This window comes from Netta rufina, assembly GCF_964035555.1.
Source record: "Netta rufina genome assembly, chromosome: Z".
Classification (NCBI taxonomy): Eukaryota; Metazoa; Chordata; class Aves; order Anseriformes; family Anatidae; genus Netta; species Netta rufina.
Window position 1 is genome coordinate 12965232 of NC_140126.1, and position 202500 is coordinate 13167731.

A 202500-nucleotide genomic window follows, 5' to 3' on the forward strand; every position below is an offset into this window, starting at 1 on the left:
CTTCTTTCCTTTCCTTTCCTTTCCTTTTTCCTTTCCTTTCCTTTCCTTTCCTTTCCTTTCCTTTCCTTTCCTTTCCTTTCCTTTCCTTTCCTTTCCTTTCCTTTCCTTTCCTTTCCTTTCCTTTTCCTTTCCTTTCCTTTCCTTTCCTTTCCTTTCCTTTCCTTTCCGTTTGCAACACTGAGGATCAGACCTGAAGGACAGCATAAAATAAGTAACAAGCAATGTGGCCTAAGGCTTATTGATTGTATCCATACAATCAATGCAGGGAAGTCATTTAAGCTAGACAGCACACTATAAATTTATTAGTCATCTTCAGTAAACTTTAAAAAAATCTACCTCTAACAGCATTCTTTCATTTTCAAGGCTGTTTTCCATTTAATCTCTAAGTGTTATTTTAGAAAGAGAAAAGAGGGCTTCAGCAAAAAAAAAAATCAGAAAGATATGTAACTAAAACTAAGGTATTTGTAATTTCAAAATCCTGAGTTTCTAAACAGTTCATATTACTTTTTTTTTTTTGTATGCTTAGTGTATAATGAAATTACATTTTCAAGCTCTTCTTTATAAGAATGTGGCATAGAAAATTAACTGAAAGTTATATATTTTTTTCTTTAATCATAGAGCTGCATAAGTGGGTGCTTTGTGGAAGGGAGAAGAAGAAGAAAAGGGTTGCCAAACCTGTAATAAGATCTTCATCTCTTTTACTGACTGCAGAGTTGTTATAGCCAAAAAATTAAGAACTATGCTGTGATTTAATCACTTCATAACATTACTGAACACAGGTAAAATGCCCCATTCCTTATCAGAAGAGAGGCTGAGACTGCAGTCTATATGAATTACAAACAACTAACGGTAGGTACTCTGATTATCAGTGTTCACTCTCCCTAAAACTTATGCATCTATATACATGTTGGCAGAATCACTCTGCATCAGACAGTGCAGGTACCCTGGAATCTGCAAACTGTAGGAATTTACTTACATCTCTTGTACCATACACTATTTCTAATAAAGAGAAAATTCAGCTTCTTGGTTTATCACAGTGGTAATTCTCATTGCTTTTAATTCACCCACATGTAACGTGTATGTAATAGGTACAGAACTATTTAAATATTCTCTAAAATGATGTGTACTCAGAATTGAATAGGTTGATACTTTAATAAAATAAAAATAAGCATGTTGATTCCAAAGGGAGGTAGTGTCTTTTTTCTTTGTGTGGGAAAGAAAACACCATTCTAAAGCAAAACAATTTGCAAATGTTTCTTGTTCTTCACATGTAGGAGGCCTTCTTTCAGAAATCGATTGTTTTTCAGTCTGCAAATATTTTGCTTGGAGTAGCGGGAAACTGCATGTAGCAAACGGAGCTTAGACAAAGGGAGGAAAGATACCAGAACTCTTACAAGGAACTCATTTGTCTGCAGTAAGGAGGAGGATCAAGAGTCAAGTTTTGCATGTCTAGAATTTGTGCAGTATATATTTGTACATAACCACTTTCCCTTGTTGGCCTTTACAGGCTGACTATGCATCAAATTCCTTCAGTTTCTCTCATGTCTACAGTGTTACACACTTTTTACTGCTGTTCTGGCAATATTTTCATCCAGTGCTGTAAACTGTCCCATGGAAAAGGGTCCAATGGGATCTTGTGAGAGAGGAACCACTGGGCTGTTGTACAATCGTCTTACCTATCCATGTCATCCTTTTAATACTTAAATTTTATTTGACACTGGTGAAAATGAAGTTAAAATGCCTTTTTCAGCTGAGTTTATGTCATACCAGAAAGGATCAAAGATGAACTTCTGATGGTGACTTTTTAACAGCAGATTTGATCTGGGAAGTGCTTCCACAAAGGATTCATCAGGCTCATACTATAACTTGTGCAATGTTACCAATATTTCCAGCGAAAAATACATATATAAGTGAAAGATGCTTCAAACACATTAGTGTGTATGTTGTGAATTTCAAAGAAAAAAAAAAAAAAAAGGATGTTAATAGGTAGATTTTACTTTCATGTCGGATTCTGCAGTTGTTAATACATTCTGAAAATGTTTCTGTACTGCTGGGGGAGGATTATGCAGAGATGATTTATCCTAACAGTTTTACTTTATAACAATTAAAAATACTAAAGATTCCTTATAAAGGGAAGAATATATAGGACATATCAGCAGTGAAAAATCTACAAAGGCAATATGAATTTCTTTAGAGATAGCTGACATTAAGTAGCTATCCTAGCTGAACTGTCAAGTTTCCTTCAGGCTTTGCAAATCCCACAGTTGCCCCAAAAGAGAATCTTTTCATTCTTTATTGTTCCAGTTTCCATTGCTTCAGCTTGTTTCACTTCTATTGGTTATGATTGCCACTGGAACCCATACTATACTGTATTGCAGAATTTCAGTTTACAGTGTAAAACTTTTTCTTTTTTTTTTTTTTTTTTGGTAATTATTGCATATTGATTAATTCAGCAGCAAGTTAGTATTGTTAAGAGAGCTTTTTATAAGGAAAAAAATCATTTTGTTTTTTAAATAACTCAGAAAAACAGTAAGTAACAAATTACAAGTGATATTTGTAAGACTTTAGAAGGCATCTTGCTAGGGGTTACGTAATTGTTTACCGGAAAATAAGGTTTCAGAGAATAACATAAAGCAGTCTGATGTGAGGATGTTGGGTCATTCTGACTGTTCAGATAACATATATTCCTCTGTCTGACTGCTTATATTACTGGAAACAAGTCTGTCAGAGGAAATTGTGTTCTGTGTATATGGACCCCACTCACATGCATGACAACATTTAATTTGTCCTCATGTCAGCCATTTGGGTAGTGTTAACTCCAGAGAGACACTAAGTAGCTCACCTGAGATAACCCGGAATACGCTTGACTGTTCTTTCCTAGCTTCTTCTGCTTTGTGTTAGGTTCTTTTTGATTCCTTGGGATAAAGCTGGGTAGAAAAGGCTATTCAGGTTGTAATGAAAAAGTCAGGGACGTTCCCTGCTGGCCTATTTTATTCCTCCTCTTTTGTTAAGGAGAGAGCAAGCCATGACTATGGTATAGCCGGCTTGTTAGGACTTGGCTAGGGAAGAATTTGATTTGCCCACTCTAACAGATGGGGACAACTGGCACAGGTTGCAAGGTGACCATGTAAGTCTGCAGTAAGTGTGAACGTGATGATTTTCAAGTAAGCAGAAGTTTGAATGCTTTTATACATTGGCATTATGTAGGCAATCAGATTCCATGTATGGCTGACCTGAAAAACTGCTGTTGTGTAACAGGTTTGTTATCCTCTAGGATTTCTGCAAGGAATTTGAACGTTTGTAGATCTCCAGGACTTGACAGTTACAGATATACTGAATGTAGAGCTACCACAGTATATCAACTAGGAAAAGGCTATTTTTGAAGCTGAAGCTTCTAACAGAGATGTCATTTCTGGGTTTTACAGATAGATACTGTCCAGCTTTATTGTAAAAGTGGTATGCTCACTACTACGTTGGACTGTCCTAGGATCTTTAGAAGAAAAATTTCAGTTACACTGTCTTTCTGGTACAGACTTAAACCTTCCTGAATGCTTCATAAAATTAGATAAAGCTTCTCACAAGGCTGCAAACTCAAAGCCTATTAATTCAAAATTACTTCAAAGTTTTTTCTTCTCTTTTCTTTCTGCCTGAAATCTGTGACTAGCATGGTTGGAAAATACATGATCCTCTTTTCATATGCCTTTCTTAGTCACTGTTCTACTCAACCTTTGTAAGGGAAAAACAGACTCTTGTAAGAGTATGGACAAATCCTGCATCATCTACTATATCCCAGTTACTCAGTGCAGCAGCACATCTCATTGTTTCTAGAGCTTCTCTGAAGCACCATTCCTGATCAGTAGAAGAGAAAACAGTTCTAAGGCAGCTCTTATTACAGTAGTGTATTTTCAGCAGTTTTGTGCTACAAAACTTGCTCTGCCCACCAAAACTCCACAAAAGTTTTTTCTTCTTAGTAGAAAAATAAACAAAACAAAACAAAACAAAATGGATTCATGTGCATGTATTACTTTTTTTTAGCAGTTTCCCCCTTATGCTACATATTAATTCTTGAAGATGTTTGCACTCTTTACCAGACCTTCATGCTTTGTGATGTCTCGGGTAGAAGTACTGCAGGTGTTACTACTGGAGAAACAGAGACACTTGCAAGGAAATTCCATCTGTAGATGGTCTTGGACTATGGAACACAATATGTTCCATATAGCATGTTATTTAATCTCATGAATGAACAGACTGAGTGATGGGCTTTCAACTAGTTAATTTCACTCTTGTTTTTTGCAAACTGCAAAAATTAATCTATTTTCAAGTATTCTTTGGTGTTAAGATGATGTCAGAGTAAAGGAGTCACTGTTACTGTCCACATTTTCTTAAAACATACATTGCATAATGTTTTATAACACATGGAAAAAAAAAAAAAAAAAAAAAAAAGAACACTTTGAGCTTTTCAAAAGAGGAACTTTTCAAAAGAGAACAGGATCTTGTAATGGCAACCTGAAGGCAACTGAAGCCGGATACAACATGGTTTCCAATTCTTTGTCTGTATGCCAAGTATGCAGCTTATCTGATTCACAGTATGACTGTCCACATTTAGTCCTAAACAGGCATCCTCTGTAGTTCAAAAAAAATTAAAGGTCTGGGCTTTCTAAAAGGAAGCAAAATACAAAAGGGACATATCTGACAAAAGGACTGGATTTCTCTGGGAACTGACCAAATATTTCTCCAGAAGATTTCTAATGAGAACAGCACTGTTATCAAGCAGCATTTTTTTTCTCTTATTCAGATAATGCCTTTGTGCAGCATTTGCTACTTTTCTGCTCCTGCAGCAGAAGCTAGAGAATAATGTTTATTGTCTGCATATTTGTTTCTTTCTAGACGTATTTGTCTGCTTTCTACACGTTATGTACATGTGGTGGCTTTTGCCTTTTTTTTTTTTTTTGGTGTGTGCATGAGTGTAATTTCAATGCAGAAGTAAAATCCTTAGCTCTATTTATTACTGGAAAAGATGAGATCAAGAAATATGAGCATCATCCCCTTAATGCCAAAACATTCTAAATTTATATAGTATTCTTATCATTATTGCACTTCTTCCTGCATAGATGTAGAGGGAAAATGCTGTGTGTACAATGCTAACAGATCTTGAACTGTAGTAACAAAAAGCAGCTGATAGGAAACTGCATTAGGTTCTTCACAGCGTCTCTGAGGCAGCAGTTAGACTGGCAGTAGGCACAGACCAGAGAACAGAAGGGATCACACTAAACAGTAGCGTGTGATTCACTGTCAAATTAGAAACAGTCAAATCTCGCCCAAAGTCCACATACTTCTGGCACAGATGAACTTGGACTTGAGTGCAGGTTTGGGCCTGTATCTGGAAGACAGGGTAGACATATCCAAAACAAACCACGTTTATATAAAATCCAACTAACTAGGAATATGCAAATCAGGCCTAAAGCAAAACAAGAAAAGTTTATCCAATGCAGAATTACTTTTTTGTATGACAACGACAAGTCATTAGTTTCCTTTCAAAGATAACAGTAGTCTGTCCTGGGGCACAACTCTGCCGGGAAGAAAATCTCCTGTTAATAATTCTGCCTCATTATCCCTAGGCAACGTTACTGCTGATATTAACATACTGACTTGCACAGAGGTTGGATGGGTGGTAACAGATACTTTATTTTGGGGAAAGAAGGTGTTCTCTGCTCAGCTGGGAACTAAATTGACTTTCATCACAGTGAATCTTCCATTAAACATATTTTTAAATTAGAGTCTCTGCTTTACAACTCAGTACACTCTGTTAAACTAACAAGACGGAAAAGTACAGATATCTGCAACAATTAACTGGTGGGTTAAACTTCTATAATATAAATGGATGATACATGCTAATCAAAAGCCTTCACTTTAATGACAACTGAGAGTAACTTCCATCTGTAATTCATACAGAATCTGTCCTTCTCTGCGAGTATTCACCAATTTTTGTTACAAATATTTATCATCACTCTGACAGAAAATTAGAAAAGAAAAAGTACAGGCTTTGACCTCTTTGCACTTCCTGTGGCACATTATGTAGGGCACCTTAATGCTTTCTGGTTAGAGTAGTGCATGTCTGGACCTGAGTTCTGACTAGCGAGCTGGAGGGATATCCTATTCCTGGCACGCCATCTAGTTTCCTCTGCAATTATGACTAGAAATCCGCTCCGAGTAGAGCCAGCCCTCATCTCCCCCATATTCCATGTAAATTGGGATCTCCTGAATCCCAGCTCTAAGCAACAGAGGCACAGCTTGCAGCAAGCAGCCTGGCTGCCTGACTGCCCTGCAGACTGGCTGTGTTTGGACAAAAACCGTGAGGAGCCCAAGCTCTTATAGCTGGTCCAGGAACTTTATTATTCCATTTTAAAGCCATCTTCATCCAAAAACAGATGAGCAGTTTCTTTTCTTTTAGTTAGGACTTCTCTAAAAATTAATAATCCAGTTGTTTTTAAAAATGCTAAAATTATCTTCATGTAGAGTGGAAGAATGTTCTGGCATTAAAAGCTTAGAAATACAACAAAACTTCATGGTGCATTATATTGAGCACTGAATACTTTTATGACAGTAACAGCATTGCTGAGACTGGCTGTTTTTGCACTGCTGACCTGCAAGATTAAAGGAGAGGTGATAATTCTCTGGAGATACCTAACCTACGGTCTAGTTTTTAATGTTAAAAATATATATATATCATTACTTCTTGATAGAAGATCCTGCATGTTTGGTTGTTTTAGGAGATATTTTTTGTTGTTGTTTTGAGTGTGGAGGGAACAGGAGTGAGGTGAGACTGATTGTGGTAAATAACAGTCATAACATAAATGTTCCTAATAACTGAATTATACTGATAATATGGAGCTTCTGAAGTGTCAATTTTCTCTGTCTTGCATTATATTGTTCTGCTGAGTATTGCATAAAACTGTTGAAGCTGTAATACAGTGTACAATACATTTTAAAAATGAGTATTTTATTGAACAGGTAGTTTTAAAGGAGGAGTGGAGAGTTTACAGTCAAAGCAGAGGGGAAAGGCTAGAGTAAGAAAGGAGCTGTGTGTGTTTTTATAGGGGTCTTGTACTCCTAGATCTGAATGCAGTTTCAGTATCTTCCACAATGAGCTCTAATAAAGAAACAGAAGTGGCACTTAAGCTTGCAGAGAATTTTATAGGAGGAACAAAAAAATCATGGTTATGAAGAACTAGTACAACCACGAAGAAACAAAATAAACATTGTTAAACAGAGTGTTTTCAACAGAAGGTTGAAAATTTGAAATATTTTCAATTGTCAGCCCTTGCGATTTGCTCAGTCAAGAGACAAGGACATTGTTAGGATTCAGGATTGCATTTTGGAGTGTCTCATTTCTTCTTGATTGAAAGCTGTATTATGAATATTGGTCATATGACTAGATATAAAAGTGTAAATGTTCTAACATGATCTGTGTGATCTTTTTGCTGTTATTTTCTGATAGTGCTTAAATCACTCAAAGTTTTTCAAGCATTATTTCTCTCTTAAAATACAAAGTTGGATTATGATTTTGCTGGATCTGTTTTACCCGCTTATAAATCTGCAAGGATACTAAATAGTGAATGCTGGCAAAGAGTGCTTTATGTAGCAATTAATACAAAATGAGGAGATAGCCTTAGAAATGTTTCTTTGGCTTTTCCTAGTGAATATTAAAATGTGTTGTTTCAAACATTTGAATGGTACAGTTAATGCTAGTACATCTGCCTAAATGCTACTGATGACATCCCTGTAATCTGGTAATTACCAAAGTAAGACCAAAGTAGTTCTAGTTGGTAATTCCAGAGTTTTACTGATGGTGATAAACAAAAATTTCAGCACAGGGGCTTTGGAGAACTTTTCTTTCTTTTAAGAAAGAAAAATAAAAATGGAAAGCTGTGGGTCAGTTTCTTAAAGGTTGCTTGGCACAGCACCCTAAATGTCTTTAAGTGCTAGGTGCTTCATTTTTCAGAAAGCATCTAATGAAACCAGTGGAAAACCTAGGGAAACCTCTTCTGGGAAACAATGGTTGTTCTGTGCCTTCCTATTCCTTTGCATGCCTATCCTTGCTTGTAAAGTCTGCAGTTTTATTTATTTATTTATTTATTTATTTTTATTTTTATTTTTATTTATTTATTTTTTTACTTGCTGTCTGCCCTTTTCCCTTTATGGTGAGAAAAGTCATGACCTGAGAAAGTAAGATGTGAGTCCATTTTTCCTGTCTTTGCTGGCACTAAATTCTCTCTCTGTTTACAATTCAAATGTGGTTCTAGATTTCATCTCAATGTTTTATTTTCTCAGAGCATATTCATGTACTCCTGCACATGAAAATCTGTTCACCTACTTTTATGCTGCATTTAAAGCTGCCTATTCAGTACTACAGTACTCACTATGTTTTTATGCATGTAGTCTGTCATCATTTGTATCTTCTCAGGGCTCCCACAGTCTCCCCCTCACCAAGAGCTGTCATTTCTTTTCCCTATCCCCCAGGCTTGTCCTGACATTCTGAAGAGCTTTGTGTTTTTAACAGACTCTCATCTGTCCCAGGTCCAAGAATGAAGACAATGCACTTATTTTGTAGCTATTTGGTGTTCTTTGTGATTTTTTTTTCATTGTTTTGGTAGCTGTCCTTGTACAGACACTTCAGAATATATTAATTTCCTCAACTAAGTAAGTCTGTCTTTGTCTCTTATACAGCAGTAAAAGTACATAACCAGATACTGCAAGCCTGTTCTCAAGGCAAGAGTTACTGATACCAACATCCCGACTACATTGCCCTTACTGCATCTATAGCTAGAGCAGATACAAGGACCTATCTGTCCCAGGGGCTGACCCTGACCTGAGTTGGCTGATGAAATAAAAATTGTAAAATTACACTCAATATTCACAGAGGGATAAGATTCCCTTGCCAAGAGGGCACTAAGAGGAGACTTGCTCTTTCCCTGGGGAAGCCTCCAGTCCATCCCTCGCTCCCTAACCCTGGCACGCCCCCTACCACTCTGCCACATCTTGTACATTTGTCATGATGTAATTAAAGATTAATTAGGCAGAAGAGATGGACTGAAAGGGAGCAAGAATTGTGGCCGTGTGGTCAGAGCACCTGCTAGGGAGTGATGGGAGATAATTTAAATCCCATGTGCTTTGTTCAGGAACTGTTCTTGAAAAGGGGCATTGGGAATCCAATGTTACATTTAATTTTGCATTCCAAATTTTCACTTCAGAGTGAAAATCTTACCCAGTAAGTATCAAGTCACGTTTGTCCTGCATTGAAAATACTTGTCAGTCCTGTAATCAGAAGCAGAAGTAGCCCCAGCAGATGGGCAAGGTGCCAATCCCCACCCCTGAAGTGTGCATGGCACCCTCTGTAACCCCAGCAGCAGTGAGCACAAATTTGAAAATGCACATTTCTTCAGCGATGTGAAAGCAGAGGAGCAGCAGAGTATGGAGTGGTAGAGGCAGTGCCCTCCTCTTCCCTTCCCGTGCAAGGCCTGTCATGTCCTGCAGGGCAGAGCCCCTCACAGACTGGCAGGGCTGCCTGGAGGGCCTGGGCTAGAGGGCTGCTGGTGGGCTCTGTGACCAGAATCCACCTTTTTGATGTACATCTTCATTTCTTGTTTCGAGTAGGTGGCCAGCCTGGGTGGAGACCATGACTCAGGCAGAGTCCACAAAGACCTGCAGGCTCAGGCTGGGGCGAGACCACCATGGTAGGCAGCTCTGGCCTCTGCACAAGCAGACAATGCTGCCATTTGTGTGTTAGGCCCTGCTCCAGTCATTACACGAGAATTTCATCTAATGACAGTTTAATTAATAACAGGCCTTGGAACAAAGACCAGGAAAAGGGTCTCGTGAACTTAAATCCCTTTTACATTACTGCTGGCCCCTGAAATCCAGTTAACAAACAGGGACCGCAGGGCAGCCTCGCTGGCAGGGCTGGCAGGGCATCCCCTGGGCATGGGACACCTCACAGAGCAGACGTGGCACAGTGGCTTTTCCTGCAGCTCACGACAGTGTCTGACCCACTGATCATTAACTTGGCTCCTGGGACGGACTGACGGTGGGGCTGTTCCCTGTCTGTCCTGCCTGGAGCGAGTGTCATGGGACTGACTCACCTGAAGAAGGGAGCTGGTTCTTAGCAGCACTAAGAGAAACTCTGAAACACTTGCATGGATTACAATGGAGACTGTCCAGGGTTGCTCAGCACATCAGTCCTGTCAAAACTAATGCATGATGCACAGAAGCAGCCCTTCTGAGGCATACTTTCTAGCAGACCATGGCATTTGGATGTTTCCAAGGTAAGGTGCCAGCTAAACAATGTTAGTAGATAATTTATCTCTAATGCCTACGTGCAGGACATGTCTCTTCCTTGGATCCATACCAGGTTCATATTAGCTATCATTTGATTATTACTCATCTCCTAAGCATTGTTTTCTCTAAAGGACTCATGTAATAATCAATTCAAAACAATAATCTTTCGTTGCCTTGAGAGAGTCAAACACTTTGTTATTGTCATTGTGAATATCCTCAAAACTATAGTGTTTTTAGTTCAGTTTTTAAATGTCAGGTTTTTTTTTAGTTCAGTTTTTAAATGTCTTTTTTTCTCTCATTCAGGGATGTCTAGATTTGATATCAGTGCAGGATTTTGGTATTTCATTTTATCTAAAGTAAAAATGGCAAAGGAGAAACATGGTAGTTTTTATTCCTTTAATTATGATTTGTTACTTTAAGTACATAAGTGAATTTTTACCCCTGACATGTAACTGTCTGAAGTAAAATAATCCTACCCATAATTTTAATATTTTAGCAATCATTGGAGTAAAAATACACCTGTATGTACAGTTTTGCTCACCCACTACTCTTAAATGCCAGTAGCAACTGCATATGTTGTACATGTCAACATTTTGTTTATATTTTTATGCACACAATTCGTCATCACTTTGTACCTCTTTAGGGCTTGGCAATGATTTCTGCATAGTCTCTTCCAGTTGCAGTGTCCCTTTCAGAAAGCGTTTTTCCTTCCTGAAATTTCTTGGCAAAAGGCATAAGAAGGTGTAAAAGGAGAAGTGTTATTAAGTAAAGCAAAATGGCATTTCACTTTCAGAAAATATAGTGAAGCTTCGACACAATGTTAATTGTCCTATAACCCACAGCATTTTTGCATTATGTTGAAAAACAGCCAGACTTTTCCAGAAGGAAGTATTTTCATGTCATTTATGAAGGTATCAGTAAAATAACATTCAAATAAATAGAATCATTCCAGACTGGGAGAACTTGGAGAGGTCAATAATTATCTCATGTCAGGACTTTGGCTGGGTGATGCTTTTGAAGATGTCCAATCCTTTTTATGACCATATTTAGTATTGTCATATAACTCAGAGACCTTTTGTAACTCCAAGTACTGAAACATCAAGATACTGAGAAGAGCTGGACTCAGTCATGTCCCCCTAGCATAGTTTCAAGATGCCTGTTTCACCTGGAAAAAAAAAATATTTGGAGAAGGAATAAAGTATTTGCTACTGTCACAGAGTCAATAACTTTGGTAGGCTAATTGCTTGCCATAAGCAGCTGTATTTTTAGAGATGAACACAATGATATTAGATCTGAGATTCCAATTTCCTGAACAGGCATCAGAGAATATTAATGTAACCACAGAGGCAAAATTAGTATCTTCAAAGTAAAACAATAAGCAAGCTGCCCCTTGTTTGTATGCTTTCTCTTTTCTGAACGGGCTTTTCTCTTGCATTTTTTCACGTTTTTTATTTTGACACATTCATTTTCTATTCATACTATAAGACTATATTGCTAAATTGTATGCAACAGACACTATCAACCTTATATAAAATACAGAAGCAGTTTCCAGTAATAAATCTTGCATGTGCTTCTAAATTGGATGAAGTGTTTGTATCTTTTGTTAGGTCCTCCCTGCAGCATTATTAAGTGGAACAGTTATTACAAGACAGTGCAACACAGTCTGTATATATGGATGGCTGTTTATTAACCTTAAGATGATAGTTTAACAGAAACACCTCCTAGTTGGCTTTGCTTAAACTACAAGTGGTCATGTTTCCTCAGAAACCCAGGAGTGATTTTTTTCTCTTAATGAAAAATTTTGAGAATTTTTTGAGTAATAATCTAATTCAGAAAATCTCCAATATTATAAGAATATAAAGTAGTATTAACTTAGAATGCACATCATGAATTTAATGAATCTTAAACTGTATTTGGAAAAAAAGAGTTATCACAGGTGTTTACTTGCATTGAGATATTTAACCATTTGGGGAAGATAATAAATATTTTACCAGTGAAACACTGTCAAATAAGCTGTAAGGTAAAACTATAACATCAAGGTTAAATTATGGCTACAGCCAAAGAGGGTCAGGATCTATCTTGTCCTACATCTTATACGGGGGTCTATAGGAGACTTTGCTTCTTAACCTCAAAGCACTGACTTTGACTAGCTCAAAAGGGGATTTGTAGCTTCTTTCTGCAACTCTTCCTCCAGTGTATTTTTCACCAGCCTGAAAACAGTGTAATCATATTGTCCATGCTTTTGTTCTACTGCACGTTTCAGCGGTGTGAATTTCATTTTACCCGTCTTCATGCCTTTTGAATAAAAACGTCACCGTGTTTCCCCTCTTCCTGATTTTGATGGAAATCTTGCACAACGGATTTTAAGTCGTCTCTAAAACTGCTGGCAGAGCTCACAGACTGGAAGATGAGAGGAAGAGGAACAGTAAGGAGTATAAGAAACTGAAGGCAGTGGCAGGGAGAAATGAGCAGATAGTCAGGGGATGACACCTCCAGCCCACAGCAGAGGAAGCTCTTGTAACCTCAGAACTCTTGCATTTAGTTGGACAGGGGAGATGGGTTTCAGAACATACACAAGCACTTTAGTAGGACAGCCAGCTTGCCTGTGGTTATTGAAGGAAGAGCTGGGGCATGTACAGGAGCCTCATTCACTGTTATTAGCTGTACCCCAGCTCCTTAGACTGCCACAGTAATTTTTGCCATGCTCTCCATGTTCAATGGAGAACTTGTAGCAATGTTAAACCTGTAGCAATGACCAGCACACAAGTGGGGAGACAAAGGCAAAGTGTTTTGGAAGATATGATCTAGAACTCAGATTGTTATAAAAGCACAATTGCTTAAAACAAACAAACAAACAAACAAAAAACTTCCTTTCTTCCTCTTATTTTATGTTTAATCCTGTCCCCTTCCAAAGATCTCAACCCCACCTTTCTCCCAGAAGACCCTAAACAAAACAAAATTGCACAGATCAACTTGATGAGCAGTACTAGAGCCCCAGGAGTCTGTATAGGCAATTTTTAGCTTACAGAAATGTTGGATGTATGCAGCCTCAGTTGTCTAACTAAATAGTTCTGGTTATATACAGTTAGAGGGCAGTGGTACACACCTTAAACATCTCCTTTCTCACACAGATGTATATTATTTATTACATCAGAGACAAGAAAAGAACAAGGTGGGATTTAGCAAATACTGTCACTTCAAATTATTTTTATATTCTGTATTACGAAGTTATATAGCATAAATGTACTCCTTTTGTCCCAGTTATTTCTGGATGTACATCAGAAAGTAAATACACAAAATCTTTAAATAAAACTGCAAGAGGCACAAAATATGCTTTGTTATTTGGACTCAGTGGGATTCCAATACACCATTTCTACAAGTACAAAATGTTTCAGGATAACCTGGATAAACTGACAAAAAAAAAAAAAAAAAAAAAAAAAAAGCTTAATACTGCATCAGACAAAGAATAAATACAAGGATATGAGTCTCTACATTCATTTCTTCCTGAAGAATTAGAAATGCTACATTACTTTCTTAAAAGGTAATATGGCCACAGGATAATAATTTTAAAATGTGAAAGAATTTAATGGGACTTATGGGAAATGAGTTTCTGAACTTGTGCTCAGATGCTTGCATGGAGAGTAACAATGCCTTTTTTTCTGCAGTATTTTTTTTTTCTGAATTATATTCCTCACGAGTGTTGTTTAAAATAATTTATTGGGTGGTGTTCTACTTTTCTATGGGTAGGAGGACAGAAGTGAGAGATGGTCTTAACAAGGCTTGCTTCCATGGATCAGTCAAGGAGCTCCCCACACCCAAAATGCTGGCATCTATTTAGGTAGAAGGGTGACATTTGTTATTACAGACCATGAGAAGATGGTTGCTTTAGTTGGGGCTCTGCGCTCACAGACTGTTTGCAAAGTGATTTTGAGACTGCCATTTCCCCTGCCATGGAAAATCTTTTTTCCTGATTAGTTTGTGTCCTTACCTACATGGCAATGGCCCACCCTCCAGATCTTAGCTATCCTCATCACCACTAAGGTGAAGAATAGCTCAGGTAATTGCACCACAGTATTTGGCTTTTCAATTTCTAAATCTCTGATTTCTGATGAGTTATTGTGTCCTTCTCACATCACTTTTCATGCAGTAAAGCTCAACTGGCATTTTTTAGGAACCTTAATGTGAAGGGCAATATTCTGTACTCAGTAGAAAGTTTATGTTTTAGAACGTAAGTTTTATGTTCCTGCCTTTACAAGGGGTAAGTACTGATTACTTCACTGTTATCAGTATATATGAGATCAGATTTGAACTTGGGAAACTACTTGGAGTAGCTGCAATCTATCAGTGGGGTCTGCCATGGTCCTGTCCTCTCTCTTAAACCAGCACATTGCTTAACACAGTCAATATGCTTTAATAAGCCACTTGAAGAGCTGTTCTTGCAGAAAATTGTTTATTATGTGCACGTTATTTTTGGTTTAATTCCCTGAACCAGTTCACTTTTCTGTTTCCCTCTTTGTGTGTATGCTTAAAAATCTCCTCTTTCATATCCATTTTCATTGTTGGATTTTTGACCCTAGATCACCATGCCAGAAACATGGCCTTAGGTATCACTAGTGATTGTCAATCAAATATTTTTCTAAGAGGCAATGATTTCAAAACTCCACAGTTGTTTAAACTATAACCTGTTTACCTGGACATTCCTCTTAGCTGGCCTTCTACCTTCTTAGGAGAGTGCCAGAGTGACATATAAACAATTGGTCTTTTTTATTGAGTAACAAAAATGCTTTCAAAGAGAGATCTTGAATTATTTGTTCTGGTTAATTGTATGGATTTTTTTTCCCCAGCTGAAAATAATACTCTCTTTCATTGAGTAATGTGGTTAATGCATTCATTCCAGAAATGGGGCAGTTAAACTGAGTTCCTTCCTCTTCAGGAGACTTAGATCTTGTACTTCTAAACGGAGTGCCTTAAATACACTGCTCTCAGACGAGACCTTGTAAAGCTGTTTCTCTTTGTCTAAACCAAAAGTACATTCATTGAGCAAGGGGCTAGAATCCTCTTGAGTAACTGTTCAAACAATGGAGCTGAAGGTTCATTGCTTCTCCCTTAATGTGCAGCTCAAATGCAAGCTCTGTTCCACTCAAGAACAGAATAAAACCAAACTTGACTTCTACAAAATACCCTATCTAGAAGATGGAGGGATTTTCTGGGGCGAGGTGCTCTTGTTGAGGCTGTTTTACCTGCTTCAATAGCTATGGGGAGGCAAAGATGTGAAAGAAACAACATGTGGCCTTGTATGACACAGAGTAAAAGTGCATTTTAAAAAGTGCCCCTTAAAAGGGCAGTTTTATTACTTCTTTTTCCTAAAATGAATGTCCCAAAGTGAAACTTATTGTTTCAGGCTGAAAAGAAAAACATTGTGTTAAATGGACCAGAACTTCTCTCTTATTTCAGTTAGAAAGAGATGACAGAAATAAGTTTAGCTTAATCCAAACCAAACATGGTTTTCTTTTTTCTTTGATTCAACAGCAGAAGTCCCAGTCAAAGGGACCTCTGAATGCTGAAGGCCTTTGACCTGTCATTTCAGGAACACATATATCGCATCTTCGTTACTTAAACACTTTTGTGTGAACAGCTATCAAATCCCGTATTGCTTGAAAGCTGTTCACTCTAATCATATCTTTAACCAATTATAACACTTTATCCATGATTTGTGTGGGAATTATGTTACATGATGTCGTGTCTATTTCTTGATTGTGTAAACAGGAAGAAAAAAAGAAATTTCTGGATCAAATGTAAATAGAATCATAGAATGGTTTGGGTTGGAAGACACTTAAAGATCATCTAATTCCAACCCCCCCCCCCCCGCCATTGGGTTCTCCTAATACACATACAAGATATAATACCTTTATTATACAAGTATCGTGCAATAGTTGTACCAGATATTAATATACATGAAAAAATTATCATGACTGCATACTGACATCATCAAATAAAAGTCTTACTGGATATTTTTGAAAACAAGCAAGTATAAGCAATGGGATGATAGCCAAATTGTAAGGGATTTGTAAATGTCTCCATGAATAATTTTTCCTACTATTTACCCAGCTCTTCTCTTGTGACTGACTTTACTGAAATGCTTAAATCAGTGTTGAGTATTTTAGGAGTCTACCCAGCTGCATTTCTCTTTTAGCATTCTCTTGTCAGAGTGAAATATTGTGCCAAGAGCTATATCTGTGTAGTTTACAGAATTTAGATAATTATGTAGGAAGACCAAAAATTAATTTAATAAAAATAAAAAATAAAAACGGGGTTTATAAGTATAGAACTGTCAGTAGCTACACAAAAAATCACCAAAACACAAAAACTAACATGAATCTTCTTACGTAACATTTTATCACTGCTTTGCACAACAAAACATTATAGAGAATCGCTATAAAACTGAAATAGCATAGCAATTATGATGGATGTATTAATCTTTCATTTAGGGGAACTGCAAATGTTTAAAGAAAAGGTCATTGAAACACTAACTAATTATTTTTACTAGAAATTTCTTTCCAGCCTTGAAATGTTTCCAAATATTTAAGTGTTGGCCTCATGGTTTTTACCACTTTGGAAGAAAACAAGGAAAGCATTAAACATAAAATGCTGTACAAAAATATGTAATAATTAATATTGCCACCTAGGAATCAGTAACAATGACCTAGTTTTGTTTGTGGCTGTTTTTCTATACTATTCCTGTAAAGCAATGATGTTGTTTGATTGACTTAGTCTATTTACACAAGTATATATTTTATATTGTGAATGTTAGAAGAAATTGGTTTCATAATACAAAAGGTATAGTATAAACACACTGTTAAAACTTGTAAAAAAAATTATCAGACAACTGATCTACATTTGATAATATACTGAATTGCTGTTTATCGATGTTAGATTGGGCAAAATAAATACAAAGTTCAACCATAACAGATGGGGCTTCAGCAGGTTTTGTAAAATGGGCTACTTCACTGCTGGCAGCCTGGACCTCATTTCAGAGAATGGGAAAAGCAGAATTGAAGAATGGGTAAGAAAAAGAGGTTAAATGTAAGATCTGGAAAACACAGTCCAGAAACCATTTTTTCTTTTTCTTTTTCTTTTTCTTTTTCTTTTTCTTTTTCTTTTTCTTTTTCTTTTTCTTTTTCTTTTTCTTTTTCTTTTTCTTTTTCTTTAATTTTTCTTTTTCTTTTTCTTTCATCTTTAATTTTGTGGTTTTGATGTAATAAGGCATCCCTCTGGGCTGTGGTAGAGGAATTGTGCAAGAGGGCATCTTTATCTTACTTTTAGTACGTAACCTTGGTCTTGTTGCGTGTTTTATATATAAGAGAAGGAAATAAGAAGAAAATAGCATTGTGAAAGTTCAAGCCCTTACATCATTATAGTCATTGCTTCATTAGTGAGTTTATTTCTCTTTCCTTACAAAGTCATTTATTAATTTTTTCAATAAAGGCAGTGGATTAATTTGGTATCCTTTTCAAGAATATGTGGCATTCGGGGAGGCTTGTTTTTAGTGTTTATCTGAATAAAACTATTAGAAATATTGAGAAACAATATTATTAGAATGATATTATTAGACTAGGTAGAGCTTCACCAGGCTTACGGAAAATGCCACTTGTATATGCATACACAGGTTTTAAATATCAGACTAAGAACGGATGTGAGTTAACTACGACCTGTGTTTAAAAACTAATTAATTGCTTCATTTTAATTCATTACTTGTCTTGCTTGCATCAATGGGACTACTCATGCTGAAAGCCTAGATGTGATTTGTGAAAGCAAGGTCTAACTGAATTCACAATTTCTGTGATGAAGGCTTAGCCTTCGATACTAATTGTTAATAAAGATGGCCTTTTTTTTTTTTTTTTTTTTTTTTAATAAGAAGCGAGAATACTGACATGATCTCCTTTTAAAAAATCAAGTTAAGTACTTAACTATGTCTTTTCTTCCCACTAAAAGCAATCTTGCTCCTTTTCTCCCAGTTATTTATGGATGTTTTTTCATTAACACCTTTATTTTTTCCTCCCCTCCCTCTCCTGGTCCCTCACCCTCAACAACTGTAGATTCACCTCTGAGGGATCTTTTCCCTCCAAATGCAGGCTTTGCTTTGCATTTGATTTATCTATTTTTGTGGGTGCATCAGGTATTCTTTCATTGCCACTTTTCCTGTTTCCTTAATTTCCTATCTTGTAGACAGGCAGCAGTCTAACCACTGGGTATCAGAAGCTGGTCTTCTGCTGAAAAAAATTGTGAAATTAGCACATGTTTTTAGAAGGAAAGACACGTACTTGGTATGTAACAAGCATGTTTTTGTACTTAAACTGTACAAACTGCCTCAAATACATAAAAGATAAATGATTTGTTTTTCCAAATACTCGTGTGGGTTTAATTTATAGCTCCACAATCTTTTTTGCATAAGGATTTTTTAATTGTTTTAGTCTCATTGGGAAATAGGAAAGCCTGCAGATTTTTTTTTTTCTAGTTTAGATTATGGCATTACTTAGTTTTTAGTAGTGACTTCTTCATTCTGGTACTGTTGGTTCCTACTGTACCTCAGGGTTAAAGTAACAGAAACCAGGGAACAGATTGACTTGTAATAATCACGAACATGGCTTGCAAACAAATGATCTTGGTAAGTACCAAAAGACACGGTCAATGGGATTAATACTGTACACTTTTGGCTGGGTTTCCTATGAGCTCTAAAGAAATAGACAAAACCCCACATAATGTACTCATGTACTCTCTTTTATAAGTTTAATGTTAAATACAATACGTGAGCTACTATTTATAAAAAGGAAAAAAAAAAAAAAAAAGAAAAAAAAAAAAAGACCTACTCTGGCTCCTGCCAGGTTATAGTGCCATTTTACCAGAGGGGAAACAGCCAGGGAAGATGGCCTATAAACAGGTAAGAAAGAAAACCCCCTTTTTCTGGCCACTTGGGCTCTGTACATGAGACTATGGGAAAGTGACTAAAGAAGACAAGGATGTAGAATTTGAAAGTTAGGCTGTTGTATGGAAGCTTGGGATGCTTTTGGTAAAAGATGCATACACTCATTAATTATTGTAAATGTCACTGTCTTTTATGTTTAGTTCCTTAAGATTAAAGAGTGCTTTGGTTTAAGAAGACTGAATGAACATTGCATTAACCCCCGGTCCCGATCTTCTGAAGGGAACAAATGCAGGCACCCAAATCTAATTACATCTCTGGGGTTCAACACAGTTGGTTGTGCAGTAGTAGCTGAGCAAACGCTAAATGAGTTCGCATGGGTACAGGAAGCAGTGTAAGTGGCAGCAGCATGAAACTCTGCATGTGCTAATTTTCCCTTTCTTTGCTTCTCATTTAGAGTTAGGTCAGAGATCAAAACAGTACACCACAGCTTGCAGTATAAATGTGATGCAGTCTTCTGGTGGAATTAGTCTTTTGTTTCTAAGGTCTAATCTTGCAAGGTGCTGAGTGCTTCCCACCCTATCAGTTTCAGATGAACTGAGAGTACTTGGCAGTTCCTTTTAAGTTTGGGTTACAAATTCTTAGTTAACAACAAGCACAGGTTGGCGGCAATTGAGGTTGTTATAGCAAGAAAGCATCGGTACCTGATAACAGATGGTGACATGGTGAATCATTTTTACTGTTGCAGAAAATGGACTATATGGAATATTTTTAGCAAGGTAAGTATTTTACAGTTTGAGTACTTTCTGGCATGACAATTTGCAATTAAGAAATTGCAATCTGGATATAGGCAACAAAGTGTTTTTTTTAACTATGCATTTGCTCAGCAATTGAGAGATTTGCCAGGTAGCAGGTTCAGCTGTGGTAAATTACACCAGTGATGCTATGGATTTTAGAAATAGTCTGTGTACCCTTGAGCCATTCAATAAACATTATTGCCTGTGACTAAATGTGGATTGGGAGAGGCATGCTTACATGCTGCCTGCTCAGTGAATGAAGGCATTAAAGCTCTTGGGAAGGGAATTTAGAATAGATGCAATGCTGGAAAGTAAGCATAGCACACAGCCAAGTGAGAAATGGATCTCAAATTTTGCCTCTCCCCTGGGCTTAGGCGTTTATCTGCACTTGAGATAGGCCTCTTGGTTCTGATTTGGAAACCATTTCTTATGCTCACGCAGGATAATGTACCTTCAGGACTGATCACTGTTTGAGCTCAGGGTGTAATTCTGATAACAGTTAATTGTGGAGACAGTATTGTCAGCCTACGAGTATAAATTCACAGCTCTTATCTCCTAGAGCAATAGCCTAGCTACTGGGCTGCAGAGTAATTGAGATGAAGGCCCCGGCTACTTGCCTTACAGAGCACTACCAGTGTGCAGCCAAACATGCCCATGATTCACAGAAACAATGATGCTGCTGGCAAGAGGCAACTCACTTCAGGAGCTAGTGGGAGGCAGAGGGTTCCCCTTCTGGATTTGCTTGTGATTGACTTCAGAAAGTCGAGGATAAAAGGTTTGGAAATATTCCCACTTGCATCTCTTCAAAAACTCAATTTCTGTGGACAAAATTCCATTATACCCCTCTTCTTTGAGCTGCTCTTGAAGTGACCTGCTAAGAGCAAGATGGAAGAGATGAACTCAACGGGTATGATAGACAGGATCAAGACTTGAAAAGAGAGAGTAATGATGCTTATTAATGGTGTAACAGTAAAGGAAAGGAAGGAAGAAAAGAAAGGAAGAAGAAACAGGAGAAATGAGGGTGGCATGCAGAGACTGGAAGATGAGGTGACATTAGTGAAGGAGAAAAAACATGTTGAAAACATCATTAGAAAATGCAGTGCTAGGAATTACAGTAAACTGTGGTGTTATTTGGGACTCTGATTGCATTATTTATTGAACGTTACTGAGGCCGTTTGTCATGCCAGCAGCCATAGCTTTAGCTATTGTGGGCCTCAGTGGCATCTGGAAGGATGAGTACTCCCATCTTTGATGGAAAGCTAGAGGCCTTTATCAGCAATCCCCACATCTGTGTATAAAACCGACAAATTCCTTGGTTTTGTTTGAGGTAACTCTTGCTGCTCTTTAACAGGAGACTTAAATAAATAGATAAATCACTTCACTTAAATAAATAAATACAATCACATTGGAAATTTCAACACAGATTTAAAAAAGTAAGCCTTGATCCTCTGGTACATCACTTCTGTGCTTCCCTCTCCCCTCCCAAGCCCCCCCGCTATTATTCTACAATTGCAAATAGAATACTTATCAATAAAATATGCTAGCAGAAGGTTTCTCTTTTCTAGGCTAGATGAGAAGGCTTAAAATCACTTTCAAAAGCTTATGGTGAACTGGACATGTGATAGTTTAAGGTATTGTTTCATAGTGTAATGTAATTAACTCACTACTTCAGTTTTTATCACACAAAAATATTTTATGTTTTTATCTATCATACCAGTATTTTAAGTCATGTTGTTAATTCCATTTTAACTGGCATTCTTTTTTAAAAAGCTATAGCTTTTTATCAATGGACCTGTGCTAACCCACTCCAAACATCAGTTAAAATGTTTTATTCACAGTAAAATTCAATAAATTATGATGTGTACATCACACTCCTGTGTTTTTAATCCAAACCACATCATGCTTAGAGTGCTGACTCAAGAAGCCAATCTATTAATAACCATTTAACAATACCAGAGTGATTTGAATGGCTTTATATCCTTATGAGATGCTCTGGATACCTGTGGACTGTGGCTACCTAGTTTGGCAGTGACTACTTGGATGAACAGCTGAGGGCATTGTTGTAGAAGACAGCTGACTTGAAATCTGTCAAAGAGTAGAACAGGCTTAAAGACAATTAACTGTCAACTCAGCATTTCCTTGATCCATCTTACATCAGAATTCTAAACTGAAACTGCCAATATTAGAATTATGGTGAAAATTACACCAAAGTTTGAAGCAAAACATTATTTTTTTATGCTCTACATCACTTCATTGGGATCAATGAAGTGCTACATCTACATATCTCACAACTGAGCACCTATGTTTTTGGAATTTAATGCCTCAGTACCATTAAAAAATGACTGTGTCATTTTAAGAAAGCTAACTGAAGGATAGTATTGTACTTTCCTGCTGTAAGAATTGAATAGTATTTATCCTTTATGTGTTCTACCTCCAGGAACTCAACGTCTATAGAAGTCAGCAGGCTTTGCCATATTGGTGACTGTCTTGAAATTGGAGAAAAAGCTCAGATTTAGTTTTGTTTTGTACTACAGTTTTGGCTGGTGCATGTAGAAGTGAGGACAGGGCTTATTTTTCTTTGTTTTAGAGGGCTGATGGTGGTTTTATATTTTGTAGGATTTTAGATTCTTTTCAGTGTCCCTGCCCTTTTGAACTCTCTTCCATATTACAAAGACAGCATCCATGCTGAATGCAGGTCGCCATATTGCATACAATGGCAAATCTTCATATCTTCATTGTTCTTAAGACTTAAAATATACGTTTAAATGTAAGAGGAACATTTTTAGAAAACAAATAAAGAAAGAAAATACTTCGTGACAGAAAAGTGTGCTTTAATGCTAACTGGTAGATTTCTAACAATTTTACTAATGGATGGAAAGGTGTGTTTTTTCCCCACATAAACTGAAAAAAAATCTGCTTAGTCTAAAGCAGACAGAACCCATCAATGAGCTGAAATTGGCCGAACTGTGCATTTCCTCAATAACTTTGTCAGTCAGTGCTCACACATTATTTCAACGTATTCATTATTTGGTTTCTATCTCCCTGTATTTTTCCCATTATATTTTGAAACAATCTTCTCATAGACATTCCAGTCCTGTAAATCCTCAGATTTCAATTTCTTTTTTCCCATTTTACACCACTATAAATATTATCAGGTTAAGTTCCTGGGAATACAAATATAAAATTTACATTTATTTTATTTAATTGAGGTAATCAGTTCTGTAAAACCTACTGAGCTGAGATGAACTTAAGTTGTACCTGACAATGACAAGAACTGGTTTTTGAGTCTTGAAAAAGCAATTAGACATACATCAAATTCCCGTAAGCCAAAATCATTATTTCCATGATCAGCTGTCCTATCGTTCACGAAATTACTTGTAAAACTTGTTGGAAAGTTTCTTCAAGGGAGTGGTATAATCTACATCATTATAGGGATTACAGCACACATACAGACATGATTGCAGTACAGTTTAGGTTACATGGATGTCAGCAGCTTGTCAACCTTTACAAATTTAAGAATCATACATACAGTCACAGAATGGTTTGGGTTGGAAGGGACCTTAAAGACCATCAGGTTCTGACCCCCCCAGCTATGGGCAGGGACACCTCCCACCACAGAGGTTGTCCAAAGCCCCATCCAGCCTGGCCCTGAACATTTCCAGGAATGGGGCATCCACAGCTTCTCCGGGCAATCTGTTTTATCTATATACATACATGTATATATCCATATATCCATATATGTATATATATGGATCAATTTTAACTGTAAAGATTCACCTAGATTTTCCAACCTGTTTTTTTTTTTTTTTTTTTTTTTTTTAATCCATAGAATGATCTCACTATATATCTAGCTTCTCTTCTCTAAAAGACACCATACAACAGTACTGGAGTCATCAGATAAATCAAAGGCCAAAGTGGCCAAGAATCTAGAAATTTAAAAGCCGCTCACAACAAATAATAATAAATGCTTAACCTGCCATATTTCTATACTTCTCATTCTATTCAGCTGATGCTGTGAAACCAGCCAACAACCATATTAGTTTTCCTCAAGACTGGAGTGTTTCTTTGTGGATGGCTTTTTAATTCACTGTTACTGAGTCTATGGGAAGTCTGACACTTAAAAAGGCAGTCAGGAATTGTGTTAATTGACATGACACTGAGAATAACCCTGTGGTCAGAATCAGCTGTAAGACAAACTGCCAGTATAAATTCCCGGTAAATATCTTTAATATCTCTATCTTAACATAGACCTTCTTCTACAAGGCTTGGGACCAAAAACCCACCAGAATAATCAAGTTCTGATTACATCATCCAATTATGATGAAGTAGAAGGCAGCAAAGACGGCTGCTGATGCTACCTTACCATCGAAAACAGAATGAGCACCCATAGCAAGCAGGTAAAAGCAAAAAGCTGTAACTGCAATATCCAAGAAAAACTCTATAAAAGCATTGCTCATTGACCATGCTGGCTTAACTTTACAGAATGGCAATGCCTTAGTGTATTACAAGAGACAATTTCTATATCCTACCTTGGAAAAGTCATGCTGCAGTAAAAGAGAATTTACTGAACAGCATTGAAAAGTAGTCTGGAAATCTCCTTTCAAAGATAAATTATTTTCTTAGAGGTGGAGAGTTACATAACATGATCAATTTTTGTTTTCTTTAAACACTACCTGGTTTTTATTACAATTTCCCTTCCACTTCCTCCATTAGGCAAGAAATCTTGTCCAGATAGGAACGAATATGGATTCATTTTTTTCTCTTTTTAGCCATTTCCACCTAAGAATGAATAACCAAATAATGATTGTGTTTGCCTCCTGTCCTTGAAATCAACAATACCTGATTAATACAAACTCCCCTAATGAAGACACCGCTAGAACAACTGTGCTCAGTAATGGACAATTGATGGGTGCGGTTGAGAGGTAGGTGAATACACAGAAATTGGATTTTATGAATACTATTTTGAGCTTTGTCATCCAATCTGTCTCCATTGCCTTCACACCCGTTTATGGGTAGGACTGAGCCTGCACTTTGGCCGGTGAGGAAGGCTGGGTTTTGCACAGCTGCCCATCCCCTCCGACTGTCTGTATGCCTGCTGCCACCTGTGCGGCCCCGGGGCGGGCGGCTGGGCGCTTCCCCCACACCCCTGGGGCCCTGGGGCCCGTGAGGCGAGAGATGACAGGAGACCGGAGGGGGGGTTTCGGGTCACGGTGCCCGGCACCGGGTGCGACACGCGGTCGCTCCCTTCCCGCTCCTTCCATGGCAGCGGGGCCCGGCCTCCACCTCCCGCCGCCCGGGGAGGGCCGGGGGGAGCCTCCCCCCGTCCCCTGGCACGGCGGGCGAGCAGGCCCCGCTACCCCGGCACCGCCCGGCCTGCCAGCCGCCCCGCCGGGGCCGGGGCCGGGTGAGGAAGCGAGAGCTGGCGGCCGACGGCTCCATGGAGCCCCGGGGCGGCCCCGCCGCACCCGCCCCTTCCTTCCCCCGCGCCGCCTCCGCCGGGGGAGCCGGCGGGGCCCGTACGTGCCGGGCCGGGAGCGAGGGGAGGCTCTGCGGAGCGGCACGGCCGCCGCAGCGCCAGCCCCGCCGCGCCGCCAGGGACCGGGTGCGGGAGAGGCAGGGATGTGAGCCTTGGCGGCGCTCCCCCCTCCCCAAATACCCCCGAATCCCCAATCCCCCTCTTTTTTCTTTTTTTTTCTTTTTTTTTTTTTTATCCGAAAAGCAGCTACCACAAGGAAAGAAAAAAAAAAAAAAAAAAGAAAACCCAAACCACCCCCCCCCGAAAGAAAAAAAAAAAAAAAACAAAAAAAAAACAACGAGGGCGTGGGGGGTGGGGGGATCCCGTGTCGCCGCCGCCACCCTCCGCTGGATCTATTGTCAGGGAAGGAGGAAATTGGCAGCCGGCGGCAGCGGCGGCACATCTGGGCGGGCACATCTGGGCATGCAACATCGGCTCCCGCCCGCCGCCGCCGTCCTCCAGCCGGCCGAGCGGATCCCTCCGGGGCCCCCGCGGGGCGGCTTCTGCTCGCCAGCCCCGGGGCCCATCTTTCGGGGCTGAATTATTAAACCTGGCAGCGCGGGGGGGCAGAGGGGGCTGGAAATAAAAGCTGCTTTTTTTTTTTTTTTTTTTTTTCCCCTTCTCTCTTTTTTTTTTTTTTTTTTTTCCTTTCCCCCGGGATCTATTTCATGGGGATGTGTTCAAGGCAAGAGCGGATTCAGAAGGATATTGACGTTGTGATCCAAAAGTGCAAGGCGGAGAAGGACTGCCTGTTTGCAGGTGAGTTCCCCCCACCCGGGCGCCAGCCAGGTCGGCGGCGGGGAGCCTGCCGCGGAGCCCGGTGCCCTTCGCTGCCGTTCCCCCCAGCGGGGCCGCCGCGGAGCCCCCTTCCTCCTCCTCCTCCTCCTCCTCTCCTTCCGAGGGCATGTGAGGGCAGAGGAGGCCAGGAGCCGGCTGGGAAAGGGGGGGCATCCCGAGCCGGGGAGCGTGTGCGTGCGGCCGTGCCCCCCCTCTCCCACCGCCTGGCGCGGAGCCCCCGTGCTTTCCCTCCGTGGATGTTTCACCGATTATTATTTTTTTAAGTGGGGGGTGGTCGCAGGGGGTGGCCGAAGCCCCGTGTCCCCCCCAAACCCGCCTGCAGGGCCGGGGGCACGGCGGGTCCCCGCCGGTGCCCGGCGGCGGGGGCTCGGGCACGGCGGGCGGCTGCCTGTTGCCGATGCCGGCGGTGGAAATTCCTCGCCGTTGTTGCCATAGCACCGGGCACTTGTTGCAGGGGGCCGGGGGACTTGGTGCATTTCCCCCCGGTGCCCGCAGGAATCCACCCCCCAACCCCGTTCCCAGCTCCCCGCGTCGGTATCAGAGCGCCGGGCTGCGAAACCGCGGCGATTTCGGCCGAAATGAGGGGCGAGCGGGATGCCAAGTTGTCATAACGCAGCGCTTTGTGTTTCAGATTTCAGGTACTCAGACTCCACCTTTACCTTCACCTACACTGGAGGCTCCAAAAGGTACTCCTTTCCACAGTCGCGACACCCTTCTTTTCCTGCTCTCAGGGAGCTCCCTTGCTCCGCTGCCCTGGCAGGCTTTTTTTCCCTTCCTATTGTGAGGAGGATCTATCTGTAAATCATTTGCCTTCTCACAAACGTGAACAGAGCAGGAAGCGCGGAGGGAGGTGATCAGAAAGGTGATCCCAGCTGTCGGAGGCTCCTTCTCCTGGGTGCTGCTCCCTGGCGCTCCTCCGCTGCTTCAGGCTTTTTGTTCCCGTCCCTAGAATTTCTGCCATTCGTAAGCTTAACTGAAGTGCAGCAAAGGCATCAGTGTATTTGATACAAAGTTAATGCATCCTAAAAAAACATATGAAAAAGGTATGATTTTATTAAAAAATAGACCAAATTTCAATTGGCACCGTATTCTCTGTCATTTGAGAGCCATGTTTAGTCCCTTGACAGATGCAAGACTGTCTGCAATTGACCAAATTAAACTACTGAGATGCTAAATGAAATGTCAGTATAGCTTATAAGGTTATAAAATTGTCTTAAGTGAATGGTGGCTTAAATATCATTTCTAAATGGATATGAGGTTTTGGTTATAAACCTGATTGTGCATGTATAAATTTATTTGAATCTGTCACCATTTATTGTGTTCATCTGTTTTCAAAAGGAAATATCAGATGAACAGTCAAAAGCCCATGTAAGTTGAACACGTCATTTTTGTCTCCCTAGACCTTAGTTACCTTGTACTTGATAGGGTAATTATAGTACATGCCAGGTCGTCATGTTATCTTTTAGCTGAATTTTATCAGATTTGGCAAGATGTCTTGGTTTTATTATTTCCTTTTTAATTTTCCGAGTTTGGTGATTGTTTTTCCTTCCCAGGGTGTGCCAGGTTTAAGTACTGTGCTCTGGAGTCTGCTCTTTGCAAGCGAGCCCTTTGGTGCAGGCAGCATTCCTGCACCATCGGTTCTGCTCGCTGTGTGCATCGGGCCCTGGCTGCAGGGTCAGGATCCCAGATGGGCTCCAGGCTGGTAGGCTGCTCAGGAAAATGTGTTCCCCACTCAGGATCCTGCCCTTCCCCACTGAAGGAAGGACAACTTAGGCCGTGTTCAGTGCAGTAGATTAGTTCCACTAGTAGCTGAAGATCAGATGTGTTTCTGGGTTGCTCGAAGCATACTCTTTTATTTAGGGTTTTAGTATACGTTTGTTTTGGTCTTGTTTTAAAAGGTAGTTTTGAAAGTCTTGGTACAATAAAAATTATCTTACAGAAAGTATTATTGTTTAGTTAAAACGATTGAATTTGAAAGTTACTTAGCACTGATCTCTAAACCAAATATTGCAGCAAGCAACCAGGAAGTGAAACCTGTCTATTGTTTCTCTTTTCCAAGCTGAATAACGTAAAAAGCCTAAGGGCATAGGTGATGGAAAACAAACTGGTTTATAAATGCTGGAACAAAATGTTGTCACTTCTCCAACAAGAGATGGAAGATGGCTGTGCATCCCGCAGCCTTGAATTTTAACTGGGGTCAACAGTTGCTTAGGAAATTGTTGATTGGAAACTAGTCACAAGATCTTGAAAATTCAGAAGTTATGCTTACAGAAATTGGTGAAAGTGGGTTGTTACATAAAGAATACCCAAGTTTCACTTTCCTTTGGACATTTTAAGGACATTTTAAAAAGCATCCTTTGGGCTACAGGTTTCAGGTTCTCTGCTCCTTTTTATGTTTATTTGGAAAGGTGTTTTATAATCTTCTTAGCGTACAGTGGCATACTGAGTGGCCAGGTTGTGAAGTACATAAAAATGAAAGCTCCAAGCTTTGACCATCAAAGGCCAAGCTTTTATTTCTCACATCAAAGATGAGTTAGTGGTTTCGTCTTAGAGGAGGTGCTGGCCAAACACCAGCTACCCTGTACTTTTGTGTTATTCAGGACTCCAGCAAGGACTCAGGGAGGGTCCGCGGTGGTGACTTACCCATGGTATCCCATTAGGAGGGCACAAGGCTATTTAAGGATCTTTTTTCATGCATTTGTCCATGACTTTTTTCCTACTGACATTGCTGTAGCCCTGGACTTTTGAGCAGTGATGCTGTTTATGAAGCGTTGCATTCCAGAATTGTCCCTAAGTGACAAAACCTCTATTAGCTTGTGACCACAGACTGGGGATCAGCTGATAGGTCTAGTCCTGTTGCTTCAGATATTTAGTCTGATGACTTTGTTCTGCAAAATGACAAAAACACGGGTTTTCAAGTGGTTGGCAAAGGGTATATACTGGGTTTGCAAACTGAGAGAGAGATTTATACGAGTAAGAATGGTGTCTAAGGTAGATTACAGTATTTTAGCACTCTCTTGTTTTGCTTTGAACTAAGTCCTTTCCATGCTTCGTTTCCTCTGGATGTTCCTTAGGTCAGTGTGTGCTGTGGCTTTTTTTTATCCATAGTGCTTAGATACCAGAGCAGAACCCCCCCAAAAAGCCGATGTGTTTTCTGTTTGAGAAGAATTCTTGGCTTTACTCTGCATATAGGTAGGTTGCAACAGTGCCAAGTTCGATATCGCTAAGGGTTTTCATCTTCATCCTGTAGCTACCTCAAGTACACATTAAGTCCAGTTGTCTGTGGTCTTAACATACTCAGAGCCAGATTCTTGGTAAATTAGTGTAAGCCTATGGAAGTCAATGCACCAGTATTGTTTCAGTATATGAAGGACGAAGGATTTCTGTGTTCATTAAACTGTAAAGTTTATACCTGTGAGATTTTTCTTTCTGGGCCCAGCTTCTCTGCCTTTACCTGATTTTCCCTGTTGCTCATATTGATTGCATGGACCCCTCCTGGGTTAGTTCTGTTCAAACACTGAGTACATAACCACCTTGCAGGTCACACCAGGTAGATAGACCTGATCCAGAGCATATTCATTGTAGCTTCAGTAGAGTTAATTTGTATTCCCACAGGACAGTCCTGAACCAAATGTTGAGGGCATGACTTAGCTTTTGTTCAAGAATAGAGGTTCCAGGGAAACAAACTGAGAACTATTATTTTATTCATTATATAGACTCGTTCCAGCATTTGACCTTTAGATCGTATTAAGCTACTATATATTGTGTAAATAACATATGTGTAAATGATCACTGCATTGGCATAAGTACACCTAAAGGAAGTCGATCGTACATCTGCAGGATTTTTCTTGAAAAGTTAGGAGGAAAGAATATCTGTAAGTGCAAACATATTTTTATTGCATGAATTGTCATGAATAATCTCTTACCTGTGTAGTTTGATTAATTTTTTTTGGACAGTACTTCATGTTCAGACATATTTTTTTTTTTTAATGCACTGTGCTCACACTTCCAAATTATTAGAGATGTTGCACACTGTGGAGATGCTTCCTAATTTGGGGAGATTGTAGTTAGTAATTTTTAGTGAAGCATGTCTTTGTACGTAATATGGGCAGTAAACATGAAGCAAATTGTTATCAATTTGATTATTTTTAATTTCACTGTCAGAAAGGGATAGATACCGTATAAAGTGAGGTGTTCATTTGGGTGCTGTGACTGTGCAAGATTTACTTTTCTTTAACTACAGCTGGCAGAATATCAGAAATGGCTGGATTCCTTATGATTTTTACCGCAGGATCTAAAAAGGATATTAAAGTGTGAATACGTTGAGGTGTTTTTTTTTTTTTAAAGAATCTCTCATTTCCTTTGTCCTATTATCTGCCCCTGAATGAAACACTGCTTCTTCAGAAACCCTGCAGACTGAACAGAATTGTGGTCTGTCATCTTTGAAATAAAAATGCATGATGCCCTGAAGTTGTTTTCACTTTATGTGTCATTTGACATGGTTTACATAAAAGCAGTGCTCGGTTGTGCTGAAGAAAAGATGTTTCATTTTCTTAGTGTTTTCTCACCTCCACTTTTTTTTTTTTTTTTGAGGCTAACCAAGGACATCATATCAGTCTTGAAATATCTCTTTATTCAAATATGTACTTAACTATCATTGGCAGTGAGGGACAGTGACAGTAAGCTTCGCATGAGAACAGGTCTTATACTGCAGCATGTTGTTAAGAAACTAAATAACACACATAAGAACTAAACACAAAAGCTAATTAGTTCACATCTCTCATTTGCACAGTGGGTTCTTGTTGTCTGCTTTCTCTACATAAGCAGGATGATCATACTAATGGCAGTTCTGCAGATGCAAGGGGAGTTAAATGTTGGTCTAAGATAATTGTTTATTTTTACTTAAAACAACAACAAATTGTTAGCTTGCATTGTTTTGATTTTGAATATTTGTCTTTTTGTTTTCTGTTCGAGGGTGTACACATAATGCTTAATACTGCAACATCAGAGATTGTGATGTAAACTGATGAGTTAACTCCCACCTCAATATAGCAGTGAAATATTTGTGGCTATCTATGGCTAGAGACAAAACCCATGTATCTGAAGTTGTGGCACATTATATGTCCACTACGTGTTTGAACCACTCGTTGATAAATAGATTAATATGATTGTTTTTTCCCCTTTAGTGGCATGCCCTTTGAGTTTTTAGGTTCATACTCTAGTGTTACTTACTTGAGTTTAATGAAATTCTGTCTACATCAGACTTTCCATTTGTTGAATAGTTCTGAAATTCTGATGTCACTCTGGTAATGCTGAAAGTCAAGACAAAAAAAAAAAAGTGAATAAAGTAGGAAGGGAGCTATGTAATGGCAGGGAAGAAGCTGTTGGAATGTTCCTTTTAGAAGCTGTGGTGGCTTGCATCAGATGCAAGTGTTGCTGGAAGTATGACTTAAGACAAGGAAATGGTTTTGATGGAATCCATTGCTCTGAATGGTTTTAGTTTAGGTGGAATCATTTTTATAGAGGCCTTAGGAAGGGCTGATGCAAAGGCTGATGCAAGTACGGTTCATCTTCTGTTGCTGATGACTGCACTTAACTTTGTGTTCAGGTTATTAAATATGCAACTGTATTCCTAAAATCTGTCCCTACTATAGTAAGATGGATATGAAAAGTAGATACGCACCTTGTACTTAATTCTGTTTATTACTGTTTCAAAATAGATGGAATATTGTACACCGTCTTTCAATTTGAACTTTCTTATCAAATGTGACTTAACATCTTGGTTAGGACTGCACCATTTCCTGGGAGATAAATCTGTGATATGAGATGGAAATCTAGTTTAGATATAACATGGCATGCATTGAGATTTTCATTTCTTCCTTAGGGATTCTGTATCACAGAATCATCTGGGTTGGAAGAGACCTCCAAGATCACTGAGTCCAACCTCTGACCCAACACTAACAAGTCCTCCACTAAACCATATCACTAAGGTCTAAATCTAAACGTTTTTTAAAGACCTCCAGGGATGGATGCAGTAATGTTGAAGACTGCCATGGGTACTTTTAAAAAACACTTTTGTGTCAAGTATTAATTAAGTTTCGGTTTTAAAATCTCTCTTTAAGACAAGCCACTCTATGAATTCCAGTTAAACAACCTATTCTGATACTATACAGTCTTCTAATATTGGCTGTGTAGTACATACATGAAACTTAGCCATATATTCCTATAGATAGCTTTTTGATAGATAATACTACAAGAGATTCAGTAGGTGTAACTTAACAAATGATTCATCCTAAAAAGATATCTAGTAGAACGCTGTAGTAAAAAAAAATATGATTAAATGCATTGTTAAGGGTTTGTGAAAAGCAAAATCAAATCCATTCTACTCATGGTCTCATTGAGCTTGTCTTTGTTTGTTGATCTTGTTTCTGACAGATTTTTCTTGCCTTGCTGTTAAAAAATCAGTAGCCTCTGAAGTGAACCATCCCTGCGTCTGGTAAAAATGACATTCTTCAGGGATTGTGGTCCCGTGGAGATCTCAGACTAGTCTGTTGAAGTGAAGGGCTACCCTCTCTCTGCTACATGCTGTACTGATACTAAGAACAATACATTCAAATCATCAATATCTATTTTTTTGTCAGAAAAAATGTGTTTTCAGGCATGTAAATGGCCTAATTTTCAGGAGTGCTGAACTCCCACACTACATAGTGGTCTCAGTATTACCATGCACTGTGTGGCACTTTTCAAAAGCTTTGGGTTCTTTATGCAGGTGTATTTGTATGCACTGGTGTTTCAGTGTTTCAGTAGCACAGAGCTGGGAAAAGTGCTTGAAGGTTTCTACAGAAAACATTTTCAGTAACTTCTTCTTTCTCTGCTTTCATCACATATTTTAACATATTAAGTACCTAAAAATAAACCTGTAGGCTGTCATTGTTAGTCTTAATGTGATAGGACAAATAATTTTAAAAGTGGAGTTCACTGTGACAAAATAAATTTAGATCACTTTTGTCTGTATTGGGACCAATGCCATTTCTGATTTTTCATGCTAGTCCCTAATAATTACCCATATTTTTCATCACTCATAAATAACGAGCTGAAGATACCTGTTGGCATCTTTCTTCCATGGACTACTTACTGTGCAGAGTGTGAATTCTTATTTGAGTCAGAGTCAAATCACTCTGAGCCAAAACACCTACTTTAATAAGCTTGAGCAGCTGGAGGGAAAGCAAATTTTAAACTGCTGGGAGAGTTTAGTTTAGTTACAGATAAAACAGTTAGTTTAGTTACAGCTAAAAACGGGATGAAATGTGAATAAATCTAGAAAATGTCCAATATGCAGCTCCACCTTGGCATTAAATAAATCACACTTATGAGTACAGCTTTTAAGAATTAATGTCCTCCTTGATACAGGAGGTTGAAAAATTTTACGGATGTTTCATTTTAACTTGCCTCATCTGAGGAAAAGGAGCTCCTTTTAACAGAGTAAAATTGACTCATAAAGATAAGCCTGCTATTCTGTGCAGCAGAAGCTAGAAAAGTCTCACTGAAAGAAGAGGGACTAAACAAGGTACAGAAATACATCTCCTTCCCATGCCTACCCCTGACAGAGCCTTTTGCGTGCTCCAGATCTAAATGCCAGATTGCGTCCAGCCTATTTCTATGGGAGGAAGAGCAGGAAAGAGCCTTGCATCAGGACTGGGAACAATTGTTGCTTTTATGAGTCAGGCTTCTCCTGGGAGGACGCATTATATCGAGGGAGCTTCATATCAGACACTGTGTTCCCATACTACAGGGGTTAAACAACATCATAAATGCTTTTGGCATTGTCTAATCCAGTGGGAGTAAGTCACAGTCTTGTACATACTCACATAGGGTTAGTTCTCAAGGAGGAAACAATCATGGGTGGAGGCTGCGGCCTGAGCATCTTTCCATGAAGGCAGAGTACTGTTGTGAGCCCTGCAGAAAGGCTTTGGCTTTTCTTGGCTGTTGTAGAAGACCACAGCCCATCCTAGCAATCAGTACTGAGCTGAATCCCTTTGATGGAGTTCTTTCCAGGGAGACTCGTGTAGTGCTTAGCAGGAGCCCATCTGGAGCAAAGAATTGAGGGCAAAGAGGAAGCTCAGGGAAACAAGCAAGCCCTCTAGATGTCTTCTTCCAGCCCCAAGGCAGTGATCAGAAATAAAAGAAGAAACAGCATGCCTCCTGTGTAATGAAATGTACTGTTTGCCAAAAAGGAGTGCAAAAAAATGGTGATACACCATCTGTAAAAAGAAGTATATAGTTGACAAATAAGTTCCTTTCAAACTGTGTAGCATTCTGCATTTTTCTCCTGTATTACATGTTGCCATCTTGAAATCTTGTTGCTTTAAATGAATGTTCCACTTTATGTTTCTAGGTAAGAATTTTTCATATTTCAAGAGCAAAGCTAGAAGGCAGGATAATTTTGCACTGCTCAACTGCGTGGTTTCTACCCAATAAGGTGTTTGTAACAGCATTTTCTCTCAAGTAGGAAAAATAGCCCATGGGTTAGACATGGTATTCCAGGTCATTAGCTTTTCTACAGATGATAGAATGCTTTATTTTAGGGTTGTTATTTTGTTTATTTGTTTTGTAGTTTTGCTCATTCTTATTCATTCTTTTTTCTTAATGTTTAAAAATTCATTTTTAATGTGAATTCTCACCCAATAATAATCATATCATTATGAAAGATAGGAAAATAATTAGGATGCTCTTCTGTCGGAGTAGGACCTGTGGTTCATACAGGTGTTAAGACCAGGAAGCACTTCCTTGTCTCAAATGTACTTGGTCAACTGCTTGATCTCTATTACAACAGGGTAAATCCAGAGTAATTCCTCTCATGTGATGGGGCTCACTTGGGTCCACAGCGATACTGCCAAATTATTTATTTGTTCTTGATGATACGCCTAGTGAGCAGGAGTCCAGGTGACTTTTCAACTGGGGTGTCAGAAAGATCAGAGTTCTGTTTTAACACTGATATCCTTGCAGGTGTTCTCTCTCATATTTGAATACCTTCCTGGATGGTGGGAGAGTTGCAGTTTATCCAAGGAAACAAAGCTTTCTTTCATACATTCTTGTCAAGCCACTTGCATGGCAAAATGCAAAGATAGAAGGCCAGTTGTCAAAACTATGCTGTTCTGTATCCTTTTCAGCTTTAGCATCTGAAAACCAGGTTGTCACAGTCCATCCTCAAGAATGTAATTAGCTAGGCCACATGAAAAACTCTTTACCTGTCACTCATTCAGAATGATTATTAGATCTTAAACCGAATCCCAAAATGTTTTCAGAGCTTTTTGTACACATAACCATTAGTTGAAACAGTTGCTGATTTCTTAAAGAGAACTGTTCTGTGATTGTATTAACTTAGTCTACATTAAAAATGTGCGAAATTACAAGTGTGAAAACTGGTCATTTCACTATATATTTGTTCAAAACAGTGGAAACATTAAAAAAAAAAAAAAGTTTTACCATACTTCAGACAAAAAAAAAAGACAACCTGCAAGTGTTAAAAACTTCTGGAAAACACACATTCAGTTAATGCTTTATAGCAGTTATGGTTACTATCAGTAGTCTTACTGTATGGATAGATAGTTACAAAAATTAATGTTTTCTACAGGTTGAATATGGTTCTATGAACATTACATCAAATCTTTGTACTTTGCCGTAGTTCTAATGAAGTTCCAACTGAAAACTGAGCTTACTAATTCTTGTCTTTTAAGAAGTTGTAAAGTTAGAGAATTATTTTCCTATGAAGATTTAACTGTCCTATACAGCAAGGCTTGTTAAGCTTGGTGTAAAATTTCATTAAGATTTTGTAGGCTTGAATGTTGAAAAAGGACTCATGTTTTATCAGTGGATGATGAGTAGACTGAAACTCATCATATTTAGGTGGCAACAGGGGCAATGTAACCCTCTGTGAGAATCTCCTTGGACGTGTACTAGTTTTGTTAACTCAGGCCAATAGAATTTTTAAAGTAGTTTAGTGTTGGTCTCTAGAGTATGAAGTGAAGAGTCACCATCATTAGCTTACAAAAGATGCAGTCTCTTGCCTTTAGCTGGCTTGTGTGCACTTGCTTTTTAAAATTTTTTATTATTATTTAACTTTTATTTACAAGTAACTGTATAACATGAGAGCAGCAGAACATTGGGCATATAGTTGTGCTTCCTAAATGTTCCCCATGCTAAATTTAGCTATTGAAGGAACTTTCACAGCAAAGTTCAGCCTTCGTTAAATGTGCCCTGCCTTTGTTACTGAAATAAAATTACATGGGATTAGCAGCCACGAGCTTAGTTCTTGTTAAGGTATTTTACTAGCTAATCTGTATCTGAAAGGACATCTACAATTCCATGTTTTGGATATTACATTTTGTTTGTTTCTTTGAATGTTTGTGTTTAGTATTCTTGCTCTTTGTACCAATTCATATATTTATTTTGGGTTTAACTAGAATAGTGAATCAAAAGAAGTACATCCTCCCTATGTACAACACTATAGGGAGTAGATGAATAGAAGACTTAAGGCTATTTCTGTACCTGAATTTATATTATACTGATAAACTTTTATTTGTTTTACGTCATTCCTCTTGTTATATTGTTTCGGTGTTTAAACGACAATAAATAGATAGTTAAAATACTGCTTCATAAAGGTATTACCATTTATTTAAGGCATAAAGAATTATATTCATCCTGTAGTTCATCTAAAACCTGACCTTTGTCAAGGACAACAAACTCACATATATATGGAGTGTTATCAACAGATATGAAGTGTAAATACCTTTTACATATAGCACTGCCTCGCTTCAAATCAGACATGGATGTGCAGAAGGTACTGGCCTCCTAGTGTGCTAGTAAAGACTAGGCATTTGTTGTCTGTGAAGTGAGCAGGAATTGCAGCTACTTGAGTAAGGATAAACATTTCAAAGGCTATCAATTTTACTTGTGGAGGACATAAACTGATCATCATTTAGGGTCAAGAAAAGCTTTTACCCTGGCTACTAAGTCTTTCCCCACATCCTCTGTTAATAATGGCATCATCAGGCAAGAGCAGTGGGTCAGTTCTTTGACTAACTATCAAAGAAGGGCTCTGTGAAAAAATGGCATGTCTTCTGTGGCTTGGCAATTTCTAAAGCATGTCTCCAGCAAATTTCAGAGTATGTTACAGTTGTAGAGCTTTTGAGATCAGTTCTGAGAAAATTGTCATAAATTGCTGGCATTAATGAGCATTTTGTGATTGCTGTGGTTGCTTACAGCATATTCCCATCTGTATTTTGTCCCAAGTTATTCCTCTGTTGTACTTTACGTGATGTAACATTATACATATTCTCAGCTAGTTTAAATTGACAAATTGCCATGGAATTCAGTAAAGTCATGCCAGCTTATAGCAATGAGGAGCTGTCTAATTATATTCATCTTGTTAAAGAATCTTAAATAGAGCAAAGTGGGGCAGATATGCCTGAACTGATAAAGAAGTTTACCACATGGTAAACACGTGTTCTCAGCAGTGTGGCATTAGAGCCGTAGGTCTGCGTGTGGTGTGACTGCATCAGCAAAAGCGCTGGCCAAGACTTTCCACTTGCAGTGCTAGGATGAGCTTGACAGAGCCCTTGCTGGTCTGTTTGCAATGAAATCATTCCCACATGATCACTTTGTTCCAAGGAAAAGTCCTTTTCCCCAGAAAATACCATCTCTGCACTCCATCTTGAGAGATAATGATGACTTGAAACTGCGGAAGTTGGAGGTTTCACGCCAGTTCTGGCCATGTCATTTCCATTTTGGCTGTGCCACTGGCGAGCAGGGGCTCTATGCAGTTGTCTTCGCATTGCTTCCCAACTTGCCGTTTTCCTCCCTTCTGTCTGCTAGCTTTTTGTTTTCCAGAGTTGCTTTGCATGTTGATTTATTCTGACAATAACCATATCCATTGTGATCATATCGTTGGAGCAGAAAGATATGAATTAGTTGGTATTATTAACAGTACTAAGAAAGTTAACACAGAGCAGCTATAGATCTCATATCTTTCACTTCTCTTTATATTGTATATATCCTGAGATGCTTGTTTTGGTTCTTAGGAAGTTTCACCAGAATAATGAAGGATAAGACTGTTAACCAGAGAGATCACGTATTCATTGCTGTTCATTATTCTGGCTTTTGTCTCTAATATGTGGGTGGATAGGAAAAAAAAATCGGTTGAAATAATTGCAGCTGCAGCTTGAGTAGTTGGCCGATTTTGATTTAAAAACCTTTCTAACTATGATTTCTGTTGTACCCAAGTAAGACTCAACAGAGATGTTTAGAAATAGTATGCATTTCAGGTCTTTCACTGTAGATGCTGCACACATATAAGAATGTATTTTAGCTTGAATCAATAATTGCTCTATGCTCTTAGGCATATTAGAAAAGGTTTTAAATAGGACTGCAGAGTAAATAAAATAGGTGTTGCTTTACTCTGTGTCCTTTTCCTAAGTTTCCAGGCTACTTTTTAAAAAGCACTCTTTCCGGACCTTTGAGATTATTTCTCCACTAACTTCTCTTTCAGTTCAGTCTCCCTTGGATATATTCTGATACTTCCATCAGTAACACCACACAATTTGTTAGGTACATGGTGCTGTTGTCACTCTGAACTTCCAGGGTGTTGAGTACTTGCTTTGGGAATCATTAAAACCTTCCTTTAATGCATTCATCCAGTAATGTAACTGATGTAGGGCAACTGTTTGCCCTCTGTGATGCTTTTTGAAGTTTTCCCTGGTTGGCTTCTGCTTTGTTCTGTACTGATTTATGTGACAGGTGAAAGCTGGTCCCTTTTCATGTCGCAGGCCAGTTGGCGGAGTTTCACCGGTGCGAGCCAGGCTCCTTGGGTATGTCAATGCTTTTTGAAAGGTGAGGCTTGAAGACCAGGTGTGCCTATTGGCACTGGGCCACTGCGGCCTGCACCACTGCACGTCCGAGCGACTGTTCTCTGCTGGTGCCAGCGCAAGCGCGACGCGTGACGGGCTGACAGATAGCCCAGCTCCTCGGCCCCGTGTGGTGGGAGTCAGCCAGGGGAAATAAATTGTGAAATACTTCAGTGAAGTAATGGCGGGGGGAGGAACACCCTTTCCTTGCCAGCTAGAGGACCGTCAGGCAAGCGGAAGCAGTTCTGTGAATTCACTATCTGTGAAATTCGGAAAAAATAGGTTAAAGGTGGATTGCAGGCCTTACTTAGCGCTTTCCGGCGAGCTCTGAGTTCTTCAGGTTGAGCATAAAATATTTGCTGCTGGAGAGGAGCTAAGCAGAGAGTATTTCTTTTCCATTACCAATTTCATATCTTGTATGCAAACCTGCAGCATATGCAGCCACTCCAGACCATATCAAAAATGTGCATGCACATTGGTTTTAGACGTTGCCAGCTCCCTCTTTAGCATTCTGCCCCTTCTCAGAGGTTTTATAGCCCAGAATACTACATCAGTTGCACTCCATAATAAGAATTTTCTTTTTCTTTCATTCTTTGAGTCAAATCTGTGCGCATTTTTATATGTACATGCAAATGAGTTTAACCCCTCAGGTTCCTGGTAAGTTGCCACAATGGCCAGAAGTGTGGCAGAGGTTCTGCACCATCGCCTCGGGGAGCACTAATGTGTGACCATACACAGCAGAGCCTTGTAACAGGAAGGGGTTTGCTGTTTCCTTTTCGTTGTCACTGTTGTTGCATGAAGGACTATAGAAGAGAAATCCGGAGGGAGTGGTAAGAAGAAAAAAAAAAAAAGGCAGGGGTTTGGATTCAGCCAGATTACAATGGTGCAAAGTAGAAGCAATGTCATAAATCTCTGTCGGGCTGTGGATGGAAAGGCATCTTTACTAAAGAGATTACGAGTCAAACCGTGAGGACAGGATAAGATGCTGTTTGTTGCCATCCATCTACTTTCACCTATAATTAAAATACTTAAGAAGGCAACAAGCACAATGTAAATAGCAGCCTCTTTTCATTATTTGTTTGCCTCTCTTTTGTCTGAGAGTTGTTAATCATTTATTTTTAATGCTAATGAATAATTCTTTAAAGAAGTTGAAGCTGGGTGTGTTAAATATTATGGTAGTGTTACTTCCTTCAAAGATGCGTTGCCAGGTTTTGTTTCATTTTATTTTTAAGAGCTGAGGCTGATCAGTATCATGTCTTGTTCTAATATATATATGTTTTTAATTAATTAATTTACATATCTGGCTGACATGTATTCAAGGCTTAGGTGGATAAAACAGTGGTGCTGTTCTGTCTCTAGTATTTTGAAGTTCCTTGTTGGATTGCTACACATGGCTCTACAGTGGTAGTAAGTTAACAGGGGACATTTGCAGCTACTAAATGAGAATCCTTTACTGCTCTCAAACTTCAGTGATTTCAGTGTCTAATGATACAATATGCTTGTGATCAACTAGATAATGTTCTCTAGTGAGAAATTATTAAATTGTGAGGTGAAGGCTGAGTGGCCTGGGGTGATTTTGAGACTTTCCTGCATAGATTATTTTTACTTCCAAGTCAATTGGTCAGAACTGCTGAATTTTTTATTGTTGTACTTGGCAAGTTTCAGTAGATTATTGCATAAACATTTTCATTTTGTTGCTGATTTGTATTCTGACTGAAATTACATACAATAAAGGTTTCTACATTTAGTCTGTTCCTCTTCACCTCAAGACTATGTAAATTGATGAGATGACATAAGCCTAATTAAAGAGAAAGTGCAGTATAAATTCCTTTATATGGTTGTATTTTGCAAGTATCATTCCACTATTTTCAGTTAGAGATGATTGGATTAACTGAGGCCAATATTTACATATTTGACCAAATTTCATTTGGAAATAATTCCATTTATGCTTTAAATTGCTTCAATTTGTTTTGCTATCTTAATACCTGTAGCTCCTGTCATCTTCATAAAGTTAAAGCTATGATACTGGTTTTATTTACAAATGAAGAACTTAAGCCCATGTATCTCTCTGGCCATCTGTCTAGCTAACAGAGTCTTTAAACACTCCTCATACTTGCATTTTGTTTCCTTTTTAATGTAACTTGCATCAACATTGACCATTTCACATGGTCAGTGCCACAGTCAATAGAATTTTCAAAGAAGAATAGATGATCAGCAGACTGTCCATTGATTAGACTTTTGAGGGATTCTGCTTTTTCTGAGATTTTCTTCAGGATTCTCCAACACATACTATGCAATGTTTATCTTGCTGGCATTAGCATATGTTCATAGTTATGATGGGACATTGTGTCACTGTACTTTCAGCTTTCATTATTTCCTAACCAACTACTGCACAGTTAAAATAATAAAATAACAAATGATACTGCAGAGGTGTCCTGAGAAACAGTTTGGTGAAAACACTCATCTTTAAGAATAAAATCTAAGAATTTGATCTAGTGGGTGGCATCCCTGCCTATGGCAGGGGGGTTGGAACTAGATGATCTTCTAGCCCAAACCATTCTGTGATTCTGTGAACTTTACTTTCTGTTGAAAGTGAAGATAGATGAACACACTGAGTGAATACCAGTGTACTAGTAAGAGCGCAGTGTGGCATTTCTATCAGAGAAGCCTATGCTTTTTGACCTTTTGAGCCATTCTCAAAATATCTGTGGAATGAAGTTTATTCATTTCTTATAGCACATGCATCACAACATGTACTTGGCTTTGTGTCTGGTTTCCTGTGTATTGGAGCTGCCAGTGTTGAGAGCCAGCTCCAAGGATGCTGAGAGTAGGCTTTTTCAAGCCTCAGCAAATGAAGAGGATATGTCCTAAGGTAGCTAGCTCATAGAAGAAGCTACCAGGCTTATGATGGGACATGCACTCTCAGGGAATTTAGGTACTTACTTGCTGTCTGGAGTCGTGAAGCATTAGGTATCTGCACTAGCCTTTTCATTCCAAAATGTCACTAAATGTTTGGTGGCAGTGGTTCCCTTTCCTTTGCAGCATTGGTGGGGCAGAACCCCTCTGGGACCACGTTGCTGGTCTCATGCCTAAGGTAGCAGTACTACCAGGATGCTCAGCTGTGAGACTTGACAGACCCTCCTGCCCTGCCGTTAGGCTGCTCTGGCCTAAAACCAGAGCCAGGGCCGCTGGAGGAACCTGGTGCCTAAAGGTTCCTTAAAACCTGTGCGTTGTCCAAGACCCATTTTGTTTGCTGTTTTATCTCTAAAGGTTTCTGAAGTTTTGTCTCATGAGCCCTAATTCTTTCTGTATGGCCATGACTAATTGTGTAAGGCTGCTTGAATGCAGGCAGATCTGGTCAGGTTCTGGAGCAGAAATGTAGGTGCTTAGGAGACATGGCTGGTTAGCAACATAGATATCAAAAGACTTTTTAATGAGCATTCAATTTTCTGTCTCCTGGGTCAGCTAATGAGTTCCTTTTGTGAAGTGAAACTCATCTGATGTCAGTTGACACAGCTTCATGTATTTTTCAGTGGAATTTTCCTCTATATCCATCTTTTAATACAAAGCAGTTGTAAGATTCTTGCTTCGCTGTGGTCTTTTGAGTAAAGTGACAGCTGCAGTTCCAGCATACCGTCTGTGTGAGATTTGGGAGCCACTGAATTGTGAAGGATACATCAGGCCCCTGACATCTAGGATATATTCCACCAGTAAAAAGAAATAACGGCTTATTTTGCTTCACTGGTAAAGTCAGTGTATTCTGATCTGTAAATAAACACATCTCAGTCTTACAACTTAACCTCAAACTGCCTTGGTGCAACATGTTTTTTTAACCTATTTCTACTGTCCCATGTTCTCCTTCTTGAGTTGATAGTCTCAAAAAAAGTTAGTGATAATAGGGTACTAGCTTTAGATTATCTTTCACAGATGGGCATATGAAATGGTATATGGTTGTATGAGATGGGTATATGAAATAATCTAATCCAGTCATGAGCTTAGGAATTGTACAGTATGAATGAATGTACTTGCATTCAGGTATTTGAAGTCGTGTTCAAGGTATTTATTGCATAGTGTGAAGTGACATAGAGTTGTATCAGTGCAGACATCTACAGATTTAAAAAATGAGAAATTCTGTTAGGTCAGTTTTAAAACAATATGATCATGCAAATCCTGCCCTAATGTACCTTTGGTATTGTCTCACAACTAAAGGAATGCTGTTGTCACATTTCATTATAAAGTCTAAAATTCAGAAGTTTAGTGACATTAGAAGATGTCACTGGCTTCATGGGAGTGCTCTGGGGCACTGTGGGAATAATGCTCTCCCACTGTCCCACGTCCAGCTTCATGCCTCCCGGTAGCTGACTCAGGCCATAGATCACCCTGAATACATGAAAACCTGTATCCTCAGATGGATGTGCTGCACTTTTTGCTTGCAGTCAGAGCCAGAAATGGTGTAGAGAAGGGCACGATAAGAAGAGACAGAGGTGGAGAAACTATTGGAGAATGGGGAGCAGAAGATGGCTGGGAGCTGATAGAAGGACAATGGGAGCAACAAAGAGATGCCCACATGTGTGTTTGGAAGGGGAAATGGAAAGACAGGTGTGAGAGCTAGAGTCAGAAAGAAAGCACTGACATTAAGAACATGTGAGAAAAGGTCTGAAAAAAAGAAACCCTCTTGAGAAAGATGGAAAGGATTTTAAAATGCGTTATATTCTGTATAAATGTACCATTCCATATCAGAATAGTTAAAAGAGGTTAGGAAGGGGAGTAAAAGGAAAAGCACATTTTGTTGCTGTATTCATAGGGACGAAATAGACTACAGGAAAACAAAACAAAACAAAACAAACAAACAAACAAAAAACTTAAACCCCTTAGAGCAGTATTTAACTGCATATGTATTCTGTGCAGCTGTGTGGAATAAGGCAGGTTTTCTCAGTGTGCGTTATGGACAAAAGTCTATATGCATGTCTATTATCTATATGTAATAAGATAATGTTGGTACGAAGGCCTCTTTCTTGCCAAAAGGTTCAAGAACCATTAAGTTCTTGATCTCAAGCATCATGCCTTCAGGTCTTACAGAAGACATGTATGCTCTTTTGATACGGGTAGAGAGCATATTTTCTCTTAGTCTTAGAAATAATTGGCCCATTTAAGATTTTACTTAAAAAAAAAAAAGGGATAGATACCCTGTTTGTGAAACTGCCTCTAAAACAGCACAGTTTGACAGAATTGTAGGACATTCTTAATAGTGTCCGTAAGATGTAGCATGATCAGATTAAAATTTGGCTTTAAACTCATTTGTGTCTCTGTAACCTATGAGTTTGATTGCAAACTGTAACAGCAATCATTAGATCTAACTTCTGGCAGAACTAGCATTTTTATTTCAGACAAACAAAGTAAAACTGTGTTAATTATGGAATACTTTTTGGATGTGTATGACCTAAGTTTCTTATTAAAATACTTCTGTCTGCAGTCTGGAAACTAAATATGTACGCACTTGTATGCATAAAGATGGAGAGGTTTGTAACATCTGTCTAATTGTCAGTGGGATTTTAAATATGGATTGCAATCCTGATTCACATAAATTTACTCATAAAAAAGTTACAGGAGAGGATACTGAGATGGAATCAAAATGAAGCCTGCAGAAGTACATGGGGATGGTGGTAGATGCAGTTATTGGCAGGAGCAGCAATGAGGCATGGATCTGGTGCTGGTAGTTCCACATTTTCAAAGCAGCTCTCATGATATTCCAAAAGCAAAAACTCCAGACAAGACTTGGCATCATCAGCTAAAATCCTCAATGCTCTTTGAAGTTCCTTTTAAACTAGAGAAGTACAGTATTGTTGGGACGTGCATGAGTTAAAATGGAGAAGAGAGAGAAGAAAAGTGTAATCTGGATGGATTTGAAGATTTACAGAAATGTTTGAAGTCGTATTGCTACAAGGAATCAAAGTGCACAGCAAGAAGTGAAAGCTCCCAGGGTAGACTGTTATGACCTGAGTCAAAACATTGTAACATGCTTTCATACTGGTAACTCAAGAAATATCTAACATATAGTGTATGAGAATGTGTCAGTCTGCATTGACATTGGTATTTATGTGATTTTTTTCCCCCAAAGAAAGAAGGAAATAAGTTGCTAATTATTTTGCAGCTCAGCAAGTTCCTTTCTCCCCTCAGTAATGGCCTTTAAATAGCGAACAATTTCCTTTGAAATTAATAAAGTTTGATGGAAGTATAACCAAGCAAAAAAAGAAGAAACTCATTCTCTTTTAATTTTCCTGTATGCTTCCTTTCCCACATCTTAGACTGTAGATCACTTTGATCCTAAGTTATAACAATTCTTACCTACCTGGATTTGCATAAAATCCGTAAAAATGTTTTCAAGTGTGATTGAAGCATGTTAAATATTTGTATACATTCTTAAGATTGCCTTAATTACCTCGTGCTTTGCATAGGTGTAGCCACTAAATCTGAATGAAACAAAGGTCACCTTTGGGAAAACAACAGAAATCAGAGGTACTTTTCATGGTTCAGGGAAATGAAGTCAGGTCAGGATAGCACTCTGCACTTTATTATTTAAAGGGTTTATTTATCTGGCCAAAAGCTATTTTGCCTTCACTGATTCACTTTAAAATAAACCTTCAAGCATGTCTGTTTGACAGACGTGGAGAAAATATGTCTGAGGGAGAATCTGATTTAATTCAAATCTTCCTTTTTAATTTAAGACTTCTGGTAGCAATGGGAACTCAGAAATATTCAATGGACCTGAAAGAAAGATGAATGACATTTTTATGGTGCCGTTTATTTAATCCATCAGTGCTGAGACACTTTAAAATTAAAATATATAGTCCCATTAACTGTTTTTTACTATATACATTCTTTAAAGAAGAGTGTCTGATGCATGCTTTTAGAGCATCACGGGGCTGTGGGTTACAGCCTGTCATCTGTGTGCTCTCTGGAGACGGCATTGCGAATATCAGCTGTCTAACTCCCATTCTGTGAAGAGTTTCCTCTTTTCTGAAAGAGGAGTAATATTTATGCACATGGCTGCTGCCAATGCTGTTTCTTAACAGCATATCTCCAAAGTGTTTCATTAAGATCTGCTGAACCTGCATGACTGCCCATGTCTGTAAGGAGTCACATGTGGAGGCAGAGCAGCTGCTCTGTTTCTGCTATGCAGATCTGATGTATCTGCACGGTGGGATGTACTCAGGTTCGTAAGACTCTTTGTCGTCTTGCACAGAAGCCCATATGTGTAACCAAATACACTTTGTATCAAAGTTTAGACTCTCCTAGTTTTGCTCCCATTTGAGCATAAGGCCTCAGATTTTGCTGTGAAGTGACCTCAGTTTAACTGTGATTATGTAATTTCTGTAGATATATAACACAATAATCTGTAGATATTTTTCTAAGGAACACATGGCTCTTCTGTACAATGTAGCCCTTGATAATGAATAGTCCCCCCCTTGTGAGAAGTTTTTCTGCTCCCCTGCCTTTTGCATAGAAGGCATTTTGTGTTGTGAGTGTTCTTTTGGGTGTGTTAGGAACGCCTTGTCTGACAGAAAGGGGTTACCAACTATCCTAAAGACACTCCGAGTGTGAATTCAGTTTACCTGCCCTAGGGAAGTTAGATCTTCCCAGGTGAGTGTTTTGTCCTTGGCTTTGATGTAGATCTCAACCTGGCAATTCGTGTTTTTTTTGACACAGCACTGTTGTCAGAGCAGCGACTAATAGGTCTCTGCAGCTAGATCCCAATCTTTCAGAGAACCAAAGCAATTCCTGGGGGAATGCAAGTTTTGGGGAATGCACTTTGTATCATTAGAGGCTTTTTAAAAGCAGGTCAGGCTCACCGCCTTGATCCCCTGGCAGATGTGGGTCCTCCCCCAGACATGAAGCAGTGGGGGTGGCAGTGAGGGAAGGGTGAAGGGTGGAAGACACAGTAAGCTGAGCTGCAGGGCCGTGGTTGCCCCTGCCTCCTCCTGGGGGGGTGAGCCCTCTGTGCTCAGCAGGTTTGGGCCATGTAAACTACAGCTTCCACGTTTCATTGAGTTTTGTAGAGGCTAATGTTTTTTTCCTCAGTGTGCTCTCTGAGTATAGGTGCCCTGTTGTTAACCTTCCAGGCCAGGGACCGTGTCCCCTGCAGGCCCCAGGCCTAAGGTTCTGTGCTGCTTTATACTGTTTTTTTTTTTTCCAGAGCTTCACCTCCAAGATGGATTGATGCTTTAACAAGTACCTATTGATTGAGAGGTAAAGTAAACAAGTAGAAGGGTAGGTTCAACATGGGTTTCTTGTCTCAGTTTTGCATAACTTAGCCTATATTACAAATGTAGGTTCCCTGGTTTATTTTTTTTGCTGCTGTGGCACATCCTATGACCATGCGTCATGGACTCTGTGCTGACTCTTGTCTGTGTAAACCACTTCCCAAGAACCCAGGTTAATTCCCAAATCTGAGGTTTTCCTGCCTGCTAGGAAAGCCCCATCTCTCAGGATGTCTTCAGCTTGGCACTGCTGTCTGTATGTCTTTCCCCTCAGCCCTCCAATGACTGCAAAAGGCAGCATTAGGGCCTGGACTCCTTTTCTGTTGCTGTGGAAGTGATTGATCTCCAAACTTAACACAGAAAAGCCATTATTGTGCTGAAGTAACTGTACTCATTACTTGCTTGCTCTTAGTTTTTTTTTTTTTTTTGTGTGTGTGTATCTTTACCTGACAAATCACTAGTTGTTATTGCTCTTCTTTTTAATGGAAGGAACACAGCTCAATACACCATGAGAGTGAAAAGCAGCTGTTAAACACAAAAATAGAGGCAGTTCATAAAAGCAAAACAGAATTCATGTTTTGTGTATACAGATTCACCCACGACAATACAGATAGCATTTTCAAGTTTTGCTTGTGCTATTTCCTTCTTCTCTCTGTATTGATCATTCTTAACAAAGTTTGAACACTGCTGTAAATTTTTTTGTCATGCTTTTAGTTGTATGTTCATGTTTATCTGCAAAAAATACATGTTTCAGGTGCCTGAGGCAAATAGTCTTTTGTTCTAAGTCCTTCCTCTCTTGCATGTCACTTTCTGCTGTCCTTAATTATAACATAAGTATTTTATTTTTTTTTGTCCCTGAATGTGGACTTGAAATCTGGAGTGGAAAGGGGGAGAATGCATCTAGTATTATGCAATTTTCATCTCCTCCAATTGTAATGGCAGCCATCTCACAAGGCAAACCCTGCACAGAATAATCACACAGTCTCTATGTGTGAAGGCAAGAAAGGAAGTCTGACATACTTGAGAGGGAAGATGCTACATCTATATGCTCATCGCACTTTTGGAGAAGAAAACGATGAATTTTAGAGGAATTACTGCATGGATAGGACCTCCTCGTATGTTGCCAGAACTAATCTGATAAGCATAGAAGGTCTTTTGAAAGGCTTCTTTTTTTATATGCATAATTGTTTGCATAGTGACTTCACAATAGAGATTTGGCAGGAAGGTTAATGTGTTTTAAGCACTCTTTTGTGTTATATAGTATTCAACTGTGTGCAAAACCTGAAAATGCTAGGTTATTTTTCATTTTTTTGTGCTTCTCAGCTGTCATGTTCTTAATCTTTATACGGGCATAGAAAAAAATGATCAATGTGGTGAGTTCAGCTTGCTGTCATACGTATGTATGACTTCTGTGCCTATGAAAGCAAGTCTACAGTATACATCTGAAATTCAGAAAGCATTGTTTGAACTAGTCTTCTAGTATCTCCATTTCAACACTATTTCATGGGAATAATGTAATTTCACTTCATAGCGGTATTCTGATATTAATTAGTTCGTAGTGCTTTATCAATACTAAATCAGAACTGTCAAATCATCATTCCATATCCAAAGTTCAGGCAGCAGGAGCACTAGCAGTTTCAACACCGGATGATCTCTGATCCCACTGCTGAACTGTGTGTGCTTGTTTGCTAAGGCTAACATGAAAACTATACAGTAAACCATTTATCTGCCTAGCAAACTTCATGGTGTTTTTTTTTTTTTCTTTTTTTTTTTCTTTTTTTCTTTTATTGCCTTTGCTTGTACAACATTTACATTTCCTTTTTCCTTGAACTACATATGCAGTTGGTACTTTAAATCTTTGTGTATATATACCTGAGGACTTAACATTTCAGTGCTTAGCTTTTGCATGATATGCAAGAAGAGAATTTCACAGTTTATGCTTTTGGCCATGCTAGTTATTTCCTTGGGAGCTTTGACATCCCTTGATATATCTGACAGCTTTTCATTATAGTTTTGGGACTAAATGAGGAAAATGTCTTAATAACCAGTATGGTCTCTCATGTGTACAACCATCCAGATCTGAAAATTTAAGTCAGATGATACAAATTCAAGGGTGAAATGAGTGAAACATGCAGCTGCTCAGTTCCAGAGTGTAGTTCCTCATTGTACTTAATGTAATCTAGCCGCAGACTGTTGCCCAAAGGCAGCTTTTTGATTGCCCTCTGGTAAAGCAGGATATGTGGCTATATTAATATGTCCTCCCTTACATCAGTGAGTTGATTTCTTAGAAGACAGATGGTTATGGCTTGCACAATCTTAAGATGCAGCACAGGTGAGAGAGTGCAGTGGGTTGCTGAATTTTGGGGGGGGGGGGGGGAGGGGGGGAAGAAAGGGATGTAATTCTTTTTTTGGTGGCAGTCCAGGCTTTGGGTCGAATTAAATACAATATAAAGCTTCTCTCTTGGGGGTCTAATATTTAGCTACATTAAGCTCTTTTAGCACTCCTGTAGCTAACCATCCTTGTTCCTGCGTATCTCCTCTGCCAGTCAGAATATTTCACTCCCCTCTGGTTGTAGGTTGTTTTGCTTCATCCCTTGTAATTATACATTTATCATCTCAGACGTATCTCTATGCCATACACATTCTGATAGAGTAAGGCATAAGCATCTTGCCATGTTCCCCTGTGGTCTGGTTTGGATTTCTTTAGGATTACACGTCTAGTGTTTCGTTCCTCTAAGAGGTGATGCATGCTGTAACGTTTGCTCCTTCAGATTCCTGTTTTTATGCAGAGTGCACATTGAGAAAATCTCTTGTGGTCTTGCTGCAGCGGCAGGAACAGGCACATCCTTACTGCATGCAGACTGTTTAAGCATTCAGGAGAGGTTTTGCTCACACTAGGCTCTGGTTATAACTGGCAGGTTGAGAATTAACTATCAGAAAATTTCCGTAGCTTTAATATTAATCACTGTAGAGCAGTGATAGAATGACTTCTAACTATATGTATCTGCTAAAGCAGATAATTGTGATAACTACGCAGCCGCTTCCACAGACATGAAGATAAGAGCTGGGAAAGGGGTGAGCATGTGTAAAACATCAGGCTGTGGGGTTTTCCTACCTAATAATGTAGATGAGAATGAGGTGGACTTAGTGAGGATGGTGTATGCTGGTGAGAGACCTGCCTGAAGCTTTGAATATAAAATTGATAGATTCTGTAGCACTGAATAGCACAAGTTATTTCTAGGTGACCCTGTCATGGAATCTACTTAGTAGATATATAATGCGCCATATAAGGCAGATTAATTACATTGAGACACACATTCAGACACCTTTCTTTTGATTATTAGAAACTCTTCCCATTTCTGACCTAAGAGTAGGTAATGAACCAGTACCCACACTGTTGTTATCAAATGAACACTTTTCCTTTTCTTTGAATAGTTGCTCTTTCTTTTCTCTTGTAACTTCATCAGAAACATGTCACACTCAGCTCAGCTTTGTTTTTCCTTGGCGTCATGTAACGATGATTCTCCCTCTGCCCAATCATTCAGCTTGGGAACAACTGCCAAAAACCTGTGAGATGAGGTTTGATTTCAGATCACAAAATAAATTTCCATCCTTTTTTTTTTTTTTCTTTTTTTTTTTTCTTTTTTTTTTTTCTTTTTTTCCTGCAGTTCAGCTTTTTGTGTTAGGTGGAGCCTATTAAATCTGTACAGAATGTTTATTAGCTGCACCACCTTTGACAAGTGCATATGATTAAAAGAAAGAGAATTCTAAATTAGAGTTTTCTAACTGAACACCATAGCTTGCTGAGGAATCCTCGACATGCGTAGAGCTGTGTTTCTTTTATTCTGCTCAGCTGAAAAAGTTCAGCAACTGAGTAAGTGGCAGCCATTAAGCTGGCATCTCATAAGGGAATGTTTGCATTCCCTTTTGAACCATCTGTTCTTATTAAAAGACAATAGTGTAAATTAAGGGACTTGGTGTTCCCTAGTATTGTCTAACAATCTTATTTGTTAGACTTGGGTGTTCCGTCATAAAAACATATGGTGTAGTTTAATAAGCTGTGGACTCACAAATGACAGAGGTGGAAGGAAGACCCTGTGAATAAGTTCCTCAGGACTTTACTGCAAGCAAGTTGCAGAGAATTCTGCTACTAAAATGTGTATCTGGAAAATCTATCCTAGTTGTTAATGAGATGGCTGTAACTTTCTTTTTCCTTTTATATTAAAAAGAGAAATGTTAGGATAAACTTAAGGCAAGTTCCTGTATATGTGTATATGCACGCATGTGTGTGTGTATATACCCATATATATGTGTATATATATGAGTATGAGTACATTGTATTTTACATAGCTTTCTGATCTTGATGCAGTCTCAATACATGGCATACAGACATATCTCAGAAATGACTGTAGAAGTAAATTTGTTCTCCTTAGCGAGGGGCTAAAAAAATAAAAGCTCCACCATGATTTTTTCATTGGTTATGTGTTTCATACTTGTTCCTGATGCACTATACGACAAAATAAACTTGAATTCATATTTACAGAATGCAAGCTTCTACTGTGCATATTAAGAATGGGATTATTCATGCCATAAGCTAGTTCTGCATGCTTCACTAGAGCCACACCAATGTATGAGCTCCAGGTTGGGCCCTCAGCCAAGATTACTTTCATACATGTTATTTTTGTGCAAGAGCCTTGCTTTCATTTTTCAATGGGTTTCTTGGCATTCAGATATATGCCACCTAACTTTAGGTACTTACCTGGAACTTCTGCTCTAATAGGTGGGATTAAAGCAGAGAGTGTATTATTTAATATAACTCTTTAACTCTTTCTTGCATTAATATATTTGGCTTTTGGCTTTGGATATGTGATTCTGTGATGTTTGTATGATGTTTGATATGGGAAGGGTGAATGATCAAAATAAGCTGTTTTTCTTCATGCATTCTCTCTTCAGCTGTTCTGTTTTCCTCAAGGAAAAAATCTATTTCCCTATCTTCCTGAATTTCAGAGAAGTCAAGGAGTTACAAATCTCTCTTTTTGTGTAAACCTGTTGGATTCCTGTATTAAATCAATAGGTGCTCTTCTTTTTGAAATCCTTGATTTCTAGACTTACTTACTGGAGTGGGACCATTTAGCCTGTCATGCTGTATTAAATGATGCAGTGCTGTAGCTTTTGTTTCCATTCTGCATTGCTGTGTAATGAAGATAATTTAGCATTCCTGACATAGTATATATTTGTGTTTGAGTTGTGTCAATAATGTATTTCCATGGGTGGAAAGATTCATTAAGAAAGTAATTTTAATAATGCACGAGGAAGGTAGGAGTTCTGCTAATGAACAGACTCCAAAGTAACCAAAACAATAATTTAGCTAGGATCTGTTTTAATGTATTTGTAAGTAGTCAAAATGTGAAACACTTGTTTGGAACTCTAGGAGGATCATATTAAATGGTCTTAATAGCTTTGCACAAAATATTATAATTTAGTCATTATGGGGACAGTGGGATTTGGGTTTTGTGCTTTATTTCCTTACTTGACCAATATAGCCTATGTGGCAAATGTCAAGGGAATAATAAATATACCTTCTATACTCTGTGGATAGTTTCCTGTGCTTGCACTAGCATTATTTTTTTTTATTATTTATTACTGTTGCCACTTAGATGACAGTTGCTCATTCTGTGTCCTAATATAAATGGGGGAAAGACGAGAATATTAGTTTAATGCAGAAGTCTGTGTATTCTCTAATGAGACTCATGCATCTCACCCCCTTTAGTGCTTTTGAGTAAATACTGTATATACTCTAAATACTCAGAAGTATAGCTCAGGGAGGATTTTAATTGTGAAGTGGTATTTTCAGCTGATTTTTTTTTTCTCTCCCACTAAGGGGCAAAAAATGTCCTTGTCTAGTGAAAGAGGTGCTGGGAAAAGTTTTCTCAAGTTTTGAATAACTGGAGGGAAGGAGTGGTACTGGGCCTCCTTGACAGCTTTTGTCTAACTTGATTTGTAATGTCTTGTTTCTCAGTCGTGGCATCTACTAAGAACTGTGAGAGAACTGGTCCAAGTTGCACAGTATTTTTTATTAAGTACAAAAAAAACCTCACTGAAAGCTATTACAATGCTTTCACTGCTTAGTCTCCTAAGCAGTATTAATTACTGCGGTGAGAATTTATCGGTGGCTGTCTGCATGAGTTTGGTAAGATCATCTTAGTGCCTCCTGTCAGTGAACACGATCTCACTACTGCGTTTTATGGTTGTCACTGTCAAGTCATCTATCCTGGTAGGCAGGAAAATAATGTCTAGGTTTGTACAACATACACAGGCAAACGTATGTTAAATGTCGCATTGTCTTATGCATTATGTATTTGCAGAGCCTTGGTGTGAAAACTCTCTCCCAGCTTATATGCAGGATCTTACATCCAAATCATGACTTTTAGCCCAGATTTGATGTGTATTTGTGTTTCTGTAGCATGAGACCACAAAGGCTCAACTGAAATGAGATTGTAGATTTACTTGTATAGGTTCTCTGTTAATATATCTGAAAAAGAAAGAGACTTTTTTAAAGTCTCTTTTAACATATTCTCTCTCTTAATATATCTTCAAGGCACAGGGGGCAGCACTTTTGCTTGAAATTTGGGATGTTAATGTTGTACAAGTAATTGATTTAAGCTGTTCTTAAAGTGATTTTTTTTTCTTAATAAGTCATCTAATTGTAAAAGTTTACAAACATGTCAACTTAGATACTGGTCTAACATTACTTCTTGTCTTCATTATTGTGTTATTGGCAAGGAAACTGCAAAACAAACAAGCGCTGCTGTTCCTTGTGACCCCTGGGCTGTTGTTGCTGCATTCTTTGTGCTTGTGTTATCTGGCAGCTCAATGAGCAAAGTTGCTGCAGAGTAAACTTCTTGCTACAGCCCAAGACATTCTGTACGTTGGCTCCCATGGAGCTTATGCTTCGGTTTTCCTTCTGGAGTTACTTTTAATATCCCTTTGCAATGAAATATGTGTTTGTTTGGTTGGGTATTTGCCTTCGGTGATAGATCAAGTGCAAGAGGTTCTGCCACAGTATTAAATAATGGGACGCTTACTGTGTTGAGGCTACTGAGGACACAAAGTTCCACAACTACAATTTCCAAAATGCTCTGAGGCCATGTAAAAATGTTTCACTTGGAAGTTGTTTAGCATTTTGATTAAAAACTCATCTATAGGAAGCATGTGCTTCGCATGGATTTTTTTTTTCTTTTAGCAAAGACACCATTTTCAGTGTTTAAATAAATAATGACAAATTTTTAAACCCTTTCCATTTGGCATAATGAATTATAGCCATTTTAGAACTCTATGTGAAGAAAGAAAGGAGCAATGGATGTGAAGAGGAGATGAAAAAACAAAATGTAAAACACAATTGAGAAGGAAGAAAAGGACCTTGTAGGTAAATTGGGAAGGAAAGGTCTCTTAGGGAAGAGAGGCAATCGAGGCATTGACTTGTGCCTTACGTGAGAATGAATTGAGGTTTATCTGTACTAGCAAGTGTTGAGAAAACAGAACAAAGAGAAAAGTTATCCTTTCAGTAACTTCAAGGCAATGAAACCTGAAGTGCAGGAATAATTACTAAAAATCTTTTTAATAGTTTCTTTCAAAAATAAGTGTACACTTTAAAATTGTAAATATAAACTATTAAAAAAAAAAAGCTTTGGAAATGTTAGTGGTCCACAGAACCTGCAGATTTTAGAAACTGTCAAATTAATGAAACCAGATTTTATTCATATGCTGAAAATATAATAACATACACATTTTTAACTTAAAAATAGTTCTGAACTTATTGTTACTTAGATTTTTCTGCAGGGTATGAAAGCAAGTTGGTACGTATTATGAAATTCAGGCAGCTCAGTCCTAGGAGTTAGATTAGGTGGGAATGTGGAAAAAAAGAGTTCTTCCTTTCTACAGGTGGTGAGTGTCAGAGCCCCATGTCCTCTCAGCAGAACTCAGGTGACATTCTTCTCAGAAAGTCAAGTGTTGTTCATATTCTAAACAAAATGTTGTGTATGGGGGCAGAGGGACAAAGTTATGTTCTAGAAAATAATCTATGACACCCTACAGTATTGTTTGTCATACTTGCCATTGGATTTTTTCCATTTTTATTCCAATGCTTTTTGTTTCCTTTCTGTTTCTTATAGTGATCACTGTGAAACACTTATTAGCAGAGAGATTTCTGCCAGACTTCTGACCTCAGTGTATCTAAAGAAAGTGCCAAGGGTGAAAAGTTTATCTCTCTGTGAAGGAGGTAGTATGCTATTGCTTAAAGTACAAGATTGTCATCTAGATGAGTCTGAAATTGAGGGAAAGAGAACTAAACCATTCTCCATTCTTGTTTGTGTTAGGCTGTAGGATGTGAATGGATTGAAAAATCCTCTGAGCTTAGCATTTGCAGATCTTTCATGTTTTGCCTGAGGGCTATGTTCTGACCTGTGCTTAAAAGAAATGAAGTATAATACAAGTACCTTGAAAGACAGCTGAATCTTTGAGCCCTGTGAGGACAACTCCAGTGTTACATTGCTTTGGAGGTTCACAGCTAAGGAGAGGTTTGATAAGCCTGCAGATGCCTTAGATGAATTATGACTACTCATGACTAACTTGGAATTTTAATCTTGAGTGAAGATGGTAGTCTTGGACAACTGTCCAGTGAAACCTGAGCTCTCTGAAGTTCTGCAGGTCTTCAGGAAAGCTCTCTCTTCTCTTTTGGCAGGTGATTTGTGTTTATCTAGTATTTTTGTAGCGCAGTCTCAGACAGATATGGACAGCATATAGCCTATGTTCATGATTGTAGGCTTACATGGGAAATGTGTGCTGTTTGTTGTTGCTATATCCCTAACCCTGGAAGATGTGTCTAGAGTAGTTTCCTCACTGGGCTCAATATTATGTAGTCATGCATACTAGATTTCCTTACTAGATTCTGTTTTCCATACTAGATTCTAGTCCCTGCGTGTGTCAAGGTTTCATAAGTGAAAAGTTTCACCAAGAGAAATAACCACCCATATATGACAGCCGTCATCTCTTTGCATTGGCAGGTTTGAAGAAAACTACCTCATATTTGAGTTGGAAATGCAGTAAACATAAAACCGTAGTGCCTCATACCTCAGTTTTTCATTTTTCATTGCTTCATCATATAATACAGACATTATTGAATCTGATCGGTGTTTCCCGCCTCTGGATCTGAGGTCAGTAAAAAATGCCTGGGTTAAAGTCTCTATTCTTATGTTGGGAAATCGGGGAAGTAAACCTGTAGATGTTTATTTGGTACTGACTTGATCAATGAAGGGTGTAAAAAGGCTTCTTCAAATCTGCTCTCAGATAAACATCTGTTGGGTTGAGGATTTTATACCCACAGGTGACTGGTTGTTCTGCCTGTATCTTTAGGGCTGCTCACACTAATGCTCTCAAAGCACAACCTTTTTGAGTGTAACTGTGGTTGCTTGTGAAAATTTTCTGCTGCCTGAAAGCAGCTTTCCTCTCTCGTTGCATGAATAAACTTTGATCCTTTCCCCTTATAAATGTACAATCAAAGCAAGATTGTATTATCTCAGATGGAGATCTATGAAGCATGTCAAATATTTGTTATTGAACGGGTTTAGCTGAACACCTGCATTTTTAACTGGCTGAGCATGTACCTGGCGCTCTGCGATGTTTAAACCTGAATAAATAAGTTTATCTAGCAAATAGGAAAAGAGCATGAGAAGGGATTCTTGAGTTGTCACAGGCAACCTTATAATCTAATGGCTTTTGCAACATAGCAAAGCATTAGAGAAAATGGTCTTAACAAGAGATAGTTAAGTTTCAACTTATACACAGTGGTATTTCACTGAAATCTGAGTAGAAGTGCCTTTTGTCTTAAGCTAAGAAGAAGACAACTCTTGATTTACCTTTAGATGCAGAACATAGGACTTGTTGGGGCAATCTGCATTTCATTTGCTTCCTGTGTAGAGTGTTTTCTGCCTCCTTCCCCAAACAAAGATCAAGGTGTGCTGGCCTTGGCTGGCTGTAGCTAGGCCTGGCTTCTCCCCATCTTGGCAGTGGGTTGGGCACGTGAGGGTAAAGGGAAGCATGGGTAGGCCATGCTGTGGGGCAGAATGGCTCTTTGGTCTGCGGGAGACACGTGAATGGGAGACCCTGCCTCTCTTCTGGAGGTATTTAAGGCAGTGTGAGAGACCAGACGGCAAGAGCTGCCCACTCCTTACTGCCTGACCAGAGCTTTCTAAGCACACTTGAGACTAGCTCCTCCAATCCCCTTGCTTTTCCAAACCCCCACATTTTCTGTCATCTCAATTTCAACCCTCTGGAGTTTAGTTTCCAACACACCAGGATGCTTGCTCTGTCTTTACTGGGAAAGACTCGGAGTGCCCGTGCTGCTCAGAAACCATGAGTCAGCTTACTCAAGGGAAGGAGGAGGAGGCGAGGAAATCTCCTTTTTATGATGTCTTCCCACACTTCCTGGTATTTCTGTTTTGGGCATGCTGACTCCAGAAGCTGTGGGCTGTGTTTTGCCCAGCTTCAGTGTGTGTGAAAATTGTTTCTCCCATCTAAGGATGCAGGGATCACCTACTTCTCCTGATAGTAGGTGTCAGTATCCCAGGTGCCTTTACCCATCTGTAACAAAGGGCTGATGTTATCATTTCCACTTCGAGTGAATTGTAGCAGGGGGACACTGGGGCAGGAGGCAGAAAGCCTTTGCTCAGCTCTGCAGATGTCAAGACCAGCTTGGTTATAGGGGTTTTCCGAGGCATTCCTTACTCCAAGAGACTAGTGGGTAGAGTATAACCCTTGGGGATAATTAGAATTGTAATTAAATTCATAGGAACTGTGGTCCTAACTTAACTGAAACATAACTGGACTCACAACAGTGAGTGAGTAAGCTTTTGCAAATAACACACTATCAATTTGAGCAGTTTGTACAATAAAAAACGCACTTCTACCTCTGTGTTTGGAAGGTAATATTCAGAGGGTCAGCATAACAGTGCTGAAATGATTCAGATATATTAGGCGTCTAGATAAAAATGATGACAGGAGAGGTATAAAATAGTGCTGCTCAGTTCACTTGCTGAAAACATCTTGCAAGTGCTTCATTTCTATTTCACGCTGGAGTTAAGAACTGCTACAATAGTGCCAGGAGGAAAAAAATAGAATTGCTTCAGCTCTGTTCTTACACCCACAGACGTTCTTTAGTGTGGAAAATGAGTCATCAAGAAAAGATATTTTTACTTTGCAACAGACATTAGAGAAATGTTGATCTTCAAACAAACTGTGTGTCAATTGATTTACCAGTCAAAAGGTTCGATCCTGCTTGCATTCTCTTACACAGATCTTCTTTTCTTTGAAACCACTGGAAAGTCACAACTACAAGTGACCAACCTGAGCTGCCCAGAATTCACAAACAGCTCAGATGCAGTCCCCACTTCAGTAGTTTTGTGACACGACTGACGGGAGAGGTCTGCTGGGCTATCTAAGTCTCTGCGTTTGCAAGAAAGTGGCTCAGAGATTAATTGTCCTGGTCTCTTTTGCCACCCATCCTCTGGCAGCATGGTAGGGCTACCAGCATGGGGCTCACTCACCAGCTCTGCCACTGCTCCATGGGATGCAGCCAGGGACATTAGGAGGTGGAGGCTTTAACATATCTCAGCTTTGCAAACATCTTTGGAAAAATTTCCTGTTAATGGTGAAAATTAAGTAAGAATTGATTTGTAATTTTTCCTCTTGGTTTGAGAAAACTGTGAGCCAGGAATGGAGGGAGCCTGCTGTTTACTATCTGAGAATTTGGCCATTAATTCATCTTTAGTTTGTATTTGGGATTACAAGTCTTTGCTATTATGTGCAATAAAGATACGCTTTTCATCTGTAGTTTTCAAAGCGTTTTGCCGAGGGAAACAGGAAGCATGATCCTCAAAGCCATGTAAAGGAGTTTATTACTTGCCAGGTGCAAAGTTTAGAACTCAATTAATTATTTTTTTTTTTACTGGACCATGCTTCTATCAGTGTCAATTGTTCAAAGATGCTAGTGGCTCAACTGAATATAAAGCTACAAACCTACAACCACAAGCCCTTATTTATCACCCCAGGCTTGTTTTCTGGCAAGATAACGTGATTTTTGTGTTAGTATTTAATGTTAATATTATTATACCTGTTATTCAATTGGCTAGTATTTATTCTTAGATTTCCAGATGTTCCCCCTGTGCAAATTTGCAAACTTGCTGTATTATTCTGTGATAATTGATTGTTGGAAGTTTGTGTGCTATGAGGATTATTTTTAGGATATCCTTAAACATACTTGGTGGGTATATAATTCTTCCTATTTGGAAATCAAATGAAGAGTTGGCAGTTAATTGTGCAAATCCTGCACACAGGTGCTCCCTGCTAGGAGCTGCTGTCCCCAGCTGCATGCCAGCAGTGAGCCTGCCAGAGCCCCAAGTCCAGCCAATGGCGAGGCTGAGCATGTGTTCCCACTGGGCTCAATAAGCAGCAGCACTTTGTTACCCTAGTGGTACAAACAGCCTAATCCTGTCCCTCTTTCCCTGGCAGTTCAGGCTGAAGGTCTGTTAATGGGAAACATGTACTCTGTGGTCACTCTGGTAGCTGGGCTCAGGCTTGCTTCTGCCTGTGTACTGGGTCTGGCCTGCCACTGTGCCTCTGTGTGCCTGGAGATGCGCCTTTAATCCCCTCACCTAACTCTAACCCCCATGAAACATGAAGTATCCCCATTTTTTGCTACAGCTGTTCAGCATCTCCCCCTGCCAGCTCCAGAGGCTTTCTGCTGCCGGTGCCTTCAGCTGTAGGCCTTGCTGTCGCAGGCACCCAGTGTGCGTGAAGGCCATGGAGATCTCCTTCAGTTGCTGCGCTGTACTGACTCATCAGGCTCTTTCCGGAAGGCTTTAGCTGTCTATTAATAAACTGACTTGCATTACTTTCGCTTGTGCCTAGGCAGACATGAACTTCTTGAACCCTTTTGTCTGTTTATTTAAGTTAAATATGATTTGAGAGCACAATGATTTGGACAAATAATCCTTTTTTCTCTTTTTTTTTTTTTATTTATTCCCTCTATATATCTGAACGTCTTGATGGGACATAAAGAGCCAGTTCACTTCCACCTCTCAGACTGGATAGTCACGTACCGAAACATCCACTTGCCTGCTTCTGCATGAAGCTTTTTAAATGCAGGAAAGCAGTTCTTCTGTGGAAATAGGTGTTGGGGCTCCTACTTGTTTTAGCAGCAGTTTAATTTAGAAATGTAATTGACAAGTATTCACAGTGCTTGTCACTTTCATCATCTTTACAGCCTCACACACTCTTTGGGTTAAAAAATCCTTGCCTCTCTCTTTCCCTGGCCTCTCCTGTAAAAGAGGGGCTGTCAGGTTGTTTTCAGTTCTTAGAGAAGGAACGAGGTTAGTTTCTGTGCCTGTGGATTTGAAGGAAGAGGCTCTAAAAGGAGAGGCAAACAACCTTTGGCTTAGAATTTTGTTTTTCTGATGGTGTAAGATTCACCAAGGTCAATAGGGGGGTTGCATGACCTTAAAAAGAAGAATAGACTCCTAAATTAAACATTTTGCATTCTGAGACTTCTAATTACCTGAACGTGCTATACCCGCATTTATATAATTATGTATTTTATGTTTTTTGTTTATTTTAGTTTTTGTTTGTTTTTAGCTCAAGATTGTATCTTCTGCTTGCATAAATACTTTGAAAACACATAGAGCTTACTGGAATTATATTGTATAAGTTGTTGATACCTACGTTTGCTTACTTTATCAAACACATTTGCAGTATACTGCTGCATTTCCGCTTCTCTCCTGATCTAATAAAGTAAATATAGTACATCAAATGAAATTAGCTTCATTTCACACTTACTTAGCAGTTGATCCAGTGTCCTGCAGGATCTGCTTTTTATTTTTAAAACAAATCAAACAAAATGTAGTTATTTCTCTGTAACTTCATTTCTTTCTAATTACCATCTTGGGAGGCAAGTGGTTTTGATGTTAGGAAGATGTAGGATACATTACGCTGATGTTCATTAAGTTAGAATGACATGGTGAATTCACAGAAGGTGAGGGACAACAAATTGCTTAAGAGATTGAATTTGAATTATCCTAAATTCTTATTATAGTTAAGATTCATTAGTTGTGTGAAGCATCTTGTACAAGAGGAGTTTTCTTTCCCAAGTTTCAAGCGGAATAGTACTCCAATGGTAATTCAAATGGTCTGTAGCGCAAAAGTTTTGGGGGGAAACTTAGTTACAAGAGATGAGGAAAAGGCGGAGGTGCTCAATGCCTTCTTTGCCTCAGTCTTTAGTGGCAATACCGGATGTTCTCTGGATACTCAGTACCCTGAGCTGGTGGAAGGGGATGGGGAGCAGGATGTGGCCCTCATTATCCATGAAGAACTGGTTGGTGACCTGCTACGGCACTTAGATGTGCACAAGTCGATGGGGCCAGATGGGATTCACCCAAGGGTACTGAGGGAACTGGCAGAGGAGCTGGCCAAGCCACTATCCATCATTTATCAACAGTCCTGGCTATCAGGGGAGGTTCCAATCGACTGGCGGCTAGCAAACGTGACGCCCATCTACAAGAAGGGCCGGAGGGCAGACCCGGGAAACTACAGGCCTGTCAGTTTGACCTCAGTGCCAGGAAAGCTCATGGAGCAGATCCTCTTGTGAGTCATCATGCAGCACTTGCAGGGCAAGCAGGCGATCAGGCCCAGTCAGCATGGCTTTATGAAAGGCAGGTCATGCCTGACGAACCTGATCTCCTTCTATGACAGAGTGACGCGCTGGGTGGATGAGGGAAAGGCTGTGGATGTGGTCTACCTTGACTTCAGCAAGGCTTTTGACACCGTCTCCCACAGCATTCTCCTCAAGAAACTGGCTGCTCTTGGCTTGGACTGGCGCACGCTTCGCTGGGTTAGAAACTGGCTGGATAGCTGGACCCAAAGAGTCGTGGTGAATGGAGCCAAGTCCAGTTGGAGGCCAGTCACTAGTGGCGTCCCCCAGGGCTCGGTTCTGGGGCCGGTCCTCTTTAATATCTTCATCGATGATCTGGACGAGGGCATCGAGTGCACCCTCAGTAAGTTCGCAGATGACACCAAGTTAGGTGCGTGTGTCGATCTGCTTGAGGGTAGGAAAGCTCTGCAGGAGGATCTGGATAGGCTGCACTGATGGGCTGAGGTCAACTGCATGAAGTTCAACAAGGCCAAGTGCTGGGTCCTCCACCTGGGGCGCAATAACCCCAAGCAGAGCTACAGGCTGGGAGAGGAATGGTTGGAGAGCTGCCAGGTGGAGAAGGACCTGGGAGTGATGGTGGATAGTCGGCTGAATATGAGCCAGCAGTGTGCTCAGGTGGCCAAGAAGGCCAACGGCATCCTGGCTTGTATCAGGAACAGCGTGACCAGCAGGGCTAGGGAGGTGATCGTCCCCCTGTACTCAGCTCTGGTGATGCCGCACCTCGAGTACTGTGTTCAGTTTTGGGCCCCTCGCTACAAGAAGGACATCGAGGTGCTTGAGCGGGTGCAGAGAAGGGCGACGAAGCTGGTGAGGGGCCTGGAGAACAAGTCCTACGAGGAGCGGCTGAGGGAGCTGGGCTTGTTCAGCCTGGAGAAGAGGAGGCTCAGGAGGACCTTATCGCTCTTTTTAGGTACCTCAAGGGAGGCTGTAGCGAGGTGGGGGTTGGCCTGTTCTCCCACGTGCCTGGTGACAGGACGAGGGGGAATGGGCTTAAGTTGAGCCAGGGGAGTTTTAGGTTAGATGTTAGGAAGAACTTCTTCACTGAAAGGGTTGTGAGGCACTGGAACAGGCTGCCCAGGGAAGTGGTGGAGTCACCATCCCTGGAAGTCTTCAAAAGACGTTTAGATGTAGAGCTTAGGGATATGGTTTAGTGGAGGGCTGTTAGCGTTAGGTTGGAGGTTGGACTCGATGACCTTGAGGTCTCTTCCAACCTAGAAAATTCTGTGATTCTGTGTGATTCTGTGATTCTGTGAATGTTTTCAGAAAAAGAGAATCTAGAATTAGAAGATTTGTTTTATTTCTAAAGAAGTCACTTAACTGGCTTTGTGTGATGTTTCTTCCAACTTTGCTTACCACTTTTCTGTACTACTTTTGGCTCCGTATTGGCTTTGCCACTATTGTAAAGCTTGTGGTGATGACAGGATCAGTCCTTTCAGTAGGACTATGCAAGGGTGTTCATGCTCAGTAAACTCTTCTATAAATGCAGTGTATAATAGGAGGTATGTAAGTGTGTCTTATTCCTAACGGAAGTCCCTCTTGTGCCTATTGTCTTATTAGTGCATGACATCAATAAAATTTTCAAGCTTTAAAAAAAATCAATCTGATTGCTACTCATCTCTACAAAGAGACTTCAGCAAATTTAACTTCAGTAAAATTGCCTTGTTCTAGAAATCAGTGGCATTCAGTCAATTGCTGTGACTCTTATGGAAGTTTTGTGTATTGAAAAAGTGTATTAAAGGTGTTCCAAAGGTAAAACTTGAAATCTTAATTTCATTGAAAATGATGAGCAGCTGCCATCACAAAGACCTGTGAAAGTGACAAAGTTCTGCAGTTTGCAGAGGGAAAAATCAGAATTGTCTGATCTGTAAGGAATTTCATCGTGTGATGTATTCACAGTTGGACATACCTAGATGAATTAGGCAGACAATAAGTACAACATTTTAAGTATATAGTTGGTGATTACACAAGGTAACCAAAACTCAGTCAGCTCTACTTCTTCAGTTGGTATAGAAGATAGCTGTATTTGGCAGGAGTCAATCAATGTGAAAGGCGTGTATTCTATGGATGACAACAGTTTTGCCTCCGTTGAAGAACTTTATATGAGAAAGGGAAGTCTTCCAGATGGTGCTTGTGGTACAAAAGATCTCTTGTTATCTGCCCCTGACTATCTGTGTTAACTGGAATGTTTCAGTGTCATTCCTGTGTATTAGTTTCCTTCCTGTAAAACAGGATAGCAGCAGCTTTCCCACGAAACCATTGCCCGTGCACTTTCAATGGTGTTCCTCCAGTGCTGAGACCCAGAGAGAGCAATAGGTATGTTCCTGGTGGTCCAGCAATTAGACAAATTGGGGGGTGCCAGCGAGGAGACGGGAGAGAGGTTTGTTTCTGCTGTCTTCAAATCAACCAGTCTTTTGCTGTTGTGTTTAGTTGTGCTTTTTTTGTTTGTTTGTTGTAAAGAAACAAAAGCTCGAAATGTGTTTGCATACATTTCTAACTGTGTTCTCGTTACATGCTGTTAGTTAATACTGCTTTATCTGACTGAGGACTGAGTGCTGTAGGATATGTTTAGTATAGATTTTCCTTTATGCTTTGAGGACCTTATCCTGCAAGGTGCTAAGCAGCCTCATTTCGCATGGGCTTCTCACCAGGAACTGGGAACACAGCACGAGCCAGGAGGTGGCCCAGTCCTCGTAAGACTGGATCACGTGCAACGTAGTGTAACTTAAAAACATGATGAATCTTTTCAAATGCTGCGATTAATACATCATGAACTCTCCCACAGTAGTAATTTTGGTGCTTTAATATATCACTGAAAATATTTCATTAAGCAGTAAAATACTGCTATATATTTCAGGCCTCTGCTGTGCATGTCCTGGTGTGAAAGGGGACTGTTATCTTCCCCTTAATTTCTCTGGTGCAAATAAGTGCTACAGCTTCACCATTCCATTTCACCCCAGGCAGTAATTCTGAACAGTTATCCCACTACTCTTGGGCTTAATGATGCTATCAGATGACGGAAAGTGAGTGACCTTTCAAAATGGAGTGAACTGCAATCACTCTGCCACCGGGGTCCTGGTTTGCTGTAGCATCTGATGGGGCCATGGAAGGATATTTATTGATCTAGGTATTCGCATGACTCGCATCACTGATGTATCTGGTGACAAACAATTGTGTAAGCAGGTGAGCAGTTTGACCCATGTCTGCTGGTAAGCTTTTCGGGGGAAATTTTCTGAGGACATTAAAATGCAATGTACCCACACACTTGGGGAAATATTATCTGCATTTTTTTTCTTTGTGACTCAAGGAAAAACCAAAAACCCCAACCCGCAAACTAGTAGAAATAATTTTTCCATATGTACGCGTTTACATTATTTTAACTCTGTCTTTGAATTATTTACAGTTCACTTAGCCAGTGCTGTTTTATATATCCTCACATGGCTGAGCAGACACTTTGGATCTTAGTGAAACCAGCCTGGATTTTAAGACACAAATGTCTGAAACAGACCTCTAGGTCTCTATATTTAGGCGCCTCAGTACAATGGCCTCCGTAAGCAGGGTGACAAGCACTTGCAGCTGCATTGCTGCTTCCATGTATGCTTTCTCTTCAGCCTAGGGCACTGCTGTCTAAACAGTTTTTCAAGGCATTGAAAGCACATGTGGTGTCAGTAAAGCATCACCAGAGCATTATTCTTTGATACTTCTTTTTTTTTTTTTTTCCTCTTTTATTTCATTCTGTAGGTTGTTTTTGTTCTTTCTATGTTGTCAATATTTTTATTTTATTTTATTTTATTTTATTTTATTTTATTTTATTTTATTTTATTTTATTTTATTTTATTTTATTTTATTTTATTTTATTTTTAAATCAGTATTTGTATCTCTGTCTCTATTAAAGGCTTTGAGGCAATCTTTAGATTAAGAACACTGCATTAGTGAAAGAGTTACTGGTTTTAATCTCACATTAGCAGAAGACCAAAATTTTCTGACCATGCTTATTATTCATTCTAGAGTCTTGGTGGAAAGATTTTGTAATAGAGTGACTGATTACAGAACTTACCAATTACAGTTTGTTTCCAATCATCAGGATGCTTTCCAAATTTTTTATACATTTTTATACATTTCTGAGTACACTGGATTATCTAAAACAGTATATGTGTACTGATGGGATTTTCAAGAGAATATAAACAGGTGAAATGTTGAAGTGTGATTTCTGCACAAATTTTATTACGTAATTTTTTTTTTTAAATCTGGACTATAAAGCCTCATTTTCAAAACTGCTGATGGTTCCCACTGATTTCTGCTGGAGAGGCAGAGGTTCAGCACACATGAAAGGTAAATCAGTCTCTGAACACTTTGTAGTTACTGACTGCCTTTTGAAAATGCGTGCATTTTTTCTTGCTGGGAGGCATATAGCAAGTAGCAGTAACAGCGCTGAGAATACAACAGCCTCTGCCTTTGCAAGAATACTGGGGCTTCCTGAGTCAGTGCTTCAGCTGATGTGTAATTACTTTTATGGGAAGACAGGGATCTAATTAAGACCAGTGGAGGGATTTTTTAATTGCATCTTTGCAAATTAAAATAGTATTCAAAATCTACCTACATATTGGGGTAGTGCGCTAAAATTAGCCTCAGTTACTTGTTCTGTAGTTTGCTAAGCATTTTCTACAGGCAAGTCTGTCAGACTATTTTCAGGTATGATTTTCTGGCTATAGCATGGAATATAATTTTCTGTGAGCAGTTGTGCACCTGGAGGCATTCTTTGGCCAAAGAACAGCCCATGTATTTAGGAATTATTCTGTGCTAGATGGGTTGATACTGAATGCGCTTAAAAAGTAATTACAAAAATTGTGCAGTTCTATTGCAATTTGTCATCAGTAAGAAATGAGCACATGTGATATTCGGGAGCAGCTAAAATTCATGAGCAGTTGGTGGAAGGACTGCTTCATTCGTATCTTATCTTTCCACTTCAAATGCATGAAAAGTTTTTGGACTGAATATGATTTTGTACACTATTGAAATATTGTACAGGCAGTACACTTTGAATTGTTTGCCGTCAGTCACACTGGGAGTCATCCATGTCATACTCAATCTAGAACTTAGTTCTCTGAGCTACCAGTGAGAAGCCGAGTAATATTTTACCCATTCATAGCTCTTGAAACTAGCAATGGGAAATTCTGGTTAGTATCCTTACCAATGCAAAATTGTTCTATAGGTTTTTCTTAAACTCTTTCTCCAGCCTGGCTTTTAAATGGCTGTGGGATTAGACCACTACCACTTTCCCAGGAGACTAACTCACATTTTAATGGGGTTCATAATTTCTGTTTTTTGGCTGAGTAATACCTTTTCATGTAATCTCACCTGAATATGACTTGTCATTTTCCCTTGGGCTCCCGTATAAATATCGTACCCATCATCATATGTACCCTCTGGAAATCATGCTGCAGCAGCCGTCATATTTCCTACCACGCTTGCTCATTGGATTGCCACACTGTATACCTTGCTGTCTGAACCAATTCATGTATTTTTCCTCTCTGGCTTGTTCAGCCAGTTTGGCAATTGTTTCTTGATAATTCCTGAACTCCCTCTGGTTTACTGTCATCTTTCTAATGCTCAGGACACCCTGCACTGAATGTTGTGTTTGAAGTGTTATTTCACCTGTGCCATGTGTGTGTGCATCCCTGAGTGTCTCTAGTCCATAAATGCAGTATTTCAGCTGTACCAAGAAGAATGGGAGATTATTTATCTATCTATTTATTTATTTATTTATTTGTGGGGAAACAAGGAATATTTTTGATTCTGTCAGGTATCTCAAACAACTGAGGAGCATGAACATATTTCAATATGTTACTTTTTCATTGTGCAGCAGTGGCTGTTGCACACCTCATTAGATAAACAAGCAAAATGTTAACTAATTAATGAATGTGTAGAGTGGTATGAGAAGACTGCCTAGAACTTTCTTTGATAAAGACTGCATGTAGGGGGAAGGAGACACACACTTGTTAGGGACACGATAATGTTAAACAGTGAATGTCTCTGAGGTTTTACGTAGGCTTCATTTAAGTTTTTAATTATTGGTGAGATGCTGGAATTGTCTCTTAAATGATTGGATCAAAATTCCTCTGACAAGAGACTGTTTTCTGTCCTTGGGACATGGGTACTCTGTAACTGCTCCATCTGCAACTTACCTCATATGCCTGCCTTGGGATTATATTTTTTTTCTTTTTTGTATCCTTTTTTTTTTTTCTTGTTTTGAAAGATCTCAACACAGAGGACTTACAGAGGAGCTGGAAAAGTTCACAGAGGACTTACAGAGGAGCTGGAAAAGTTTTCTGTTCAGTTGCTGTGAATTGAAAACAGAGTTACTAGAATGATAGGCAAAAGAGTACGTCTCAGAATAGAAGCAATAGGAACAATGTGGATCAAAAACTCACAGCTTTGAGATAATTCTTAACTGGTTCCAAAAAGAACATATAATGTGGTTGCTTCTGGCAGCAATGCTCCAGAAGGAAAAGAGAAAGGTTGCTTCTGGCAGCTGAAGAGAGAAAAACCCTTTTTTCCCCTGAAAAAAAAAAAAAAAAACACAACTAAAATATAGCAAACACATTGTTTGCTAAACTAAACTAAAACTAAAATATAGCAAACACATTGTGGGTGAAGAGGGCCCAACCCTGGAAATATGGTGCCCAAAGACTGTGATTATTTATGCTGATCTGGTTGCAGCTGAGCTTGTTTAAGAGGTTGGTGTCCAGTTTGTTTGGTGATCTGTATGCTGGGGAAGAGTGAGCTTGTCTGAAGAGCTGATGGAGAGAGAATGCAAACCAGTGTGATCAGCAGAGAGAAGGAAGAGCCTTCTGAAGTTTGAAGTGAGTCATGTTGAGCTGGACCTGGTCAGACAGGGTGACTGCTAGAAGACACTGGTTATGTAATTATGAGTGAAATAATCTGCTCTTGATATAGTCTGGTTGTGAACAATCTGCCATTGCACATTGCCATATTTTAGTGTAACTTTCTATGTATAAAACAAGTGATAAATAGCACATGCTCAAGTGTCCCTGATTTGCTTATTTTGTAAGTGCTATTTTTATTTTTAGGACTGCCCTCATGATTGCTGGAGTGATGATTAATCCCATAGACTTCTGTGCATTTACTAGAAGTTGTTGTGCTTTTTTTCACTGGAAGCTTTGCAAAAGGGAAATGGTTGAGCTGCAGTCTTCTGTGTCCCCTTTATTTGAATAACATGCTAAATCAAGCAGTGCTTTATGAATAATGTTCACCATTTGATTCAGATGTGCTTTGGTTGTGTGAAAGGACCAGTAGTACAATTATTCTTAGTGACAAATGCAAACATGCAATAGCTTTGACTCAGCACCTCTGTTCCTCCAGGTTATGTCAAGAAATGATAGCAGTGCTAGTTTTGATGTATTGACACTGCCCATATCCCTTTGGAGTAGTTTTCATTTGTCATCAAAAGAAATAGTAGATATGCCTGGGATTTCTCATATGTCATTGCACATACACATTCTACACATCCAAAGGAAAAGATTACTCAGTCTTTTGTTATTCTTTCCCATATAATTGCAGGTGCACCACAGGGAGATTTGATACATAGTGAAAGGAAGAAAAGAGTGTGCACAAATTTCAGTTCTTTGCAAGCACCTGGCTCTATTGAGCAGCAAAAATTGCTGTGCCTGATGCTGGGTCATCAATTACTGGATCACAGGGGATACAAACACTCATTGAACTAATGTGTTTCAGAAAGATATTTAAGGTGGCCTGTATATCTGAAAACAAGTTGCTGGGATGCACACATACACATTCAAAAGATTTTAAACAGTACTTAATAAGCTGTTTAGAAATCCACAAGCATGGATAAAGTGGCAGGTATATGCAGTCCAGTTGTATAGCAAGGTGCAAATGTGTAAAACAAGCAATCACCAAGGCTTGCACCCTTTGGAATACATCTTGAAAATTTTTAGCAAAGTAATTAAGTACTTGCTTACAGAAATACCAGGTGATTGTCAGGGGCCAGAAGTCTTGTATTTTCTGTGCAACCTGTCTGTAATCTTCTTTGTCATGTATGAAGGATTCCTTTGGACTTCAGTGGGATTTAGTTCCAGTTCTAAATTCTTTAAAAAAAAAAAAATAGTGAGAATATTCTTGCTACCCTTGATCAGCTATCACTTTTTCTATAACTGTCTTATGTGCAGGAGAACTTAAGTCTACCTTCTTAAATTTTAGTCTTATTTGTGAAGACTTGATTATCTTCTCTGGAAGGTAATAATGTTGTTTTTTAGTAGTTGTTACTTTATTTAATGACATCAGTTTTTATGTCACTGTATAAAAAAAAAAAAAAAAAAAAAAAAAGAAAAGCACACAGGTCCTCTATTTACGTAGTTATTTGACTGTGTGAAAGAGAAAAAAGCCCATATATTTCTTTGTGTTTTAACAAGCCTTATGCAAACTTTTATTTTCAGAAATACGGAAGATAGCACAACACATGACATGATTCTAACTTGCATGATTCTTACTGCTGTTTGTCAATGTGGAGATGAGTGTCACTTTGTGGTTAATGTTTTATGCAAAAGAAACTTTTTTCAGTTCTATTTACACTTTTGTCAGATTATTGGGATTGCATTGTAGAGATACCATGAATGAATATAATGCAGTACTTGCTAATCTTTACACTTTACACTAATAGTATTTACTTCATTTATGAATGTGATTTGCAATAAATTAAAAGGGTAGATTATATTGTTATAAACGTACATTTACAAATGCATTTTAAGACTGTCATATTTTTTTTACTAAAGACATTGTAAAGAGAATATTACCAATAATTGGTTAAATAATTTACCCAACAAGCACATTTAGAATGTTGACATTGTTTCATTTCTGAAAACCGGCTTCAGCGGAGCCCTTCCTTAGATGAGTGTGCTGAGTGGGATGGATTCTTTCAAAAGGTCCTGTGTAGAAGAGAAAGATTGTTTTTTCCCATACCATCACTGTATTATTTTTGAAGAGTTTCATAGAAAGGTAATAAATTGTACAGTAGCACACTTGGTGTAGAGACCAAATGATGAAGTATTTTGCTAATTCACTTGTTCACAAATTGTCAAAAGCCCCTCACATTTATCATTCACTTGTGGTTGTAACAGTTCAATGCTGAAAGAAGAATTTGCATTAAGTTTGTTTGGCCTAGCTGTAGATAAAACAGTAGTACTTCTTGCTTATTTTTTCAGTTGTTTTTTATGGTTATTTTGTCTGTGCTGTTTTCAGTGTAAAACAAAATGGTTCTGCCCTATCTGATTTTGGAGGGTTTGTCTTTTGTCAGTGTCAATTTAAGCAGAAGAAAGATATTTGCCATAGAAAATTGCTGCTTATGGCTGCTGGGTTTCTTCTGCTGTTAGTTGCATGTATGCCATCTTCATAGAAATTCGAAGAAAGACTTGACATTGAAGTGTTTTGTAGCCTGTTTAACTTTTAGTTTTGAATTTTAATTTTGTTCAGAAAATTTGCTGACTCAAATAAGAAATAAGCTTAAAAAAAAAAAAAAGATTTTGCTTCTTCTTAAGTATTCCATATTCTCTGTGGAAGTAACCTGCTGAGCTTTTCAGCTGACCAATAACTTAATACTTCCATCTCCTACCAGTTCTCAAGGCACTTTTTCAAAGGTCATACATTTCAGGGATCCAATTTGAGAGTTCTGTTTGGATGGGATCCCACATCACATCTTCTGAAAATCACTATTTCCACCCTGTATTTGTGATATGGTTTATTGCTAAGCTACTAGGTTTCAAACTGGTTCTCAAACGAATTGCTAGAAAGGAGTGTGTTAACGTGTTTGTTGTAGAATTCTATTTTTTATTTTTATTTTTATTTTATTTGAGTGAAAAGACTAAAACATTAGGAAGCGTCTAGCTTCAGTGACAGATTATGGTCTTGTTGAAGTAGAAGAGAAGGCTAAAGGGCATGAAAGTAATAGGAATATGTTGAAGGATTTAGATGAATTTTTGAAGATCAGGGTACAAAGCGAAGGTGGGAGTGAAAATACTTCCTGTGCAATTAGTGGCATGAAATGCTGTTCTTCTGTTGCATGTGTTTTATTTATTTATTTATTTATTTTGTAGATACTAAAGAAAAGTATATATGCTCTAACTAGAAACTGGCAAAAGATTACAATTTCATTTACATCTGTTCAACTGGAACTTGTTCTTTTTCCTTCTTATTGCCTTAACTAGAGTAGAAAGTGAAAATATCATTTCATGCTCTGCTTTCAGAAGTCTTATACAGGCCCTCAACCCAAAGTTTTCACTGGTGTAATTTTATCATTCTTGAATGGGATTCACTAACCTTTCTTTCAACTCACCAGCTTGTTCAGAATTTGACCCTGGCACATGATCAATCCCACACTAGCATCTAATCTTATATATTTGTACATAGGCTACTTTCCTGAGTGTTAGTATTGATTTTCATGTATAGAGCTTTGCGCATCCTATTAATTACCTTGTTGCATAACTTGAGCTAGATTTTGGATTTTGGCTATTGCAAGCAAATGTAGTTTCTTTGGAATTTTGTAGCTCCAAGTGCATTAAGATAGAGAAAGTCTTATTAACTTTCTTGTTACATTTTGTTATAGATTGGATTCAGACTATCATAAGGTGATAAAAAATGTTGTTTCCTTTCTTCAGCAAGCTTGTAAGCTGCAACATTAGCACATGGAGCTCTGGCTCTAGTAGAAGGTGCTAAAACTGGAATAGAAACTAGATCACAATTTCCACATTTAATAAAGCAGTAAGTCAGCAGCTGCCATGGGACAGAGCTGGCTGAATTGTCAGAACCATTCCATGGGCATAAATCTTAGACTTGTGCCAGATGCTTCATGCTGTTCCTGCTGTGCAAAACAGCTGGAAATTCAGCTTAAAGGATTTCTTTCCTAGAGAGAAACTACAGCTGGCGTAGGGCTGAGATAAAGTGAGTTTGATGGGAAGATACGTCAGGTACTCTTGCTACAGTGTCAATGTTGTGGCTTTGGGATGCATGTCTGACCCTATGATTTTATACAACGATAGGTAAAATCGTTCAAGGCATGGAAAACAATCTTACGATTTCATTTAGAGAGATAGAGCTGTGCATAAAGACAGGTAGAAATTTGACAGGAAGATGATCTTTGGAAGAACGTTGCTGTTTCTACTTTTTCTCTGTACTAAACCTGTGGGAACAAAATTGTTACATTTAGGGGATTAAACAGGTACTTTTCCTTTTTATGAACATACTTTGTCTCAGTAAATTGTGTTTTGCTTCCTTTAGCAGTTTTCATGTGTATTTTTATTTGTTTGTTTGTTTGTTTGTTTGTTTTCCTCAGGAGCTTACATTTTGGGGTAATGTTTTGCCTCGTAGTATATTCAGTTTGGGCTCTACTTTGACCTCATAAGATATGGCTCATGAAGGATTCTTGTATAGGACTGTGATTTAGTATCTCAAAAATGTTGCTTCGGTGGGCTATCTGAAGGCCATTCAGTCTTACTTCTCTTGGGTCTTAGAGTGTTGGAGGCCGATGTAGTGAGTAGACACTTTGCCTACTCACTAGTGTGCATTTCAGTCCTGACTCTGCAAATAGCTTTGTGAATCTACAAAGGCTAAAAGTCCCTTTTAACTAACTTCAGGAAAATGTGGTAATATCAAATGCAGGTGAATCTGCTTGTTCTGTAACAAAATGGGATAGATTCACCTAAAAAGCAGCAGGTATGTTGTGACTTCCCATTTGGCTTATGAGTTGGTTCTCAAATGCAGATAGACCTATGTAGGATAATCTCTCTGAAGAAGAAACAGATGCGTTTAAAACACATTAGAAAATGCTTGCAGGAAATAATTTATGAATAGAGTTGTTACTAAGTAAGGCTAGAGCCCTCTGCATGTTAGTATTATTTCAAGCAATAAGAAGTTTACATTAAGATCACATAAGCAGTGAAACATGACATTTCTCACTAATTTATCGTATGTTGCTTTACTGTTTGTTAAATAACAAAAAGTTTACAGGGCCATTTACATGTAAAGTCTGAAGGTTGTTCTGAGCTTAAAGGAAGAGAAATACATGTAATGTAGGATGCCTTCTGGAGTGGGTCTGAGCTGAATAAAACAGAAATAACATGATCATTGAGGGTTTGTTTACACCCAGGGGTTTAACTGTGCTCATGTAGCTAAAGCAATGTAACAGAACTAGCCAGGGTGATGGTTGGCTGGTTAGAATGTGTTTATGGGAATGGGAATAAATTATAGTGCTATAAGCTGTATTTATAGCAATAGCTTCACTAGGGTTGTACAGAGGAACTGCTATGCCAGAAGGAAAAATCACATCCCTCACTGGAATAATCATGTTGTACTTCTGTGTGGAGGCCAGGCCTAAATTAATTCCAGTTGCCTTTCTGAGTACTTAAACAAAAAGGCAGCTTCAGTACAGGATTTCTTTGGCTCTGGGAGGATTTAACACCGAGAGGTGGTGAACATCTGTGTCTTCACTGAGCCTGTGGTTTCTGAAGGTGCCTTAAGCCATCAGCGTCTTGTGTTCCTGTCTTGGCTCCAAATCTCATTAAAGTCAATGGGAAAACATTTCAATGCTGCAGGACCGGAGCCTCTCAAGAGGTGAGCCTGGTGTAGCTGGGTTTCTGACAACTCAGGTGCACAAATGGTAGGAAACAGTTTATCCTGGGTGTAGAAAAGTGTGCTGAAGTGTGATCACACATGACAATCACGGGCGAGCTGGAACAGATAAAACAGATTTGCGCAATTTGGTAGTCTTACTTTGTTTTTTCATTACTTTTTTTGATTCTGTATCCGGAACATAGCTAACATATCACTACCAGCCCAAGCAAGGCACCGCCTCTTTCTGGGGGTTCTGACAAGTCATTTATTCTCTCTGAAATGGAGTTTAAATATGTGCAAGAGGAATGGCCTGTCTAAAAGGCTGCTCCCATGGGAGCTTCCTCTGGCATGATGTGTCTTAGCGTACAATGTCCTGTGGATGCCGAGGAGAGGGCAGCACAGAGATACCAATGTGTGCTGGAAATACGAATTTAAATAGGGAGAAGACAATTTCCCACTTTTTTTTTTCTTTTTTTTTTCGGTAAGATGGAAGAGGCTAAGAGTGTAAAGAATTTCAGGTTAGACACACCCAACATAACAAGTAATTCTGCTGAGTTGAGGACTCCGCTAAGTTTGGTTTATTCCTAAGCTGAGTCAGTAGTGTTTCTAGTAAAAACTGATGGTTTGTTACAATTGGAAGTAAATATGCTATTTTCAAGCATTTTACTATTTAATCTTGGGTTCACATCTTTTTCATAATCTTTCCTCTGAAGTTGCAGCTTGGGCTTATGAGATTCCATTATTATTTCTAACCATATTACGATTTGATTTTTGTTTGGCAGCCAGGTTTTCTGTTAATGCTTTTCAGATGGAGGTGACATCAGATTTTGGTGGTGGTGAAATTTTACCCACAGGGAGACTTCTTATTACTAGGTTTACAGAACTATGTTACTTCATATAATTTTTACCTTTTCTTTCCCCTCTTTGGTAATATTCATCGCAGTACTGAGACGACTACTAGATTCAGTGGGCTCTGTATCAGACCTTGAACTTGCCTACAGTCATTGCAGGAGCTGGTTGGAGGTTATTTCTAACCTGCATCTTCATGAACCTTGCATTTTATTTCCATCTCATGAGATTTTTTTTCACAAGTGTATTTTTTCACATTAGTTTCCATTTAATGTGACCACAGTTGCTGCTGTCACAGCTACCACGTGATGAAGAAGGAAGAGAAACACACTTTCACAGGGTTTCTGCACATAGTAGCATAGAGTAATTTAAGGAGGGAGTGACCTGTGCAGGCTACTTGGTTCCCCCGCCCACTCAAAGCAGGACTAGCTTCAGAGTTAGATCCAGCTTCAAGGTTAGATTAGTTTGCAGACAGCCTTATCAAGTTGAGCTGTGAATATCGTCATGGATGGAAATTCTGTAACTTCTCCAGCCCCATTCCTCTCCTCAATGTGAAGAACTTATTTTATGTACATATATATGTGGAATTTCTCTTCTTTGCTGCAGCTTTTATACTGGCTTGAGGGAGGTTTTTAATTTAAACACAAAGGTTCTAGTGAGGTTTCTCCTAGGTTCTAGGAAGATTTTTATTTTCTTGGAATAAAAGTCCACACTTTAAGATAATACAATATGACAGTAGTCAAACCCATACCCAGCAGTTCTGGTGGCAGTGAAGAGTTATACAAGCTGCCAGTCTAAAAGAGTGAGACTGAAGTACAACTTGGGGTAGTAGAAGGAAGAAGTAATGGTTACAAACGCAACATCTAAAGGATAGTTTTAGTAAGAACCAGCCCTTCATTAATTTACAGATTTTTTGTTATTTATTTTATTATTATGTTTAATCACAGGACAAAATTCTTCACACATGGTTGCACAGAGATATAATATTCCTTTATTTTGGAATATTTCCCTACTTAAAATAGTGGCATTTTATGCCATGACAGATTAATTAGATTTAAATACCGCAGTCTTTAAGCAAAATGCTCCAAGATGATGAGACACAGATGCTGCCTATCCAAAAAGCTGGAAAGGAACTAAAAGAAAAATCACAAAATGTTGACATTACTCAATGATGGGATTTAATCCTGGCATGACTGAAGCTGTCAAGAATTGTGTGGCTAAATCTGTTGTCAGATATAATAAACACTCTTTCTGCTCCCATTTATGTGAACATGTGCAGCTGTTGAAGAAATGGGCATCTTTGCTTCTTAGTCAAACAATACATAAAATGTATTATGCTAGAAAAGATTATGTACAAAAACAGGTGACAGAGCTGTGCTGCAATAGATTGATTTAGGGAAGAAAGTATGAGACCTACTTTTTCATATTGATTTCCTCCTGCAGTCATTGAATTGTGGAAACAGAGCTCATTTAACTGAAGTCCTTGAGAGAGAAAGAAAATGCTGTACGTGCATTCATTTTATAGTCTACACAGGAGTTATATTCATGTAAATGAAAAAGATTCACCGAATCAGTTTTCAACAACATACAATACACAACAGAATTTATTAAGAGGACAGTGCCATCCTATCTTTATCTGTCTGCTTAACTCACTACAGACATGAACACGTATCATGTATTATTTAAATGTGTACATTGACACATACAATTTATAGGATTTAGAATTGGAAAGAACATGAATTATACAACAGAAAGCTTTCAGCATGTTGCAGAGTTGAATTTTTTTAGGGCTAAATGAAGATGTATGTTACCCTTAAATAAAATAAAAATAAAAATAAAGAAAATAAAAATAATAGGGTACTTAGATGACTAAGCAGACTACCATGTTCATTCTTACTGCTCTCAGTAGTGAATTTAGTGAGCATCTTGCTAGGTCTTAGGAAAAGCACATGTAGGCTGAGCTAGAGGATGAGGACAATATGTTTGTATCCCTCTTTTCTGAAGAGGTAGGCTCTGGTAATCCATGTGTTGAAGATGCTCTTTAGTGTTACTGTGGCTCTTTACAATTTGATTTTAACTCAACTTGACAGAGAGGTGTGGGTGTTAAATAAGATTGCCACAATTTTTATAAATACTGGGGTTTGAGGAGAGGAAGAAGCCTAAGCAATTCAAAGCTTGGCTGAAACTAAGAACATACAGCATGTTAAGGGCTTCATGCTGAGCTCTGAGTAAACTCCAGGAAGAAATGTAGAGAAAACTGGGCTTTTCTAGTTCTGATGTTCACAGAGCAACTTTTTTTTTTTTTTTTTTAGCAAAAGTACATTGTGAAATACTACTCTAAAGTAAATATAATGCAGTCTTGATATTCTTTTTAAGAAAGTTGAAATCAGGATATGCCAATTTAGCCAAGTAAACTTGTAAACTTTCAAAATGGGCATGACATTTTTTTTTAAATTACTGTGCACTTCAAAAGCCATCAGCTGTTACCTTCTGTCCTGGAAACCATAAGGCTCCTATAAATAAACATAAGATAATATAGGAACAGGAAAAAAGATCTTATGCCAGCAGTTATTCTTATTATTAATTCTGTTGTTTCTTTTTTTTCTTTTCTTCTTTGCAGTGTATCCTATTCAGTGCATGTCTCTGAGGACTACCCAGGTACTGTGCAACATTCTTGTCCATGACACATATATATGTGTTACTGTAAATTACAACGTTCAGATGAGAATATTTGAAAGGGTGTTAATGTGTTCCAGGTGCATCCTTGTGCTAATCACTTTCCATTAGTCAAATAATTTTCACAGTCATTTCTTCCTTTCAGGTATCATTTATCAACCGGGTCCGGGTGAGAAAACCTAGTTCACAAGTTTACTGAGACCAGAGCTTGTGATGCTTTCCATGTCTGGAGCCAACACAGTGATAGAGGAGGGAGGAAGCGCCTGGCTCCTTTTTGGCATGGTAGATAAAGCTTGATCTTTCAAGAGGCTGAGCAGTCTGGCATGGGGCCAGCACAGCACTTCAGTGTGTTAAACCTTAATGAGACTGACAACTCACGTTCTTAAAATTAAGCCTGTGAACTGTGCAGTGCTGCTTCTCAGGGTCTGCAGGAGTCAGGGTTTGTGTACAGGTGTCTCTTTGGTAGCGTAAGCTCGCAAAGCTGTTCCCAGCTGCTCACTTCTGCCTCCCTGCCATACCCTGAGCCGGGTTGGCAAAAGCAGTTGTGTAACCACGTGGCCAACCTGTACGGTTGTGAATTATCCATGTGAAAGACAATCAGCCAAGAGCAAAAGGTAATATTAAGCTAACTTGTTTCCCTGATTTCCTTCACAAAGAGCCTTCACAGATATTTTTATGGCACAGAGGTTAGCAGAAACAGGAGAGATAAATGGGACACTGTGTAAGCAGTGGTATATGGCAGTACTGCTGGATTGCACCACACTGTGTATTTTGTATCCTAGGAATATTTAATAACGTAAATACTATGAATTATATGAAAGCCTCTCTCTTTATCATTATCCATAACATTTCCAAATGATAATATTTCCAAAAGAAATATTTCCAAATATTTGTAAAAGAAATATTTCTTGATTCTTTTGGAATTTCTGAAGTTGTGAGGTTTTACTTCTTCTTCACTAATAAGCAGGCATAGACTGTCTGGTCAAAATACCAGTGTTTGAAGCAGATTCAGAGAGAAATCAGTGTGTCAGTGATGATAAATACAGTTGATTCTGTTAAAGAATGCATACAACCTTTAAGAGAGAGATTTTCTTTTTCTTTTTTTTTTTTTTTTTTTCACCAGGAAAAACTGCTACTAATAACGATCTATTCAACAGGTATTATGTGTAGAAAGTGAGATTCATAAAGTACAGTCATACCACTCGTAAATTGATAGATTGGTTACTGGATTGGCCTGGCAATGAAAAAAACAAATAGTTGTTTTCAATAGTTAGAAAAAAATGTTGATGGTTTGTTCAATTAAGTGTCAGTACTGGATTTATTCATTTCAGTGATAAAGCTATTACGCGCCCATAGAACTTATTCTCTGGGAACCCCTAAACTAAATGACAACACAGAACACTGAACCAGCAGGTACTCCTGCAGCAAATGAGATTTCATCTCCTGGCAGGCAAGCTCTTCTGTCTGACAGACCTCAAACCTCCCTTACAGATGCTCTTTGCAGCATGCACTGATGGTTTACAGGCCTAAATGACTTTCACCCTGAAACCTAATAGGTATTCTCTGCCATCATCCCCTATTTTTTAAAGCCATATAAAATTTGATCTTTTTACACTGTAGCTGACTTGGTGATGGGGAGCAAACCAGTTGTGCATGTTTACTGATTGAAATCTAACCCTTCGGGCCTTTGGAAGCACTGTTGTAGTATTTTTTTTGCTATCTCAAGCTTTCATGGTATGTACATCTGCTTTGTGAAGAAGAGATATCTAGTGTGTTAGGAATGATAATGACTCTTTGCCATTTTACAACATTGATGCTGAAAATACTCACTCTGATTTGGTGAGCCAGTGTCTTTGTCTCCTGTATTTGTACTAAATCTTTTAAGTTAGCCATGATCAGCAGCAATGTTATCCCTTTTCTGGCATGTATTTTAAGGGATATTTTAGGGACACATCAAAGCGAGGTGGTGTCAAGTAAAGAAACTCTCTACTGGTATCCTCCTCCTCAGCTGGAATATGCCTTTCAAGCATTGTTGCTTGTTACTAGAGTTCAGAGCAGTAGATGCCCATCAGATAAGTTTCCCACTGGATAAGTCTTTACAGATCATGGTTTAAGTCAATTAGTGTGTAGCTGTATCAAAGTTGTATCCTTTAGAGATTAAGGGTGTGCAATACACAGTGGATCAAACTTCAAATACTAGCAGAAGACCATTAGAACTGATTATCAGATAAATCGCTAGTGTATGTAATAAATATATGGAGAGATAAAAGTGCTGCTTTACAAATGTTCATTCAGCCAGAAGTGATACCACAAGTGAATTTTAGATAGCATAAAAAGACCTTTGGGTACTGTGTATACTCTATCTCCCTGCACTGGTATTTTATATGCAGCATCACCACATTGACACTGATAACAGTGTGCAGATATTGCTGAATTGCTTCATAAAGCATCAAAAGATTACAAACAGCTAAGCAGTAAATCATACCTCTGGGAACCATAATATGACATGACAACTTTCAGTAATAGAATGTGTTTGAAAGTTTCATAATTGCAAGTGAAAGCTAAAAATATGCTCACAATGGTGCACTGAAGAAGTTAATCAGAAGAGTGTTGAGACAGTAATGTCTGAAAGTTATTTATACATTGCTGAAAATGTGAAAATATAACTAAAAATTTTAGAGGCAGATAATAACAGTTCAAGCAAAATATCTTGGTAACCATTTTCTCACAGCATTTACAAAAGTGGGGGAGGATAGCGCTCCTAAGAAGCAGTTACAGAATATAACATCAATGAGTAGACTAAAGTCCCTTTAATATGAGTGGATCATGAGTCCTGTGAGAACCATTACAGCAGCAAGTATTTTGCTAATGAATATATGTTTTGACTGATACTTGCTAGCTGCCATAAACTTTTAGAACTGCTGTGGTCTTTTATCCTGGTGATTTGTGGGTTATGGACACATTAACAGAAACATCCCTCTCTTAGACTGCGTTAGACTGCAGCAGAGATGGGGACACCCAGATTGGCAGTGAGGAATTGGTTGCCTACCTGCAACAGGTTCAGGCAGACTCCACCTAACTGTGTTGGAAATGGGATCTTGAAGAAAGCAGACCAAAACCAGTATCTTCATTTCAAGTTTCATTACACTGACAGGACAGGAAAGGAAAAACACACACACAGAAACAAATACAAAAAAAGCAGCGGTTGCCAAGTAGAAAAGGAAAACAAAAGCTTGGCAGTGAAAAATATTATCCAGCTGCCATGAAAGAATGACAAGCAATAGGCATAAAATGTAATTAAAATCAATAAAACCTTAATTCAGTCAGCCTTTTTTCCATATATTCTTGGTAATCATATATTCCGTACAGCACAGATTGCTGTATTTCCTACTTTTTCATATAGCAATACATTCTAGCACATGGATTTCCTTACCTGCACCCAAATAGTGAGAGCTGGCTAAATTTATTTAGATCTAAATGATGCTCTCTACAGCAGTAAGCTACGCTTCCAGACTTGGGAAAGGAGTGGGCATGTGTTGTATGCCCAGAGCCATCCAACGTGGTGATGCTGGCACTGAAATGGTGATGGCAAGGTGGAGCCTGCAAATAGAGGCAAGGCAGGGGGTCAGGGGGAGGGTGAGAAGCAGCTGCCCTGGGTGCATAGTTTACAGACTGACAAAAGTGGCAGGAGGAGCGAGTGCTGGCAGATGGCTGGAGGCAGCCCCTCTTACTCTCGCTGTGCCGTGGCTCTAAAACATGTCCCCGTGCCAAGCATGTAGCCGAGCAGATGCGGACTGAGCAGATGGAGCAGGTTGTGGTGCCCACGGAGTGCAGCACTCAGGGGAAAGTGGGGTCAGCCTCCGGGAGCAGCTACCTGCTCGCAGTATGTGTTTGCTGTGCTGTGCACAGACTACTTGGGTTACCTCACGGGACAGCGCAGGAGTGGAAGTAGGCGAAGGTGTGGGGTAGTGCCAGACGTGGTAGCTCTGCGTGAAGGTGACAGAAAGACTGGTTCCCAGGTGGCAGGCTGGGAAAGCCCCATGTGCCTGTCGGTGCATGGCGGTGCAGCTGCCCGTCTGCAAAGGCAGAGTGGCACACCTGTGGGAACCGCTGACGCTGCTGCAAGGAGGGGGCAGCCTCCCTAGGGCTCAGTCTGGATGCAGACTTCCCAGAGCCACTGCAGTATAGGTGGCAAATTGCTGGATTTACGGATCAATTAATGTTTACATTATTTCTAGCATTCCACTGGAAGCACCGTGGTCAAAGGCTTTAAGACTTGGGTTGCAGCAGTGTGTTTAAAAATGCATGCGAGTTCATGCCCTGTGCTGATGCGGAACCAAAGTGCTCAGAATCATGATAGATCAAGCCCTTTCAATTCTCTTACTTGCCTCTCTATCTCTGATTATCTTAATTGTCAGCCTTTCTGCTCTAGAGTGGAAAGTCCAATTTAGCCCAGATCATTAGAAAACAAAATTTTAGTACTTTTATAGGCAGTTCAGCAGTTCATGTAAAATTAGCTTCTGTTCATACTGCATAAAAACTTGCTGCTCCTTTTTTTTTGTTAGTGGAGGTTTGGTTGGAAGTAAAAAATCACAGTCTATTCCCACATTTTATAAGAAAGTTTGAAGTGTGCTTTCAGTATTCATACCCATACCGAAAGTTTTTGAAGGGAACAAAAGATTTTTTTTTTTTTCCTGAATCAGGCACAAGAAATGTTCTCCATTGATGAGAAGATAATTCAAACATCCTTTTTGTGACTAGCCAACAACATGAGGCATATATCTTTTGCATAATATGCTGTTAACAGCCAGCTCACTGCATGTTTGACCAAGCCTGAGTGTTGGTATCGAGCATGACAGAAAATGTAGAACAAGTCTTCCTTTTGGAAAAGGTTGGCAACAACCCCCATGGGTCTTGGGACAGTTCTGAGCAGTGCTTGGTACACCTCATGAAAGCTGTGATGTTGGAATGCAGGGGGGTTGGATGTATATTATTTGGTTCTTAATCTTCCATCCTTTTGGTACTTTTCTTTTATGTACAATCTCTTCAGAAAAAGGCACAGCAAGAATATGATAGTGTTAGGTTTCCCTCATCAGCTGGGAAGTGATTCATTATGATAGAAGGGTGGGTTGTGCAACGAGGGAAGGGACTGGCAGAGCACCACGGGACTTCAACATGCAAAGTGTTTTTCTTTCGTAGATAACACATATGTTTCCAGTTCTGATAATGATGAAGATGTGTTAGTTACAACAGAGCCAATTCCAGTAATTTTCCACCAAATTGCTACAGGTAATCTTATGTCCTGATTATTTTACCAAGTTCATATTTTGTGAGGAAGGACAAGACATTTCCTGTACTTAAAGGGAAATGTGTTAATGTGTGTACTTGTACAGCTCACTAGTTCTTCACAGGCTTGCTGTAGTAAATTGTCCTACATTTCAGAATAGAATAAATTAAAATACTTCTTCTTTTGGGGATCAACACAATTGTGTAGGGAGAATGTATTTTATTCCTTTAATGTCCTGCAGTCTGTTTTAAAGTAATTCTCCTCAAATACAGTTAGAGGTGCTTAATACTTCCCAATTATAAGTTTTCATGCTCACTTGCTTAAACCTTTATGAAATCTGTACCACTGGGGATGAAACAGTCTATAACTATCATTGTCTCTGGTGAATTATTTCAGAAAAATTCAAACAAAATGGTTCAGCTATTTCAAAAATGAGACTACGGGAAAAAATTTTTTTTCCAGTGATTTTGGGAACCTCTTCATTGGAAATTACATCCATACTTTCAAAAAAAAAATAACCAAACATTTAATACATATAATGGTATTTAGAGATTTAGGCACTTATAAACAATATATAACCACGATCTCTATATACTCCACGCAGATTTTTTTAGACTTTATCAGCTAAATTCCTTGATGATTTCAGGCTATAGGAGAAACTGAGTAAAGTTTCTTCTATATGAGTAAAGTAAATATAGCTGTTCTGCAGATAACTGTGTTTGACTTTGTGGTATTTTTATTATTGTTACAGAGCTTTAAGGTATTTTTGTGTGCATGTATAACACAGAATTACTTTGAATTCCAATGGAAAATCAATACAATTTTCAGTCTGTGATCTCATTTATGTAGTAAATCAAGAATAATTTTACTAAAGTGGCACCCTAACAAAAACTGGTTGTAATAGCCTGAAGTTTAAGATTTTATTAAATTTTATTAATTTGAATAGATTAAATTTTATTTGCAAGTGTGTACGTAATTTGAAAAGTAAAGCCTATCATTTAAAATAAAATCTAAACCTATATTTTGTATATAAGTCAATCTGATTTAATTATTGTGGCGGGCTTTTGATCTTTCATTCTTTTCATTCTTTTTTACACAGAAGTTTAAATTACTGATTGGGAAAACAAAATCTCCTGAATGGACCAGCTGAATTTCATTTTACAGTTAAAAACATGAGTATTCTGAAACGTAGTCTCTTGTTAATTTTAGACTGTTGTATTGTAAACACTTTGGTGTCCTTCATACCTGTAACTTAGATACTTAACTATTTCAACCAAGTATTTAAAGTCAGTATATATAAAAGTATTTCACATTTTTCACAGATGTTCTCTATTTTCCCTTTTATTTTAAGAATTAAGAAAAACCAGCGATGTCAACTATTGCTTATCCATAAAATCAAAATTACAGAGGGAGAATGGAGAGGTATGTATTTCTTGTATGTATATTTTAACAAAAGATATTTTAAGAAACAACAGGAAATAATATGTAATGGAATAGAATTCCTGTCAAATGCACCCTTACAACACATTTTGGAAGAAATGTCTTGGCTTACTTAGGCCACTGCTGTGGCCTACAGCAATCCCACTGGAACTTTTCCTGACAATGTTCACTGTAAGTAATATCTGGAGTGTGACGGTTTTTCAGTCATCATTGTATTTGTGCTGTACCTCTGGTATGGGCCCCTAACTAGTCTCATTGAGATGATATTAAGAAAGAAATGGCAGTAAAAGATGAGGTCTTCAGGGGCTGACAGTGTTAGAGCCTCAAAGAAAGTACCACAATGACTGGTGCAAGAGATTGAGCACTGTATCAAAAATTCAAGTGCTTAACTTCAAGACTTTTTCTGACAATGCTGATTTCTGGATTTGGAATAATTGTTTTATGACTAATGCCTTTTAGGCTGTGATCTGTATTTTATTCCAGAAAAAAGGGGCTAAGTATGATCAGATGGATAATGGATATTGGTTGTTTGTTGGCTAATGGATAATATTGGATAATGGATATGGTTGTTTGTTGTCATTATGTGAAATTCCATTTGATTTTAAAAACTGCACTTGAAAGTATTTTGATTCTACTGCTACATAATTGTATGCAATGCTCTGTAAACATTAAAAGTTTAAATGCAGTATTTACCCTTTTGATGCAGAATCTACCCCTTTGATTAAAACTTGGAGATATAGTTAAGTTTCCATGGGACAGACTTTTGAGTTTTTCCTTTTTTTTTTTTTTTAATTGAACAAGGTGCGTAAGTATAAAAACACTGAAAAAGCCTTTAAATAAGTTGCTAACACTGTTGGCTTGACAGTTAGAAATCTGAGTTAGGATAGGGTGGGTTTTATACTATTCTCACGTGAGAGTTTCATTTCTCTTTAGTTGGCATTGATTTTTTTTTGTTCACTTGGGTTCTGTTTTAACACAAACTTCCTCTTTAGCTAGGGTTATTATTAAACAAAGATGATTGAAGTCACTTTGTTTCTTTTTAGTAAAGTAGAAGGAGATATGATTTCTATGCCTCACCTCAAAAAATCGCTGTGAAATTGGCTGAAATACAATTTTTGTTCTATGTATACATGTAGTAACTACAGAAGGACTTTAGAGGTAAAGGTAAGGAGGTGGGATTGTATTGTCTGACCATAGAAATTGGTGATGAGTATATTTGACATTTATAAATGTAGGGCATTCTGGGGTACCTTCTCTTCTTTGATTCACACGTCTGATTTGTATTCCATTGTGACAGTTCTGTGTGTCATGGAATCATTTAATGGTTTGGGTTGGAAGGGACCTTAAAGATTGTCTAACACAGGAATGTGTAGGACATAAACACAAAATGTGCAAAAAGTACATGGTATTTGGATTGAAGTAAAGAGTTAAGATTTTATCAAGTATTCTTTATGGGATCGTTGTCAGAACAGAGCCTAGAAATATCTAATGTATTATGAGAAACAAGGATTAATATTTTTAATTAATTACATAATTATAACTAAAGGCTTCATTGGTAACAAGCAGAATATAACCCTGCAGTTCATGCTAAGTTGAAGTCTGTACCATGAGTGGTTCTATTTACTTGCATGCAGTTATTCACAGAGCAGACTATTTAGAGCAGATTTTACTTGGGTAAGCATATTACTTTCTAATCTTTAATTTTCAAAGTCTTAGAACAGAGGCAGTCAGAAAATTAAGTTTTAACTTTCCTGGAAACAGGCTGGTACTTTTGTTATAATAATTAAGTGGAGATTTGTCAGAGTTTTTCACAGAAAGGGACTTAAAGGATCCCATGCTTAGGCTTGAATTATTTCCTTAAACTATTAGAATTGATTTACCAGAATCAAGTTAATTAAAACTGTATTAGGTCACTGAAATGCTTAGTGAATTAAGTACAGAACCTCTGTCTTGGTGGGTAAAGTATGCTTTGTTTAGCAGGACCACAGGGTGAAGTAGTCCTGAATATTCTAGTCCAATTCCTAAAATACCACACTGTCTGTATCCTCTGACAAAGTATTTTTCTCTGACATACATTCAGGGTTGTTTTCTCGTGCCCCAACAGTGTGTGTAAGCTTTGTCTGCTCTTTCACTATGCTTAAAACGGGCCCATAGTACTCCTCATGAAAAATAAAATGTTTATTAAGTGTGCATAGAGATTATTTGCAAAATATACTCTTCCTGCACTCAGAACAATAAATGCAAGACAGAAATACTGCTTTTATCATTGTTAATTTTCCTTTTTAATTAAGGAGTCACAGCACAACAGCACACTTGAAGAAGATTCTGAAGGGGATAATGATTCTGAGGAATTTTATTATGGAGGACAGGTAATGAAGGATATTTTGCAAATGTTTCAAATTTATATCTGAAAGCTTCTGTGGTTCATTCTATTACAAATTTTGGATAATTAATTTCATCTGTTTTTTCAATGTGTGAATGTAATGTAATATAGTATTTTACAGTAAAAGTAAAAGTATTGAATATGTTATGCTGTATAATGATATCAAACTTAAAATAAGGTGAGCTCCTTTGCATTTGTAAAACTGCAAGAACAGAAAATCCAGCTGTTCTTTGGGATGTTTGAAAATAGAAGCCAGTTGCTTTTTTCCAGGAAATAGACATTTACTCTTTACAGCATATCCCGTTATTGATATAAATGGGAAGTCAGGCTAGATCCAAATTTGTTTCCTGTTGGAGGGTTGCCATTTTGTAAAGTCAAGAGCACTGCAATTTAATGGTAAAAAATGGTTATTACAAAACAATTTTAATCTAGGCAACGATCCATTCTTTCTCTGAGGTCTACAGTTAAATTCACCTTGAAAAATGCTACATATTTTTAGATAAATGTGCAGCTCTGTTTTCCTTCTTGTTCTCTTAGCAGAATTAGTTATTATTACACCCTGTGATGTACTGGGAAATAAAATCTCTTTATATCTTTTCCTTTTGCAACGTCAACAGAACACGCTGCTAGCTTTCTTTATTCAGATTTTTCTTATCACTGTAGTCTAAAGATTGCCCCAGAGGAATCATTCCTCACTTACGTTTTTAGAACTGTTTGTTTTGATTAACGTTCTAGTGAATTACAGCTGGCGTTTATGAAAGTTGTTGCTACCTACGCCCGGAGGCTGAAGCCGTCCACGCCCTGGGAGTGCAGAGTGAGGCTGCAGGAGCGTGACGGCAACGCCGGCCAGTTGGGTTGGAGCAGGGTGTGCGGCATGCTGATGAGCAAGCAGGGCATTGCTGAGCTTCTCCTCCAGTAGTGTGGTGGGGCTTGAACACAAAATATGAGTTAAAGTGCATTATATTTACAGTAAAGTATAGAAATCCCACCCCTAAAAAGCTACAGAAAGTGATACTGAAACTGGAACTGAAATAATGTATTTTCAGTATCAGAAAATGACTGACGGGGGTACAGACTCACGTTCACTTGAGAAATGACTGCAGGAGTTGCCTCCCTTCCTCTGCCTATTAGTATAGCCCCGCAGAGTGCTGGAGGCGGCTGTGTACACATACTTCAATGCAAAGACCAGTATCTTGTTTTAATCTGCCTGAGAGGAAAATTCTTGTGATTTTTGCCCTGTGGTGATGAATTGTGTGTACTGGCTTCATTTTTCAACTCTACTGAGAGAGCAGTAACCTCAAGGTGAAGGAAAAGCCAGCAAGCAGCTGGGAGTGCTTGCTTCTTGAACCAGTGCAACTACATTTGGTAGAGGATGCCTGCCAGTGCCCAAATGGATGAATAAATATTAACACTGCCTATGAGATATGAACAGAGAGAGCAGTAAATCATTTTGCAAGGTGTAAAAGAGCTGTGTAATAGCAACCACAGGTCAGAATTCAGTTGCCTTGTTTTTGAGGTTGGAACTGCATTATATTGCTGTTCTTTGAGCTACTGTATTTAATTGAAGGAACAATAACAGGAAAAAAAAAAACAAAAAAAAAACACAGTAAAATTGTAGTTAAATAGCAATAAAAAAAAGATAGTGGATAATTGTGAATGTCTTTAGAATGGAACACTCCAAAAGTGATACAAGGAGAAGAAACAAACAACAACAACAACAACAAAAGACATCCTCAAAAATGTATTTATCAGGTGGAAAAAAAAAAAAGTCATGGTCAAAAAGATGAAATTTTAAGGAAAATCTATAGATTGAAGTGGCTAAGGACTTAGGAATTAAGTATGAAACCAGGTACTGAGCTAAGTTCCTTGAGAGATAAAAGAACTTTCCATTTTCAAAGAAGGTAATTGTAAGAGTTATTAAGTGGGCACCACATGTATTGGGATTCAATAATATGGAAATAGAAAAAGTAGTTGACAGTATATGCAGGGAACAGGTAAGGTAAGCTGCTTTATTTGAGACAAGTGTTTTCTGTGCCCACAGAGAAGGGGGACAAAAATGTTGACATTAACAACTATGAGAAATAGCTACCAGTGCAACTCTGTGTGACACAGTTGGAAAAGGTGGAGGTCAGGGTTTATACTAACATTTCTAAGTGGTTACAGCTGGAAAGACAAGAAAGCAACTGATGATGAAACAAGGAGCATGGGAAATTGCATTTGATGGGCAGTGAAAACAAGATACGACCTTTTGGTCATAAATTAAATGCTTGTATCTGCTTCCTATCCACCTGCTTGTAATCCTCCCTAAGGATTTAATGGATAAATACTTTTAAAGTAGCTAAGTGATTCAATAGCCTAAGTCCTATTGATTTTCAATGGGATTTAGGTCTGTAAATCAGTTAATCTCCTTTAAAAATGCAACCTTTTGTCACTATATTGGACAAAATAATCTGAATCAGGTCTCAGATTAAATACCAGGACTTTCTAAACACAGACCCTTCAGACACAGCAAAGTTATCAGATTTTTAGCTTTTATTTTCACTTTCTGGGCAGCTCTTTGTTAATTCTTGCTTTGAATCTCTATCTTATACATTTGCAATAGAGAATAGCAGTTTGAAATAGTAATACTACTGATTTTGGTGCTTTCTCCCTCTCTTGTGCTTCAGTTGCAGAACATACTTGCAAATTCAGATACACAAAACTCTGGCAATCTCCCCTATATACGTCAGCATGTCTGTGGCACTAATTTAGGGGTGGAAAATGGTGGTCTTACAGTTTGCCAGAACAGTGCTTTGGTCCTTTCTGGAGTTCATTAGCTCGTACCACCAGAAAATAGATAGAAGGCAGTATTCTGAGCAATTTAGTGTTTTGCATAGTGTTCCATTTGGATTTTATTATTACTTATATGTTAGGGTGGTTAAAAAAAATGTGCTTTGGGAACAACAAAGTGATGGGTGAACCATGGTTACAATCTGTGAAAACATTGCTGTGCTTTCTTTGGAAGTAGAACAGCAATTGCTTATGCAATTCATTAAACAATTCATTTTTGAATAACGATATATACATATATATATATATATATATATTTACATATTCAAAGGTTTGTTTACTCCCACCTGAAGTAAAATAAAAATAAATTAGTAAAGGTTTTGTTCCTATGCTTGTCTAGGTGAGAAACTTTTCTGACGTGCCTATCCATACAGAGCAGGGATAGCTGGTTTATACCTTTCTGGTTGGGAATATCATCGATAGCTCAAAGTATGTTCACATGCTATGCTGATGAACTTCTTAATGTTTGATGAAATCTATGTCTAATCAAATTATTTGCTAATTTTCATAAGTAAAAAGTGATCAGGTGATTATTATTTTAATTTGATTGAAATGTATTGAATTAGATATGTAATGAAAAATACAGCTCCAGATATCAGAACTGAAGTGCTACAGCACTGAGGTCGGGCAGATTTGGATGTACAAACTGAAGAAACATTACTGAGGTTACACAGACCTCTGCAATAGCAGGAACTCTCAGCAGGATTCGTGTGTAAGGATATATTCATGTGTCTAAAGGGATAAATTGCATTCTTGTGCTCTGCTGTCTGAATTTGTCAAAGGTACAAGCCAAGTCTTATTCTCGTTTCTGAACGTGCCCAAATTATGAGATCACTGGCTTTAGTGGAATTACTGTTTTTCTAATTGGTGTAAAGAAGTAGAGTCAGGGTCATACAATCACAAGCATACTGCTTAATGAGAAAGTAGTAATTGACTTTTAATAGATTGTTACAAGCCTAATGAGGTATTTTTGTCCTTACAGACGATAAGAGGATATTTAATTATTTTGACTTCATACAATCCAACTAGACAAGCACACAAGTTTTTTCTTTATAGTATGATCACTAGACATAACCATAACCACTCTTCATAAAACCTCGTGAAAAAAAATGTGATGACATCTCAGTATATGTTTCTTTAGACATTATCTGGTAAAAAAATGCTTAAAATTGGAAGGTGTTTTTTTTTTTTTTATTTTTTATTTTTCTTTTTTATTTTTAATCTGACGTCATTGCACTGGTGGTTTCAAATGTAGCAAATGTAACTAAGATGCTGAGAGACTTAGTGCATGGAATAGTGTCATGCTTCTCTTCTTGAGACCATGCCATTCTGTGTCCAAAATATATGAGAGTGTGACAACAAGCAAGAGGGAGCAAACCTTTGTCCTGTCGTAGTTAAGACTGGAATGGTATAACAGGAGTTATCTTATTCTCCTTTCACTTGCCAGGTTAAAAATGCACAAGTGTCAAGAGGCCCAGAATAGCCCCCAGGACAAGACAGAATAGAGGCATCTATCTATCTTTGCATCTTTTCTTCCACAAATAGGAATTGGGCCATCTGTAGTTCTGATACAGAGGTGCCTGCTTTGCAAATCTCATTGCTTAGAAGAGCTAGACCACCTCAGTGCTTCAGCTTATCAACACAATGTCCTTTCTGAGCATGGCATTAAGAAATCTTTATGCAGCACATTTTGCAAGGAGAGCTGTCACGAGCCTAGATCAGATGCCAGTAATGAAATAAATAAGAACTCCTACAATTTTGCTATTGTTTTGGTAGGTTAGCTATGATGGAGAACTTCACAAGCACCCACAGTTGGAAGCTGATTTGACAGCAGTGAGAGAGATCTATGGACCTAATGCAGTATCTCTCAGGTATGTCACCTACCCTTCTGTATTGTGGAACCTGTCACATTTTGGAGGCTGTTTTGTGTAAACTTTCCCTCACTGCCAAAACACAAGTCTTCTCTGAGCTCTGTATATTGTGGCAAAAGGAAGGGGCACTCATAGCTAGCAATAATGCAGTATTTGGCTTCATTTTTGTGGCATAGTATTCAAACAACTAACTGTGCTTGGAACAGGCCCTGGAAGCTTGTTCTAAAATATTGTTCTTTGCACTTCAGTAGGCATTTGATCAAGCTGTTGTATGTTGTTGAAAATTACTATTCATCAGAACTCTAAACCCTTGTTAAACTTTTTATTTGTCATATTCTGTCTTCTGCCCTGGGGGTGGAATAAGAGATTTACTAGATGGTGTCCCTAGGCAAAGATTGAAGGAGTTGATTTTGTCTAGTCTGGGGAGAAAAAAAAAAAAAAAAAGGAAAAAAAGAAAAAGAGAAGATTTAATAACAGTTGCTCTTCTTCAAAAAAAACCTTCAAAAAACGGTGATCAAGTGTTCTCCATTGTCACTGTGAGAGATACGATAAGAAAGTCTGTTAGAAACAAACAAGAATTTGGTTAGATTTTAGGAAAGCTTTCTAATTGTAATGAGGTGGGAAACTGAAGAATCCTACACAAGGAAATGGTGGAACCTTGGTCAGGGGTGAATTGCAAAGATAAATTACACAAAAATTCTGTAGGGCATATATGAATGTACCTGATTCTGCAGCAGCATATAGCTTTATGGTATGTTTTATTCACTTCAGGTCTTTTATAACTTCATTTTCCATCTATGTAATTATTAATAATTGAATTAAAATAACGGAGAAGATGTAACAGACCTGTCAGAAACATTACAATTAAAATAACAAAATTGTTATATAAACAAAGTAATAAAATACAGAGATTATAACCTTAAGCATACCTATATTGCAAGTAACAATAACATCTGTTATTTTAGAGTGTGAGAGTATGCGTACAACTGTGATGTACGATGCCTTTTGAAATTAAGTGGAAATTCATTACATTTTTAGGACCTGGAGAATTAAAGTCCAAATGGTTGTGTATGGGTTTAGGAAATGAATTAGATAATGTTTAGGTTCCAAACTGATAACTATGAAATTGAGAATACCCCTTGATAGCATGCTTCCTAAGGCTCCTAAAATTGAGTAATGGTAAATAACCTTTCAAAACCTTAATGAATCTAATACGTTCAATCAACTGTTTCAGTGGATGCATTGTGATCTCCTCAGGCTCACTGTATTAGAAATTGGCATTTGTGGTTGCTTTTGGTGCGTGGAAAGCTTCCATGCTTCTTGTACTCTGCAGTTGAAAATATACATGAATTCTTGGAAATTATAAGCACAACATTAAGCATTCAGTTTCATCCCTCTCCAACAGCTATACTTCTCTGACTGCAACAGGCCTGTCTGACAGTGACACCCACTAAAATGCATTTCTTAGAGAGTTGAACCCTATTATTCAGTAGTCTCCTACTATCAGGGTGAACTTTACATATATACAGAAGGGGAATTCCTAAACCTGCATGCTTTTTACCACAGCCCTTTGAAAGCTGGCCACCAACCTTTAAGAAAGGCATCTGGACCAACTCTTCAGTATCTACTTATATTACTTAAGCATTAATAAACAGGATCTCTGGAGCTTCAAAATCAAAATGTGTTTCTGGAGAGATTGTGGGCAGCAAATCATAAGCTTCAAGCACTAGAAGAAAACATGATTTCTTCCTTGCTTGTCGCTTGAGGAAGTAAACCATCATGTCTCTAAAATCCATTTTCCATGATGGTAATGGAGTGCAGGCAAAGGTATTTCAGTGAATATGGAAATTCCAAAGTTGTAACTTATTTTTATCTTCTCCTTTCTTCTACTAGCATTTCTGTGTTTAGTTGGTTCAACTCCATTCCTGTTTAATTAATAAAATTAAGCTTTATTCCAACGTTTTGAATCTATCATGTGAGTAACACCAGCCTGTGTTCATAAGTATTACTGGTGAGTTTACAGCAATCTGTTCTTTGGATCTTCAAGAAAATTAACAACAACATCTGAGATCAGCTATCTCCTAAGAAAAATACTTCTGTATTTCAAGGTTACCTTATCAACTTCATTTATGCACAATTGCTACAATGCACTCTTAGTATACTGTGTGCACTCTTTTTAATAGGAAAGCAATGAATTCATTGTGAGAAGTGTGTAAATGCAGTGTAAAGCCAAAATCCACAGACAGGAGTGTATCAACGAATCTGTGAAAAACTGGAAGTTATTTCACTTTTATAGAATTATCCAGTCAAGTAATTAAAATAAAAGTAACTTTTGTTTAGGTATAAGAATGAATATTTTCTAGCCCTATTTTTAAGAAGTCTTCAAATACCTTGGTGGAGGGCAATGAGAGTGGGTCAGAAAATAAGAGGGAAAAGAGTTACACTTTAAGATTTCATATGGCAATGAAACACCTATGAGCATAAATTAAATCTGCACCTTAGAGATTTCAGGAATACTACAGGTGACAGATAAAGTAAGGTAGCTATTGCCTTGAGCACGTTACAGGGCAATCGGCATGTTTTGACAAATAAATACCCTTGAATGTAAGAAGCATGCCCACAGGTATAATGTGCCATGGTCAGGGCTTTGTTGTTTTTGTCTTCAATTATTTATCTCAAGCCTCTGCTTAGGTTACTGGCTGTTAACCTAAAAATCAACTAGGATTTTCTTTTGTCATAAATAACAACAGTATGTGACCATTATTGTTTCCTTGATTTATTTGTGCAGTACATCAAAGGTATATGGCAGTGATGGAACAAGAATTTTGGGGAATTATTAAATAAAATAAAAATAAATAGCCTATTTAAGCAAGGTAAGAAAGAAAGTTGCAGTACAGCAGATGTTCACCCACTGGAAATATTGATCCAATCTATGTAAATGTGTATTTTATAACCATTCTGATTTTACAGCCAAGATTATCCTTTATAAAATCTTCCCTGTTATAAGTACTCCTGGGCTGAGGAGTATTTTAAAGAGCTCTAATGTAATGTAATTCTTTCCTTTCAGGGAATATGGAGCCATTGATGATGTAGATATTGATCTGCATATTGATGTTAGCTTTCTTGATGTAAGTAATCTAATCACAAAATTACATAATGAACATTAATACCCATTTAATTCTGCTACACATCAGGCACTCTAGACAACTACTGAGACTTGCGTTTTTCCAAGGCTTGATCTTCACAAGTGGCTGTGACGTTAATGATTGCTACCCAGTGGAAAGATTTCCTTTTCATTTTACGGTCATGTTGTTAAGATGTGTTCTAGGCTTTTATTTACTGCTTGTATATTTCCTTTCAAACGTGCTTTGTAAATGGTAGATGTTTTAACAGATGTAAATGAAATACATTTATTTTTTTACTATCCTAGACATTAGTTAGGTGAAAGCACTTCATAGAGTCCTGGAGAGAAGATGACCTTGGCTAGAGACCTTCTCTGTGCTTCTCACATCTGCAACTGATTAGGGAGAGGTTTGAGTGGCAAAGGAGACTCAGGACAGCGTCTGTCCACAGGCAGCATGGCTTGTGTAACTAATGCTGTCATTAGCTCCACACTTCCTCACCTCATCTGTGCAGTAACTTCCTGTGCTCTAGAATGAAAAGTAGTGCTTTTAGGGGCATCATTACCTTCTATACAGATGTATTATATCCTCAGGTCAGCACAGCACAGAAGATAGTTTTTCTTGGGCTCTTTTAAAATTAAGAGAACCTGATTATACCTTGAATAATTTTAATCAGTCTTAAGAAGGAGCAAACGTTTCCTTTGCCCTATGTTACAGGTTCAGTGTCCTTTCCATCTTTATTTGCTCCTTTGCTTCTCAGCTTTGAAGCAATATGTCTTGATAGATGGGAATGTGTCTGCCTGCACTGTGAATGTAGTGTCATGTAGAAACCTGTGTTCAGTTTAAATTAGCATGTTCAAGGACGGGAAACAGTCTAAAACTGCTCTTAAGAGCATTAGCAGGCAATAGTTTGTCTGAAGTGTCACATTTAAAGTTGGAGTAGATATCCCATGATGGGTGAGTGGATGGATAGTGTTTATACCAGCCCCTAATATAGACTAGCAAAATGCAACGATTCTTAACGATGTCTAATGGTATCTGTTGTTTTCTTTTTATCTTGAACTAGGAAGAGATTGCTGTGGCTTGGGATGTAATTCGCACAGAGCCCATAGTAGTGCGACTGCACTGTTCGCTTACACAGTACTTAAATGGCCCAGGTTAGTCACCTATGTATTCTTCATATGCCTTGTTTGTTGTCTCAGTCTCAGCCATATCCTAAGTGACAGATACCCATTTACTGCTAAGTCTTTGACCCTTCATGTACTTAAATCTTTTGCTGAGAGCAGTCTTGCTGGTGTGAAATCGTTATATGTATTTGCAAGACTAGGCCCTAATATTGGCATGCGTATCTAGTTTGAACTTCTGGAAGCTGAGTTTAGGAAATTGTTTTCTTGATATCCTTTGAAATGCAGCTGTTTCCACTAGGAACCTGAGGGTTTATGAATAAATGTCTACAGTTTCTAAAGTGATTTTCTCACTTTGGAAATCAGGGATCATCTTCTCAGATGCAGATACTACTGATTAGGTGTACATGCACAAATCTATGGAGCGCATTAATATACCCTTTTTCATATACCTTTTGAAGAACTAGACCATGATAATTATACTGTCAGCTTCTGATTTTTATATGAACATATGTATTCTTGGGGATCTTTAAATTTGAATTAGATTTTTGAACGCTATGTTGACATCCTACTCTCTGGTTGTTCAGTAAAGCTTCCTCGTGACAGTACAAATATCCCAACTCATGAAGATTCAGCTGAGAGAGAAGATTTGGAAACATTCATATGCAATAGTCAACTTCAGATATATTTTTACAGAGTAAAGTCAAGAAGTGTGTGACTTGGATCATAACTTGCCTGGATTTGGAGACTTCCAGTGCAAGCTGTCAATTCAGGCTTGTATCTGTAGGAGAATTCTGCCTCTGCAAATTGAATAGATATTTCAAGTCATAATGTGTTTAGCAAAATCTGTCCCAATGAGCTATTTTTATAGGATATGTTGTCTGCTGATGCTAACTATCAGTTATATTCTGTTAGTTCCAATGAGCATTTCGTTACAACCCCTTATTTTTTTGCTTGACTTTGGTCCTTTTGCCTGTATTTTATTGCTTTGATCTTTTATTAATTCTGGAGATCTTAAAATAGTTACTTGCCATAGCAAGTAGCAGTGTTAGTATTCAGAATATTTCTATCAAAATGTAATTTTTAAAAGTGCAGCAAATAAGAGAGACTGAAGTGTGAAGAGCATCATGCAATAAGAAATGATCCAGTGAAATGAGAAGTAACAAGAGTTATCTTCTGCACTGCTGACAAGGTTAAAACAGAATGTTTAGTACTCAGTCCTGCAGCTGACTGATTATGGTGGCACTTGAGTACTGAGGGGCAAGATCAGGGCCAGAGTCAAATGCTCCTTTGTTACGTCTGCTGTTTCAGCCACGCCTCTTTATTTACCAGAAACAGCAGAATGAAATCCACAATCTTTTGTGTAATAAGGCTCTTTCTCTGAATACTCCTTTTGCTCCTTGGATATGTTGTTTTGAGATTACCAAGTCACAACTCTGTGACATGTATATTTCTCTTTTAATACTTTCTGTTGTCTGATAAAAGAAACAAGTTTCTTGTGTGCAGTATACTCCAAAGCACAAAGGGGGATATTTTTACCACCTTCCAGCTGTTTACTATCTTGATTTTACACAGTCATTCTTCTAGTTAATGACTTTTTTCATTGTTTTACCTGAGAGCAGTTTCTCCCCCAGGCCTTAGAAACCTATTAGAGATTAGGATTAATCAGCCTTTGAGGATACTGGGCTGTCTCCTCTGATTTTAGAGTTTAGACAAGAATTACAGTCTAGACATCAGATTTTAAGATTGGTGAAACTGAGTGTGGTAATTCTCTCTGAAGATAGTCCACACCCTACCACGCATCCCAAATTTGAAAATCTAAGGACATTGCTATCCCTAATCAAGTAATTTCTTCCTTTTGAAAAAATCATCAGTTTATCTTTAAAAGATGAGGTTATATTTGAGTAAGAATATTGGGGCAAGCATTTACAGTGTTTTGAACTAAGTGAAATTGGATGGCAAGTTTATATACACTGCATTTTATTTTTTAAATTAATTTGTAAAAGGGAAATCAAAAGATAAACTGGCATTCTGGTTAAGAGTGATCAGAATAATACAGATTTAAAAGTACTGATTTTCTAAGAAGAAACCCCAGATTTTTTATTTTCATTCCTTTTTATTTTACTATGGTCATTAGTTCCTTATGTAATACAAGGTATATAGTCTCATTTGTGTTTGCAATATGTGTTGGCTGTTGTTCCACCTCAAGGACCTGAGGGTCTCGCAACAAATGCTGGACTTCTGACACCTGCTTCTTCTGTGTTACTCAAAGATTTTAATAATACCAGGAGCTAATTTCTAGCCTCTATCCCTAATGTTTTCAATTTTCTGACAGATGAATGTGGATGTATCACTGGTAGGATGGGTCTTGAGTAAAATGCAGGGTCACTTGGCCACTGGAATGCATACATCAGGCACTTAGATGATGAGTATTAAGCATCTTCTGTAAAAATGCCCACAGAAGGAAAACCCGATACTAGTAAATTCAGTTCATTCCACTGTCATTTTCCTCGTAGTCATAGGAACTGTAACAGTGTGGATAAATAATTGATTAGATAAGGGGTTTTTCTCCGCATCTAGATCTAAGGTCATGTAAGTTTCTAAGGTCTTAAGAGGAACTTAAATTAGTTTACTTTTATTTAGGAAATTTTAATTCTTAGATACAATAGTCTTCTGAAAAATAAAGGAAATACTCAGGTGAACTACACCTTTATAGAATTCTGAAGATCAGATTAGGTGTGAAAACTCTCATTTTATTGCAGAAAACCTGATATGTTTGATCACAGAATTCACAGAATTGTAAGGGTTGGAAGGGACCTCAAGAGATCATCAGGTCCAATATGACACGCTAAAGTATATAATATCTTTCACGGAAAGGGCTTAATTTTGTTTTCAGTTACAAAGGGATAAAATCGTTGTTTTCAGCGACAGCAAGTTCACTTCGGACTACAGTAATTACATCTAGCAGTTTATTGAGATTGTCCCATGGGAATTATTAACAAAAGGTAACAAATAGTGCACTCAGACTTCTCAACTGAGAATATATTCAGTACATAAATTTATTTATAGATAGGGCATTTTAATCTGTGTATGTAAAGACTATTTACTTGGAAGAAAAATTATGAGATTAGATGAGATGAATTACCAGCCCAGATACATTTAATCAGTAGTTAGTAACAAAGCTCTCTAGTAACAAAGGTACATTTGTATAATTAACAGTAGTGGGAAGACATACATTCTAGGGAATCCAATTTTTAAAACATCCTTTTGTTAAGACAACAAATGATATTGGCTGATACTCCTAAAAATGGCCCTTCATTTCTTCATAGACTCAGGTGACACGACTGCTTTAACCATTACTTCAATGCCATTACTTACAGTAAAGGTCCGAATAGAACAGAGTCCTTAAATATAATTTGTATGGTTATGATTTTGATTATTCATTTAAACTCAACAATATCTCCATTTTCCATAGTGCCAACTGTGGATGTATTTCAGATTTCTACTAAGGAAAGATTTGGGCTGGGACATCAGCTGAAAAAGTAAGTCTGGAAAAGTGTGAACCCCTCTTTTTAAGTAAACATAACATATTTCTTAGTTCCTGGCCCATGTCACAGGTTGTCAGATTGGTTGGATGAAAGTGTTTTGGTTTTATTCAAGTAAAAGTAGCATTTTTTCCTCTGTAGGTTGTTTTGACAGTTGTTGCAGAGAACCTGGTTTGTGCTGTCTGCCAGGGTTTTCTGTCACTTTACTGTCATTTAGAAGGTAAGATACATAAGTTTGAAAAGACAGTAGCTAAGTGTTTGATTTAATGTTTCTGCTCAGATTACGAGGTCTCTAGCAGGAATCTTTCTGAGCATCATGAATACCATAAGGAGGCAGTACTTTCATGGTGGCCTCTAAGGTTTGCCGAAGTAATCAGGCCACCCAGTTTTGACGACAAGAAGAAAGAATAGTAGAAAAAAAACAGCAGTTTCATGTGTTCCTGATACAATTCAATTTAATAGGATTTCGCTGAGTAATTTTTTCTTATGTGCTTGTGTATGTGTAATGAAATGACAGGAATATAGGCTTCAATATTTGATCCTTGAAATAGTAAGGCTCCCTTAAGAAAAAAAAATCTTTTGCTGTTTGGTGTTTAAAGAAGTTTAGTGCAGCATTTTCATAGTCTTGTGAATGAAACAGTTATTAAAATCTCTCTGATACATGACTTTGAAGAAAAAAATTAAAAAGCTCTCCACACAAGAAAACTCCTTTAAAACATTTTAGTATGAGCACTGCCTCTGATTTGTGTACTGGGTAATTACCAAAGGCACCCATAGGACATTTTCAAGTAAATAAATCACAGATGAGCAGAAATCAGAATACTTGTGAACACCATGGTCTGTTGTGGCTATGAGCACCAGATTATTCATATTTGAAGATTCACTAAATTTTCAGTAATGTCCATACTGACTTCTACTTTCTCTTTAGCTTAGTGCTCATAGACCCTGAATGCTAGATTAGAACCACAGAATAACGTAGCTTGGAAGGGACTTCTGGGGGTCATCTAAAACAACCTTCCACCCCAAGTTGCACTAAATTAAAAGTTAAATTGATTCACTAAGAACCTCAGGCAGTTGAGGTGTGAAAATCTGAAGCCTTTCTTGGTAATCTGTTGTACTTAGCCACTTTTCCTGTGGATGTGTTTTCTTTATAGCCTTTATGATTTTTAGCTTCCCTTAGAGCGACTTGTGGCCTCTGCGTTTTGGTGTGCACATCAGGAAAGTGTCTGGCTCTAGCTTCATTATAAACCCCTCTGGGTAGTGTAATCCTTGACATGCCTACCTTTATGCCTTTGGAGAAACGTGCTCCTACCTGAGCAGTGTGGATGTTGTATCTTGTCTCTGCATTCACTGGGGAGACAGATGCCTAGAGCTGAATGGGATGTCTCTGAATCAGTTTGTTTTTAGATGAGAGGCATGTGTTTCATGTGACAGGCATGTGTCTATTAAGTCTTGTGGTGGTATTTTATGCAGACATTATTCTTAATAAGATTTCCATGTGAATTAGTCTTATCTGGGGTGGGGGGGAACACAAATTTTAAAGAACTGAAGTGCCTAGTCATTGGTCCACATATATGATAGAGAAACTCTGCCTCTAGGGTGAGGATGTTGCATTATCTAGCCTACATGGTTCACAGGTAAACCCTAATATTTAAGTGATATGACTTGGCTATGATGAGAAAATCTTTTTTCTCTTTCCTAATTTGCAGAATCATGCAGACATTTGTAACACAACAGTGGAAGAACAGCAAAGAGAAATCTAATTGTACGCACAATAAGAAGTTGTCTGACAAAAAGGTGAAATCTCCTCTGCACATCTTTTCTACATTGCGCAGGTAATAGCAAGGAAAATGAGCTGTTACTATCATACCCTGTTCAAAATCCACAGCATACTTCAAAAGGTGAAATGTTGACTTTTCTCCACAGAGGAGTGCTCTGTTTCTATCTTACCTCATGTGTTTCCAGTGATTTCCTTGCATGACTTCAAAAGCAAACTGGGTACTACTGCAGTTTCTAAGACTGTTTGAAGGAAGAGTATTTCAATGCTCTGAAACAGCCATGATTCATCTATAACTGGAAATAATTGATTTTATATTACTTAACTTGGTTGTACTTAGATCTTTAGTAGCTTGGTAGCATTTGACTGCTACTTTGAAGAACAAGAACATATATATGTAATTTTGTGGTTGTCCAGCTGTTCTTTGCACAACTGTATGTATTATTATTAATTTTTAAAAATCTAGAACGGTCTTTAATCAAAGACTGATTTTAAGAGCTGCTGAACACCCACTCCTCTCCACTAGTTGAGTAAATGAGTGTTCACTATTTCTGAAATGTAGGCACAGAATTTCAAAAAACAAAGGCATTAAAAACATATGAAGATAGTTTGTGAATTGTTCATTTGAATTCATTATGTTACCTATACTCTCAAGGACTTGTAAAATGAGGCTATTGTTTTACCCCTTTCACGAATATGGCTATTTACTCTAGCATGTTTGCCTGCTTATGAAGGGTTGACAAATCACCCCTTCTGTGAATTTGTATTAAGTACTTATTTGAACATTGCTTCTTCTTGATGAATTTTACAATTCTAATTTCCATGTATTTAAAAAAATAAATACAGATGGTTAGTACGGAAGTCACCCACATTTGATGAAGGGAGGAATGTTAAAGATGACTGAAGATCTGTCTTCTCAAATGTAGAAGAAGAAGATGGTGTTATAATTAGGGTAGAGGGTAGGCTTGCTCATTGCCTACCATGCCACACCATGTCCCGTGCTTGCTGAAACTTGGGGTTTGGTTTTATTCAGAAAGGGCAGACAAAAGACAGATCAATCCTTCTCCTGTTGATTTGCTGGCTGCTACTACAGTTGCAGAGATCACTTAGTCCAAATGTGGGGACTTCTCTCTCTCCATAGAGCGCCATTCCTACTTTCTTTCTGCCCGAGGGTGGTAATGAGCTAACTGCAACTGTGAGTCAGCCTCCACATGCATTTTCTGCTGTCATCACTTGGTAGCAGGGTGAGGAAAGCTGCCAACCTCTCCCCTTGGGGTTTCACCTCTTTTTTGCTTGACTGGAGTCCAAAAACACTAGAAAGATTGGGGTTCCTTATAAACCATAGAAAAATGATTTGGCATACCTGATGCTGATTCTTGCTTTGCAAAGACAGTTGAATGTGAACGTTATAGAAATGTAGGAGATCAAGTGTGTATTGTTTTGTTTAAAAAAAAAAAAAAGTCTTTTGTTCTCTTACTTTTGTATTCAAAATGTGAGCCCCATGCCTTCTCATTTCCAGTGTTAAAGAGCTAGAATCTGTTTAAAACAGGACAGAAGAGCATCAAATGATCTTCCACAAAGCATCCAGATTACTGTGAGGTTTTTAAAAAAAGTTAATTTCAGCAGAATTAAATTTGTTTTACTGCCTGCAAATTTCATTGCTCATTATATCTTCCATAGCATCTGCACATAGAAATTGTGATTCCGTGCCCAAAAGACAATAATTTGAATGGGATCATGCCATGATGGAATGACACATTTTGATAAGATGAATGCATTATAATCTTGTGTGAAATATACACTTTCCATTTCAAAATTATTTTCCTGAATGAAAAGTTTGTTTAAAGATGTAGGGACCTGTACCAACAGCTGTAAGTATATCGCCCTAACTTCTACGTCAAGAGTTAGTCATCTTGTCAATCAGTGAGAGTTTGTGTATACATGGGACTAAGGTGGTATTGGAAAATTGGTTCTACATACCTTTTATTATTATTATTATTATTATTATTATTATTATTATTATTATTAATTATTATTATTTTGGGCTGTGTTTGCCATTAGTTAAATACATGAAGATGGGCAGCACTTAAAAATTTGGACATATATCTGGACTTCCTTATTTCACACACATTTTTTATTATCCTCCAATTATGTCTTCCCCTTCTTTATTTTTAAGGTCGCCGAGTTATCCTCCACCTGGCTGTGGTAAAAATAAATCAAAACTGAAGTCAGAACAGGATGGCATCTCCAAAACTCACAAGCTGCTGAGGAGGACTTGCTCTAGCACAGTTAAGGCGGAGGATGTGTGTGCCACAAAATCTCACAGAACCTTTGGCCGCTCGTTGTCTAGTGACCCTAAGGCTGAACAGACAATGGCTATTAAATCACACAAACTGTTGAACCGTTCTTGCTCTGCAGCTGTCAAGCAGGAAGAGTGCATCACTTTAAAGTCCCATAAGTTATTAAGTAGGTCATGTTCTGGGGATCCTCGATGTGAGCACAACAGCACCTTGAAGCCCCATAAACTGTTAAGTAGGTCTTACTCTAGTAATCTTAGAATGGAAGAATTGGATGGATTGAAGAATCAGAAGTTACTCAGCAAGACCTACTCCAATGCCCCTAAATCATCCAAAATGGAGCCTTTCAAGGAGTCCAACATAGCAGAGGGCAGGAGGCTCTCTCTTACCTCAGGGCTTATTGGTATCTTAACACCATCTTCATCATCACCTTCACAAGCTGCTGTGCGTAGTGTTTCTTTTTTTTATTCTGCTCATTTACCCCTCATTATTTTTCAAACATGTTGTTATGCTTATTGTGCAAAAGTATTAATATTCAGGGGGTATGTTTGAGGATATTTTGGAAGTTTTTAAAAGTAACTGAAGAATAATGGAGTCAGCTTTTTAAGGTGAATTTAAACTACTCATACATTTATGTCGTAAAACCAGAATCTACCTAGGTGAAGACAGACTTCACAACTCACCTTGAATATAGCTCACTGTACAGTTGCTGGCCACAGGAAAAGTTCAATCACACACTTCCTTCCCTAACTCCTTTCTTGCTGCAGGAAGAGGAGACAGTGTGAGCTTCTCTGCTGCAAAATTGACATGGTCACAGAGGTCTTCACTAATTTCCCTGTTTGCTTCATGGGGGAATCAACCATCCTTTGGCTCATTAAGGTGCCATGTCACCTCTCCTTCTGGTCTTTTCATCTGCAGTTAACAGCATACTGGAAGAAATGCAGTCATGGTTCAGCTCACCTCTTGCACATTTGTGCTTTGTGAAAAATTTAGCCTTCAAATGCATTGGTGGCAGCTGGAGGTCAGGGAAGGAGTTAGGCCCACAATGCTCACCTTTCTTTCCCCAGAGATATGATTGATTGAGAAAACAAAGGGTAGCACATATTGTTATTTTAAGACATTGAGCTCACACTTAATTCTTCTTCTTCTGCCTGTGGAGCCAATCTGATTCTTATTCAAAACAAGGGCTGATTAAAATAAATGTCAGCCTAGAGGGAGTTCTGTACCTTACTGACTCCTATAACAAAAGTACTTTCTAATTTATGCTGTCGTACATTGAAAGAAAAAGGCAGGAGGAACCTGAGTGGGATCTGAGCACAGAGACCTGTTAGCATGGTGCTCACAGAGGTGAGATTTTAAAAGATGTAAAAGATTTTCATCACTTTTGTGAATTACATTAGTCATTCAAGCCTAAGCACACAGTCCATATTTAGATAGACAATATGCAGTTAAAATTTAAACTTACTAAATGCCAGTTCATCAGAGTGGAGTGAAGGTGTGGGTGTTTCCATTTGAGATTAAAGTTTTGGGGATACTAGGATATAAAACCTTATCAGATTTTAGAAAAGCTAAAAATCCATCTCACATTCAGCAAATAAGTAAAAGGATTGATTATTTGTAATGGTTAATGCAAATTAGATATCTTTTTAGATGCAAATATTGTTTAATTAGCATATCTGCATACAAACATTACAAACGTTTTGCCATTTCTATATAATTAGTCTACCAAAACTGAAGTTGCCTCAACTTCTTTCCTTGCAGCAAAATTATGGTGCAAAATGCATTCCGGTACGAGACCGTGGCTTTCTTGTGCAGGTAGGATGCCATATCTTACCCATTTTTGAAACATTCTGGAGCACATGCTGACTGTTAATTATTTTTAAGCAGATGTTGTTATTCTCATTTTCATTGTTCTCAGACTATTGAATTTGCTGAGCAGCGGATACCAGTATTGAATGAATACTGTGTTGTTTGTGATGAGCCCCATGTGTTCCAGAATGGCCCTATGCTGAGGGTAAGTTGTATGCTTGCTGGGATAAACAATGCATTTTCTAATGCCTTAAGTAGTAGTGGACCACACAAAGTTGTTAAACTATTGAATTATTTCAGATTTGTTTCATCCTATTGTTCATTTAAGATGCAAAAACGTAATGCATATTAACTAGATTTTACTCTCAAATTAAAAAAAAACAAACGTAAGTAAGGGAGATGAGAAGTAGCCTTGCATAGTAATCATAGAAATTTAAAAGAGTTATATATTTCACTGACAGCTATTATGCTAGAGTAGCCATTATCAGATAAGCTACGGGAAGTGCACTGGGATGTTTTCACGTTCCTCTAGCACCCTTCTAAAAGGTCAGGGTCATGTCAGTCCTTGAGCTTCTATCTCATCTCTATTCAGATGATACACTAGTGATAATGCTACAAGGCCTTGAAGTGCTTCTGGCCTTTATTTGCTCATGGACCTCTGGAAAGAAACATTCTTTGTATTGTGATAAAAAAGCCATGAGGAGATTTTCTTTGAATTGTCTGATCTAGCAGTGACCGAGGCCAGGAGCACTGTGGTGGTATGCCCACAGTCTGGCCAGTTTTGCAGGTTTTCCTTTCTTTGAGTCCCATATGAATGAGAACCAGGAATTTTACATGCTAAATGATGCACCCTCTCATGCTGTTTGGGAGTGCATGCAGTAAACAAGAATAAGATTCATTCTGAAATTAATCTTTGCCTCAAGCTACTGGATATGTGCAGTATTGTAAAAGAGTATATAGGAGGATAAAATTTCTTAATTTTAGGACTGACCTTGCAGTTCAGAATCCTTCTCATTTCACCTATTATGAGTTCTATGGAACCCTGTGTAATCTAAAAAAACCACTAAAGCTGTGGAAAATTGTATTTAATATCAGTGTATGAATGGTCCGACACCATTCATCACAGTTTTTCAGTGTGGCTAGCAACTACATATGAGTTGAAGCAGGCATCACCTATGATAGTCCTGTGGAATTAAATTCAGAAAGGTTACTGCTTACACAGAAGTCATGTCAGAGTTATTCCCTGTGACTCTCAGTGGCACCATGGTCAGGCATTCTGACTGCAGGCATGGTATCCATATATGCTGCGAATAGGATTTGCAAAAGCATCTATTTATTGGATTTACCGATTTAAGCCATAGGTAAATCTGTGTACTTTTTGAGTAGGCTATTTGCCCCCTCATGCTCATATCTGCCTTTTAAAAATATGGCTTTCTGTCAGATCTGTCAGCAACCAAACCCTGAATAGAAGCCTGTGGAAAAGGCACCAATTCCTTCTCTGTCACCTTTGAATGTATTACTATGTGTGCAGTCTGTGACAGAATGAGATAAGACAAAGTGAGTTATATGTAAAGTTTGGATAATAAAATTATATAAATCACCAGGTTTTATCTGTTGTCCATGGGACGAATCAAACAGCAGGGTTTCTTCCTGCTCACACAACTATTGAACTATTAAAATGAAATAAAATTGAAAGTTACCTGCTCTACAATAAAAAACAAAAAATAAAAATCGTGCTTTCCTACCCTAGAGATCAAAATCCCTCAGAATGACTTTTCTCTCAGACATCTCTCAGCATAAAGAAAGTGCATTTTTGCTATCCTTTTGAGTTTGTCAGTGCTTCTAAACAAAGTTAAAAATATATTTGCCATTGGACACATATTCCTCAGTGCCTTTGCAAGCAGCATAATCTAACAAGCTTTGCAAAAATGCAAAGGTGTCCTTGCATAACCTGGAGAGATGGAGATAGCAGGAAGAAATCTAGCATGCTCTGTGTATGCTTGAATGACTCAATAAGCAATGTAGAGTCTCCATTAATGATTCTGCAGTGCTGTAGGTGAGAAGGGAAGGATCTTAGTTTGAATCTAGCTTGAGTTTGCTAAAGGATCTTAAGGAAATTTATGATTCATTCTTCTGAAAGCTCTGGTAGAGGCAGCTTATAGTAGTCAAATGTAGGCTTTATTGCTGCTACATCTACACGTAAGTGTGCGTATGTTCCTCTGTGTGTTTATATAAATGTATACATATAAAGGGAGCAAAGAGTGACCTGACTGAAACAATACATTTAATACTGCTGCAACAGAAGATCTAAGAAATACAAAAGTACTAAGAAGTACTTTATTAAGTAGAATGGAGAGGACTGTCATTAAAGGTAAAGCTACATGGGATCTAGCCTTTGGTCACTTCATGGATCCCATATTTAATATCCTTAGTGGATAAAGAGGTTGAGAGTCCTTGTGGTTTTCATACCACAGTAACTTCATCAGCTGTCATCATCATCAGCTGCTTTTATTTTTAGATTCTGTGTCTTGATCCCATCTTCTACAGATAGCCATGTCTCAAAGCCATTACATAGTCTCTCTGTATCGAATGAGATGCCACAGATTAAACATTCATGGATGGATTACCATTCTCTTTCAATAGTTCCTCCACACAGATGAAGGTGGGGTCGTGTCTGGGTGTATGTATACTTAGTGATGAGTTTCACTTCTGTGACTTGGATCCTGGGTTATTTAGTGGAGTTTTATACAGTTTCAAAGGAGACATACTAATTGCCCAGAGAGGTTGTGGTGTCTCCTTCTCTGGAGATATTCAGAACCCTCCTGGGTGCCATCCTGCACAATGTGCAGGTGATCCTGCTTGGCAGGGGGATTGGACTAGATCTTCAGAGGTCCCTTCCAACCTTAGCCATTCTGTGATTCTGTGATTCTGTGATTCTGTGATGCCAGTAAAAAGTTTGATTTTGCAGTCCTTTATTATGTCTGCCCGAGACCTTTTCTGAACTGTGGTGTAGTTTAATTAATTTCCTTGAAATACAGAAAAATTTTAAACAATTGCCATCACACAATAATAACATTATTTTAATACTTTAATGATGCTTAAAACTCCTATAGCTTGGTGTAATTTTTTGTGATGATCATTAATGACTTGCACGATTCTGGTGTCAGCCCTGGTACAGCTGAAAATACCAAGCCAAGTTGTGAGGTAAAGCTTTTCCTTTCTGCAGATTTGCACTACAGGCTGTGTTTTTGTCTTGGTTATACACTACCTTTCAATTAGTCTCTCTCAGTGCAAGCTTTCTTCTGAGAACTGTGACTCTTTTTCCTAGAATACATTTTAGGCGTGGTGGTCTGTTTTTAATACCTATTTCAATTTACTTCTGCTTTCTTAAAATCTTGACATCTTATTTCCCATAAGGTAAGAGGAACTTGATGACAAGATGTGTCATTTTTGAACAGCTTAATTTAGGCACTAGATCCACTTGTCAGATGTACCATTGGAAGATGTCTGTCGTACAACAGCTGCACAGCACACTTGCATACATTTAGTTTCATGCTCTTACAATGGACACCTGTCTTACTCTAGAGCCTGCGGTATTAATCTAACCATGCAAATGCTTCCTGCAGGTTCAGGGATCCTGTCATAACACAGAAATCTTTGGAAGTTGTTAGGCTATCTTAGTGACTTACTGAAGATGAACAGAGAGGAAATTCTTATATTTCTCCTGATAATTACTTTGTGGAACAAATTATGGACTTTGGATGACAAACAACCAGTTCTCTTTTGAGCTTCAGAAGTTCCCTGATGTACAGAAGAATACTGTATACAGTCCCTGCATGTACTCCAAAAGTGTTTGCACATATAAAAATATGGTATGTAGACATTGTAACTTTAAAACACAAACATAATGCTGTCATGGGGAACTACAGCTGGATTGCTGTGAAGGTAAAGGATGAAGGTTCTCTGAAATGGAGGAAGGGGTCTTAGAAAAGTACTACTTGTGTACCACTACTGTAGCATTGTGTACCACTCTTTTTTTATAAAGGTCTGTGGTCTATTACTTCATTCCATCCTTTACTTTTTTTTAAAGAGTCAATGAATTTGGCAGTGCTTCCCTGTAGGTATTCATACCTTTTCCATATGAGATGAGGATCAATGCAATTTCTCTTCACAGCATGTTCTTTTAGTATTTATTTCAAGAACATAATCATATAATATCACATGATAATTATTATTTACAGTGCACCCAAAGTTATAAATGCTAAACTGGATACATAGCTTCCATGGAATGCCACTGAAAACTGTAGATTCCCTGAAATCAGTGCATAGTATGATTTGCAGCTTTTTTGTAAAGCATGGGGAAAGTTTAATGATCCTAAGAAGAAGAAGTATTATTTGACCTTTTGCATAGCATAGGCTGTTGCTATTTCATACAGTTATTGCTGATAATGATCTGAATCCTGCATTATTCTACATATACATATATAGTCCTATATACAAAAGGATCAAGAAACAGTCTTGAAATTAATAGTGAGGTTTAAGACTGCATGATCTTTTGAGGTCCCTTCCAACCCCTACAGTTCTGTGATTCTGTGATCCATTACATCCAAATTGTGCCTTTTTGGCCCATAAAGAATCACATTTCCTCCTGAAACGCAACCTGTATTGCACAGCTCAGGAGCTCTGCAGTCAGTCTCTTCTTAAGTGTCTCTTCACTCAGCTTTGAAAAATTGTGGGAAGAACAAGGTCAGATGTAGGTTTTGTGCTAAGGAGTGATGGTGAAAGCAGACCTGGTAAACATAGAATCATTAGGGTTGGAAAAGACCTCCAAGATCATCTGGTCCAATGATCCCCCTACCACCAATGTCACCCACTAAACCGTGTCCCTAAGCATCATGTCCAACCTTTCCTTAAATAGCCCCAGGGACAGTGACTCCACCACCTCCCTGGGCAACCCATTCCAGTGCCTGACTGCTCTTTCTGAGAAGAAATGTCATTTCCAACCTAAACCTCCCCTGGCATAACTTGAGGCCATTCCTTCTAGTCCTATCACTGACCCCCAGCTCCCCACACTTTCCTTTCAGACAGTTGTAGAGAGCAATAAGGTCTCCCCTGAGCCTCCTCTTCCCCAGACTAAACAACCCTAGTTCCCTCAGCTGTTCCTCACAGGACTTGTGCTCCAGGCCTTTCACCAGCTTCGTAGCCCTTCTCTGGACATGCTCCAGGACCTTGACGTCCTTCTTGTACTGAGGAGCCCATAGGTGAACATGGTACTTGAGGTGCAGCCTCACCAGAGCAGAGTACAGTGGGACGATCACCTCCCTGGTCCTTCTGGCTGCACTATTCCCCGTACAAGCCAGAATGCCATTGGCCTTCCTGGCCACCTGGGCACACTGCTGGCTCATGGTCAGGCGAGCATCAACCAACATCTGAAAGCAGGAGAAGTCTGCTCATTTGAATCATTAGACAATGGCCTTATTTTGCTGCCTTTGAATTATTCTGAACACAGTTGTAGGTCAGTAAGATGTAGACTACTACTTGTTTGTAAACTAATGGCCAAATTTTCCTACTGAGACTTGAATTGTTTCAAGAATATTTTGAATTGTTTTTTATGATGTTTTCAAATGGTTGGTTTCTCACATAGTAAAAATAGTAAAATCATCCTGATGTTTGTCAAACTAATATGTTAGACTAAATATTAGAACTAATGTTAGGAAATGTTACCCACAGCTGCAGACCCCATTCCACAGTACTGTGATACTCTACTGTTGGGCAGGCATTCCTAGCGAACACCCCCTGAAGCTGAAGCTTGTTTCATCCACTGCATTTAGAGATTTTTTTCAGAGATTTTTTTAGAGATTTTTAACTATTTAGAGTTTTATGGAAAGCAGTGTCTCAACAAAAGAGAATTTCACCTGAGTCAATCAAATTACTTTTGTTTTATACTAGACTTTAAATTGTTCCAATCACACTAAGATAAATGGATATAGTATCCTCAGTTTTTGTGCAGTATTTTCTGTATCTATTTGTCTGTTATGATTTATATGATGAATAAACACCAAGACAAACATATCTGTTAACATGTTTTTGTATACCTTCTACAGCAAAAGGCCAACAGAGAGATTGCAGTCTTATACTTGCAGTAGTTGGGTATTTGTAAATACTAACTCCTTCTTAACCAGGAACAAAATCTTCATGTGCATCTATGATATTTATTTTTCTTAATAAGATAAGATGAATTCATTTCACTCATTAGAAAGGTCCTTTTTCTCCCTTTTGATTCCTGGTTATTGTCCATTTTTACAGATTTTAGGGATGTGTGGAAAATGAGGACCTGTTGCTGTTAACGTTGTAGGCTTTTTTTCCCCTGTTGTCCATGCACAAAGATGAAGAGATTCTTTAATACCTGCCCTAAAGAATTTTTAGTCTAGATGCAGGATGAAAGGTAGTGTGTCCTCTTGTGGTTTTCTCTGTGTGAATTGCTCTAGAAAGGGGAAGGCTGGCTAAATTAGTACTGGCAATGATAGAAACACCAACAGGGAAGATGCTGCTGAGGAGGGTCCTTGCTCTGCTCCTGTATATGGTGTTTGGGCTTGAAAAAGAAGGCACTTCCTGCGTATAAATATAAAACTCGTATAAATATACAAATGTGAAAGATAGTTTGGCTTCTCTTTACACAAAATCACAGACAAGAAGGGATCTCTGGAGGCCATCTGGTCCTACCTGCCCTGCTCAAGCACCTTGCTGCACCTGGAGCAGGTTGCCCAGGTCCATGTCTAGATGGCTTCTGAATACCTCCGAGGAGGGAGACTGCACAACATCTCTGGGCAACCTGTGCCAAGGATTGATAAAGCTTTAGATAATACTATTTTTAGCTTCAGGTAAAGCTTAGATAGAGCTAGTCCAATATGAAAAGATAAAATGAACTGTCTTCCAAGAGCCCTTCTGAACAATATGATTTGGTTCAGCTAGCCATAAAAATGTGTTTTGCAAAACTGATGTCATAAGATAGTAAAGAAACTTCAACATTATTTGTTTCTATATTAAAAGAACCAAATATATTAAAAATACCATATGAAATTCTTCATGTTACTCTAGAACTAGTAATAATATTATGGGGAAAAAATTACTATTCTAATAATGCAACAGTTTTGCTGATATAATACTGAAGAGACATCTTGTTTTAGGAATTCAGCATGTGAAAACTACTTTTATGACAAACGTTTAAATATAATGACATCATAAGTGATTATCAAAAGTAGTTATTATATTTAAGGATCTGATTAAAATAAGTGTTATAAAAATATATTATCATATGCAGCTTTAAAAAAATATAATTTTAAAACGTGTAGCTAATGTCTATCTTAGTGTGTGTATGCTATATTAAAGTCATTGATAAAAGAATGTCATGGATTGGATTTTAAAGATGTGCCAGACAATTTTACAGGAAAAAAAATCCTTGAACATATTCAGTAAGATGATGAAAAAAAGAAACAAAAAAACACCTGTGGAAATCTGGATATCAATAATTTTTCTTTGAGTCAAGAAAGCATTCTTTACACTGCCACCTTGTGTTGAAATATCAGATGAAGACTTTTTTTTCTTTAGAACAAAGCAGGAAATAGCCATAAAGAAAAAAAAAAAGCAAAACTAAACTAAATATTTAAATTAATTTCTTTGAAATTTAAACGCTGGTGCAGACATCTCCACTGTTTAAACTTTTGTCTATGAAATATGAATGTAAAACAATATTTGAAATACCTGTTGTAAGTATTTAGCTGTAAAAATAAGTACAGTGGTGTAATAGTGACATATCTGTATTTATATTTGTAACCTTACATTTTTAGAATGTTTTTCATGACAAAGTGCTCAGTTGTGATTTATTCATGATGAGTAAAATCATTGCCTTGGTGAGCTCCCACTGACTGGAATAGGTCTTGGATTGCTGCATCCTTTGAATATATGTTCCTTATCCACCCGTGAATAACACAGTGGTATTGATGTTCCAGAATTAGTATGCCGTTTAGGAGTGGGAGGTTTCTGGAGTAGAATAAACATGAACTATGGAGAAAAGTGTAGGTGTACAAATTTATTTAGATAGACTGGAATTTAACCAAGATGATGGAGATGTTTTCATTCTTGTAGAATAACACTGTAATTTTTCTTATCCTCAATCTACCATATAGTCTAGTTTTACCTCTTTTTATGAAAAGAAAAACAAAACAAAACAAAACAAAACAACAACAACAACAAAAACAAACAAACAAACAAACAAAAAAAAAAACAAAAAACACTTGTTACAAGCAATACTTCGGCAGAATGGACTTCAATCACTTTATTGTTTACTGAGTGTAAAATGTATAGCTTGTCCTGTAGCCAAGAACTTAACCAGAGCTCATGTTGCCCAGATAGCACTGTATAATTTGTTTACTTGCCACCTATTTATGTATTTGGAAAGGAGGGAAGAAAAAAAAAAAAAGGAAAGTGTCTAGGAAAGTATTCTTGGAAGCTTTCCAAGAATAGGAATTAAAAGGAAAAGCAGAAAATAAAACCAATTTTTTCATCTTTCTACAGATTATATCTGCTTACCACCGTGGTATCCCCTACTTCTTTCAGCAGTGTGTTTCATATTTCACATGAATATTGTGAGATTGTTTAGAGAGCTTACCTTACATATTTATAGACAGATAGGTTATTCAGTAAATATGGCAGTGTGTATATATACACACTATATAGATCTTGGGTCAGTAGTTTGACTTCATTTGAAAATTCAGAACAGAGATGTACTTGTTTATAATTATCTATTATTTAAAGTAATTCTTAAATCAGTGCAAGTTTAGGCCATAGTATACAATTCTATGATTAAGTACTTAATTTTGAATACGTTTATTTTTAAATATATATTTTCCTACAACGTAAGAACTTGTCAATAATATGAGCCACCCCTCATACTTCCCTCATATGTCACATCTGTAGATACAACGAAGATTTTTGTAGCATTTGTTCATTCATTTGAAAGCATGACTAATAGATGTAAACTATGAAAGAGCCAGGAAAGCAGCTTTCCTGCAGCCCTGTCTTCAGATGTGGTAATGGTATCCTTGTTGGCTTGAATGTAATTGATTCTTAGGTACCACGGAGTCAGGTGTTAATGAATTAGCAACCGCTTTTCCTTACAAATATAACTAAGAAATACATCTAAAAATCCATACCTGGCACAAACTGAGAAATGAACCTCAGAAACTTGAAAGTTCCCTTCCAAAAGAAAGCTTTACCCACCAATCTCCCTTCCTCACTTCATTCTTCTTTCCCTCTCTCTTCTACTCCCCCCCACCCCCACCCCCCATGTATTTTGAATATTATTCCTGCTCCATCCTCAGCCTTCTAGCAAGTGTAATGAAGAGAGACAGAAGTTCCTCCTGTAGAAAAGCTTAACAACTACCATGGTTGAAAGCAGGAAACAAAACATGGATTTGAAGATAGATTTCATTTCCCCTGCCTGTTCCTTTCATTAGGAGAAGTGAGATGGGCTCTAATGGTTTCACCTTTACCATTTGTTACATTTGCTGTAAGTCAGCCTCTGAGCTTTCCTCGAGCTTCTCCTTTTAGATCAAGAGTTTTTAGGTGTGTCAGTCATACTACAGCCTCATTAACATCTGTGTGACATCCCCCAGGATGCGGGAGAAGGTTGCACATTGCTCATCTTAGCACAGCAGCAGCACATACTTGAAAACAGTGAGATCAATATCAGTTATGAAGGTTTCAACTCTTTTGAATTGAAAGAATGTCTGGAAAATATTTTAAGTAATGCATGAGTCCAGGGATCAGAATATGTCATAGTAGCTGGATGGTTTGCCCATCTGCCATTTGTGGTCACTGCTGTCAGAAGTGATACTTAAATCATCTCACGCAGAAACTCTGACCGAGCCTTTTTTCTTCTCAGTGTTGTGGATGAGTGCTACTGAGCATGCAAAGATTGGGGGTGGCTAAAGGAAAACTCCGAAAGCCTTACTCTGCTCAAAAAATGCTGTCTGCTTTTATCAGTGCCTTCTGCTTCTCAGCATTTGCAGTCTCAGGTTAACTGCCCAGCTCTTATTTTCTTCTGCCTTTTTCCCACTGGAATAATTATCCTACTAAAAAGTCTTTCAGCACTGATGGTCTTCACTTAGCTAACAGTTTTGTGTAAGCCAATGACATTATGCTAATTTTCTCCTTTCAAGTTAAATATAAGGTATATGTGTGAGAGCACTGTTGAAGGGAAGGTACAACTGCCCACTAGTTTTGGGAAAAAAAGTTTCCCGGTCAGCTCTGGGGGCCTTCAGGGGTTGTAACTGGTAAAATTCTGCATGCCCCTAACACTTTGTTACTTTTTTTGTTCTTTTTTTATGTGTTGTGGCTAGGGGCATTTCTCATATTTAAGTTACAAAGCCAGAACAAAACTGTTTCTGTCTGATGGGCTCACATCTTATTATAACAAAAGTGACAAGTGGCAGTATGCAAAATGCTAGCAGCAGTGTAAGAGCCACTTTGAAATCAAGTTTTACCACAAAGCCTATGATTTTCTTTAAGCTCTGTCTCCTATAATTGATTTATTACCTTCTTTTTCATATTTTTCCGTTGATTCTAGCATGAACAATTCTGGACAAAACTAAAATAAGGAAATGTGATACTGGCATCATCATATGACAAAGAAAGGCTCCTGGAATGTCTGTTGCTTAATTTTAAGCCAGACTTTTCCTTTTGGTGGGAAAGGGAAGAGTTTAAATGCTTGAACCTAGCTAGTGGCTGAAGTAGTGTGAAATGACCATACCAACGTCTCTTGGAACATTCTATGGTAATATGTGTATGGGAAAATTTAGTTAAAAGCTTCCGATTGGGTTAGACTGGGACAACTATCAGAAACATCCAAAAGTGCTCTAAAAATGGCTAGAGTTCAGATGAAAAGGCTTCTAGAGTGGGTATATGAAGGCAGACTATTGAAGTGTCCATATAGCTGAAGGGCCCTGATTATTTCCCCATTCAACTGACAGAGCCCTGACACTTTCATGTAATGTAAAACTACATATTTGTTCAGCTTTTAGTTGAAGAGAATATGTAGAATGCAGAGGTTGTACAGAGTTCATTTTTTTTTCTGTGTAGTTCTTTCTGTGCTTTTTTCTTTAACCAAAGATACTTCAGATGGGGATTTCAATATTTCTGAAGGCAGACAATTTACTTCCTTGAAAGCATTAAGGAAGACAAATTAAAACTAGAGATATATTACTTTTTTAATAACTAGTTTAAAACATTGGAGAGAAAAATCTGGAAGTGCTGTTTATTATTTACTAGAATTTTGTACAGTAAAACCATGTGGCTTCCTGACAAGTTTGTTTCTCAAATAGAAATGAGTTTGGGGAAACCCATTTCCATTACTGGGAAAAGTTTTTTGTTGTGTTTTGAAAGAGACTGACAAAGCCAATCAGCATTGTCTTGTCAAGTCTTTACTCTAAAAAATATTCAGTGGGCATACAGGTACATCAACTGCATAAAGTCAAAAGAATTTTGTTTAACCTATCAGTATTTTTGTTCCTCTTCAGAGCTCAGATTTTGCTGCCTTGTTTCTCATACCTGCAGTTCTCCAGCCTTAAGATCTTTGCTCCAGTGTCCTGAGAGAAAAAAGCTTTTCAAATGTCAAGCATAAGTGCAATGATCATTTTCCTAATTTCAATCTTCCAGCTATTCAGACATTTCTGGGATCATAAAACAGTAAGAAAAGAAGAGAAAAACAAAACAAAACAAAACAACAATAAAAAAAAAAAAAGAAGAAAAAAAGAAGAAAAAGAAAAGACAAATCCTATGTTCCATTTGCTATCTGTAAATCTCCGGGTAACTTATTTTGTTGAGGTTATAAATACAATGACAGCAATGAATATTTTCTTAACACTCTTATTCATGGCTAAATTATTTATCAATCCTTTGCTCTCAAATTAAAGAGAGTCTGTATATACTATTGATTGTTAAGATGGCAGTGACACCATGCTTCCTCAGCTAAGCCAGTGATTGAAGCACCTTCTGAATGTGAAAGCCTTCGAATAATGACAATAATAAATACTTCTTGTCTAGTGTGCAATGGCACAGCGAATTGGATCATGTTAGGCTTCATCTGCTGCCTAATGCAATGTAACATAGCAGATAAAATAAATCAAATGGATGATACTCTTAGACTTGAAAGAGGATAGCTCTTGTAAAGCGATTGATGTAAGAATTTATCAGTGCAGTACATTTCAGATGTTTATTGAAATCTACAATCTTTGAAAACAAACAAATGCATATTTTAAAGGCTATCAAACAAGTAACTACAAATACAGCAGTATGCCTATTACTGATGGATCTGTTTCCTGAGGTGGAATTCAAATAATTTTTTTTTTTTTTTTTTGTGATCTGGACCTGAATTCTTAGCTACAAAAGTTCAGTAGTGCTTGCTAAAGCTTATTTTTAAATTTCAGTGAGTTAGGATTCAATAACATGGATTCAAGCAAACAGTATCCAAAAATATTTTTTGCTTGTTTTCAGTATTGTAATAAAAAGTTTCATTTACTGGGGTCAATTTTAAGGAAGGCTTTATTTTTCTTGTTTATATTTGTTTCAACTGTTTATTCATTTTTAATTCTTATAACAATTAACTTTTTATGATTCATTACTTCAGCCTTTTAAAAGTTGATCTGCTAATTACTTTTTTAGTAAGTAAGTGTGGAGTAACTGTGGAGTGTAAGTGATAAGGGAGCATATGAAGGCATGCCTGTTCATAAAGCTGTATTTTTTTTTTCTGTTTTATGCCTCATGAAGGCACAAAGCTCAGGTCTCATTCAATTTGCAGATATTTTATTTTTTATTCAAGTATTGTGATGGCATTCTGAACTGAGTTCTTTGGAAAAGCAAAAAAATGATTAAACAGCATTTTTTTTTCTATTTTTTTCTTTCCTTTGGTATCATAAAAAAGGATTCAAGCTCCTTTATTTATAAAAATAACATGTAGCCTTCCCTGATACAGTTATTATTCAATAAAAATATAATGCATTTTCTAAAAATGTACATATACATGTACATCGTTAAATTAGTTTTTAAAAAAATAAACCTAGCATCTTCAAGATTTTGTCATTTGGATCAAATTTTTAAGTGTGTTCTCAAAAGCAGAATAACAAGCTGTGAATAAGCCTGCGTTTATGAAGTGGGAATGCCACCATTTAGTTTCTGGATTTGTTCTCTACAATTTTTAGTTATATAAGACATTTTATGTTTGATAGGACAGTCTGAAGGACATTTGGGTACTATGGTTGTAATTTTGATATTGTAATCTATTTGTATTTGGATTTCATTTTCTTTAGTCTTTAGGAGTACTTACAAGTTTTAGAGTTCTCAACACTTTAATAATGTTTTGCACGTTATTAAAATACTACTGTAATGTATCTTCCTCAATAATTGCCTTGTATTCATAATTTGAAATTAATGTTGCAGTTAAACATCTGGAGAACAGAGTTAACATTAAATGTGTTTGTGCTTTTTTTTGTTTTGTTTTGTTTTGTAGGTATTGCATGATAAAACCGATAGCCTCAAACTAGAACAAAAATATAATTAACTTTCTTTCTCTGTGTAGCCCACCGTTTGTGAACGGGAGCTCTGTGTATTTGCTTTCCAAACATTAGGAGTGATGAACGAAGCTGCTGATGAAATTGCAACTGGGGCTCAGGTAGAATTATCTAATAATTATTACATATCTGATTTTCTATAGTGTGTGCAGTTTTTTCAGCCTCTTCTAATACTTATTTTACTTGTATTCCTTGTATGAGTATTCCTTGGTAAGTATTATTTATTTGTGCATTCTTACAGCCATAAATGCACAGTTTATGCATGACATTTTCAGATGTTACTAATGAGGTGCTTCCATTGTTTTCCTTCCATGTAATTAGAGTAACCCGCTTTTCTTGTTCTGTTGTATTCAATTAGGTCACCTGGATTGTTAATAAAGGCAGACATTGTCATCTGCAGATAATTCCCATTTATTTTCACCTAATGAGCCATTACTACTCTCATTCAATTAATAAGCCACTTCCTGTTCATGGTGTTGGATGCAGCTATCCACTGAGCATCTGTTATTTTGATCATTAAATAACAGTGGGAAAGTCCTTATTGATGTTTCTACACAGAGTTTTTTTCTCTCTTCTCAAGGATTAGGAATTTAACACAGCCTTACTTTCTGACTCTAAATTCTGTTACCAATGTATTTATAACCATATTTTACTTGTTGTTTTTTTTTTTTCATGATTTTCTATGTGTCATAAAACAGTATTTTAAACTATGTTTTCAAATCACCATTTAACCTTAATTTACAGTAGTTACAGGGCTTCAGTGTATTCAAAAGTTAAAATGGCCTTTTCAGATCTTACAGAAAAATGCATTCCTCTCCGATTACCTAAATATATGTCACTGACTGTGCACTTCGTTGGTAAGCAACATGTTTTTTGGAAGAGCAACCATTCAGTTCAGTTAGCTTTAACTAGCACTAATGAGTCTAGCCACTGGAAATAAACTATTTGGCTGAGTGCCAGAATAACGTCTGTGAGCATTTCCTAAGAGGAAGAAACTTGGAGAAGTGTCTTCTTCCCTTAAGAATATAACTGAAGACCTCAGTTATGTCGTTCTGTAGTGCTGGACTTTTATTTTCTGAATATACTATATTTACATGGTATATAGGTACAAGCAAGTAGCTCTCACTTCTGTTTTTAAATATGGCTGAGGGAAGATGTGGTCCATGTTAACTCTCACACTTTTTTTTGCGTAGGTCTTACTGTTACAGACATATGCAGAGCTTTCTCTAGCTCTCTAGAGCACCTCTTCATCTACAGAGCATTGCTGAAGAGTATTTAAGTGATTACAACCTTAATGGTGCTTAAAAAGAGGTAGAAAAAAATGATGTTGAGATATCGGACTGAGGTGACTGAATTTTGTTGGGTCTCACTGTAGTGTTAGCATCACACCCAACTCACTACATCTGATCTGGTTGAGCTCTTTTTCCTGTTTGCAGAAAGAGTTCAGTGCTTTTAGGGTTTGATTCATCAGAGCTATTTTTGACAATAGTTTAGGATGGTGTGAGTCACAGCATAGGCCATCAGCACAGAGGTTATTTTCTCCATTGATTATGAAGAGAGTTTAGGCTGACTAGTAAGATGTAGGTACTCACATTGTGAATTTCTACGTTTCGTCAAATAAAACTTCCTCCAAGTCTCCAAAACATTTTGTGTAGTGAAGATCCTAAATACTGGTTCCCATTATTAGAAATTACATCCTGTTCTTCCTACCATGCTTTGATCTAGTTTTCTAAGGTAGACACCCCTACTTTGTCACTCCCTGTGTTCTGATGGCCCCTTCTTAATAATAAGAGATTATACTTGATAAAACTTTCAAGCTCAAATTCACATCACCTTCTTTTTAGTCATAGTCAAAACGCCTGAAAATTAAACACCTGATTTTTTTTTTGGTAGTTTGGATTTCCTGCAGAGAGTGAGGGATGTACTGAGAGATTTTTTCCTCCTTGAAAATATTTAAACCATACCCGAGGTGCTTCAATGCTCACTCCTAGGTAGGAGAAGCTCACACCCAGCTACAAGAACACTTAATAGATCCACAGCACTTCTTATTACCAAGGAGCACATGTAGAAGTTCATGTTATGTTTGCCTTAGACTTATCTCGCAGTTTCAGCTGCTGTATATTCTATCAGCTCAGAACAATGATCTCAGGGGAAATCAGGGGATTAATTAAGCCTAATCTATGCACATTTTCCCCAGGTTAAAACAACCTGCTGTTATCATGGTGAGAAACAATACAGAAGTCAACATTTGTTTTAAATGAAGGCTTTGGGATGCTGTTCTAATAAGAACAGTGCCAGTTTTAAGACAACGTCCCACTGTGCAAGTAATAAAGGAAGACAACTTTGGATCACTGTATTAAGCAGTCTGGAAACTCAAACAACTCTTCCCTATTAGTGTTTTGCAACTGAAAGCAAAGAAGTGCCTGTAAGAAGTACGAACTTGGGCCCAGTTTCATGGTAATACATGGTAATACATGGTAAACATGGCCTGGTTGCCTGACCTGGCTGTGTATAAAGTCTCCTAATCCCCTTTGCAAATACTAATGCAGATGCCCTATTTTTGAAACATTCGTTACACTTGTAGCTATTATATACTGGATGGAAATCAGAGCACCATGGAGAAAGCAATGATTATTTAAGTAACTTCAGTTTTCAATATATGTGAGCTAGTAGCTGAAACTAACAGAATATTTTTAAACAGGTAGAGAAAATTGTCCATTCATGCTGAAGGAGCAGAGGAGGAGAATGGCAACAGTATGACTCATTGCAGCACAGTTCCTTTTCTCTTTCATTATGATTCTTATTTTCATTCTTCTTCTCTAAAGGACCATAATTTTTATTTCTTCCATATGATCAGATACAGTAGCAGACATATAATGACTTCTAGAACTTGAGCTGTGAGATGAGATCTGATTTATCTGGAATTGTGGGAGGAACCAGGGATGCCTACTAAGTACAAATCTTCTTGCCCTTTTGTTTCTTTCATGGAAAAATTCATTTTTGCAGAGGATTTTTTTCAGATAACACAGAGAAATCAGGTGGAAAGAAGCCAATCTGCAGTGATGTTTTTACATAGCAACTTTGAATTTTATTATCAGTGGGATTTGGGTTTCACAGCTGCCAGAAAGCTGCTTTATCTCTGTTTTGTCGTTGCTGTAGGCTCTTTTTAATCTCTAATTTACTAATTTTGAAACAATTACACTTAAATCTGTTGCAAAATTGTGTATGTGTCAACATGTACCTATGTGAATATGTCTGTACTGATTAGACACATGATCTTACAGTGAAATCTTGGAAATCATAGGTAATCAAATTCATGTTATAGTTATTTGTAACAGAAAGGAAGGGAGAGAAGTTCTCCCAGTGTGAGATATGCAAGTAACTTTTAAATCACTGTGCTGTTCTGGCTTTAGTAAAATCAATGTTTAGTAGTGTTTTTATGATTACAGTGTTCAGGAAAACAGCAGGTGGTGGTACAAGTTCACAGACTCTTCCTCTTTCTTGAGTAGCATTCTTCATTGGCATCTTCCACCCAAGGGTACACAGATCCAGCACAACTACATTTTCTGAATGAATTTTGTCCAAGAATTATCACATGTACACAAGAGAAAGTAGGACTACAAGCAATATGTCTGGAATGATAGTACATTTAAAACTAGATTTTGGTCTTACCTAGGCACCTCAAATAGTATAGCAGGGCTGGGCCTGAAGCTTTTTGAAGTCAATGGGAAAAAATCAGTCGTTACATGCTATCTGTGGAACGTAATTTTAGCTACAAAGAAAAAAAAGTAGACTGGGTGATGAAATATGAAAGTACATAGTACATATATTTAATAAATATTTTTCTTCGTCTCTAGGTGGTTGATCTGTTAGTATCCATGTGTCGGTCTGCATTAGAGTCACCTAGGAAAGTTGTCATTTTTGAGCCATATCCTTCTGTAGTTGATCCTAATGATCCTCAGATGCTGGCCTTTAACCCCAGGGTAAGTAGTTGCCTTTCATTGTGTCATTGCTTAGTTTTAATAATGCATTAGGTTTCAAAGCAAAGCCTTATTCTTGAGTGTCCTCTACTAAAAAAGATACAGCTCCAGCATATAGCACAAGCGTGCGGCTGTTTTCAGAACTCTCTATTTTTGTTTAATTGTCTCTGAGAAGGTATTTGGGAATAAACTTTAAGTTGCATTTAAAGTTAGATTGAAGCCAAGAACTTCTTTTAAGACACAAACTATAGATGAAAAAACACCATCTTTGGTGTCTTCTCTCAATGTACAATTTGGACTTTCCATTCTTAAAGTGGTTATTGCTATTATTTCATTTTCTCTTTGCAAACTATTATGTCCTTAAACTTACTTTTATCAAATGTTGGACATAAAAGTCAGGTCATGTACAAGTATTAAATTTTGAAGAATTGTTTGCTCTTCAGACTGCAAATGCTGCTTCTCAGGGAAACTCTAGGGAAGCCATGAACCTATTATAACTCACTTGAGCCATCCTCAAGGGTATACATGAGAACTTCGGATGGCCTGCATGGGGAAGCATCCCACTTTTCCTGAACAAAGGCCAGATAACAGTGGTTCTTCCTCAGAGGAAGGGGTGAATGTATTCTGTAGTGCATGGGAAGGAAGAATTGCCAGAGGAGCTTGGAAAGGGGCTGATGAGGAGACTAGCAGCTGGGCAGGGCAAGAGTGTAAAGTGGTATAAGGAATATGAAAAGGTGTCTTGCAAGAAGAGGAGTAGAGACAGCCCTAGGCTGGCATGGCCCACTCTCATCTCCTCTAGCAAGAATGCCAGCATGGATGAGGTGAAAGTCCATGGGCAGGAGTTGGTAAGACCTACAGACAGGGAGCTGGAGCTCCTGAAGGTGGTGTTGCATGTGGAGCTGGTGAAGCACAGACTGTTAAGCTCATCTGCTCAGAAAAGGTGGAGTCCTCTGGTAGCGGTTCCTAGGCAGAAGGTAAGCAAGGGTCAGGATGAAGCAGAGAGACAGCTGAGGGACCTCTGACGTTTTCTAGAATTGTTAGCAAAGTGAACACATCTGCTTATTTAGCATCTTATTTAACAGCTGTTTGTTCATTGCATACTTAATAGAATATTATCCAAATAACCAGCAGAGCCTGTGTTTAGTTACAAATATTTGTTTAAAAAGTGACCTAATCTTTTGAGTTACATTGTGGTGTATTTGAGATTCTAGTGAAATTCAAATAACAGCCATCATGATAACATTTTTCGTGAAATTTTTGTGAACTATGAAGGAGTAAGTCTGTGTATAGATAAGGTGGAAGGAAGCTATTCAAAAAAAAAAAAAAAAAGAAAGGAATGGCTTGGTGAACATTCATCCAAACTTTGATGAGGACTTCACATCAAAAAAATGAGAGTTTTGTAGAGCCAAAGACCAATAGTCTGTTAATTTATTTGCTTATTTTATATTACATCAGAAGAAGAATTATGACCGAGTCATGAAAGCATTGGATAGTATCACTTCTATTAGAGAGATGACACAGGTGAGTTTAAAAATCTTTACATAACATAATAGCTTTTTCTAGAACTAGGAAGATGTTTATATGAGGCCTGTGATGGGTGGGGAAGGCAATAGTATCAGCCATTTTCTATTGAGCCGTAATAATAATAAAACGTGTGCTAAAAATAACAAACCTACAGTATCCACAGTAGCAACGAAATTAAGGTGATGAAGTAGAATTCATGTCTTTTGAAGTTTAAATAAGAGATAATAACAGCAGAATGGGGCATTGTAACAAGATAATCACCAACTGCTGCATTTCTGGAAATATCCAAGTCAAACTGAGTCTTTTATTTCCAAAGCAAAAGAAATTGATTTTGTGATGGTGTTCTGAATGATAGCTTTATTTCTGTTATAACAAAACACTTGTTCAGCTAAGTGTGGTTGGGGACTTGGAAGGTTGGGTCTCATGGGATTACTACCATGTGATTTCTCAATATTCACAGTGGGACAGAATCTGATAGCTGTACTTATGTTTATAGCAACACTTCATTTCCCAAGCAGCCCAGCTGATTACAACTGATTATTGAAATCTCTCCGATATACCTTGCTTTTCCAACTGTTATATACATGTAACCTCACAAGAGCTTAAAAATTGTATCTTGTATGTATTTCTAAAGTACTTTGGGATTCTGGAATGAAGAATGAGGTATAGAGAGCAGTAAAACACATTGAAAATAAAACCGTGTATTTTTTTCCTTAATATAATAATCTCTTAAAGAGAAAAATAACCAACATTTTACTTTTTTTAATGTTAAAATAACAATTTGACTGAATAGTTTTAAAGGAATGAGATAAAAATTAAGAAAATGCTTTTTAAGGGAATTTAAGCTGCTAACAGTATTTTACTTTACCAGTTTATACCATGTAACTGTTTAAAAAAAATGGGGTGGATTATCTTGGGGTATTTTGAGAAACCAGATTTTGTGAAGTTCCAGTCCAATTCCTTAACCCAGAAACTTAACATAAGTACATCTTCTACTGTTATCCCTGAGATCACCAATGTTTTGCTATAATATACTCATTTTGATGCTAATTACATGCTTATTATTTTACTCCAGGGAAAATAATTGCTATATTAATTCTTCTTGTTGTCACAACACATTTATAACTGTACAACGCCAAATGTCAGCAAAGCTATGATTTAAGCTTAATAACGAGTCCCATGTATTCGTCCCATTTAATAGAAGAAATCATGGGCAATGTAACATAAAATTTAACCTTATGATTTCAACTAACAATAAAGGACATAATTACTATCTTCTAGGCACCTTACTTGGAAATAAAGAAGCAGATGGATAAACAAGACCCACTTGCACATCCTCTTCTACAATGGTATAAAATTGACTCATGTGAGATGATAATTATTAAAGTATCAAGTTGAATGAATAGTGACTTCACCAGTTTAATTTGGTATAAGCTTACCCTAAGAATTAATACTAAAGCTAATGTTTGCAGCTGCTTTGTTTATGAGCTGTTTCTGGAGCTCATCTGGGGCAACTGAGAACACAGCTAACTTATTTTATGGCCTCAGATGGATCTTGCAGTCAAGATTTGTTCTACTTTTATCTGATAGATTCAAAGGCGTGCAGCTCAGTGCTTTGTTCTGGCTGTGCATAATGTTTTTAAGAAGGAAAGTTCTTGGTTATCATGCCTAATACATAGAACTGTTTCTTCTTGTAGGGTTATTTCTAGTAACAGATCACACATTGTGAAGCTTCCAGTGAATAGGGTAAGTGTCTGTGGGTTCTTTATTTTCTTATTTCTCATGGCTCTTATTTGATGGGAGTCTCCTGGCCACATGTGGATGTCTATGTTCAAACTGGTCACATGGACCCCATTAACAAACAGTGGAGAGAAGTTGGCAGTTTCAGGTTATGACTCATAGAATCATGTTGTGCATATCTAAGTCAAGCCAAACAAATTATAGTCATAAAAATTCTATTTGAGGTGAGTAGCTCAAATGCAAGTGTCTACCTGCAGTCATCTGAGATTGGGTGAAAAATTCACTATTTTAGTTACCGTTTAGAATGTTAAATACAAAATTGTGGTGTTCATCTGCACTGCTTTTTATATAACACACCAGTTGTGTAAACTGAGAACACAAGTTGAGAATACCATGAACTTGTAGTTTACAGAGAACTTGAATATACAGTAAAAAGAATATAGCTCTGGAATTTTAGAAGGATGGTGCTGAGATTAATTTATTAGTATATATATGCCTCCGATGTTCTGTTTAAGGGCATAATAATCTGCAGCCTTTCAAATCTGAACTTTAATTCAAAGCCAACTCTGATCAAAATACTGTGATGAAATTGTTCAAATTAATTACCTTACTAGAGCCGTATTAGGCTGAAATCTGTTTCAGAAACTTCCATATGTTTCATATGCCGAAGACTGTTTTTACTGTTTGATTTCAGATAAAAGGTATGGTAATGAGACCTATTTCAATTTAGTTTATGTAGGTATTTAGATGCAGTCATATATTGTGCAAAACAGCGTGATATATTAAGAACTACCATTCTGGAAATGCAGTTCTTTTGTGTCAATCAATTTCTTTTCACATAATGAACTTTTATATTTTACAGCAACTAAAGTTTATGCACACTCCCCACCAGTTCCTACTTCTCAGCAGTCCACCAGCCAAAGAATCCAATTTCCGAGCTGCTAAAAACCTTTACGGAAGTACCTTTGCATTTCAGTGAGTCCATATCTTTGTATTAATCAAAGGTTACTAAAATGCCATGCTGTTTTTTGTTCTTACCATTTGAGGTTTACAGCCGCGAATGTATTGTTTTAAAGGATTACTGATTTCATTTTGAATTTTACACTGTGGATTTTAATGCTTTCTCTTTTTAATTTTTCAGTGGTTCACACATTGAAAATTGGCATTCCATCCTGAGGAACGGCTTGGTTGTTGCTTCCAATACGAGGCTTCAGGTACATAGTAGACTAAAAGACTTTAGCTAACCTGTGCATGTTTGATTACATATTAAAATTAGGTGAGTTGTCAAGGGTTGTGTTTCTGGTAGTCGTGTAGGTGCTAAAAAGAGGTGACTTTCTGGAAAAGAGACTTTTCTGAAGCAATTAAAATGAAGTTAGGTATCTGCTAAAATAGCTTTAAAAAATCCCATTGGTAGAATCTGTGTTTCAGTTTTACATTACACAGCAGCACCTCCAGGAGGTTTAGTTCGGTACTGCCTAAAAGCAGTCAGATAAAAATGTATGCCTATATTATAGGATCCCAGAGTATACTAGCTTTACAGAAGACAGGTTACAGTGCCTTCTCAGCTCCTCAAGTTTTCTTACAAGGGGAATGCGAGCATACTGGTAAGGAGGGATCTATAGCAAACTTCAGTTTGATTTCTCTGCAAGACCACTCTTGCAGGGCAAAGTAGTCAGTAGCAGAGGGACTAGAGGACTGTGATTCGTAGTGTTTTAGCAACACAGTTTTGACAGCTGTTCACCAGTGATGAATCCATGATCCTGATTAGATACTTTAGAGGAGGATTCAAGGGTTCTTACTATGGTCTAGGGAACAGGATGTACTAGAAAAAAAGGAATGGAACTCTGCTGTTCCTCTTAATGCTTTGGATGTTTTTCTTAGCATCTTTGTAAGACACTTCACCAAGAAAGCAAGATTTAAGCTCCAAAATTACGCAAGTAAACCCCTTTATGCTTGGTGTTTGTTTTTGTATCTTTTTTTTTTTTTTTAATGGAAATAGGAGGAAGCAGATCATACAAGTCTGTTTTATACAAGTTATCATTTTTAGATCTCTCACATGACCAAGCAATATTGTGAGCCCTGTTCATTCTGCTTACCTCAGTACCAATCAGTCAGGAAAAGTATCTGCTCACCAGGGATCCTGTGCAATACTGTAGGACTTGGAGGAGTGAGAGCATGACTGTATTTCTGTAGGAGTGCTGACACATTGCAGACATAAGGCAAATGTCATGGGGTCAGAGCAAAGAAATGAGGGTAAGCATGACTCTGAAGCTCAGTGTTCATAACATTTACCTTCACAGGAGATACTCTGGGTTCTTGCATGTGCTCCACCAACTACTTTGTGTGGTTTCTTGAAAGCCTCATAAGGCAGTCAATCTCTTGAGGAGAAGCAAAAACTGTATATCCCTTTTTCTAGACAAGAAAATTACTAATAAAATGTGCTTGTTTTGTTGCTTTGCCTACAGGCCCTTTGCCTAGGCCCTGTGACATAGAGCAGTTATGTTGGTGAAGAAGATTCTTCCCTTTCCTCTCTTCTTTTCAGACATTTTATAGCTCTGTGGCTAAAACACTGTCCTGAAGAGATAGAATATGTATGGCTGAATTGGCTCAGGCAAAAGCTTGGTTGAACCCATTCTTCCAATACTCTGGTTGAACTAGTGACAGTTTTATTATTTTTTTTTAGCATACGAGTGGTGTTATCACCATATCTTCATTTTTGAAAGAAAATAAAAGCAGCTGTTGCTGAATTGTTTGCTCATCCAAGGCCAGCTGGTGTACTTTGGAAACACCTTCTGGACCTAGCCCCTCAAAGGCTGGCTTAGGCTGTGGTTCCTGCAAAGGTTTTGATGTGAGACACATGGTGAGCTGCTCACCCTTGTTAAGGCTGAAGTGTATTTGGCCACTTTAGAAGCACGTAGCATCCCTCATGGTAATGTTAGGCATCCCTCATGGTAATGTTAGATTTTAAGACAGAAAATGCAATTTTATGTACAAATCTGATATAAAATTATCTTTGGGCATTTGGATGCAGTTTCCAGAACATATAGTTGTATATTCACAGCATTTTGTTTTCTTTTGTTGTTGGTTTTGGTTGTTTTATTTTTAGAGACTTCTCTGAAAACCATTTATTACCAGTCAATAAATCAGCGCAATGGGCTGGATACTGATCTACATCAAGACGTGTGTTTATCATTTGTACTTTGTCCAGGTAACCAAATAATTGTTAAACAGACATTCTTCTCTCTCTTTTTCAGCTCCATGGTGCAATGTTTGGAAGTGGAATCTACCTTAGTCCATTGTCAAGCATATCATTTGGTTACTCAGGTGATATTTATAAATCACTCTAAAATTGGAGAAATATAGGGGGGTGTCTTAGTCAACTGCTTTTCTTACCAGCATCACTGTTTACAATACTATAGTATTTATCTTTGTAGTCCAAGCTTAGATTTTCTCTTTTTTTAATAAATTATATTTTCCCTTATTAAGTACCCATCCTCATTTTCAAAGGTGCTGAGTATCTTGAAAGCTTGAAGTAAACAGTAGCTAGAGTTGGATGCTGTTTGTAGTGAAGCAGGCCTTGACTATGCCAGGGAAATCCAACTTTGTTACTTTTTTATCGGTATCTGCCTAAGTTCATCTGGAACTATCCACATAGTTACAGGCTTTTAGGACCTGACCTGACAGAACAAGTATTCATCAACAGACATGTTCAACAGCATATGTTTAAGAATATTCCCAAGTATTGCCATGTCAGGGTCACATAAAAGATACAGGATGTGTTCATGTTAACATGGCAAGGAGAGGAAATTTAATTTGTCCCACTAGTAAATCCAAAAGTGAGTCATGTAGAGTTTTCTATATGAGAATAAAATCATAAATAGAAGCATAACAGAAACATGATATACCAATGTGTACATTAAGAAACATTTATAGATATTTTAAAGTCTCCTTTAGTTATGTTGTATTTACCATTTCCTCATATATAAATGTGTGTTCATGTGCATGAAGGTAAATTTAATTTTGAGAGTGTTAGTTATACCTTCTGGTAATTTTAGGTAATGTCACAATCAGTTTGTAGAGCTTAGCATTTCTTACTACTACTTACTCGGTTTTAATATCAGCAGAGTTTAAATGCACTGTTAGCTTTTCAGAAATTACACAAGTATGGAAGCATTTTAGGACTCACTGAAAGCTCAGGTTGAAGCACCATCATCTAACAAAATTACTTTATTTTTGGACAGCATTGTTTTGTCAATTTCAGTGTGCTTTTTCTCCTCTTCCTGCCTTTCTCAGTCCCTTCCATCCAGTCTCCTCCAGAAAGGAAGTCTATGCCTATGAAATATATAATACTTTATGCTAATAAAAAACACAACAGAGTCTATAATCCTCATTACTTCATAAACTTACTTTTTGCCGTAATTCAGTTTGTGTTTTCAAACTGTCAAGAAATGTGGGACAGTGGAAAAGAAAGGATGTCTGTAACAGCATACAGTACAGGAATTTTATTAAACCCAATGTGATGAATGTATGCAACATCTAAGGTACAAACATAGATGTCTAAATTTCTCAGATGGAAATTTCATCCAAAGTGTCTGAATAATAATATATTCAGCTGTAGATAAGCCATTTAAATCTAGCTAGACTTTAAAACTACCTCTAAATAAATGAACTACTATTGAAAATTTTATTTGGATTTATTAAAAGTCTAAATAATGCTAAAGATGAATACATAAAGTTCTTTCTCATTATATTACTGTCCCACCTACAGTAAATCAGACTGTTATTTCAGCCTGAGTAGGGTCAGTTAAACTCAAGGCATTTGAAGATGCAAATCTGTTAAACAATGACAAACTCAGGATTAAATTCCTGAGCTGAACTCAGTGTCATTTAATCTCACTTTCCTACCTGTGTGGTGCTAATTTGGCTTTCCCATGGTCTTTGTAACACATGCAGGTATACAGGTAATTTGCAGGTTTAAATCAAATTATCTTTGACAAAGAAAGCTGTCTACCAACAAAAACTACCTTTCTGGCTGCCATGAAAAAGACTGTGTGTGATTCCCACCATGTTACCTCTTGCATACCTCTCCATACTTAATTTTGGTTATTGTTGCATTTATATACCAGGGTATTTTATGTGATTTTAATATCTTAGGGATGAACAAGAAGCAGCAGAAGGTGTCAGCTAAAGATGAACCAGCTTCAAGCAGTAAGGGCAGTAACACATCACAGGTACGGTAGTGTATCAACCATCTCTGGAAGTTTTATGGTTTTATGTTTGGGAACTTGATATCAGAAAAGAAGGCAATATTCCTTTTGTGAAGGTTAACAATTTTACTTCATTGAATGAAATCAACTAGTCCAGAGTCTGTAACCATCAAATACAGCCCAATTGTTTTAGTAAGAATTTATGGAGTGTACTACAGGCCCCTGTACCCTTCTTTTCCAAACAGAAGTATTTGGGAAGAGAACAACAACAAAATACAGATAGCATTATGACCCTTAGCAAGTACTTGCTTTTTGAACTCTAGATTTTTTACTGAAGAACAATGCAAAAAGAATTGAAAATGATTATTACTGGAGAATTAGCATAGTATTTCACTTATACCAAGTCATTTGTTGTTTTTGTTTTGTTTTGGTTTGGTTTGTTTGTTTGTTTTTTTTTTTTCAGTTTCTACACATTAGACCACTATAATTCTGCTTTATTTAAAGCAAACTCATAGCAATTATGTATAGGACTAAATTTTGAGAAATTACATCTGTCTCCATGGTTAACACACAAGAACTGTAGGATAATCTTGCTTTGAAGAAAAGTTGGTATATAAGTGCAGAAGCTCTCATAAATGAGCAGGCCAGCAGTATCAAGGTAGTAGCCAAAGAATCACGGATCAAATTCACTGTGTTTCTTTTGGTTTTTTTTTGCAATTTGTTTATCCGTAGCACTATGATATTTCTAGTACTATTCTTGATTCTATAATAATTGGTAAGCTTTCTTTCTGGGTAGAGTTCAAATCTTTCCTATGATAATAAAAAAAAATGTTTTAGAATGACAACCTCTATCTTTGCTTATTAATAAACCACTGACAGCAGTGGTTTACACAATAGCAGCTTTTCTACTTTTTCACTGTTTGCCTTACAGTGCTAATTAAGTTTTCTTTTTTTGTTTTGTTTTGTTTTGTTTTGTTTTGTTTTCTCAGTCACAGAAGAAAGGACAACAGTCACAATTTTTGCAAAGCCGTAACTTAAAATGCATAGCCTTATGTGAAGGTAAGCTGAAAGTAATTGAAAAACTGTTTTAGTCATAGGTACAGCAACACTGTATATAAATCAGCATCAACATTAGTTCCAGTATAGGTTGGTTTTAGGTCAGAAACAATTGGTAGTTATATAAAAACTTGTTTAATAATCTTTGTGTTTCAGTTCGGAACACTTCCTTCTTCAAAGAAAACCTGTAACATAACCTGATTTTTTCTGAAATAATCATACGCACAAAGTGACTGATCATCCAGTCTGTCTTTCAAATATGATCATATTCCTAAGTCATCAATATGATCCAAAGAAAGTCTTTATTTGAAATGGTGACTTCTTGCAAGCATTTAATAAAAACATTGAACACAAAATTCTGAGAAACAGAAACTTTCCTATCGAATTCCAATTAATTTTGCATTTCTCAGGCAAACGTGTTGTTCATCTGGTAGCCAGCTTGTTGTTCTGGACTGCTTCAGAATTTTTGTGAAGTTAAAATCCATTCCATATGATTACAATTATTCCTGAAAGACTTGGCTATTCTATTAGTAATTAATGAAAACAGCAGCTTCCGAGAAAAAAAATAAATAAATTTGAGTAAGAGCAATTGGTAATGAGTCTCATTGGCCAAATAAAAAGAAATCAGATTGAACTCAGCTTGACCTTCATTTTCAGCATTTGTTTATTTTAAAAAGTAAAAATTAAGGCATGGTAGAAAGGATGTTCTTTCAAAATGAAAGCTATTTTTATGCTACTTTTTAAAATAATTATTTTTCAGATGTTGAATTAAAATATTTAATATGATCAAGGCTGTCAGTCAACATGAAACTTAAACATGATCCGGATAGGAAAATACACAACTTTATGACTGTAGCTTTCAAAAAAAGCTATGAAATGAATGCAGGCTTTACTAGAATTTACTTCTTAAAAATGCTTGAAGTTTCTAAATATAAATGATACCTTTCCCAAGTATTAATATGGAATAGAAGAGATGAATATGTAGGACTTTTTTATCTCTGTCATTCTTCCTTTGCATTTCTCAATGGATTGTGAATGTTGTAAGGGTTAAAATATATGGTAAAACATATTTTACTTTATTGTAAAATTATTTACTATATTTATTACTTCACTTTTCTTTGCAAAGTGTTTGGGGGAAGGTGTCTATCAAATATAGATTTGAAATAAATTACAACAAATAAATGTTTGTTAAAAACTAAAATTAAATGAAGAAATAATGTAAAAATTTGGTATGCACTTATTCATGGTAGTGTTTAGATGCATTTATAGAAACTTTTTCTGCTACTACCTAGAAATAAGAATGTTTCTTTCCTATGTTGTTCTCATTAGGCTGTTTAACAGCCTATCATTGTTTTCTAAATGTTGAGCAAGTTTTGGCAAGTTTCACAATCCCCTTGATTATACTTGGTGTGCTTAAGTTTTAAAAAATATTTGGTAGTATTGCAAATCTCTAATCTTTGGCATCTCAGTTTCAGGCGTTGTCTTTTACATCTTACTGTTGTCTCAGCCATCATCAAACACAAACATGTCTGTGCCAAAGCCATTAGTTGACTCAGATCCTCCTTAACAGCCCTATGTCCATTTAAAATCAGTTTTTAATAAGCATACATTTTCATTTTTCTTGTTTACTAGTCTCTAGAGCAGGTCTTGGGCCTTCAAAGAACTTTGTTTATGAGAAGTACCAAATGATCATAAAAGCCAACTTTAGTTTAAAATCATTTCTTAACAAACTGGCTCCCATACATCAAGCATTTGTGTTTTCTGGAAAGCAGAATGTATTTTGGAAACAAGAATCAAGTTCATCTCCCTGTTTGTACTAACAGCCAGCTTGGAGACTACACTTTGCCACAGACATGCACTGGAAAATTCAACATTCCCACAAAGCTATTTAAAGTGTGTAAAAAAGCTAATATTTTAAAACAGTATTTTCCTGACATGTTTTGATCACTATGAAATTTATTCTTTCCCTGATAGTGATAACCTCATCTGATCTGCACAAACATGGGGAGATATGGGTAGTTCCCAATACAGATCACGTGTGTACAAGATTTTTCTTTGTGTGAGTACAAACCTTCTTTTAACATATATCTGTCTTTTCTAGGCCTTTTTCCCCATGATCCTGACAACAGTTGGAAATAAAACAGATAAAAGTTACTTCTTTCTAATTCTTTAGAGAATTGCTTCAGTTTTTATTCAGTTTTATTCAGATTTTTATTCTATAATTAATTTTGATAGAAAATATATGGATACATTAGTGACAAAGATTTAGTAGTCACTTTGATAAAGAAAAAAAATGCAAGGAATGGGGTGTTACTGATTTTTCCCACTCTATAGCATTGCCTTGTGTTGCAGTAAGTCTCTCCATGTATTGCAAAATCTCTCTTCTATTCAGGTGTGTGATTGAAAGCTAAAGAATTCATTAATGAGAAAAAGCTTCCTATCTGTGATGTGAGTGTTTTTCCTCTCAGCTATGACTTGTAATTACACATTGACATAGATTTTAGCCCTGCAAAGAAAGTCATGCAAATGAGTGGAGAAGCACAGACTTCAGATTCACCAGCTCTGAGGGTTTGCAGTGATCAGGATTTCTTTATCTATGCAATCCCTTAATGCAGATGGGTTCTTAACAAGGACGAAACCCCGGATTTCATGGTGTCGTCTCTAAGTGCAGGTCCTCTTGTGACAAGAGTTTGGGTGCCACAGGCATTGCAGTGCCTTGTGCCTGCTTTGGTACCAGCCTTGTGCGGGGCTGTTCAGGAGCAGCCACAGAAACAGACCTTTCCTTTATACATCCACCAACAGGGGAGCTCCTACTGCGTTTCCATGGGCCCAGTGCTGGCAGCACTGCAGAATTCCCAATGGGCTGTTCAGCCTTAGGGTTTCAATGCCAATGGAAGTCCTACCACCATTCACTCTCTATAGAGTTTAGGATCTTTGTGTAGCAATGAAGTACAGCAGAACATTTGAATTGTAAGCATGTTAAAGCATAGAATAAGTGCTTTTGATTATTGAATAAAACAAAGTTTTGAATGCTTTTAGGTAGCATCACTAACTTGATTTTATTTTTTTTACTTTTTTTTTTTTAGCTATGAAGATGGTCAAGTGGGTGATACAAGTATAAATACACAGGAACCAAGCATTCATAAAGAGATTCTTCGAGTCATTGGCAATCAAACTGCTACTGGTTAAAAGGACCACTGTTATTTAATTGATGTGATTTGGAAGCCTTCCTCAGTCTCAAAGCTGGATTTTGAACTGAAGAAGATGCAAAAAACTAATTTATTATTATTATAAGCAAATTAACCCTTTGAATACTTACTGTTTTCTTACTTAGTATTTCTTATCTCATCAAAATACCTGAGATGGTATGAATTAGCAACTGTAGGGTGCAAAGTCTATTAATATACTACAACTAATAATAATTAAACAGGCATTTGGGTTGCTCACAATAAACAGAATTTAAAAAAGGAGTTTTGTGCTGATATTTTTATATTAAACTCTTCAATTGGAGGTTTTAGTACTGTACACTGGTATTTTAAATTTAGAATGAGAGAATTATAAGCAAGAGAGAAGATTTTATAGTGGAGAACCTGTGTTATACAGGATACTTTGCAATAAGTAAAATATTCTCATATTTAAACACAATAAAAGATTGTCTGGAACATGTCAAATTAAAGAGATTGGTTACCTGCAGCTATCTTTGATTCATTTTATTTTACACAGGTGTAGCCAGGATTTAGAGTCAAAAGGTTAAAACAACAATACATTTTTGACGTAATGAATGAAACAAAGTAAAGCAATGACTCTAATGGTGTATGTTTAGGTTTTTTTATCCTCTCTGGAAACACTCTTATCCGTTAAGCGTCTCAATTATATTTTTTAATTAAACAAGATTAGCAAACACCTGGAAATCCAGAAGCTGTTAACTTTCTTTCTTTCTACAAGTTTGGTTTTTATACACTGGATTTTACAGTTTCTTCAGATAAACAAAGTTCTTTAATGTTTTCATCCTAACATTAGCAAGACTGGTCTGTGGCTAAATTTATTCAAATAAGTAAAAGTACTTGCTAAATTAGAGCTTTAATATGATTGGGTTGATTTTTGGTACATCAGAAACTATAAACAAATGCAAAATTTTATTGACTTTCTCCATGTGAAATATTTTTATTAATTTATTTCTAAGGAAAAACAAATCAATTAAAATCTTTGTCCTTTAAACTAATTGCTTTTTTTCCAAGTAAGCGTGATGGCCACACAGGTAGGGCCTAGTCTCCATGGCATAAAGAATATCCTGTGCCCTCAGCAGCTCTCGCAGTAGCCATCCTGCACCTGGTGGTACAAGCCACCAGATAAAGTAAAAACAGACTGAATCAGCTATTACATGGTTTTTGTTTTTAATAAAGATACTGAAGAGCCAAGTAAAAGCATAGGAGAGAGACCAGCTAGTGTTTGTATTTATTTATTTTTTTAAATAGAACTCCATTAGGAAGATAATGTTCATATTTACTGGTAATGGGTGATTCCCTGGTTTTAGTCCCAAGTTATACTCCCATATTCCTTGCTGCAATTGAAATGCCCTGCAAGTAAAATAATATTACTGGAACATACTTAAAGTCTTTTTTTTTTAGCATTCCAGACTTATTTGCTGGTGACCTCCATTTTTCTGGGTTCACACCTGACCTGTCAAACCAATTTTGTTTTCGAAACCCATTTTGCTATTGAATTTCTGTTGACTTTCACTCTCATTTGGTGGACACCTCATGTGAGAACCACTACTCTAGTTCTGTTGTGACACAGGTTCTTGAAAACAAACTTCTTGAAACAAAGAGGATTCCTGAAATTTATCTATCTACATAAAGACTGCATTAGGTTATGTAGCTGCACAAAATCAGCATAATTCAGAAGTAGAGCTGAAAACCTGGAATACTCTTCCCCCCATATTTTGTCCTGCAATATGTGTCTGAATCTCTCTTTTTGCAGAAAACAGAAAGAGACTAGAAAGCAAGTCCACAAATTGTCCTGCAAGTCCTGCATTGACTTGCTGGCTGACTGTTCACCTCTCTGAGAGACCTCAAAAAATAAAAAAGAACAGAAGAAGACCATGAATGAACTGGAGAAGCCAAGTAAGCAGTCATCTTCCCAGTCCCCTCAAGTTACAGCAGGGTCATAAATGAAGAAACCTTTTGAAGAAACCTTGAGTGTAGCTGTTGGAGTGAGTTAGCCTTGCTTTGCACAGTGGTGTCATGATGCTGACCATGTATGGTGCCCTAAGTACAACCACTGGAAAGGGAGTGAAAACATGATGTCTGCCAAATTTTAAGACTGCTCAGAAGATTGTCTTAAATGGATGAGAGGGAGGAAGGGAAGGTGGAGAAAAGCCGGCCCCAGAGATGTACGAGGAGACCTTGCTGTTATAGAGGGCCTGTTTCAGGGATTATCAAGGGGACTAGCTAAAGTATGGGGGTGAAGGAGGATGACCAAGAGTAAAAGACAATATGATGAGCACAGGCAATGGGACAGGGCAAAATCTTTAAAGGAGAAGGGTGGATCTGAAGGGGCAGGAAGTTTGTTGGTAGGAAAGGTAAAACAACAACAACAACGAAGTGTCAGCAGCTGAGGTCCCACTCTTTGTGTGGTGAGAAAACATAGGGGTAACAAAACTGCAGCATGGGGAGAAGTGCAGCATTGTGCTTGGGGGAGCTGGGCCACCTTGAGAGGTGGCAAGGATACCTGGGACAATGCAAGGACACAAGCCCAGTGTCGCATACAAAGCAATGGAATTAAACAACACTTCACTTGCTACATAGTAACTCAGTCAATTTTTCCTGAGCCAAAACACTAACGGGAAACTTTTTGGTGTTATGTTACCTGCTGGTGAAAACGAATCTTCAGATTGTTCCTTTAGCAAAATGTTAGTTCTCATTTTTTAAAGGTGAAGGAAAAAAGGGAGGTTCTCTGGATTTGTTAGTCAAAAACAAATAGCCCTTCTGTAGCAGACTTCAAAACTGAAGCAAATACTTTCTCACAAAGAACTGGAATGAGTGAGCCTGAGGAGGAGATATTATTTGAATGACTTTTGTGTAGAGTTTTTATGCAAGGCTGGAGTTGCATATTGTCCAATTCTTACAAATACTAATTTGCATGGATTCCACAGGATGAGAAACAAAAAGCCAAAGTCATTTGAGAAAAAGCCCTGTGTTATCCATAAAGTCCTTGCATTTGCCTTCCTCTGCTGTCATGTGCATGACATGATGATAGAGCAATCTTTATAACTCCTACTGTAAAAATATAAACCTTTCAAAACTAGCTTTTAACCTCTGAGAAAACAGAGCCTCAAGCTCTTAGTATTTGCTTGGTAGAAATCTCCATGAAGCCATATCTATCTATCTGTGACCATGTCCAGTATGGAGCAACCAAGGGAATTCTTGGGAAGTAGCTTTGTAACTTACTTCTGCATCAGACACCAAATTATAAGCCCACAAATATGGAAATTTAAATGGAAAAAATATGTTAATCCTTTAATGTTGCACCCTAATTATAAATTGCCATATTTGTACTTCTATACGTATTCTAAACATTGAGAAAAGAATCAAAAATGATATTTTTAGACCTTTCTTGAAATTCAGACTGATATTTAGCATTCAAGGGGTTAAGCAATTTGGGTTATTTTCTTACTATATCTATAATCAGCATAGCTCTATTTTCTTCAGCAGTGCTACACTGTTCTGATCACCTGAATCTTGGGCTCTGCATTACTTATCATCAAATAGTCAGTTTGTGTAATATTCTGCTTAACGTTTTAAAGGAACTAGTTGATGACACCAGAATTGTTTATGCTTGTGTTTTCTCTAAAGCCCTTGAAAAACTCTTACTGATGCTGTATAATTTTAATATTATAACTGTTGGTACTAAAAATGCATCTGATGAAATAATGCTAAGGTTATGCTTTTGTTAATACAAATATAAGACCACTTCCAAAAGAAGACTTTGTGCTTAGATCAGTTATACTATGCTTATAGACCACTTCTTACCGTGGAAATAATTAGCAGACAAATGAATGAACTGAATCATAATTTTAAAAGAAACATGAAAAAAACTAAACAAATACAGAAAGAGTGTCTAGTTACTTCAGCATTATATTGGTTTAAATGGATTTCTTCTTGGCTGTAGAAAATGTAAGTTAAATAAAAAGAGTACTTCTTGTGGCTGACAAGAGAAGAAACTCTACCAGAGCAAAAGCACTCTTTAATCTTAGCATTTTCAAAACATACAGGTTTGGGGGCTGATCCCACATTATGCTGACACCCACTGCAGGTGCTGGGAGCTAGGCCCTTAAACAAATAGAGGTGTTTTTTGTAGTCGTCGTTCTTCACTGTCATGGTAAGTGTTTTACAAGCACCTCTGATGAAAAGACCTACGGCAGCTGGCATCAGCGTGCCCAGTCCACAGCTGGTGGGCCATGGCAGGTCTTCTTTGGCTGCCCAAGGCTGGGGTAGCAGCAGAGGCCTCACTGGTGAAGGTGGTGGGGAGAAGAGGTGGGAGAGACCTCAGCAGGTAGGCCCAAGCCTCCCCGTGCTTTGCAGGGCCTGGTAGGGCACTGTATGGCCTATGGCATGGCATGCACAAAACCAAGGGGTGGCCCGGTGTCCTGCTGGATTTCCTTGTTACAAACACTACCTCAAGGGGAAAGATGGGCCTGTGGACTAAAGTGAACAAGGCTGTTTGTTTGCAGAGCATGCAGGGTGAAAGCAGTTTGAAAAGTATCTAGAGTTCAGGCAGTCAGGGTTGTAATGAAAACCAAATTTATTCCTTAAAACACTGAGGATTGGGACTGTGCTTCTGAGTGGGAGAGGTAAGGAAAAAAGCAAAGATTTAAAGCAAAGCAGTGCTCTGCACATGTAGCATCATGTACAGTGCACAAGGCTATCACAAGGAAGTTGAGTTTCCTGATCTGGTTTTGGACATTTTGGTTATGAAGACCCTGGGCTCCTCTGCCTCACCATGGCATCAACTATGGCCACCTCCAGGCCTGCATCTGCCTCAAGCGAGCAGAATAAAATACTGAGCTACTGTTTGGTGTGATGAATGCAATACTTGGCTGGGTGTTCCTGCTAAACTTTCATCTGCTGGGGAATGGCGATGATATAAATTATGACCCATTACACTTTGCATTGGGATTTTGTACACAGTATGATATACTAGGTAGAACATTTTGTTAGGAAAAACAAAACAAAGAATTCAAGTAGTAGTTAGATGAACATATGTAATGTGTGAAAAAGCTGTTGAAGAATAGATTCCATTAAACATGCCAGCAAGTCAGTAAAAATAGTCCTTATACACATTCAAAATCATTTAATGTTCTAAAAATAATTTTTAAATTTACCCAGTATGTGTTGTATCTTTGAATTTTAAGAAGCAGACACACTTTTATGTAAACATAAAATATGCCTATGTTTCTTTTAACTCTGCAGCCTTTTTTTCTCCAAATAAATTTGTTAAATTCTGTGCACAAAACATTACCACAGCCTGCTATTTAGCCTATGGTGCCTTAGAGTTACTACAAATATTTAACAAAATGTACATAATGTAAATACTGCCAAAAGATCACTAAGGCCAAATATTTTCTCTATTCACTTTTTACTGCACTTGCTTTCTATTGCTCTTTAAGCCTCTTTTATCCAGCTTTGTAACAGTTACAACATTGTAGCCAATGTAAATGTTTACTTTCAATAAATCAGAATTTGTTCAACAAGCACTGTGCATTTGGGCACTATTTTGAAAGCTCTGTTCGAAGTTAAAACAGTCTTCTAAGAATTAAAAGGAGTCTCATGCCTCTTCTGGACTTTCGCTAGTCTCAACAGAACCTGAAGCTTATGCCATGCTTCTACACATATGATTGGAGTAAAATTTTTCTGCAGTAATCTTCTTAAAAACACTTAGGTGATCAGTAAAAATAGATTTTCATGCTCTGTTTATCTGAAAGTGTTACATGACTGGTTCAAAATAGAGATACTAGAATTAAAGCAGGATTTCACATGTATAGTGTCATATAAAATGCACAAGAATGTCTCAAGATGCATTTTATAACTGCTTTTAAAGAAGTTCTCTGTCTTTCTGTAGAACAGTTTTTGTCATGGAAAACACAACAAATATATGAAGAAAAATGTCGTACTTAATGTGGGTGTGTTTTAAGTATAAATGCACATCTGCAACTCATAAAATATGCAGACATTTGTGGGACTGGTTATTAATTCAGTGAGTGTATTTTTTTTTCCCTCTGCCTATGAGCTCATTTTAATTATATGGGTGAATATTGTATCTTTTGAAAGTTTTAGCTTTTGCTTTGTAAAGTTTATTTATTATTGCAGGATTTGGATTAGAAATGTTAAAATTATACTATTCTGAATGCTGATAAGTATTTTACACAAATGTAAATAGAGAAGAAAAAATGTCATTGCTGCACAAATGACTGATCACATGCCTTTGATTGGAATCTACAGGCTGGAACCTGGGTTCTGTAATGGAGGTATAATGCCTATTTTGGGGACCTTACATTTGGAAGAAATGGTGACTTCCAAGCTCACAAGCCAAGAGTTGTATGATTAGTGAAGTTTCAGACTCCTCTAAAATCAGTACCAACAGACAGCAGAAGGGACAGGATTTGTACCAGCTCCAGCTTAACTGCTGATCTTTTTCCAAACTGCTGCATCTCATGTTTTCTCAATGTTAATCAATAGTCAACGGTATTCACCTGTTGAGCAGTTTAGTGTGGGACCTGAGAGATAAATAATCCAAATGTTAACTGACAGCAGTACAAAATTTTTGCAGTGGAGTGGAGCTGCTTCCAAATGGAAATATTGCCTTTTTGACAGGAGGAAAATCATAAAAGATCTGATGGCTGTTGGAAAGAGTACATGCTGTATTCTTAAAGCTGTATTTACATGCTTGGCCAGCTTCGTTTTTGTGCATTACTGTGCAGTGCAGATTGCAACAAATGATTTTGCACAGGTCGCACAGCCAGGGCCCCCTCCAAGAGGGATTTGTCAACCTGAAATATTAGGAGGCTGCTTAAACAGAGCTGCAGTAACTAAATAAAGTCAATAGTAGGTGAGGGACACAACCTTGCTATGCCCCAGCTCTCAGCGCAGTGCAAGCTCTCTGATTACAGGAGAGAAGAAGTCTTAAGGAGTATAACAAAAGCTTACTTGAGGGCTCAGTGCCTTGCAAAAGCCTAGCATCAAAACAGGTGAAAAAGAGCAACAGCATGTGAAAAAAAAAAGTAGATTTTAAATTGACGTTTTTTATTAGCCCACATAATAGCTCCCTCAGGATGATTTTCTTAAATGTGGCAAACATTTTCCATTCCAGTATGAGGGGTAGAAGTGTAATTCAACACAAGGAAATTGAAGCGTCTGAATGGGGCGTAAGACCCTTTTAGTAGCAGCACTAAATGTAGCAAGCCCCTGTGCGAGGCATCAGTTATTGGATTTCAGCCAGTTCCAGAAAACTGGCATCTTGCAAAATGCTGAAGCGGTGGGAATAACACTAGCAGCAGGAACCGTGACTGCTGCAGAAGCAAGAACAGCATGAGTCTCGAGAGATCATGTCTGGAAAAAAATACAGGAACTCCTGGCTTAAGGTTTGCTCAACAAAAGCCAGAGCTTATCATCAGCAAAGCAATTCTAATTTGTAACTTTTAAAAGAAAGCTTTCCATTGTTGAGAAATGGGGGGAAAAAAGTAGTTTTCTTCACCCTGCTATCCTCTAGCTGTATAGCTCAGTCTAATACCATGCCTGGGGCAATGTCCTACTGTACTTGTATATAGCAAACTAGGGTACTTATGGCAGCAGCAACTTTCCTACAGATCTCAGGCGTATTTAGCCTGAGAATGGCTCATTAGCTGACAATTCCTTGGATCCTGTCTTGTATTTTATTCACAAATTTGGTTAAGTCTGGACAGGTAAAACTGTACAGAAAGGGAATTGGTGGCTGATATTTTTCTCACTGGTTTTTAGCTCTGATCAGCTCATTTGTCCCATGTGAGCTGTTGAACAAGTAATTTTTCTAACTGGTTGGGAAAAAAATCTTGTTCCCTCTTTCCCTACCAGGCAAATAGGGGTTGGGGGGGACTTCTGCTCACAACCATCTGCTGATGTTAATTCAGTATGAGGAAGTTTGAGGATGAGAGGGGTCAAAGCCCAAACTAATTTAAACATGTATTTATATGTAAATATATGTGTTTCTGTAATATGTGAACATAAATAAAAAATAGTTCTATTGACTCAATACTAAGGATTGGGATATGACTGTTCATAACACTTTTGACGGATGTTACAAGAACAGGCTTTTTAACAAATACCCACTTGTGGTAGCTTTTGGTAGATGTGATTTTCTGTTTTCTGGGGCTGACATGTCATGCTAGAGGCTTCTAAATTCCTGCTCATCAGGTGTTTCAAGGGGTGAGTCATGCCTTTTCTGTACATGCTACTCCTTAGTTGGAGTGTTGATCTTCATGTAATATTCCATCTGTGTAAAACAGTATTTTTCCACTCTTTGCTTCTTTACTATCTTTGGCAAACTCACATTTCATGCCTGTAATGCTAATCAGGAGGATGTAAATATTAGAGAGATAAAATCTGTTCTGTGCTTACTGAGCTGCTCCTACTTGTAGCATTATTATTACAATTATTATTATTTTCTGCTTAAAAAACATCTTGATTCTTGGCTATTGTTAGTGAAGGAAACTCCAAGGTCTACCTTACCTTAAAAAGGATTTTCTTTGGGTTCCTTCAGATTGTTTGCTTTAAACAAATGCTTTTTTTTTTTTTTTTTTTCCCCCAAGCATCCCCTCCTAAGAGTACCAATAGCATTTGTCCCATTTTGCCCAGGTTTTTTTGTTGTTTGTTTGTTTTCTTTTATTTTGCTTTGGTTTGTTTTAAAGTCTTCAGATGTAATCACTTGCACTACTTTGATGCTGAAAAATTATATTAAAATTGAGGACTTATGGGGGAATAAGCATTTTGCTGTTTGGTTTGTTCAATGATTTTATGTTCTGTATAAGTAATATGACCTGAATTTCTAATCCATTGCAATTCTCTTCCCTGTCAAGCCTTTAGAAAAGCTCAAAATATTACTGTTAACTTGCAATACTGAGGCTATTTCAGTTAAAATACAAAAATGTGCAGGCATAAATAATAAAAAAACCTTTTAATTACAGTCCTGCAATATGAAAAGCATGTGTGCAAACCATTTACATGTACAAGTGAATGAGACTGTGTAGCTGCAAGAGTTTGCAGAGGAGGATGCTGTTAAAGGCTAAGGAGTTTTATATACACAATTTCCTCTCATAATTTCCTTTCATCTATGCACAATTGGCAGTGTAAGTTTCAAATTCTCCCTACCTGTAGTTCTGGCTATATCTTTAAATAGGGGTCAGGTTGGATTGCTGGTCTTTTCCAGATTCTTCTTTTCCCATGTTATTATTAGGAAGCCTTAATGTGGTCTTAGTTACTTTAACATCCATTATTGATCTGCTAGCTTAATCTGCTTTGACAATATTTATAAATTCATTTGAATTGGGGTTTTTCATCAATCGGCCACCACAAGCATTTGCTTTTTTCCTGCAGAGTTTTTTTTACATTTTTAAACCCCAAGTCCATTTACTTGAATCAAACTTTTCCTTAGAGGACTGAAAGATTTGGTGGCATGTTTGAATTCATGTTTGTATTAACTTTACTATGAGGATTTTTACTTGTTTCTTTCTAATTGGAGTTCCCACAGCCTGGGCAGCAGATGCTTTAGTGTACTGTAACAACCTATGAATGGGTCCAAATGAGGGCTGCTTTTATTTTTGTCTTTTTGGAAGGTACCATTGACACATTGATTAAAGCTAAAAGTTCTGGCAGTTCTGATCTAATTCTGTTATGTGTAAATAATGTTATTTTGTATAATCTTTTCTTTACATTGACTGCTTCGTGGATCTATACTCACAGATATTCTTGCCCACTCCAGCATGCATGAATGCAACGAAAGTAACAAAGCTACAGTAAGGATGTGGTTCATAGTCTGTGATGATTTCTGAACTGCGCCTATAAGTTTTGTGAGTGTTTACAGAGGATAAAACTGTGCAAAGGATCACAATAGCAGTCTCTGAGACATACAGTCATGAGACATACAGTCATATAGCCCAGCAATGTTCTCAAGCCTGTTCAATTTGCTTGTATAGGCACAGCCATCCTGATCAAACTCAGGAGGTTTGTTTGTCTAGACCTAGGTTTTTGCCTACTCTGTAGCAGTGAAGCTATTCCTTGGTGGAAAATTACATTTCTAAGGCAGTACTATGCTCACTTTTCACTTTGTACAGTCTCCTGTGGGGAAAGCAAATGCAAAATGGATGAAGGATGCTATTATTTTGATTTGTAGCATTATTCCTACATCCTCAGTAAGTACAAGTCATTCCACAGCATTTAAGTCAATTACGATTCAGGCCTCTATAAAGACTTCAATATCAACAACAATTACCTTTGTTTTCGTTAATGATATATATATACATGCATACATATGCATATACCCTTTTTAATTTTGACTGGCAAGACATTGTTTGATTACAGGAAATTTGGGGCCATTGTATCTCTAAGGCAGAGATCATCTAAACTAGCAAAGACAGCTGGGTGAGTAGGGCTCAGCCATGAAGTGATTTATTTCACTGCTCTGCTGAGCAGAGGCTACTGAATCCTGTGGGTGGTTTAAAAAAAAAAAAAAAAAAAAAAAAAAAAAAAAAAAAAGTGAGCCAACATTCACTGGAAATTTCAGTCTGTATGATAAGAACAGATTCCAAACTAAGCTTCTTGAGGTGCAAGGTTTGTGGTTTAACATATTCCATCCCACCAGCCCCAAAACAGGGATTTGATTAGATACCTGTGCTTCATTTTTTCTTTTTTCTTTTTCACCAGAAACTTTCTCTGGGAACATAACTATAACCAAAAACTTTTCTGACTGTAAAAGCCATTGCCAGTTAATCACAGCTGTGTCAGTTTAAAGATGTGATTTCCACAACTTAGTCCCTTAGATTTATGATACTCTCTATGATTTTTATTTCCCCCCCACATTATGAATGCCTCATTTCTCTTGAGGGCCATAAAAACTTGAAAGGTATAGTAGCAATATGCAACACAGACTTCCTTGCACCTTCTTACTGGTCTGCATAAAACCTGAATTGAGGTACTCATTTCCTGCAGTGATTAATCAACATAATGTGATCACTTGATGAAAATCATGCTGTAGCAGTTAGATATTTTGGAGAAGGGTGGTGGATTTTTTTTTTTTTTTTTTTTTTTTTGATTTTGCTTCACTTAGCTCCTTCAGCAGTAAGTGAAATTTGTTCCTTCCTTTTTCTACTGGTTTGAGATCATCTCCGGATATTTACTTTTGATTTGATGTCTTCAGTTCTGAATGTTGGGCCAACCATCCAAAGACTGCTTAACTGAGGAAAAAGTTTTACTTACAGGATTCTTCCTAGAGCGTCCATATTGGACCAGACACCCTGTATGAGAAAGACTTAATGGGAACTGCTTTTCCAAGCTGTGTTTTTTTTTTTGGTTTGCAAAGTTAGTGTTTCCCACAGGATGCACCCAGGATTATACCTCTAAATTTGACCATTGTCTCAGATTCTGTCTGAACCAAGAGCTATCTCCAGTCATACCTGAGTCACTGGGTCTTTCACCTTTTCCTGTTTGCCCAGTTATTTTTGTCTTTGCCTTCTGGTCTCTAACTTCAGGATGTTAAAGCTGAACTATTTTAAAATTCAGCTCCAGCAGCTTCAAAGGCTGTCCTGGAGCAAAGCACACATTCTCACTCAAGAAAACACTTGGTACTATGCTTACATTTGCAACATTTGCTAATAATATACTTTTTTTAATGCTGTGCTGGAGATGTACTCCATGATGGAGAATACCTAATGGGAAAGGTCACCTTGCTATGTCCATATTGCCTTTCCTGGACAATCAATGTTGGCTTAAAACCACCTCACATCTCCCTGTGTTCACTCCAGGTAGCATTGCCTCCCCCTCCTCTTTTGTTTGTGTGTGTTTCACATGCAAATAGACCTTTACTTCAGATTGGTTTCCTTATAACCAAAACAGCAGTCACCAATCACAAGTTTTTAGACAAATGATTCACCTTCCCATGTGGAAAAAAAAAAAAAAAAAAAAAAGGTAAGCCGACAGGAAATAAGTTGGATATCACAGAATCACAGATCACAGAATTTCTAGGTTGGAAGACACCTCAAGATCATCAAGTCCAACCTCTGACCTAACACTATCAAGTCCTCCACTAAACCATATCACTAAACTCTACATCTAAACGTCTTTTAAAGACTTCCAGGGATGGTGACTTCACCACTTCCCTGGGCAGCCTGTTCCAATGTATAACAACCCTTTCAGTAAAGTTCTTCCTAAAATCCAACCTAAACCTCCCCTGGTGCAGCTTTAGCCCGTTCCCCCTCATCCTGTCACCAGGCACGTGGGAGAACAGACCAATCCCCACCTTGCTACAGCGTCCTTTGAGGTACCTGTAGAGAGCGATAAGGTCGCCCCTGAGCCTCTTTTTGTCCAGGCTGAACAAGCCCAGCTCCCTCAGCCGCTCCTCGTAGGACTTGTTCTCCAGGCCCCTCACCAGCTTCGTCACCCTTCTCTGGACCCGCTCAAGCACCTCCATGTCCTTCTTGTAGCGAGGGGCCCAAAACTGAACACAGTACTCGAGGTGCGGCCTCACCAGAGCTGAGTACAGGGGGACGATCACTTCCCTAGCCCTGCTGGTCACACTGTTTCTTATGCAAGCCAGGATGCCGTTGGCCTTCTTGGCCACCTGAGCACACTGCTGGCTCATATTCAGCTGACTATCAACCAATACTCCCAGGTCCTTCTCTGCCTAACAGCTTTCCAACCATTCCTCTCCCAGTCTGTAGCTCTGCTTGGGGTTGTTGCACCCCAGGTGCAGGACCCAGCACTTGGCCTTGTTGAATTTCATGCAGTTGACCTCAGCCCATCGGTGCAGCCTATCCAGATCCTCCTGCAGACCCTTCCTACCCTCGAGCAGATCAACACATGCACCTAACTTGGTGTCATCTCCGAACTTACTGAGGGTGCACTCAATGCCCTCATCCAGATCATCGATGAAGATATTAAAGAGGACCGGCCCCAGCACCGAGCCCTGGGGATATGTACACTCCCTGCTGGAATTAGCACAGTAATATATGAGATACGTATTCTATATTGTTTTGAGATATGACACCAGTGTTGCAGTAGCAAAAATGTGAAGACTGAGCTTTCAGTCACTTCTTTTCAAGCTTTCTTCACATCTGAATAATCAGATGTGGATTCTCATCAGTGCTATGTGACATGAATGCACTCTGCAGTTTACAGCCCCCTAAAACACGTGCTAAGATCAGGTCAGGGCGTAGTTTCTGCATGCGTGTATGGTGGTAGATCTTCCTCAAAAGCCCAGGCTTTTCCCACAGCCGTGCATGCAGCATGTTCCACATACGGGGGAATATCTCTAAGAAGGTGTGTCTGTTAGAGGGCAGAAATCTATGAACAAAACACAACCCCATGTCAAATGTGCAAGAACTGGTGGTAGCAATTTATCCTGTTGTGAAAAACAAGAGGTCATCTGGGGACTTCCTTCTGTTTCAATAACTTTTCCATTACCCTTCACCTGCTGCATGGCAGCAGTTTTCAAGTCATAGTTAAAACAAAGCCATGCCACACGACTGAAAGGAGGTGAGTCCAGAGACCATATGTGTAATATACACCAAAAGAAAGTGAGGTGAATGCTAATTATAAAACACCCCAAACCTTCTTTACTTTGCAAAAGTGAAAGCAAGTATTTTCTGGGCTGTGTTGGCTGCACCAGCAGTGAGAAGAGAGCTGTTCCTTCAGCTGCCTTAACACCAGTGGAGCAAGGCAGTCCCAGAGGAGACCAGACTGGTGCACCATGCATGAATGTACACCTTCCTTCAGCACCTCCCAGGGGACTATCAGCCTGAGAGCTACATCGTGCCACAGAAAAGGTGAAATATGTCCTGCCACAACCTTGTCTGTTCTTCCCAGTAGAGCAGAAATTATTTTATTAATTATCACAATCTACGGAACAGAACGCTAGACCCAAACCTTCTGCTAGTGAAAAAATAGATTGCTCTTTCATAAAAACCAGCATCGTTTTTGACAGTCTTTTTAAGAAGGAAATGAGTCATGCTCAGTTGTTTAAAAGAATAGGTAAAACACATCTAACTTTGGTGCTCTGTATTATAGAACTATTTGACTGTGGCTATCCAGCAGGTATCTAATCTCTGAAAAATTTCATTTCATGTATTCTGATAACTAATTTTAAGTGAGTCTCAGTTTGTATGTATATTTATGATGTCTTTTTACAGGGTGCAACTGTCTGCACACATTGTACCAGGACATGCTCACTATTGTTTGACTCTTAAGATCCAGTAGTCACCATTGTCTTCATCCAATCACAGAATCACAGAATCATCTGGGTTGGAAGAGACCTCAAGATCATCGAGTCCAACCTCTGACCTAACACTAACTAGTCCTCCACTAAACCGTATGACTAAGCTCTACATCTAAACGCCTTTTAAAGACCTCCAGGGAAGGTGACTCAACCACTTCCCTGGGCAGCCCATTCCAATGCCTAACAACCCTTTCAGTAAAGAAGCTCTTCCTAATATCCAACCTAAACCTCCCCTGGTGCAGCTTTAGCCCGTTCCCCCTCATCCTGTCACCAGGCACATGGGAGAACAGACCAATCCCCACCTCGCTACAGCCTCCTTTAAGGTACCTTTCTGGTTTGTAATCCCAGCTTTTCCACCAAGACCATGTTAGACTTCCAGAATTTCTCTAGAACCTGAGCAGTAGCCAGAAGAAAGAGGAATGATGAGAGACTATAAAGCTAAAGCTCAGATTTTGAGTTTTTTATTTCCTTCTCTCCATATGGACTCATTTATGCCTTTAAAACCAGCTCAGAAAATTATTTTTCTTACCACTTAAATATAATTTAATACTTGATACTTAAAATTTTGCTTGCTTCCTCACAGAGGAGTGATGTATTAAAAAAAATAATTTTATCCTTGATCTCTTGCATGGTTGTAATATTTGTTCAATGCACACGTAATGGGAAAAAAAAAAAAAAAAAAAAAAAAAAAAGAAGTAGGTAAGTGAGCATTCCTAAGTTTTATTAGGCATTTTTATCTGAAGGGAAATCATGAGCTATGCAACAGTAGCAGTTTTCTTCCAAATTTGCTGAGCCACAGGATTAGATCTAATACTATTTCCTCTTCCTACTAGTGTAAATTTTGGTCATTTGGCTCCATTTTCTATAATTCTATACTACATAATTCTATAATGAATTATGTAAACTGATAATTATCATTATCAGCTATGTTGAGGTATTGAAAAATGTTATCAGATATGGCATTTAGCCACAGGCTGTATGGCCAAAATACATTTAATGTGTAAGCACTTAAGGACAGGGGGTTTTAAGGATCCCTAAGCCCTTAGGTTTAGGTTTTTACTTTATAAATCTTTGAGAATGCCATCAAGCACAAAAGATTAATACCTCTTCTTGGCTGGAGAAGGGTAAAATAAATTATCTGTATGAATAACTGAATATTTACTTTTTATGTCTATGAAATGGACAGTTCAAAAAACCTCTGATGTTATTTCATCTACCTTCAGCATTAGTCCAGAGATATTTGATTGTCATGTAATATGATACAATTCTTCTTCCATGTTCTGTCAGTATAAGAGCGAGTGTTGTCTCTTCACCAAGATGTCATCTGGTATAGGGCTGCAAGAGGCTACCAGTTAAGACTCATGATGTGGCTTACAACCTGGACGTTTATAAAGCTTACACTTTAAGAGAATGCTTATTTCACAGTATTTTTATTTATTTTATTTGGAAATAGCACTAACAATGATCTTTAAATTAAGTAAAATCAACTAGATGTATATTCTTATACCAGTAAATGACCACATATTTGTATATACTAAACAGCAGCAAAGAAGAAAAAGGGTTTCCCCACAGAAAGCCTGGCCCTGACATCTGCATGAGAAATACTATGAGATGTATTTAGTAGATCTGGCTTTCCAAAATGTGCTACCATCTCACTACATAACTAAAAAACGATGATATACAAGACAGCCACTCCCAAGCACTCTGTGGTTAGTGTTTGTCATTAGGTTTCCCCTGATTAATCCTTGTTCCTGTCTTTGCAAGTATGTAGTTGAAGTGATGTATATTCAAAAGGGGAGGAAAGACAGACTGGTGGTGAAAGTGGGTAAAACTAAAAATTATCTTTAAGAGCTTGGGGCTGTTGTCCAGGTTATAAGAGTAGGTATGTCTGTTCACTTTAAACGTACTCTTGTATGGAGCTATTGCAAAGACCACATATACACTTTAAAATGTTTCTGAGGACACAGGTTTATCCGGGTGCTCTAGATGGCTTGAAGGCAAAATAATAAATATATTATCACAGAATTTCTAGGTTGGAAGAGACCTCAAGATCATCAAGTCCAACCTCTGACCTAACGCTAACAGTCCCCACTAAACCATATCCCTAAGCTTTACATCTAAATGTCTTTTAAAGACTTCCAGGGGTGGTGACTCCACCACTTCCCTGGGCAGCCTGTTCCAATGTATAACAACCCTTTCGGTAAAGAAGTTCTTCCTAACATCCAACCTAAAACTCCCCTGGCACAACTTAAGCCCATTCCCCCTCGTCCTGTCACCAGGCACGTGGGAGAATAGACCAACCCCCACCTCGCTACAGCCTCCTTTAAGGTATCTGTAAAGAGCAATAAGGTCACCCCTGAGCCTCCTTTTGTCCAGGCTGAACAAGCCCAGCTCCCTCAGCTGCTCCTCGTAGGACTTGTTCTCCAGGCCCCTCACCAGCTTCGTCACCCTTCTCTGCACCCGCTCAAGCACCTCGATGTCCTTCTTGTAGCGAGGGACCCAAAACTGAACACAGTACTCGAGGTGCGGCATCACCAGAGCTGAGTACAGGGGGACGATCACCTCCCTAGCCCTGCTGGCCACACTGTTTCTTATGCAAGCCAGGATGCTGTTGGTCTTCTTGGCCACCTGAGCACACTGCTGGCTTATATTCAGCTGACTATCAACCATCACTCCCAGGTCCTTCTCTGCCTAACAGCTCTCCAACCACTCATCTCCCAGCCTGTAGCTCTGCTTGGGGTTGTTGCACCCCAGGTGCAGGACCCAGCACTTGGTCTTGTTGAAGTTCATGCAGTAGACCTCAGCCCATCGGTGCAGCTTATCCAGATCCTCCTGCAGACCCTTCCTACCCTCGAGCAGATCAACACACGCACCTAGCTTGGTGTCATCTGCAAACTTACTGAGGGTGCACTCAATGCCCTCATCCAGATCATCGATGAAGATATTAAAGAGGACCGGCCCCAGCACCGAGCCCTGGGGGACGCCACTAGTGACTGGCCTCCAGCTGGACTTGGCTCCATTCACCATGACTCTTTGGGGCGGCTATCCAGCCAGTTTCTAACCCAACGAAGCATGCGCCAGTCCAAGTCAAGAGCAGCCAGTTTCTTGAGGAGAATGTTGTGGGAGATGGTGTCAAAAGCCTTGCTGAAGTCAAGGTAGACCACCTCCACAGCCTTTCCCTCGTCCACCCAGCACGTCACTTTGTCACAGAAGGAGATCAGGTTCATCAAGCAGGACCTGCCTTTCATAAACCCTTGCTGACTGGGCCTGATCGCCTGCTTGCCCTGCAAGTGCTGCGTGATGACTCTCAAGAGGATCTGCTCCATGAGCTTCCCTGGTACTGAGGTCAAACTGACAGGCCTGTAGTTTCCTGAGTCTGCCCTCCGGCCCTTCTTGTAGATGGGCATCACATTTGCTAGCCGCCAGTCAACTGGGACCTCCCCCGATAGCCAGGACTGCTGATAAATGATGGACAGTGGCTTGGCCAGCTCCTCTGCCAGTTCTCTCAGTACCCTTGGGTGGATCCCATCCGGCCCCATCGACTTGTGCACATCCAAGTGCCATAGCAGGTCACCAAACAGTTCTTCGTGGATAGTGAGGGCCACATCCTGCTCTCCACCCCCTTCCACCAGCTCAGGGTACTGGGTATCCAGAGAACAACTGGTATTGCCGCTAAAGACTGAGGCAAAGAAGGCATTAAGCACCTCCGCCTTTTCCTCATCTCTTGTAACTAAGTTTCCCCCCACATCCAGTAAAGGATGGAGATTCTCCTTAGTCCTCCTTTTTGTGTTGATGTATTTATAAAAACATTTTTTGTTATCTTTAACGGCAGTAGCCAGATTGAGCTCCAGATGAGCTTTGGCCTTCCTAATTTTGTCCCTGCACAGCCTTGCAACATCCTTATAGTCCTCCCTAGTGGCCTGCCCACTTTTCCAAAGATTATAAACCCTCTTTTTTCTCCTAAGCTCAAGCCACAATTTTCTGTTCAGCCAGGCTGGTCTTCTTCCCTGCCAGCTTGTCTTTGGGCACGTGGGGACAAACTGTTCCTGCGCCATTAAGATTTCCCTCTTGAAGAGCGCCCAGCCTTCCTGGACCCCCCTTATGCTCAAACACAATGGCAGTTGTATTTAAAATACTTTGCAACTATTTAGATAAATGTGAAGAAATTCACAGCACATCCTATTTGTTTCTCATCTTTCTTAATTAAAAATGTTTACTGCCTTCTAGGATGTCTTCTTTGTAGCAATGCTTTGATTGTAATGTCTTATTCATTAACAGATATTTCTTTACTTACATCATCATCATTTTTACCAAATCATAGCTAAGAACATATAGACTATTTTAATATATACTTACAGTACTTCTGAGGGAAGTATTATCATTGCCTTCCATTCTAGAGAAAGGGAAACTGAGGCACTGAGCAATAAAATGAAGCCCAGTTTCCTCAAGCACAGAGTACTGCAAGCTGTTTCACATAAAGGCAATACATCCAAGAAACTAATTAAGGCAAAGTTGGAGGCAATAGTAGTCTGGGAGGCAGGACACAGAATGAGCATGAAATAGCAAGCTTTTGATATTGGGCTTAGTGTAATGAAATTTGATTTGTGGGTGAGATTCCTAGGTGCTGGCACCTTGCAATTAAACAACATAATGAAGTAGTCTAACAAAACCTCTAGTGTACTGTCCAGCTTCCACACTGAGCAGCAAAGGAACTTTGTGGATCTCTGAAGAGGCAAGGACATTTCAGCCAGAACAGTGTTCATGATCTTACTTTACTAAAAAAATGAGGCACCAGCCAGTGTCGTGCAGCAGAACAGACATTTCTGGCACATCACAGAAAATTAGTGTCCTTTGTTAAACGGTGCATTTAAATAAACTTCAAATTCACAGTAAGTGTCGTCAGTCGTAACTGATCACCTCTTATCTAAGTAATTGAGATAATGAATTTAAAGAATAAAAAAGGGAAAGGAACAGGAAAAAAAAAATAGTTTTCTTCTCTCTTCCTCCTCTCTTTCTGATAATAAAGAAACCATTTCCTCAGAAAAACAGAGTAAAAATGGCAGACTCTGCCATGCATAGTGGATAGACTCTGCCACCCCAGGAGATAGCTTAGGCATCTTGCAATTTTCTTAGTGTAAGTAGGTGTCAGTGTCAGTATATTGCATTGCTTAGAAGTCATGGCAAAACATCTTTTCTGGTTGTACAGATAAAGGAAAATGGAAGTGACAAAATTTTATCTTGAAAAATATGCTAAGAAGGAGTAGGATATGTTAATGGAAGCCCTACACACTCAGCAAGAGTTCATTTCTAAGATTTTTGTTTTTCAGTTTATCTTACAAAACAAAAGGCTATCCTCCTTCCACATGCACAGCAAGCTTTGCAGAGTACCTTACTACCTTGCTTAGTTTCAGCTTGCCTCTGACAACTTCTTCAGCAAGAAAAATTCTGCATCCTGGACAAAGGTCAAGAATGAAATTTTCAAAAGAATTCAATGTCAAGAACTTCAGTTCTATCCTGTAAACCATTTCTTCAGTTTGTTTGGTTTCAGCAGGGCAGGATTTAAAATATTTGTCCCTTCTGGGCACAAGCATGGGCAGCTGTAAAGAGTTGGTTGCTGACGCATATTAAAATACCCGATTTTTTATTGCTCCAGAAATAAGGAATCTTTAGAAGAAAAAAGATATTTTAGAAGATAAAATAGATATCTTCTAAAGAAAAGATATTTCTTTAGAAGAAAAAGATATATATATTTTTGAAAGTGGCAGTGCAGTAAAGCATGTGTTTTTTGTTTTGTTTTGTTTTGTTTTTGGTAATACATTATCTTCTGTGAATTAATATTAAATAGATACAAATAGGAGCTCAGAAGAAGTTTAGGGTGTGGAGGCGCCGTGCTGCACATGTAGCACCCCCAGCTCCCAGTCCTGCTGCAGCACACAGAACTCTTCATTTTTTATTAACAGTCATATCCATATTCAAATCTTTATGTCAGAGTGATTTGTGTCAGATTTTCCAATGTGGTAGCAATTTTTTTTTATTCTTGTATTTTAATTTAGGAAGGAAATTTTTCCTACTAGAGTTTGGTGTTGGGGAAAATTCTAGTTTTCATTCAGAAACTCTTGAATTTGGTAGATATATTGCATAAAATAGACATAAAAATCTGAGCCACCTACAGTGGAGCTCAAAGTTTTAGGAGAAGGACATTCAAATGTTGTGATAGCTCTGTTAACTTCTTCCTGCACTGCCAGTACTCACACAACGTAAACTTGTGCCCCATATAATTCATACTCTATGGTCATCTCATTCATAATGTTTGTTTTATTTTCTCTTTCTACACTATTCAGGTCATCTGAAAATCATTCTTAATGAAACAGTTCATATACCTTCTTTTTATGCCCTAAATTTTCTTCGTATTTTCTGCAACAAACAGGATTAAAAGTTTATGTACTGTACTTTCTGAAGAGGATAATAATTTTAGTTTGTATTGCATTCAGTTTGCAAGCTTTAGTCCAGCCTACACAAAATGCATTTTCTTACCTACAACCAATCCCCTTGCTTACTTTGTAATTTTTTATTCCTGAAAAAATAACTATGAGCTTTTTCTTTCTTTCTTTCCTCCTTTTTCTTCCTTCCTTCCTTCCTTCCTTCCTTCCTTCCTTCCTTCCTTCCTTCCTTCCTTCCTTCCTTCCTTCCTTCCTTCCTTCCTTCCTTCCTTCCTTCCTTCCTTCCTTCCTTCCTTCCTTCCTTCCTTCCTTCCCTCCTTCCTTCCTTCCTTCCTTCCCTCCTTCCTTCCCTCCTTCCTTCCCTCCTTCCTTCCCTCCTTCCTTCCCTCCTTCCTTCCTTCCTTCCTTCCTTCCTTCCTTCCTTCCTTCCTTCCTTCCTTCCTTCCTTCCTTCCTTCCTTCCTTCCTTCCTTCCTTCCTTCCTTCCTTCCTTCCCTCCTTCCTTCCTTCCTTCCTTCCCTCCTTCCTTCCTTCCTTCCTTCCCTCCTTCCTTCCCTCCTTCCTTCCCTCCTTCCTTCCCTCCTTCCTTCCCTCCTTCCTTCCTTCCTTCCTTCCTTCCTTCCTTCCTTCCTTCCTTCCTTCCTTCCTTCCTTCCTTCCTTCCTTCCTTCCTTCCTTCCTTCCTTCCTTCCTTCCTTCCTTCCTTCCTTCCTTCCCTCCCTCCCTCCCTCCTTCCTTCCTTCCTTCCTTCCTTCCTTCCTTCCTTCCTTCCTTCCTTCCTTCCTTCCTTCCTTCCTTCCTTCCTTCCTTCCCTCCTTCCTTCCCTCCTTCCTTCCCTCCTTCCTTCCCTCCTTCCTTCCTTCCTTCCTTCCTTCCTTCCTTCCTTCCTTCCTTCCTTCCTTCCTTCCTTCCTTCCTTCCTTCCTTCCTTCCTTCCTTCCTTCCTTCCTTCCTTCTTTCTTTCCCTCTTTCCTTCTTTCTTTCCCTCTTTCTTTCTTTCCTTCTTTCCTTCTTTCTTTCCTTCTTTCCTTCTTTCCTTCTTTCCTTCTTTCCTCCTTTCCTTCTTTCTTTCCTTCTTTCCTTCTTTCCTTCTTTCCTTCTTTCTCTTTCTCTCTCTCTCTCTCTTTCTCTCTTTGTCTTTCTTTCTTTCTCTCTCTCTCTCTTTCTTTCTCTCTTTCTCACTTTCTCTCTTTCTTTCTTTCTCTCTCTCTTTCTATCTTTCTCTGTTTCTTTCTTTTTCTCTTTCTCTCTTTCTCTCTCTCTGTCTTTCTCTCTTTCTTTCTCTCTTTCTCACTTTCTTTCTCTCTTTCTTTCTTTCTTTCTCTCTTTCTTTCTCTCTTTCTCACTTTCTTTCTCACTTTCTTTCTCTCTTTCTTTCTGTCTCTGTCTCTTTCTCTGTCTCTCTTTCTCTTTCTTTCTCTTTCTCACTTTCTTTCTCTCTTTCTTTCTTTCTCTCTCTCTTTCTTTCTCTCTTTCTCACTTTCTTTCTCTCTTTCTTTCTCTCTTTCTCACTTTCTTTCTCTCTTTCTCTTTCTTTCTCTCTCTCTTTCTTTCTCTCTTTCTCACTTTCTTTCTCTCTCTCTCTTTCTTTCTCTCTCTCTTTCTCTCTCTCTCTCTCTCTCTTTCCTTCCTTCCTTCCTTCCTTCCTTCCTTCCTTCCTTCTTTCCTTCCTTCCTTCCTTCCTTCCTTCCTTCCTTCCTTCCTTCCTTCCTTCCTTCCTTCCTTCCTTCCTTTCTTGGAGCTGTTTTTTTTTTCACTTCAGGTTATTTCAACATATGTTAAAAGAAAAAAAAATCTCTGAGCAGAGTGTCTTGGTCTTGGGATATTAGTCTCTATTATATCAGAACATCAAAAACAAATCTAATTGTTTAATTACTTTTAAAAACAGACTTCATTTCAGAGTCACTGTTGTCAGATGAAATCCATGCCAGTGTAATGCAGAGGGAGTATCTGTAATGATATTTACAGAATTGCCTAAATGATTTAGGAACATTACAGTAAGATAAAGCTGCTTTTGTACATTCTGCCAGGTACAAATCTAGCTACTTTTCCAATAGCCTTTAAAGCCTGCTTCCTTTTCTTTCTGTAGATATGCTTATTACTATTTCCTGTATTGCTCCATTTTGAAATCTGTGCTGATTTCTAAAGGCTTTTGTAATATGTAGTTGCTAACTCCACATGGTCCCATAACATCAGCTGCAGCAGGTTTGAAAGTAGTAATTGGACAAGTAATCCTTTCAGGGGAAAACAAACCATGTCTAGTTGTAATAGTCTTAACAACACTTATTTCATATTCTGTACAGTCTCTGAGACTTTGGTAGAGAGAGGGGAGTAGATCTGATAACAGGCAACTCATGAACTCAGAGAAACATGAAAATGATTTTGCCCCCATGTAGATGAACAGTATGCAATTTATTTATTTATTTATTTATTTATTTATTTATTTATTTATTTATTTTTGAGGTATAACAATTGAGGATAACATGAAGTTACCTGTAGGTTTCATCCAGTGACTATATATCTTTTATTAAAAAAACAGATATAATGCTTGTTAAAGTACCACAGAGTGGTCAGAATTAAATACAATGAGTGGTGTTATGCAGGAATTCAGATTAGATAGGAATTTTATTTTTCTCAGTATTCAGTGTATAAAAGTGCATTATTATTCGCTATTGTCAGCTAGCTAGAGAACTGATAAAGACTGGACCTCAGAAATATATTGTTATAGACATCTGTCTAGAAGTGGTTGGTAACTACATGAATGTACAAGAACTTGCCAAATAGGACTGTACAAATTCACTGATGATGAAGACTGGTCTTCAGGTGGATTCTAAGTCAGGGATGGCCAAAACAAATTAATATATTCCCGTGCATAACAATTTACGTGGGAGTAACATTATTTATTTATTTTTTATTTTTACAATAGGATTTGCTCTTATTGAGACATCCTTTTCCTCAAAGATAACTAATGAGGTGAGAAAATGTGCCATTTTTACAAATTATTTCCACTGCGACAGAAAATTTAGGGTAGTTTTGGGCAATCCTTGAAAATATCAACTCTGTTCTCAACTGTAGTCTAGAAGACAAATTAAATGATAGCAGTTACTGACAAAGGATTTCAGGGTGAAACATGGATCATTGCACAAAAGGCATGCTCTTCAGGTGCTGAGATCAACAATTTTATAATAGATGTAGCAATAATGCAGGGGGAAGAGTATGGCTAGAACACCCATATTATAAACAACTCTTCAGCTTACATGTATGATAAAGGTGCTTTTAAGGGGAAAAGTTACATAAAATTGTTGGCACCATAGAGGAGGTGTATTGCAATGATGCATCATCATTTCTTAATACACAAGCACTACAAGGTACATAAAAAAATTACAAAACCAAACACAGAAATGAGTTGCCTTCCACTTGATGCACCATCAAATTTTGAAATGCATTGCTATATGACATGGTGGAAGCCAAAAACATAAATAGGATTAGATAAATTAAGAGAGGCTAAATCTGTCAGGTGGTATGATGATCCTGCTTCTATCTGTAGCTCAGAAAGTCCACGTCATTATAGCTGGAAGCCAAGAGTTAAGTAATATATATCTAAATAAATAAATAAATAAATAAACCACCTTTGTACTTGCCTTGTTTCTGATAATCTTCTCTGTAGGGCTGCTACAAGGCATTGATGTAGCCATGCTACTGAGAAAAGGGTGGATTTTTGTCTGATCACATTTTTCTTACCAAGTTATATATCAGTTTTGAAATTCATCTAACATTGTCAGATGCTACTGGTCTTTACATTTATTTTATTTTCATGTCTGAAGGGTGGCAGGAAGAAATATTTTCATTACACGTTTTACAGTTAAGGTTTTCTGTTAACTCTCAGAAAAAAATTGTAACTGTGCTGTTAAATGGATTTATACATTTATGTCTTAATTGTTACATAGCTTTTGGATAACTGTAGAGAGGGAAAACTGACAGAGCAAAGAGGAAGCAGGTAGCAGCTACCTTAATAAATTGATTTGGCTTCAGCAAGAATGCAAGGATGGCCTGCTTTCTTTTAAAACCACCTGTGTGCACATTTTCTAAGTCATTATTTTATTTGTTGATTGAAAGGTTGATTTTTTATGTTTATTTTTATTTTTTTTAGATAATAAAATAATAAGAAAACAGTGTGTTTCAGAGAGAATGTATTCCTAAAGTATGATGTGGAAACATCAGCTGTGTATCCATTATCTGAAACTTTCTTGGCACTCTTAGGCATACAATTCCTTTATTAATTTTTTGGTATAATCTTTTTACAAGAAAATATCTACTCATTTTCCAGTTCCTGCCTCCTAATTTGTCTTCCAGCTCTAATCTTGCCAAGAGGAAGCAAGATCCTAACTGATTCCCAGCAGACTTTGATGTCTTCCTGCATCCTTTCATCTATTGTAATTCACTCCTTTCATATATTATTTCCTTCTCTTTCCCTTTCTTCTTTTTAACCCCTCCACTCTCTCCAAACTCAGAATGCAATATACCTTAATCAGCTGAAGATGCAGTGGCAGTATGCATAAGGAGACTGTAACTAAAGAAGTGTAAGCCCACCTAATGGCTGTGTGAATGATAAATATCCACAGTGCCTTCCTCTCAGACATAGAAAGCCCGATATTTGTTTCCAACATTATGGAAAAAAAAAAAAAAACAATCTTTGAAATGCCTAATAAAATAATTGCTTTGAGAGGCCAGGCTCATATGTCTCCTACAGACACTAATCCCTCATTCGCATTAAATCATGAGGAGAGACAGGGAAATATAAAGACCATAATTGAATATGAGTTATATACAGTATGTCACAGTTGCTCTTGAAGATAGGAGTATATGTGGAGGAAGAGTTTGAAAATGAGCAGGAAAGTGGTTGAGAACTTAAGCCAATTTTTAAAGCAGTGATTATTTTATTTTATTTTATTTTATTTTATTTTATTTTATTTTATTTTATTTTATTTTATTTTATTTTATTTTATTTTATTTTATTTTATTTTATTATTTTTTTAAGAAAAAATAAAACACAAATTGTTTTAAATTGATAATGTCCCTGATTCTAAATGCACAAATGACTTGGTAGAAAATGGATCCCAACAAAATGAAATGAAAAAGCTAAATTAATGAAATACTTCTGTATTTCCGTAGTAAGTACTGTGAGAGAACATGCAGCAGGGTGACTTTACAAATCCGTCCAGTCAAAACAATGGAAAATAGTGTAAGTGCTCCTGATGTTGCTCAGCTACTGCAAAACAGATTAAGAAAAAAAAATAGAAATTCTCATTTAAAACATGAAAAGGAGTAAAGATTAAGATTCCAGAGTGCATTTGATCTCTGTAACATTTGCCAAAGTACCCCAGCTCCTGCCCAGGGTTTTGCATGTCGGAAAGAACTGCAGGATACAGATGACTGCCAAGCAGCTGCCTCTGCAGGAGTTTTGTGACAACTTTTTGAGATGTTTGTGTGGTGCCAAGCACAATGAGATTGTTGTACAAAGCTGATACAGTGGGAGTACTAGTCATGGTAATAATAGTAATAATAAAATAATGGTGATGTGCTCATGTTTCAGAGGTAGATTGTAAAGCCAGAGATACAGATACATAGAATGATAACAAATAGTACCAAGAGTACTGAGAGCACTACAAATGGTATCCATTTATTCTTCCAGATTCTTCTCAAGACCTACTTCTGCCTTAAGGATTGAAAAAAAGATTGATAAAATACATGGTGACAAAATAACAAACAGTTCTGGTAACAGAATAGAAATGGTCATCTTCATTGATCGCGTATCTTCTTTTGCTTTTTTAAGGGACAATCACTCATAAAATTGTTGAAAAGACAGGTATTGACTTAAGCTTGCATAAAGAAGACCTTTAGTAGTTTCCAGTAAATAATTTTGTCACATTACCAATTTCTTATTTGACATAAAGAATTATAAGACAAAGAGCTTTGTCATTGTTTATAAATTCAGTAGTAATGCTGAAATTGCACATGTAAGCCCAGGTACCACTAGGGCTGCTAACTTTTTAACTATGAATTACTGCAGTCTCAAATCCTTGGCAATGACTGTACCAAGCTCATTTCCATGTCTATTGAAAATAGTTGAATTTTCTTCAGAGAAAACTATGTATTCCTGTGCATAACACAGAAAATTTTCATCCTTTAGTGTTGTTGCTTCCAACGATTATTTTTTCCATACCAGTATGCTTTAGCTGCAATATATAAGGTACATTACTTTGTGTCAGGAGTTAAAACACTTTTATGCAGAAGCATTTTTTCTCTTCCTTCCTTCCTTCCTTCCTTCCTTCCTTCCTTCCTTCCTTCCTTCCTTCCTTCCTTCCTTCCTTCCTTCCTTCCTTCCTTCCTTCCTTCCTTCCTTCCTTCCTTCCTTCCTTCCTTCCTTCCTTCCTTCCTTCCTTCCTTCCTTCCTTCCTAATATTTCGTGTGTGTGTATTTCAGTTTTAGTTGTGATTCTTCCAGTTCATGTAGGATGCATTGGTGCAATATTTCTGCACAAAAAAGTTGACAGTAAGAGGAAAATGCTGATAATGATGTCTCAACTTTAACTGTATTTAGTAATCTTGTTTCCTCACTCATTTCTCTGTGGACCTAAGCTGCAAATGCTATCGACTACAGAGACTCACCAAATCCCCACATACATGTATTTATGGACCTTGCTTTGAAGAACCACATATTTATGGACCTTGCCTGAAGAAGCTTCTTCAGAAAACTAAACCAATTAACCCTCTAGGCTCTTCTGACTTCTCTGTTATTCCTATCTGGCAGTATACATCTGTATTTTTAATATATAGCTATATCAAGCAAGCATCATTCTGCCAACATGAATGGCTACTTGTACATTTTCCTTCAGTTTTATGACATGAGTCACTGTAATTTGTCCTGTTTATTTAGACATCATCAAGCTCTACCCTCAAACACTCTGTGATCTTCTTTGGTATTTATGTATGCACTCTTTGACAAAACATTTTTTGAAAAAAAAAAAACACCATGTCTGTAGCATTGTTTGCTTACCTTTGTAGAGTAATCTATTTTCAATAAATCAGGTTTCTCATTATTATGTACTGTCAGTACTAGAGACTTCAATATAAATTTGGTTGTATCTGTAATGACATCAAGGTTCTTATTGGTATTTTAGCTGTTTCAGTGCCAGAGGTGAGTAATGGGTGAATGCCACATGCCAACAGCAGTTATTCTAGCACACAGGTTTTATAATGGACAAAGACAGTACATTAGTTCACACTGATTCCTAGCTGCTGTCATAATAAAGCGTGGTATTATGTCAGGCTTAACAAATAATACCTTCCATACTACTTCTCTGTAATATGGATCATCATGTTTGGCCTGCTTTGTTCCCTCTCCTCTATGATATCCACTGAAGTTCTGGCACTACTGAAGTTTTGCCATTAACTTTGGGTTACAGGTAGGTCCTGTGTGGTTTGAGAAGTGCCCCGTATCTAATAATATTGTCCTTTCACGTTTTAGATTTTCTCAGTGGTGGAGACCTGCAGTTTTATGGGGCCTTGTTTCACAGAAAGAAAACAAGGCAGTAGAGGGCATGTTCGAATTGTCAGATTTGGAAAATATTGTCTGATCAAAGAAAAGTTTTAATGTATGCAGGAGTCAAAAACTTAACTTTTTGAGTGTTGAAGGTAATTCACACTGCATAAGACTTTCAACTATGCTACTTGGAACATACTAACTAGCATGTTTGCTAATAGTGTTGTTGCACATTTAGTCATAAAAAAACTAATTCATTTAACTGGTAGTCTCGTTTAAATGACTCTACAAATTTCTGTTCTTAAATATTAATTTTGAAAAAGCAAAAGAGATTATATTTAACAATTAAAACATTATTTTGCAACATTTGAAACAGGCAAATTTAAACATGCTCTTTTTTTTTTTTTTTAATGCAGATTGATTAAAAAAGGAACTCCTTAAAACATAAATTCTGCACATACACACTCTGTATGTACCAGCTAAACCAATATTTACTAAACATTTACCTCTTGGTATGATGAAGTGGACACCAGTTTAGATTTTTCTGCAATGTGGGAAGTTGTTTCTGTCATTCTCTTGTTAGGACAGGGGACCTTATAAAGCAGATGGACAATTTTTTGCTGTCAGGTAATAACAGGACAAGGGGGAATGGTTTAAACTAAAAGAAGGTATATTTAGATTAGGTGTTAGGAGGAAATTATTCACTCAGGGGGTGGTGAGGTGCTGGAACAAGTTTCTCAGAGAAGCTGTGGATGCCAAATCCCTGGAGGTGTTTAAGGCCAGGCTGGATGAGGCCCTGGGCAACCTGGTCTGGTGGGTGGCATCCCTGTCCATGGCAGGTGGGTTGGATCTCAATGATCTTTAAGGTCTCTTCTAACTCAAACCTTTCTGTGATTCTATGGTTAACAGCATGTGGTGATACTGATGGTCATATGGTGGTGTTCAGGCATTACAGAACTGGAACCTGACCACAGCTGTAACAAATTATTGCTGCCAGCAGTGATTTCCTACCACAATGTATGGGGACATAATTAACCAGGCTTCTGGATGACTGACAGTAGGTCATGCAAATAGAGTTTCTGATGGCTATGGTGAGTCTTTGCACACAGGACTAGCTGAATTGATGGTCTGCCATTTGGTGTATTTATATTTAAGTCTTTGTATTATAATGTGGTACTCCCTTCTGCTGGAAGCTAGTAAAATCTGACTTTCTGAGCTACTTCAAATGTCAACCGTGATTATGGTATTTAGTTTAGAATTCCCATGTTATAAGTTCTGAAATTCTCTAACCAGACAGGTTTGCTGGTTTTCATAATAGTATCACTGAGACTTTGTGAGGTTGCTTCTTGTTGGAATCTTTTATAGAAACTCAGTACTATGGTACAACAAATCCTGATGCTCCTCTATGGCATTTCAGCTACTAAGGCTGGAAGTCAGATGTGCCTGGGATACTCAAAAACAGCATTTTCTACAATTTAAATGCGTTGTCTGAAGTTAGTCTGATGTCATCATATCTCTTCTTTGCTTACAGTCAGAGAGAGAAGTTTCCATGGATTGATCTGAGTTATTGTTGAGAAAATCAATTTCTGTGATTATGCAATGCAGTTTACTACAGTCAGGGAGAATTTAGTGGAGTTATTTACAATTTTGGCATGCCAGTAGACAAATATAACCTACTTATTAAGTTCTGTGAACTGACAATTGACCTAACCCCTTCCTCTTTTGTCATGAATTTTCCTTCCCCAAAGAAACCAGTGTTTTTGGCCAGTGAATCCAGAAGAAGAAGATTAAAAAAAAAAAAAAAAAAAAAAAGCTCTTATTTTGCTGATGTTTCTGTGTCTTGAACATCTGACAAAACCCTTTAGCAATACAGAACAAGAAAGGAGAAAAAAAAGGAAGTAGTTAAGACTCCCTTGTTACCCCACTGCAAATGAGCATGGCTTTTCCACCCTTGTCATTGATACTGTTGGACACATACATTTAGGATAGATATGGAGGTGGCAACCATCACCCCCAAAGATCCTTCACTTCATTGTGGTGTTATCAATGATTTTCCAAACACCATTCCCAAAGGTGCCAATGATCTTGAGAAAAGTATTGACTAAGATCTTCAGGAGGGATATAAGAATAACTTCTGAAAAAGCTGGAATACGACAGTCAAGAAATCAAGACTAAAGATAGCTTCTCTTGCACTAGGTAGCAAGGTTGTGTTTGGTCATGGAGTTGTTTGTTGGTGTTTCTTGTTTTGTTTTGTTTTTTGAACATGAAGGAAATGTTGATGAGTTACCGTGGCATAGGGAAACTGAATTATGACTGATGCCATCAAAAACAGAGAATTGTAAGAGCCAGGACTGGAAAGGTTTTCCTATAAATTGAACATTCATTTTAAGAGGCAGTAAAGAGTGAGACAGTGTGGTGCCATTGGATGCCTCCAGAGGCTGCATTTAAATCTTTTATTTCAGTTTTAATTGCATTATTTCATGCATAATTTGCCTCTAAGAGGCTAGGACATTTGTAGAATAAATACTAAAATTTAGATTGCTTTGTGACAGGAAGGGGAAAAGATATTCCTATAGCTGGTTATTTATTTCTTTGTTTAGTACTTCACATAATACATCACTTTCCATCTGCATCTGCAGTATTTTATAAAGTAAAAGCTTTCTTTTTCTTTCCCTCTTTTTTTTTTTTTTTTTTAAATGCCCTTAGTAGATGGTCACATGTCATAAGAGACCTCCTTAAATAATGAAGATGTTGTCATCTGTCAGGTACTCTGACTACTCACAACATTATTGATCGAGATAAAAGTGTAAGACAGTTACCGGAAAGTGGAAAACGGAATCAGAGAATGGAGAAAAAAGAGAGAATTAATTTAAAATTATTAAAGTGAATCATTAGGCCTGCCCCATAAAGTATCAGTCTGGGGAACTGTGACCTATTCAAGACTATTCCCAGTGTCAGCTATGAAAACAGCAGAAGTGATTAATGGCACCAGGTGCTCTGCTATAGTCTGGATTAGGTCCGAAGAACAGCATTTTCAGATGACTTCATTTAAATAATGCACTTATGTGTGTGTCTACATGTTATTCTGCTCTGCTAAGATTTTAACACATACAGGGCCAAATTTTCAATTTTGCTTTATTCCTCTTTGTCCAAGATAGAAAGAACAAGGAACAAAATCCCTACTTTCCACACCTGCTGGTTGCACTCTGCATGGCAGACAAGCCTGAAGGCTGAAGCTTTGCAGAGCCAACCACCCTACATTATGACGGAACATTAGCTGAGCAGTGCTCACATAATTTATAAATTTTTATGGCAATAAGATCTAAGTCAGTTCGCAGGATTTTCTCTTCCTATCTTTTGTTTATGGATCTGCTCATGGTTTTGTTGTTGTTGGTTTTGTTTTGTTTTTCTGAAAAGTAGCCCCATCAAGAAAATGCTTTCTTCAGAAACTGCCACGCTCTCCATATCACTTGAGGACATCCAAGAGATTGTCTGATTCAAAGAGCCCTATTCTGTTAGTGAGAAACCAAACTAACTGTCAGATTAATATGATTCCTGAGGCAATCGGGTGGTCTTTATATAATGTCATGTAATGTAAAATGTATATAAGAGTCAAAGTAGTTACCTACTTATTGCTGTCAAAGATAAAAAGGTAAGAATACTCCTTAGAATAATTTAACCCATCCTAAACTAAGTGCTTATAAGGAGATGAGTCAGCCTCTGGAGGTATGTATTTATTTTACCTGGTTAAGAGCTGATTCCAAGTGGGAATCCAAATGTATTCCAGGTGGGAGTTGAATGTCAAAGTAATCAAGAGAGTAAATTTTCAACATAAGTTAAAACAGTTAAAAAACTTCAAAAGCTATTAAAGATTAAAGTCTGATTTATCTCTCCTGAGGCCAATTTGTACCTCTGTGTCCTAAACGCATTTTAAACTCTGTTGTTCCTTTCACAAATTTTATTTTACACTCTGTTTTTGGAATTGGGATGGACACATTGCCCCAGATCTTTAAAAGCATCTGAGTATCTTTCTACTAAAGATATGGCAGACAATTTGCAGCATTTTCAAAACTTTCAGCTGGGTTTAGGCAGTTTCACTCCTGTATAATATCCAGTGTCTTCTACTTCTTATTATCTGGCTCTAGGTTCACAGCCAGTGGGGAACAGAAGGGTCAGGAAGGGTTCAGGGCCAGCTCTTTTTGGTCACGGTGTCCTCTGGCTCACTGAATGATAGATATCATTAGTTTTATGTCAAACTGAAATAATTTATTGGTTTTGTAATTGCAGATTTGAAGTTATGTTTGGATCTTCTTAAAATCTTCTTCACCTTAGCTGCTTCATATCTATGAAATCACTACTGAATAATGAAAATGTCAGAAATTACTATAAAGCCTTTTGTACTGAGGTATAGTTTACCTGAGAAATACTTACTGGCTCAGAAGAGAGAGACAAGTAAGGAAAAAGAGAGTGAGAAGAGAAATACTTAAACCATAATTCTTGTGTGTGTGTGTGAAACAAATAGTATCTTCAAGAGCACCTTCTTTTTGAAAAGCACTTTCCACTGCATAACCAGCTGATTCCTGAGATGCAGCATACAGTAGATGTCAGGCTAGCACCACCGTGGGAGCTGCAGCCTTTATCAGATGCTCTGCTGAGTCACAACACCAGCTTGCCTGAGATTCATTACAACCAGCAATTGGTTTGTGCTCAGCAGCTTGGCAGGTCTTTGCTTTGTCTTCTTGAATGTAAGATAATCTTTGGGTGAGAGGGACAGTTAAGATGATTTGCTGTTTACTCTATAATCTTCTTTGCAAGTTCACTCACTTTCTCACTTGATTGGTCTACATATTATACTTATGCTGTCAGACATTCTTTGGCTTCACAATATATCAACAGTTCACTGGCACATCTTAATTGAAAAATCATTTTTGCAGGGGATGATCTATACACAAAGAGAAAGTGTGTAGAAAATATGCAGACTCATGCCCCAATTTTGTGTTAATTTTCTCCCAAATGCAGTAAATCAGCAGAACATCCCTTTTCATCTCACTTTCTATTTGCAGAGTCATTAATACAATGTGGCAAAGCCCCTTGAAACTCGTTTTTCTGAGTCCTGGCTCATCAACTTCTTACATTTTCTTGCTTTTCTACACCTTCTCATCCAGAAATAATGGAGGTTCAGGGAGAACCTGTAGAACAATCCTGACAGCATCCAGCTATAACCATAAGACTTGAACCTACTTACATTGCTACGGTTAAGCATATACCAATGTGCATGAGAAAACAGTTTTTAAACTCAACCAACAGATAACACTGCAGATGCAAAGAAAGAAATGATATATGAAGTGGAGTTAAATACTGAAAATTAGGAAGGCTTAATGTATTTAAACTAAAGCTCTGTATGAATGCCCTATATATTATGCCAGGCAAATGTGTTTAATGCATAAGTTAATTTATTTTGGTGAATATTTAGTATAATGTTTCTCTGTGAGTTAGGCAGCTTTGCTGGAAGATATTGTGTATACATATTTTGTTTATGCAACAGCAAAGCCTTTCAGAGTTTGTTTCATTTTTTCATGTTACTTTCAGAATGAATATCATAAAACAGAGTCTATACTGATTTTTTTTTTTTTTTTACAGTCTATATTTATTTATTTTTTTAAATATTGCATTTTTAATTAACTTCAACTTCCCCTTGTCTTTGTGCTCCTTTGCTGAAGCTCACACTGTCATGACAGTGGTTGACAATAATAGATAAAGTGTTGCAGATAAGAATGAGGCTGATATATTCTACATTAAAGCCCGAAAGCAACTGGTTTTTTAAATCAACTATCTGACTGGAACTGCTTTCATTTTGCTTTTTAGCACCTCATTAGGATTGCTGGTATTTTCCTGCAGTACTAAACTGCTGCCCCAGTCACAGTTCATTTTCCTCCTCTAATGTCCAATTACTCTGTTTTCTACTGAAAATTATCACATTTCATTCTACAATATTTTAATTAAAATATTTTATTTGAGAATATAAATCAGCAACAAAAGGGCAGCATCATGTTGCATCCTCCTATCACGGCTACTTGGCATACTGGGAAGTAGCACAGATGTAATGGCTTGCAGAAAGAGCCAGAAAAGTTTGAGCCACTGAAGGACGCCATCAGGCTAATGTTCTCATATTCTAACCCTTTTGGCAGCTAATTGCTACTTTTAAATATTGAGGGCCTTGTGACATTTTCAGGTTTCTACCTCTGCAGAGCAGTAGCAGCACCTCTGAAATGTGCCCAGAAATGCTGGATGAATATCCAGGCTGACTATGACCCACTACCTCTGACTATGACTACTTTTGGACTAGGCTCACTTTAGGTTTAGAATTATTGTGCCTTATGGGGGCATGGACCCTCACTCTGTCTCTTCTTAATTGTCTCCCCAGCCCCAGAAACTTAAACACAAGTTTCAAGAGTCTTCAGTACAAATACACGGGTTTTGCAAATAGTTACTTCCACACTTACATTTAGAGAGATCTGAAATTCCATACAGCCAAATGGTTACAAAAGACAATGTAATCTTAATCTTGTTCAGATGAGGGCACCTGTGTTTTTGTTTGTTTGTGTGTGTGTGTGTTTTGTTTGTGTGTGTGTTTTTTTTTTGTGTGTGTTTGTTTTTGTTTTCTTCCTGAAGGAAGAATAAAAGTCCTATTTGAAATCTTTTTCCCTGACAATAAATTGCTCTTGTTGACACCTGTCCCTTGGGAAAAAGAACTGTTTAAATGCTGAGGTGAGCTACCAAGTGGAGACAGCTACCAAGTGGAGTCCAGGGTTTAAACTATTATGTTTCACTGCAGCAGAACATGGAATCAATCCACAAACCTTTCTGTCTTCATTTTCCACAAATAAGTGAACAATTTACATATGAGAGGCCTCTGAAGAAAATCTCAAATTTTTCTTTTCGAAAAAATATTTAGAATTTCAATGTAAAACTAAAATAATTTTGATAAACAGTATTCCAAAATGCAGTAAAAAAAAAAAAAAAAAGTGAACTGAAAAGGTGAATCCCTCACAGGAATGTCCATTCTTGGAGAGTTTCAGTCTGGACAAGGCTTGGACAAGGCACTGAGCAACCTTTTCTCACTTTGTGTTATCCTGGTCTCAGGCAGGTCTTAGGCTATCAACTTCCAAACCAGATTTTTATCTTGTTTCTGCAAATGGGGCATGACATTTTATATTTTATAATAGACCTGACCAGCTCATGCTCTGATTTTTTTCCCTTTTTTTATTTTATTAATGGTGCTGTCTTCCTTTGTTACTTTCTCATATTTTTTTCAGTTAAATCTTGGACATAAATTCAATTTCCTTCACAAAGAAAATATTTTCATTCAAGGATTTGCCCTTACTCATTTAAAACGTAGCATTTTCCATACCCAAACAGACATTGTCATAAAGCCTTGATTTTATGGACACCAGCTTTGGCTTGGGCAGATGTTTGCCAACTGATAAGACAGACCACACAGGAACAGGATATACTTTTGCAATTGCCAAATATACCAGAGAAGGACCTGCACACCGTGTCAGGGCTTTTTTTTTTTTTTTTCAGATCTGAGCAAATTCTTTGGATTCTCTAACTATATTTTCTGCCCACTATGTCTGGGACATAGAGGCATGTGAGAAAGGACCAATTTGCTGATAGTAACCCACTAGGGAGGAAAATATCAGTGATTTTGGCAGCTCCCAATAATCATTACGTAGTCTGATAAGACAGAACAAAATTTTGTCACTAAGAAAGGGACACCCCTTCCATGCAGTGTGCATGTCTGATCTCCTCAGAACAGCTGGGAAACTAAAGTTAACTAGAAAAATTGATACTTCATGGAAGGTTGTAACAGTGAAGAAATGGGTTGAAAAGCAGTCTCAGAGTTTGTTCTCTTAATTTTCTCATATATACTTTATAAATATAAATATATGTATTTCTATATAGTCTTGTCTAACATACATTTATTTGTTAAGTATACTTATCTTTTCTTACCAAAAGAAAAGATGAGTATGATGAGACATTCATAAAAGAATTTGAGAGCATTAGTTTAGCAGAATCTAAATGCTTTCTGCCAAACAAATTTATAACATTACTTTTCATAGTACAAATTGCACATGTATAATATAACAACAGCTTAAGCTAAAATCAGAGTAACACTGCTGATTCTTAATTACAATACAATGAGCCAGGGTAAGCACTAAAATTCTGTATCGAAATTTCATTTTTGTAAAGGGTATCTATAGAGAGAAAATGTGACATCTGCATAAATTCTGTCCATGAATGTCCTCGAGAAAAAAAAAAAAAAAAAAGCACATTCTTCTAAAAAGCATGGACTATTTTTGAAACAAAATTTGTATTTGATATAATCATATTCCCTAATTTATTCATAGAATATATTTATTCATACTCGAGGTTGGATTTTCACCATTTATTATATTCAGTTTGTGTTGATCTTTTTTTTTTTTTTTTTTTTTTTTCCACAGAAGACATGAATTTCAATGACTTTTGACCTTTTTTCTCTTCTTTCTTTTTAATCTAGGTGACCACGATGGAAACAAATCCAAAAGAATAGGTAGATGATGAATAGAACTGCTCAGTGATTGACCAAGGCAGTGGTCAAAATCCAGAGTACCAAATCAGCTCACTGCAGTGATGATTAGCACACTATAAAAATGTTGACTGATGAGCCCCTTCTATTCTTAGACTCCAACACAACATGACATTTCCTCAAACCAGGGAAATTGAAATATGAGACTGTAGAGTGAACTTGACTTGAGGGGGAAGGTGCTTGCCAGAAAGAAAAAGAAAAAAATAACAAGGGGTATAGTGATTAGGCTCACGAGAACAATAGTACATGATACAGGTAGTGTAAACTGTTATTTTTGGGTATCCAGAATTGAAGTTAAGTAGGTGCAATCTGGACCTTAACAGCTGCTAAAACTTTCAGTTGCATATGTAAGAGAAGATGATCTATACATGAAATACTGATGTCTGAAATCTCTAGAATAAATAATATTTTTAATCCCCCCAAATACCCAATTTCACAAGACATAATTTCATAACTGGCACCCTAATTTCCCAAATGAATACGAAGCCCCACAGCACCAAGCTTTTCATCTGGGCCTTGGCTTTGACTAGCACATTAATGCTCCCAGAGGTGCGGGTCTCCAGCTAGCTCCCTGTCAGAAGGTTCCCTGTATTAGCAGCAGAACCTGAGCCCTACCACCATTTCACTTCACTTACCAAGTTTGTTAGGCCTCCAAAATTATCTCAAATAATAATTACAGGTACTGGCAAAAATATGGTGTATTGCATTATGTAATTTATTATTATTATTATCATCATCATCATTATCGTTATCGTTATTGTTATCATTATTATTGTTATCATTATTATTATCATTATTATTTTTATTATTATATTTTAGGCTATATAAACTCATCATTAGAATTAGAATCACAGAATCACATAATAATTTAATTTGGAAAAGATCTCTCAGATCATCAAGTCCAACTGTTAACCTAGCACTGCCAAGTCCAGCACTAAACCATGTCCCTAAGCACCACACGTACATGCCCTTTGAATACATGTACCTCCAGGGATGGTGACTCAAATGCTTCCCTGTGCAGCCTTTTCCAATGCCTCACAACCTTTTCAGTGAAGACATTTTTCCTAATATTCTACTTAAACCTCCCTTGGTGCAACTTGTGACAATTTCGTCTTGTCCTATCGCTTGTTGCTTGGGAGAAGAGACCAATCCTCATCCGACTACAGCCTCCTTTGAGATAGTTGTGGAGAGTGATTGGGTCTCCCCTGAGCCTCCTTTTCTCCAGGCTAAACAGCTCCAGCCACTCCCCATCAGACTTGTTCTCTAGACCTTTCTCCAGCTTCATTGCCCTTCTTTGAATCACAGAATCACAGAATTTCTAGGTTGGAAGAGACCTCAAGATCATCAAGTCCAACCTCCGACCTAACACTAACAGTCCCCACTAAACCATATCCCTAAGCTCTACATCTAAATGTCTTTTGAAGACTTCCAGGGATGGTGACTCCACCACTTCCCTGGGCAGCCTGTTCCAATGCCTCACAACCCTTTCAGTAAAGAAGTTCTTCCTAACATCTAACCTAAAACTCCCCTGGCTCACCTTAAGCCCATTCCCCCTCGTCCTGTCACCAGGCACGTGGGAGAAGAGACCAATCCCCACCTCGCTACAGCCTCCCTTGAGGTACCTATAGAGAGCGAAAATTTGGACATGCTGCAGCATCTTGATGTCCTTCTTCTAGTGAGGGGCCCAAAACTGAACACAGTATTTGAGATAAGGCCTCACGAGAACCAAGTAGGAGGGGAAAGAGTAATGCCATGGCTGATATTGGTGATAAGGAAGAGACTTAAGAGAATTTATTTATTTATTTATTTATTTGTAACATACATAAAAACCTGTGAGAAACCAGATCTTTTCATTGCTACTGGTACTGGCAACACCATTCATGTCTGCAAGTATGCTGCTTGTTGAATTGACACTAAATTAAATATCTTGCATGCAATAAGTTTCAGACTTGTATGTCATGGTCATATTACCTATATGGCTGAGGTAGTAATTCACTACCAATAAGTTATCACTGGAATTTTTAATGTAATTGCTCCATCACTCTGTATCTTTCTCTTCCTTTTATCTTATAAACCTAGCCTAAAAAAAACCCTGTTTTTATTAAACAGCATGTGTATTTGTATTTTTATGTTGTTTGGTAAAGAAGTGGGGCATGAGAAGAAATGTAAAAAAGCTACACAAAAGCTGCTTCAAAGGGGAATAAAATGATGTGTATTATGTACCTTTTGAGGAGAGGGCAAGTGCTAGTGAGCTCTAATTGCAATAGGAAAAGTTCACATTAGACATTATGGAAACTTTGTAACTATATAAATAGTGAACCACTGGAGTACTTCGGAAAGCCTGTGGAGTTTCCATCCTTAGAGGCTGTATAGCTAACAAATAAGTTAGCTAAGCATCTATCAAAAATAATGTGGGTATAATTGATTTTACTGTGGGGCACATAGGTGACTTGATGACCTTTTAAGGCCTTTTCATCCTTCTGACTCTGTAATTCTATGAAGCTGCTATTTTTAAAACACACCTCATTGTTCTGTTCTGTTCTAGTTTAGCATGGAAAGCAGTCTTTTTTTTTTTTTTTTAAGTACTCTGTTCAATATTAGATCAGATGTAAGAGCTACGGGGATGAAACTGATTTTTTTGCTTGAACTTACAAGGCTTCTTTGCTTGAACTTACAAGGCAACTGCAAACTGACTGCAAAGATAAATCAAATACAAGTTATCAGTGCCACAGAAACATGATTGTAATAAATGAATTACCAAACAAGCATCAGGACCTATGCAGTATACACGTGGCACCGCTTCCAAATATGAGGCAGATATAAAATATTCTTTGTGGTCTGGACACAAACCCTTTGGGATATAAACAAGAAGGAAAAGGCTGTGATTAGCTGAAATATTCAGATCCTGCAGACATGGCTAGGAAGGTTAGTTTCATGACCATGTTCTACTGGTCCCTTTGTGTGAAGGCACCAGTCAACCAGCAGTTTAGCTATTCATCTGATTGTTACCTACCCTGTAATTGTTAATTATTTCTACAAAGTGAGACTGTGCTATCTAATATTCCTAAAAGATAGCATGAGAGTATTTCATTTATGATTTTTTTTTTTTTTATTTTAATCAAAGGGTCTCTCTCTCTCTCTCTCTCTCTCTCTAACTCCCAAAGTGAGAGATCAGTGCTTTAAAGTTACAACCTCTTTCAGATTGTCTAATTGCACTGTAGACACAGTGTTGGAGACATTAAATTCAAGAGGCAGAAGTACACAAGAAAGTTGTACATTACAAAGCCAAATATGTCTCCTTTAGAGCTTTTCCAGCAGGATTTGGTTTCCAGGCCTTTCTAGGCAAAATTTTCCCCACTCTGTTTTGATTTATGTTTCAATAGTCAACAGAAACCATCTGAAATGGTGATATAGAGAACACAAGATTACAAGTGTACCACAAAACCTTTGACATTTGGAGAGAAAAGATCTTTTCTGAGCCAAGGTAGCTCTCAGAAGAAACAAATTATAGCTCTGCACTTGACTTACTTTCTGTGAAGTATTGTCCAAGCACACACAGTGAAGTATAATAATCTGCAATGCAATATACTATTTTATTTAACAGCAAATAAAATGTGACCTCTTCACTTTAATGAAGAGAGATCTGGAAAACTTCCCATAGATGAATCTTTTCTTGTAGACAAATGTGAGGAGAATACAGTACCTAGCTAAGTACCTAGCGAGTACTTTAAACAATAACTAAAAGCTCCTGGCTTTTAAATCATTCCTACTGCTTTTCAGGTGACACCGCAGGAAAGTGCTGCCAACACCACTCCTTAACAGATAATAATAAATTGTTAGCCATGGAAATTTTTCGACACGGTGGCAGTAATCAAGGTCTCCTAAAGCAGGTACTTTCGGAATGTAGGTACCTGTCCCATTTGTGAAAATTGCTCTTGCCATGATGCTATGAGATGCTACAGGACTTGATGGACTTTAGAAAGCTGCGGAAGGCTGTTAGATCAGTCAAGAAGAAATTAAAAGATTCCAGATGTTTGAGAAATGCTTGGCTTAGTGGAGCAGACTGACTATAACGCTCTTCACAGCTCTCACGCATGGAAAGTCTAAACAAAGCAACCATGCCAAGTGCTCAGATTTTGTGCTGTCAGTTTCAGATTTTCTTTCAAAGAGTAATTCTCAGAGAGTAACTGACAATATGAAAGACAGGTAATAAACAGAAAGATTTTGATTTAGAACAATATTAGGGTGTGAGGATTTTTTTTCTAATTATTACAGAAAATCTAACGACTGTGTCATGATACCATTGGATTTTGTGCAATTATTTATAATCCAGATTCACACACCATAGGGACTAGTATTTTGTGCATGTTGACAAGTACCAGGCAGCTTTCCAAAAGTTTGGAAGAATGTTTTAGATAATCATCAAAAAGTGCAGATGTTTGTCCAAATGTATGTGAAACTCTACCAAACCTTTCCCTCTCACCCTACTAGATTAGAGAGATACTCCATGCCTTTTTTCTCTTAGAAATCTTGCAGGAGCAAGGCTCCTCTCCTCAGGCAGAGCTTTGAGTTCAAGCTGTTTTTGGAAGAAAATGCACTTATAAAAGCTTAGATAAAAGTAAGCCCAACCTGCTCTGTAGCCAAAACCCCAAATCAAAATTTCTTTCCAGCTTAGAAAACATTAAAATGATCTGAATCTTAAATGTTGTGTTGAGCTTCTTACTCCTGTAACTGAATGACCCAACAGCTAGAGCCAAACATCCCGACTAAGTTTCATTATGGCTCAAACCTGGATATGAATCTTGTTTTGAGATTTATATCTTATTTAGGCTGGACATCAGGAAGAGGTTCTTCACCGAAAGGGTGGTTGCATACTGGAACAGGCTCCCCAGGGACGTAGTCACTGCACCGAGCCTGTCTGAATTTAAAAAGCGATTGGACTATGCACTTAGTTACATGGTCTAAACTTTTGGGCAGACCTGTGCAGTGCTAGGAGTTGGACCTGATGATCCTTATGGGTCCCTTCCAACTTGGGATATTCTATGATTCTATGATTCTTTTCTCATTTAAAAAAGATGGAAAATGGGAAGGGGAAGGGGAAGGGGAAGGGGAAGGGGAAGGGGAAGGGGAAGGGGAAGGGGGAGGGGGAGGGGGAGGGGGAGGGGGAGGGAGAAAAAAGAGAGGAGACTCAAGGAGACTTGAGGGAAGGGAAGGGAAGGGAAGGGAAGGGAAGGGAAGGGAAGGGAAGGGAAGGGAAGGGAAGGGAAGGGAAGGGAAGGGAAGGGAAGGGAAGGGAAGGGAAGGGAAGGGAAGGGAAGGGAAGGGAAGGGAAGGGAAGGGAAGGGAAGGGAAGGGAAGGGAAGGGAAGGGAAGGGAAGGGAAGGGAAGGGAAGGGAAGGGAAGGGAAGGGAAGGGGTACCTGAAGTGTTCTGAATTCTCTGCAATATACTGGGGGAAGGCTTGGATCATTTTCTGACTCTACGCAAATCATTTTTTTGCCTCCTTCACATTTGTTAAAATCCCAATAGAGCATGACAAATTGGATCAACTGTTTGAGGAGTAATCATCTCATTGCTGATCGCCCACTAGTGTTTCAAAAGCATCCGGCTGAAACTCAGCCATCTCTTTTATCATCTGTAGCACACCAGAATATTATGAAAGAGAGAAACCACTGCCAAAAAGGTGGGAGATGCCAGAGTTTTTATGAGCAACATATAAAGCATCAGTTCCTCATGAAAAAGCCTGCAGCTTTTAACAGAGAATAACCTTTCTGTAGATGTTTTACTCTGATGAATGTATGTTTTAGGAGAAGTGGTGATTTCTATTAGTTATATAGTTAAGTGTTTGCAAACCATTCTGACAATGATTCTACAGGATTTTAAAGTTGTAAAAGTGCTATTCTATTAGTAGCATGGACCTTCTTTTTCTTTTCACTAATAGATGGAGCAGAAACTGGGACAGGAATTCATTGGGTGGATCAGATTTGCCAAGACCACATGTAGGCAGGTTATGTGTCACTCAAAATTAAGATTATGCTCATGAGCAGGCAGGAAAATGCATTTCAGCTGGCCCCAGTGCTCAGACAAGGAGGGTGGGTGGATCAGAGGTGGAGGGGTGGGATAGAGCAATCAGAGACTGGGTATAATGGATGGGGACTTCCACAGGTGAGCCAAGCCTGGAGGGAAGTAGAAACCCAGTTCTGCTTCCAGCCGAACCCTGGCGCTGCTCCCACCTGTTGTTGACTCACATCCACATCCTCTTTTACTCTGCCTTCAGAAGAGACACGGGTTTAAACATCTCCCCACAATTGCTGCAGGCTGCTTGTTCCTGCACTCACCCCTAGCAAATCGGGGCTGTCATTCCCTGTTTTGTCACCTGCCTCCTTTGTAACCTTGGGAAAGTCATACAAAACTGGATCCACAAAGGAAAATGATTCCGACCCTTAGATTTCGGAGGCTAATTCTCACACTGCTGGTTTCTTTGCAAGCTCCAAAGTCTGTCAGCCTTGTCGGTACAGACCAGCTCAGTCTCATGCCAAACCCAGGAAGATTAGGTGCCTTGTAATGAGCTTCACACACGCCAAAGGGATGGGTGGGGGATCAATGTGAAATGCTGATGCCAGGGGTGTTTCATGTCTAACTCAAAGGCTTCAGCACTCACTCTGGAATGGTCACAACCTGAAATGTTAACCCACACTTTATTTATTCTGCAGTTTCTCAGAGCATCACTTTGTGTGAGAACATCCCTTTTGTACTTCAAAAGAGACAAAAGAAACATAATTGACATAAAAGATGATATCTTCAGCTTTCTCAGCAATGAGAAAAGTTGCAGAAGTAGGGTAAGTAGAATTTTATTATGTTTCAGTGGTGGCTATTCATATAGAGGAAATGCTACCTATACAAAGGCCTCAAGGTGAGACTTTATTAAGTAGTAGAATGTGGTTTTATAGAAAAGCAGAAAGAAAGCACTGTAATTATTTACATTTCTATTAATGGCTGAAATGATGATGGGGACCTCTGTTTTTTCCAAATATGCTGGAGAATGCCCAGGGTACACCGCTTCCACACACTCTAGCCACCGGTTTACTGTTCACAGCTGCATTTGTTTTAAGTCCTGTGGTCAAATTTTAGCAACAAATCATTTTTCTGTGTTCATAAAAAACCTCTTCTCTGGGATCTGTATGATCCTTCCCTTTCTCTGAATATTTTAATGTGCTGATGTTTCTAGTATCAGTGTTCCAATTAGCCTATAAAGTATTGTTTTTATTTTGGGTCTTTCTTGTATAAGATACTATAAAATATTTCTTAGAACAGTGAATAATTTTAGAATAAGATAGTTTATAGCAGTGGTCTCCGAAGTGGGGTGTGTGCACCTCAAGGAGCATGAAAAAGGTCTATTGAAGTATAGCTCCATTAGAATATCAGAAATACAAGTGTATAACTTATAAATAAATGTGTGCATATATTAGGGGTGTGTGCTCAATTCTTTCTTTTTATTTATAAGGTGTACAATCACAAAAGGTTGCAAACCAGTGTTTCAGAACCCTGTCTTCTTGCTTTGATGCTTTTTTTTTTTTTCCTACATAGACATTGACTTGAAGTAGTAGTGCACAAAGAAGCTAACTAGAGAGTTTTACATTATGTTGTACCATGTTCCAGTTTTTTTTTTAGTTATCTTCTTTGATAGTTTAATTTTATCTACTGTGTAATACATCTTAAGTTGCTTCACCCAAAGACACATTTATTTTCTGTGCTTCCAGAAAAATGATTGCTTGCATATACAACATATTGAATCAATTTGCAGGTTGATATAGCTGTTAAGAAGAATTTTATTTGTTTATTTATTTGTTTGTTTATTTTTATACCATGACCACTCTGTACTAAACAATTTTAACAGACATGCCTAATAATTATTCCACATTTAAGGTTGTTGAATGCAGCACATCTCACAACAGTTTATTACATTTTGTGGGAGCTCCACTAGTTCTGCAGTTTTTATATCATTTTTGTGAGGCAAGGATTCACCTAATCTGACCTTGTATTAGCTAACTACAAGATACTGTAGCACTGTGAAACTCAACATGGGCTGAGAAACATACTGAGACCACAGACAAGCATGAGGACAGTCAGTGAGTCCTGTGCGAGGTCAGCTACCAGCATGTTTGAAACAGGACTGAAGCACAGAAGTTACCTATTAACCCAGGAGGGATGCTGTCAGCTGTGCCTCTGTCCTTCTCCTTCCTCCTCCAGAAGAAACCAAGCATTACCTCACAGGTCTCCAGGGTTAAACCTATCTGTGAGTTAGCTACAATCTGTACGTGTAGCTGCTTTGCACAGCTACTGGTTTTATACAGCAGTAATCTCCACCATATGTATTTATGGCTATTTTGAGTTTAAGTTATAAGTATTTTTACAGCTACATCAGGGATTCTCTTTTGCATGGAACCCTATAGACTATCTACAAGCTTTTTTAAAGTTGTTTTTCTCATTTTCTTCTACCTGTGTCTCACTTGTCTTGCTGGTTGGGAACTATGTCACGGGGCACATAAGAGAGCAGGAATATTTAGACTTTTCTAGAAGTTTGAGATCTTCTAATGTGCTTTTTTTTTTTTTTTTGTTTTGTTATTCATTTGTATGGACCATGTATTGATTTTGTTTAGGCTTAAATTCCATAAGGAAGCTAAAAGCAGAGTTTTTCTGATGTAATCACCATGCCTGTAGGAATACTTTTCCAGAGCAAATGACAGATGACAGAGAACCCTATTATCTTCTGTATCTCCCCACGTCCCAGTCTTCCTCTACTACTGGCTCTGGCTCTGGAATTGCAAGAAATGACCAGAACTACCCCAACAATGCTGGAAAGAAAAATCACAGAAAAGCTCAAAAAGCTTTCCCATATGATATAAGAAAATTCATATTTCACTTTGCGAGACTCAGTTACAGTGGTTCTCACTGGAGCTATTATTCATCTAGTCTGTGATGTTGTGCATGAGACTTCAGACTTGCACGGATTTGTTGGAAGTTATTTCTTGCTTCCTGAATGCACCGGGATAAGTGAGTGCCTGGCTTACATGCTGTGGAAAGTCCTGTACTCCCCAGTCAGACTCCAGGCCTGTGCAAATACAGACAGTACCTGCTCCAGAAAATTTACAATCTAAAAAAATATGTGTTCATAGTACTGTCCATAGTGCTGCCCATAGATACAATTGCAGACATGGCCATTTATTAAAATTTGATTTGATGTATTATCCTGAATAGGTTTGCTTCTGTTAAAGGGAATCTTTTATTTTTTTTTCTCATCTTTGCACTTTTTGCAGAAAGCAGATGTTTCGGGCTTTAACGCATGCTGCTTCTTTCTAACTGGCCTGATCCCAAGCACTCTTGATTTTTATGAAACCACATCCTTCTCAGTCTCTCCATCATGAGAGTGCTCTTGTCACTTCTTCACTACTCAGCACTGGTTAGACTGCTGCACTTAGCTCCTGCCCTAACCTGTGCAAAAACTGCCTCTTCATGAGCTGCCTTTCCCGAGTCTTGTCTGAGGAATTGTCTCAGATGAGCAGAATGGAAGGATTGTCTCCGATGAGGCAGTGATAGAAGGAGGCTCTGAACCCCAGTGAGGATCCTCCCACAACCCTCTCTTCCAGGAAACAGACCACGGATAAAAGTAAATGGTGTGATAGCTTTTTCTGCCAAGAAGAAACTATTCACTTCGTTGTTTGGTCACTTGGAATCCCTTGCCATGGCTTGGGGGAAGGATCTGCTGTGGACTTCTTAGGGGTCAAATAAAATTCTTAATTTCAATGAGATGATGGTGTGTGTGTGTAACAGAAGGGATATGAGAGTTATCAGTCTTCAAAGTATGGAATGTGCTTTGCTCTCAGCTTGATAACATACTGACAGGCAGAATGGCTGTGTGCAATTTACACACAAATCAGCCACAAATTTGGAAGTACTTTAATGTGAGAATATTTCATCCTTAAGTGCCTGTGACCTGTAGTTTTCTAGTAGTACCTGGAAATAAATGTAAATATTCTGACCATGCTCTATCCCTACTTATGTATGATCTGATTCTTAAGATTTTAAAGAAAGAGCTAATGAAAGGATACGAATATGTGCTGCTAGCAGAGGAAAGCACAGACTAAAATTTAAGGTCCACTGGATATTTGTCATGGGATTTGTGGTAATGAGTCCTTTAAAGTATATAATGTACTATCAGTTAGGACTGCGTATAACACTTGTTTGTACAGTAATGGAGCAGAAGTATGGCTTTTTGTTCTACCACAGAACAGACAATCACAGCTGATTATAACTAACTAGACCAAACTAATAATTAGGCAAAACACTGATAATTAGTGTGTGCTGCAAAATGTACCTAGAAAACTTCTTGCAATCTAGAGCTCTCTGAGATCTGTTTTCTATCAGGCCCTGTACAGCCACACAGTAACATTTCTGACAGGCGAGCCCTGGTTTGGGTGCATCAGTTTACTTGTTACCTGCCTCAGGCCCTGCTAGAAATGACCACAGCCTCCTTGTTAGCCTAAATATCTGGAAAATGGGGTTGCGTTCAGGTGTAGGACTGTTAGTAGCTGAGACATCCTGTTCTGGCTCTCTTTCTTTTAGGTGCCATTACGTCTCTGCCATGCCTACCATGTGCAGCTGGGTCTGTCAAGAGACAGCTCAAGGAGGGGGGGAGGAAGTGAAACAAACTAGGACCAGACTAATCCATTTACTTAAGGTATGATAGAATCCCATTAATTTAAAAATAAAATAGGATTTTGTGCACATTATAGCAACATTGGAAATTAACTCAAAACATAAAACACAAAACCAAGGCAGAATTTCTTAAGGAAGGACATTTCTGCTAAAAATCCGTGGTTTTTTTTTATAGTCCAGTCCTCTTGTCCTGCAAGCACCAGACATCAGTTTCAGAAGGAGGGAACTACAGAGCAAGCTGAGGATGAGAGCACTGCCCTCCCTTGCCCTTGTCCCTGACTCCCATCACTGCTGCCTTTTGTAAGGAGTGGCTACCCGCAGCCTGCACGCCAGGGAGAGCACAGCTGTGGGTGAAGGCGCCATTTCGTAGCAAGCAGGAGAAGAGTCTGCTCACCTGAAATAAATAAATAAATAAATAAATAAATAAAATAAATAAATAAATAAATAAATAAGAAAATACTGCATGCTGTGCGACTTGAGATAAAAACGCACGTGCACCCCTGGCCCCACCAGCCTCTTACTCCCGCTAACCTCCGGAGCGTCGCGGATGCCCCAGCCACCTGCTGAAGCAGCGCGCCCCCCCCCCCCCCCCCCCCCAACTTCTCCCTCCGAAGCCGCTCCGCGGAGCGCGCAACCTGCGCGGGGCGGCGCCGCCGCGGGCCGCCGCGGGTCCGGCAGGTGGCAGCACGACACCGCGGGACGCCGCGGGGCGGCCGCGGGACGCCCCTTGCCCGCCGCCGCCGCCGGGCCGCGCTGCTGCACCGCGGCCCGGACCGCCGCTCCCCGCACCGACGGGGCGGGACGGGCCGATCGGGGGGCCGGGGGGGATAGAGAGAGGGATGGAGGGACACGGGAGGAGGATGGAAAAGAAGCGGGGAGGACGGGGCACAGTGCTCCCCCCTCCGCCAAAGCAGCGCGGTCACCCGCCGCGGGTCGGGCCCGGGGGACGCGGCGGGGAGGGCAAAGGGGCCGGGGGCGGCCTCCGCGCTTAAAGCAGGCGTAGGAGCGCGGCGGTGAGCGATGTGCGCATTAATCTGGTGCAATTAGCGTTATAACACGCGCCGGCTCAGCCCGCAGTAAAGACAAAGCTTCATGCAAATTGCCTCTCCCCTTCCCCATCCCCCGCTCCCGCGGTCTGACGCCGTTTCCCAGCCTGTTTTTAATGACACGGTGCAGCGGAGTAACTTAAAATTAATTGCAAGGTTCTCGGCTAAGCGGAGGGGGTGGGGGGAGACAGTGTCATTAAGCGGGTCTGGCAATCACAGCCCAGGCCACCTGCGCTTGGCGGCGAAGCCCGGCCCGGGGGTAGGTGCGCGGGTGCGTGCGGGGGGACGGCGGGGACGGGGAGGCTTCGTCGGCGCCGCAGTTCGGGCGGTTGGGGCGGTCGGAGAGCCCGGCTGCCCTGCGGCGGCAGGGCCCGGCGAAGGTACGGTCTGCGGGCGTGGGGGCGGCCGGGCGCTGCCTCCCGCCAGGTGGAGGAGCGATTTTTGGGGTGGAGAGCGAGCGGCCGTCGGGTCGGGTCGGGAGGTGCTGCTTTAAGGTCCCTTCGCTGGGGCTCTGAATTTTGCTTTATCTGCACACTCTGCTTTGTGTTATTTTTTTTTTCTTTTTCTTTTTTTAAGACCTGCATGATTTCTTCCCCTAGAAACTGGCATAGACTTTTCTGACCCCCACCCCTGAAGATAAATGCTTCAGAACACGGAGAGGACGTGCCTACAAAATGCACTGTGTTGGGGGGAGGACAGCAGGCAGGTTGTGAAGGCTAGGGAAATGCTTAAAAATACAGCACCTAATATGAATGTTACACTGAGCTTTGCGTAATCTAGTAATGGGAAAAATACTATAATGGGGTCTTTCTTACAAGACTTATATATACTGTCCTCTCTGTCTGCCTTACATCTTTCTGTTTGCCCTCCTTTATGCCGCTTTTATTACAAGAAGTTTGTTAATTCGACATTTCAACGTGTGCTTCAGAATGCGACACTATAGGACTCCTTTTTTTTTTTTTTCAAGAACTGAAAAAAAATGCCCCAAATCTTAACCACTTAACGGCACAACTGGTATGTATAAATAAAATCTTCATTTTTTTAAAGTGGCGTGGATGTGGTTTACTCTGTAGCCTCAGTAATTTAAACAGCACCTATCTGCTGCAGATAGAGTTGCTATGCACATCTCTACTAGTGAGTTTGAAAATTCGAACCCGGCTTTGATTTATTTCCTTTCTATCAGTGATTAATGCGCCGTAATTAGCTAATCTCAAAGCCATTATTTACAACTGGGGCAGACAAAGGGAAAAACTGATGATCCAGCACTTAAGTCGGTTTGAAATTATGAAACGGAAAGAAATGTTTAGGTCTCGGCTCGGAACCGGGACAGCCCAGCCCCAGGGTTCTCGTAAGAATAATAATAATAACAATAATAATAAGTTAATCCATTAATTTTCCCTGTTATTTTATTATTATTTTTTATTTTTCCGGCCGAAAGCGCGCTGGGCATCACCTCTGCGATTTTTAAAAAAGCGAGGTAAGCGTCTGCTGGGAACCTCCTCTCTCCCCCTTTGTTGTTCGGTCGAGGAAGGAGCTGGGCGCGCTGTCCCAGTGCGCGATGCGGTGCAGCCCACACAGCCGACCCTAGACCACCCCACCCGTGCTCGCGGGGGCTCCGCTGCCGCCGCCCCAGCGCTGCCCGCAGCCGGGCGCCGGCTGACCCCGGGCCGTGTTGCGGGGGGGGAGCGAGGCGAGGCGGGGGCTCCGGGGCCCACCCGGGCCCACCCGAGCAGCGGCCCCGCCTGCCGTTGCGCTGCGCATTCTGGCGTCGGCCGGGGCTGCCGGAGGGTTGGGGTCGGGTGGGGGGTGGGGGTCCTGGCCAGTGCCCTGCCGGTTTCCTCAGCCTTTTGCGGAAAAGTCCCGGCTGCGTTAAATCTGGATTTTTTTTTTTTCTTCCCCTTTGCCTTTTTGACTGTGGGAATCTGGCTTTCTAATAATAACCCATTCCCCTTCACACTCCCCCCCCGCCCCCCCCCCCCCCCCCCCCCAGGGGAAGACAGGGACGCTTTTCGTTTGATCTAGAAAAGAGGAGGGGAGGCTGGAAATAAAGCATCTATGAAAATAGCAGGGAATAAAAGAGGCAATTCGGTTCGGAATCTTTAAAAAAGAGGGAGAGAGGAAAAAAAAAAAAAAAAGAGGGCGCTAGGAGAAGGGCAGAGCAAAGGTGCCTGGTGTGAACAGGCACTGATTGTCCAAGAGAAGAGGTGCAAATGTTCTTTGTTCGGAGGCGCCTTGCTAGAGGCGCACGAAAATCATCATTACCGTCAAAAAATATTAACACCTACAGGAGGAGGGGAAAGAAAATGGAGAAAAAAAAAAAAAAAGCAAGCTAGCAAAGCAGAAACCTTGGGGGATGTATATTAAAAGCTAAACAGCTTCCCCACCCTGTTTATCATTCCTGGGGAAAAAAAAATAATCTGCAAAGCCTTTTCAGTTGCTTCTTGCTCTTCCTCTCCCTCCCCCTCGCTCCCTCCCAAACAAACAATGAATTACAGATGATCGCCCCGCGCCCAGTGTAGCGCGGCGACGGGGAGCAAAACGTGAAGGACCGGGCACGGGAGTGGAGCGGAGCGCTGCGGAGGCATCCAGGGCAACACGGGACTGAACCCCCTCCGGGGGAGGACTAACATTCCTCCTTGTGTTTCTTCTTCTTCTTCTTCTTCCTCCTCGTCTTGTCTAATGAAGTACTGATTGAGACATATGAGTTATGCCTGATGCTACTTAGCCCTTGGAAAAAACAACAACAACAACAACAAAAACGAATCCAGGTTCTAAACTCCAAACAATTTTGCCTGGGATTTTGGTTCTGGGAAATGCTCCTGTTTGTCCTAAATCCAACCACAAAGGAGGGGGTTGGGTTGGGGGGGGGGGACGGGACGGGACGGGACATCTGTTTAATTTCAAGCAATAAATACGCCGGATCTGTGGCTGTTGGGGGTTTTCATTTTTAAAGATGATTAATCCCGCCTCCGCCCCTTTCCAATTCGACTGTAAAGAAATGGATTAGGAATGGTATCAAGAAGGATTATTCATTTATATCAGACAGATGGAGCTGTACAGTAGGGCTTCAAAGAAACAAAGAAAATGGTTTCTAATGGTTGTTTGGCATGAATTATTTGGTGGATTTGCAAACAAGCAAGGCGCAGCACTGGATGGGAAGATGTAGGGGAAACCCATCTGGCACCTTCCCTCTCCCCGCCTGGAGCCGGGGGGCGGGTGGTCTGGGCAGGTAGAGGCAGAGGCGCTGAGCAGACCTGGCCCAAAGGGAGAGAGAGGAGCCGCCAAGCATCAGGCTGCTTCTTCCTGCGGAGCTCCCCCGGCACGGTGGCTGTGGGTCACCTGCCTGCAGAACCCCCAGGACACCCCCTCGGACGGACCCGGCCCTCCTGCCCTCCTGCCCCGGCACCGCACCCATCCACTCCTTCTCCCCGCCTCATCCACTCCTCGCTCGCCCACTCCTCCACCCCCTGCCGAAAGTTTAGCGCTTGGGAGGGGGGCGAAGAAAAGAAGAGACAAACTTTGGGAAGTGTTTCCACCGGATCCGTCCCCCTCCCGGCTCATTTGTGTTTCTCCCGGCATTTTTCAAGTCAGCCCCCGCTCTGAAATCTCCGACCATTTCCAACAGTTTCAAATGTGATTGACACGTATGTTAATGGTTTGTTTTTGTGCAAAGCGGCTCTGCAAATTTCCAACACAAACACATTGTGTAGATCAGATGTTAGGTATAAAAAATGGTTTATTGATTGAAATAATAGAAGCATTATTTTGATTTGTCCTGACATGATGGCTGATTTATAGATTCCTACCCCATTGATTTCTTCTTGTCCAGGCAGAGGGAAATGATCAAATTCTCATGAAAATGCCCTTTTGTGCTAATTAGGAACCCGAGATGCCCATTATATTTTCCTTTCTTTCTTTCTTTGTCTTTCTTTGTCTTTCTTTCTCTTTCTTTGCTTGTCTTTCTTTTCTTTCTTTCTTTCTTTCTTTTCTTTCTTTTCTTTCTTCTTTCTTGTTCTTTCTTTCTTTCTTCTTTCTTTCTTTCTTTCTTTCTTTCTTTCTTTCTTTCTTTCTTCTTCCTTTCTTTCTTCTTCCTTTCTTTCTTCCTTCCTTTCTTCTTTCCTTCCTTTCTTCCTTTCTTCCTTTCTTCCTTTCTTCCTTTCTTCCTTTCTTCCTTTCTTCCTTTCTTCCTTTCTTCCTTTCTTCTTCCTTTCTTCCTTTCTTCCCTTCTTCCTTTCTTCCTTTCTTCCTTCCTTTCTCTCCTCTCTTTCCTCTTTCTGTCCCTCTTTCTCATTTTTCTCTCTCTCTTCTTCTGATGGGATTTACCAGATTTATTCACTTCACCATGGACTTGGTGCGTGTATGTGTATATTTTTTATCTTTCATACATCTGTTTTCACTTTGCACTTTCAATGAGCTGTAGCAGACAATAGTGAGAGAAACATCTGAAAATGCAAGGAGACACAGTTGCATATGTGTTTCATTTCTGCGGGTTAGTCAGAGAAAACAACAAAAGGACAGCTGAAAGGGGGGAATAAAACACACACTTACAAAGGGGATTGTGACCCTGTAAGAGGGAAAGGCGAGTACAACGAAAAAAGACTGCAAAAAGTAAGGAGGAACAGTAGAAATAAAGCAGGAAAGTGTGTCAGGGAAAACTGCTCAAGAACAAGAATAAGTCAAAAGCCCGTCCTGCTGGATGTTCCCCAACCTTCTTTAAAAGGAGAGTTAGGGAAAAGACAGCTCGGTCCAGATAAACAAACTGGGAAGACGCACCTGCCGAAAATGTGTATCTGATCTGTCTTCACAGATTTGTGTGTTTATCCATTTATAATGGGGGGATCTAGAGCATCCCAGCAGTAATTGCAATCGTGCGTCGAAGAGGTAAGTCTTACAATTCTCTTTTCTGAAGGAAGAACAGAATAATAGCCATCAGTATCCCTTTACTAGCCATCAGTAGTGACATCCCAGGCAGTATTAGTTTGGCTGGACTTTGTGTTTGTTTGTTTTTGTTACTTTTTCTTTCTTTTTTTTTTTGTTTTTCTTTCATTTTTTTCGTCGCGGAGAAGTCAGGGTTCACTGTGAGACAACCAGATGGAAAGGGAGGGCAATCCCATTGTCTGTTTGCCAGAAGATCTCGTTTTGCCCTGGAAAAGGCGATCAAACACAGCCAGGGTCCACTCAGGAAAGTAAAAGGTCTGGGGGGGGGGGGGGAGGAGGGCGGGGAGGGCGGGGGGGGGGAAGAGTGGGTGCATGTGGATTTAATAGCAGTGAAAGTATTACAGGGGGATCAGATTTAGCGGGCGAGCGAGAGGGAGCTTTTGAACATCTGTCTAATGCAGCCAATAGAAGCGACATTAGTGATATTGGAGAGAGGCACACACGGCCGCAGATCGGGCTGGGATTACGGGAGTTTTCCCAATCCGATTAGCCGATGCCCCTCTGCTGCCAGCGGCCCCGGCCGCGGTCACGGCCCCGGCAGGGCCGCCGCGGCTCGGCCCCTCTGCAAACCCCCTCGGAGGGGCAGAGCACTAGCCCGGCCATTCCGGTTGAGCCGCTTCGGTTGAATATTCATCAATAGGCAGCGGTGAAATTCCACCCCACGCCCGGGGAAACCTTTATTCTCCGGCTAATTGCAATTTACAATTCCACTTTACACTTCAACACGGAGGAGGTTAGGAAACAAGATTCCTACGTATAATTAATTATTGGCCTCTCTAATTCTATTCCACCGCAGATCACCCCGCACCGCAAAGCCCTATTGTTCCCTCCTCCCCGTTTTACCAGTCATTTAAACTGGTATCAAAAGAAAAAAAGAAAAAAAAAAGAAAGAGAGGGAAAAAAAAAGAAAAATAATGCATAATTTTAGGCAGCACACCCACGGCTCCGAGCGAGGAGCAGAACGCATCAGTGGGTTGCAGCTCCGCGCTGGAGGGAAGGCAGCGCCTGTACAGCGCCGAGCTCCTCCCGTGCCCGACTGCCTCCTGGTTCTGCATCGCCTGCCGTTTGTTGTTTTATTTATTTTATTTTATTTTATTTTATTTTATTTTATTTTATTTTATTTTATTTTATTTTATTTTATTTTATTTTATTTTATTTTATTTTATTTTATTTTATTTTATTTTATTTTATTTTATTTTATTTTATTTTATTCCTTTTCTTTCTTCCAGTTTGCTTACCGAGTCGATTACTTTAAAAGCTTCCCTTGATTAATGGCAGGTAAATTACGCGCACAGAAACATACGTCCATGAGCTCTTTCCACCTAAGCAGGTATCTCCTGCCCATACGCACCATATGCCTTACAATCCTTGCTTGCCTGTGACCGTAGCTTTTAAAGCAAATTGCATCTCCCTAGCTCTCCAGTGCGGGGAAAATGCCTGCAGTTTGTACCTCCAGGCGTTACAACATGCTTCAGCCCAGCTGAAAGCAACACTGCAGCTTGAGCGCAGCCGGCCGCAGAGGAGTGTCACTGCCTCCAGCTCTGCCAGGGACACTGCCAGGGGCTGCCGTGGGTCGCTCGAGTGCTCTCAGGTTCATCCTTGCGCCTGCCTCTTCACAAGCTGTTTCAACACCCGGTAGCAGCTACCCGAAGCATGACTCAAAGGCTGACTAGCATCCAGTACGTGAATTACAGAAAATTGACACCCTGCTTAAAATTCACAGCAGTGGATTTGTAGCGTTCACATTTTTACATGACAGTCATCTTACAGGGAGATAACGTCTAACAGCTCCCGACTTTCCCCCTAGTAACAGGATGGGAATAACAAGGCAAAGGCCAAGAAGTCTCTCTCTGACACACACATAACACAGCACAGTACTGTGCATCATTTTCATGATTTGTAACACACCAGTAGAGCCACCTATCTTTGAGTTCTTATGCTGTTTGTTGTTGTGTGTGCATTTTTTTTCTTTATAAACAATAAAACCTGTCTTCTTAAAGTGGTAGGTGGGCTAATTTAACTAATTTTTTGTCTCTGCAGATCATACACCAAAGTGATTACTATGTCAAAAATAATTAATCTTAATGGCAACAGTCTACTTTGCACCAGTGATTTACTCAGATGTAGCTGGGGTAAAGAGCTGGTTGGTAGAATTAGGAGATATCACTGGTGAAGAAGGTAACTCAGAAAACCAGTTCAGTCTTCTAGGTTTTCCATCTTTACTATCACCTCCAAATTTATGACACGCACACAAACAGGCAAAGAAGCAGTTCATGTAAAATTCCCCAATTCCCAAGCAGCCCTTTTTTTCCAGATTCTTCAGAGGTTATTTTAAGATCACAAGGTCACAGACTTCACCTGGGAATCCTAGGAGTCTAAGAAGAGCAAATCATATTCTAGCTGCATGCTCTGTATTCCTTGTGTTCTTGAATTTCAGTTTATTGCACAGTTGTGTTTCTTCCAAGCAATATACTCTCCTCCAAGAAAGTTCTTATTTTTTCCTGTTAGATCTCTGATGTTCTCAATAAAACAAATAGCTTGCATTATTCTGTCCATTTCTTGTCACAGAATAACAAGTCTTCTGCTAAGTGGATGCCAAATGTATTCATTCATTCTCCCACTGACCAGTGGCAGACAGTGACAGTTTGGGAGTCAGTGTCTTTTTCAGATGTACATGCACAGTTCAAAACATTGTAGAGTTCCAGTACAGTTTGTGCTTCTATGTTGAAAAAGAATCTCAATAAAAACAATTCTCTTAATAATTCCCATCTTTCTTATGAAATATATTTAAATAGTGTCTTTTTTTTTTTCATCCATTTTAAGTTTTTTATTTTTTATTGAAGATTTTTATCATAGAAATTTTATTTTCCTAGTAATTTTTTTTTTTTTAATTTCTAATTAACGTAACTGAAAACAAATGAAAATGATGATATATTCAGCTTGTAGGGATGGAAGGTGAAAATAAAATCCATGCTATTTGGTATTATCATATGGATTTTGCCATGCAGTGAGAAGCAAGCACTTTTCTAACATCCTTCATTAACTTCAATGTTTTATTTATATATTGTAATCTTTGGAAAATGTATCCAAGACACTCCAGACAGGCATGAAGTGGATTCCAGAATGCATCCACTCTGACGTGGACTAATACCCATTTTAAAGCTCTTTTGAGTCATCAGTGAAGTGATTGAATTCCTGCTCATGCCCATGACCACTCAGAATAGCACATCGCTCTTACTGGGAAATCTGGGGCTGACAAAATGAGTACGATAATGAATATCAAAATAGAAAGAGCAGACACTGCTACTCTAAGGGGTTATATGTTAAATTACCAACCTCCCTTTTTGGTCTCCATGATGGTGCCTATGAATGCACAAAAGCAAGGACTATCTGGGTACAATTGTCTGTAGATGGGACAAAGTCAGCCTGCAGGACCCTCTACTGATATGGATTTCTCATCATGAAAGAAGAGCTATTTTTCTTCATATTAGGTGAACATCAGCTCCATAGAGCACATCGATTCTGGAGTGGCCATGGACAAGTGGAATGAATTTTACAGGATAACATCTTTGCAGATTATTTGTGTTTTGAATATTATTGCAGCTCTTCCTGCTGATCCTGTCAGAGGCCTTAGTCTGTTGTGCCAGACATGAATCAAATGTGGAACCAGAAAATATCACTGACTGGTGTTTCTTTTATAAGCAGAAAACCCTGTCTCTTATTTTGGTGGGTTAGGTTGTGGCACTGCTGCTAGCAGCACAAATGCACCAGAACTTTAACTGCAATAAAGTTGGCTAAAACTTCTGTGGTAAAGCTTGGAAAAACAACAACAACAACAAAATAACAGGAAAAAAAAAAAAAGAGAGAAATGGGAGAGAAGAGAAAGCACTCATATTAGAGAAAAGAAAAGAAAACAAAACAAAAAAGAAAACAAAAAATAGATATGATAAAAAACACTGTTCAGAAAAGAGCCAGGAGTTCTTGCCATGACTTATTTTTCTTTTACCAAGCAATACCAGAAGGCCTTTGGAAAATGTCATTCTTTGTCCCTCTAACTCCTCTTGTCCCTGAAATCTTCATGGATTGCCCAGGCTGCCTTGTCCAACTATTTCAAGAAAGAAAGGGACTGAGAAAACTAGAAAAGGCTTAACATGTGGAGGGAAGGCAACAGTTTTAAGTAAAAGTGTCCCGGTTCATATTCTCTGTTAAATTATCCTTCTGTCTCTGTCTTACCTATGTTTACACACATGCACACACATACACACCACACACATATTTGGAATTGCTCCTCAGCAAATCTTGATTAAGTAGCCTGACATGTCAATGTGTCATCCTAGTAGCTCTGCTAGTGCTTAGAGAGAAGAGTGAAGGACTGACTGAGATGGTGGGGGATCATCAATGTCTACATTTGATTGCCTGTAAATCAGCCAGGTAAACCTCAACAGCAGTGTCTTTATGTTTCATGCTGCGTAAAGGTTTGTGATCATAGCTTGTGAGCATTAGGAAGGGAATGGCTGGCTGACAAGAGTGGATTCTTAATAGAACTTTCTTGTTTTCTTTTTAAAACATGATTTGAAGGCTTGGGAAGAATACAAAACTGATGACTCTGGCAGTGGTGTTCATTTAGCTCTGCTGTGGACATGGCACTCTCAGGTAGCTGATACACCCTGACATTGCCTTGCTAACGTGACCCCCTAACTTGGAAAGTAACTGAGAAAAGCTGTTTCCTGATTACACTTTGATAATTCAAATATAGCTCAGTAAAAGTCCAGGCCTGGTGTTACGTGAAGAGAGAATCATCTGCCTCAGTCTTTGTGCCTGGCCCAAGAGTCAGCCTGGGGACTACTGCATATTGTATAACACACAGAGGCAAGAAAGGGACTCGGCTGGGGTTGGGCACACCAGTCAGTGAGTTGGTGGACATCCCTTGCAGACTTTGCTGTGGTGTTCCTGGAGGCCAGAGCAGTTGTCTGGGGCTTTAGGCAGTGTTTCTCCATTGTTAACAAGGCAGGCCAGGTAAAACACTGTGAATGCTGAGATTTTGATCATTTACCAAATGAAAAGTTATATCAGTGTTGTCCAATTAGCTCAAAACATGATCCTTCCCTTTTTGTCTGAACCCTTTCCTAGCTTACTATCACTTGTCACCAGGGATAGCTTTTTAGTTCTGATTTCTGGAAGTGATTTTTGTTCGGATATTATTTTTTTTTTTTGATTATTTTTTAACTAGGTTCAGGAAAATATATCCTCACTGACTAGAAAAGACAAAAAGTGTGGGAAGCTTGCCTTGCCAAGCAATTGAACTTTTTAAATTTTGGACAGTAATTCTGGAACTAGGTCTGGTTCTGTGTCTATAAGCAGTTTTAGTTTCACCAAGGGCAAGGATGTCTACAGATGTGATACCACACTTAGCAGCAGAATGCAGTCATTCACTTGGCATGGAAAAAAGGATGGATCTGTTTGCAAATACATTGTGTTTTAGATATTTCTTGGTTTTGGCAGCAGAGTGAGGGGCACCCAATTGAGATCATTGTGTATTTTTTTTTTTTTTTTGCTTTTTCCTGGCTTGTAATCCACTCATCAGCAAATAGGAACCAAATCTCCATTGTAGCAGCACTGCAGTGAAACAACTGTTTGGCCACCCATTGCAGAAAATCATGTTCTACACTTTTTGTTGATTTTATTCCTATAAATTTTGACCCACAAAATTGAAGGGAATTCTGTGTTTCTAACAAAAGCCCAAGCATTTGGCAAAACAAAGAGTCACTTTTAATCATGTGTATTTTTAATCTTGCTACCTTTTTCTTCTCTAAAATTGTTCTCTGTTCAACACCAGTGCTATTATTTGATTGCAGAAATGGCAGGGCTTTCTTTGTTATTTCCCTTGAATGTTTGTATTCTGAGTGCTTGTATTTCAAATGTATTCAGGGGTTGACTTTGCCTGTTGTGTTTTCAAAATTCAGGAGATTAGCATTCTGCTTTGGCCGTGATTTATACTGTCACCAAAGATCTTTGGACAAACATGGAGTTAGAAAAAAAAACAACCACCCTCTCCCCCCACAAAATAACAAACAAAAATACCCTCCACTAATGTTAATGGCATTTCTGGGCCAAACTTGGCTGTGACATATGGGGTGTCACAGGTTACACACAGAATATGTGTTGGTCAAGGTAGAGCAGTGAAGATTACACCATGGTTACCATGAATGAGGGTGATTTTCAATCCGTGCATGAAAGAAGGGTAACTTGGGTGGGTGGAAAGATTGTGTTCCTGTGTGGTGTATGTGTATTAGGGAAAGTAAAGCTTTATCCCACACCAGCAGTATAAATAAGCCTTAATCTGGATGTATTTATGTTTCATTTCCAGAGTGATGTAGAAGAGTCTTAGGGCTGATCTGTGCTGCACAGTGAAGTCAGGTGCAGAGGTTTCTGCCCTTCTGCTGAGCCAGAGCTCCAAAAAGCCAGTGAGCCCCCATGAGCAGCACCACACTGGGGATGTGGGTTAGCTCCAGCACTGCCATGCTGGCTACAGGGCCAGGGTCCTGTGCCACCCATGTACCAGTCCTTCTGCAGACAGCCATGCCTACTTGCTTTTGCCACCGGGGTTCTGCTATTTCAACCTCTTGCCTGGCTTCTTTTTTCCACTTGCAGTCTCTAATTACAGTCTTCTTATGGAGATTTCTTATTCTCTCTTCCTGGATTGTCATCTCCTTGACTCATCAGTGCTCTAAGTCTGGCATGGATGTCTACCCCAGATGCCCAGTTTGGTGGGTCCAATCCATGACCTGTGCAGCTGAAGCAGGCCATATGTGGCCTGGACATGTTAGATGTTGTCTGCGGATATGAAACTGGAGAATCATCTCATCAACAAAATATGTATTTATTTAATTAAAAACATCCCTTCCATGTACTGTCGAGCATTTGTATAGCTGCCTTGATGCTGGCTGGGACAGCCATCACCTGAACCTTCAAACTGTGAATACCACAGAGCAGGTTAAGACCAACAGATGTGTCACATTTCCTTCCTTCGGGTGAAATTAAAGACAATTAAACACCTTATTGTGAAAAAGCTGGAAACAACAGAAGCTGCAATTGATGGGACGTAGAGCTAAGCATAGTCCTATGCGAGGGAGATTGAATGAGGCTGTAATGGGATATGAACTGACTGATGTTGTTGTTGCTTCTCCTCCATTCCTCCAGCACCTCCATTCCCACTTTTGCACGTCTCTGTGCTGTGCTGCTGTGTGTGTTTGTGCACCGGCAGTTGGAACAGGGGATAACTGGGTTAAAAGTAATACAGTAAAAAAATACCTCAGATCCATGGCACTGTTTCAATTGCATAAAGCCACAGCTCTGTAAAGCTACAGCTAATAATCTTCCCTGTTACTTCCAGGGGAAGTAATTTAACTTCCCTGTTAAAATCCAGGGGAATCAGCAGTTGTCTGTCATGTTGTGTGCAGGAGGGGCAGCAAGAAGTAAGAGAGGAATGTGACACCGAGGAGGATCAAGAGATGGGGTTTTTTAAATGCAGGACACCCCAAGAAAACATAAGATCATGGAAATAAAACAGCTTTATGCTTCCAAAGTGCACAAGGCAATGACACCTTACATTCATGTGCATCACCATGATTTTAGCAATGAAATGTCCCTTCTATAGCACACTTTTCCTCAGCAACCAGAAACTATTCTGTAAGAACCTGCTATTTACTAATAACTCTATCCAAACAGTCAGACTAGGCTATGTCTTTTCAGAGCCCACGATCTTCCTACATGGGTGTTCTCACGGAGGGTATCCTTAAAGCCAGTATCAGAGTAGAGACCTCTACATGACCCCCATGACATCTGTCTTTATGTGACTTGAGAAGTGATCTGGGCCCCAGAATAGAAATACATCCAAGACTGTTTTCCTCTGCGTATAGTGCTAAACATAAGAGCATATTTATTCTGCTTCAGTATAAATTTAAACAGTATCAACTGATTAATGCTAGTAAATGAAAAAATATAGAAAAACAAATATGTATACTTCAGCAAATATCAGCTATATATAAACATAACAGGATGCTTTTTTCAGTCTTTCCAGAGCCTGTAAAATCCTAGTATGCCATACAGATCATGGGATGAGATGAAGTGAATATTATTATGAAATGATCACAAAGGTAGTTTAATTACTGGATGGCATGATTGTCTGGTCATTTATTTATTTATTTATTTATTTATTTATTTCCCCCCCTATATATATATAATGTCCTTCTGTGGTTTGGTTTCCCCAAGCTTTCTGGAAGATATTTTCCCCCTTAATAAAATAAATTCGTATTCATTTACTACAATGAAATTCAAAGTAACTTTCAGTTTAGGACTTTATCTTTTGATAACAATTTTTATGTAAAACAGATGCGATTTTAAATTCCTCACTCAAGGAATAGTGTAATGGACTTTGGTTGGCTATCTATAGCAACCCTGGAGTGTTTGATTCTTTTATTTTAGCACACTGTAATGAAAATATTTAATTCACGTATAATATTTAGAAAGTTAGCACCAAAGTCAACTGGATAAAATAAATTTTATGTGTTATTTATGAGGAAGACACTTAAGGATTTCAATAATTCTTAAAAATATTTACATTTTTTTCTTCTGACTTTTTGTTTTACACTGTATTTTATATGTCTTCATTTCTATTTGATGTAGGTTTTGGACTTCAGATTTATAGCTCAACACCTCGCAACAAATTTTGTAAATATTCTGTGGGGGCTTGGTCTTGAAATATAAACACTTCTTCCTATTGAGTCTCTGAGGAAAACCAGACCCCCTCATTTATTATGTGATATCCAGAAGGCTAAGGAGATTTTGATCTCCTTTTTCAGGAACATCTTCTTCAGTAAGAAAAATGAAATGTCATCATGCTAAGGTGAATCATAATAAATGTTATGTCTTGGCTGACACTGAAAAACAAATCAAAGAAAGTTGTGAGAAATATTGGTGACTTTTTTTCCACAGAGATTTGGACCAGCTTTATAAATTAAACAGTACGCGATGACAGCTTAGGGGCAGTAAGTAAACCATTCAGCAGATAATCTCCATAGTAACAAAAAAAAAAAAAAAAAAAAAAAAAAAAAAAAAAGTTTAACCATCTCAAACCAAAATAGCACATCTGGACTTGGCTGTGTCATATGGCAAGAGGGAACATTTTATTGTTTTCAAAAGTCATGGCACACAAGAAAAGGATGCCCACTTCAATTCCTGTTAGCAGAAGCCAGTGAAGTGCAAGCAATGTGTTCAGGAAAACTCTGATCCTATAAATCATTATCTATTTGCTCAACTTCATGCTGTGTAAGGGTCCCCTTGTGATCCATCTGCTGTCTGCAACTTCAGAAAAAATGGTCTTTTTCCTTCACGAAAATTTTCCGTCTTGAAAATTCTCGCCTATGTGAGTAGTAAGTCATGATGACAGAATTCATTTGAGTAATAGCTGGAGGCCCTGAGCTCCTAATTAGTAGTATTTAGTTTTAATTGCATTAACTTTCATAGTTGAAGACCTGCTTTATAAGAGAGATGCTTTTGTGTATGAAATCAGAGGGAATTATTTAGTTGGTGTGGGTTCTGTAACTCAGTGATAAAGAGTAAACTGCTGAAGAAAATACAAAAGTTCTTTCAGCAAGGATGAGGCCATATGAAATCCTGAATCTGTGTCTGAGGGTAAAAGAGCTCTGGTTCACATCTTGCTCAAATTGCATACACTCCATGTTGACATATACTAAGCTCTGTGTGGTTGATGGCAGGAGGCAACCATGTTCTTGGTTGCTTGGAGGCAACCAAGCATCTCCCATGCTAGTGGGAGATGCTTGAGGCCCAGCTACTCTTGTACCAGAAAGCTCACTTTTGGTTTCACTGCAGGGTCTAGATTCATCCCTAAGGAAGCAAATAACCATGTAAGGAAAAAAGTACAATCATCCTTGTTTTTTATGGTGAACTTGCCATTTCAGATAGGTCATCTACATAGAGGGATGGAACAGTTTGCAAGTGCCGGGTCCTGCACCTGGGGTGCAACAACCCCAAGCAGAGCTACAGACTGGGAGAGGAATGGTTGGAGAGTTGTCAGGCAGAGAATGACCTGGGAGTATTGGTTGATAGTCGGCTGAATATGAGCCAGCAGTGTGCTCAGGTGGCCAAGGAGGCCAACGGCATCCTGGCTTGTATCAGAAACAGTGTGACCAGCAGGGTTAGGGAAGTGATCGTCCCCCTGTACTCAGCTCTGGTGAGGCCGCACCTCGAGTACTGTGTTCAGTTTTGGGCCCCTCGCTACAAGAAGGACATGGAGGTGCTTGAGCGGGTGCAGAGAAGGGCGACGAAGCTGGTGAGGGGCCTGGAGAACAAGTCCTATGAGGAGCGGCTGAGGGAGCTGGGCTTGTTCAGCCTGGAGAAGAGGAAGCTCAGGGGCGACCTTATCGCTCTCTATAGGTACCTCAAGGGAGGCTGTAGCGAGGTGGGGGTTGGTCTCTTCTCCCACATGCCTGGTGAAAGGACGAGGGGGAATGGGCTTAAGTTGAGCCAGGGGAGTTTTAGGTTAGATGTTAGGAAGAACTTCTTTACTGAAAGGGTTGTTAGGCATTGGAACAGGCTGCCCAGGGAAGTGGTGGAGTCACCATCCCTGGAAGTCTTCAAAAGACGTTTAGATGTAGAGCTTAGGGATATGGTTTAGTGGGGACTGCTAGCGTTAGGTCAGAGGTTGGACTTGATGATCTTGAGGTCTCTTCCAACCTAGAAATTCTGTGATTCTGTGATTCTGTGATTCTTTTGGAGATTTTGTATTTCCTGTGGCTGTTCCTGGAATTGGACATTTACACATCTCCTTCTGCTTGGAGTTGAGCTCAGACTAGGGCTCCAGAGCTGTGAAATCCTGCATTGCTTGACAGCTCTCCGTGACTGTATGAGAGCTCTGCCTCCATTTCAATTCTCTGGAAGGTAGTCAAGGAACATGCAAGGCTTCCTTAGTGTGCTTTCAGCCTGTTCTCATCCACACCTTGATACAGATAAAGCTCTAAGACCCAGGAGGTAGCTCTGTGTGCTTGTTCAATTCAACCCTTTTCATCAATTGGAGAATGCTAGGACAGCCAAAATAGCCAATGCAAGTTCCGGTTTTGGGACAAGAGAGATCTCTATGTCTATGTCAGTAGTAGTTACAGACAGCAAATATTGCACAGACTTGCTCACTCCTAGCAACATCTCCTTCTGTAAGATGCTGCAACATGGTCTAAGTTTCTGTCTTCATGAACTACCCACTTCTTTAGCATAAACATGTCACTTCTAGTCCCAGGACAGGTTCCTGGACATACCGAACACCAACTGTTCACAAAGTCCCATAGAATGGGGGTGCTCCTGTGTGAATGACTACTTCTTCCCCCTCCCACATTTACAGCATAGGGAGTCTGGCGACAGCAAAGATCTTCCCTGTGCAAAAATCTTGAAGCATTGTTCAGAACTACTCCAAGGAAGTTATAAAATAAAGGACTCCTGCCTGTTTCCTTTGAAGTCTCCAAAACTATTCCTTAAACCTGACTTAAAAGGATTGCTGCATTTGCAAGTCAGTATTTGCAGTCTTGGCAGAACAAAGTGTGTGATAACAAATGATTTGAAATGAGTCCTTCCAAGATGAAAAAAAAAGCATTCACAGTAGAAACAGGTTTATAAAGCTGTGTGATGAAGCTAGGTCAGTACCTCTAATCTAAATGCAACAGTTCTTGTGTTGCATTACAAGAAGCCTCCTAAGCAACCTTTCCACAGCTCACTGAAGTTGCATGCTTCACAATCTCCCCTTTCATGATTCCTTTGTTACATAATTTAGTGGGGATATTTTGGTTGAGATTCTCACTGGCACACTTTTGTCGTTTAACACAAATGGTTCTCCATCTCCTCCCCCTCCCTGGGGCTTTCTAGGCTGGCTGGGCATTGTATATGGTTGGAGTGTAGGGCATTCTGGTAATTACTTTTCATTATTACCTTGCACAACAGCATCCTTTACAATATAAGGTTGCCAGTGCTTCGGCAGCTACAAGATCCTAATCCAGACTTTAATAATGTGTTGCTAAAAAGGGGGTTAAATGATGTTTATACATCACATTTCTGGACGCGGCAAATTTCACTTGCACCTGCCAATGGCTTACTGATAAATATACACTAGTAGAAGTTCAACAGCAGTGGGCCAGTGAGTTAGACAAATACCACATGACATTGAAGGTTAGTGTTTTCCCAGCTCTCACACTCCAGTAGACGTAAACTTTTTTTCTTAAAACAGATTAAAAATAAATAAATCCCCTTTGTAAGAAAAAAAAAAAACAAAACTAAAACAAAACTAAAATACACATTCAAAACAAAAAATAAAATTCTCTTAAAGTCTTTCACAGTTATCTGCTAGGTTTCCTGCCTCTTGGATGTTAATTATGATTTACTCAAGATTTGTGGTCAATTTTTAAGTATAAAAGCATCTTGTATGACTGGTTGCCAATTCTGATGTCTAAAGGCCTTGCTTTATATTGCTGTAGTAGAATAGAAAATATAATCAAAGTTTGACCTTCAACTTTAATCCTATAAACAGAGAATTTGCTTACTTTACCTTGGAAAC

The 202500-nt window shown here is 38.5% G+C and overlaps 1 protein-coding gene across 2 annotated transcripts; it reads left to right on the forward strand.

Annotated features, from left to right (window-relative positions):
* Window positions 1-26122: 26122 nt before the first annotated feature.
* Window positions 26123-136486, forward strand: PARP8 (poly(ADP-ribose) polymerase family member 8). Of its 2 annotated transcripts, XM_084305188.1 has the most exons (26): window positions 26123-26326; window positions 26997-27051; window positions 78389-78426; window positions 83644-83733; window positions 85083-85153; window positions 87463-87540; window positions 92160-92254; window positions 95322-95382; window positions 96443-96533; window positions 99976-100042; window positions 101755-101880; window positions 103999-104563; window positions 105881-105934; window positions 106038-106133; window positions 119562-119654; window positions 123411-123536; window positions 124989-125054; window positions 126339-126406; window positions 126755-126803; window positions 127660-127772; window positions 127939-128011; window positions 130052-130121; window positions 131952-132028; window positions 132994-133063; window positions 135035-135119; window positions 136147-136486. In XM_084305188.1, the coding sequence occupies exons 1-26, from the start codon at window positions 26236-26238 to the stop codon at window positions 136247-136249; spliced, it is 2571 nt and encodes an 856-aa protein (XP_084161314.1). In that variant the 5' UTR covers window positions 26123-26235; the 3' UTR covers window positions 136250-136486. The 2 variants fall into 2 exon arrangements, with proteins under 2 accessions (XP_084161314.1, XP_084161315.1); XM_084305189.1 differs by lacking the exon at window positions 123411-123536.
* Window positions 136487-202500: the final 66014 nt, after the last annotated feature.

Coding starts and splice junctions, on each gene's coding strand:
- PARP8 (XM_084305188.1), top strand. CDS start 26,236: ATGGGGATGTGTTCAAGGCAAGAGCGGATTCAGAAGGATATTGACGTT. Junction 130,122..131,951: donor CATATCATTTGGTTACTCAG/GTGATATTTATA, acceptor TTAATATCTTAG/GGATGAACAAGAAGCAGCAG. Junction 135,120..136,146: donor TGTACAAGATTTTTCTTTGT/GTGAGTACAAAC, acceptor TTTTTTTTTTAG/CTATGAAGATGGTCAAGTGG.